This window comes from Lynx rufus, unplaced genomic scaffold (genome assembly GCF_022079265.1).
Source record: "Lynx rufus isolate CCGP_SWC_20201006 ecotype Redwood Valley unplaced genomic scaffold, mLynRuf1.p SCAF_17, whole genome shotgun sequence".
Classification (NCBI taxonomy): Eukaryota; Metazoa; Chordata; class Mammalia; order Carnivora; family Felidae; genus Lynx; species Lynx rufus.
In genome coordinates, this window is record NW_025814831.1 from 22,857,100 (window position 1) to 23,085,032 (window position 227,933).

The 227,933-nt window shown below is 39.2% G+C and overlaps 2 protein-coding genes across 2 annotated transcripts; both read right to left on the minus strand.

Annotated features, from left to right (window-relative positions):
* Nucleotides 1-57,335: 57,335 nt before the first annotated feature.
* On the minus strand, nt 57,336-222,708 carry TSHR (thyroid stimulating hormone receptor). The gene is made up of 10 exons (XM_047079814.1): nt 222,539-222,708; nt 135,421-135,492; nt 130,377-130,451; nt 109,311-109,385; nt 106,430-106,504; nt 104,924-105,001; nt 101,333-101,401; nt 88,678-88,755; nt 61,114-61,302; nt 57,336-58,749 (listed from the first exon to the last, which is right to left on the minus strand). The coding sequence occupies exons 1-10, from the start codon at nt 222,706-222,708 to the stop codon at nt 57,336-57,338; spliced, it is 2,295 nt and encodes a 764-aa protein (XP_046935770.1).
* On the minus strand, nt 198,369-222,035 carry LOC124512363 (charged multivesicular body protein 3-like). Its single transcript, XM_047079882.1, is given in 4 exon segments — nt 198,369-198,622; nt 198,625-198,820; nt 220,316-220,439; nt 221,938-222,035. Coding segments are annotated over 4 exon segments (672 nt in total).
* Nucleotides 222,709-227,933: the final 5,225 nt, after the last annotated feature.

Here is a 227,933-nt window from a genome sequence, read left to right on the forward strand (position 1 = left end):
AGTTAGGTTTTATTTAGATGCCATTAACTGGTAATACGGTTTTAATTTTTACTCTATTTAGTTTTTTGGAGGTGAGGTTTATTTACCCCACTACTCTCAAAGCACACACAGGTTTTTTTGTTAGTGAGACTGGGAGAAGAGAAGGGAGGGGGTGAAATCACAGAAGTCCTGTTGTTCATTTGTCCTTCAGTATAGTTGTTAGTAGGTTTATATTTACCCAATGAAGAAGTCAATGACCTGAACTACCTATAAAAGTTTAGCAGTGCTGCAATGTTGATTGAAACCCTTTGGCTATCTCGTAGTTCTGCTACTGAACCTTGGATTACTATATGATATTCAGCTCATGTTTTGGGCCCTCTATGTAGACAAACATTTGTATTCATAGTAGAATTGTGTACTGGCCTGTTTTTATAACATTTTCAAACATGAACAACCACTGCTTTCAGAATGACTCACTAGGGCTATTTTGAAGCAGGAAATAACCATTTGTATTTGCACCTGTATATTGCATATTAATTATGGCATACTTGGCAAATGCTTTTCTTTTACCTGTGAAAATTCTGAAAGCTGGTCCAAACAACACTGCATACCAAATTGTGCTCTTCTATATTACTGCATCGTGTTCCTTTTTAATCAAATGGAATGTTTTAGTTTTATTATAGTGGCTTGCTATAAGAATGCCACTTGCTTCTCTTTTACTGTACTTGAATTCTTAATCATGCTTTTAATGTATTTAACAAATCATTTCATTAGGTTCCATAAAATGTCATTCCTTTGAAAAGGCAAGGATTCCCACTTTCAGATTTTGAAAATGAAAATAACATGTTACTTTAAAGAGGGAAAGTAGTTCAGACTTGGTATTATGAAAATAAGTAAAGGTTTCAGAAGAAGATTTGTTTAGATTTGCACAGATGGTGATGGCACCTTTTATTCCAAAAAAAAAAAAAAAAAAAAAGATTAATGTTAACAGTGCTAAGGAAAATTTACACAAAATTCTGGGTAAAGTGGGGAAATGTGTGCCTTTCAGTATATGTACCCTTTTTTGGTGGTCATTTGTATAATCAGACCATTTGAATTGCCTGAGAGCACATTTAATTTCTGTAGAGAGCCACATTTGGCTAAACCAACTCTAATGTGCAATTAGTTTCTAGAGTAAAATGTCTGTTATATGAGGGGGATCTTTATATTGGGCTTTTATATTTTTTTTTAAATGTTCACATTTAACATTTCTTTCTGTTAATTAAATGCCATCATATCACATTTATATTGTTGCCTCTTAAAATCAAAGCCACCTTGATGTTATTCTTAGGAATACATCAGGATCTGAGCGATGTGTATAGTGATTAAAATGTGTTCTTGAAGAGCGTATTCTAATAGATTTTCGTTTTAGACAGCAAGAACATAAAAATATAATAGCTTTTGTATAAAGATTTTCTTTTGCTATATGAAAATCAAGGATTTGGTTTTCTTTTTTCTGGATTTTATGGAGGAATAAAAAGGGTTGACTCCCTCTAAGAGTAATTTTTGGTTATCTTATAGCAATAATGTCACCATTCTTTTCAAAAGGTAAATATGCCTTGTACAGGAATGTAGACATAATTTCCTCTTGGGAGTTCCCTTTATAACTTTGCATTTTCTTCCACTTGAGAAAATTCCTATATTTTCAGATTATTTCATCTTGAACTTTTTTGAGCTTTTGTGCAATGGAATATTTTATTGATCCATCTTTGTACATTTTCATTTTATCTCATGTCTGTTTCCCATCTATCTGTCAGCTATTTCAGATTTTGAATTCATTGGTTAAAACATAGTTGCTTTAAATAGTTCCTCATGAGTTTATGTTAAATAGTTTTGCATTTTAATCTATTATGCTATGGAAATTATTCTCAAGTTTATAATTCCCTTTTTAAGCCTGCCTTAGTCTATCTTTTGTCATTTTTATGATTTAAGGAAGAACTTTAAGCACCGAGCTTACTATTTTTGTTTATTTTGAGGAACAAGAGAACAAGAACAAGTTCTTCCCTTAAGGGAAGAACTACATGGAATTAGTAACTACTATTTTAGTCAAGGTTCCTTAAATCAGTCCAGTATGTGTCAGGGCTACAATTTTGGGGGAGGGGCTAATCCTTTTGCTGTTCTGAGCTACTATTGTCAACTGCTGTTGTACATACTGTTATGTGTAAGGGCGTAAATATATTTATTATGTTTGTAAAATTCATTCTGTACAATTGCAGATCAAGGTTGCTCTTCTGTGATATACAGGATATTATGTTTTAAAGACCATCTTGGAATACAATTAGAGAACTTAGTATTTTGATGTACTAAGACCTATTTTAAGTTTAATATTTTACCTTTGCAAAAACTTTAATTAAAGATGTTATTTAAAAAAGAGTAATGTTGCTTGCTTTGTTTACTAGTGTATAATATTATGTAGCTAACTGAATAAAACTATACAGTTTAGAAAGGAAAATACATTGTTAAGTTCCATTTATCAAAAAAAAAGGGTATCATTAAGTTCTATACCTTTAAGTAGGGTGGGATGACAATCTGAATTATTAAACTGTATTACAAATTCAGAGTAGCTTTAAAAAGAATAGTTGTATTTTCCAGGCACCAACAAAATGTAACTAAAATTGATAAAATTGACATATTAAGTAATTCTCCAAAGAATAGATTACTTACGATAGAATTATATGAGGACATGTTTTTAAATTATTCTGTTTAGCTAAATCTTTTCTTTAGTTCAGAGTTTGTAAGTAAATGCATAACAGGAGAATTGAATTATTGAGGTTTGTATTACATATTATATATATTTTGTGTTATTTTAGAAGGTATTAAATAATTAGGCATTTAATTTTACAGTTAATCCAAATGAATCATTAAGAAGCTTGGGGTAGTTTTTGTTTTTGTATTTTTTAAATTCTGCTGCTACTTTAGGAAACCAAGTTTTAACAAAATCCTAATAAAGACATTTATTGCCAGCAAATCTTGTATTTTTGCAGTTTAAGCTACTATGTTGATCTTAACCATTTTGGCCTCAGTTTCTCCATCTGTAAAATGATGACAATCTGGTTTTGAAGACTGAGGTATAATGCATGTAAAGCTCTCAGAATTGTGCTTGGTAACAGCAAGCACTCAGATGTCACAAATTACTAATTTTGTAATTATATACATTTAAAATGATTGGTGGAGCTGAAAAACGTTTTTTTAATGGTGGCAAATAGCAAAAGAGAATGTCATCTGATTAAGCTGAGGCAGTGAAATATTTGGTTACAACCAAACAAATTAAGCCTGGGAGGTTGAGTCAGTAAAGCAAGGGCTGTAGCAGAAAGTGCCTGTGGGAAGAAAAGTGAAGGATAGGTATAGGGGATGGTAATGAAACATGGTGTGAAGGCTTTAAGCTTTTTTTTTTCTCCCCACAAGTAAACATAGTCTGAATTATATATCTAAATTGGTTGAATTATCCCAAAGCTAAAACTAGTAGAATTACAACATTTGTAAAAATTATCAATGGATTCTTCCCAATTCATTTATGGAGAAAAACATTGATATTGAGATATCGTTATAAAAGATTTTGAAGTTCTTCATTTTGTTACCTGATTCTGACCTGAATCTTCTAGTGATTGTTGGCAGTCCTACTTCTGGAGGTAAGTGGCCTTTGTGTCAACCCTCCTACTCCTCAGCCAAGGAAGAGGCAGATAGAAGTAGTTGCTTGCTTTTGTTTGTTTTGAAATACAATTTTCTTAGTCTGAGAGGGTATTGAGCACAAGCATATATTAACTCTCTCATTCAATTCACTCTGTAGTGACCTCCCATGGGCCGGGAACTGTGATCAGTTCTGGAGGACCAAGAGATAAGACAGTTGCTGTCTTTGAAAAGCAGTGATGTTGAGGAGTGCCTGGGTGACGCAGTTGGTTAAGCATCTGACCAATGATAATCTCATGGTTTGTGATTTTGAGCCCTGCTTTGGGCTCTGTGCTGACAGTGCAGAGCCTGCTTGGGATTCTCTCTCCCTCTTTGTCCGTCCCCTGCTCGCTCTCTCACTCTATCTCAAAAATAAACATAAAAAAAAAAATGTTGAATTGTTGGGTTCTAATTCTAGTATAGATTGGATTAAGAGCAGTGTGAACTTGGATGTGTTACCAAACCTGACTACCTCTGGGTTGTTGTGAAGGTGGTGAGATAATGCATATGTTGCATTTAGCACACTCTTTGGCACATGGTAACTGCTCAGTAAATGTCTATATACCCATATATTTTAGTAAAGAATAATGGCCCCAGAGGAGTTCTTAGATTAGCTAGGTTAATTGTGTGAGTTTTCCTAATCTTCCTATCTTAATAGAAACAGGTTAACAGCCTGTGACGATGCCTCTGCAATTGTATTCAGGGATCCAGAAGAATTAATATTTGAATTATATTGGGCACTGAGTTTATCAATAAGAAATAGAGAATTCTAGAAGCATAACTGTAGTTGTAGCCTTCACATTGGAAACAAATTTTGTGTTCTTGAATCAAGAATGTTCTGAATCTTTACTTACCTTCAAACTTCACCTTTCCAAAGGTGGTGGAATTGAAATGATACCAGTTACCTCCTAAGCACTTCTCGAATAGCCCACTTCCTCAAACACAAGGTTGTAGAAACAATTCATTCCTATTTCTATTTCCCTATTCAAACCTGGTGCATCAGTAACTACTGGGATTTGAAGCTTAGTGTCATCTGCATCTATATCTTCTTCCCTAGTCTTCTCCAATATTAATAAATGGCTCTACTGCCTACCAGGTGCTCAAAACAAAACCCAAGAGTCATCCCTGAAACCTCCACCCCCCCCCTCACTTTATCACATCCAAATCTATCAGCAAGTTTTGCAGGGTCTACTGTCAATATGTACATGGACAACTTCTATTTTTGCTGATTACCTAGTCTAAGTCACCCCTAAGCCAGAATGTCATCAACCAGTCTGACAAAGCTTTGTTGTACTTGACCTTTCATATGAAGGGAGAAAAAGTGGGTCAAGCTCCCTCAACCGGATTGCAGATGTATCCATCAGAGACCCCCACCACGGCCTATCTCTGTGAGAGGATGGGGGCCCCTGCCTGTTATTCTTCTGCTTGCCTTGACTTTGGTAGATTTGTCTCACTAAAGCCCATTGACTCATATCCATGTGGAATTCATTTAAAGTCCTGATGCACAAATGGCAACCACATAGGGACCCATCTGGCAACACAAGCATGCAAAATTCAATTCCTAAGCAAGGCATTTGCACCTGATTTTGCCCTTTGCCTGCAACACTCTCCCTTTAGATCTTTTAGAAGATTTTTTTAAAAAATTTTTTTAAATTTTCTTTATTTTTGAGTGGCAGAGAGAGAGCGTGAATCATGGAGGGGCAGAGAGAGAGGGAGACAGAATCCAAAGCAGGCTGCAGGCTCTGAGCTGTCAGCACAGAGCCCGATGCAGGGCCCAAACTCACCAACTGGGGTCATGACCTGAGCTGAAGTCAGACGCTCAACCAACTGAGCCACCCAGGCGCCCCTCCCTTTAGATCTTTATAGTCTGAGAATCAAGAACATTGAGACCATTGAGACCTCCTAATGATTTGTCTTTTCTTGTTCCAGGTTTGTTCTAACTTTCTTTTATTAATACAGACAATTGATATTTTCCATATATAATGGTCTCATAAAAATTTATAAGATACTCCACAAGGGAAAATGGACACATAGAACAAAGAAGTCAGTTCTTCAAAGAAGAAAGGCAAATGTCAATTAATTGGCCTTTTTCATAATTGAAGGAATACAAAAGACAATAAATTATTTTTTTATATCTGTCAAATGACTAGAAGAAAGAATGACCTGTCATGGTCAGGGTGTGGGTAAATGAGCTTTAAGATAGATTGCTTGTGGAAGTGTAAATTGATACAAACTTTCTGGTGGACAGAGGAAACAAAAAACACAAATGCTTAGAGTCAGGAAAGGGGGATGATGTAGAAAGGTACAGAAGTTTATCCAAAGAGGCTTGATTGTAGTGAGCATGGGAGAAGACAGATATTTGGGGGAGGAAATAAAAAGATTCATATTTGATATATTTTTAAGTGTGTGGTGCCTGTTAAGGCATCCAGGTTGAGGTATCAAGATGTCAAGTTGGACATAAGCAGATGAGCTCAGGAATGTCTGAGCTAAATAATATCTTTGGAAATTAATATCATATGGAGAACATTTAAAGCTGTAGAAATGATTCACCTAAGCAAGAGCACAAAGAGAGATAACAGAGAAAGGAAGAGGGTCCAAGATCAATCCTAAAGGCACTCCCAAGGCAGAGATTGGGAAGAAGAGTAGTTAACAACTGGCTACATAATTTGCAGAACCTAATTAATGCAAAATGAAAATGTGGGGCCCTTTGTTCGAAACTTACTAAAAATTTCAAGACGGTGACAGCAGAGCATTAAACCAAGAGTGAAGCCCTGTGTGGCTGCACATGTCACACGTCCTTGAAGCTGTATCTGAGAATCAGTGGGGTGAATGAGGAAGCAAGGCCGGTAAAGTAGGAAGAAAGGGGAGAAGCTGTTAGTAAGGACAGTGTTTTGGTGAGGATTAGGCCATCCTACTGCTCTGGCTATGGTCATGGTTTCAGGGGTGGGAGTGTGACCTAAGAAGTCATTCTGTGAACTTTGGGACTCTTGCTTGAAATACTCAAAATTTCTCTTGGCAGATTGGAATGAGGAAGCACGTAGCTCCAGTTGAACTAGCAGCTATTCTATGACCTTGAGGAGAATCAAGCTTTATAGACACAGGACACAGAGAGGCAGAGCAGAAGATGGAAAGAAACAATATCCTTAATGACACAACTCAGTAGGTAATTTATTCCATTTCTAGTTATCATAGATAATGATTTTATATTTTCTGTTTAGCATTCTTTTTCTTTATTTCTTCTCCCTCTGCCCCTTGCTTTCCATTAGCTGTATACAATTTTCTGCATTTTCCCTTGCTGATTTGCTGGCTTGGTTTAGGCTTAGGTTATGAGACTGTGTCTTTACTCTCATGCTTCCTTAGAATTGCAGGGGCCTATATGCATATCCGTGGATACATAGTGGAAAATACTATAGAGTGAAATAACACAGGCTTTGGAACCAGATTGATCTGAAGTCTAGTGCCAGCCATACCTACATTCTCTGAGCCTTGATTCCCTCATCTGAAAAATGGACATAATAATGGTTATCTTTCATCTTTGTTGGGAGGTACAGTATGTGTAAAGTGTAGGGCACATGTTAGACTCTGAAAATATTTTATTATGTTGGTAAAAAGGGCTTTAGGGTTCTTCTGGTTTGAGTTTCATATTCTACACTTGAATCTTTAAAATGCCAAAATGTGATGCAAAGTGGCCGATGTTGTGCAACTAATAAAAGGTATAGCCAGAAGGTCTACCTAGGTAGGTTGCCTTTCCATTTCTCGAGGCAGGCAACCTATAGTGATGTTACATGACCATGATTTGTTGAACTTGATTAATCATATACAATAGTGCTTATTTATTCTTATTTGCAATACAAGAATAGGACTTCTCTTCCTACACCCAGCCTACTTTATGTATTTATACCAAATGCATGTGTTCCTTGGCATTGAGTCTGTGTCCCATTTGACAACCTGTCAGCCCGTCCTGTTGGTTTTAAGAACAGATACAAAATGATTTATAAAAATACCTCATAAATAAATTTATATATATATCCCATTTAACTCAAAGTCAAGTAATTACCCTCCTAGACTTTCTATCTTCTCCAAGGCTTATTGGTGAGAAGCTGCTGAAAGCTTTGTTGTCTTTTCAAAATAAAAATCAACTTTATTCTGAAAGGCAAGCTTTGGGGGCCAGAGAGGGATACATGGGGACCATCAGAATGTCTGTGTTTACTTAGCCTTGTACCTCCTTGTGTGAAATACGCCTAACTGTAATCAGAGAAACAGCCACAGCTGGCTGCTTTGCTGTTTTAAATCTCAGGGAACTCCATTTAATGGAGTAATTTCTATTCCTTCATAGTCACCTGTTTACAAGAGTTCTAAAAATATGAAAAAGCTCAACATCTGAAAACTTTACATATCCCATAGGATGAGGGAAATTTAGGAGTCATTGGGGTCTGTTTTGTTTTGTTTTGTTTTGTTTTGTTTTGTTTTGTTTTAGGGATAGCTGCTTGGAGGCCATGATGCTGATCACAATTTAGGGGATTATGAGCAGCCTCCAGAGAAGAATATTCTATAGGGTTCCATAGGGGTGAATATTGAGTCACTGGACTATACATTCCATTAGGGCTTTGACTGTCTTTCAAGTTCATAACTATATTTCCAGGACTGGACTCTGTGCGAGGCATGTAGAAGTACACATGTGTTGAATGAATGAGTGATGAGTGAATAAAAGTGATGCATTGGTTAATTGGAAGGAAGTCAGAGACCTATGTCCTTCATTTTGAAAAGAGCTCGCTGACTTTCCTGCACAGCCATGGGGACTTCCACATTGTGGATAGCACAGGGGAGGGTGGCAGTGCAGGGCAGGGCAAGCGGTCCAGGAAAACCAAGAATTCCAGCCAGCTTAGTTTTGACAGATGATGAGAATAAAAGCTCCCTATGGCTGTTTCATTTCAACAGGATGAATGAGAGATCTTTGTGGTTTAGTCTTCACAGAACACTCTACCTGTTTCGTTTCATGCCAAGCAGGATGGAGGGCAGGGCTGTGCCTCTGTTTCTGGAAGTAGGAAGTGGTTCCTTACCAGCCTCTGTATCTAGAAACAGGGGCCAAAATCTCCAGGTACCCAGTCTGATGCTTGCACTCAAGACTTTGACTTTTTTTTTTTCAGTTCTTTTAATGTGTTAAAGGATAGAAACATAAAATTTACCATTTTAATAGTTTTAAGTGTGCAGCTTATGGTATTAAACACATTTATAAAGAGCTACCCTCACCACCATGCATCTTTAGAACTCTTTTCGTCTTATAAAACTGAAACTCTATGCCCATTAAACAGTAACCTCCATTCTTCCTTTTCCTCAGCCCCTGATAACCACCCTTCTACTTTCTGTGACTTTAAGTATAGCACCTCAGTGAACTCATGCATTTTTTATCTCTTTTTGACTGGTTTATGTCACTTAGCACAATGTCCTCAGGTTTAACCATGCTGTCAAATGTGTCAGAATTTCCTGCCTTTTTAAGGCTGAATAATATCTTATTGTGTGTATTTACCACAGTTTGCTTATCTAAATTTATCCGTTGATGGACCGTTAGGTTGCTTCTGTTTTTGGTATTGTGAATAATACTGCTATGAACATGGGTATACAAATGTCTCTTTGAGACCCTGCTTTCAGTTTTGCAGGGGTAGGGAGGGAGTGATGTTGATGTATCATACGGTAATTCTATGTTTAATTTTTTGAGGAACTGCCATACTGTTTTCCGCAGCAACGGTACCATTTTATATTCCCACCAACAGTGTGCAAGGGTTCCAATTTCTCCACATCCTTGAGGACACTTGTTTGATTTTTGTTTGCTTGTTTTTCTCTTTGTTGCCACCCTCGTGAGGTGGTATCTCATTGTGGTTTTGGTTTGCATTTCTTTAATGATTAGTGATATTGAGCATCTTTTCATGTGTTTATGGACCATCTGTATGCCTTCTTTGGAGAAATGTCTGTTTAAGTCTTTTGCCCATTTCTGACTCAAATTGTTTGTTTTTGTTGTTGAGTTTTAGAAGTTTTCTTTCTTTTTTCTTTTTTGTTTAAGAGAGAACCACTTACTATTTATTGCTTAATTTTTCCCAACTTCCAAGTTTCTCATCTTTTTTTTTTCAATATATGAAATTTATTGTCAAGTTGGTTTCCATACAACACCCAGTGCTCATCCCAAAAGGTGCCCTCCTCAATACCCATCCCCCACCCTCCCCTCCCTCCCTCCCCCCATCAACCCTCAGTTTGTTCTCAGTTTTTAAGAGTCTCTCATGCTTTGGCTCTCTCCCACTCTAACCTCTTTTTTTTTTTTTTTTTTCTTCCCCTCCCCCATGGGTTTCTGTTAAGTTTCTCAGGATCCACATAAGAGTGAAACCATATGGTATATGTCTTTCTCTGTATGGCTTATTTCACTTAGCATCACACTCTCCAGTTCCATCCACGTTGCTACAAAGGGCCATATTTCATTCTTTCTCATTGCCATGTAGTACTCCATTGTGTATATAAACCACAATTTTTTTATCCATTCATCAGTTGATGGACATTTAGGCTCTTTCCACAATTTGGCTATTGTTGAGAGTGCTGCTATAAACATTGGGGTACAAGTGCCCCTATGCATCAGTATTCCTGTATCCCTTGAGTAAATTCCTAGCAGTGCTATTGCTAGGTCATAGGGTAGGTCTATTTTTAATTTTCTGAGGAACCTCCACACTGTTTTCCAGAGTGGCTGCACCAGTTTGCATTCCCACCAACAGTGCAAGAGGGTTCCCGTTTCTCCACATCCTCTCCAGCATCTATAGTCTCCTGATTTGTTCATTTTGGCCACTCTGACTGGCGTGAGGTGATATCTGAGTGTGGTTTTGATTTGTATTTCCCTGATCAGGAGCGACGTTGAGCATCTTTTCATGTGCCTGTTGGCTATCTGGATGTCTTCTTTAGAGAAGTGTCTCTTCATGTTTTCTGCCCATTTCTTCACTGGGTTATTTGTTTTTCGGGTGTGGAGTTTGGTGAGCTCTTTATAGATTTTGGATACTAGCCCTTTGTCCGATATGTCATTTGCAAAGATCTTTTCCCATTCCATTGGTTGCCTTTTAGTTTTGTTGGTTGTTTCCTTTGCTGTGCAGAAGCTTTTTAGCTTCATAAGGTACCAGTAGTTCATTTTTGCTATTAATTCCCTTGCCTTTGGGGATGTGTCGAGTAAGAGATTGCTACGGCTGAGGTCAGAGAGGTCTTTTCCTGCTTTCTCCTCTAAGGTTTTGATGGTTTCCTGTCTCACATTCAGGTCCTTTATCCATTTTGAGTTAATTTTTGTGAATGGTGTGAGAAAGTGGTCTAGTTTCAACCTTCTGCATGTTGCTGTCCAGTTCTCCCAGCACCATTTGTTAAAGAGACTGTCTTTTTTCCATTGGATGTTCTTTCCTGCTTTGTCAAAGATGAGTTGGCCATACGTTTGTGGGTCTAGTTCTGGGGTTTCTATTCTATTCCATTGGTCTATGTGTCTGTTTTTGTGCCAATACCATGCTGTCTTGATGATGACAGCTTTGTAGTAGAGGCTAAAGTCTGGGATTGTGATGCCTCCTGCTTTGGTCTTCTTCAAAAGTACTTTGGCTATTCGGGGCCTTTTGTGGTTCCATATGAATTTTAGGATTGCTTGTTCTAGTTTCGAGAAGAATGCTGGTGCAGTTTTGATTGGGACTGCATTGAATGTGTAGATAGCTTTGGGTAGTATTGACATTTTGACAATATTTATTCTTCCAATCCATGAGCAGGGAATGTCTTTCCATTTCTTTATATCTTCTTCAATTACCTTCATAAGCTTTCTATAGTTTTCAGCATACAGATCTTTTACATCTTTGGTTAGATTTATTCCTAGGTATTTTATGCTTCTTGGTGCAATTGTGAATGGGATCAGTTTCTTTATTTGTCTTTCTGTTGCTTCATTGTTAGTGTATAAGAATGCAACTGATTTCTGTACATTGATTTTGTATCCTGCAACTTTGCTGAATTCATGTATCAGTTCTAGCAGACTTTTGGTGGAGTCTATCGGATTTTCCATGTATAATATCATGTCATCTGCAAAAAGTGAAAGCTTGACTTCATCTTTGCCAATTTTGATGCCTTTGATTTCCTTTTGTTGTCTGATTGCTGATGCTAGAACTTCCAGCACTATGTTAAACAACAGCGGTGAGAGTGGGCATCCCTGTCGTGTTCCTGATCTCAGGGAAAAAGCTCTCAGTTTTTCCCCATTGAGGATGATGTTAGCTGTGGGCTTTTCAAATGGCTTTTATGATCTTTAGCTATGTTCCTTCTATCCCGACTTTCTCGAGGGTTTTTATTAAGAAAGGTGCTGAATTTTGTCAAAGGCCTTTTCTGCATCGATTGACAGGATCATATGGTTCTTATCTTTTCTTTTATTAATGTGATGTATCACGTTGATTGATTTGCGAATGTTGTACCAGCCCTGCATCCCAGGAATGAATGCCACTTGATCATGGTGAATAATTCTTTTTATATGCTGTTGAATTCAATTTGCTAGTATCTTATTGAGAATTTTGGCATCCATATTCATCAGGGATATTGGCCTGTAGTTCTCTTTTTTTTACTGGGTCTCTGTCTGGTTTAGGAATCAAAGTAATACTGGCTTCATAGAATGAGTCTGTAAGTTTTCCTTCCCTTTCTATTTCTTGGAATAGCTTGAGAAGGATAGGTATTATCTCTGCTTTAAACGTCTGGTAGAACTCCCCTGGGAAGCCATCTGGTCCTGGACTCTTATTTGTTGGGAGATTTTTGATAACCGATTCAATTTCTTCGCTGGTTATGGGTCTGTTCAAGTTTTCTATTTCCTCCTGATTGAGTTTTGGAAGCGTGTGGGTGTTTAGGAATTTGTCCATTTCTTCCAAGTTGTCCAATTTATTGGCATATAATTTTTCATAGTATTCCCTGATAATTGTTTGTATCTCTGAGGTATTGGTTGTAATAATTCCATTTTCATTCATGATTTTATCTATTTGGGTCATCTCCCTTTTCTTTTTGAGAAGCCTGGCTAGAGGTTTGTCAATTTTGTTTATTTTTTCAAAAAACCAACTCTTGGTTTCGTTGATCTGCTCTACAGTCTTTTTAGATTCTATATTGTTTATTTCTGCTCTGATCTTTATTATTTCTCTTCTTCTGCTGGATTTAGGGTGTCTTTGCTGTTCTGCTTCTATTTCCTTTAGGTGTGCTGTTAGATTTTGTATTTGGGATTTTTCTTGTTTCTTGAGATAGGCCTGGATTGCAATGTATTTTCCTCTCAGGACTGCCTTCGCTGCGTCCCAAAGCGTTTGGATTGTTGTATTTTCATTTTCGTTTGTTTCCATATATTTTTTAATTTCTTCTCTAATTGCCTGGTTGACCCACTCATTCTTTAGTAGGGTGTTCTTTAACCTCCATGCTTTTGGAGGTTTTCCAGACTTTTTCCTGTGGTTGATTTCAAGCTTCATAGCATTGTGGTCTGAAAGTATGCATGGTATAATTTCAATTCTTGTAAACTTATGAAGGGCTGTTTTGTGACCCAGTATATGATCTATCTTGGAGAATGTTCCATGTGCACTCGAGAAGAAAGTATATTCTGTTGCTTTGGGATGCAGAGTTCTAAATATATCTGTCAAGTCCATCTGATCCAATGTCTCATTCAGGGCCCTTGTTTCTTTATTGACCGTGTGTCTAGATGATCTATCCATTTCTGTAAGTGGAGTGTTAAAGTCCCCTGCAATTACCACATTCTTATCAATAAGGTTGCTTATGTTTATGAGTAATTGTTTTATATATTTGGGGGCTCCGGTATTCGGCACATAGACATTTATAATTGTTAGCTCTTCCTGATGGATAGACCCTGTAATTATTATATAATGCCCTTCTTCATCTCTTGTTACAGCCTTTAATTTAAAGTCTAGTTTGTCTGATATAAGTATGGCTACTCCAGCTTTCTTTTGGCTTCCAGTAGCATGATAAATAGTTCTCCATCCCCTCACTCTGAATCTAAAGGTGTCCTCAGATCTAAAATGAGTCTCTTGTAGACAGCAAATAGATGGGTCTTGTTTTTGTATCCATTCTGATACCCTGTGTCTTTTGGTTGGTGCATTTAATCCATTTACATTCAGTGTTATTATAGAAAGATAAGGGTTTAGAGTCATTGTGATGTCCGTAGGTTTCATGCTTGTAGCCATGTCTCTGGTACTTTGTCTCACAGGATCCCCCTTAGGATCTCTTGTAGGGCTGGTTTAGTGGTGACAAATTCCTTCAGTTTTTGTTTATTCGGGAAGACCTTTATCTCTCCTTCTACTCTAAATGACAGACTTGCTGGATAAAGGATGCTCGGCTGCGTATTTTTTCTGTTCAGCACATTGTAGATCTCGTGCCAATTCTTTCTGGCCTGCCAAGTTTTAAAAGAGAGATCAGTCACGAGTCTTATAGGTCTCCCTTTATATGTTAGGGCACGTTTACCCCTTGCTGCTTTTAGAATTTTCTCTTTATCCTTGTATTTTGCCAGTTTCACTATGATATGTCTTGCAGAAGATTGATTCAAGTTACGTCTGAAGGGAGTTCTCTGTGCCTCTTGGATTTCAATGCCTTTTTCCTTCCCCAGTTCAGGGAAGTTCTCAGCTATTATTTCTTCGAGTACCCCTTCAGCACCTTTCCCTCTTTCTTCCTCCTCTGGGATACCAATTATGCATATATTATTTCTTTTTAGTGTATCACTTAGTTCTCTAATTTTCCCCTCATACTCCTGGATTTTTTTATCTCTCTTTTTCTCAGCTTCCTCTTTTTCCATAACTTTATCTTCTAGTTCACCTATTCTCTCCTCTGCCTCTTCAAGCCGAGTCGTCATCGTTTCCATTTTGTTTTGCATTTCGTTTAAAGCATTTTCAGCTCCTCCTGACTGTTCCTTAGTCCCTTGATCTCTGTAGCAAGAGATTCTCTGCTGTCCTCTATACTGTTTTTAAGCCCAGCGATTAATTTTATGACTATTATTCTAAATTCACTTTCTGTTATATTATTTAAATCCTTTTTGATCAGCTCATTGGCTGTTGTTATTTCCTGGAGATTCTTCTGAGGGGAATTCTTCCGTTTGGTCATTTTGGATAGCCCCTGGAGTGGTGAGGACCTGCAGGGCACTTCCCCTGTGCTGTGGTGTATAACTGGAGTTGGTGGGCGGGGCCGTAGTCGGACCTGATATCTGCCCCCAGCCCACCACTGGGGCCACAGTCAGACTGGTGTGTGCCTTCTTTTCCCCTCTTCTAGGGGCGGGATTCACTGTGGGGTGGCGTGGCCCGTCTGGGCTACTTGCACAGTGCCAGGCTTGTGGTGCTGGGGATCTGGCGTATTAGCTGGGGTGGATAGGCAAGGTGCACGGGGGCAGGAGGGGCAAGCTTAGCTCGCTTCTCCTTAGGTGATCCACTTCAGGAGGGGCCCTGTGGTAGCCGGAGGGAGTCAGACCCGCTGCCGGAGGGGTGGCTCCGCAGAAGCACAGAGTTGGGTGTTTGCGCGGAGCGAGCAAGTTCCCTGGCAGGAACTGGTTCCCTTTGGGATTTTGGCTGGGGGATGGGCGAGGGAGATGGCGCTGGCGAGCGCCTTTGTTCCCCACCAAACTGAGCTCTGTCTTCCGGGGGCTCAGCAGCTCTCCCTCCCTTTGTCCTCCAGCCTTCCCGCTTTCCGAGCAGAGCTGTTAACTTATGACCTCCCAGACGCTAAGTTGCGCTTGTTGTCGGAACACACTCCGTCCGGCCCCTCCGCTTTTGCAAGCCAGACTCGGGTGCTCTGCTTGGCCGGCAGGCTGCCCCTCCACCCCTGCTCCCTCCTGCCAGTCCGGGCAGCATGCACCGCCTCTCCGCCCTTCCTACTCTCTTCTGTGGGCCTCTCGTCTGCGCTTGGCTCTGGAGACTCCGTTCTGCTAGTCTTCTGGTGGTTTTTTGGGTTAGTTAGGCAGGTGTAGGTGGAATCTAAGTGATCAGCAGGACGCGCGGTGAGCCCAGCGTCCTCCTACGCCGCCATCTTCCCTTGTTCCCCGAGTTTTAGAAGTTTTCTAAGTGTTCTGGATATAATTCCTTATCAGAGACATGATTTGCAAATATTTTCTCCCACTTCAGTGGTTTGCCATTTTATTTTGTTGATACCATCTTTTGATGTATAAAATTTTCTAGTTTTCATGAAGTCGTACTTGCCTATTTTTTAAAAATTTTCTTGTCTGTGCCTTTGGTATCATATCCAAGAAATCATTGCCAAATCCAATGTCATGAAGCTCTTACCCTAGGGTATCTTCTATTTTTTATAGTTTCATGTCTTGCTGTTAGGTACGTGATTCACTTTGAGTTAGTTTTTGCATATGGTATTAGGCAAGGGCCCAATTCCATTCTTTTGCCTATAGACATCAAGTTTTCTTAGCAACATTTGTTGAAAAGACTATCTTTTTCCCATTTAATAGTCTTAGAACCCTTCTCAAAAATAATTTGACCATGTATGTAAGGGTTTATTTTGGGGATCTCTATTCCATGGTGTGTATTTTGTCTTTATACCTGTGCTACACTGTTTTAATTACTGTTGGTTTGTAGTAAGTTTTAAAATCAGAGGACTTTGAATCTTGGCGTCATGAAATGAAATTATAGGAGCAGTCAGAGGTCCTACATATGTTCAAGTCCAGTGGTTTGAGAGTGACTCTCTGGGGCAAGGGCAGCCTTCTAAAACAATTTTTGCTAGAGCAGGTCTGTGGTTTTTGCCTCCCCTTGCTTTTTCCTGCCTGAGATGGCTTTCCCAGCCTTCTTGTTAATTCTGCAGACTGCTGTAGCCTTCAAGCCAATTCCCTTTTCCACTTAAGTCAACCAGAGTTTATTTCTCTTATTTGCAACCAAGAACCTTGATGGTATAGCTCAGTTCACCTGGGAATGAGCAACCTTAAGCATTTACTTGGCATGAAAAGCTTTACTAATCACGCAAAGGAGTATCTGTTGCATGGCTCAGTAGCAAGTTTCATGCTCAGTTACATTTCTATACAGTATTCAAACACTTCCACATTTATCTTTTGGCAAGAGGGGGAAAAAGGTTTGATTTAGCAAAAATGTGGAAATAATGAGGCATGTCCTAAGAATCACCTTTCTCCCCTTGCAGAGAGGCTTCTACCTTTATATTAACCTTTTTTCCCATTAAGCATTCAATATCCTAATCTTCATGAGATACACAAAATAGCAATGTATAGACACTATTATTATGAATATTAGTTATTGTTTGTTATGATTGTGGTTGGCTAATTATCCTTGAGAACAAAAGAGTTACATTTTTGTCCTTTACTTGTTGTATTATTCATGTGTTGAATACCTACTCTGTGTGCAATGAGAGCTAGATCCCAAATGCAACCCAACACAGTCTTGGTGGAATGACTAGTTGGGAGGGATGGAAGCGTCAGGTCAGCATGCTTCATCCCTCACATAGCTGCTCATCGGTGGCCAAGCTGGGGCTTGTCTGGAGGAGGCCACTGGAGGCCCATTTGTAGGGGATGAAGGAGCGTATTGAGGATCCATAGTCATCGATGTCTCCCTAAACCTATTTGAGCCCAAGTCTGCTTGCATTGACTGGGTCCTTTCTCCAAAACGTTCTCTCTTTTCTTGGTGTGAGCACATATCAAGATCCCAGGCCCTATCCTGACATGTCATTCAGTTTATATATTCTACATTATAAGGAGTATGTATATATGTACTTAATGTTATTTTCGTGTTCTTAAAATCCTCTTTTTGACATGTTTCATATATTCTAGAGCTTTCCCATAGAATTCCATTTCCCATCATCAAAGGACCTTGTATGGGGAGTTCTTGTTCTCAAAGAGAGCATTAAAGATGGAAGGAGAAGGTCACTAAAAGATTTTTAATTTTTTTAATTTATTTTGAGAGAGAGAGAGAGAGCACATAAGTGGAGAAGGGCAGAGATAAGAGATAGGATCCCAAGTAGGTTCTATGCCATCAGTGCAGAGCCCAATGTGGTGCTCAAACTCACTAACAGATCATGACCTGAGTAGAGATCAAGAGTTGAACACTCAAATGACTGTGCCACCCTGGAATCCTGAAAGAGACTTAAGAATGAACATTTCTTAGGACACCTGGGTGACTCAGTTGGTTAAGCGTCCAACTACGGCTCAAGTCATGATCTCACAGTTTGTGAGTTTGAGCCCCGTGTCAGGCTCTGTGCTGACAGCTCAGAGCCTGAAGCCTGCTTCAGAGTCTATGTCTCCCTCTCTCTTCCATTCGTCCACTTGAGCTCTCTCTCACTCAAAAATAAACATTAAAACAGATTTAAAAATAGAATGAATATTTGAATGCCAAGTGCTTTCCTTACTTTCTTAATTCCCATAATAGTCCTCAAGGTGATTATTTTTATCTTCCTTCTACAGATGGTTGATTGAGCTTTATGGAGGTTAAGTAATTTGCCTCAGATCACATGGCAAAATGATAGTGAGGCTGGGACCCATTGCTCGAGTAAGGTCAAGATCATAGTTAAGACTAGGGGTGCCTAGGTGGCTCAGTCAGTTCAGCATCAAATTTTGGCTTAGGTCATGATTTTGCCATTTGTGAGTTCGAGCACCACATCAGGCTCTCTGCTGACAGCTTGGAGCCTGGAGCCTGCTTTGGATTCTGTGTCTCCCTCTCTTTCTGCCCCTCCCCTGCTCACATTCTGTCTCTCTTTCTCTCTCAAAAATAAACATTAAAAAAAAAAATTAAGGTCCTAGTTAGGACTAGTTGGTCTCTCTGTCACTGAGTTTTCAGGAATAAATGGTGTCCACTTTAGCTAAACCTGCTGGCAAGAGGCTGTGGCTCTTGTGGCATCCTGGTCTGCTATTTATGTTCAGAGGATGCACTTGTGTTCTGGGAGCACTCCTCCAGTCCTTACTGTCCGTACTTACCGCTCTGAAAAGGCAGGGAAACAAACACAACGGACCAGGGCCATGATGGCAAAGTCAGTCTGGAGAGTGGTTCTGTGCTGAGCTGGCATCAGCAAAGTGGAGAGTTACTGCTTTCTTCCCTCTACTGATGGTGTCAGGTTAAATGAGTTAAAGGAAAAGAGTGCCTTTTCAGAAAAAAAAAAATCAATATTTTTGTTTGCCCGAGGGAAAGTTGTCTATATTCAGCTCACACCACTTCTCTTCTGCAGGTTTATTCCCAAGAGTTTCCTAATGCAACTGAAGTGGCTTCTGAGGAAGGATCAGGTTTTTGGTATAAGTTTGAATTGACCTAAATACCACAGTTAGTATTGTATTTTTTTTAATGTTAATTTATTTATTTTTTGAGAGAGAGAGAGAGATAGAGAGTGAGAAGGGAAGGGACAGAGAGACGGAGACAGAGAATCCCAAGCAGGCTCTGCACTGTCAGCACAGAGCCTGATGTGGGGCTCAAACTCATGAACTGTGAGATCATGACCTGAGTCAAAATCAAGAGTAGGTTGCCTAACCAACTGAACCACCCAGGGGCCCTGTGTTGAGTTTTAATAATAATATACTTGTTAGCTTCCTTTGTATTACATACATTTTAAAAAAACATTTTTACATTTTCTACATTTGACATAAATGAAATATGACAATCACAAAAATTCTAATACTATATGATTACACCAATATGAGGTATCTAAAGATGTCAGATACATAGAAACAGAAATTAGAAAGGTGGTTGCTACAGGCTAGAGGGAGGGGGAAATGGGGAGTTGTTTAATGAGCAGAATTTCATTTTTGCAAGATGAAAAATTTCTGGCAATTGGTTGCACAACAGTGTGAATATACTTGGCACTACTAAGCTGTATATACTTAAAAATGGTTAAGATGGTAAATTTTTTAATGTGTTTTTACCACGGTAAAAAAAAAAATAAGCCTAGGTATCTTTTAATAAACATTGTCTTCAGTATAGAAATTAATTGGACAACTCTCGATTATACAATCAGACCCCAATACTTGGGGCACAGCCATACTCACCTGTTTGTTTGTTTTTTTAATGTTAATTTTAATTTTAATTTTTTTTTACTAATTTTATTTTTTTAATTTAAATCCAAATTAGTTAGCATATAGTGCAACAATGATTTCAGGAGTACATTCCTTAATGCCCCTTACCCATTTAGCCCATACCCCCTCCCACAACCCCTCCAGTAACCCTCTGTTTGTTCTCCATATTTGAGAGCCTCTTATGTTTTGTCCCCCTCCCTGTTTTTATATTATTTTTGCTTCCCTTCCCTTGTGTTCATCTGTTCTGTGTCTTCAAGTCCTCATATGAATGAAGTCATATGATTTTTGTCTTTCTCTTACTGACTAATTTCACTTAGCATGATACTCTCTAGTTCCATCCACAGAGTTGCAAATGGATTGCAAAAAGATTTCATTCTTTTTGATTGCCGAGTAATACTCCATTGTATATAAATACCACATCTTCTTTATCCTTTCATCCATTGATGGACATTTGGGCTGTTTCCATACTTTGGCTATTGTTGATAGTGCTGCTATAAACATGGGGGTGCATGTGTCCCTTTGAAACAGCATACCTGTATCCCGTGGATAAATACCTAGTAGTGCAATTGCTGGGTTGTAAGGGTAGTTCTATTTTTAATTTCTTGAGGAACCTCCATACTGTTTTCCAGAGTGGCTGCGCCAGCTTGCATTCCCAGCAGCAATGCAAAAGAGATCCTCTTTCTCCGCATCCTCACCAACATCTGTTATTGCTTAACTTGTTAATGTTAGCCATTCTGACAGGTGTGAGGTGGTATCTCATTGTGGTTTTGATTTGTATTTCCCTGTTGATGAGTGATGTTGAGCATTTTTTCATGTGTCAGTTGGCCATCTGGATGTCTTCCTTGGAGAAGTGTCTATTCATGTCTTTTGCCCATTTCTTCGCTGGATTCTTTGTTTTTGGGGTGTTGAGTTTGAGAAGTTCTTTATAGATTTTGGATACTAACCCTTTATCTGATATGTTGTTTGCAAATATTTTCTCCCATTCTGTCGGTTGCCTTTTAGTTTTGCTGATTGTTTCCTTCGCTGTGCAGAAGCTTTTTATTTTCATGAGGTCCCAGTAGTTCATTTTTGTTTTTGTTTCCCTTGCCTCTGGAGACGTGTTGACTAAGAAGTTGCTGCAGCCAAGATCAAAGAGGTTTTTGCCAGTTTTCTCCTCAAGGATTTTGATGGCTTCCTGTCTTACATTGACGTCTTTCATCCATTTTGAATTCCTTTCTGTGTCTGGTGTAAGAAAGTGGTCCAGGTTCATTATTCTACATGTCACTGTCCGGTTTTCCTAGCACCACTTGCTGAAGAGACTGCCTTTATTCCATTGGATATTCTTTCCTGCTTTGTCAAAGATTAGTTGTCCATACATTTGTGGGTCCATTTCTGGGTTCTCTCTTCTGTTCCATTGATCTGAGTGTTTTTGTGCCAGCACCATACTGTCTTGATGATTACAGCTTTATAGTACAGCTTGAAGTCTAGGATTGTGATGCCTCCTGCTTTGGTTTTCGTTTTCAAGATTGCTTTGGCTATTCAGGGTCTTTTCTGGTTCCATACAAATTTTAGGATTATTTGTTCTGGCTCTGTGAAGAATGCTGGTGTTATTTTGATAGGGATTGCATTGAATATGTAGATTTCTTTGGGTAGTATTGACATTTTAACAATATTTGTTCTTCCTATTCAGATGCATGGAATATTTTTCCACTTTTTTGTGTGTCTTCGATTTCTTTCATAAGCTTTCTATAGTTTTCAGTGTATAGATTTTTTACCTCTTTGGTTAGATTTATTCCTAGGTATTTTATGGGTTTTGGTGCAATTGTAAATGGGATCGATTCCTTGATTTCTCTTTCTGTTGTTTCATTGTTGGTGACTGGGAATGCAACTAATTTCTGTGTATTGATTTTATATCCTGCAACTTTGCCAAATTCATGAATCAGTTCTAGCAGTTTTTTGGTGCAATCTTTTGGGTTTTCCATATAGAGTATCATGTCATCTGCGAAGAGTGAAAGTTTGACTTCCTCCTGGCTGATTTGGGTGCCTTTTATTCCTTTGTGTGTCTGATTGCTGAAGCTAGGGCTTCCAATACTATGTTGAATAACAGTGGTGAGAGTGGTCATCTCTGTCTTGTTCCTGACCTTAGGGGGAAAGCTCTCAGTTTTTCCCCATTGAGGATGATATTAGTGTTGGGTCTTTTGTATATGGCTTTTATGATCTTGAGGTATGATACTTCTATCCCTACTTTCTTGAGGGTTTTTATCAAGAAATGATGCTGTATTTTGTCAAATGCTTTCTCTGCATCTATTGAGAGGATCATATGGTTCTTGTCCTTTCTTTTATTGAAGTGAGGCATCACATTGATTGTTTTGCAGATATTGAACCAGCCCTGCATCCCAGGTATAAATCCCACTTGGTTGTGGTGAGTAATTTTTTTTAATGTATTGTTGGAGCCGGTTGGCTACTATCTTGTTGAGGATTTTTGCATCCATGTTCATCAGGGAAATTGGTCTATAGTTCTCCTTTTTAGTGGGGTCTCTGTCTGGTTTTGGAATCAAGGTGATGCTGGCTTCATAGAATGAGTGTGGAAGTTTTCCTTCCATTTCTATTTTCTGTAACACCTTTAAGAGAATAGGTGTTAACTCTTCCTTAAATGTTTGGTAGAATTCCCCTGGAAAGCCATCTGGCCCTGGACTCTTGTTTTTTGGGAGATTTTTGATTACTAATTAGATTTCTTTACTGGTTATGGGTCTGTTCAAGTTTTCTATTTCTTCCTGTTTCAGTTTTGGTAGTTTATATGTTTCTAGGAATTTGTCCATTTCTTCCAGATTGCCCATTTTATTGGTGTATAACTACTCATAATATTCTCTTATTATTGTTTTTATTTCTGTTTTGTTGGTTTTGGTCTCTCCTCTTTCATTCTTGATCTTATTTATTTGGGTCCTTTTCTTTTTCTTTTTGATCAAACTGACTAGTGGTTTATCAATTTTCTTAATTCTTTCAAAGAACCAGTTTCTGATTTCATCTGTTCTACTGTTTTTTTTTTTTTTTTTTGTTTTGATAGCATTGATTTTTGCTCTAATCTTTATTATTTCCTGTCTTCTGCTGGTTTTGGGTTTTGTTTGCTGTTCTTTTTCCAGCTCCTTGAGGCATAAGGTTAGGTTGTGTATCTGAGACCTTTCTTTCTTCTTTAGGAAGGCCTGGATTGCTATATACTTTCCTCTTATGTCTGCCTTTCCTGTGTCCCAGAGGTTTTGGGTTGTAGTGTTACCATTTTCATTGGCTTCCATGAAGTTTTTAATTTCCTCTTTAACTCCTTGGTTAATCCATTCATTCTTTAGTAGGATGTTCTCTAGTCACCAGGTATTTGTTACCTTTCCAATTTTTTTCTTGTGGTTGATTTCAAGTTTCATAGTGTTGTGGTCTGAAAATATGCACTGTATGATCTCGATCTTTTTGTACTTGTTGAGGGCTGATTTGTGTCCCAGTATATGGTCTGTTCTGGAAAACGTTCCATGTGCACTGGAGAAGAATGTATACTCCACTACTTTGGGATGAAATATTCTGAATATATCTGTTAAGTCCATCTGGTCCAGTATGCCATTCAAAGCCATTGTTTCCTTGTTCATTTTTTGATTACATGATTTGTCCATTGTTGTGAGTGGGGTGTTGAAGTCCCCTACTATTATGGTATTATTATCAATGAGCTTCTTTATGTTTGTGACTAATTGATTTATATTTTGGGTGCTTCCACATTTGGCGCATAAATGTTTACAATTGTTAGGTCTTCTTGGTGGATAGACCCCTTAAATATGATATAATGCCCTTCTTCATCTCTTGTTATAGTCTTTAGTTTACACTCTAGATTGTCTGATATAAGTATGGCTAATCCGGCTTTCTTTTGTTGACCATTAGCATGATAGATGGTTCTCTTTCCCCTTACTTTCAATCTGAAGGTGTCTTTAGGTCTCAAGTCGGTCTCTTGTAAACAGCATATAGATGGATCTTGTTTTCTTATCCATTATGTTATCCTATGTCTTTCAATTGGATGGAGCATTGAGTCCATTGATGTTTAGAGTGAGTACGGAAAGATATGAATTTATGCCATTATGTTCCTTGTAGAGTTGGAGTTTCTGGTGGTGTTCTCTGGTCCTTTCTAGTCTTTGTTGCTTTTGGTCTTTATTTATTTGTGTGTTTTTTTTGTTTTTGGTTTTTTTTTTCATCTTTTCTCCCCTCAGAGCGTCTCCCTTAGAATTTCTTTAGTGGTCACAAACTCCTTTAATTTTTGTTTGTCTGGGAAACTTTTTATCTCTCCTTCTATTTTGAATGACAGCCTTACTGGATAAAGAATTCTTGGCCGCATATTTTTCTAATTCAGCACATTGAATATATCCTGCCACTCCTTTCTGGCTTGCCAAGTTTCTGTGGATAGGTCTGCTGCAAACCTGATCTGTCTTCCCTTGTAGGTCAGGGACTTTTTTCCCTTGCTGCTTTCATGATTCTGTCCTTACCTGAGTATTTTGTGAATTTGACTATGATATGCCTTGTTGATGGTCAGTTTTTGTAGAATCCAATGGGAGTGCTCTGTGCTTCTTGGATTTTTTATGTCTGTGTCTTTCCCCAGGTTAGGAAAGTTTTCTGCTATGATTTGCTCACATAACCCTTCTACCCCTTTATATCTCTCTTCATCTTCTGCGACCCCTAAGATTCTGATGTTGTTCCTTTTTAATGAGTCACTGATTTCTCTAATTTTGAAATCGTGCTTTTCTGCCTTAATCTCCCTTTTTTTTCCCCTGCTTCATTATTCTCCATTAGTTTGTCCTCTATGTCGCTGATTCTCTCTGCTGCTTCATCCATCCTTCCTGCTGTGGCAGCCATTCAAGATTGCAGCTCAGTTATAGCATTTTTTATTTCATCCTGACTAGTTTTACTTCTTTTATCTCCACAGAAAGGGATTCTAGTATATTTTCAACTACAGCTAGTATTCTTATTATTGTCTCTAAATTCTGGTTTAGACATCTTGCTTGTATCTGTGTTAGTTAAGTCCCTGGCTGTCGTTTCTTCCTGCTCTTTCTTTTGGGGTGAATTCCTTCGTTTCATCATTTTGAAGGGAGAAAAGGAATTAATGAAGTAAAAAAAATTAAAATAAAAAAATATTAAAATTAAAAACTTAAAAACAAACACACACACACAAATTGAATAAGTGATGCTAGATCCTAGGTGTGTTTTGGTCTGGGTGTTGAAAGGGGCTTGATAGATTAGGGAAAAAAGGGGAAAGGAAAAAAAAGGAAATCCTTTGAAAATTTGAAAAAAATGAATACACTGAAATAGACTAAAATCAAGTGATGGAAGTAAAATAGAATTTGAAAAAATTTACACAAAAGTTAAAAATATAGTAGAAAAAAATTAAAGAAAAATATTTTTAATAAAAATTTAAAATAAAAATGAATTTTATATCTTTCTGTATTCATGAAAAAGAAAAGAAATGAAAAAAGAAAAAAAGAAAGAAAATTGAATAGATGGACCAGTGAACAGACTGAAATACGAATGAAATTACTTCTTTTTCCCCAGGAAGTCGAACTGTGAAGTGCTTTATAGTCCATAAACTAAGCAGGTGGAGAGACTTGTGTTCCTGAAGAGTGAGGTTGGCCTACTTGAGTGGGACTTAGTGTAATGGCTCCATTCTCCACTAGATGGCGCTGCTTAGCTTACTGGGGTGGATTGTTGTGGCACTTGTAGGTGCGCATGCACATGCACTGGAGTGGTGATAATGGCGTCACCCAGCTACCCAGTGTCTAGTATTAGAACTCTGTTCTCCCTTATCAGCAATCATGCACCCATCCTTTGTCTTTGGCTTCCATCCACTCCCCGCTGTTACACTGTCCGTGACCAAGCCCCAGGCAGCACCTCCCTCCTGAGTTTTATCTCAGATGCGGCTTTTTCCCAACCCCTTATTTCTGCAGAACTGCGGCTTTGACCCGTTCTGCCCCTCTGCGGGAGGGTCACACTGAGCAATGGCTGGGTGCCGGCTGCATCCAGGAACATTTGTGGCACCGTGCAGCTGCCAATGTCCAGAGATTGGTCGGGTGCCAGCCCACTCCAGAAAACGTTCAGGCGATTGTGTAGCAGCAGCATTTCAGGGATTATGGCAAATCACAACACACATCTGGTACCAGGCTTCACTCCCAGTGATCTTGTTCCAGCACCAGCAAATGTGGTTGTTCTCCCAGGTCCACTGGGGCCTTTGCCTGTTGGGGGTCCACATAGCCTCTACCAGATGTCCTCCCAGCAGGGAAACTGCCTCTCCCCATGTGGTCTGAAGACCGCAGACTTCACTCTGCTCCTTGGGATTCACCATCCTCACCAGAGCACCACCAGGTATCAAGCTGCAGAGTTTCAGACTCTGTGTTCCCCTGTTTATAGAGTCTTAATGGAATTTAAACCCTCTCCTTTCTCCTTTCTCCCTTTTTAATTCAGTCCCTATGGCAGTTTCCACTTTTCCACTTTCTCTCCAGCTGCTTTTGGGGGGGGGATGCGTTGCCATATTCTCCCCCCCACACACCGTCTCTGTCCTCTCTCTGCATGCAAAAACAGCTCCCTGCCCTTCGTGGCTTCTCTCTCCCTCAGTTCACCTCTCTATGCTGCATACCTGCTGAATTCTGTGGCTCGGGTTGTGCACATTGTTGTGTTAATCCTCAGATCAGCTTTCTAGGTGTGCAGGATGGTTTAGTGTTGGTCTGGCTGTATTTCATGGACATGAGACACAAAAAAACTTCCATGCTATTCCACCGTCTTGGCTCCTCCCCATACTCACCTGTTTTGAAAGTAAATTCCCTTGGGCTCCAAATTGTTTGCATTTGGGGCTAAGCTCCTGCATCCAACTCTGGTGGTGTTACATATATCTGTGTTTAGACAGTAGATTAGAAAGAAACAGTAGGAGCTCAACAATTTTAAGAACAGAAACAGAATTTAGTTATTAAATTATGTCCTTCAACATGACCACTGGGAATTTTTATTTGTTTTTAAATATAAAACAGTGAAACAGTGTCAACTATGAATTACAATCATTTCATTTGATAAATGTAAATTTAGTCCATAAATGTATATATTTGCTTCATTTCATGACTATTACTGAAAATAATTGTGTCATATACGGAAGAAGGAGGTGTTAAAAATGAAATGTTCTGGGTGTCAAATATGCTAGGAATTGGGCATCAAGATCAGACCCTATTCTTTAATGATTTGAAAACAAACACTTACATTAACTAAGGAAATAGTGGCACAGTGGGGAGAGCCTGGGCTTCAGAGTTAGATGGATTTGAATTTGAATTCAGACTCCACTTTTCCTCAGCAGACTTTGGGCAAGGCTTTTAAACCCTTTATCTGCTTAAGAGGGATAAGGATACCTCTCTTGTAAGGATATTTTGCCCTGAATAAAGGAGAAAGTGACTGCAAAGCACCTAGCACAGGTATAGGATGGAGTAAGCATGATATGTGCTAGTGCAGTGGTTTCCTTGGGCTGCCAAAACGATTTCCCGCCAACCAGGTGGCTGACAAGAACACAAATTCATTCTCACAGTTCTGGAGATCAGAAGATCAAAGTCAAGGGGTCAGCAGGGCTGTGTCCCCTCTGAAAGCTCCAGGGGGGTGAGTCCCTCCTTGCCTCCTCAGCTTCTGGTGGCCCAGATGTTCCTTGAATTATAGCTCCAATCTCTGCCTCATTTCTCTTGGCCTTTTCCTCAGTGTGTCTAATAACTCCCTGCCTCACTCTCATACAGAAATTCATCACTGGGGCACCTGGGTGGCTCAGCTGGCTAAGCATCCATCTGACTCTTGGTTTCTGCTCATGTCATGATCTCAACATTTGTGAGTTAAGCCCCATGTCAGGTTTTGCGCTGGCAGCACAGAGCCTGGTTGGGATTCTCTTTCTCCCCCTCTCTTTGCCCCTCCCTCTCTCCCTCTCTCAAAAATAAATAAAAAACATTAAAAGGAAAAAGTCATTCATCACCGAATTTAGGGCCCCCTTGGGTAATCTAGGATAATCTCATCTCGAGATCTTTAATTTAATTACATCTGCAAAGACCTTTTTTCCAAATAAGGTCACATTTACAAGTTCCAGGACATCGCCATATCTTTTGGGGGCTGCCAGTCAATCTGCTACAGCTAGCCATTGGTATTATGAATATTAAACACTGAATATATATTGGGCTCTGTGCAGAGTATATCCCAGAAAGAGTCCAGGCCTCTCTCGTCACACGGCAGGGCCGATTTGGTTCTTTGTCTTCTCTTTTCACTTTGTGGTTCAAGGAATTTGGTAGACCTTAAATACTCCTTCATTTCAGTATTTTTTTGCCCCTAGATCTTGGCAACTGAAAGAAAGTTCATGAGATACCTGGGTGGCTCAGTCGGCTGAGCGTCTGACTTCAGCTCAGGTCATAATCTCACGGTTCGTGGGTTTGGGCACTGCGTCCCACTCTGTGCTGACAGCTCAGAGCCTGGAGCCTGCTTCAGATTCAGTGTCTCCCTCTCTCTCTGCCCCTCCCTCGTTCACACTCTCTCTCTTTGAAAAATAAATAAATGTTACAAAAAAGTTAAAAAAAATAAAAAGAAAGTTCATGATTAGGAAGGTGAGGAGGCCTTTGTTTCTGATGCACTCTTGATTTTGTGCTCTACTTAATGAAACATATCCCTGCCATGTTATAAATACATTTGAGAAAAGAGAGAATTAGATCAAAAAGTCAACTGGCCCAGTCAAGTGCTAAGCATGTAACATCAGGGCCTTGTTTCTACTGTCTGACTTTTGCTGCCCTTTGCTTTGAGTTTTCTGACTAGCTTTAAATCACCCAGTGTGAAGTGCTCAAGCTCTGCTGTTGGCAGGAAAGGAATTTTGCAATCACCAGTGCATAATCAACCCAACTGGTATCATTGCTTTTTGTCGTTTCACAGAGGAGTAGAATAAATATGCCAGCCACACTCTGTGTTTAAGTGTAAGATTTTGGTTTGCTGCTCATCTCTGGCCTTTGGGAAAGGGGGCTGGGGTTGACGGAAAATGGAGAGAGGAAAATAACCATTGCCAGACCTTGGCACAGGATGCTTGTCAGAGCAGGTAGGTCTGGGGTGGGATAAAAAAGCCACTCTGCATTGATCATAAGCCTTCTTCCTTGTTACTAAGTAACAAGAGGAAGGGAAAATTGGTGCGACCTCTTAAGCAACATGCAGCTTCTCTGAAGTGGGGAGTACACTTGTAACTGCCTCTCTCAAGCTCAGACATTAAACCGTACTCGAGGATGACAGGGCCAAATGCCAGGGCTATTGCTTGGGGCTGCTGTGCTTGACTCTTCCATTTGGAAAAGAGGAGTGGAGGGCTGGGAGTTACCTGTGTAAACACCAACTCATAGTCAGGAGTCTCAGTTGCATGGTTCAAAAATCCAACCCATACTGGCTTAAGCAAAAAGAGAAATTTAATGACTTGGGATACCAGGCTTTAAGCAAGATTGGAAGCACAGGTTCAACTAATGTTATCAAGACTTTCTCTCTAGCTCCATCTAAATGTAAAGTTTCACTTTGCATTTTAATCTCATTCTGGTCTACCCTTGACAGACTATGTCAGAGGAAGATGGTAGCCACCAGTAGCTTTACATATTAATCCTTAAAGTTTGTATACCTCTCTTAAATTCCTGTTTTGAAAATTTTGGACAAGTGCGCCAATTGGCCTGGCTTGGATCCTATGCCCAATCTTGGACTAATCACCATATCCAAAAGAATGCAAGTCCATAATTGACCCAAGCTGGGTCACATGTCCACTTTTACCTAAGGATGGCAGGGATGGAACACTATTGACAACTGAGTAAGGACCACACGGAGCAGGAAAAATGTCCTGAAGCAAAAGGAGGTATGGTTTCTTTAATTCATCCACTTATCCATTCATTCACTTATTCAGTGTATACAATTTATTGAGTGTCTACAATGTGACAGGCACTGTTCTAGGTGCTAGGAATACAAGTCCCTGATCTCATGGAGCTTGCCTTCTAATTGAGAAAGACAGATAATTCATAAGTAAAAATTTTAAATTAAATAAATTGATAAATAAGTGAATAAAATAATATTGGGAAATAATAAGTACAATTGAGACCAAATAAGGATGATGAAATACACAGCAATCAGGGGCATAGGTACCACTCTAGAAAGTGTGGCTGGGGAAGTCTTCTTGGAGGAAGTAACATTTGAGCTGAGACATGAAGGGTCAAGAGGAGCTAGACTTTGCTAAACTCTTGGGTAAACGTGTTTTAGGAAGAGGAAATAGCACCGACAATGTCTTTTGGGTGAGAAGGTGTTTTCTGTTTTGTTCATTGATTGTACCTCAAGTATCTAAAACATTACCTGAGACATAGCTGATGTTCAGTACACATGCCTTGAATGAAAGCACTGAAGGAAGGCCCACATGGCTGGAGTGTTGTAAATAAGAGAAAGAATGAAAGAAGATGAGGTCAAGGAGTAAGAAGGGCTAGAAGGTAGGGACTGTAGGCCCTGGTGATTAAGACACTGGATTAAATTCTGAGTCCATGGCAGTTTATTGGATAGTTGAAAGCAGAGGGTAACATGATTTATTTCCTCCCCCTACCTTTTTTTTAAAATATCATTACATATTTCCAAAAGAGGGTGGATGGTAATAATACCAGTCAAAAATCATAGAAACCAAAATGCCCCTACAACTTAGTACAGTCTTAGCAGTTTTCATATGCTTGTCCACATGTGTGATCCTCACTTCCACTGCAGAACAGACGTTATTCCCTGCAGTGGGAAGGGATACGTTGCTATTTAAAACAACAAACAAAAAAGGACTGTCTGGTTCTTCAAGGAGATAACAGGAGGAGTGGCATGATCCATTGTAGAGGAAGGGTGTGTCTTTATACTGCTCCCTTTCTCCTTAAAGACATTGATGCACAAGTTTAGCCACTTCCAGGAATGTGATCCTGTAAAGACTAATATCACAGCTTCTGCTGTGTTTGGGGTTGAGGCAAAGGAATAGGGAAAGATAGCTGGCCTTTTATTTTTGAAGCACCTTAATGAGTTTCCCATGTTAAAAAGTAGGCTGCAGAAGTTTTAGGGTAACGAGTGAAGGACTGTTGTATGAAAAATGATGTGACATTGTCGGAACCTGAAGGTTGGTTAGAGAAGAAGGAAGAGAAGTAGAGAGGGCTAGTCCTGTCCCACATGGAGGTCCCTGAGAAGAAAAACATAATTGAGGATGGTTGAGGGACTTTTGAGAACAGCAGTGTCTATGGTTCAAATTTAATGCATATGAGAGTATGATTCTGGGTGTGAGGCATCCCCCCACCCTCATCACCACATCCCTTTTACTTTTAAGCCTTCAAAAAATGGTTTGATACATTAAAAAAGCTTGTCACCGTGGTGGGGAATTAAAGGAAAAAGGCGTTTTTTTTTATGTGTTGGGCTACTGAGAGTGAAGGGAAGATTAAACTACAGGAGGCAAGATGTGAGTGTGGATGAAGATTCAGGGGTTCAAGGGAATGTGAGCAGAAGATCACCAGAGGCAACTGATACTCTTAAGTATCTCCGGGAGGGGGGGTGGGGAGCCAGCATGCTCTTTCTTCTCTGTGTTTGAATGGGACTTTACACTATTTTAATTTAAATATTAAAGAAATGGTGACCTCTAAAACTGGAGAACTGGGATATCATCAGGTGACTGGTTAACACTTAGGTTGTCCCCCATTTTACAAACGAAGAACCTGAGACCCAGTAGCTTTGAGTGACCTGAATGCAGCAGGTTCCAGGTTTGAGCCCTGATCTGCTCAGTGATTCTCATTGAAGGGCCGACTGTGATACTCCATCCCACCCCACCTCGGCTGCCAAGGACTTCTGTCACCAGGAGCTTGTGTAGGGGCACCATGGACTAGTTTCACAGATGGTCCTGCCCACTGTCGTTTTGCAGCTGCCAGAGAAATGGTTTAGAAAATCATAGCAGGTTTTATGAGCAATATTTAAATTTAGCCATTTTAAATTCTAGATGCTTAAATTTTATTGACATTATTTTCCTTCCCAGTATTCTTTTTTATTTCTTCCTACACATAGTAGACAATAAAAGCTGGTTCTATCAGAAAAAAAAAAATCTCCCATGTGACTCATTTTTTTTTGAACTTCTAAGCAAAATATTTTTGATGAATTAATTATAGTATTTTTTTCCATTATATGAAATGATTCTAGTGAATCTAGGAGGATTATTTTTGTTTAATAATTAAGATAGGTGATTTGGGAGAAGAGGCTAGGGATTTCAGAGGTGACTTTGGGTACACTTGCACATTTCAGCTGCTTTGTACATGCCCTACAGATTAGAAGCACTTTCAGGGAAGAGGAATGATGTGCTTTAGAAATGGCCATAAGTTGTCCATGAGCTTTTAGAAAATTAAAGCACTCTCTCAAATGACTTTAGGGAAGAAATGACTTCGGAAAGAACTTTTGGTATTAAAAAAATGGGTCTTTTCCAGCAATGGCTTTGAGTGGAAAGAGTGTTAAAAATTTGATTGCAGACTTTGGATTCTAGCAACATTGCAGACTGTGCTAGTGTGAACTGTGTTCCCTACTCCCCAATCCTCAACGCTTACCTCAACTATTCCGCCAAGCCTTTTCTGGTACGAAAGAAGAGAAAAGATTATGTACAGAACTGCATGTGAAAGAATGGAAAGGGAATCCCCTGAACTACCTCAGGCATATTGTAAAACAAAACCCCTGTGACTTAGTTTTCCTGTCAAATTAAATTAATAATATTGCCTACCTGTAAGATTGCTGTAAGTATTAAATGAGTTAATATAGGTCAAACATTTAGAATGGGTCAGGGCATATATTACATGCTGTGTGTTAGCTGTGATTGCCATATTGCTGTGCTGATATATGGAGGTTTCTAATTCCCCTACACTGAAGGACTCTAGACAGGGAAATTATCACAGGTTTTTTACTTTGTTTTGTTTTATTTTGTTTTGCTTTTTAAGAATATGCTTGAGGTTCAGTGTTATTAAGAAGTCAAGTAAAGGGGCGCCTTGGTGGCTTTATTGATTGAGCGTCCAACTCTTGATTTCAGCTCAAGTCATGACCTCACTGTCATGAGATTGAGCTGCATGTTGGGCTCCATGCTGGGCATGGAGCCTGCTTGGGACTCTCTCTCTCTCTCTCTCTCTCTCTCTCTCTCTCTCTCCTCCTCCCTCTATCTCTCTCTCTCTCAAAATAAATAAGTAAACTTAAGAAAAAAAAGTCAAGTGAAGATTGAAACCCAGGAAGTGTGTAGAGTTGCTGTTTTTAGTCTGTATCCTGTATTACCTTTCAAGGAAGAATGCATCTATCTGCTCAGGGCTCTGGTGGGACAAAAAGCTGTCCATGGAAACTCAAAGTTCTAAGTATACATACAGAATCTAATTTACATTAAGCATTGACTCAAGAATCTTGAAGCCAAAAAATGTCTTATAAAGATTGATCCCAGATATACAAGGAGTGCACAGCAGAAGTAATGCAAAATTTCTCTCCACAATGTTACCACCTCTTAAGGTACATGGAACTCCCATAGAAAAAGCCAACCCTGGCCAAAGAGTTGAACACGGGGAAAAATTATAAATTACATGAGGAACCAGTTCACTATGAGGGAGAATCAGAAGATATCACAAGCAAGAGGATTAACACTCTAAAATTCAATCTAAAAATATCAAAAAGACTACAAGCATGTATAAAATGATTAAATAGATAAATTAAGTCTTATATTCACAAGGAAATAATTGAACACTATGAAAAAAAGAGCAGGCATATTTGAAAATAAAACAACTAGAATTCACACACCTGAAAATTTATGTCTTTAAAATTAGCAAAAAAAGTAATGGATGGGCTAAGCAGCAAGTTAGTCGTAACTGAAGAGTATTAGTGAACTGAAGAGTATTAGTTCTAAGGAAATTACCTAAAACATGGCACAGAGGAGTAAAGATATTAAAAGCAGTAGAGGTTGCTAGACATGGAAGTGGTAATGAGAAAGCCAGAAAGCCTAGCATACATCTACCAGGAGTTCCCATAGGAAAGGATAGAGGAAAGGTAATATTTGAAGAGATATTCACCAAGACTTTGCTAGAAAAAATGTAAGAACAATTCACAGTTTCAGGAAGACATCTAGTCCTGGGCAAGATAAAAAAGACAATGCCAGGGGCGCCTGGGTGGCGCAGTCGGTTAAGCGTCCGACTTCAGCCAGGTCACGATCTCACGGTCCGTGAGTTCGAGCCCCGCGTCAGGCTCTGGGCTGATGGCTCGGAGCCTGGAGCCTGTTTCCGATTCTGTGTCTTCCTCTCTCTCTGCCCCTCCCCCGTTCATGCTCTGTCTCTCTCTGTCCCAAAAATAAATAAACGTTGAAAAAAAAAATTAAAAAAAAAAAAAAAAGACAATGCCAGATGATTTTTATGTTTTAGGTAGTGGTCACATATGAATCTTTAAATTACTCGGTGCACACGTCGGGCTCCGTGCTGCCAGTGCAGAGCCTGCTTGGCATTCTCTCTCTCTCCCTATTTCTCAAGATAAATAAATAAATTTAAAAAAACATTTTAAATTAGTGCAGTATACTTTAGATTCCATCCCTAGCCCCCTGGCCCCCATTTTTACAGATAGGGAAACTGAGTCAGAAAAATTGTGTATCTTGTCTAAAGCCACACAGCAAGTAAAGCCAAGCTTGGATCCAGGCTGACCTTAGAGACCGACTACTTACCCACTAAGAGTAGATTCCTTCTCAAAAGAAGAGCAATGAGGGGCACCTGGGTGGCTCAGTCGGTTGAGTGTCTGACTTTGGCTCAGGTCATGATCTCATGGTTCATGTGTTCAAGCCCCACATTGGGCTCACTGCTGTCTGCGCAGAGCCTGCTTCAGATCCTCTGTCCCCCTCTCTTCCCCTCCCCCACTTGTGCTCTTCCAAAAAATATATGAATATTAAAAACAAAATAACAAAAAGAGTAATGACGTAGACGTCATTATCCCCAAGAGAGGATAATTCAACCTAGAAGCCTATCTCCAGCCAAAACTATTACTGAATTTAGAGGAAATAAAGATAAGCTTAGATAAAAATGGAACGTTATTACTATTTATTAAGGCCCAGGTTGAAAAAACTACTAAATAATGAATTTCAGGAAAAAAGATCATGGAAGGATTATGGAGGGGGCAGTGGGAAGAGGGTTGGGTAGGGAGAGAAGGGATGGAGAGCAAGAAAACTGGTGTGGATAGATAAATCTAAATATTAACCATGAGAAAAACATTTGTGTGGGAAATTTTATTTTTATTTTTAATGTTTATTTATTTGAGAGAGAGAGATCATGAGCAGGGAAGGGTCAGAGAGAGAGGGAAACAGAGAATCCCAAGCAGACTCTGCACTGTCAACACAGAGCCCATTGTGGGGCTCAATCTCACAAACCATGTGGTCATGACCTGAGCCAAACCAAGAGTCAGACACTTAACTGATTGAGCCACCCATGCACACCTCATGTAGGAACTTTTAAAAGAAAGTGAAACAAGTAGAATTATAACAAAATTTAATTACTCCACGAACTGTAGATAATGGAATTCCTTTATATAAATGAAGACTATTTTTAGCTTTTAGCTCTGTTAAGTTGTCTCTCCTCAGAGGTGATAGCCTGATAAACCTTTCTTATGTATATGTAACAAAAATTCAAAGATAACAAAATAGTGGTGTCAAAATTTTTTTTGTGGATGATATTATTAGCCATCGTTAGCCTCCTAAGTTGATTCTACTGGGAAAATGCACATTTTGGTTATTCCAGTCTTGCTATTTTACCTTGCACTGGTGGTGCCATCAGGTGATGAAGAATATGTTCCTCCCTCTTAAGCATTTTGACTTGTGTTCACTCCGGACACATACTGATCCTTGATTTAGTCCAGATACTTCACATGGTTTTATTGGTCATATAGCATTAGCACAGGTGTGAAAAATGTCAAAATTATTCCTTTTAAGAAAACATTTTTTGAAAGTTCCTTGTCCTTGTATGGGCAGTAGCAGTGATTTCCTGTGTAATTTGCACGGTTTTGTTGACAGTAATGTATGTTAAGGAAAAAATTTACTTCTCCATGAAGTGAACCTCATAGGATTATTATTAGCGGAATCTAACACTATTTAAAAGATTTTTTCCAACTCCTTATATTTGGATTCTATGCATTTTTATTCTAGATTTAGCATCATGAGTTAACATGATTGTCTAAAGGACTGCATAAAAGGTGATGGCACAATTCTGTATTATTTATTTGCTGTCAAATTGTTTTGACATGGAAGGAATTCTAGTAACATTGACAAAGAGTTCACATAAATTCTGACTATGGAAAAAATAAATATATGTTGCTCACAGCTGCTCAATTTCTGAAGTACAGAGATAAGAATGCAATGTGAGAATATGAATTAGTCAGGGAAGGTGAACTTATGTAACGTTCCTTAAACTCCAAGATTTCAGTGGCTTAACTCAGTAAAGGTTTGGTTCTGCATGTCACAGTACAGTACAGATTGGTAGGGTTGGCTCTGCCCCATGCAGTAATTCAGGAACATAAGTTCCTTCAATGGAGTGGTTTTACCTTTCCTTAGGACTTGACTCTCTCCCTCTTTCCAGAATCCTTTGTGTTGGTCTAACACAGAAGGAAGGTAGAAAGCACAGGAGGATTGTGTGGGAGCTTTTATATACCTGGATGTGTCACTCCTTATACCTGTCTATTCCATTGGCCAGATTTCAGTCAATGAAAGGAGGGGTGGGAGATTTGTATGTAAGTGTGCACCCAGGATGTAGGGAAAATGGTGAATACATAGCCTCATGTTTGCCATAAAATAGCTAATCGTGTTTGCAAGTATGAAAAGACAACAGTGGGGCACCTGGGTGCCCCAGTCGGTTGAGCGTCCGACTTCGGCTCAGGTCTGATCTCGCAGTTCGTGACTTCGAGCCCCACGTTGGGCTCTGTGCTGACAGTTCAGAGCCTGAAGCCTGCTTCAGATTCTGTGTCTCCCTCTCTCTCTGCCCCTTCCTCGCTCATGCTCTGTCTCTCTCTGTCTCTCAAAAATGAATAAATGTTGAAAAAAAATTTTTTTAAAAGAAAAGACAACAGGAATAATTAAAATATGTAGTGATCACACTTATAATTATCACAGACAGTTTTAACAAGTTAATTATATTCAATTATTTCCTGATAGCCATCGACATGAGTCCTAGAGACAAAACACTATTTCATTTACGTGTTTGAACGACTCATTGTTTTAATATGCAGCTTGCTTCTTATTTTATGTGAGGAATAGAGTATATATGTTGAATGCAACATTTAATTACAGTTTGTCAGCATTTTGTCTTGTAAGTTTAATTTATTTATACATACGCATCATCTTCCATTCTATATTTAAAAGCATCACATTCTTCAACAGAAGCTTAATTATTGACACTTCATGGTGTTTGTTGTCATGGACCTCCCTGTAATTGGGGAGTGTGATTTGATTTTGGGCAGCACTAAGCCCTTTCACTTACAAACTTTGTAAATTTTCATAAAGGAGGAAAGCTATCCAACAAAGCAGAAATAGAGAAACTCTTCAAGTCTGCCTACTCTCTTTGATTGCACCTAACAGAAGAGTGTTGCTTTGGATTTGACAACAGTTGGGCACAGGAGTTCAGTATACAGAAAGCGGGGAAGAGGGGCATGTAAAGGGGTTTGACTTCAACCAAGGAATACAGTCTGATTCTTGTGGGAAATGTGGGGAGAGATAGTCTCATGAATGTCTAATGCTCAACATGAAAAATGTAAGTGATTAGACTGCAAGAAACATCTCTATCTTGTGTGGTTCTTTCCTTAGAACAGCTCTTGCCTCTTGATAGGTCACAAGGTAACTTAGGGTCAGATTTCCTGGATTCCAATGCCTTACCCTTTTCTCTCTCTCTCTTTTTTTTCTTTCAAGATTTAATTTAAATCCAAGTTAGTTAACATATAGGGTAGTAATGGTTTCAGGAGTAGAATTTAGTGTTTCATCACATACATACAACACCTAGTGCTCATCACAGGAGCCCTCCTTAATGTCCATCTCCCATTTAGCTCATCCCCCCTTCACCTTCCCTTCAGCAACCTTCAATGTGTTCTTTAAAGTTAAGAGTCCCTTTTGGTTTGTCTCCCTCTTGGTTTTTACCTTATTTTATTTTTCCTTCCCTTCTCCTATGTTCATCTGTTTTGTTTCTTAAATTCCATGCATGAGTGAAATCATATTGTATTTGTCTTTCTCTAACTTATTTTGCTTAGCATAATACACTCTCGTTCCATCCATGTTATTGCAGATGGCAAGATTTCATTCTTTTTATAGCTGAGTAGTAGTCCATTGTGTGTGTGTGTGTATATATATATATATATATATATATATATATATATATACCACATCTTCTATAATCTTCTATATCCATTCATCAGTTGATGGACATCTGGGCTCTTTCCATATTTTAGCCATTGTTGATAGTGCTCCTATAAACATTGGGGTGTATGTGTCCCTTTGAACCAGTATTTTTATATCTTTTGGATAAATACCTAGTAGTGCAATTGCTAGGTCATAGGGTAGTTCTATTTTTAACTGTTTTCCACTCTCACCAACAGTGTAAGAGGGTTCCCCTTTCTCTGCATCCTCACAATCTGTTGTTTCCTGAATTGTTAATTTTAGCGATTCTGACAAGTGTGAGGTGGTATCTCATTGTGGTTTTGATTTGTATTTCCCTGATGATGAGTGATGTTGAGCATTTTTTTCATGTGTCTGGTAGCCATTTGTATGTCTTCTTTGGAGAAAAGGCTATTTGTGTCTTCTGCCTATTTCTTAATTGGATTATTTATTTTTGGGGTGTTGAGTTTGATAAGTTCTTTATGGGTTTTGGATCTGCCCTTTATCCAATATGTCATTTAGAAATATCTCCTCCCATCCCATAGATTGCCTTTTAGTTTTGTTGATTGTTTCCTTTGCTGTGCAGAAGCCTTTTATCTTGATGAAGTTCCAATAGTTCATTTTGGCTTTTGCCCTTGCCTCTCGGGATATATCTAGTAAGAAGTTGCTGTGCCCAAGGTCAAAGAGGTTGCTGCCTGTGTTCTCCTCTAGGATTTTGATGGTTTCCTGTCTCACATTTAGGTCTTTCATACATTTTGAATTTATTTTTGTGTATGGTCCAGTTTCATACTTCTGCATATTGCTGTCCAGTTTTCCCCAACACTATTTGTGGAAGAAACTGTCTTTTTTTCCATTGGATATTCTTTACTGCTTTATTGAAGATTAGTTGACCATATAGTTGTGGGTCCATTTCTGGGTTCTCTGTTCTGTTTCATTGATCTATGTGTCTGTTTTTGTGCCAATACCCTACTGTCTTAATGATTACAGCTTGGTAATATAGTTTGAAGTCTGGAATTGTGATGCTTCTCACTTTGCTTTGCTTTTTCAACCTTACTTTGACTATTCAGGGTCTTTTCTTGTTCCATACAAAGTTTAGAATTGTTTGCTATGGTTCTGTGAAAAGTGCTGATGTTATTTTGATAGGGATTGCATTGAATGTGTAGATTGCTTTGGGTAGTGTAGACATTTTAACAATATTTGTTCTTCCATTCCATGAGCATGGAATGTTTTTTCATTCCTTTGTGTCTTTGTCAATTTCTTTCATAAATGTTCTATAGTTTTCAGAGTACTGATCTTTTACCTCTTTGGTTAGGTTTATTCATAGGTATCTTATGGTCTTTGGTGCAATTGTAAATGGGATTGATTTCTTGATTCCTCTTCCTGCTGCTTCATTATTGGTTTATAGAAAGGCAACCGATTTCTGTATGTTGATTTTATATCCTGCAACTTTGCTGAATTCATGTATCAGTTCTAGGAGCTTTTTGGTGGATCTTTAGGGTTTTCTACATTGAGTAGCATGTCATCTGTGAAGAGTGAAAGTTTGACTTCTTCCTTGCCTATTTGGATGCCTTTTATTTCTTTGTGTTGTCTGATTACTGGGGCTAGGACTTCCAATGCTCACCCTTATTTAGAAAGGAAGTTGTTTCCAAACCACCTGAGTAGTTTGCAGCAGGGGGAGGAGGGCAAGGGTGAATGATGAAATCTACCATTTCCCATTTCAACCATCATTATCTAATGGGACCAGAAATCTTGGAGAGTTTTAACTAAACAAGAAGGTGCTGAAAGTTCTCATGGAATGTGAGGAAGCCCCTGAATTTGGCATTTTCTGGTACCAATGAGGCCATGCTAACAAGTTTGTGTCTAAATCATGGCCTATATTACAGACCAAGGTGAAAATATAAAGAAGCAGAACTGTGTTTCAGGCCCGTACACTGTCTGGCCATGGCTTTGTGTTCCCTGGCCTGTGAATCAGCAGCAGAACAATTAGTCATTCTTATAATATCCTGGCTGGGAGAATGACATCAAAGGGTAAGGGACACAGGAGACATGTCTGTCAATCACACTTGGGGACAGCTGAGGATACATGTCTTCCTTGTGTCCCAGCTGTGCAGCCTTCAGAGGGAAAGAGTGCTCTCTAGGTGAGGATTTGATCTGTGACATCCATCAACTGTGAATACATTGATGGGCCCTGAATCTCTGGCAAGAGCAGAGGGGAGAAACATATTTTCAAGTAGCTCTAAGTACTTGTCTAGCTCAAAGCTACTTAACTTTCTTCCTCCTCCTCCTCCTCCTTCTCTTTTTGTTCCATTGGTTGATGATGACCCTTCAATTTGGCAAGTTCTTGACCTCATTCACTGACCTGACAGACTAGCTGAGTAAGTGTCTTTGGTAAGCACACCTAGTGACGCAGGTATCTTTCATCAAGGTTCTCTTTTTTATTCCTCTTGAAAAGGTCATTCATATTTGGCAGTTTGGTTTTAGGTCATGTTAACCTTACCCACATTTGGATAAAAACTTCATCCCTTGCCACATTTTGACTCTGAGACTGGGTCTGCCAGATCCATTTGGAGCTGCTATTAAAAAGCACATCTGTCCAGCAGCTGGACTTACCCAGGACACAGGTGAGAACTTAGATGTACACAAATGTGGCATGTAACAAGTTAAGAGACCCTTTGATCCCAGTGTAAGAGAATATGCGTTTGACTCATGGGAGACCTTCTACTACTTACTTTACATAAAGTAAAACTAAAATTTTCTGTCAATTCTGTAATAAAATCAAACCTATATTTACATTGGCCAAGGAGCAAGACCTTCCATGAAGAGAAGGTACCTGAACTTTAAAGCTTCAACTTCTATTTTTCCTCTCCTTGTCTTCTCAATACTAATCTTGGCAGGCAAGGGATTGATTTTGATAAGGTGTTGATACTCTACAATATGATTGGTGGATTATGTGGTTGGATTAATAGGATAAGTCTAGCTACTGGGTGACCCAGATGCAGAAGTAGGAGTAGAAGCTTCAAGAAAGAAGATGTAGAAATGGCCCAACTTCTAGAAACCTTGGGTATTATAGATCCTATAGATCCTAAATCTCAGTGTAATATTGGAGGTTGGAAATGTATCATGGTATGTGATATACAAGTATGAACTTTCATAGAAGGTCAAGCTACCTAGGGAAGAACGAGCCAATAGGACCAGCTAAAAGGATAGCAAGAACAGTGTGACTGGCAAGAGAGCTAGAAAGGTATCTAGCAAGGTAAGGAGGCAGTTTGCCTCCTTGTGGGCCTGCAGTTGAGATCATCACAACTAAGCAGGTTGATTATTGAGTCATGTTACTTCTTTATTTCTATAACCCCATGGGTTTTTAATAAGGCTTAATTAAATATTCCTGTTCTCAACTGGCTACTGTCATACCCCAGTACCGGGCAGTGTCCATCCAGAACAAAGACACCTTTTTCTAATTTGTTTAAGTGTCTAGTGTGGGCTAGATGTGGCCTTGGATGTGCTATGAGGAACAAGGGAGGAGTCTTATGATTGTGACTGGATCAAACGCTACAGGAGGACCAGGCCCTGCCTGAGGTCAATGATAATTCATGAGAGAGCCCCAAGAGGAAGAGAATCTTCTGCAGATGGTGTTGGAGCCCTAATACAGAATTGCATAATTAGTATGTATGAAATGTGTTGCAAATGTGCCTCAATGTTGAATCAATCCTTAGGGAAGCTGACCAAGTTGTGGGGCAGCTCTGGCTGAGAGTAGCCTCATTCATTTACCTAGTGTTCATGCAGTATGATTGTGTTCGCAGTGTGCCATGATGTGAACAAGTTTGGGGAACATTGTTGTAAGGTATCACTTGTCAGAGTACATGGGTTTTATATCTTGAAGGAAATAACTAGTCTTCTTCGTACTGATTATCTGTTTCCCAGAATGACCACAAACAAACATTAGAAAGTGATGAAGTAGGAAAATGTCTGCTAAATAACCTTGACCTTCAGCGAGTTTCTAAGACAGAAGTGCTGGAGGATCCTGCAGTGAACATGCATAGGTTGCTGCAAAGGATGAAATCTGGAACATTGGAGAGAATATGAGCTATTTAACTCAGAGTTAAGTAGCTGTGACAGTCTCTATTTAAAGCTGACAAACCATTCTTACTCTTACCAGTGTTAGTAGTGTGTACCTATGATAATCTGAGCTACTGATAACATTATTGTGTTCATTCTTTCTTTGAAATGTCCCCAGGCCAGCCTCCTCGTTTATATTCTCCTAAATCATAGCACCCCTTTCTTAACAGTCAGGTCCTTGACATATAGTTATGCGGTGTCCACTGAGTAGAGGTCAAACTTTACAGTCTGGCACCTCTGTGATCTGGCTTCAGTCTACCCGAATCAGTGAAGATAATGGCAGGAAACGAATGACTCACTCAAAGAGTTTAAAGGAGAACTGAATGAGCAGACTTCCAGAGTGGTGGATAAGGTTGAAAGAACCAATCAGGGATGATGAAACACCCAGGACTTAGCCACAGTAAAGTAATTACCACCCTGGGGCTAAATGGACAGGAAAGCAGGCGTGATACTAGACCCTGGAGAGAACTTGGAGCCAAAGAAGAGACACATCCTAGACAGAAGCTGTAACCAAAGAACTACTACTGCTAAAACAGTCAAGAGGCAGAAAGGCATCTGGGGATAAATACCCAAACTGTTGCTCTTCCTGCACTCTGATCTCAAGCCAGTGTCTCCATTGCCAAACCAACTGGAATCAAGAGGGCAACAGAGCGTGGGTGATGCAGTCTGTAGGGGTCAGCCTCTGCAGAACAGAAAATGTTGGGAATGCCTCTAGGAGAATAACCAGCACATTCCTTGCTTCCTTCTAATCCTCTAATCCTATGCATTAGTCATGCTGGTTGCTTTTCTTAATGGTACTATGGCAGTTCACACTTCTCTGAATTTGCTCATACTTATGCCTGGAACTCCTTTCTCACTACCCTCCTATATTAATATATTTGAAGTCTTACTTGTCCTTTAAATCCAAGGTTAAAGATGACCTTTAAGACTTCTATGATCCCCCAAACAGATTCTCCGGGCCAGGAGTAAGTATGGCTTGCAAAGCTGAAAATATTTACTCTCTTTGCTCAATTTGTTTTCTGGTTTCAGGTCTCACATTTAGGTACTCAATCCATTTTGAGTTAATTTTAGTTCTGTGAAAATGCTATTGGTATTTTGATAGGGATTGCATTGAATCTGTAGATTGCTTTGGGTAGTATGGAAATTTTAACAATGTTAATTCTTTCAATACATGAGCATGTTATATCTTTCTGTTTGTGGTATATTCAGTTTCTTTCATAAGTGTCTTACACTTTTTAGAGTATAGGTCTTTTACCTCCTTGGTTAAATTTATTTCTAGGAGTTGTATTCTTTTGGGGAAAATTGTAAATGGAATTGTTTTTATAATTTCCCTTTCTGCTATATCCTTATTAGTGTATAGAAATGCAACAGATTTCTGAATACTAATTTTGTCTTGCAACTTTTCTGAATTCATTTATTAATTCTAATAGTGTTTTGGTAGAGTCTTTAGTGTTTTCTATATGTAGTATCATGTTATCTGCAAATAGGGACAGTTTTACTTCTTCCTTTCCAGTTCAGATGCCTTTTATTTCTTTTTCTTGTCTGATTTCTGCAGCTAGTACTATATTGAGTATAGTGGTGAGAATGGACATCCTTGTCTTATTCCTGATCTTAGAGGAAATGCTTTCAGTTTTTCACCATTGAGTATGATGTTAACTGAGAGTTTTTCATGTATGGCCTTTGTTATGTTGAGGTATATTTTCTCTAAGCCCACTTTGTTAAGAGTTTTTACCATGAATGAAGTTGTATTTTGTCAAATAATCTTTCTGCATCTATTGAGATGATCATATGATTTTATCCTTCCTCTTATTAATGAATGTTATATGTCACTGATTGATTTGCAAATATTGAACCATCCTTGTATCCTGGGAATAAATCCCACTTAATCGTGGGGAATGATCCTTTCATTGTATTGTTGAATTAGATTTGCTCATGATTCATTGGGTATTTTGCATCTATGTTCTTCACAGATATTGGCAGGTAGTTTTATTTTTTTTATAGTATCTTTAACTGGCTTTAGTATTGGGATAATGCTGGCCTTATAGAATGAATTTGGAAGTTTTCCTTCCTGTTCAAGTTTTTGGAATAGTTTGAGAATAGTTATTAACTCTTATTTAATTTTTTTAATGTTTGTTTATTTTTGAGAGAGAGATAGAGTGTGAGCAGGCGAGGGGAAGATAGAGAGGGAGACACAGAATCTGAAGTAGGCTCCAGGGTCCAAGCTATCAGCACATAGCCCGACACAGGGCCTGAACTCATGAACCGCAAGACCATGACCTGAGCCGAAGTCGGACACCTAACCAACTGAGCCACCCAGGTGCCCCATTAACTCTTATTTAAATATTTGGTAGAATTCACCTGTGAAGCCATCTGGTCCTGGACTTTTGTTTCTTGGGAGTTTTTTGATTATCAATTCATTTTTGTTACTAGTAATTGATCTGTTCAAATTTTCTATTTCTTCCTGATTCATTATTGGAAGACTGTATGTTTCCAGGAATTTATCTATTTCTTCTAGATTGCCTAGTTTGTTGGCCTACAATTTTTCATAGCATTCTCTTATTATTCTATTTCTGTGGTGTCAATTGTTATTTCTCCTCCTTCATTTCTGACTTTATTTATTTGAGTCCTCTCTCTTATATTCTGATGAGTCTGGCTAAAGGTTTATCAATTTTGTTTATGCGAGGAGATGATAAGTGCAACAGAAAATAATAGAGGAACATGGAACAAGTTACAATTTTAAGTAGAATGGTTATGACAGGACTCACTAAAAAGGTACCACTTAGGCAAAGGCTTGATGGAGGTGAGGGATTTGTTCATAGAGCTATCTCAGGCAAAAGTATTCCAGACAATGATGAGTCAATGCCAGGGGTCTGGTTAGGGAGTCTGTTGGTGTGATCAAGGAGTAGCAGGAAGGCAGAGCAGCTGGAAAAAAGTCAATAAAGAGGATTGTAAGAAATGAAAACAGTGAGGCAATTGGGGCCAAATCATATGGACTTTGGCTTCTGCTGAAAGAACTGGAGAGCCACTTACAAGACTGTGCAGAGGAATGACCTGATCTGACTGAAGTTTTAAGAGAACCACTCTACTCAATCAAGAATATACCAGAGGTTGGCAAATTGTTCTTGAAGGAGCCAGAGAGTAAATATTTTAGGCTCTGTGAGCTATATAGTTTTTCTCCCAACTCTGCTATTGTAGCATATGTTTATCCATACACATGAATGAGCCACGACTGTGTTCCATTAAAACTTTGTTTATAGGGACCAAAATTTGAGTTGCATATAATTTTCATGTAGCCTCAAAATAGTCTTCTTCTTTTGATTTCTTTAACCATTTTGATCTCAGGATGTACAAAACCAAGAAGTTGGACCAATTTAGCCAGTAGGCAGTAGTTTGTCAACCTCTTAAATAGATTGTAAGGGGATAAAAGAACAATGGAGACCATTTAGTAATCCAAGGCAGAGAGATGATGATAATTTAGACCAAGGGAACAGAAGTTAAGGTGTAAGAAGTGGTCCTATTCTAAATGTGTTTTGAAGGTTAAGCCAAAAAGACTTGCTGATGATTTGGATGTGGGTCATGAGAGAAAGGAAGAATGAAGGAAGCTCAGGATTTTCATCTGAGCACCTTGAAGGGTATGTTGCCATCAACTGAGATAGGGAAGTGTGAGAACTAAGCCCATTGACCTAATAAAAGGAGTGACACAGAGACTCGGGGCACAATGAAGTGAAGCCTTAATCAACGTTCTTGCAAGAGCAGGTGTCTAATGGACAGGCATACTTGGGGCAGTTACAGCAGGAAATTTGTCTCCTAGCATGAAGTCCTTTCCCTGATTCCTCATTGGCTGAGTACTACAGAGATTACAGCCTTACCTGGAAGTCACCTATGCCCATGTAATGCCAGAGAGTAGTCTGATTGGAACAAATGTACATTCCTTGAGGTGATGCAGAGACTTCAGTTCTTTGGCTCATGCTCATTGCAAAGCCTGTAAAAAATAAGCCTGTGAAATGAAGAGGTGAAGAAGAACCAGGAACTGAAGTGTCCAAGGGCTTGGGACTCCAATGTGGTGGGGATGGGGATGTTTGTACATATTTCCAATAGGTTGTAGACCTATTGTTAACTAGACAGCACAGTTTTTATTTGGTATTTCTGAAAATGAATCATCTCACTTACTTCTCACAGGAAGACTGTAAGTGAAGTGGGTTTTAGGGTAGAAGATCAGAAGTTTCATTTGACATGTTGACTTTGAGATGCCTATTAGATGGTGAGGAGGCAGATGGATATACACCTTTGGAGTTTGAAGAAAAGTGTGGTGTGAAGATATTCTTTGGGGAATCATCACCAATAGATAATATTTAAAGCCTTATGACTGTGTGAGATCAGCCAGAGAATAAACATTAATAGAAAAGACAAAAGAACTGAAGACTGAACCCCGGTATCAAAACATTAAACGGTTGATGCAAAGAGAGAAAGGAGCAGTCAGTAAGTTAAGTGGAACACCAAAATAGTGTGGTGTCCTGGAAGCAAAGGGAAGAAAGGGAATCAATGAGGAAGAAGTGAACAATATACCAGATACTGCTATAACAATATACTGCTAGATCAATTTCGATGAACTGAGAATTGACCATTGGATTTAGCAACATGGACTCATGGATGACTTTAATGAGCTTGGTTTCCATTGAGCTGTGGGATTGAAAACCTAGTTAAGAGTGGGTTTAACAGAGGATAGGAGGAAAGCAATTTGCAGCAGTGAGAAGGGCAATTCTTTTTTTCTAGCTTTGCGACAAAGGAGCCAACGCCAGAGAAACGATGGGGGAGAAGTAGAGTCAAGAGAGACTTTTTTAACATAGGAAAAATAATGTCATGTTTGTATGCTGATGGGGGTAACAAGAGAGAAGGAGAATCCAAAGTATGATAACTTTATTATTTTATAATAACTCAAAGAGGAACATCTATACTCCATTTACTAGAATATGGGTATCCTTGTCTATAATTACACAAGGTAAATAATATACATAGATAACAAAAATAATTAGAATAATGAGCTGTAAAAAGTTTTTGATTTTTTAAAATGTTAATTGAATTTTGAGAGACAGAGAGAGAACACATGCCAAGTGAGTGGGGAAGGGGCTGAGGGAGAGGGAGACAGGATCCCAACCAGGCTCCACATTGTCAGCACAGAGCCTGATGTGGGGCTCAAGCTCATGAACCTCGAGATCATGACCTGAGCCAAAGTTGGATGTTTAACCAACTGAGCCACTCAGGCGCCCCAAAGTCTTTGAAGTTTAATTGGCAATTTTGTTTGCTACCTTAGAATTTAGGACTGTTTCTTTTGGGATAAGTTATATGACCCAATTCTGTTAAAGAAGCTGAGCTAGAGGTGCCGGCTGGCTCAGTCATTGGAGAATGCGACTCTTTTATTTATTTATTTTTTGAATGTTTATCATTTTTGAGAGAAAGAGAGAGAGAGAGAGAGCAAGCTGGGGAGGGGCAGAGGGACAGGGAGACACAGAATCCAAAGCAGGCTCCAGGCTCTGAGCTGTCAGCACAGAGCCCAAAGTGGGGCTCAAACCCACAAACTGTGAGATCATGACCTGAACCGAAGTTGGACACCCAGCTGACTGAGCCACCCAGGTGCCCCTGGAGCATGCAACTCTTGATCTTGGGGTTGTGAATTTGGGCCCCATGTTGGGTGTAGAGATTGCATAAATAAATAAATCTAAACACAAATAGAAGCTGACCTGATGCCTTAATTTTCCTCTTTATTAAATTTTCCTGTAGTATAGGCATTTGATATCATTCCACTGACCTTACTTAGCCTTAATTACCTGTAATTTTATTATCAACAAACCTGATGATGATTTTTCCCTTGAAAAATATTTCTGTATGTTAAGGCTAATACCAATTTGTACACTTTGTCCTCCCCTTCTTAGTTCAGAGCAAGCACAATCAGAGGAAATGCAGGGGACTAGGAAACAAATCAGTGATTGTCAACTTCCACGTTCCCATTTAACACTTAGTTGACAATTTTCAGAAGGCTTTATAATTGGAAAGCTAAAGTCATAGAAATAGTTATAAAGTTTTAGCAGACAGTTTTGAAAAGAAATTTCCAAACCTCTCTATGGAATTAAGACCAACATTAGATAATCTACTGATTTTCCAGCCTACTGGTGTCTCCCTAAACTCAGAGTTTGAATAAACAAATTGAGTTTTGTCTTTCAATTAATTATCATTTAAATTAGGACATCTCTTAATACATAAGAGCGCTTTGTATAAGACAAAACTGAAGATTGTCTTAGGCATGTTTGAGAAGGTTTATTCAATAAAACCTTAAAGCAAATAGGTGGATTAGATGTTCCCACGCATTTTTTACAAATATTGATTTTTTTAAACATTTTTTTTTTTTGAGATAGAGCACATGTGCACAAGCAGAGGAAAGGCAGAGAGAGAGAGAGAGAGAGAAAGAGAGAGAGAGAGAGAGAGAGAGAGAGAGAGAGAGAGAGAGAATCTTAAGCAGGCTCCATGCTCAGTGCAGAACACCACACAGGGCTCAATCCCACAGCACTAGGATTGTGACCTGAGCCAAAATCAAGAGTCAGACCCTCAACCAGCTGAGCCACTCACGTGCCCCCGATTTTTTTTTGATGGTTGTTATTAATATATCAAAAAAGTTAAAGAATCTTTCTCTGAAAATGGTGGAGAGCACTATACAGTTTCTGAGGCAGCAATGTAAATATGAAATTATCAGCCCCTGCATTTCCTTTTCAGCTAACTGGAGCAGACAATACTAAGCAACAGCCACAGGTTTCCTTTTCATTCTGTATAATTACCATCTCTAATCTTGAACCAATCATTCCTACTCCCATACTCTGTACTATTGCCATAGCCAGCTTATGATGATTCTTGAAAATTTCTGTATATACCCCAGATAATACATCTATCACCAGTGGCCCCTTTACCCTTTATAATCATGGCATGAGGGGTATAGAAGTGGTATTTTTGGGACTCAGGGTAGAATAGAATGAGTGGTTAGAGAGAGGGTATTAGGACCAGGATAAAATAGAAGAGTTGGTATAGGTTGAGGCTCTTCCAGATGGTAGACAGAGTGTGGCTACAGGGTGAGTGGGTTTGGAGAGAACTTAGGAGTACCATATAGGCTGGATGGTCGGTTAAAGAAGGAGAAGAAAATACTTTAACTTCCTTCAGTTATTGCTCCCACTAGTGGCTCAACTGCACCAATTAAAATAAAACCACATAGCAACTTGGATGTCTGGGAAGACCTGAGAGTGCCAGAGGTGTGTGCTCACTTTTTCCCTTTCTCCAGAGTTGGCCCACAGATAGTGAAAACAGGTATGACATCAGGCATCTCTTTTTTCATCTGGACTGTGGCTTCGATTGGTCAGGGTATCTCATTTCTCCAACATTTGTTGAAGCTATTAATACCTCCCCCAGTTCTTTTTTCTGTCAGAATGCTTAAGGAACACTGAGAAATCAGAGAAATATCTGAGAACAAATAGAGTGAATTGGTTCTATTTGTTATTAATAACAAACCCTAGGAGTCCCATATTCCCAGAGATCCACAAATCATTTGCCAATATCTAGTTTGACAATAGCTAGATTTGTCCACTATCATACCAGAAGCCTTTTCACGTGATGTCTGGAGAACTGAGGTGGAATGTAAGAAAATTTAAACCTGGGGTTTGCTAAAAAGAAATAGAGATGATATAGTTTTATTTTTCTCAAACTTTTACTTCATCTACTTACTATGGCCCTTATTAAGAAACTTTACAAGCCTCCTACAGAACTGAGGATCTTTAAGACTTTTTTGCAACTCTCTCTGGGGTTAGACCTTTAGATGTAATGCCTGTGGTGGAAGAAAACAGAGTCATGGGAATAAGTTATAAATAGGCTTTTGTCAGAATACTTCCTGCCTGAGGGTCAGATCTGTAGTGCTGTTTTTGATTGTAAATTTACTAATGATTAGAATCCTTTGTTTAAACCCTATTATGGTAAATTATTAATACATCATTACATGGTTCCCATAGGCCTGAGCTATTTCTATAGTGCATTGTGACTCTAATACCCCCAAATGGGCCACAAGGAAACATGTTGTTGTCTTTTAAGACTGAGAGGCACATGATTGATGTACAATTAGACTCTTTATTGTGTCCTGTCAAATAGCAATTGCCATCACCTCCCTAATCCCCTCTAAAATACGTCAATAAATGAAATAGGATATTCCTAAATATTACCAAATTCTCAAAATATATTCCAAAATTATACTAAATGGGTGACAGAATCAAAGTTGTTTATACTATCTTGATTACCCTACTTTGTTTAAAGTTTTACTTTTTACTTACTAAATTCATATGATAGATAATAATTAGTTGCTTAATTTTCCTACTGGAGAAAATTTTAATTTAATATGATTAGGCCGTCCAATAGAATAAGTCACAAAGGGTTTTTACTTTTTTGCCAGATATAGCTACCAAATAGGCACTTTAAGATTCACTGGCTTGCTCTCTCTTTCTCTCAAAATAAATAAATAAACTTAAAAATAAGAGGGGGTCACCTAGGTAACTTGGTCAGTTAAGTGTCCAACTCTTGATTTTGCCTCAAGTCATGATCTCATGGTCGTGAGACTGTCTCGCGTCAAGATCTGCAGGGAGTGTGGAGCCTGCTTGGGATTCTCTCTCTCCCTCTTTCTCTTCCCCTCCCCTGTTTGTGCTCTCTCTTTCAAAATAAATAAATAAACTTAAAAAAAAAAAGACTCACTAACTTAGATTTATTACATCCTAAAAGTCGAAATTTTGCAATGGCTAGATTTTTGTTCAAGTCACTTTCAAAAATGTGGTCTGCCTCCTTCTCTTATAATTCTTAAGACATAATAATTCAACACTATGATAAAATTGCCCAATCTGCACCTTTCTTTAAATGTCACATGTTTTTAAAGTTTTGTTTGTTTGTTTGTTTATTTTTGAGAGAGTGAGCAAGAGTAGGGGAGGGGCAGAGAGAGAGGGAGAGAGAGAACCCCAAGTAGGCTCTGCACTGCCAGTGCTGAGCCTGATGCAGGGTTCCAACCCACGAACCAAGAGATCATGACCTGAAATCAAGATATGGAGGCTTTACTGACTGAGTCAACCAGGTGTCCCTAAATGCCACATTTTTAATGTTAATTATCTTAAAGCGTAATACTATTATAATAATTTCCATTCCACTGTCTTAAAAAAGTATGCACATGATTAAAAAAACCAGCAGTACACAAGGGCACCAGCTGAAAATTTTCCATCTGTATTAGTTTGCTCGGGATGCTGTAACAGAGTACCACCTGCTGGTGACTCAAATAATGGAAATTTATTTACTCCAACCTCTGAATTGAGAAGTCCAAAACGGAAGTGCTTGCAGATTTAGTTTCTGGGGTGGGCTGTCTTCAATGGCTACTTTCTGGCTGTGTCCTCCGGTGACCTTTTGTCTGTGCCCCACCCTTATGACTTATTTAACCTTAATTATCTCCATAAAGGCCCTATATCCAAATATAGTCACACGGGGTGGGTGGGGTTAGGGCTTCAACCTATAAATTTGTGGCAGGGGAACATAATTCCGTCTATAACACCACTCAATCCCTAGTCTCAATCTCCAGAGAAAACCATTTTCAGTCAATTTTTGACTTTAATTCTTCTGGTGGTTATTTTTATAATTCTGTTATATACTTAAACATCTGGTTTTTTAGAGTTATAGATATTTAGACAATATAACTTTTGGCTGGATATAATGAAGAATAGGAAATTAGTTGATTTAACATTATCTGCTAACTCCCAGCTTTAAAAAAAAATCTTTGCTAGTATTAATTTTAACATTTTCAGTTGGTTGATTTTATAACTGTAAAAAACAAATTTCGGTTTCTTATTCTATTAACTGTAGACATTCTCTCTTTTCTATGGTGTAAAAGAAGAAATTATCTCCTTTACCATGTCCTACACCTCTCCTCTTTCCCTCCCCCTTCTGACTTTTGTCAGCAATACCATTACTTTGACTTGCCAGGGTTTGTAATATTTATATTCTATTGTTAAATATAAGTGAGTCATATAATTTGATTTTAAAACAATTACAGTATGATGGCATACAACTATTATTAATTATAAAACAAATAGTGTGTTAAGATCCATTGAGAAAGAAATACATGATTTTCTAAAGTACAACTTCAAGTAATTTTTCAGAAGGAGGATATAAGGAACATTAAACAAATGATTCTCATGTAAATATAAAATGAACATTTTTCAAAGATTTTATTCAACGTATAATTTAATGAAGAAACTAGCAAGATGTTAAAACTGGTCCAAAGAAACACTTAAGAAGCTAAGTATGTATTAGCGATGTACAAATGTTAGGATGATACTGCTGGGTTAGATAAAAAACTGGTTAATGTCCAGCTGGGCCATACACCATGCAGAAGTTATTTGAATCTCCATGAGACGAAAATCTGCTGGACAAGTTAGCCTCTGTCCTGACCGAGTTATAAAATAGCCTAGGCAATAAGAAGTCAAACCCAGCACTGCATCAAAACAGCACCCAGTTATCTTCTTGCTTATTTCCAAGTTGTGAATATTTGACATAAGTAATCTTACCAAGTACTTACATATATAAACATGTTGTTATTTTGCCCTTATACTTGGATGGTGATTTAACTGGGTAGAGCGTCCTGGGTTTAAAACATTTTTTTCCCCAAAACATTGAAAGCATTGCTCCATTGTCTTCTGATAGACAGTGTTGTTAAAGGTCAATCTGAGTGTTAATCCTTTCTGATAACCAACTTCTCACTCTCTCTCTCTCAAATATTTTAGATCTCCCCTTTCTGACATTTTATAAGAACTGTTCTCATGTGAATTTTTTTTTCATTCACCCCTGTTAGCGCTAAGGGGACACTTTTGATCTTTATCAGCTCACTTTGTCAGCTCAAGATTTTCTCCTTCTGTTTCCCTGGTTATTGTGTTTTCTACATTTTCTCTAGAACTCCTGTTACACAGATGTTGGACTTTGAGACTGATCCTCTATATCTTTCAACTTTTGTCTCATATTTCACATCTTTTGTTTATTTGTTCAACATTTAGGAGATTTATTCTACTTCAACTCCCATTCTTTCTATTAAAACTCTTGCTTTGAGGGGCACCTGGGTGGCTCAGTGGGTTGAGGGTCAGACTCAATTTCAGCTCAGGTCAGCATCTCACAGTTGTGAGACTGAGACCTGCATCAGGTACTGTGCAGAGCATGGAGCCTGCTTTAGATTCTCTCTCCTCTCTCTCTCTCTCTTTCTGCCCTTCTGCCCATCACCTGCTCGCCATCTCTCTCTCTCTCTCTCTCTCTCTTTCTCTCTCTCTCTTTCTCAAAACAAAGAAACAAAACAAAAAACCAAAAACTCTTGCTTTGGCAATCCCATTTTAAATTTGCCAAAACTCCTAATTTTTCATTACTACTTTTTTTTAAGTAGCTTGCTATTGTTTTAGGATCCAGTTTTTTGTCAAATTTCTCTGATGTTACTAACTAGAATTAAAGAAAAAATACTCTGTCTCTGAACTATGCTTTCCCCCACTGGAGAAATGACCTGTTTGTTCAATTTGGTCTTTTTTTGTGTGCTATTGATGTGCAGTTCATTTTCCTCAGATGTCTGGTAATTGTTGTCATTCACCTATATTTTTGAATGAAAGATAAGGATTGATAACTCAGGTTAATGTTGTATATTTTTCTCCAAGATGCCTTTCCGTGACTGGGGGGCTGATAGTGATGTCTATGTCAATGTCCAGGCTCTGTTGTATGATGTGAGAGCAGAAGTAGGTGAGTGGGCTGCATCTGCCACTGCCCCAGACCAGGAACTTGGCCCCATTTACACTGATCACTTAATTCCTTTACAATCACTTTGTTGATTTCAGCCTGGGGCAAACACTGAATTCTAACTAACATAGGAAGAGTCAATGGGGGGGCCACATGAAACAGATTTGCAATTAATTACTTTACTTAGCCCCTTGGTCCTGTGACTTTCAGGCTTAGATGTCTGTCTAGGACTATGCAGGGAAGAACACATCCCTCTAGAACTGCAGCCTTATTCGGTCATTGCATTCTGGGCCACAGCCTTCTCCAGTCGGTTATCTATCAACTCAAGACCATAGACTTTCCATCCTTCAGAAAGCCACAGAGGCTGGTCTGTTCTGGTGCCATTCCCCCTGTTCACAGTATGGTTTGGCTTGGTCCCAGTTTTTACTTCTTCATTGTCATTTCAGTGGAATTTGAAAGAGAAGGTCGGTAGGTGCCAGGACTCCATTCACTGCTCTGAGCTAGAACATTTATATCTTTTAAAACAGAATGCATTGCTACCAAGTTTTACCTGTCCCCTCTACTGTGTTATTATACATTTTCCCCCAAAGACTCCAAGCAGTTAAGAGTATTTATTTTCAAACTGTTATTGTTTTGAATTCTTGTGAATACAGTTTTCATGAAGTTTGTGACATCTATTCTGATTGGCCTGACACTGTTTATCCTGTTATTTGGGTCTATCTTCAGATAGTTGAAAGCTGCCAGATAAATTAAACTCCAACCAGGCATTATAGATTTATTTATTACGTTCACTAGAGCACTATTTAAATTCCTAATGTCAACACTAATCACATTTTTTCTCTTAGCCATCACTGCAGGTCAATGCATCATAATTCAATTCCTCATGAATAAGTTTTTTACATAAAGACCATTTATTATCAAGACACAATTTTATACTTAAGTTATTGGCAGTCAATAATTTGTTTTAATATGATTTAATTAGCAAATTTTTCAACTGTTTTTTTTCCTGTCTTGAGTTTTAACACATGTAATGGTAACCCTAAAAGAAGCTCACAAATTAGACAAAGCAATACTCTAGGATTCAGCACAAACATTTCAAAGGAAGAAAATTTATTTCATGTTGTGAATGAAAATTTTAGTAACAACTGTGTTGAAGTTTCTTTTCTAGGACTGTTTCCAAAATGTTATCTCAACTACTCGAGATAAAACTCACTATCAGGATGTGAGATTTCAAAATGTTACAGGTGAGAAACACAAGCATCACACATCTGTTTAGTTTCATTAGTTACAAGTGAACTGGTGGATAAGTCATGATTTCAGTGTGTAGAGTATTTCTATTAAGATGCTGAGGTCTCAGTGATGATCGGAAATGGGTATTGCTATGGGGAGATTCTAGGTGAGTCAGGGGGACCATCTCTGGGGCCGCATTGGGTCCACTAACCCCACTCCACAGACTTACAACAACAAAAGCTTCAAATTCCTTGGTGTGGTTCATGAGCACTGAGAAGCAAATGCCATCTCTGCTGGGGATGTAATGAAGGGGCTGTCTTGACAGATAATCTGGAGAGTACATCTATAGATAAAGATAGATCCTAACCATTTTAAGTAAGGGAGCACTGTTGGGGAACAGATTTTATGTCCAATGATCAACAGGCTGGAAAGAGCTAGTAGTTTCAGAAAGAAGAAACTTCTCTTGATAGCTTTAGTGTTGCTTTACCTGAGTGCTTGACAGCTTTAGTACTATATTATGGGTTGGAAACAGGTAAGTAAAGAAACCAATCCCTGAAGACAAGTTAAATGTTTTCAATTGAATCTGCACAGTGACATAGTAACTCCAAATAACCAAAATGTGCAAAACTTTTATTCTATAATATGAATACTAACCTGTTTTGGCCTGATAATTGTAGCTGTGTAGATCTAGTAATTAGATGAGTAATTCAGATCCAGCCCAATTGGGTCAGTCCATAGAACGTTTGGTTCAGATATCACAACCAAAAATGAACCAAGAAATTTCCTGTGTTGTACCTCTAGACTCCAAAGAGAAATAGATGGCAGCCCTACAAGATAGGAAAAACAGATTCTACTTTCTTAGTGCTTTTCTTTTTCCTTTGTCATGGAAACATGTTTTAAGGGAAAGGGATACACATAGAGATTTAAAACTGGAAGAGGCCATCAAGTTCCTTCATTTCTTTCTTTTTCTTTTTTTAAGTATATTTATTTTGAGAGAGAGAGCACATACACACACATATACACACACGTGTGCGCGCGCACACACACACACATATTGGGGGGAAGGGCAGAGAGAGGGAGAGACAGAATTCCAAGCAGGCTCTGAGTTGTCAGTGCAGAGCCCAGTGTGGGGCTTGAACTCAGGAACTGTGAGATCATGACCTGAGCCGAGATAAAAATGTTGGATGCTTAACCAACTGAGTCACAAGGTGCCCTAGGCTCCTTCATTTCTACAGACTTAGAGGTGGCCCAGTGATTTGCACAAGGTCCAGCAGTTACCTCGCGTCCAGCCTGCTTTGTTAATCAATGGGTGATTTAGTGTGCTCTGCTCATAATTCCCACTTGCTGCTGCTTAGAAATATTTCTAGAGTTCACGTCTTTTATGCTATGGGACTAGCCAAGAAGAATAATTCTTAGTTTGCTCAGCCACATAAAAACTGAAATTGCCAGTTTTTTTCTGGGCAACACATAACAGTTGGGTCACATCAGGTAGATTCTTGTGAAGAGATGATTAGTAGTTTCAGAGTCTGAAAAAACAAAGCTAAGCCTTTCCCCTTCTTCACCTCATAATAGCTGCTCCTGTATCCTGTTTGACTTGTCAGTTTTGAGGAATTCACATTCTCTTTGGTTGTATCAGGGAACATGAAAATGGACCAAGCCAACATAAAGCTAATTTTATATTGTGGTCACCAGCTAAGTTAATAGCATTTGCCATTTGCTGAATCTTCAGTATGAAACGCTATCTAAAAGTGAGCAGCTCAGTGTTGACCTAGTTCAGTTGATATTTGTTGAGCATCTTACACAATGTTGTCACTGCAGTTAGCATCAAGCAAGTCTTCTAGAAAGTGTCAGTTATTTTGATATCACCTGGGATTCAGACATGCTGGTAGCTTCTCTTCCTTCTGGGAGATGATTAGGTTAATGCTACCTCTCTCCAGAGATGAAATTTTGCCCCATGAAACATCACCTGCACAAGGGTTAGGTCAGTCATCTTGTGTATGTAATGGGTTAGGAATGCATGTTCAAGAAACCAGCCTTTTATACCACTGCGGCTAGTGTAGGGACAGCTTACAAAACTGTTTGATTATACTCTTTTGAGATTTGGCTCTGCTTATTTGGGGTTAGATGGGAGTTTTCAAGCAGTTCATAGTCATCCTGCATGTTGGGAAGACTTTGCCTCATGTCCCGGGTAACCTTTTGGACCTGAATACCAGTGCTATTCTTTGGAGAAACCCTCTGGCCTCGGTATGCCTGAGCCTGGCGTTTACAGATGCCAAACTTGCTGAGCAGGATAAATACATCCCTCTGGAAGGCTTTTGTGAAAATAGCATAGAGAAATGGATTGGCACAGGAGTTAAGTGGATAGAAGAGAACTAGCAAGATTTTGGAGTTGGTAACAGTGATGAGAGGCTTGTTCATAAGTGCTGACAGAGCATAGAATGAGATTGGAGCCATGCACATGAAGTCAGTGAAGATCAACACAGCCATCCTTTTCGCAATTTTGGTGTCTTTGTCCCCGGGGTTGTACTGGGGATTTCGGACTGTGATGTAGATCTTCACGTAACAGGAGCAGACAATGATAAAGGCGACTATGTTGAGCAACAGAACAAGGATAATATATGCCAGGGCAAGAGGTGTCTCAGTGTCCATGGGCAGGCAGATGCTGACCTTGGCATAGCTGCTTATTCCCACCAAAGGGAGCAGGGCCAGCAGGAAGCAGCAAACCCAGCCCCCAACCATGATGGCATATGCGTGCCTGAGGCGCATCTTCCGGTCCAGGCGCATGGCGAAGGTAATGGCATACCAGCGCTCCAGAGTGATGACTGTCAGTGTATACACTGACAATTCACTGGCAAAGACAGTGAAGAAGCCAGCCGCATTGCATCCAGGGCCTGTCTGCCAGTCAATGGCATGGTTGTAGTACTCAGAATGAGTGTAGAGGTCTACAGAGGCAATGAGGAGCAGATACATCCCCATGCAGAAATCTGCAAAGGCCAAGTTGCACATGAGAAAGCGTGGGACAGTCAGTTTGTAGTGGCTGGTAAGGAGGATGATCAGGACAAAGACATTGCCCAGGAGAGCCAGCAGACTAACAAACCACACCACAATTCTCAGGAACTTGTAGCCCATTATGTCTTCACAGGGGTTGAACTCATCTGACTTGGGAGTACACACCATGTCTTCATTGCCTCCACACACAGTGTAGTCATAATGGCTATCGAAGGCCTGTAGGGTCTCTTCTTGTGGGTTTTTAAGCTCCTGGCCAAAACCAAGGATCTCGTCTTCTTGTTCTTCAAAGAAGACATAATAATGAGAGTTGCTGCGAGTATCCTGGAACTTAGAGCTGTCCTTGTATCCAGCATGGCTGTCACCTAGATACTCTTCATATTCCTGGTCGAAGGGACCATTCAAAGCATTCACAGATTTTCTCTGACGCAGGCTCCGAATACTGCTGTCATTACACATGAAGGACTCGAGGATTCTGTAAGGCAACAGAAAGAAGTCACTGCTTGCTGAAAACCCCTAATGGTCCCCGCAGGACTTAGCAAAATATGCAGAATACTTACTGTGATCTACATGAGTCGACAAGATTCTACATAATCTAGTCAGGCTTGTTTCTCCTACATTACTTCCTATTACCCACCCTACCCCTTCCTCTGCTGTACTCCAGTGACATTGGCCCTTATTTCTCATCTGCACCCAGTTCAAGAACAATAATGAGTAAAAAAGCATGGATGGTAGAGTCAGTCTGCCTAGGTTAGGATTTGGTTCTACCATTTACTAGCTGTTCACCTTGGGCAGGCCTATGAAGCTTGGCTTTTCCCATTTTTATTTGTTTATTAAAAAAATTTTTTTAACGTTTATTTATTATTGAAAAACAGAGACAGAGCGTGAGCAGGGGAGGGGCAGAGAGAGAGAGGGAGGCACAGAATCTGAAGTAGGCTCCAGGCTCTGTCAGCACAGAGCCCGATGTGGAGCTTGAACTCAGAAACCACAAGATCATGACCTGAGCTGAACTTGGACGCTTAATCGACTGAGCCACACAGGTGCCCCTGGCTTATCCCATTTTTAAAGTGGAAGGAGTATCTATTTCATATAGGGTCGTTAAAGGATCAGATGAGTATATTTTTTAAAACTCTTACAAAGAGCACCTGGAACACTGATATGCCATGTATGTGTTGGTTATTATTATTACTATTCAGAGCTTTTGAACTCCATGTTCCCTTTGCCTGAAAAACGCATAGCTGCTTCTACTCATTATTCAGTTTTAAATTCAAATGTTCCTTTCTCAGTGAGGCCTTCCCTGATCTCCTTAAATAAACTGTCCTACTTTGTGTTTATTTCCTTTGTAGTAGTATCTGATATCTTCTTACTTGCTTATTTATTTTCTGACTTCCCCCACTAGACTGAAAACAAAATGCGGGAGGGCTTTTGCCCGACCTATTCATTGCTATGGGATTGGACAGTGCCAAGCACGTGCTAGGTGCTTAATAAATACTTATCAAACAAATGAATAAATGGACATGATCATGCAGGCAGGCTCATGGAAGTGAGATTTAGGTTTTCACTAGCCTGCCATACTGACATCAAAAGGGATTCTTTAATTTGTTTCAGCTGCAGAAGCAGATGTTAATTCATCTATTGGGCTCTGGTTAAAATGCCTAAAGGACTGCCTATTGCAGCTTGTTTAGAGGTTAACGAGAAAACTGGAGCCTGCCCTTGAGGTACGCTCTAGCCTCCCACCCATCCTGATGCTTTCCTACCCCGAGGCCACACAGCCTCAGTATCAAGCCTGCTCTCTCCACCCCATACCTGACTTCTGGCTTTCTGCAGGCATTAGACCATACTGGCCTTCTTTGCACAGCTGTTCAACTTTCCCCTTTGCTTCTGCCCCCACAACTAGATCCCATTTTATTTCTTTTTAAAAAAATATTTATTTATTTTTGAGAGAGAGAGAGAGAGAGAGCGAGCGCACGGGCAGGGGAGGAACACACACACACACACACACACACACACACAGAATCTGAAGCAGGCTCCAGTCTCTGAACTGTCAGCACAGAGCCTGACACAAGACTTGAACTCATGAACCCGTGAGATCATAACCTGAGCCGAAGTCATACGCTCAACCAAATGAGCCACCCAGGCGCCCCTAGATCCCGTTTTATTTCTGACTGCAAATATGAGTCAGAAAGTCAGCCGGTAGATATTATATAGAAACTGAGCAGAAGTGAGTAAATGATAAATGAAGGTGGTGTTAGGACACAAGAGGGGAAATAATGCAGAGTAAAAATGTAAGTGAAGAAAAGATTCAGACAAAGCACAGAGAGAAGAGGCCATTCCTCCTTTGCAGCTCGTAAGCAGCCTGATAATAAAATAATACATACCATAGCTAATGTTTTTTGAGAATTTAAAATATTCCAGACAATTGTGATAGGTGTTTTCTATTCAGTTTCTCATTTACTCTTCTCAAACCCTCTGTGAATAGTAACATTACCATCTCCACAGAGGCTCAGGGAGGTTGAGTAAGCAAGCTGGAATAACACAACTAGAAAGTGGCCAAGCTAGGGTACAAAGCCAGTTGACTAGGAATCATGTAGTATGATCTCTACAAGATTCTATATGATCCCCCCCCCCCACCTCCCTGCTGTGATCCGGTGACACTGGTCTTATTTCACATTTGCAGTCACTTTGAGTCTGCAGTCATTGTGTCCCACGGATTTCATGATACTCATGGATGCTTCCATTCTTTCCACCTGGCTCTCAAACCACAGACCTTTCCCAAACCCAGAAATTAATTCAACTTGCACTGAAACCTTTGCTGCTTTTTCCAGACACCTGTATTTACCCTCTGATTTTCTTCTGATTCTTAAAAGCACAGCAGTGGCTTGGATAAGAAAGGTCAGCCCGTGTGAGGTGAAGGAAACTCAAGGTAAGTGGAAGTTTCTTTAGAGTCCAAGTGTTTCTTGCTATCAATTCCTTCAGGTGCTCCAGGCCTTTGGATGGCAGGGCAGTGACACTGGTGTAAGAGACGTCCCTAGGGAGGACAGAACAGAGTAGTTCAGAGAGGCGGTGAGCAGCCAGAACCTTCTACTTCTTGGCTAGAAAGGCAGGCCTGAGATTAACAGGGGTGTGTTCTCTTCTGCTGTTGAATATAGACTCAGTTCTTTAGATACTGCCACCGGCTGAAAGAGGAATATTTGGTTTCTAAGTTGATATGTTACAAAGGACTCTCCATTTTTGTCACTTGGAATTCCAGTATGCATCGATACAGATAATAGCTTCACAGACATTTTCTTTTATTCATTGCAATACATGCAAACTCTTGGAATCTGAGATGGATATCAATTTTATTCCAGAAATTACAACATATAACTACTAAAGTGTCTCACAACATAAGAGAAATATATTTGAATGGGTTTAAAGGGGACTGAATTGCTCTCAGTCTCCATGGGGTCTAGGGTTTGGGGATTAATAAGCTGTTCACTGATATGGGCCAACACTAGTGTTATGAAAATCTTCTCCTAATGATGTAGAGCTTGGGAGTTATATAGTGAATTCCTGACTCCGAACAACCTCCCTACGCTTCCTTTAGGAGGCTGTCAACATATTTCCTGTAAAGAAAACTCCAGTATTTACATTAGTAATCAAGTCACCTCTGAAAATAATGAGGAAGGTGGTGAGGCTGGAAGCAACATACACACTAGTGTTAGTTACTCAAGTAGAAGTAATTCACATTGTAGTGTAGCATTTCCTTTTCTTTTCTCAGTCCCAGACAGTCCAGATTATATATCCTGCTCCATCATTTTGTCTTGCTTGCATTGAATAATAGCTTGAATAAAACCATGAACATTTAACCTAATATCTCATTTTATATTTTATCAATTAAAATAGTCACTGAATAGTCTTAGATTTTACATGATTTTTACATGATTTTTTTATTATGATTTTTTAAATAATTACACTTAAAATGTTTAATATAGTTAGTAGTACTGATTAGCAAGTGAATTCCAATATTTACAGCTTCTTCCTCCATGTCGTTGCCATTGGACTTAGCTGGGATTTACATTCTCTGGGTTCAAGGCTGCTAGAACATGCTAATCATTTTTTACAAACACGAAGCTCTCACATTAAGTCCGTTCTTACTACAGAGCCGTAATTCTCAGGGAAGGGTGCCACATTTGCTATTCTGTGTTGTAGGTACTTTAAAAATTCTATAATTCAGCATTTCTCAAACTTGCCTGGTGGTAAGAATTACCCTTGGCACTCATTACTGTATGATCCCAGCTAATTTTGAAAACTAAGCAAGTATGTGTGGGAAACTGGCATAAATGAACCACTTTGCAGTTAATGAACGAGTTGAGGGATTTTGGAGCCAACCATAAGGGGAATTGTGAAGTAAGTGAAGCTAGACGTTACTCTTCTGCCTCATCTGTCCTGTTGATGCTGTATTTTCCCTTTTAGACATGCTGTCTTCAAGGTGTTGCTATCTTCCTGCCTTCGGTTTTCTGAAAGCAACTTATGTGTCTCTTTATGCAGTGATGCAGTCATGTCAGTGAAACAAGAGAGCATCTCTTGGCTCATTTTCCCTGCTTTGCTATCTGTTGGATACACTGATTGCGTGTGTTCATCTGAAAGAGCTTATCCTTCCAAGTACTGGGTTTGCATTTTAATAGCTATTTCTTGAGAAAATACTTTAGGAACCATCCCAATTACTGAAAGGCAAAACACCCCAAAACTAAGTGGCATCAAACAACAGTCTTTTTATTGTTAGCATAGCTTTTGTGGGTCAGAAATGTGAACAGGGCGTGGCAGGGGTGGCTTATCTCTGCTCTATGACGTCTGGGGCTCAGCTAGGAAGACTTGCCGGGGCAAGTCAGTGATGGGGGCTGGTATTATATGCAGATTCCTTCACTTACATGCCTGGGCCAGGGCTGAGACGACTCAAAGCTCAGCTCAGCTGGACTGTTACCATGGCTTCTCCATGGGGCTTGGGCTTCTCACATCAGGGCAGTCAGGTTCTGAGAGGGAGCATTTTGAGAGGAAGCATCTGGGGTGTCCCAAGAGAACTAGTAGATTGAAAGGTGGGGAACATAGAACCCATCTCACAATTGGAGGAGTGTCAAAGATTTGGGCCTTAGTTAAAAAACAAACAAACAAACAAACAAACAAACTGCTATAGTGATCCATGTGGTGAGGATACGATTGAGTCAGATATTTGGTGAAAACTACCAATTTGCCATTCTGCAAATCAGTGTTTCTTGTCCAGGCACCAGCGTGGACCAGCATCAGAATTACATGCAATACAGACTCCTGAGCCATACCCCAAACCAACGGGAGGAATCTGCATTACTTAAGATGCTCTCTAGGTAATTTAGAATCTCACCTCAATTCTCAGAACATTTTTATGAAGCAGATGGATATTAAATCGAAGGCAAAGAAATGAGGCATGTTATATCCAAAGAGACTCAGCAAACAAGGGTAACTATAATTTGGATCTAGAGTTCAGGTTCAGTGCTCCAGGAACTCTTCTCTACTCCTTATCATCAATCAGGTCTCTGGAATCTTTGAATATACATCCAGGCGCAGGAACCCTCCAGGGACTCATTAGAAATCTGTTGGGGAGAAACTGATTCCATGCTGTGTCTGAGTGTCTGCAACCCAAGCATATCTCAGATGGCCACCAATTGGGTCTCAGAGGGGCTGAATTGGGAGGGTGCTTGGACATGCATGGAGAAAAGCAGGTGTTGGGAAACGTGTAAAACTTATGATAGAAACACATGTAACATAATGGGTACTTGGCATATAGTAGGTGTTCAATAAATGTCAATTCCCTTCTTGCCCAATTTGGAGTTTATCTCGAGTCAGAAGCAAGGAACCCAGAAAATACAGCTCCAGGCCAGATCTTGACTTACATATCCAGCTGCTTATTTGACATCTCATCCTGGGTGCCTCATAGGCAACTCCAATTTAACAGGTCCATCCCACACTTAGCTTTTGATTCCCCATCCCCACCCAACCTATTCTTTTCCATTAAATCTAGCAAAACAAAACAAAACAAACATCCAAAAAACTTTTGAATCCATGTATTTCCATCTCCAGTTTAAACTCTCTAGTCTAAGCTAATGCCATCTGTTGGTACAATAGCTTTCTTGTCTACCCTTCCTCCCTTCCAGTCCATCCTTCACATAGCAGCCAAAGTAGTCATCACATATGGGTTGAGTCATAACATATGGGTTGAATAACCTTTCAGTGACTTCCCAATGTACCATGAATAACATTTACTCTTCCTGCCATGCTCTTTAATGTCCTACAGATCTGGCCTATGCACTCATCTCAGGCACCTAAGGCTACTTACAGCCCAAATTAGAATCTGTTGGAACCATCTGATTCCCTGCTGTCAAGAGCCACTTAATGAAGCTCTAATTATCCATTAGGCCTACTGTTACCTAAAGTGCTCCTGAGCTGCTGCCCTTTCCTGATGTAGGTTGCTCCACTCATGCTACTTTGGTACTTTATAGAGTCAAGCAAGAGGAGTGACTGCTTTTTCTTGTTATTGGGGATTTAACCACTCCTGCAGAGAGCTACAGTTTTAATCAGGTATAATCTGGCTGCTATCAGAAAGGAAGGTAGGAGTTCCTTTATACTTGAACATGGTTGTAACACTGACTCCTCACTCAAAGAATTCCTGATTCTTCCCTCCAAGCCTACTGGTGTTTATTTACTATTTTCTGTCTACCAGCTTGTGGGGCTTGTGTTCTCATGGAGTCTCTTTTGCTCTTGCCCTACATTTATGCCATGAATGTCTATAGTAAGATGCAATTGAGCTATACCCCTCATCAGAGGATAGCTCAGTTGTTTATAAGTCTTTAGCCATCTACAGTCTCCTGGTTCTCATTACAACCACCTTAGTTTAGGTCTGAATTACATTTCACCTGAGGTGTGCAAAAACTTTCTGCCTGGTCTTAGAAACCTTCTACTAATCCCACTTTCAGACTTAAAGACAGAATGTTCTTTCTAAAACTTGGATCTCAATGTATTGCTTTCCAGCTTGAAGCCATGGTTCCTCCAAAGTCTGCACAATTCTAACTTCTTAGAAGAGTGCTCCTTGTCCCCAGTGGAAATTTCTTCCTAAGTCCTGTGTAGTGTTCTTGATTTTTTCCCTTTCATTGGAGGAAATGTTTGAGTAATTTCTTAGAAAGGCTATATATGAAAGAGATATTTTCTGCATTCTTGCATGTCTGAAAATGGCTTTTTTTCCCCTATCCTTATATTCAGTTGATACTTCAGCTGGCTGTAAAATTTCAGGTTGTAAATAGTTTTTCTTCAGAATTCTAAAGGCTTTACTGAATTCTATCACTCATTGTTGCTTTTGGTAAGAAAGATGAGATTTCTTATTCTCTGGTCATTGACTGGTTTTTACTCTCTGGTAGCTTTTATGGCTCTCTCTCTCTCTCTCTCTTTAATTTCCAGTTTTACTGAGATATAATTGACATATAACATATGTAAGTTTAAGGTATACAACATGATGATCTGATACATGTATATTTTGTGAAATGATTATACGGCACTCTCTTTGTTCCCAGTGTGAGATTTCATGAAGGTAACCCTTGATATGGATCTTTTTGCACTTATTGTGCTGGCCACTGAGGGTGGGGGTGGAGCCCTCAATCTGGAGGGCTATGTTCTTCAGCTTTCGGACAATTTTTGGTATTGTTTCCAGGATAACTTACTCCTCGTATTTTCTTTGTTCCCTCTCTGTAATTCCTAGGAAGTGAAAAAGGAACTTCCTATATTCATCAGACTTATTCCCATTTTTTTCTTGTAATTTCTCCTATTATTTTTTATTGAATCTAATGGTAGAATTCTTTGACCATATCATCCATCTCTTCTACTTAATTTAAAGAATTAATTAAAAAATTTTGTTTCCAGGGGCGTTTGGGTGGCTCAGTCAGGTAAGTGTTGGACTCTTGATTTCAGCTCAGGTCATGATCTCACGGTTCATGAGTTCAATCCCCACATTAGGCTCTGTGCTAACAGTGAGGAGCCTGCTTGGGATTCTATCTCTCTCTACTCTTTTCCCGTTCACATTTGTTCTCTCTCTCTCTCTTTCTCAAAATAAATAAATAAAACTTAAACTTTTGTTTCCAGCTTTATTGAGGTATAATTGACAAATAAAAATTGTATAGAGTTATGGTGTATAATGTGGTGTTTTGATATATGTGTACATTTTGAAATAATTACCACAATTCAACCAATTAACATATCCATCACCTCACACAGTTTTTTTTTTTTTTAATGGGGAGAACATTTAAGATCTACTCTCTTAGTAAATTTCAAGTATACAAAATGGTATTATCAACTGTAGTCACTCTGGTGTACATCAGGTCCTCAGACCTTAATACATCCTGCATAACTGAAACTTTGTACCCTTTGACCAATATCTCCCTATTTCCCCATCCTTCAATCCCTGGCAACCACCAATCTACTCTCTTACTATGAGTTCAACTTTTTTAGATTCCACATATACATGAGATCATGCAGGATTTGTCTTCCTGTGCCTGGCTTTGAATTTTTAGTTTTAGTTTGATGAAAGCTGGGACTCTGCCTATTCTGTTCATTGCTGTATTTTTGGCACTTAGACTGGTGCTTGAAAGACAGAAAGTTGTGACTACGTATTTGTCAAATACAAAGATACATTTTAAGAAGAGCTTTCATGTTTTCCTTTTTTATAGTGTATTTGAGGAAGCACACTATGTTTAGAATGTTTAGAAGAATGGCTTTTAAATTCAGACTATCTGGATTTGAATCCTGGCTTCTATACTTACTACCAGTCACTTAACCTTTTTGTGCCTCAGTTTCTTTATGTCGGGTTTGTTGAACAATAGCTGACAGTGTGTTCTGAATAAATATCTATTATCATTATTGTCACCTTGCAATGAGACATGTCTTCTCAGATTTATCTCAGGTCACTAATTGTTGCTTTGTTGAAAGTTCTCTCCTGTTCTCTTCAATGTGTTTGGCTCCTCCAGGCTTATTTCCACTCCACTTGTTTATCTTGGTTTTGATCTTTCAAATCACAAACGTTCTTTGGCCGGTGATCCTAGGTTGCATGCTCATGCTTAAAAACAAGGCACTGAAAATCTAATTGGGAGCTTATCCACTGGCGAGAGTCTGCTTTAGGACAATTGTGTGGCCTATATGCTGTTGTATCCTAAAAATGCCAGAATATGGAGGCTTTTTGTTTGTTTGTTTTAGAATTTGTCAACTTCTTCAGAAAAGAGACTTCACATTTCTAGCCTAGAGGGAAGGTACTCTTGGCTGCTGGCATTTTACATGAATAGGGCGGTGGGTTAACCTTTCCAGATGCAGACCTTCAATAAATCCTTCCGTTTATAGCCCCACGTTTCACTCTGCCACTTGCCACCCCCATCACCTCCAAATCCCACACCCTTCAGAGGTTCTGCAAGGCAAGGCAGCTGCCTCCTCAGGTGTGCTTCCTCTGAGTACTCATGTTTGTCTCCTTCTCTTCTGCCTTTTCTCATTCAGAATTCTGTAGCTCACCAGACCACCCACGCACTCTCATCTGTCCTCTCCGTCCTTGTGGATTTATGTATATCAAAATGCCATTCCCATCATTTTAGGGGCCTCTCAAGAGGGAGAGGAAATAAAAGCTTAGGTTGAATTTATCACCTTAACTCTTAGTCATTACTCCATTTAATATGTAGATCTGTGCAAGAGCTTAGAACAGATACTTGTTGAGTGTTGAGTCAGCCAGACAACTAGACAACTAGGCAGATTCCCATCTCTGGTGTTGATGGAGAGAACGAGCCTCAGTCTGGCAAAATCCCCAAACTCAACAAGGCGGGGATCATTTTAAGTTATTTGAAGCTGTATCTTTCCTCATTCACCTAATTTTTTATTTGACCACTTTGAATCCAGGATTTACTAACAGTGTACCTCTTTCCTAAAATAAAACTTGCAAAACGTAGCAAGATTTAAACATTTTGTTTTTGGAGTGAGAGAATATGGAGAGCAGCTATCAGCACTAAAGGGGCCCAAAATGATTTGTGAGTGTAGCCAAATGGATGGAGACCTACAGGCTGGAGGGCTGCCCTCTCTCTTAGTGACTTTGGCACTTTCCACAAAGAGCTCATTAAGTGTTGGGTACCAAGCTTCCTGAGAATTTGTCTCTAGCAAGTATTTACTCACAAAACAATGCAGCGGAGCTAAGCCTGGCAGACAGTAGGAAATCTAATTGTCTAGGTCATGGGAACCACCTCAAGTTATGTGTCTAATGAAAGTAACAGGACATGAATTTGGAAAGAGTGAGACCTGCAGGGTTATATACAGGGCAAGAATATCATGGAATTTTAATGATGCCAGGAAAAAAAAAAAAAGACCCAATTGATATTCGGTGTCATCAGAAGAACAAATTTCTCCTCAAGCAATTATGTATTCTAACATCCCCAAACATGGAAATAATTTCCATTTTTGTGATATGCATTGTCATTGTTATTTAAGATGAACCTTTGATGAATTCAATTGTAAATGAAAAAATTTTTTTAGTGTTTATTTAATTTTGAGAGAGAGACAGAGTGCCAGCTGGGGAGGGGCAGAGAGAGAAGGAGACACAGAATCCAAAGCAGGCTCCAGGCTCCAAGCTGTCAGCACAGCTGACATGGGGCTCCAACCCACCAACCGTGAGATCACGACCTGAAACGAAGTCGGATGTTTAACCGACTGAGCCATCCAGGCGCCCCCAGTTGTAAATTAAATAAGCACTAATTAGCCTGCCAGTGTTTCAGCAGCAATTTCAAGTCTCTTTAATGTTTGCTTGTAATAAATGTGGGCTTTTCCTAAAGGTCAATAGGTGGAAGCTGACCCATTAAAAATGTATAGTCACATCTGCAAATTGGTAGATGAAATGCATCTAAAACAGAAAGAAGATTAATTTACCATTTAAAAGGCAGTTTAATTTATTAATACTGACTCAGAAAGGGCTTAAAAGCTTAAGGGCTTAAAAGCTATATGTTCAAGAGTGAGCCTGATTGATTATGAGCATTTTAAAACATATGCATTTATTCAACAAATATTTATTGATTGCTTTTTATGTATTGATCTATGATACAAGCAGCTAGGGCTCTAGCAGTGAAGTAAATGGGAAGAAATTCTTGTTCCTCTCATGCTTATATTCTAGTGGAGAGAGAGGGACAATAAAAAAAAATAAGTAAAACACAGAGTATATTTGGGGCACCTGGGTGTCTCAGTTGGTTGAGCATCTGACTTCAGCTCAGGTCATGATCTCATGGCTTGTGAGTTTGAGCCCTGCCTCAGGCTCTGTGCTGGCAGCTCAGAGACTGGAGCCTGCTTCAGATTCTGTGTCTCCCTCTCTCTCTGCCCCTCCCCTGCTCATACTCTGTCTCTCTCTTTCTCTCAAAAAAATAAATAAGCATTAAAAAAAAACATCGTATATTTGATAATAATAATAAGTACTATGGGAAAGAGGAAGACAGGGAAGAGGAAAGGAAGAGCTTAAGAATGGGGTCACAATTGGGGAGGGTGTCAGGGAAGGCCTCATGGAGGAGATAGTTGAGCAGAGGTCCAATGGAGGTGAGGGAGAGAGAGAAACATGTTGATGCCTGAGGCAAGAACAGTGCAGGCTGGGAGACCAGACAGTGTCATAGGCCCTGCTATGTTTGAGGAAGCAAGGAGGCCAGTGTGGCTGGAGCTGAGACAGTGGGGGAGTCGAAAATGTGGGTGAAATCAGAGAGGTAACGGGGAGCTAGATCATATTCCTACGAGGCTGTAGGCCATCAGAAGGACTTTGTCTTTTATCAGAGTGAGATCAGAAGTCTTCAGAGCAATGGTATAATCTGACCAAGGATTTCAAAGGACCAATCTGGATACTGCTTTGAAAGTAAACCAAAGAGAGCAAAGGGTAGAAACAAGAAGACCAAGGTCCAAGGAAGGTGCCTTGGACCAGAGTGGTAGCACTGGAACTGCTGAGAATGGTTGGAGTTTCTACAGATTGAAAAGGTAGAGCCAATGGAACTTTCTCATGCATTGGATATGGGTGGGAAAGAGGGGAGTCAAAAATGACTCTGAGAGGGGTGCCTGGGTGGCTCAGTGGGCTAAGCATCTGACTTAGGTTCAGGTCATGATCTTGTGGTTCATGAGTTTGAGCCTTACCTCAGGCTCTTACATCCAGGCACTCGGAGCCTGGAGCCTGCTTCAGATTCTGTGTCTCCCTCTCTCTGTCTGCCCATCCCCCACTCATGCTCTATCTCTGTCTCTCTCAAAAATAAATAAACATTAAAGAAAATTTAAACAAAAGGTTAAAAAAAAGAATGATTCTGAGATTTATGGTCTGCAACTAAAAAATAGACTTTCCATTTCCTGAAATGGGGAAGTGAGGCAGGTATGGAGGGAAAGATCACGGGTTCAGTTTTGGACAGGTTGAGTTTGAGATGCCTATTAGACATCCAGATGGTGATAGTGATAAGCATGCAGGAGAAACATACAGGAAGGAAGTGCAATGTGTGCAGCTTGCAAATTTAAATAGGGTGTTCAGGGAAGACCTCGATGAGAAGATTACATTTAAGCAAAAATTGAAGGAGGCGAAGGAGCAAGTCCCATGGATACCTGGGGGAAAAGCCATCTATGTAGAGAAGACAGTTAGTGCACAACCCCTAGGTGGCAACATGTTGGAGGGGGATGTGTTCAGTGTGGCTGTTGTGGAGTGTTGAGTAGGAAAGAAGTAGGAGAGGGAATCAGAGAACAGATCATGGATAGGGAGCTGTTTCAGCAAAGTCTTTGCTATTTGTAAGGACTGGAGCATTTTAAGCAGAAATTGAAGAAAATGATCTAGGAAAGTTGGAGAATTACAACAGGTGCAAGAACAATCATATGTGAAAGGGGCTCACTTTGTGCCTCGTTGTGCCCCTAGGAAGAGACGGTGTTTCTGGGTTAGTTAGTGCTGGTTTGCATTCTAGCACCATCGCTTATGGCCAGATGACCTTGGGAACTTACCTATTATCTCTGCACCTCAGTTTCTCTTTGTTAAATAGGGATAATAACACCTGCTACTGAATAGTTAAAAAGGGTAAAGGTGATATACTATCTGTAAAGAACAGAGAACACAGCTGAAGCTCAAAAATATAATTGCTTGGTAACTCAGAAATCACTGTTAGGATTCTGGGAAGATGGCGGCGTAGGAGGACACTGGGCTCACCGCGCGTCCTGCTGATCACTTAGATTCCACCTACACCTGCCTAAATAACCCAGAAAACTGCCAGAGGATTAGCAGAACGGAGTCACCAGACCCAAGTGCAGACGAGAGGCTCACGGAAGAGGGTAGGAAGGGCGGCGAGGCGGTGCGCGCTCCACGGACTGGCGGGAGGGAGCCGGGGCGGAGGGGCGGCTCGTCAGCCAAGCAGAGCCCCCGAGTCCGGCTTGCAAAAGCGGAGGGGCCTGACGGACTGTGTTCCGACAGCAAGCGCGACTTAGCGTCTGGGAGGTCATAAGTTAACAGCTCTGCTCAGAAAGCGGGAAGGCTGGAGGACAAAGGGAGGGTGAGCTGCGGAGCCCCCGGACGACAGAGCTCAGTTTGGCGGGGAACAAAGGCGCTCGCCAGCGCCATCTCCCCCGCCCATCCCCCAGCCAAAATCCCAAAGGGAACCGGTTCCCGCCAGGGAAATTGCTCGCTCGCTCCGCGCAAACACCCAACTCTGTGCTTCTGCGGAGCCAAACCCCCGGCAGCGGATCTGACTCCCTCCGGCTGCCACAGGGCCCCTCCTGAAGTGGATCACCTAAGGAGAAGCGAGCTAAGCCTGCCCCCCCTGCCGCCGTGCACCTTGCCTTCCCACCCCAGCTAATACGCCAGATCCCCAGCATCACAAGCCTGGCAGTGTGCAAGTAGCCCAGATGGGCCACGCCACCCCACAGTGAATCCCGCCCCTAGGAGAGGGGAAGAGAAGGCACACACCAGTCTGACTGTGGCCCCAGTGGTGGGCTGGGGGCAGACATCAGGTCGGACTGCGGCCCGCCCACCAACTCCAGTTATACACCACAGCACAGGGGAAGTGCCCTGCAGGTCTTCACCACACCAGGGACTATCCAAAATGACCAAGCGGAAGAATTCCCCTCAGAAGAATCTCCAGGAAATAACAACAGCTAATGAGCTGATCAAAAAGGATTTAAATAATATAACAGAAAGTGAATTTAGAATAATAGTCATAAAATTAATCGCTGGGCTGGAAAACAGCATACAGGACAGCAGAGAATCTCTTGCTACAGAGATCAAGGGACTAAGGAACAGTCACGAGGAGCTGAAAAACGCTTTAAATGAAATGCAAAACAAAATGCAAACCACCACGGCTCGGATGGAAGAGGCAGAGGAGAGAATAGGTGAACTAGAAGATAAAGTTATGGAAAAAGAGGAAGCTGAGAAAAAGAGAGATAAAAAAATCCAGGAGTATGAGGGGAAAATTAGAGAACTAAGTGATACACTAAAAAGAAATAATATACGCATAATTGGTATCCCAGAGGAGGAAGAGAGAGGGAAAGGTGCTGAAGGGGTACTTGAAGAAATAATAGCTGAGAACTTCCCTGAACTGGGGAAGGAAAAAGGCATTGAAATCCAAGAGGCACAGAGAACTCCATTCAGACGTAACTTGAATCGATCTTCTGCACGACATATCATAGTGAAACTGGCAAAATACAAGGATAAAGAGAAAATTCTGAAAGCAGCAAGGGGTAAACGTGCCCTCACATATAAAGGGAGACCTATAAGACTCGTGACTGATCTCTCTTTTGAAACTTGGTAGGCCAGAAAGAATTGGCACGAGATTTTCAGGGTGCTAGACAGAAAAAATATGCAGCCGAGAATCCTTTATCCAGCAAGTCTGTCATTTAGAATAGAAGGAGAGATAAAGGTCTTCCCAAACAAACAAAAACTGAAGGAATTTGTCACCACTAAACCAGCCCTACAAGAGATCCTAAGGGGGACCCTGTGAGACAAAGTACCAGAGACATCACTACAAGCATAAAACATACAGACATCACAATGACTCTAAACCCGTATCTTTCTATAATAACACTGAATGTAAATGGATTAAATGCGCCAACCAAAAGACATAGGGTATCAGAATGGATAAAAAAACAAGACCCATCTATTTGCTGTCTACAAGAGACTCATTTTAGACCTGAGGACACCTTTAGATTCAGAGTGAGGGGATGGAGAACTATTTATCATGCTACTGGAAGCCAAAAGAAAGCTGGAGTAGCCATACTTATATCAGACAAACTAGACTTTAAATTAAAGGCTGTAACAAGAGATGAAGAAGGACATTATATAATAGTTACAGGGTCTATCCATCAGGAAGAGCTAACAATTATAAATGTCTATGCGCCGAATACCGGAGCCCCCAAATATATAAAACAATTACTCATAAACATAAGCAACCTTATTGATAAGAATGTGGTAATTGCTGGGGACTTTAACACCCCACTTACAGAAATGGATAGATCATCTAGACACACGGTCAATAAAGAAACAAGGGCCCTGAATGACACATTGGATCAGATGGACTTGACAGATATATTTAGAACTCTGCATCCCAAAGCAACAGAATATACTTTCTTCTCGAGTGCACATGGAACATTCTCCAAGATAGATCATATACTGGGTCACAAAACAGCCCTTCATAAGTTTACAAGAATTGAAATTATACCATGCATACTTTCAGACCACAATGCTATGAAGCTTGAAATCAACCACAGGAAAAAGTCTGGAAAACCTCCAAAAGCATGGAGGTTAAAGAACACCCTACTAAAGAATGAGTGGGTCAACCAGGCAATTAGAGAAGAATTCAAAAAATATATGGAAACAAACGAAAATGAAAATACAACAATCCAAACGCTTTGGGATGCAGCGAAGGCAGTCCTGAGAGGAAAATACATTGCAATCCAGGCCTATCTCAAGAAACAAGAAAAATCCCAAATACAAAATCTAACAGCACACCTAAAGGAAATAGAAGCAGAAAAGCAAAGGCAGCCTAAACCCAGCAGAAGAAGAGAAATAATAAAGATCAGAGCAGAAATAAACAATATAGAATCTAAAAAAACTGTAGAGCAGATCAACGAAACAAAGAGTTGGTTTTTTGAAAAAATAAACAAAATTGACAAACCTCTAGCCAGGCTTCTCAAAAAGAAAAGGGAGATGACCCAAATAGATAAAATCATGAATGAAAATGGAATGATTACAACCAATCCCTCAGAGATACAAACAATTATCAGGGAATACTATGAAAAATTACATGCCAACAAATTGGACAACCTGGAAGAAATGGACAAATTCCTGAACACCCACACTCTTCCAAAACTCAATCAGGAGGAAATAGAAAGCTTGAACAGACCCATAACCAGCGAAGAAATTGAATCGGTTATCAAAAATCTCCCAACAAATAAGAGTCCAGGACCAGATGGCTTCCCAGGGGAGTTCTACCAGACATTTAAAGCAGAGATAATACCTATCCTTCTCAAGCTATTCCAAGAAATAGAAAGGGAAGGAAAACTTCCAGACTCATTCTATGAAGCCAGTATTACTTTGATTCCTAAACCAGACAGAGACCCAGTCAAAAAAGAGAACTACAGGCCAATATCCCTGATGAATATGGATGCCAAAATTCTCAATAAGATACTAGCAAATCGAATTCAACAGCATATAAAAAGAATTATTCACCATGATCAAGTGGGATTCATTCCTGGGATGCAGGGCTGGTTCAACATTCGCAAATCAATCAACGTGATACATCACATTAACAAAAAAAAAGAGAAGAACCATATGATCCTGTCAATCGATGCAGAAAAGGCCTTTGACAATATCCAGCACCCTTTCTTAATAAAAACCCTCGAGAAAGTCGGGATAGAAGGAACATACTTAAAGATCATAAAAGCCATTTATGAAAAGCCCACAGCTAACATCATCCTCAACGGGGAAAAACTGAGAGCTTTTTCCCTGAGATCAGGAACACGACAGGGATGCCCACTCTCACCGCTGTTGTTTAACATAGTGCTGGAAGTTCTAGCATCAGCAATCAGACAACAAAAGGAAATCAAAGGCAACAAAATTGGCAAAGATGAAGTCAAGCTTTCGCTTTTTGCAGATGACATGATATTATACATGGAAAATCCGATAGACTCCACCAAAAGTCTGCTAGAACTGATACATGAATTCAGCAAAGTTGCAGGATACAAAATCAATGTACAGAAATCAGTTGCATTCTTATACACTAACAATGAAGCAACAGAAAGACAAATAAAGAAACTGATCCCATTCACAATTGCACCAAGAAGCATAAAATACCTAGGAATAAATCTAACCAAAGATGTAAAGGATCTGTATGCTGAAAACTATAGAAAGCTTATGAAGGTAATTGAAGAAGATTTAAAGAAATGGAAAGACATTCCCTGCTCATGGATTGGAAAAATAAATATTGTCAAAATGTCAATACTACCCAAAGCTATCTACACATTCAATGCAGTCCCAATCAAAATTGCACCAGCATTCTTCTCGAAACTAGAACAAGCAATCCTAAAATTCATATGGAACCACAAAAGGCCTCGAATAGCCAAAAGAGTTTTGAAGAAGAAGACCAAAGCAGGAGGCATCACAATCCCAGACTTTAGCCTCTACTACAAAGCTGTAATCATCAAGACAGCATGGTATTGGCACAAAACCAGACACACAGACCAATGGAATAGAATAGAAACCCCAGAACTAGACCCACAAACGTATGGCCAACTCATCTTTGACAAAGCAGGAAAGAACATCCAATGGAAAAAAGACAGCCTCTTTAACAAATGGTGCTGGGAGAACTGGACAGCAACATGCAGAAGGTTGAAACTAGACCACTTTCTCACACCATTTACAAAAATAAACTCAAAATGGATAAAGGACCTAAATGTGAGACAGGAAACCATCAAAACCTTAGAGGAGAAAGCAGGAAAAGACCTCTCTGACCTCAGCCGTAGCAATCTCTTACTCGACACATCCCCAAAGGCAAGGGAATTAAAAGCAAAAGTGAATTACTGGGACCTTATGAAGATAAAAAGCTTCTGCACAGCAAAGGAAACAACCAACAAAACTAAAAGGCAACCAACGGAATGGGAAAAGATATTTGCAAATGACATATCGGACAAGGGCTAGTATCTAAAATCTATAAAGAGCTCACCAAACTCCACACCCGAAAAACAAATAACCCAGTGAAGAAATGGGCAGAAAACATGAATAGACACTTCTCTAAAGAAGACATCCAGATGGCCAACAGGCACATGAAAAGATGTTCAGCGTCGCTCCTTATCAGGGAAATACAAATCAAAACCACACTCAGGTATCACCTCACGCCAGTCAGAGTGGCCAAAATGAACAAATCAGGAGACTATAGATGCTGGAGAGGATGTGGAGAAACAGGAACCCTCTTGCACTGTTGGTGGGAATGCAAATTGGTGCAGCCGCTCTGGAAAGCAGTGTGGAGGTTCCTCAGAAAATTAAAAATAGACCTACCCTATGACCCAGCAATAGCACTGCTAGGAATTTACCCAAGGGATACAGGAGTACTGATGCATAGGGGCACTTGTACCCCAATGTTCATAGCAGCACTCTCAACAATAGCCAAATTGTGGAAAGAGCCTAAATGTCCATCAACTGATGAATGGATAAAGAAATTGTGGTTTATATACACAATGGAATACTACGTGGCAATGAGAAAAAATGAAATATGGCCTTTTGTAGCAACGTGGATGGAACTGGAGAGTGTGATGCTAAGTGAAATAAGCCATACAGAGAAAGACAGATAGCATATGGTTTCACTCTTATGTGGATCCTGAGAAACTTAACAGGAACCCATGGGGGAGGGGAAGGAAAAAAAAAAAAAGGACGTTAGAGTGGGAGAGAGCCAAAGCATAAGAGACTGTTGAAAACTGAGAACAAACTGAGGGTTGATGGGGGGTGGGAGGGAGGGGAGGGTGGGTGATGGGTATTGAGGAGGGCACCTTTTGGGATGAGCACTGGGTGTTGTATGGAAACCAATTTGTCAATAAATTTCATATATATAAAAAAAAAATCACTGTTAACCTTTCCTCTATCTCTCAAGTTTGTATAATTATATTTCTTTTAAGCCTTTTGCTTCTGTGACCTATGAAATCCCATGGAACTTACCACATAAGCATAATGGATTCTTCAACGACAAACTACCCATATACTGTAAGTCAGTATGGTCAGCTTTCCACCACACAATGACAAGAGGAAATGATGGCAATTTATTGCCAATATTCAGATACTGAAATAAAAACCTATCCTTGTCCTTAGTGTTGAATCCTCTCCCTCTCCTCCCCAAAACACATACGAAATGACCATCACCACAGTGGCTAAAGGACCTCAATGCTACTGGTGAGACGTGAAAAGTCCACTTTCTTTTTTTTTTTTTCAACGTTTATTTATTTTTGGGACAGAGAGAGACAGAGCATGAACAGGTGAGGGGCAGAGAGAGAGGGAGACACAGAATCGGAAACAGGCTCCAGGCTCTGAGCCATCAGCCCAGAGCCTGACGCGGGGCTCGAACTCACGGACCGCGAGATCGTGACCTGGCTGAAGTCGGATGCTTAACCGACTGCGCCACCCAGGCGCCCCAGTCCACTTTCTTTTAAGGTGTTTATTTCCTTTAGACTCAGAAACAGAACATAATTAACAAAATGGATTTCAGTGACTTGGCAGAAATAGTGTGTCAGAATGATAACCCTTAACTACCTTATTTCCTGTCGCAAGAGTAAAAATCTCAGAAGAGTCAAAGAATTTAGCATTCATCTATACTTCCTTGGGAAGAACTGAGTGCCTAATTGTGCACACCAAAAACTGTTTCATGTGCTTATGTTTGTGGGTTATTTGTTGAAAATTTTAATCCTAGGTTAATTTATCCCTCCTATCAGTAAGTCTGTTGTCAGCATCTTCTAGTTAATTGTAAAATCATGAGTAAAACGTGCTATAGAATAATGATTTTTGCCTCATCTATTTGGCTCTATGCAATCTTTTTTTCACCCCATGACTGATTGAGACTTTATGTGGGTGAAATCACCAAAAACTCTGAGAGGAGTAGTGTTGGAGGGGTCAGAATCCTCTGGGATTGATAGGATGAAATAAAATAATTTATACAAAATATTTAGCAGACAGCCTAGTAGGCGCTTACTTAAAGGTAGATTGTTTATACTTAAAATTGCAAAGAAGATGTGCTCTGACTTCGTTACGGTTGAGGACTCCTGACTAAAGAGCAGTGATTAGTTAATAAAACTGTTCAGAATTTATATGTTTTAGAACATTTTGTAAGCATTGTTTTCCTAGAATTCAGACTCAGCAAATATTCTTTTATGTTCTATCAGTTTTGACCAAAGTAAAAAGCCCTTACTTAAAGAACTAATTTTAGCAAAACCATGTTACAAGAAACAGTTAATGGGTTTGTGAATTATTCATTTTTATAGATGAAAGGTCATCCCAGTTTACTGTCCATATTGGCATAGATATGAGAACATTTATTCAGACTGAATCCCCTGGTGGAAAACGCATGATCATTTGAAGCCATTGCTCCAGGACACTGGCTCGTGGTGCTTTGGAGAACTTCTCTTTCAGTTAAAGTAAAAAAACTTTTGAGGATTATAGTAGTTGAAATTTTAGTCAGTTGAAGAAATGCAAAGGTTCATATGATTTTGAGGACCTTTGTAATAACTCCATCACCTCTCTCCCACCAAGAGTCAGCCCTCTAGTTTAGGAATTCTCTGCAATGTTTTCTCATTAGGTATAAAAAGTAACCCTACCATGATAGATTGCTGTGACTTAAAGTATTAGCTCTGTTTTCTCATATCAGTGGCTATGGTAGTAAGAGATGCTACTGATCAATAAATTTGGATTTTTTTGTTATCCAACTCTCGTGAATTGTTGACACTAGTCTTCCAGTCTGAAGATTCCTAGGACTGAAGTAGGCCATCCTACTTCAAGAAGCCAGCATGCACACAATTATGGAAAGGTTTCTATCTACTCTTTCTCTTCAAATTCTTCTGTGACCTTCCTTGTAGCTCTCAAGGACTGAACAAAATGGTCGCAAGCCATCTCCTTGCCTCTGGAGACACAGGTGTGTGTCTTAGGAGGGATGACCCACTTCGGTTGCTTCCCCAACAACTTGGATCCCTTGGCAAAAGTCTGCTAGCTTGATGGCTTGATGCCCGAGCCAGAAACTGTAAGAGTATGTTTACCTTTGCAACTCATTTATCACTCCAGTGAGCAGAGCAGCCTAGCAGACAAACCTCCTCTGGTTTTCCACCCCTAGGAGGTTCCCTTCCTGTCCAAGAGAGCTGCCCCAAAGGCTCTGTTTGACAAACAGAGAAAGGAAGACAAGGAGTGCCAGGCTGATTAGGTCTTTGGATTTGATCTTGTCCCTCTCTTTGGAGGTCCAGTGCCTGCCAAATAGCCAGGAGATATAGATGAGCAGTCACAGCACAGTTGTTGGGACAGAGGTATCCAAGACTAATAGTGTCAGGGCCAAGGGTGGGTGAAGGTGAAAGGAAGAAGGCATGGGGGTGAGTTGAAAAGGGCCACAAACTGTAATGGGTTATATAACTATTACTAATATTTCCATAGTAATTCTTCAGTGGGCCATCCTTGACCTGCTGAGTCAGGTCATGTTCCTCACAACATGATTTCAACACAATACACTTTTCCAACACTATCCTTTGCCCCAAATTATGTTTTGTTGCTGTTATTGTTACTATTCTTTGAACACATCCTATGTTTTTCAGTAGAATTGCCTTTGTTCTTTCTCCATCTCTGTCTGTTGCAATTCTACCCCTTATCTGAAGCCCATCAAATACCATCTTCTTTAATGAGGCCTTTGCTGGTCACCCTACCTAGAAATGGTATCTTGATTCTCTAAATATCTGTCATGGCTCTTTTGACATCAAACTTACAGTTATTTACTCACATTTCTCCTAAATTTGGCTGTAACCTCTTTAAAAGCAGAAGTTATGTCTTATCCTTATAACATTCATGGAGTTCAGTAGGTGCTCAGGAAAATGTAGAATAAGTGAGTAAATGAACACCTTGCACAAGTTTGCTTCATTCTCTTAAAAAAATTTTTTTAATGTGTATTTATTTTTGAGAGAGCATGAGCAGGGGAGGGCACAGAGAGAGGGAGACACAGAATCCGTAACAGGCTTCAGGCACTGATGTGTCAGCACAGAGGGCTGTGCTGACGCAGGGCTTGAACCCATGAACTGGGAGATCATGACCTAAGCCAAAGTTGGACGCTTAACCAACTGAGTCACCCAGGCACTCCTACAAGTTTGCTTCAGATTAGCTATTTCTCCTTAGAAAGGAAAGAGAAAAGGAGAGGTTCAACTATGGATGGTGATGGCCTGGGGGTCAGGACTAAAGCTGATTTCATTTAGGACTAAAATCTACTCAGGATTGCAACTCAACAACAAAAAGACAAACAATCTAATCAAATAAGGTAAGATATTTGAACAGACACCTGACAAAAGAAAATATACAAATGGTTATGAGGTACATGAAAAGGTACTCAACATCATTAATAATCAGGGAAAACAGAGTAAACCATAATGAGAAACCACTTTATAGCAACTAGAATGGCTAAATCAAAAAGACTGACAATATAATGAGTAAGCAAATATCAAACTTTCATACCTCTCTGGTTTGAGTAGAAAATGGGATTTTTGGGAGGCATTATTTCCTATGAAGTTAAATGTAATCTGTCCTGTGACCTAACAATTTTACTCCTAGACTTTTACATTAGAAAAATACATAGATATGTGGTTGTATACGGAAGGTGGAGCATGAGGGAATTTTCTGGTTGATGAAAATGTTTGAAGCCTTGACTAATATAGGATAACATAATTTTGCCCAAACTTATCAAATTGTATACTTGAAAACTGCATGTTATTGTATGGAAATTATATCTCAATAAAAAAATAAATTTGTCAAGGCTCATACCTAGAAAATTATGCATTCAACACACCAGTGGACTTCAGATATGCCCAAAAGAACTGTGCCACAATTTTTCAGCCATCTAGTAGTATGATTTTGTGAAGATCATTGAGTAAAAGATAAGAACATAAGGTGCTTATTCTTCTGTAAACCCAGATGGCAGTGCCTTGATCTTTAGATTTTTAAATAATTCATTTGATCAGCTAATAGCAACAAAAGTTTATTTTTGTTGAGGCATGTTACACAGACTCAAGGATATTGTTACAGAGCTGTTCTCTTCTTAGGAGATACTTATAATAGTAACTGGGACTATTATAATCATTTTCAGTGGTAGGTTAAATGCTTATTAACGTAAGTTACGTAATTTAGACCTTAGAGAACTCTGGTTATTATGGAAGGCATTGCATTTCAGTGCATTCTTTCCTTTGGGATTATAAACACCAAGAGCTTCTCTTTCAAAATAAGATTAAAAGAAAACAAGATAATCAAAAATGAAAAGCATAAAAATAGAAAATGAGATTGCATGTCTTGATTAGAAAAACAATAGGTAATAAATGTTATTGAACTCCCAAACTATATTAAAAGGCTTTAAAAAATAGGAAAGGGTGGAGAACAGGCCGTACTTTAGATGTTGCACCTGTTTTGAATTAGATTCTTTTTTGAGAAATGACCTTGAGAAAAGATGGTAAACCAAGTGGGCAAAATTTACTGTTTTTGTTGACTGTTAGAAATGACTGTGTTCTTTCTCAAATATCTTTATGAAGCAGAAATATATACCAGCCATTTTTCTTCTCTTTAGTTGGAGTTTAAGGTTTTCCAAGTTGGCTGTAACACCAACTCACACCCAAATCATGGCTATTTGGTATTCAGTTACAACTTATCAAATATTTATTGAATACTTGCTGTCTTGTCTTTTGAAGCAGGGAAATTACAGAATGTGTAAGACATTGTCGATTTCCTTAGGATCTTAAAATCTGGTTAATAGGGAGAAGATCTGTGGGAAATACAGTGGTAAAGATTTTGACAAATGTTCAAGACAAGAGGTACATGGTGATGTTACAAAGCCATTCATGAGTAGTTACTAGATGCTCTTTAAGACAACTGCCTGAAATTTGAAGGGTGAGATTGAACTCTTTGTTCATTTCTTACTTTCCTGCTACTGGCATTTCAAATGCTGCCATATCCATTGTCCTCTTTTCCTGTGCTTTGTGGTTTTCTTTTTAAATTAAATTCTAATTTTCATTAAAATAGTGTGTGGACCTATTTTTAAAAATCAAACTACACTGGAAGCTTAGTTATACAGGCTCTGGTGCAATTCCTCCCTGCAGTCTGCTTTCTGATGCCCTGAAAACAACTACTTTTAACTTTTAACTGGTATTTTTCCCCATAATTGTAAATATATTTTGATTTATTGGCTTTTGATTCACCCACTGACTTCCTGCTAGGGAAGATGAGGATTTAGCTCTCTTCTATCACCCTACACACAAATTCTCCTGACACCCCCTCTAATCTCCTGAAACAGTTTTAGGACATATTTGGTTAAGCTTATATTTAGTATTTTGGTTATTACAACTCTGCATATTTTGATTTCATTTCCTTTCTTGTGTAGCTTTATTTCCTTACGAAACATCTTTATGAAACATCTCTCTTATTTATGTACCTTGTTTGGATGGACTTCTTGCTAAGTCTTGCACATGCTCTAAAGTTCTCTAAAACATCTATCAAAATAGTTGTTCATACAGCCAATCCTGTCAGATAATGTATCAATCTATTTTATTTCCAGAACTTTCTCTTGGAGCTCTCTTGGTGGGGAGGGTTATCAGAAGTCTCCATTCTAGCCATTTATTGAGATTTCCTCCATAATCACATCTCCCATTACCACCTACATTCCAAAGCATCTCAAATACATCTCTAGCCCTGATCTCTTGTGTTCCTTTCCCATCTGTAGCTATCACAGTCGGCTTGGATGTGTCACACATACCTCAGACTGTTCTTCACCACTATACCAACTCCTCCCACAGTCTTCCCTTTCTCAGGAAGTAGTGATCCCATTCGTCTGGCTGCTCACGCCAAAACCCTTGCAGTTGTCTTTGATTCTTCTCTTTTTCTCATTCCCTACGTACATTCCATCAGCATATCATATTGGCTTTACCTTTAAAATATAGTCTGAACTGACCATTTCTTATTGCCTTCACTGCTACTACCTTGTTACAAGCTGCTATCACCTCATGCCTACATTATTTTTATACATTCCTAAGTGGTGTCCCAGCTCCCAGACTTGGCACCCTACTCTCAACACAACAGCCAATGTGACCCTACTAAAACAAAGGTGAGATCATGGCAAAAGACTCCAATGGCTTCCTCTATATCTAGGAGCAAATAAAAGACCTTAAAGTGACATTTAAGGCCATCCACAAGTTGCTCTCCCCACCCCATTATCTTTTTGACCACAACTTCTATCTTTTTCCTATTTAGTTTACTCTTCTTGAGCTACAACAGCCTCCTTACTATTCCTCAAACATGCCAGGAATGTTCTTACCCGGGGGTCTTTGCACTTTGTCTAGAATGCTTTTCTTTCTGGTAGTCACATGCCTTGTTCCTTTATGACTGTCATATTTTTTCCCAAATGTTACCTTCTCAAAGAGGCTTTCCCTGACCACCTGTCAAAATAGGAAACCCCCCCCCCCCATCAAAAGCTCCTAACGAAGAGTCCTGAACTTAGCCTATGATCAATAAATGTTTACTGTACATTTTCAGAGGTTGATTAGGAAGAATTTAATCAAACTGATGCAAATGGGTCAGAATGACAGGGAAGGAGTAGAAATTTCAGGCAAGTGAGATAACTAAATCAGAGCTAAGTTCTGAAAAACCTGAAATTAGAAAATTTCTCTCATATTGTCATAATATTTGAGAACAAGTGATTTAACCAAAGGAGAGACAGAGAAGAGAAAGAGCCAGAGGTCGGGACTGAAATACTGGGGGCAGTGATCTCTAGTGAGAAAGATTAGGAAGGAGTGAGCACAAAGGCTTAGAAAGGTAAGAATAATGAAGTATCAAGAGGCAGGAAGAAGCGAAGGTAATCACAATGCTTAACATTCGTGAAGCATATACAAAGTGCTTTTAGTTTATTTTCTTACTTAAGCTTCACTACTTTTAGTAACTCTGCTTTGACAAATAAGATCACTGAGACATGGGTCTCAAAATTAGTGATGAAAGCAGGAGTCAAGTCCAGGCCTCGCTCCTAATCTAGCTCACTTTTCACAACCTGGCCTGTGTCCAGAAGCAGGAATTGCATTGTCAAGTAGTTGCACAGCTGTTCTTAACTTGGCCAGAGAGTCTTGAAAAAAAAAATCTTGCCAATACTATCAAAACAACTTTTAAGCAACAGAAACAAATAGATACATTACCACTTAGAAAGAAGTATAAATGGACACTCTCCCTTAAGGACAAAGTACTGAAATATCTTTAAAATATGACTGCTATTTAAAGGCTACAGCATTTACAGAAGTGTGATTCAAGTATTTATTGCATACCGTATTAATTTTGCTAACATTTTTAAAGCTAGTACTATGTTTTAGGCATTGTAAAACGAAGTAGAACTGTAGAAACAAGACAGGCATAACCCTGCCCTCTAGGAGCTCTTGGAGAGATAGACAGAAACATACTACTGTTGCTTTGAGATGCATACATAGAGGGGCTAGAGTACAGAAGAAGAAATGGTTATCTTTCCCTAAGGAGAATAAGGGTCAAGAACGACTTCAGTGAGGAGGAGGTTTTTGGTTGAAAGATAAAATGGTAGTAGGTGCTAATCAGATAGATAGATGAGGTTGTGGTAGGGTTTTCCAAGCAGAACGAAGAAAGAGTTTAACATAGCCATGTAAGTAGGTTGGAGTATTAGGAGAGCTAATACAGACAGATCATAGGTCAGGGGTGTATAGTGGTGTGAGAGACAAAGCTGAAGATTATCACGGAGCCTTGCGTGCCACACCAAGGTCTTTATCCTGAGGGGTACAGGAGACCAGAATTGGTGTTAAGATCCGATTTGCATTTTAACACACACAGGTTTGGGGAAGACGGAATTGAGAGGGACCGAGATAGAAGGCAAAGGGAGATTTGGAGGCTCTTGTCATCTAGACTAGTGCTACTCAAAGCTTGGTGCCCACTGGCCAACTGTTTCTTATGAGTCCTTGACAAATGTAAGAAGCTTGTACTGTAAGGCAAGCCAATGACTTCATGAAGCACACTGTTCAGTTGGGGCAACTTTGCTTTTATGGGAAGATTTTCTCCATAAAGGAAGCTGTATTTTGATGTACATTCTGGGGCTAGCCATTCACCTTGTAGTGGCCCCAATTTGAGTGGTCGTAGTCTACATCAGTGGTCTTTAAATTCTTCCAAGGTCACATATTCACATGCAAAAACTGTTTGAGTATGTGCCTTTAACCTGTGTACATTTATGATCTCCATGCACATATTACTGTAATACCATGTTATATACACTATAAAACACACTAAACATACATTTTAAATTTTTTTTTTTCAACGTTTATTTATTTTTGGGACAGAGAGAGACAGAGCATGAACGGGCAAGGGGCAGAGAGAGAGGGAGACACAGAATCGGAAACAGGCTCCAGGCTCTGAGTCATCAGCCCAGAGCCCGACGCAGGGCTCGAACTCACGGACCGCGAGATCGTGACCTGGCTGAAGTCGGACGCTTAACCGACTGCGCCACCCAGGCGCCCCTAAACATACATTTTAAAAGGATAAGAAGAAAATAAATGAGTAATCTTTTAAAAAAATTTCACTAAAGTGAAAGCACTGTAATTAAATATACTTCACTAATTTTGAAAATTGCTGTTTAACCCTTTCTGATATAGCTATTCAGAGGTCTGCTTCTGTTTCAGTTTAGGTTTAAGTGGCTGTCAGTGAAAAAGTCACCTCACAAAGACAGATGGTTCCCCATGGACTAAGGCAGGCATGGGACTAAGGCAGGCATGGGCCTGCCATGGACTAAGGCAGTACTCACTAAGTTAAGATTCTCAACTCTCAATCCAATTCAGGAACTAAATACATGTTTTTTATTGAAATTCATATTCTCGGATGTCCATCAGTTGTTTTTGCACACTAACCTATGCATGTGTAATTTTCATATTTTATACATGTGGATTTTAAGACCATTGTAATTATTGATTTGAAATATTTTTAAAAAGGATAAAATTCAATTTCTGGTTTTAACAAACATAATTTTCATAAGTGATATTCATTCTCATCAGGAAGATTACATAACTTGGAAATGTTTTTAAATACCTGTTTCTAAAGGCCATTTCCAAAGCACAAATTTCTTCAGAGAAACAACATTCATTAGTGAAATATCACCTTTATCTTGAAGGAGCAGTTATAATTCTTTAAAATTTTTGAAAAAATGTTTTTATTTTTTTGAGAGAAAGAAAGAGACAGAGCATGAGCAGGGGAGGGGCAAAGAAAGAGGGAGACACAGAAATCTGAAGCAGGCTCCAGGCTCTAAGCTGTCAGCACAGAGCCCGACTCGGGGCTCAAACCCATGAACTGTGAGATCATGACCTGAGCCAAAGTTGGATGCTTAACCAACTAAGCCACCTAGGTGCCCCTTGAAGGAGCAGTTATAAAGTTGTCTTTTTTTTAATGTTTATTTTTTTTATTTTGAGAGAGAGAGAGAGAGAGAGGGAGAGGGAGAGAGAACAAGTGGGGGAAGGGCAGAGAGAGAGACGGAAGGAGAGAATCCAAAGCAGGCTCCTCACTGTCAGATCAGAGCCCGACAGAGGGCTCGATCCCACAAACTGTGAGATCATGATTTGAGCCAAAATCAAGAGGTGGCTCAATGGACTGAGCCACACTGGAGTCCCTATAAAGTCATCTTTTAAAAGTATCTTCCAGGTTAAAAAAAATCACATAAAAGGCCAGCACATTTTTTTTCACTTGACTTTTTGTAGAAAGAAAAATGTATAATGCTTTCAAGTACTTTGCCATCAGTTAACAATGAATCCCCATGTGGTATAGTAGATTTTTAGGGTCACTCTGCCCTCTCATATGGCACCTATGTGTTAAGAAAATAAGGCCATGTGGGCACCTGGGTGGCTCAGCCCATTGAGCGTCCAACTTCAGCTCAGGTCATGGCCTCACACTCATGAGTTTAAGCCCCCAATTGGGCTCTCTGTTGTCAGCACAGAGCTCACTTCAGATCTTCTGTCCCCTTCTCCCTGCCCCTCCATTGCTCACGTGCTCTTTCTCTCTCTCTCTCTCAAAAATAAAAATAAAACATTAATTTAAAAAAGAAAGAAAATAAGGTCATAAATTCACTTAACTAGGTGCATTCAATCTAAAAAGGAAGTATAATTGTTAGAAGTGAAAGAGTGACGATGTTAAGTACTCAAGACTGTGGATCACCCACTGTTCCCTGGGAATGCGTCCATTCCCTACCTGACACCTGAGGGGCTGCAGTCATCTGTGTGTATAGTACCAAAACTTAATTTGTCCTTATTTAAAAACATTTCTTAATGTTTATTTTTGAGAAAGAAAGAGAGAGACAGAGGGTGAGCGGGGAGGGGCAGAGAGAGAGGGAGACCCACAATTTGAAGCAGGCTCCAGGTTCTGAGCTGTCAGCACAGAGCCTCACGTGGGGCTCGAACCCATGAACTGTGAGATCATGACCTGAGCCAAAGTCAGATCCTTAATGAACTGACCCACCCAGGTGCCCCCTTATTTTTAAAATCTTAAATATAAATAGAACCTCTAATATTTATCCTTGCCTCTAATGGATTGCCTTGTGCCTTCTCCTGGGGCGCTGTGTTCTGCTTTGGCAAGGACTGGACCAGATGTTCAATGGTGAGATTCTAAACTGCTGTTTTTAAAAATAATTATGTCTCATCTTTTCCAGTGATTGTAAATTTTACTAGATAGGAGTCAGACAATTTATACTCTTCCTTCTTCATGCCAAGCATTGTGCAATGCACATTCACACACAATTTTCTCTGCACAGAGTGCCTGCCACCTGTTTGTAGACCTTGTGTCTCAGAATTTTGCAAACAGCACCTGCTCAAAGATGCCTGTTTTTTTTTGCACTGGGGGCCTCCATGAATGTCCAACCAAGGTGGCTTCCTAATGAGGCTTCCGGATGGTACGGTGGAGTGGCCTTCTGAGTGTCAAAGAACAAGAACTTTCTTCCAAGCAGTAGCCTATACAGCTGGGTGGAAGACTACTGCGGATGTCTTTAGCCAAGACAACATGGCCTACCGTAAACATCAGCCACTTCTCTTGGTGACTGTCCTTTATTCTAAATAAAATAAAATAAAATAAAGACCGACATATTCTTCTGTATGTCTTACTCACAGCAAGGTTGGTCCACTGTATACTCCTCCAAATGCATCTTGGTCAATAGCTGTCAAGTACTTATTCTTGTTCAGGTAACTAGAGAGAGAGAAAGAGAGAGAGAGAGGGAGGGAGAGAATGAATTAGGTGAGGTTAAGCGAATTGACGCAAATTCCAAAATAAAATGTGAGCATGGTTTCCCTAGCTATTAACTGGTTTCTAAGAATTTGGAAAACACCTTACCTTCTTCTGGCTTAAGCACTCAAAACATTCTAGGTTTTAGTGGTGCAAGATTTATACATATTAATTGCGGCAGAAGTCTTTGAAAGTGAGCATGTTCAGGATCCAGTTTGCATATCTAGATTTTATAAAAATTGTCTCATTCCTTATTTACAGGCATACCTCAGAGATGCTGCAGATTTGGTTCCAGACCACCACAATAAAGTGAGTCAAGTGATTTCTTGGTTTCCCATTGCATATAAAAGTTGTGTTTAGACCATATTGCAGACTTTTAATTGTACAATAGCATCATGTCTAAAAACCCAATGTAAATATCTTAATTGAACACTTTGTTGCTAAAAAATGCTAACGGTCACCTGAACTTAAGCAAGTTGTAATCTCTTTGTTGGTGGAGGACTTGCCTTGATGATGATGGCTGCTGACTGATCGGGGTGGAGGCTGCTGACGGCCAGAGTGAATGTGGCAATTTCTTAGGACAACAGTGAAGTTTGCTGCATTGATTGACTCTTCTCTTCAAGAATTATTTCTCTGTAGCATGTGATGCTGTGTGATAGCATTTTATCCACAGAACGTCTTTCAAAGTTGGGGTCAATCTTCTCAAACCCTGCCTCAACTAAATTTATGTCATAATCTAAATCCTTGAGTTATCATTTGAACAATCTTCACAGCATCTTCTCCAGGTGTGGATTCCAACTCAAGAAACCACTTTCTTTCCTCATCCGTAAGGAGCAACTCCTCATCCATTCAAAGTTTATCATGAGATTGCAGCAATTTAAATATAATAATAATAAACAAGTTTGAAATATTGTGATAATTACCAAAATGTGACAGACACAAAATGAGCAAATGCTGTTGAAAAATGGCACCAGTAGAGTTTGCTTGATGCAGGGTTGATTCAAACCTTCAATTTGTAAAATGCAATATCTGTGACTCACAATAAAGGGAAGCGTGGTAAAATGAGGTATGCCTGTACCTGATCAGTGGTGACTGTAGTTTTCAATCCACTTCAATACCAACTGATTTAAATTTTCTCAATATTGGTCAATATTCCCATTTGCTTCTGAAGCCTGGGCTTAAATCAGGAAGGGAGGGGTCCCTGGGTGGCTCAGTCAGTTGAGCATCTGACTTTGGCTCAGGTCATGATATCACAGTTCATGAGTTCCAGCCCTGTGTCAGGCTCTGTGCTGACAGCTCAGAACCTGGAGCCTGCTTCGGATTCTGTGTCTCCCTCTCTCTCTGCCCCTCTCCTGCTTGCACACCGTTTCTCTCTTTCTGTATCTCTCTCAAAAAATAAACATTAAAAATATTTTAAATCAGGAAGGGAATGACCATGGTGAAGGTGGTGAATTTCTTTGGGGCAGGGTTGCCTGGTTTAGCAAGTAAAAATACAAGATGCCCAGATAAACAATGAATAACTTTTAGCATAAGTATTCCCCATGTAACTTTTGAAACATTCCTATACTAAAAAGTTGTAGTTTATCTGAAATTAAAATTTAATTAGGTGGCACGTATTATCTCTGACAATCGTGTTTGTTGGGGTGGGGCAGGTTATATAGATAAGATTACAGACAATGAATGTGTAAATGAGTGAATAAAAACAAAATCGGGGTGCCTGTGTGGCTCAGTTGGTTAAGCATACAACTTTGGCTCAGGTTGCGATCTCACAATTCATGGATTTGAGCCCCTTGTCAGGCTCTGTGCTGACCAGCTGGAGCCTGGAGCCTGCTTCTGATTCTGTGTCTCCCTCTCTCTCTGCCCCTCCCCAACTCAGACTCTGTCTCTCTTTCTCTCTCTCAAAATAATAAACATTAAAAAATTTAAAAAAATCAATGTAGCTCTCTTCAAAAGCAGTGAGGTGGGTGAAGTTCAACTTTTAGTGACACATGAGATTGCTTTAAGGAAAAAATAATCCAGAATGAAAGAAGACTCAGCATATGGTGTGGTGGCCACGTGACTTTCTTGATGGCAGTGACAGCTGGTTTACAAATGCCACAGGGTATGGGCAGGACATGGCTTTTCAGGCAGTGACTGAGAAAATCCTAAGCTTCTAGGACATTGTTAAGTCTGAAATGGAGGGGTTCAATTAATCTCATACACACACACACACACACACACACACACACACAAAGACCCGATTAAGATGTGGCAGCAGTCACGTGTGCCTTCTGGTTAAATGGCTGTCATGTAAGGCTGTCAATAACAGGCTTCATGTGGTCACTGTATGACTGTCCCTCAACCCTCCATGTCCATGGAATTCCTTTGGTCAGTGATAGCTAGAGCAGGCAAGAACCATCTTGGAGAAACAATCGGAGAGAAGACCCTGAACAGCATGATTTTGTAAAAAGACAACTAAGTGGAGTGCTGCACTGGCTGGCATCTCTTTTTGTATTCTTTGGACCCTGCAACTTGCAGATCACATTCCGTTCCCAGACTCATGTGAGGATCGGTGAGCTCATCTCAGTTTTTCCTCTTCATTGCAGACTGCTACAAGTGAAAATCGGCTTGCTCTAATCATTAGAAATTATTGTAAAACTAAATAATTGCTTGTCCAATTCTGTAGTGTTTTCATCTGATATTCAATACGCCCCCAAGGATAAGGAGACTGGTTGATAAGCATTGCAGTTTACCAGAAACGCCGCAGAAGATTTCAAACTGGGAAAGCCAGCCAGAGTCCAGGAGGAGAGAAAGGATGGAGAGAGGGTGCAGCCAGCTTGAACGGAGATGAACTGAGTCTTGGGGGAGGCTGTGTTCTCTAAAACCAGCAGGGTTGTTGGGCACTTTATCTCTTAGAGTTAATTAGGTGCTTGCTCAAAAATGAAACTATTAGGGGCGCCTGGGTGGCTTAGCCGGTAAGCGTCTGACTTTGGCTCAGGTCATGATCTCACTGCTCATGGGTTTGAGCCCTGTGTCGGGTTCTGTGCTGACAGCTCAGAGCCTGGAGCCTGTTTCAGATTCTGTATCTCCCTCTCTCTCTCTGCTCCTCCCCTATTCACACTCTGTCTCTCCCTCAAAAATAAATAAAGATTTAGGGGCGCCTGGATGGCGCAGTCGGTTAAGCGTCCGACTTCAGCCAGGTCACGATCTCGCGGTCCGTGAGTTTGAGCCCCGCGTCGGGCTCTGGGCTGATGGCTCGGAGCCTGGAGCCTGTTTCCGAGTCTGTGTCTCCCTCTCTCTCTGCCCCTCCCCTGTTCATGCTCTGTCTCTCTCTGTCCCAAAAACAAATAAACGTTGAAAAAAAAAATTTATAAAAAAAAAAATAAATAAATAAATAAAGATTTAAAAAATGAAAATATTAGTCCATGTGTAGGTGTTTCGAGGGGCTTCCTTATTATCACAGATTGTGATAATTCTGTGAAGCTTTTTACCTTGGGTTCAGATTGCTGATCCCACTTTCCATTTGAAGCTAAGAGGATGGGATGGGGACATAGATTTTTAAAACCCTTAATATCCAAGAGGAAAGTGTTTTTTTTTTTTTTTTTTTTTTTGTTTTGTTTTGTTTTTATCATCCTCATTTATCACATAATGTTACCTGAGAATGTCAGTCTGGTTAGACTGATGCCTTCACCATGATTTAGGCTGATTCTCCTAGAATCCACATTCTATAAACAACCTTGGATAAATCAATCACAAACCTTGGTAGGCTACATGAGTAAGCTTTACTTACATCCTTTACAGGGATGGGGTATGTGATCATTTTTGCAAGGATATCCTTTTGCAAGGATATGGTTGACATAAATGAGCTTAATAGACAGTATAAAGTCTTTGAGTCAGAGCTGAAAGGAAAGACTTCTTGAAATCCAGGATTTCTAAATACAAATACTATGAAGGGCTTATGGGAAAAGAACTAATATTTCCTTTAGAAATGATACAGACACTACTACGGGTGTGTTCAATGCTTTACACTGCTTATGATGTGTATCTCACAGTTAAGGAACAATGTAGTCAGAAAAATGAGGATGGTCAGGAATGAGTTGGGGAAGAATATCCAATTGATGAACTTAGCATGGAAGATACAATATTATAGCTCACATCCTTGTTCATTGGACTTATCCTTGGCACATAACAGCCATTCAGTAAAAACTTGATGGATGAATAAATGAATGTCCAGTTGCTGGGTAACTCCTAGCTAGAGGTGCCCTATATATTATGTTTAGGTGAGGAAGTGACCTATGTCAGAGGGAGGAGGTTGACACTGTGGCAAGGAAAGTTGTGGTTGCTGTGGAGCTTTGCTCTGTGGGGAATTTTGGATATATTTCAGCTCCAAGATGGAATTTCAGCCTGCATTTCCATAGTCCCTTTAGGGGAAATTTGGGCTGGCACCTGTTTATGTTGTGAGACTCATGGGAATACTTCTGTAAGGAACCATGTTTCTCCATCTATGCATTGGTTATTTGGAAAAATTAAAGGGAACCCCTGCCCAGCCCTCATTGCTCCATGGAAATCCTTTTGGTAGCAGAAATCAGATCTGTCTATAAACAGTAACAGGTGAGAAAATGCTCAAGGTTTCAATAGACAGAGGTAAAAGCCAGCCTTAGAGCATATCTTACAAGCCATTCAAATACTCCATGGGAAATAATAGCCTGCTTAATCCCATAATCTTCTCTATTGTCATCTTGTCCCAGTGCTCCAAACTGTGGTGTTTTGTGTCTAATCAACTAATGTGTGAGGCTCATTAGCACATGAATTGTGTTGACTTCTCTGTTCATAATGACTAGCTGTTCAGTATGGTCTTAGCAGATCAACATGGTATTTTTTTTTCTTGCCCAAATGTTTACTGTCAGATAGTAGCTAGTTACTTGAGTTTGACAATAGAAAATACAACACCGAGAATCAGACATTAAGTAACATATCCCTATGCCAGACTGTGTGAAAGAGAGGATGGAAAAGAGGTTCCAAAGAATGAATGTGTGGCTTAATTTACAACTGGGAGCAGTTCAACTTCTGCTGAGCAAGGGATGCTTGTATTATCATTAATTTCACATCTGAGTGATGACAGTGTGCTTGGTTCCATATGAAATCACAGGACCAAGTGCTTTTACACATCTGCCATGATTTTCAGAACTTTTACCCAACTACAGCTGAAGCATCTGTGCTTGTTCTTAATGTGAAATTTGTCCAACTTGGCTGCAATTGCATTCTTTGGTTCCACTAAAAAAAGGTCTAAATGAAGTTAAATCTGCTAATTTCAGTAAATTGACACAAGGCAGATGATGGGGAATCATTGTTCTTTCAGACGATGACACATTATTTAAATTAGAACCTAAAGATACACAAACATACTTCTGGAGAATTTAGCAATTTGCTAACATGCTAAGTGTAATGTTTGTACACAAATAGAATAATAGTAGGATATTGATGTGTTCACATTAGTTTAAAATCACAGTTAGCATTGAGACCAGAAGCAACAGCCCTATGTTAAAATCACAAAGTGAATACTATTTCATTATTACTATGGAAACTTGACCTCTGTTTTCTCCATCTGCAGCTCAACTCTTATCTTCCTGTAGTTCCCAAACCGCCTTAGCCCCAATATCGTCTTGATTTTACCTTGTATTTATATGATACCTTTCACTGAAGTGCTTAACTCTGAAAAAAAAAATAAGTTTCCATGAGCCAGGAATCAGAAACTGAGGGTAGAATGATGAATAGATAGAACATTGTTTTATAACGGAATTTCAAATTTGGATTCAAAATACTAATTGGAAAGAAAGATCTTTGTTTTCTATTATGATTGGATCTGAACTTTCAAATCCTAAAATATTTTTGTCCAGATACTTCTCTTTATCCCATACTTGCCTTTGACCTTTACCAGGAATTGGAAGACTATATATTTTATCACACAGTCATCCTCACCGAGTACCCTCATCTAGAGCAGAGGTCCACAGACTACGACCATCTGGTCAAATCTTGCCTGCCACCTGTTTTTGTAAATAAAGTTTTATTGGAACACAGGCTCATTTTTTTTTTTTTAATGTACTGTATGTGGCTGCTGTTACACTATAATGGCAGAGTTGAGTAGCTGCGACTGAGATCATATGGCCCACAAAGCCCGAAATATTCATCTGGCCCTTTCCAAAAATGTTTGCTGATCTCTGATCTAGATTTCTAAAAGTCAATAAACAAACGATTCTCATTTAAATATTTCCCACGTTAGTTAAATCCTCCCAAAAACCTTTAACATTTCACATAAAAATGTCAAGAAAGTATGGTGAAAATGGTGCACTGATTTCTTTCCTATGTTTAAAGGCATAGTTACAGTGAGTACAAAAGACTATAATTCAGGGAACCGTGAAATGAAATCCATTTCCCTCAACTTTATAATTCTCTGCCATTAGCCAGGCCTCTTGTAGAACCCAGGACATGGTCAGAGGAGAAAGATGGTGAGAAGGTAGAGAGAGTCTTCTTACATAGCCTCTTCATAGGTTTAACTTCAGAAGATCATCAGATGATCTGAAACTCTACTGGCTCTTAGATTCTCCATAGACTGCCTCTAAAATAGACCTTGTTAAATTTATCTGCCGCTCAACAAAGTTACATATCAAAAGATTCTTCTTGAGTCGCATTTCCCCAAAAGTGTTCTGTGGAACACCAATCCAGAGAGAGGCTTCTGGAACCAAGAGCTCCCTGGGAAGCTCTGCATACTGTCTTCCTCTCTTGGATACCAATAATTCAGCTTGTCCTAGTAAAAGACCCAAGAAGTCCGCCATTACACTTTGTTGAAATTTATAAGGGTATGAATAGCTTTTTAAAAATAACATCCATGGGGTGCCTGGGTGGCTCAGTCGGAGATTTCAGCCCAGGTCATGATCACAGGGTTGTGAGATTGAGCCCTGCATTGGGCTTCAAACTGAGCATGGAGGCTGCTTAAGATTTTCTCTCTCTCCCTCTGCCCCTCTCTCCCAGTTGCGTGCTCTCTCTCTAAAATAAAAACAATAAAAAAATAAAATAAAAGTAACATCCATTAATTTACCATGGAAAAAAAATTCAAGGAATGTAGTTTGGAAAATGACACAAGAGCTGGGGAGAATCTGGGATAGAAATTATTGCTCCCTTGTTAGTGTTTTCATCTTTTCAATAGAAAATGTCTCTAAATTCCTGTGATATTCTGCAGCTGATTTGATGACCGAAGCTATAAAATAATATGCTGCTACACTTACTCTGAGAGTCATGTAGCACAGCAGTCTCCAGATTACAGAAGATTCACTTTGGAAATCTCTTTAAGTCTTTGTGGAGTTCTCCAACGTGACCAAAAGGCCATTTATGAGTAAGCATGAGATGTATTGAAGCAAAATGGTCAACATACATGGCCTAACTTCAATCCCAGTCCTTTGAATTTAATAACATTTTATCAGCCAGCCTTTTTTCATCAAGGTGTCTCCCACTCAGACCTCATTTTGAAGTTCGCTGAATTGGTGACCTTGCTGCATTGGTAAAGCCAGGTTCTCACTGAAGAATGACACCATTGCTTGGGGTGAGTCTCTTCTGAAACTTCTACAGGTTATTTCTTGAGTCTTGAGTGGCCTCTTTTCTCTCCCAAGTGCACTCTTCTTAGCTGCAAGATATTTTAGCTTCTGTATTTTGTGCCTGTAATAGACTGAGCTAAGAAGTGTTCTTAGCCCATTTTCCTGGGCTAAGTAACAAACCACAGTAGCCAGAGGAGTTGCCTGTCCAAGCCTTGGTCGTGGCTGCTAGGTCAGCAAATATGAATCCCAGGAGGGCACAGGAAAAAGAGTCTTGAACAAGGGAATCCAGGTCCTGGCTTTGGTTTGGCTCCACCAGCTAGCTTTACCAAATTTAAAAAGCCATGTTAAAAAAAAAAATCACGTGTTTGTTCACTTTGGGCTTCATTCTCTTCATACGCAACTGTGACTGTTGGACAAAAAGACTGATAATAACATACTCTGCAGCCACGGTTCTTGATTCTTGCTTTACACCGGACTCACATAGGGAGATTTTTTAATGGCCATGCCCTGGCTACACCCAAACCAATTACACCAGAATGTGTGGTAAAACCTAGGCATCTGCGCTTCCAAATCTCTTCAGGTGATTTCAGTTTTTGGACAGTATTAAGAACTATGCTGTGTAGCCCTAAAGGCTGAATTTTATACCCCACATCTCTGTGCTTAAAAAATGATAGCTGAGGGGTGCCTGAGTGGCTCAGTTGGTTGAGCGTCTGACTTCGGCTCAAGTCATGATCTCACAGTTCGTGGGTTCAAGCCGTGCATTGGGCTCTGTGCTGACAACTTGGAGCCTAGAGCCTGCTTTGGATTCTGTGTCTCCCTCTCTCTCTGCCCCTCACCTGCTTGTGCTCTGTCTCTGTCTCTCTCTTAGATATAAATAAACACTAAAAAAATTTTTTAAAAAATGAGAGTGATGGAGAGTGATACCTGTCAATGACTACATATAGCAGGATAAAGGAACAGATAATTTAAAGCACAGCTCCTAATCATGGGCTTTAAAATCTTTTGCTTGTGACAAATAAAATTTTTACAAACAAATGACTCTATACCTGAGGTTGGGTTCTGGGTTTTTTAAATCTCATCTAGCATTCTGAAAAAGCAGTTTTGGTTCGGAAAAGAGCCAGTCAGACACACTGAATTCAGGAGCCTTATGACCACCTTTGGTCTCCCTGGTTGAACGTTTCTTCACTGTCCCCACCCCTGCCCTTACTAATGTGGCTCTCTGTTGCCTTAATGCTAACATCTTAATGCACCTGCTGTCTAGCATGGTTGTGTGACAGTCTTCTGATATCTTTATACCCTAGGCATCTCAAATTGTCTTAATTATTTTAAGAAGTCCCAATTCTCTGCTTTATTCACAGAAAATTTGAATTGGGAAAATTATTTCCCTTAAGGCCACAGCTTTCTAGGAATAGTTGAATCAAGGAGGAAAATATTTGCTTAGATTCACATAATATTGAAGTTGAATGCTAATAATTAAAAAAAAACTTGATAAATCTAGGGAAAATCATGCTTATACCTCCAAGTAAGGAGGCCAATGTTATTGAATATTTAGTGTTTAGTTATTTTCTTTTTTTTTAATGTTTATTTTTGAGAGAGAAAGGGAGGGAGGGAGGGGCAGAGAGGAAAGGGAACAGAGGATCCAAATCAGGGTCTGTGCTGACAGCAGTGAGCTCGATGTGGGGCTCAAATTCACAAAGAGATCATGACCTGAGCTGACATTGGACGCTTAACTGACTGAGCCACCTGGGCACCCCAGTGTTTAGTTATTTTCAATCTGAAGTGGATATTTTAGATATGGCTCATTTCTCCCTACTGTACTTTGACCCTTAGTACTGCTGCCCTCAAGGTGACGCCACTAAGAACGCATGCTCAGTGTAGGCAGGGAGCACATTTCTCTTCTCCATCTTTGTGTCACCTGTGAATAGCACAGTACCTGGCTCATTGTAGGTCTTAATAAATACGTTGAAAAATAAATGAAGGATTATGTAAGATTTGTATGATAAAGTTAAGACAGAAGTAGGGTCTTTCCAATACTGTAAATAAAATTGATGTATAAGTTTTCATGTTACTCTATTGAGTCTTTTCAGTCTTCTATTTGTGTATTTTTAAAATGACTAAAACCTTAATGAGACAGTTTAGAGAAAAGTACTCTAATCTCTATTTTTTAAGTTTATTTATTTGCAACAGAGGCAGAGAGAGAGAGAAAGAGAGAGAGAGAGAGGGCACAAGTGGGGGGTGGGTGGGAAGAGAGATAGAGGGAGAGAGAGAGAATCCCAAGCAGGCTCCACACTGTCAGTACAGAGCCTGACGTGGGGCTTGATTTCATGAACTGTGAAATCATGACCTTAGCTGAAATCAAGAGTCTGACGCTTAACCAAATGAGCCACCCAGGTGCCCCTCTAATCTCTATCTGATAAAGATCATGAGAAAACCAAAAGCCTGGCAAAGAGTGAACCCCCACTTCAAATGGAACTCATAAGGCCATGCTGGGGTTTAATGACTTCAAAACCTATTAGAATTTATTCTTTAAAGGTGGAATCCTACCAGAATTAACCACTTAACTCCTAAGTCAGAACAAGACCACTTAATCTGCATGTGTGTTATTTGTCTGCTTGTTTGCATCCAGGGCCCCTGCACATGATTCTGTAGGTCATCCACCTCCCCCTGCTTGAGTGTGGTCCACGCATCAGCAGCAGCATCATGACGTGGGAGCTTGTTAGACATGCAGAGTCCTGGGGCCACCCCAGATCTACTTAATCAGATTCTGCATTTTAACAAGATCCCCCAGATGGTTTACATGTTCAGTAAAGTTTGAGAAGCACTGTATAGGAACAGATCTAGAACCATAGGCCTTCAGGTTTTGTGACAATCACTCCCTGAATATAAAATAACTACATATGAAATGTTTAAAGAGAAAAAAAGATGGAATCACAAAAATGAGTAAGAAGTAAGACTGCCAAAAATGAGCAGGCAGGGGCACCTGGGTGACTCAGTCGGTTGGTTGTCCGTCTTCAGCTCAGGTCATGATCTCACGGTCCGTGAATTCAAGTCCCCTGTTGGGCTCTGTGCTGACAGCTCAAAGCCTGGAGCCTGCTTCAGATTCTGTGTCTCCTTCTCTCTCTCTCTGACCCTCCCCCTCTCACACTGTGTCTCTCTCTCCACTCTCAAAAATAAATAAACATTAAAAAAATTTTTTTTAAATAAGCAGGCAAATTTTTTAAAAAAGTAGATAGAAGTTCTAGATTTGAAGAAAATATAATTGTTGAAAAAATACTCAGCGATATGTTATTAAACAAACAAAAATCTGTTGTTTGTTGTTCCAGCTGACTCTTACCATGGGGGGTTTTCTTTCTTCTATGTGTGATTTAAAAAAAAATGTTTATTTATTTATTTTGAGAGAGAGAGAGAGTCATGAAAGCAGGGGAAAGGCAGAGAGAGAGAGAGAGAGAGAGAGAGACGGAGGGAGAATCCCAAGCAGGCTCCACGCTTTCCACACAGAGCCCTGCACAGGGCTCGATCTCACAACCATGAGATCATGATGTGAGCTGATCTCAAGAGTCAAACGTTTGACTGAGCCACGCAGGCGCTCCCTCCTATATGTGATTTTTGACTGTGAGCTCATACATATCTGATTGATCTTGATCTTTAAAAAATCTAGGGGGCCTGCATTGGTTTTTTCCTTCTGTCGAGGTTTGCATTTATTTCTGCTGGAATCAGAAGGTACTTCTAGGGTGGTACCACTCCAGCTCTGGTCCAGGTTCTCTGGCTTAATCTAGAAGTCTCTGATTTACCTCACTACCCTGCCTTCTCACTGCACTAAAGCCTAGTATCTTGGCACCACTGATCTTGGCAGCCATCCCTAGGAATGTCCACCTTCTGTAAGCACCCACCACTTTGGCTTCAGCTCCTGGTTTCTTTTCCCTCTCTTGGAGCTATGACATAAAATATAATCTTTTTAAATGTATGATCTAGTGGTTTGGTAGTAGGAAGGCCCTACAAGTTAATTCGTCCACGACACCGTGGGAAGGAGACTCTACTAAAGCTATTTTATCATTTATTAGATATTAAGTTAAAACACAAATTAGTAGGGCTGAGCCAGTCCACAAGCTCTTAGATACAACATATATTCTGGTGTCGATACTGGGGGCCCTAAAGATCTGACAGAAAAGTACAACAAAGACAGAACCCCAGTTCGATGGCTATCTTTTGGTCAACATCCTGTTCTAGGCATTATTTATTTTGGGGGCAGGCAAAAGTTGGATATGTCTTTTCAGCTATTTTTGAGTGAATCAAATATAAACTAAACGTTTGGAAAAGTGCTAGAAAACACAAAAAAGATAAACCTTACTTTCTGAACAGCTTTGGACTCAATTAAAGACACCTTTTACTTCATGTACATATAGATGAATGTTTACACACACACACACACACACACACACACACACACCCCTACAAGAAAACTGAGATGTGAGGGCGATCTGGCTGTGACATCTGTCACCCCATTGATCACCAGGGTTGAGTCCATTGATCTGGCTGGCTAGGCAGGTGTGCCCCCTCCTCTCTCACCACTCCATGTGCATCCCTCCTGAAGCTGTGCACTTGGTCGAAGAGGACAACCTGCCCCTGTAGAGAAGTACTGTTCTTCAGTCAAGGGTTTATAAGTAGCTGCACAATCCTGCTAGAACCTCCAAACAAGCTCTCAAGGAAACTGAAGATGAGACCATGGTTCTCCATTTTATCAAGGATAAAACTTTGGGATTCAGAATTGGAGTCATTGTAAGTATATACTAAAGCTGCCTCTTGCTAAGTTATTTAACATCATCTCCACGTTTTGGTCATGCTAACTCTGGGTTTGAGGAATGCTCTGGTAGAACCTATCTCTAACAGAATTGTGACCCATGGGATGATTCCCCATTGAATGGGTGTGGGAATGTGAAGGAAAACAGTGGTTTCCATGGTTACCCTTGACTTACACAGCATCCAGCTTTGTGCCATTGAAAGCATGTCCTTGGATTGAAGTAAAGCCATTGTTGTATAGTTTCCTACAATCAACAGAGAGAGGAGAAATCAGTGACCCATAAGAGGTGAGGGTTGGGCTTCAGTTCTGTGGTATCAGAAATGTGCATGAAGGTTCTCAGGTCCCACAAGAAAACTTTACAGTATGTCTTGCTTGGAACATAGAGTAATATCTCCCAGGGTGAATCCCCATTTTCCACACATCTCCCAGTAACTTCAAACTGTTTCTCAGAAGTGGATTTAGTTGGAAGAGCAAAGATTTGCCACGATTAAGGATTTATTTTGTTTTATTTTTTTCATTTTTATTATTTTTTATTTTTTAAATATGAAATTTATTGTCAAATTGGTTTCCATACAACACCCAGTGCTCATCCCAACAGGTGCCCTCCTCAACGCCCATCACCCACCCCCCATCAACCATGGGGGATGGGAAAAAAAAGATTGATTTTTAAATGTTTTACCTATACTCAAAAAAGAAGAGTTTCAGGTAACAGTTAATTCAATGTCAGTAATGGAGGAATAACTTCAGTTTCTTAAGAGGTCAATTTTAAAAGATACTATTCATCTGAATGCATAAGCTTTATATTTTCCTATTTAAAATGCCACTTCACATTTGCGTTTTATCCACATTTTTGTCCTCAGGGCTTATCATAGATTAAATGCTTAATGGTTGCAGGCTGAATCAAATCGAACTTCAAAGACAAATCTAAGAAAACAGGTAGAGCATTCTCTTTTGTGGAAATTTTGATGTTTTAAGTGGTTGCTATGTTTCCGTGACTAGCTACTTTGTGCGGTGATCCCTGGGACTGGACTGAAGTGTCATCTCCTCTATGTACTACTCAAGTTACTGAGAGGTGGGGGTGACTTGCCAAAGCCACATTGAGGCGGAGCTGCCGGGAGTCAGGATTTCTGTCCTCAGGAAGTGATTCTTCCTAAGTACCCAAAGGAAAAGGAGCCCTAGCCATGGGAGCTCTGGTCTCCAGGGGGATGCACGGGGGCTATTGGCATCCAGAAAGAGAAGGCAGCCATGACCACAGTCAAGTACAACTAGTGACAGTTGTAGGGGAATTCTGAAAACCTTTGTACCCACCACCTGTTAACTCTGGTGACACGCTATGAAGCATGCAAGAGACTCTTCACTTGGAATTTTATCTGGCTCTGTCACTTCATCATATGTGATCCTGAGAATTTCTCAACCTCTATTGTCCTCAGCTTTCTTATCTGTAAGAAATATGATATTAGGGGCGCCTGGGTGGCGCAGTCGGTTAAGCGTCCGACTTCAGCCAGGTCACGATCTCGCGGTCCGTCAGTTCGAGCCCTGCGTCAGGCTCTGGGCTGATGGCTCAGAGCCTGGAGCCTGTTTCCGATTCTGTGTCTCCCTCTCTCTCTGCCCCTCCCCCGTTCATGCTCTGTCTCTCTCTGTCAAAAATAAATAAACATTGAAAAAAAATTTTTAAAAAATAAATTAAAAAAAAAAAGAAATATGATATTAATACCTAACCAAAACGTTGCTGGGAGGATCAAATAGCTATATGTTTATTGGTGAGAGACACTTAGGACATGACCGTGTTAAAAGGGATACCCTGAAAACTGGCATTTATCCTATGTAGTTGTGGAGAACTGAGACTAATCTTTGTTTTTATTTTTGATTAGTTTTAAATAATCATACAATGAGTTTAATTCCAGCTACTAATGTGTCCTGGGTGAGGATTGCAATGCACAGAGGTGCTAGGCACAGAGGCTGAAGAAAGCTCTGATAATTTTTTCTGAACTAGAGTTCTTTTATATTATATGTGAGAATCGTGAGTTTGAGATTTCTGTTCTCCCAAACTTTACTGAGATTCCTAGACAATGAAAATATTCTTTGTTGGAATTACATTTCAGAGATTAAATAAAACTCTTACTGGACAAACAGGCCTTAAAAAGGGAAAAAAGTGAAGGAAGAAAAAATAGTGAAAAAGAAAAAAAAAAGGATTGCAAACTCTGAAACTCTATCCTAACAGGAATATGCATATAAATTCTGCTGTTGGACTCATACCCTTTCATACTTTTTTGAGCATGAGCTTCAAAGAAGCAACAACATTCTTTTTCAGGAATGTAAAAATAATCATCTGAAAAGATAGTGGGCAACTCATGCCATCCCCACCACTAGATTGCAGGAAGCATGAGATTCCCTTATTTGGATGTTTGTTAAACACCTACTGGGGCCTGTGCTCAGTGGGACAACCAGCAGCTTTTACTTGAGAGGGCTGCTTGGGATATGAGGTCCTTAGGAAAAAAAATGCCAAAAGCTGAAGGTAACCTTCTGTAAAGAAATTGAGAAAGTAGTTTACATACAATGAGTGGTAAGTGGTACAATGGAAACCTTTACAGAGGAGACAAATGGCCTTGGGGTTTGGGGTTTGGGACTGAGCAGGCTAAGACTCCAGGTCTTTGCTGTGTTGTCAGATGAAATGGTGGCCAAGAACGAGTCTCTTTTCAAGAGAGCTCTCTCCTTGTTTCGAGAAGGATGAACTGAAATGTTCCACTGTGGATAGAGTCCCAGAGGTTGAGATAGCTTCAGAGGGCCTAGATTGATAGACTTAGAATGGCTTGGAAGCAGCCCCTTACAAGAATGGCAGGGGAGGCTTGGATCAATTGTGCTGGGGAATAATCCAAACAAATTTATATATAATAAAGAACCCCTGGACTGTAGTGTGACCAGAGAAAGGGAGCTGGGTGACAATCCAGGCAAAAACACCACCAGGCCTGAGCTTGGACAGTGGTATTGAAGCTAGAGACAAGGGATCCTTTGGACAACCTCAATTTTATTTTGTGGCTAATTTCATGAAAGAGGGGAATTTCCTACCAGTTTGGAGAATTAACTTTTATACTTCTATTAGACTTATTAGAACATTTTATAAATTTCTCTAATAAACTTCTCCTTTATCTAAAGAGCAGAACCCATTCAAACTCTGGAAAAGTAATGATATAGAACAATACTGTTTTCTATTCAATATGGCTTTATAGGAGTTTCATAATAGTTGTGATGACCAAGTTGAATGTGAGTACAGAGAGCATGAGAAGCCCTTAGTGGCATCATTTTCGAACTCAGTGACCTTGGAAGAGTTCAATTTGCTCTAAGCCCAGGTTCTTCCTCTACACAATATGGATACTAGAATACAGTTATATTATAAGGTATGCAGGTCAAATCTGGTCCAGTACTTGTTTTTGTAAATAAAATTTTATTGGAACAGACAGACTCACTAGTTTATGTATTGTGTATGGCTACCTTTTTCAGTTGCCACAAAGGCCATGTGGTTTATAAAACCTAAATGGTCTTCCACAGATAAATCATGCTGACCATTTGTACAGGAGAATACTTGTCTTGTTACCTAAACCATTTTGTCGTCTACTGAGTACCATACCATAAGGCAATCCTCTTAATTAACTACTTTAGTAGATGATACAGCACATCCTATAGTATATTTCTTGGATGGGCTATGAAAATACGACAGTGGTCCAAATAAAAATTGCATTTTGGTAGAAGTAGAACTGGCATTACTCACAGTGTCAAGGTTTCATTGCACAGTCCCTGAAAAGCATTCGCAGGGATGGACGTCATGTAAGGGTTGTCTGTAATTTCACTGCAAAAGAGGGGGAAAAAACCCTTGGTAAAAAAAAAAAAATGCTTTCCTTCTGGAGCTGGGCTCTTGCTCTACCTATGCTCTCAAATAAATAACCTGACACAATTTAGTTTAATCTTGTTTCTTTTTAAGTTTCATTGACATTTCTTAGCTGCTAGTGGCTAGAGGTCCAGTGAGGTGGTGAGAGCTGTCCCAGGTGGACACGCAGTCACAGCCCCAATCGTGCAGGAAGCAAGTGCATTTTGAGTGTGGGCTGAGGTCCCCGACTTAATCCTCATTTGCAAGGGGACCAGGTGGATCTAGAGTATTCTTGTATATCTGCGACCAATACTTTGTCCAGAGTAACTAGAGTTTTCTAAGTGTATGGAACCTATAAGAAGGGTTGGTAGAAGGAGATCAATGAATTTCTTTTCATGAATATTACAGAGTGTCCTCTACTTGCAAAACACTGCCAGCAGATGCTTCTGGAGAACATTTGTGTGCCAGTCTAGTTGCAAGAAGACTGCCTACATTTTGAACTGAGCTCTTCTGCAGTAAAGGAGTGTGGTCATTTTTTTCTAGCAAAATCCTGAGAGTTCAGATCCTATCACTCCACATTTTCCTGTAGTGCAGACTCAACCTGTAACTCTGCATAAGTCCTTTTACTTCTATACAAGTAGGTAAGACACTTGACTGTGTCACAGGTTTTGGAAAAGGGCACATGGCCACCAATCAGAAATCACAGGAAGCAGTTTTAACACCCCTAGTTACTATTCCTTGGGACTCCTCTCAGACAAAATCACTTAGATTCTCAATTCCTCAGTTTCTTCATTTGTAGAATGGAAAAAATTATAACTTCCATTTATACCTTATAAGGTGGTTGAGAGAAGTAAACATAATGCCTGGGAAAGTGTTTGAAAAGCTATTAAAAACTATGTGGAAAATAAAGTATCATCATTATCATCAAATTTCCCTTCCATTCAATAATCACATCAGCAAACACGCATGCCATAATTTGTCCCATCAAACAACAACAACAAAAAGAAGCCTTTTCTCCTGACCCAATATCCTCTACCGCTCTTTTTTAAGAGTAAAACTTCTCAAAAGAGTTGATGGTCACTGTCTCTAACTCTTCCCTTCTGACTCTTTTTCTTTCTTTCTTTCTTTTTTTTTTGTTTCCTTCTGACTCTTTCTTGAGCCAACTCCAACCAGACTTCATCCTGGAGCTCCTGTGGAACTGCTGTTGTCAGAGTCACCAAAGTGCCATATTACTAAACCCAATGGTCATTTCTCAGTCCCTGCCTTGCTTCACCCACCAGTGTGTTTGTAACAGCTGATCTCTTCCCCTTGAGACAGTTGCTTCACTCGGTTTTAACCAACCCTTATGACTGCATCCTACTTCTTGTTGGTGACAAAATACTGCCAAATATTGCATGTGTGCATACTTACAGTATAAAGAATACATCAGTAGAATAAACTTTGGTCAGGTCAGGGAATACTCCAAGTCCAGTGTTGAAAATGCCACTAAAGCGCATGAAAGAGAAGAAGAGAACAGAAATAAGGTAAGAAAATCAACACATAGGAAGCAGAATAGTGTAATAGCATGGGTTCTGAAGTCATACTAGAATCAAATCCTAACTCTTTCTTTCAATACCTGAGTGACTGTAGGCAAGTCCTAAACCTTGAATGGGATGTTGTTCCCTCAAGGTACAAGAATCTAATTCGGTCCACTAGGGTTAATACATTTTCTTCTGTTTAGAGGAATATGAGGATTCTTTCCAAGGAATCCTAGTAGGATTCCTAGAAATAGGAATTCAGGTTTCTGTGTGTGTGTGTGTGTGTGTGTGTGTGATATTTCCCTGTTTTAATTGGAGGACATTATGGGAAAGGCAGTGGGAATAGGGGGAGGATGGGGTAGAAAGACAATATAATACCCAGCTCCAAGCCAGGCTTCCTCTTTAGAATTCCACATTATATTGTGTTCGTTATTTTGCCAAGAATGATTTTTCCATGAAAGTCACCTGGGAATAGCATGGCAGCAGTACTATTTAGAAAATATGTCTAGACAAGGAATACGATCAATCAATGATAATGTCTTCACTCTCCAAAGTTTGTGTCATCAGGGAAAAATGTCAAGATTAAAAGAGGTACATAAAACAGTACTAATACAGCAACTCTCAGGCTCCTGATGCCTCTCAGATTTGGTTAATTTAATATTTGTTGCAGCTACTACAATGTAGGTAGTGGAAATAGATTTTTTTTGAGAAGTGTGGCATGGCATGGGGTGAGACTTAGGTAACTACCAAGAAAGTTTTAAAGGAAGTCTTCCAGCAGTGAAAAAACTCTTATTCCATTGATATACTTTCTTAGGCAAATTCTGACCTGACTCATTTTATTTTATTTTATTTTATTTTATTTTATTTTATTTTATTTTTCTGTTTATTTATTTATTTATTTATTTAGAGAGACAGAGAAACAGAGACAGGAAGAGAGGGTATGTGTAGTCATGAGCAAGTAAGGGAGGGGCAGAGAGAGAGAGGAGAAGAGAGAATCCCAAGCAGACTCCACGCTCAGTGCAGAGCCTGATGTGGGGCTCGATTTCATGATCACGAGATCATGACCTGAGGTGTTATCAAGTTGGATGCTCACCCTACTGAGCCACCCAGGTGCCCCTGACCTGACTCCTTTTAGAGGGGAAGGCATAAGATTTGAAAAGAAAACAGGAGGCCGAGGTCTCAGAAAGAGCAAATGGGATATTCCAGATAACAAAGGAGAGAGTTCAGATTCCATATAGAACACGTGAAGAGCAGTAAACAAACAACAAACAGACTAGTCAATTGCAATAGAGGTTCATGTGGAAGAGCGTGGAGGGAAGAAGGCTCTGGAGTTAAGGGAGGATCATGTATTGGGGCTGGAAATGCCAGATTAGGAACCAGGATCTCTCGTTTCTTCAAAACCCCAAACAAGTCCATCTCCTTTTTGACGTGCCCTCAAATTTCCTGGACCCCAAATAATGTTGTACCTCTCATTTATCACCTACCATTATTTTCCAGTAGGAGAGGAATTTTTTGATTCCATTTATGGGAACTGGCATATGTTGGGAACAATATGTTCCCAACTAGATTGTAAGCTTCTTGAAGCTTAAGGACAATGTTTTATTATCCTATATGTTCCCTTCAGAGTTCTGCACATACTGAGGGATCATCGTATCAAAGAATTATTGATTGATTGAAACTCAAGATCCATACAGGAGTGATTGCCTTGTCCCATAAGTTTTTATTACTCCCCAGATACGCCTCCAGCCACATCTTCCATCGCTATTCTCCTCTATTCTCTCTGCATCTCCCACTCCCACCTCTTCAATACTGAACTATTTTTAGGTCCCACATGAGACACATGTTTCCATACCTCTGTGTCTTTATCATGCTAGTCCATCTACCTGTATTTTTCTTCTACCTCTCCCCCTCCTTTTCCTGGATGACTTCAATTCATCTTTAAAGACCTAATTCATAAAATATATATGGATATACACTTTTATTTGAAAGCCCTAGATGGAAACAACCTAATATTTTAATTGTGATTATTTCTCAGTATTCAGATTAAGGTTGATTTTAATTTTTTCCCCTCATAATGTTTTTGTGTTCTAATCTTTTACAATGCATGTGAGCAGGAGAGAAGGGAAGAAGGGAAGGGTTCTTCCAGAGGGTGCCTAGAGAACCTGAGGCCACACATACACATCCATTGAACACATTTTTTATTGAGCACCTGCTCTGTGCCAGGCAGTAAAGATGCAATAGAGAGAAAAAGTGCTGTGGTCCCTGCTCTCAAATAGGTTATATCTAGCTCATAAGGTGTCACCAAAGCAAAGCAATAGTGTGGTCTCCTCCATTTTTGTCCTCCCAACCTCCAAGAGATTAGATTTTGCCCTTTGTGGCTTTTTCTTTTCTCTGTGACAGTCACTTTAACATTGTTGTGGTACCCATTTCCTAAGAAAATTGACCAATGGCCTCTCAGAGTTTTTTGTTTTGTTTTGTTCTGTTACACTCCATTTAAGGGTATTTTCTTCCTCATGTCTCTTGGATTGTCTTTGGTCCCAGCATTATGTGCTGACTTTTAAATAGGTTTTTCAAATGTGGATCATTTCACCTGATACCTTCCCTGATGGGAAAGGTTGGGGTGTAAATCACAGGATGTGATTTGTTTCAGGCCATATACCACAAAAATGACTCTGGCCCACAGCATCCTAGGGAGACTCCTGGCTGGCAACAGCATTATAACTCTCTTTAGAAAAAAAGGGTGGGGATAGGATGGGGTAGAAGTTAATACTTACAGGAACTTCAGGAGGGGGAGCTCTTTTAGGGCACCAGGATCGATGTAAGTTAAGCTTCTGGTATTCCGAATCTCTCTGTAAGAGTTACAAGAAACACATTCACAGTAATACGTCCATTTCTGTCCTTGTCAAAGATAAAGCAATACGAATCAGAGTTAACAAATGTTCATGAGAAGAATACACATTTACGTGGTGCCCCGGAACTGTCTCTGCCAGGAATCAGCCCCATCAACAACAAGCTCCTCCTGGCTCCTCCCAGGGACACAATAACTATTCAGCCCTCCCCATCATTGGCTTAGTTTCAGTGCATCTGAATTTATGGGTGACCTTTCTCTTAACTGCAGTCTCATATCCTTCCCCCGCCCCCACCAAATTTTTTATATTTAAATAGAAAAGAAAAGCCCCTCCAATGGCCGTTGAGGACAGATATCTTTATTCTTAATAGCACACATATCCTGGCCTTGGGTTGGGAAGTTGAACAGACTAAATGATGGATGACAGCAAGGCAATTAGAGCAGAGAGCTTCCTTCTGTCAGTTGCTACTTCAGAGGTCGTGGTCGTAGTGTCTCAGCAGTTCACTTGAGTTTATTTTTCTATATCAGTAATTTAAGACTTCAGCACATGTGGTGTGATATCATGTATGTCTGTAACTCACATAGTAAGGTTTATATACATGCCAATCAAAATGCATAGTTAGCATTAGTGAAATTCCTGACTGTTAGAAATAGGTTCTCATTGGCAAAATTAACTGTATTCAACACATGTGTATTGGTTGAAAGAGTTTACAGGCACTCCCTATGCTTATATGAAGAGGACAGAAGAACCCAGTAAGACCTGTATCCTTTCCCCTAGGGAATGGCACCTAAGGCACCTAAAGGAACGTGCATCCACTTGTTGATAGAAACAACTAGAAGTAACAACTAGAACAACCACTGGTAGAGAGTCACAACCTAGCATCTGGCCTGGACTTTTTCTTAACAGTTTTACGGAGGAAGAATTTTCATAAAATTCACATATTGCAGGTATACAGTTAGGTAATTTGTAGCAAATTTATACAATTGTGCAGCCACCATTACACCCCAGTTTTAGAATACTTCTGTCAATTTCTGTCAAGGACAAAAGTGATTGTATGCCCATTTGTAGTTAATTCCCACCCCGTCCTCCATGGCTAGGAACCACTGATCTGCTTTCTACCTCTAAATTTGCCCTATCTGGATGTTTCATATAAATGAATTATACATATGTAGTCTTCTGCATCTGGCTTCTTTCACTTAGCTTGACGTCTGTGAGGTTCATACACATCACAGCATATGTCAGTGCTTTGCTCCTTCTTGTTGCTGAGTACTCAGGTGGAACTCAGATCAACTGTTGACTCTGCCTCTTCTTTCTGGCTACATGACCTTGGACAAGTGTCTTGACCTCTTTGAGCCATAGTTTCCTCATCTATAAAATATGGATAATAATAGCACATTTTTTTTTTTATTTAAAAAAAAATTTTTTTTTTCAACGTTTATTTATTTTTGGGACAGAGAGAGACAGAGCATGAACGGGGGAGGGGCAGAGAGAGAGGGAGACACAGAATCGGAAACAGGCTCCAGGCTCTGAGCCATCAGCCCAGAGCCTGACGCGGGGCTCGAACTCCCGGACCGCGAGTTCGTGACCTGGCTGAAGTCGGACGCTCAACCGACTGCGCCACCCAGGCGCCCCAATAATAGCACATTTTTAAGAAGACTCTTGTGAAAATTAAATAATGTCTGTGAGGGGTTGGACATGTAGCCGAGCACACAGTGAAGGCTCTGTGAACAATAGTTTTACTATGTTATTCTCCTGAATGGACTGAAAGCTAGAACAGACATCAGAGACTTGAGGTTGGAGGTGATGCAATGTTCACACAAATTTAAAAACAACAACAATAACAACAACAAAACACTAGGTTTGGTATTTTACTAAGGATGTTGAGTATGAGACAGATCTTGGGAAAGAGAGGATAAAATTAACTCTGAGAACAGAAACCATCTACCCATCCCCTCACCCCACCTCAGCTCACTGTCTTATTAAGATAAACTTACTGGTCCATTGTATTCATTAGCATAAATTTTGCAGAGACAGATAATGTTATTGCTCATTACTGGAACTTCTTGAAAGACACATCAGTGCTTCAACAGAAAGCATCAATAGTTTATATCCCAAGACTCTTGGAACCCCTCACCCCCAAATCAAGATCCTGATCCTACATGGAAAGAACCACTTTATTTATTTAAAAAAAATTTAAGTTTATTCACTCTGGAGAGAGAGAGAGAGAGAGAGAGCGTACAAGTTGGGGAGGGGCAGAGAGAGAGAGAGAAAGAATCCCAGGTAGGCTCTGCACTCAGTGCAGAGCCCGACATGGGGCTTGAACTCATGAACCATGAGATTATGACCTGAGCTGAAGGCAGAGGCTTAAATTACTGAGCCACCCAGGTGCCCCTACTTATTTATTTTCAAATGTTTATTTATTTTTGAGAAAGCACAAGAGGGGGAGGGTCAGAGAGAGGAGGACAGAGCATCTGAAGCAGGGCTCTGCCCTGACAGCAGTGAGCCTGATGTGGGGCTCGAACTCATGGAACCACAGGATCATAACTTGAGCCAAAGTGAGATGCTCAACTGAGCCACCGAAGTGCCCAGGAAAGAACCACTTTATTATTTGTTTTAAAGTTTATTTATTTGAGAGAGAGAGTGTGTGAGTTGGGGAGGGGTAGAGAGAGGGAGAGAGAGACAGAATCCTAAGTAGGCTGTGCACTGCCAGCACGGAGCACAATGCAGGGCTTTGACACACTAACCATGAGATCATGTTCTGAACCGAAATCAAGAGTTGGAGGTTTAACCGACCGAGCCACGCAGGTGCCCCCAGAAAGGCCCACTTTTAAGTACATATAAAATTTTGTCCTGGTTTGAAACTAAAAGCCCTGTATTTCTGGAGCTCTGCCCGCCCTGGGTAAACTGGGATACTTGGCTACCGCATTGCACAATCTCATAGTTGTCCCACCTGTCCCTCTAAAGATACTTTAGATGCTTCCATGTGGAAGTGCTCTCTCTCTCTCTCTCTCTGGTGAGCAATAAACTCCTTGTCAGAGCTTTCCTTTTGGGGAGAAGGGTTCGAAGTGCTGTCAGTCAGATGTAAACGAGTTAGGAGAGTTTGCAAACTGTCTGAGTGTGGTTTGCAGTCTGGAAAGCTGCTCCATGAGAGAGTACTGTTGAACAAGCCGGACTTGAGTGAGTGCCCCAAGAGAGAGCCACAGTGCAAGGCAGCCAGCCAGCTGAAGCCGCTTTAGGGGTAGTGGCTAGAGAAAGGAGAAACTGCTGTGGGTTCCAGCTGATTAAATGAGGCTGAAGCTACCTGACGGCTCTAAGGGCAGAAAGCGGTGGGAGAGGCTGCAAGGAGAGGTGGGGAGAGACAAAAGAGGTGGATTTCTTAGGGGAAATCTAAGAGTACAAAAAGGGACAGACAGACAAGAGTTAGCTCAAGAAAACATCAAGGAAAAGAAGCCACTTTCTGAGGTAAGAAGACAGCTGATCATGCTCATAAGTGACTTAAAAAAAAAAATCTTTGCTGAGAGAAAGATAAATAGACACTGTATGACTTCACTTATATGTGGAATCTAAAAAAGCCAAATTCCAGGGCACCTGGGTAGTTGCATCTATGAAGCGTCTGACTCCTTGATTTTGGCTCAGGTCATGATCTCCAGGTTCATGACATCAAGTCCCCTGTTGGGCTCTGTGCTGACAGCACGGAGCCTGCTTGGGATTCTCTGTCTCCTCTCTCTCTGCCCCTCTCCCGCTTGTTTTCTCTCTCTCTCTCTCAAAAATAAATAAACTTAAAAAATAAAAATAGAAAAGCCAAACTCAGAGAAATAGGGACTACAGTGGTGCTCACCAGGGACTGGGGAAGGACAGGGAGATGGGGAGATACTGGTCAAAGCGTACATCTATCAGATTAACAAATTCTGGGAATCTAATGTACAGCATGCTAATATACTTGAAAGTTGCTAAGAGAGATCTTAAATGTCCTCACCACAAAAAAGAAATGGCAATTATATGACAGGATGGATGTGTTAGCTAATGCTATGGTGGTAATAATTTTGCAGTATACGAATGCATCAAATCAACACATTGTACACTTTCACCTTACACAGTGTTACATATCAATTATACCTCAAAACTAGAAAAAATAAAAACCCTGCTGTAGCACAGAAGGGGGAGGGGCACGGACTGCCAGCTTAGCTAATGGAGACAGATGTGAGAAGCAAATGCAGCTGGCATAACCTTTTCAAAGACAGAAAGCAGAGAGGAGTGGAGGTAAGCACTCTTGAACCACTGATACAAGGAAGACGGTGAAGGAGGAGTCCGAACTTGAATGAGTTCCAAGCATGCCTGGGAGGGTGAACTTGAATCACACAATTTTGCGTTAAGGGCAATTTCAGCCAAACAGTGCAGGAGCGACTATGTTGCCAGGAAGCTGGGGACACCAACAGAAAGAAAACATGTATGCCATTGCGGCACAGCGGGTTGGAATAGAGAGGACCCCAGAGTGAGTCTGAACAAAAGCTGGAGACGGCGGTGTCCCCGGCTCAGTAGCCTGGGTCCCTGGCTGACCGCCCACCTTCTCCTCCACCCAGGACTGTCCCAGGAGCAAGTAATAGCCTTCGCTTATCTTAGGGCTGTTAACGTAGTTTTATTTTTGTCTATTTTTTTCCACAATTACCCTGCCCAAATGAATACAATAAGCATCAATAAAATTCTTTAAATACAGAGCACAGTGTTAATTGTGGTCATCGCTGGTAGATAGTTCTGGAATCTAGGAATATATAATTTTCACTTTTTATGTTTAAAATTAAAAAAAAAATGAAACAAGAGGTGCCTGGGTAGCTCGGTTGGTTAAGGGTCCAACTCTTGATTTTGGCTCAGCTCATGATCTCACAGTTTGGTGAGTTTGAGCCCCATGTTGGGCTCTGTGCTGAACCTGCTTGGGATTCTCTCTCTCTGCCCCTCCCTGCTTGTGTTCTCTCTGTCTCTCTCAAAATTAACAAACAAATGTAAAAAAAAAAAAAAAACACAAAAAAATTCCCCAAATTAAAAAAAGGCAAAGGAATATATATTCTGTATAAAAGTTTAAAAAAATATATCTCCAGTGCCAGATCAGCTGCTTCAATCTTCTAGAATGCTCTTCTACAGAGTGGGGCTTTTTAGATGTGCAGAGAAATATTTGAAGATCTTGAAGTTCACTGATTACAAAAGCCCAGCCTTGGAGATTTAAAGGGTAATAAGGGACTGAGTATACTTACCACTCAGGATAGCTCTACCAGCGAGCGGGTGGGAGAGCTGACTTAAAGGAAGCAGGTAACAATCATCCTCATTTTTCAGACAAAACAATGAAGACACGTATAGCAAGGGTATACATAATCTCCTGTTACACAGAGGCAACCCTGGGTCTTAACCTAGGAATTGTAACCCTAAATACTGCTTTATTTTTTATTTTTTTAATGGTGTTTAAAGGAGATCATCCACCAGAACTAAAAAGAAATTTAAAAACTCATTATTGTTTCATTTCCCTTCATTGGATTTCGAATAAAATGGGCATTTAAATGACCAGTGTTAACAGTGATGCCCTGAATGCCTTGTTTTCACAAACCAGCAGATCAGTACTTTAGCATACATTAGGTTTATTTAATCATCTGACTAGATTCCAGGCTTTTTCTTCGGAGAAACATTTGTTCATTCTTAATAAGAGTAAAGAACTGAGAAATTGGCTTGTTCAAAACAGCTGGCATTGAGGCAGGCACTTAGTACACCCCCAGACAGTATGGGAAATCAGCAAAGTGACAGAAGAGAGTTCCCAGGTTGGGGAGAGAGAGAAAAAGGAAGAGAAATGAAGGTTTAAATCCTTCTACTATTAAGGAACGTTCCAACTACTTATTTCCTTCCATTTTCCTGTGCCCGCTTTCCCTCTCAACTACTCACCAGGCATCAGAACATGGCACTTGCCTGTGATCCTTAGCCTTAGAGATATTTGTCCAGCCTCAGCACCCCCTCCCCTCCCCAGTTCATGAGTAGAAAGCATGCCAAGCTGGGAAACAAACTGAGGGTAATAATAAAGCTGATTTGGCATTTCACCTGTAAAGTGAGAGGGGGACCACGGCAGACCGGGAGACGAGACAGTTTTAGACTTGCAGGAGCACAGACACTGAGTTGGAACGAGATGTCTGGAGACAAGACAAGCTTCCCTGGCTGGCATGGTTAAACTTTTAAGAAAAACTAATGCAGGGGCACCTGGGTGGCTCAGTCGGTTAAGCATCCATGATCTCAGGACCGTGATCTCAAGGTTATGAGATTGAGCCCCATGTCAGGTTCCATGCTTAGTGTGGAGATTAAGATTCATTCTCTCTCTCTCTGGCCCCTCTTCCCAGCTCATTCATGCTCTCTCTCTCAAAAAAAATAAATTAATGGGGCGCCTGGGTGGCGCAGTCGGTTGAGCGTCCGACTTCAGCCAGGTCACGAACTCGCGGTCCGGGAGTTCGAGCCCCGCGTCAGGCTCTGGGCTGATGGCTCAGAGCCTGGAGCCTGTTTCCGATTCTGTGTCTCCCTCTCTCTCTGCCCCTCCCCCGTTCATGCTCTGTCTCTCTCTGTGCCAAAAATAAATAAACGTTAAAAAAAAAAAATTTAAAAAATAAAAAAATAAAAAAAAATAAATTAATTAATTAAAAATTAAAAAAGAAATACAAATATAATAATGTGTAAGACTGTGTAAAACAAGAAACTGAATGTGAATAATGGACAAAATCCTAGCTCTCGGCCAGGCCCCAGCTTCTTTTCAACTCTTCAATTTGATTTTCAATTTTTTTCTAGTCTGCTTTTAAGAAGCAGTAGTTCCGAAAAAAGTGGGAGGCATGGGGCACATGGGTGGCTCAGTCGGTTAAGTGTCCATGATCTCAGGGTTATGAGATCGAGTCCCATGTCAGGCTCCATGCTTACTGTGGAGATTAAGGTTCTTTCTCTCTCTTCCTGTGTCCCTCTCCCCAGCTCATTCGTGCTCTCTCTCCCTCTCTCTCTCTCACTCTCTTGCTCTCTAAATAAATAAATACGAAAGAAATGCAAATGCAATGATGTGCAAAACTATGTGTGTAAAACAAGAAGCCGAATGTGAATAATGGCCAAAATCCTAGCTCTCGGCCAGGCCCCAGCTTCTTTTCAACTCTTACTTCAATTTGATTTTCAATTTTTTTCTAGTCTGCTTTTAAGAAGCAGTAGTTCCGAAAAAAGTGGGAGGCACGGGGCACATGGGTGGCTCGGTCAGTTAAGTGTCTGACTTCGGCTCAGGTCATGAGCTCCCGGTTCCTGGGCTTGAGCTCCTCATCTGGCTCTGTGCTGACAGCACGGACCCTGCTTTGGATCCTCTGCCTCTCTCTGTCTGCTTCTTCCCAGCTTGCATCCTCTCTCTCTCAAAAATAAAGAAACACTGAAAATGTTTTTTTAAAAAGTGGGAGGCAGGCCACTTTCGCTTTGATTAGGTCTGTTCACTCTAGTGGGCACAGTGGAGAGAGATTCATTAAAACTAAAGGAATTTTATTGGACGTTTATTACGTGCAACTTTACTGTATTCTCTGGGAGGTATAGGGAGGGAGTAAGTAGTTACTTAACTACTTTAGAAACAAGGTGTGTATATATTGGCAAAGCCATAATTTTGTTACCTTAAATACTTTATTTTATTTTTTATTTTTTTTTTTTTCTCAACGTTTTTATTTATTTTTGGGACAGAGAGAGACAGAGCACGAACGGGGAGGGGCAGAGAGAGAGGGAGACACAGAATCGGAAACAGGCTCCAGGCTCCGAGCCATCAGCCCAGAGCCTGACGCGGAGCTCGAACTCACGGACCGCGAGATCGTGACCTGGCTGAAGTCGGACGCTTAACCGACTGCGCCACCCAGGCGCCCCTACCTTAAATACTTTAAATGCGGCACAGTAGTGAGGTGAAAACTGGTACCAACAACTAGGTAAATTAATTTTAAGGTAACATTTTCTGATAGGCTTTTATCACATAAGTCACCCATGTAGTATTTTAACATCAAGTATTAATTTCAAGATTGATGCATATTGAAGGAACCCTTAATTTTTATTTTTTGTTTTTTTACTTTATTTTTTAATGTTTATTTATTTTTGTGTGAGAGAGAGAGAGAGAGAGAGAGACAGCATGAGTGGGGGAGGGGCAGAGAGAGAGGGAGACACAGAATCTGAAGCAGGCTCCAGGCTCCGAGCTGTCAGCACAGAGCCGGATGCGGGGCTCAAACCCATGAACTATGAGATCATGACCTGAGCTGAAGTCAGACGTTCAACCGACTGAGCCACCCAGGCACCCCTAAATTTTTACTATTATAAATTATTACTATTTACTATTACTATTACTATTAAATTTACTATTCTAAATTAATTCTGAGACAACTGGATTTCTATGTAAACTTTTTCTCACTCCTCTGTTTACTTTTTTAGGGAAAATTTATAGAAGTGGAATTACCAGGTCAAAAAGTATAAAGTCTGTCAAAGCTCTTGGTGTATACTAGATCCTTAGCTTTTGATGTCCTGATTTTTAGGCTAGCAGTAACTTTTTGCTAATAGTCTATAAATTCACAGAAAAATTTTTTTTTCCAAATTATCAATTCTTTTTCAATGAGAGAAATCTTAATTATTCTACTTTGATAATTATCAATGAAGTGTTTCACTACTAACATTCCATTACTAAGGGGAAAATAATCTATAACTGAAAGGTGGTATTCATAATGTTGATGCACCTTTTAATTTATTGAGGAATTAAAAAATAATAGATGTTAATTCAAAGAGAGTTTATAAGTCTTCAGATTTTTATATTTATTTTTAAATGTTTATTTATTTTTGAAAGAGAAAGTGAGTGGGAGGAGGTGCAGAGAGAGAGGAGGTGCAGAGAGAGAGGAGGAACAGAGGATCCAAAGCGGATTATGTGCTGACAGCCGAGAGCCCTATGCAGGGCTCGAACTCATGACCCGTGAGATCATGACCTGAGCTGAAGTCCAACGTTCAACTGACTGAGCCACCCACTCTGACACCCCATATCCTCAGATTTTTTTTTTAATTTTTTTTTCAACGTTTTTATTTATTTTTGGGACAGAGAGAGACAGAGCATGAACGGGGGAGGGGCAGAGAGAGAGGGAGACACAGAATCGGAAACAGGCTCCAGGCTCCGAGCCATCAGCCCAGAGCCCGACGCGGGGCTCGAACCCACGGACCGTGAGATCGTGACCTGGCTGAAGTCCGACGCTTAACCGACTGCGCCACCCAGGCGCCCCCCATATCCTCAGATTTTTAAAGCTGATTGAAGAAAATGTAAGTGTGCCAGCAGATTTTTCCACTAGAAATAGGACATTATAAAAGTGATTTTCCGGGGCAACTGGGTGGCTCAGTCAGTTAAGTGTCTGACTTGATTTTGGCTCAGTTTGTCTGACTTGATTTGATCTCACAGTTCCAGGCATCAAACCCCATGTTGGGCTCTGTGTTGGCACCACAGAACCTGCTTGGGATTCTCTCTCTTCCACTCTCTCTGCCCCTACCCCCACTCTCAAAATAAATAAATAAACTTTTTAAAAAAGCGATTTTCCAAATTGCCTGTATGATGCATATAGCTAATTAATTGCATGACTATTGAATCATCAGGACTAAGATGGGTACTTTTGAAATCCCTAATAAATCCACTTGACTCAATTTAATGAAGCAGTGAATATTAAATCTTATCACATTATCTGCCATAAATCACAATTTTTATCTACCCAGTTTATAGAATTTTTATTGTGATTTTTTAAAAAATCCACATAAAAGTAAAAACATCCTTCTAATGGCAGCCTTTCTTTATTTCTGTTTTTAATTGAAGAGAGATGGTTTTGCTAGACACTCTTGGTTTCAAATTCTGACTCTGAAATTTCTTAGCGGAGTAAATTAGGGCACAAGCCCCATGAAGTATGTATTACCATCTTCAGTTTGTGTCGTGGAAACTGAGGCTTAGTGAGATTAAGTGAGAGAAGATACATGAAGCACTTTTAGCAGAGTGCTTGCCCTTAAAAGGTGTTCAGTAATTGCGGCTGCTACTATTAGGGGGAACAATGGCAACAATCTGTGTACAATTGAAACCACGAAAAAGAAGATAGAAGTGACCAGGTTTCATCATTTTACAGGTGTAAGTCTTTATCAAATGTATACTTTGGGGGCCAAACTGTACCCCAGTGGTAGTTTAAAACCCAGGAGAACTGGTTTAAATCCACTTAGGACTCTCAATAACTTATAAAGAAACCTGCCATTCTTGTAGTTTTCTTATACAAATCTTCAATGTCTTTTACCCATTGTTAACTAATACATAATTGCTACCTCTTCTGGGTATCTGTTGTCGTATAACAAATTTCCCCAAACTAAGTGGGGTAACAATTTTGTGGATTAGGATTTCAAGCATTGCTAAAGTGGGCTTTTCTTTTGCTTCATGTGGCATCCCCTGGGATCACTGGTTGGTATTTAGCTGGTGTCTGGATCAATCTAGAGGTCCAAGATAGTTGTGCTTCTGTGCCTGGTCCTTTGAAGGTGATCGCTAGAAAGCTAGGCTCAGCTAGGCCCTTCTCCATCTCCGTGTAGTAATTCAGAGCCTCCCCATATGGTCTTGCCTTCAACAGGGTTTACACAGTGGCTTAAGGCTCCAAGCATCTAAAGTGAAAGCTGCCAGTTCACTTAGAAACTGGGCCTGAAAATGCATGGTGTCACTTACACCGTAATCTATTGATGTACCGAAAAAACATTTCAAAATTTGAATAAAACCAGAAATCCATAGGCCCAGGAATTCCAGAAAACCAAAAGCTGGTTAATACAAAGACAATGTCACCTAGGTATATTATTTTGAAAGCCCAGAATATAAAGCCTTAAAAGCAGCCCGAGAAAAGAGGGCATGTTCGTTATAGGAGAACAATGATAAGAATAGGAATGACTACTCATCAGAAACAATGAAGGCCAGAAGACATTGAAAGATACCTTCAAAGGGCTGAAACAGATTGCCTTGTTAGAAGTCTATACCCAGTGAAAATAATTTTTAAATATTAAGGTAAAATAAAAGTGTCTTCAGATAAAGAAAGCTGACAAAATTTGTGGCCAGCAGAACCACACTAACATGCTAAAGGAAGTCCTTCAAACTTACAGAAATGATTGAATCAATGGAAAGAATGAACACTGGAAACATTAAATATGTGAGTATATATAAGAGACTAGTTTCACTTAAATTCTTTAAAAGTCAATCAACTCTTTAAAAAATATAGTAATGTATTATGGAATTTATAACATATATAGAAATAAAATATGTGGCAAAAATATCACTGAAGATGGGAAGAGGTAAATGCAGTAATAATTTTAAGTTTCTTACATGTCATGGGCATTGGTATAATAAGCCTTCTTGATGGACTATGTTAAATGAAGGATGTATTTTGTAATCCCTTGAATAACCACAAAAAATATTACAAAGAGCTAAAAAGTTAAAAGGTAGAATAAAATATTAAAAAAACAAAAGCAAAGACAAACTGATTAATCCAAAAGAAGCCAAAGGAGGAATAAAGGAACAAAGAAGATAAATAGAAAATAATTGAAAATGGCAGACTTCAACTATATCAATAACTGAAGTAAATGTAATGGACCAACTACTCCAACTGAAAGGCAGAGATTGTCAGACTGGATATAAAAGCAAGGTCCAATTATATAAAATATATTTTATATATAAATACATAAAGTTATTGAACTCAATTTTCTTACTATAAAATTATAGTAGCTACTTACAAGTGCAAAGATTAAGTGAAGTGTTGAACATTTAGCATAGTGTTGGGAGATAGTACATTTTCTAAACATATGTCAGTACATACATATACTAAATGTTCTATCCATCAGATTTTTTATTAATTCAGACTGACCTCTTTCAATTCATTATTTTAAAAGAGTGTGTTCAGTATATATCCACTTGTTCCTTTTGGGGGCTTTAATCTGATAGTTTCTTTGTAGTTTGATGTAGGTGATTGGCACATAAAACACACTGCCTTGTGGAAACTATTATCACACATTTGTATAATCACAAATTTTAATAAGTTCTGTAGAGGATTCAATGATGGATTCACAAGGAGAATAATGTAGGTGGGGGGTGGGTGGGTAGGATCCAGGGTATGTCTAAGTAATATTCAGGAAGAGAAAATAAATAATCAGTAGAGTTAAATGGGCAAAGACTGAGATTAAAGAACTTGGTAGACACAGGCAAAAGCATTTGAAGGTCTTCAGGTGGGGAAGATCTTGGACTGTCCAAGGAATTAAAGAACACAGGTTCACAGGAATGGAGTGAGATGAGGAGACAGATGTGGGCAGGGGCCAGCTGCAGTCCTGGGCCTGGAAGTTTCCTTTGAAAACCGTGGATTTATCTTAAGAGCAAAATCACTCTGGCTATTGTGCAGAAATGAATTAGAGGGGTCCCAAACAGGCAAGATTAGTTAAGCTATGAAATTACTGTATCCCAAGCAAGAAATTATGATGGCTTGAGCAAGGGTCATGGCAGTGGAGAGTAAAGGGTATACTTTTTATATATTAGAGTAGTAAAATTAACAGTATGTGGTGAAGGATTAGAGGGGGGTGGTGAGGAAAGAAGGTATAGTGATACCCCTCAGGTGTCTGGAATTTGCAATAAGATGAATGGAAATGCCATGTACTGCCTCAGCAAATACCGTAGGAGTGGTGGATTTTGGAGGAAGAGGTAGATTTCATTTGGGACATTTAAGGAGTGACATACATGTGAGACATCTGAGAGGAGATGTCAAGGAGACCAAAAGGTAAATGGCCCAAGAATAAAAAGAGAGGCCTGGACCAGTTATGTCAATCTGAGAATAGTTGGATAAGGTCACATGGGGGAGAATCACAGAGTAAGAAGAGAAGAAGACACAGCACTTGGCCACGTGGAACCCCAGTGTTTAAAAGTGAGGAAGTATAACGAACCAGGAAAGGAGAATGAGAAAGACTGACCAGCATGGTAGAGGATGACCAGGAGTGTGGAATCACAGAGGCCAAGGGAGGAGGGTTTAGGTAAGAATATAATGAGGGGTACCTGGGTGGCTCAGTTGGTTGAGCTCCTGACTCTTGATTTTGGCTCAAGTCATGACCCAGGGTGATGGGATCGAGCGCCATATTGGGCTCTACATTGAACATGGAGCCTGCTTGAGATTCTTTCTCTCTCTCCCTCCCTCCTCCTCTCCCCCTCTCCCTCTCTCTCTCTGCCCCTCTCCTTCGCTTGTTCTCTCTCAAATAAAATAAAAAAGAATGATCCACTGTCTTGAATCCTGTGTATAGCTAAGATGTAATTTAGCATAACGTTAGCACAGGGTTAAACGTAACTATTTGTTGAATGAATAGGTAGCTTTTTATCTTTGGAATGCCAGATCTAGGTCACCAACAATTTTAGTGCATATTTTCTAGCATTGCAATTCCTACCACAGAGTACAGTCTAAGCATGAAGTGGGAAGTGAGCTCAGAGGAGTAATGTAGTACATTAGCAGAGACATTTGAAAAAAGTAGTGAAAGGACCTTTAGAAGTGGGGATGATGGGCTGTGAGTCCTTCCATACAGCCTATTTACCAAATCACACAGCCGAAAGGGAGGAAGAGGGCAGCTGAGGAAAGACATCCATGAAACAGAGTAGCATTATGTTCTTTAACTGCTAATGTTCTTACTGAGGCCTTTCAGTAAGTGTTGACAATATGCACTGACATTTGCCATCTACACTTCAGTATCTATATTGTAGCAAATCCAACTTGATGAAGGGCCTGTTTCCTAAATAAATCAGAGGGCTTCAGTTCTCTGCTCAAGAGTCCTAGGGAGGTTTGGCTGATGGTGCTATGCTGTTTATAGATGAAACAAATCATTCTTTATTGATACCTTAAAAACAATTTTTTTAATGTTTATTTATATTTGAGAGAGACAGAGCATGAGCGGGGGAGGGGCAGAGAGAGAGGGACACAGAATCTGAAGCAGGCTCTGGGCTCTGTGCTGTTAGCCCAGAGGCCCATGCAGGGCTCAGATTCAGAAGTGGTGAGGTCATGACCTGAGCCCAAGTCCGCTGTTTAACCTACTGAGCCACCCAGGTGCCCCTCTGTATTGATATTTTGTTTCATGCTTTCCTGTCTATCTCAATTCTTTGAGGGAGGGAGAGGGATTCTTTAGCTCTGTTTTTCTCATGCAAGTAGTATAATGCTTTGTTTATAGTCATTTCTTAATAAATGATAACAGACTAAAGGCATTAAGCATTTGGGTGGTAGGAGCCCAAAAGTCTTCACTATCCTTTTCCTTTGTGCCAACGAAAATCATTTGCAGATATGTATTAGGCAGATCTGGAGAAAGGCAAGATGCGTTATTCTCCTATTTTCTAAGATGTTAGACTCTTAAGACCTCATATACATAAGAGAGATATCCTTTTAAAAATCCATTTCTAAACTCGTCTTCCTTTTAGTTTTTGTATTTAATAGTTTTCTTTCCTCCTCAAAGTTAACACTTTCCCTCAGAGGGAGAAAATGGATATTTCTAAGAGAAATGTTAACTACTAGAATCTTTATGAGGAAAAGGCCACAATAAAAACAAAACAGTTGCTTTTAAGAGCTGCAGGATGTATATGGAGCTTTGTCACAAATTAATTTCTTTGATTTTTTTTGGAGAGGGGTGGAGAATCAAAATGGTATAATAAGGGAGCGTTATATTTGGAGTCTGGAGATTTGGTTTTGAATTTAAGCCGTTGTTCTTACTGACCTAGATTCTCAGTTCTCTTGGATATTGTACTTTCTTTAGTTTCAATTTGCTGTTCCTTTGTAAATTTCTTGTCATAGATACGTAAAATACGTAATTTATCGTCAGCCTTCATTTTTAATCTGTCTTTTTAAAGCCGTACATTTTTTTTAACTATGACTTTAACTGCATCTCATGGGTTTTGATTTGTCATATTTTTATTGTCACTTAAGTTAAAATTGCTTCCTAGTCTCTACTGTGATTTCTTCTTTGACCCGTGGTTATTTAGAAGTGCATTTTTTATTAGTCAGAGAACATACTTGATTTTAATTTTTTGTAAGCTATTGAGACTTGCTTTCATGGCTCTGCATATGGTCAATTTTTAAAAAAAAAATTTTTTTTTAATTAAGTAAACTCTACACCCAATGTGGAGCTTGAACTTAAGACCCTAAGATAAAGAGCCACCTGCTCCACCAACTGAGCCACACAGGCACCCCTGCATGTGGTCAATTTTAATAAATATTACATGTGTCCTTGAAAAGAAAGAATATGTACTCTGCAATTGTTGGGTACAATATATTATACAAGTCAGTAAGCTTAAGTTTGCAAATGATGTTCTTCAAACCTTATTAATTTCTTATCAGTATTACTTTTTTGGTATACATAGTCTATAAGATAAAACCCTATTTTAAAAAAAATTTTTTTTTTAACGTTTATTTATTTTTGAGACAGAGAGAGACAAAGCATGAACGGGGGAGGGTCAGAGAGAGGGAGACAATCTGAAACAGGCTCCAGGCTCTGAGCTGTCAGCACAGAGCATGACGCAGGGCTCGAACTCACGGACCGCGAGACCATGACCTGAGCCGAAGTCGGCCGCTTAACCAACTGAGCCACCCAGGCACCCCAAACCCTATTAAAACAAATCCCCACTATGATTGTGGATTATCTATTTTTTTTTCAGTTCTATACATTTCTGCTTTTACATGGTTTGAAGCTATGCCCTTACAGATATTCAAATTTAAAATCATTATATCTGTCTATAGTAATTCTTTTTATCATAATAAAATTTCCCTTTTTATATACAGGAAGACTTCATGGTCAACATGTATTGGTATATTTATATCAATTTTCTCTTAGTTATTGTTTGCATGTTAATATTTTTATCCTTACACTTTCAGTCTTTTTATATCATTGTGTTTAACATATGTCCCTTGTAAGCAGCATACTATTGAATTTTTTGTTTTATTAACCTATCTGGCAATCTTTGTATTTTAACTAGAATAGTAAGTCCTTTTACATTTAACACAGTTAATATAAATATTACTTGGGGTTAAATCTATTTGTTGCAGAAGTTCTTTATTCTAATTTCTTGCTCTTTTTTGTATTAATTATTTTTATTATTCTGTTCCTCACTACTATTAGCTTGTTAGTTATCCATTCTTTTACAATTATTTTAGTTGTTGCCCTATGGATTAAAACATGTATTCATTATTTATAAAAGTCTAACACAAGGGGTGCCTGGGTGGCTCAGTTGGTCAAGCATCTGACGTCCGCTCAGGTCATGATCTTGCGGTTCATAGGTTAGAGCCCCGCGACAGGCTTTGTGCTGACAGGTCTGAGTCTGGAGCCTGCTTCGGATTCTGTGTCTCCCTCTCTCTCTGCTCCTCCCCTGCTCATGCTCTGTCTCTCTCTCTCCTTCAAAAATAAATAAAAACATTAAAAAAAGTCTAATACAAGTTAGTACTGTTACCATTTCTCAGACAATTCAAGGACCTTAGAACAATTAAAATTTTTTTTAATGTTTATTTATTTTTGAGAGAGAGAGAGACAGAAAGAGCATGAGCAGGGGAGGGGCAGAGAGAGAGAGAGAGAGAGAGAGAGAGACACAGAATCTGAAACAGGCTCCAGGCTGTCAGCACAGAGCCCCACACAGGGCTTGAACTCATGAACCGTGAGATCATAATCTGAGCTGAAGTCGGACGCTTAACCGACTGAGGCGCCCAGGTGTCCTGGACCTTAGAACAATTTAACACCACTTATAAGCCTCCCATTCTTTATTTGCTATTGTGTATTTTAATTCTGTGGATATAGTTAGTCCTTGCTTTGCATGGTTCCAATATGCATAATATTCAGTTACCATTATTTAGTTAAATTTAAATAATATCTGGTCCCGACCACATGGTTCAAATTTTGGCTATCATAATATATTGTGTGAATAATTGCACAAAACTTTGCTGCCAGCTCTTCAGTCTATGCATCACTATGTACATAACAGATGTGTATCATTATAGGTGACCAGTTACACTTCTTTCAAAGTCATTGGTCATCAGTCACTGAGCATCTGTTATCCAGTTCATCTATAAACAGTAACACTGTGCAGCTGTATTGGCTCCTTGCCTTCCAGTGGTAAACCCATATGACATTTTGCAAAAGTGGATAATTGAAAGAGGGAACTGACCGGCAGAGATAAAAGTGCAGCAGAGGAACAAAATGTAATAATGCTGGAAGTGAAATTTGAATTGAATGTAAATGGAGTCATAGAAGAAATAGCTGAGCGTGTGAATGTTGATACATCCACTATTTGAGAGACTCTAGATATTCAATCACAGGAAATTTGTGAGGGCAAATTATTGACATTACTGAGCAAAATGGTTGTGAATGAAAGGATGAAAATGCCCCAAAAGAAAAGATGCTGATTAAAAAAACAAAATTCAATTAAAAGAACTGTAAGAAATATTTTATGACATTGAAAGAGCAGAGAATTAAATATTGGAAACTGATCCAGACCTAGAAAGAAGAATGACAATTTGCCAAGACATTGACGTGATGTTCTAGTAAGTTACATAGCAAAGAGAAAAAGGCATGTACTGTTCAAACTACTCTTGATTTTTTTTTACAAAGAAATAAAACATTTTAATTGTAAACTTTAATTTTAAAGTTTAAAATTACAGTGTGCTAAATAAGTATCAGTGTACTATTTTTCCTTCCCCTATGCATTTATAACCAACAGTAAAGGAGATTTTACTGTTTTGATAAACACTTTTAAAAGTCACAAAACAATCCTAATTTTTTCATTGATTATTAAGATCACTTTGCATAGTTTCAGCATGCAGTTTTATGATCCTACACCCATCATGCAGCACAAGAATTGCCTGTTTTTTAAATTTATTTATTTATTTATTTATTTAAAATATTTCTAGTGTTTATTTATTTTTGAGAGAGAGAGAGAGACAGAGTGCGAGCATGGGAGGGGCAGAGAGAGAGGGAGACGCAGAATCTGAAGCAGGCTCCAGGCTCTGAGCTGTCAGCACAGAGCCTGATGCGGGGCTTGAACTCACAAACTGTGAGATCATGACCTGAGCTGAAGTTGGACACTTAACCGACTGAGCCACCCAGGTGCCCCTAATTTTTTTTTAAATGTTTACTTATTTTTGAGAGAGAGAGAGAGAGAGAGAGAGAGAGAGACAGAATGTGAGCGGGGAAGGGGCAGAGAGAGGGGGAGACACAGAGTCTGAAGCAGGCTCTGAGCTGTCAGCACAGAGCCCAATGCAGGGCTCGAACCCACAAACTGTGAGATCATGACCTGAGCCAGTCAGATGCTTAACCTACTGAGCCCCAAGAATTGCCTGTATTTTAAACCCAGAAAAATATTTTTTGTTTAGTTTTGTGCAGTCCAGTGTCATTTATATTTACCTTTTGTATTGCTTGCTTTTCATTTCCTTCTGTACTTCTGGGCAACTATTTGGCATTATTTTCCTTTAACCTTAAAATTCCCTTTAGTAGGTTCTTCATATGAAGAACTTTTGTTTGCTTGAAATGTCTTTCTTTTGCCTTCAATTTCGAAGAAATTGGCAGATATTTACCATTGTTAATTTTGTTGTTATCCTTATCGTAGGTATCTTTCTATTGCTTTTATAGACTGTATCATTTCTGTTGAATGAATGATCAACTATCAATCCTGTTTCTACTTCTTTGAAAGTGTATATGTGTTTTTTCCCCTTTGGCTGCTTTTAGTGATTTTCACATCGTCTTTGGTTTTTAATACCTTTACCATGACGTGCCTTGATGTGTTTTCTTTATATTTATCCTGTTGGGGTTTGTGGTAATTATATCTGTGACTTGACATCCTTTATGAATTTTAGAAAATTCTCTTTAAATATTGCTTCTCTCCTTCTTTCTCTTTTCTTTTTTGGGACCCAATTACAGGTATTCCAGACTTTTTACTGTGCCATATATTTTTTATTTTCTTTTTCTCTCCATGCTTCAGCCTGGATAAATACAAATATAAATATATTTAAAGTTTATTTCTTTATTTTGAGACAGAGACAGCACAAGGGGGGGGGTGGGGCAGGGGCAGAGAGGGAGACAGAGAATCCAAAGCAGGCTCTGCACTGTCATTGTGGAGCCTGATGTAGGACTCAGTCCCATGGAATCATGAGATCATGACCTGAGCTGAAACCAAGAGTTGGATGCTTAACTGACTGAGCCATCCAGGCGCTGTGGTTGGATATATTTTTCTGACTTAATCTTCCAGGTTACTGATTCTCTTTTGAGCTGTGTCTAATTTGTTGTTAAACTCGTGCTTGGATTTTATTTCAGTTATTGAATTTTTAAGTTATTGTTTCTATTTGATCCTTTTTATAGTTTCTAATTCAATTTTGAAATTCTCTACTCTTTAAAATTTTGAATATATTAATTATAGTTATTAATTAAAGATCTGTGCCTAATAACTCCAAAACTCTAACATTTGAAATTCCTCTCATTTTCTGTTGTTTGTTTTCTTCTCTTGCTTTTTTTCCCCATATGTTCTTGTTTTGTTTTTTTTCTGTGCCTTGTTATTTTTTGTTGATTCAAAGCCAGGCATTAGTCTTTGTGAGAGTTGATCTATTTTCCATACTTCTGTGATGAAGCTGTTTAGGGATCCCAGCTAAAATCTTGGGATGTTAGTTTACTGAGGAGCCCTCCTTCTTCATAAGTCCTGAACTCCAATCTTTGATTCACTAGCCCTATGATATTGCCTAATCTTCTGTTCAGTCGGAGCCTCTCAGTTGTTGATTACAATTCACAGAACACCTCAAGAGGAAAACAATCGAATGTTGTTTTGAGGATTTGCTTCTCTAGTTACTTTCAGAGTAATGATTGATCTGATGGAAGCTTGCCTACCATAGCTAAAAGCAACATTCTGAGCCTCAGTGTTCTTGAAGGCAGCCAAATGCAGTGCATAGGGAAAGAATTTTCCAGTAAGATATTTATGGTGTAAAGATTCTGCTCTGATCCTTTAGTAACTGAGTGACTAAGGAAAACATATTTATCCTTTATGAATTTATATTTTCCTTATATAAATAACAAAAAAATAATATCTACTTAATAAGGTTGTTTTTTTGAGCCTTAAATATAGAACATAGAACGTTTATCATAATGTCTAGAACATACTAGGTATTTATAGAAAATAGGTATTTTTGTTTCTTCAAGGAAATAGTTAATATTTCATAGTATTTCATAAAATTAAGTGGCTGCCTAGAAGGATGTAATGTGATTATTTACAACTTTTAATCAATTGTAATGGACTAGAGAAATAAAAACAGAATAATTATTGACGAAATGTGCTGCCTGGTTTTAACATGGTAGGCATGGTGCTTAATGCTTACATGCATTATATCATTCAATATGTATGCTCACCATATGAAGTTAAAACTCTTATTAGCTTTATTTTACAAATAAGGAATGTGAGGCTAGGAAAGATTACATGATTGTGCAAGGTTAGACAGTGGGTGGACAGAGAAGCCGGGGTTCCGACCCAATTATAATCAACTCTAAGGCCAGAGTTTATATCCTGACTCCTGTTCTAATCTCATGAAGCTACATTTCTCTTCTATGTTTTCCTAACTGAGGAAAAATGTTAGATATACAGAATCTTGCACAGGCCTGGAATCCAGTTAGTAGTCAGTAAATATGTATTGACTCACTGACATCCACACCAATGAAATCTGCTGACATACTAGTAATAGAATGAAATGACAATTTGAGAAGAGAACTTCTAGTTTTGACTTTACCTTTCAACCATGGAAATGGGATTTTGGATGGATTAACAAATTGTGAGAACAAGTCAAGAATTTAATCAGACACAAGTTTTGAACCATGGTCGAACACCCAGCTGTTAACAGCCATTTGGAGCCCAGAATTATCAATCAAGACTGGCTATGGTGGGGTCTGTGCTGCACTTTTCATTGTACTTACATGTGAGTCATTTTACTCAAATTGTAGAAGGAATGTGATTCCAGTCGCTGCAGAGTTGCATCTATTGACAAATAGCTGAATATCATAAAAATATAATGCAAAGTAGAAAGTTAGTATGGTTGTGAATGCCAAACATACTTCAAACATTGATTTTGTTAAAACTTCTTTGTCAGGGGCTTCCCAGATCAGACAACATGTATAACCTCCATGATTTCTCCGTAATTATGCTCCAATTAGTTATACTTTTTTCAAATCCTGTGATACCTGAAAGCTTCCCAATTCATTAGGTCCTATTCATCCCTAAGGTTTCATTTAAATGACACTTCCTGCAGAAGCTTTTCCTGAATTTCCCGATTAGGTAAAATTTCCCTTAAGTATCCCTTATTGCACCAAGAACTTCTCCTTTCATTAATTATCACAGTACAACTTTCTAATTGTTTGGATATTGTCTGATTAGGCTGTACATTCTCTGAAATGGAGAACAGTGTCTGCTTTGTGTGGCCTTTGAATTTTGAGTGTCTGTCATAGTGCCTGGCATGTAGTAGACCCTCAGTGAATATGTGTTAAGGTAATGAATAAACGGTGAATTACTCAAAATAGCAGAAAATGAAAGAAATTAGAAAAGAACACAATAATAAAAAAGAGGCATTTTTAACAGTGTAACTGCATGGGATTAGAAATAGAGTCTCAAAGAAGATGAGAAATTTATAATTCTCTAGGGGAACATTCCATAGGGTAGTGACTACATGTCTACTCAAGACTTCTTTATTTTGATTAATCTGAAAATTCAAGACTTTTCTGGAACTTTGTAAGCAAGGGATAACTCAAATAAAGGCTTTGATTATTATAAAAGAGAAAAGAGAAACTTCTAAGTACAACTTGTCAAGAATACCTAAGGAATACTGTTTCAAATAGCCTCCATAAATTCCATCTTGTTATAAGAATGACTAACGCAGCCAAACTCAGTGACTGCTTTTTATTGAGAGGTATCTCTATATTTGGGAAAATTAAATATTAATAGATGGTGTCCACCTGTTGTCATAACAGAGATTCTCAACCCTGGCCATTCAGCTAAACTACCTGGGAGGCTTTTAAAAGATACATATGTCTAAGACTCGATCCAGGATAACTAAATCAGAGTTTATGAGGGATGATGTGCAAATACTTTTATTTAAAAAAAAACTATCTTTAAATTTTGAATTAAATCTGCCAGTAAAATGTTTTAATTAATACAATGTTTATAAAAGGAACTCTGTTCTATTTGAGTTTTTATCACATCATTGGGAATGTTCTAATGGTCCTGTACTTTCTGTTTTATCTATTCTCTAAATAATTATCCTTTTATTTATCAGGTCACCCAAGCCATTGCCACTTGTAGATAACATTACATAAATTATTTTAATCCAAATATATTTTTAATATGGAAGGAGCAATGGAAGACATTGAAAAGATTATTTTTTGTGTGTGTATGTGTGTGTAGAGATCTGCAGAGATTTATAATGGATGAAGCTGTGCCATTTGAAGGAAAAGATGAATTTTGAAACCTACAAACTTGTTTTCCTAACTTTATATCATACCTATTGCTCTGAATTTTCTCCTGAGTTTCTTAGTTTAGAAGTGGGAAGCTTTCTCAAAGGGTTACTAGAATGGTCATTCTGTCCACGTCATAAGAAGTTGCAGTTTCTCCAACTGAATGATACATCCTTAAAGGGCTCTTATGGCTCAATTGGGAAGACAAGATGTAGGAACCATTTATTCACTGGGATGAAAGATGTGATTCTCTGCTTGCTTATCCCTTTTTTATAAACAGGAAAAATCAGATCCCATCTCTTCCTCAAATTTCTTCTTAGCATGTAAGTCTTATGTAATCACTAGGGTGACCATATCATTTATCATCCAAACTAGGATATTTTTGTGAGTTACACAGGGTGCTATTAATAATTATGCATGAATAATAGGTGGAAATTTGTACTGAACCAGTACAAACCTATCCAGGATTGCCCAAATGTTTTCTCTCTTGCCCCCTAGGCAGACAAGACCTTTAACTATTACTTATGTATCTCTGCATGTTTTCATTCAACAAATATCTATTGAATATTTACTCTGTGTCAGTAAGTGGGCATTGACAAAACAGACCTGTTCCCCAGCTTCAAGGAACTCATAGTAATGGGTGATATAGGTACGTAAATGAGATTAGCATATACAGTGATAAGTGCTCTGATGTGCTTCAGGAAACATTTAACCCAGACTAGAGAATTCAGCATATTCTCCACGGAGGAAGTCTTAACAGGACCTTCAGATCTGCCTGGATGTCCTGTATATCTCAGCCAACCCTCCCTCTTTTATTGTCCATCACTTTTATTTCAAACCTTCTCAAATTTCTAACTCTCCTAACTTCACCCTCAATAATTAGCAGATAATCTTTTAATAATTTGTAGAAAAGATTGAAAGCTTGAGATGAGAATTCCTTGAATTCTCCACCAATAAGCCTATTAATCACCTGCATGGCTTCATCTCTTACTACTACTTTCTTGTTACAATGTAAAAGATGACAATTTTCTTGTACCAAGTCAATCCCTTTATTTGGATCCCATCTGTTCTTGCCTTCTCAGGGACCCCCAAATTGTTTGTTCTTCATTCTCTTTAGCCTATCCCTCTCCAATGATGCCCTTCACTGGTCCCAATTACATCTGCCTGGAATGAAGGAAAAATCATGTCTATGGCCTGATTACCTGCTGGACCCATAGCTTGCTTGATGCCTCAAAGGTAACTCAAATGCCATATGCCCCAAACGAACTCCTAACTGTCTCCTGGATTCTCTGCAGCAAATTCACACAAAACTTCTCTATCTCAGCAAATATGCTCATCAACCACACAGGTGTCCTGGTCAGACACTTGGATGAAATTCTCCATCTCTTCCCACCTCCAAATCAATCAACTTTTGAGTTTGTTAGTTCTCTTATTTATTTCTCAAATCTGGCCACTTTTTCTTTATTTCCCCTCAACCATTAGCATTCAGTTCACCATCCCCTCTGCCCCAGGGACACTGCAACAACATCCTCACAAGTTTCCTGTCTCCAGTCTTACTCCATTTGACTCCCTTTCCACAGAACAAGCGAATGTTTCTAACACACCTGATCTGCCACTTCCATCCTGATAACCATTTAGTGGCTTGGACCTTAGGGAAGATTTCAAATTCCTTTACGTGGTTCACAAGGCCTTGAACTTGCTTATTCCCCAGTTTCATTTCTCTCTACTGCCCTTCTTCCCACTTAAGCTTCAGCCTCAACAAGTTTATTTTAATTTAACCAACAGCGCAGCTTTTCCCTTCTTCTTGGAACTATCTTTCTACTTATTTCCCCCCCAGATCACAAGTTAAGTGTCATTTCCTCTAGGAAGCCCTCTATGACCGCACTCTCCATCTAGGTAAGATGCTTCTTATATGAGTTACACAGCACTCTCTAACTGACTACACCATAGTATATCTCTTAGGAAGGAATGTGGAAACTCCATGAGTATTGTCAGATGTCATATGTGAAGCATTTAGCAAAGTGCCAGGCACAGAGTCAGCCAGGGCCCGATAAATATTTGTTGAATGAATGAATAAAGTAATGGTCAAGCTATTGGGACATCCAAGCAGAGACACCAAATAAGCAATTATATAAGAAGATGAGAAGGGTATTTCAAGTTGTTTAACTTTTAGGCCACTAAACGCTGGTGCTGTTAAACGGAGAAGAAGGAACAGTTTAGCAGGAAGATGAGTTTATTTTGGCTATGCTGTTTGAAGTGACTGTGGGACATCAAGATGATCATACTTGGGAAGAAGCTTTAATTCAGGCCTCAATTGTAGCAACAGGTCAGGGCTAGAGATACTCATTTAGGAACTAACTGTATTGGGTAACAGTGAAGCCAAAGGAATGGGAGTGTCCATTCAAGGAGAAGAGGGTATGAAGGAACTGGGACAAAAGAAAGAATGAACTGATATTTAAGGAACTGAATGAAATGAAATAGGAAGTGAGGAAAGGAGAGTAAGGATGAGGAAGAGTAGCTCAGGTAAGATGTTAAAAAGAAGGATGAGAGAACAATATCAAGGAAATCAAAGGAGACAAGAATTTGAAATAGAAGGGCTGTTCAGGAAATCAAAGACTGCAGAGATACATAGCTGGAATGGTTTCTCAGTCTCAGCCCTGTTGACATTTTGGACTAGAAAATTCTTTGTTGTGGGAGGATATCCTGTGCCTTGTCGGGTGTTCAGCAGATCCTTTGCCTCATCCATTCAATGCCAGTAGCACCCTCCTTTCTAGTTGTATCAACTAAAAATGTCAAATGCCCCTGAAATGACACAACAGACACTCGATAAATGGTCATGAAATGAATCAATTGAGCCAAAACCAACACAGGTTGCTCCTGGTTGTATTGTCATTTGGTGTACCTGAATTATCTTTGTGGCTTGTCAGAATCCATTAAACGAAATAAGGCCCTGGTTTATTTCATATACAGTTACACTCTTTGTCAACTCAACATGGAAGTCCTTTTTATCCTTACTCTTGAGTGCATAACAATTCAGTTTTCTAAGGTTTAGAATTATTTTTGTGGGTTTTTTTTGTTTGTTTTTTTAATGAGAGAAGTCTGAAATCATTAGCTACATTTCTGACAAAATGTAAACATTTGTCCTGGTAAAAAGTGAATCAAGAATCCGTAACTAGGAGAGATGGACTAGACAGTGTGTGTATGGGAGAGATTCCCAGCTAACACGTTGTCGCATCCCAAGATACATTAAAATACGTTGAGAATTATTAAATTGTCAAGATCAAATGAATTTAATTTTGCAGTAGGTTTAAGAAATTAGGAATTCGGGATTGGAGATGTAGCAAAATCAAATAAACATCTTTTACATACACTTTTCAAGTACATTGGAAATGCAAATATCATTGTTTTATGCAGATACAATGTATAACAAGTATTTTTCTTGATAGAACACATTTAGAAAATAACATGGCTGGCACAGTTGCAAACTTCTCTTTATATTAAAAAAGTGACTTACATCCTGGAAATATTAGGCAGATTTGAAAATGCACGACTGGGAATGGTTTTCAGATGAGTCTCTATAAACTTCCTATGAAGATAACAATTACACAATTAGAGTTTTAATTATTGGATTTTTCTAATAAGTCACCTTAATTATGAGCAATACATTATGAGAGGTATCCTGGTCCTTATGACATCCATTTTATCATACATAATCAACAAAAATAATACTCAAGGAAAAACAAACATACATTTTTCCCCCAGCAAACCAAGAACTGAGAGTGAGAGTCAAATGCAGAAAATAAAACTTCAAATGTCATCTTTGAATTTGTGGTAAACTAGTATACCTTGTGTGGCATCATATTCAAATTATTAACTGGAGGGCAATATACCATATTCATGTTCTGTACGACTACTGAATTCATATCAGGCACATGTCAATGGAAATGTCTTGGAATGCCATTGGAACATATATTAAGAACACATTAAGAGGATTAAATCTATTTGATATATGTTAAAGATGAAAAATAGTGGTATGGTTACAATCTTTTTGCCCAACCAAAAGTCTCTCAACCATTACCTTGATCTTATCATCTACTTGCTGCAGTTTGGAAATAACTGGCTGACAAGGAGCTAATTCTCAGGGTTGTAGCATCTTTGTTGCCTATGCAAGTTAAAGGTTGTGACTTTTCTTCCAGTTTGCTTTTTTTGGACACTTTTCAGAAGGCCAAGGTTTTTTCCTTATATCAGGAATAAGATATCTTAATGTATTTCAGTATGTCCGCTCACCAAGGTGTTCCATTTTTTACTTTCTTTTTTTGCTACAGCAACTGCTTGATAGAATCCTGTATGGAAGAAGGTGTCCTAACTCACTTTACAAAAAGACAACACCTCATCACACTTACCATCTTATCCATGGGTCTGTTTTTGCCATATAAATATTCATAATTACGCATCATCCATTTACTTCCTTACTTAAAGAAATAAGACTAAAATTGTGTGTTTCCCTCCTAGGCTGCAGGGTTTTATTTCTCAGCAATCTATTTCCTTGATCTCTGCATTTTTTGAACTACTAATTTTTGCAGTGATTGAAATGCATTTGAAACTTCTGGCTTCTGGTTCAGCATGTCAGGAGCCTGGAGAAGAGAAGACATTGGGCAAACCACTGTTCGCAAGATTGTAGAGACAGACAGGCAAATAAAGGGAGTCCCAGACTCCCAGAGTGGAAATTGATGTGTGGAAACCACAGAGAGAACCAGTGTCAGGATAGGAAACCTGAATTGGGATTGGTGAATCCTGGAGGCACGGTGATGATAGATCTCCATGGGGACACAGTCACAGGGGGACTTCCACAGTTTTGTGAGATTTACCTCCAGGCTCAACCATGTTCTAATAGTAAACAGTAGAAAAAATAGCCCCTTGTGCTTCTGGCAAAGAGAAGAGAAAACCACTTGGAAATACATCAGAGCACTTTGTTCTTCTTAACAAGGCCTGCCCCCCTCCCCCCACACCCAGGGGAAACTATTAACCAGGTCCTAACTGACTGGGGAAGGGAAATACCCAACTCTAGGTCACTCTAGCCATCCTATTCTATCTAAGGAGAGAGGAAAAAAAACGTGAAACACTTGTGAAGTTCACAGTGAGGCACAGTCTCACTAAAAGACTAAGACCTAATCACAGGACTATAGAATGTTTCCCTTCCCCCAGCACTTCACCATCACATTACTAATGGCCTCTTTACAGCAATTCCTTTCACCTAGTACATCATGTCTGTCTATCAAGACATAATATCTGCAATTTGTTCAATCAGTGCATCAGTGGGGCCAAATTAGTTTATAAAAGGATCTATTCTTAGAAGAGGGGAGGTGATGTGAATGACAAAAGGGTAGGTTGTCAGCTCTTTACAACCCTGGATGTTTCAGCATAAAGCTGAATGTTGCCTTAATATGGTTTCACAAATTTAGGTCTCATAAATTATCCATCCTTTCTCATAGGTCTCTCACTTACATTCCCTTAATTGGATTGATTAAAACCTATTGGTCCAGATCCAAGATTCTGAATTTAAAAATAAAAGCATAACAACTTATTCAATTAAAATCTCCCAGTAAAAGTGGGCCATGCCAAAGGAAAACAAAGGATCAGGTACACACCTGTTGGGTATCACCCAAGGAGATTGAGTTTCTCAAGCTCAAAGATAGTCCTGCATATAGAACCTGCTCTAAGGGCATGGATCTTGAGGACATGCTTATTGTAAAATTGCACACACTGCTTATAGATAATGTGGACTTAATTTGTAACTTCACTGTCTAAAAATTTGGGTGTTCAAAAGTAAATGACCTATTAAGAAAATTAGAGTAAGTTTACAATGGTATGTAAGAAATTTGACTTGGAACAGAAATACCATCTAAATGTAATTTAATAGATTTTGGGTAAAAGATTCAAATAATGTTTATATTCTTTCACAATGCATGAATTTCTGAAATATATAATTCATGTTTCTTGAATTCTCTCTTTCTCTGTCACACACATAAACACATACACACTTGAAGTGAGAACAAAGATCTTTTTCCTACTACTGACTTAGTTGTAGTTGATGGAGTTCAGGACACGCTATCCCAAAACATGGCAATTTAGCATGTTGAACATTTTAAGCTGGAGGAATCTGAGAAACAACAGGTGCATTAAGGACTCTGATCTCCTTCTCCTCTGAAGCAAGTCATAAGACTCTCATGTGGGTGGTGCCCTGCCTATATCCTTATCTCAGAAAACACCAAGGGAATCTGAATGAACAATGAATAAGCTCCCTTCAGTTTTCTACCCTTTTGTTCTATCACATTTTCCCATGACTTTACATTCCTCATCAAAACAGCATAAAAACACTCAGGTTTAATCACCTCTTTGGGTCTTCATTTCTTTATGAAGGCTTCCATGACACAAAAACATTTTCCATTAAATAAATTTGTACATTCTTCTCTTGTTAATCCATCTTCTGTTATAAAGCCCCAGCTGAGGAACTAGAAGGGTAGAAGGAAAAACATACTATTTTCCTCCTCTACAGTTTCTGGTGATGAGGATTGGATAGTAGAAGGCTGGGATACTCCATCACCTTGGAGACTGCAGCTAAGTAAGGTCTGGGACAACTGGCAGAAAGCCAGCAGAATGTAAGAATTCTTAACGTATCAGTTTTCAGGATCTTTATCTTCGTTGAGAGAGGAAGGTAAACACTTCTTGCTGTTTCCTTTCCAAATTCAGGTTAGCAGGAAAAAATATTTGTATTTGTCAAATCTTTGGATAGTGACCCTTTTGAGTTTAGTGTTAAGTACCCATTGTTTATTGATCCTTTCCCTCCCAGAGTTAGCTATTTTCTTCCTGTTTAGGTTTTTGTTTTGTTTTGTTTTTGTGTTTTGAGAAACTTGCTTGGCTTATTACCTGCCAGGCTATGCAGGTCTTCAGTTGCCTTTTAAGAAATTTGCCTAGGAAAAAAGATTCTGTGTTTTATCAAACTAATTTCCTGTGCTTCATGTTGTCTTTATAAGGTCTTTTGATTACTTACTTATTAAGGTCTCTAATATTAAAAGAGGGTTTTGTTCACAACTATGTAATGTTCTATATTTGCCTTAAAAATCTTCTATTGTCAAATTTGGTTAAATAGTTGACCAAGACCTTATTTAATCAAGTGTTCAAATCTTTTGATATTCTTGACAAGTTTCCCCAAATCAAATTCTAAATAAAGTCTTTCTGACTTTGAACTAACTTTGAGCTTTTCCGGAGGATTCCTGCAAAGCAGAGTTAAAAAGGGCCTGTATTATCAATCAGTTTTCTTGTACTTGTATAAATAATTGGGCCAAGTTTAATAAGACTAGATTTATTTTTGCAAATAAAAATAGTCTTTGATTATCTATGGTAGAAATGGAGGTGGCTGTAGAGAAAAATTTTGTTTCAGTTAGAAAGTATTACCCACCCTTGTGAATGTTTGCTGTCTTTGAACTATTTTTCATTTCCTTGTAAATTAGATTTTGCCATTTTGTACATCTTGTTAGTTGTTACCATATCCGATTTTCTCTCACCTTCCTGACTTGTCATCACTAAAAACGAAAACTACCTATTTCTCAAAGTCCTATAAGCCGAAGCTGGATGACGATATAAACTTTTAGGGAATCACCACAACAGATCATGTATGGGTACTCTTTGTACCTATAACTGTGTGGGTCACTCAGAAATTTCACTGGAACATCTAATTCCATCACCAGAGACATTCACACTGCAAACCAAAAAAATTTATTGATTGTTACTCCCTGCCCTTACTACCCTACCTACAGGTGCTTTGAGTCCAACATCTAGAAATCGTGACTGACCACCCTCTGGGTTCAAAAATTGAATTTATAGTTTGTTGGAACCATTAACCTTTGTTTTTCTTTTATTTCTATAGAAATGTATCTCATTAGATGCCTGATTACTAACACCGTTAGAAGCCTAACAGATGGGTGCCCTTGCTGCCACTCATATCATCACCTTTTGAAATGAAACAACTCTTTAGGATTGACCTATTCCTAGGACTGAGAGCCTGGTTTGCTAGGACAGGGGATGATCGATCTACCCACTAAGTTTCTGGACTGTCAAACTTCTTGGGGAAAATTTCAGATGAGAGAATAATGGGGTTTAAAACATGCTACCCCAAAATATAATACCTTGGCATATTGCATATTTTAAGCTGAAGGGATTGAGAAACAGTAGGTTCAGGAAGAACTCTCCGAGCCCCTTCTCCCCTGAAGCAGGTCATAAAAGACTCTCATATGAGAGGTGCCCTCCCTATACCCAGATAAAAGAGGAATCTTATTTCTGAAGACAGAGGGATGCCAAGGGTAATCTGAACACATAGGCTTTGCTAGATTTCCGCAGTTTACTACCCTTAGCTCATACCCCTTTGTCCAGTGACATTTATCAACACCTTCCATTTTTTATCTAACCTAGTATAAAAATGTCATTTCTTCAAGTCTTCATTTCTTCCTAAAGGCTCCCAAGTCATGTAAAACTTAAATAAGTATTCTTTTCTCTTGTTAATGTGTCTTTGGTGATAGAGCCCTAACTGAGAAGTTAGAAGGGTAGGAAAAGATGTTTCTCTTCCTCTACACAGCATAACATGTTTTAAAAGACAAAATATTTGAAATGCTGACATTTTACTCATTCTTCTCAGCCACGTTTCTCACCAAAGAAAGCCCACCAATACAAATGGACTAATAAGGATTATGGATTTCAGAACCATGATACAATGATTCTGAGATACAATATGCACAATAAATCCTAAACAAAAGTGAATGGGGGAATGACAGCAATTCTAGCCCTAGATGAACATTAGTTATCAATTATTAGTGGATGAACTTAGTTTATATCATGATGATTATAACATAGCCTGACACAGAAGACTGATTTTAATAATGTTAAACAAATGAATTATCACAATAGAAATTGATCACATAAATTGCCAAATTCAGTTTAGCAGTTTGTACATTTTACCTGGATATATTCATAGTAATATACACATAATCTGGAAAAATAAACTCATTATTGAGTTAAAACATATTTTTAAACTCTTGGTATTAATTACCTTAGTTACAACTCTAAAATTTATCACCTATTAGCTTAAGCTTTCCTTCACTTTCTTCTCTAACTTTTTTGAGTTTATTACTTTATTTTGAGAGAGACAGAGTGTGAGCAGGGGGAGGGTCAAAAAGAGGGGGAGAATTTCCAGCACTGACAGCACAGAGCCCAATTTGGCTGGAACTCATGAACCTGTGAGATCATGACCTGAGCTGAAATCAGGAGTCGGACATTCAACCAACTGAGCCACCCAGGCGCCCCTCCTCTCTAACTTTTAAAATGTTATTAGCCTGAACATTATGAAAACATGTAGGAAGAGTTTTCTTCCAAAGTACCTTTTTCTCTTCAAATAAAGAGCAAAAAATAATTGGCTGGAACATGGCGTCTAGCTAATGAAATAATAAAGACAGCATGTTTGTTTACAGAGCCTGTGTTCCATTTTCCCCCAATAGTCTTACTATAAGTTGAGGATTATGGAGAATAAATTATTGTGATACGTGGATGCCTTGTAGCTCCCTAGCTAATCCCAGGTGCATGAGCCTTAAAACTCATAGAGGTTTCATGGTTGTTTTGTTAGGCGGTATTTTATAGCTAGAGCTAACTGATACATGGTTATATTGACCTATTTCTCTGTGCCTTCACACGGGCAAGCAGCTGCATGTGTTTTCCATTGTCTATGTTTTCAAAAGCAAAACATTTATTTACAGAATTGTGTAACATTGTGATTACTGCTTTAAAAGCAGATGGTAGAGGAAAAAAAGCAAATGATTGTGATTATTTGGCTAGAATATTTTATTTTACTTTCAGAATAAATTTTGAATATTTGTGGAAAAGGAAAAAGACACATCTAAGTATATATTCTCTTGACAAAAACATTAGCAAAGCTTCAAGGTGTTATACTACTGTCCAAAGAATTAGCATCAAAATAGTATTTATTTTGGGTGAAAATATACTAGGTACTGAAGAGACTTAGTTTTTTATGTTTTTGATGGTTCAAAATGAGAAGGCAGTGATTATTCTTGCTATAATGAAAAAAACTCAGAAAATGTGCCTCATACAAATAGTAGCAGTATTTACTATTAATGACTAGGGGCATCACATACAATTCATTGGGGGAAAAAAGCTTATAGTTTTATATCTAAGTGAGGTATGTACACTTAGTAGTTAAACAAGTTGGCTTTAGGATATGGAAAGAATAAATATTTAATAATGAACATTTATATTAATAAATTTATTTTATAATAAATAAGAGAGAATAAATATTTAAGTTCATGATGTAATTTAATTTATTTTTCTATGAGTTATGTAACCAAGAATGATCCACAAAGGTATGCCTTAGAATCAAATGTTTCCTTTCAGCCTTGCCAAATGTCTGCATTTAGAAGATATAATGGTGAAACAGAAATGCATGTGAAGTGCCAGTGATTGACTTGAAGAATTTGCAGAATAGGATCCATTTTTAAGGACTGTCTTTTTTGTTCTTGCAGTAGCAATGCGGGAGGGAAACCTGGTTAATGCTAGTAAAGAGAACAGACAGTTCTCTATGTTCCAACAACAACAATTTGTGCTATTAAATTTTTCACATGATGGTAGGGTCATTTCACTGAAATTTTAGCAACATGCAAATCCAATCAACATTCTAACATTTTGTTTTGTGTGAGTTCCCTGTAATCATAAATACATAGTTTTTATGTATGTGTGTACACGTTGGTGTGAGGTTTAGTTAATTGATGCTGCGTGGGAAACATCCTATTTATCAAAAAATATAAATTATGAATGGATGAGCATGACTGAATTTTACTGGGTTGAGAAGCATAGTTGATCTTCCTTGCCATGGCTAAGCTTGTGTGTGCCAGAAACACCAACTTCCCATTTAATCTCTTGGCAATCAGGCTGAGAATATTTTGTGATTTTGCATCAAGCTTGTTAAATATCACCACTTGGATTTCAAAGGCCTCCTTTTGTATTAAATACCTGTATCAATCAATCAACCGATATCTCACTGAGATATGTCAAGTGCATAACATTGAAATAGTCATTGTGACCATAGAAAGTACTAGTAGTAGAAAAAGAAGAAATTGTTACAAATAATGCAGATACTTAAATATTATGAAACTGTGGATTATAAAATGGGCAATATTAATATGACATTTATCACTTGCCTGCTGTTTTTACTTTGCTGAGAAGATTCTCATTAGTGAATTTATTTTACTATTGTGTTATATATATATATATATATATACACACACACACACATACATACACACACACACACACACACACACACACACTGTGGTAAGTTATGAGGAATGTAGCAAGTACAGGAATTAAAGTCAGGGATGTAGATCCAGAAGGATCATGCAGCCAAATATTTGGGACTCTTTATATAACATACAGACTATATTTTTAAATATGAAAAAATTATTATTTAAAAATTTTTTAAATGTTTATTTATATTTGAGAGAGGGAGAGAGCGTGAGCACGGGCAAATGGGGGAGGGGCAGAGAGAGACAGAGACAGAATCAGAAGCAGGCTCCAGACTCTGAGCTATCGGCACAGATCCGGAAGTGGGGCTCCAACCCAAGAGCCCTGAGATCATTACCTAAGCCAAAGTCAGACACTCAACTGACTGAACCACCCAGGTGTCCCTAAATATGAAAAACATTTTAATCTGTACTATGTGTGTTTTCTGTTTCAGTGGTAGAATGGCATTTTAGTCAATGTTCCTACTGAATTATTTATAAGTAACATAAAAATACCAGGTGATACCTACAATTCAAGGTACTATATTGCAACCCACCACCAGATTCCAAATGGAGATGTGAATCATCATTTTGGGACAGTTAATTTCTGTTTGAGCTTTAACTTTTGTGATCTTGGACTTAGAAATACAAGCAATGTCTTGACAAGTTTGGCTGTATGGAAATTGTCTAGCTTAGGCCATCTGGGATAGTTTTCTATACACAACAAATAATTTGGTTTAGTTCTCCAGATTAAAAAAAATATATACATAATTTGGTTTTATTTCATTATTTGGGACACTTTGTGTATTAAAACTTAAAATATTTTTTAAGTTTATTTATTACTTTTTGAGAGAGAGAGTAAGAGAGTGTACAAGTGGGGGAGAGGCAGAGAGGGAGAGAGCAAAAATCCCAAACAGGCTCTAGCATGGAGCCCAACATGGGGCTCAAACTCACGAACCGTGAGATCATGACCTGAGCTGAAATCAAGTGTTGGATGCTTAACTGAGCCACCCAGGCACCCCTGTATTAAAAGTTTTTAATACAAATTTAACGTATAATTTACAGCCAGTAAGATGCATAAATCTTAAATGTATAATTATATACTTAAGTGTATACAAGTATGTATGTGTACTTATACTTTCCATATGTACACATCTATTCTCATGACCAGGACTTGGATCAAAATATAGACTATTCCCCTGCCATGCACCTTTTCTGACCAAAACACTTTGAAACTAGGTGTCAACCATAAGAAAAAATCTGGAAAGACCATAAATACATGGAGGTTAAACAACATGCTACTAAACAATGAATGGGTCAATGAGGAAATCAAAGAAGAAATTTAAAAATACATGGAGGGGCGCCTGGGTGGCGCAGTCGGTTAAGCGTCCGACTTCAGCCAGGTCACGATCTCGCGGTCCGTGAGTTCGAGCCCCGCGTCGGGCTCTGGGCTGATGGCTCGGAGCCTGGAGCCTGTTTCCGATTCTGTGTCTCCCTCTCTCTCTGCCCCTCCCCCGTTCATGCTGTGTCTCTCTCTGTCCCAAAAATAAATAAACGTTGAAAAAAAAAAAAATTTTTAATAAAAAATACATGGAAACAAATGAAAATACAAGAGTCCAAAACTTTTGGGATGTACAAAAGTGGTCCTCGGAGGGAAGTATATGGCAAGATAGGTCTATCTCAAATAAACAACCTAATCTTATCATCTAAAGGAGCTAGAAAAAGAACAACTAATGAAGCCCAAAGCCAGTAGAAGAAAGGAAATCATAAAGATTAGAGCCGAAATAAATGATATAGGAACTAAAAAAAAAAAACAAACAAAAAAAAAAACCAAAAAACCATAATAGAACAGATCAATGAAACCAGGAGCTGGTTCTTTAAAAAAATTAATAAAATTGATAAACCTCTAGCTAGACTTATTGAAAAGAAAAGAGGAAGTTCTCAAAATCACAAATGAGGGAGGAGAAATAACAACCAATACCACAGATATACAATTATAAGAGAATATTATGAAAATCTATATGCCAACAAAATGGACAACATAGAAGAAATTGAAAACTCCTAGAAACATAAATTGCCAAAACTGAAACACAAAGAAATAGAAAACCTAAACAGATTGATAACCAGCAAAGAAATTGAATCAGTAATCAAAAAACTCCCAACAAACACAAGTCCATTACCACAGGTGAGTTCCACCAAACATTTAAAGAGTTAATACCTATTATTTTCAAACTATTCCAAAAAATAGAAAAGGAAAGAAAACTTCCAAAATAATTCTATGAGGCCAGCACTACCCTGATACCAAAACTAGGTAAAGACACCACTAAAAAATAGAACTACAAGGCCAATATCCCTGATGAACATAGATGCAAAAATTCTCAACAAAATGTTAGCAAACCAAATCCAAACGAATTTAAACAATACATTTAAAAATTCACCACGATTAAGTGAGATTTATTCCTGAGATGCAAGGGTGGTTTACTATTCACAAATCAACATGATACATCACATTAATATAAGAAAGAATAAGAACCATTTGATCCTACCAATAGATGTAGAAAAAACATTTGACAAAGTACAATATCAATTCATGATGAAAACCCTCAATGAAGTAGGTTTAGGGAGAACATACCTCAATATAATAAAGGCCATATATAAAAAATGCACAAGTAATATGATCCTCAATGGGGAAAAACTGAGAGCTTTTCCTTTATAGTCAGGAACAAGACAAAGATGTCCACTTTCACCACTTTTATTCAGCCTAGTACTGCAAGTCCCAGCCACAATAATCAGACAATAAAAAGCATCCAAGTAAGCAAGGAAGAAATCAAACTTTCACTCTTCACAGACAACATGATACTCTGTATAGAAAACTGGAAAGACTCCACCAAAAACTGCTACAACTGATAAATGAATTCAGTAAAGTTGTAGGGTACAAAATCAATGTACAGAATCTGTTGCGTTTCTATACACCAATAATGAAGCAACAGAAAAATTAAGAAATGCAATTCCATTTACAACTGCACCCAAAATAATAAGATATCTAGGAATAAACCTAACCAAAGATGTGAAAGACCTATCTATCCTCTGAAAACTATAAAACAGTGATGAAAGAAATTGAAGACGACACAAAGAAATGGAAAGACATTCCATGCTTATGGATTAGAAGAGCCAATATTGTTAAAATGTCTATACACCCCAAAGCAACATACACATTTGATGCAATCCCTATTAAAATACCAAGAGCATTTTTCACAGAGCTAGAACAAATAATCCTAAAATTTGTATGGAACTACAAAAGACCCCAGATAGCCAAAGCAATCTTGAAAAAAAAAAGCAAAGCTGGAGGCATCATAATTCTGGACTTGAAGTTATAGTACAAAGCTGTAATAATCAAAACAGTATGCCACTGACACATAAATAGACACACAGATCTATGGAATAGATTAGAAAACCCAGAAATGGACCACAACTGTATGGTCAATTAATCTTCAACAAAGCAGGAAAGAATACCCAATGTGAAAACCAATGTTTCTTCAACAAATGGTGTTGGGAAAACTGGACAGAAACATGCAAAAGAATGAAACCAGACCACTTTCTTATACCATATACAAAAACAAATACAAAATAGATTAAAGATCTAAATGTGATACCTGAAACCAACAAATCCTAGAAGAGAACACAGGCAGTAACTTCTTAGCAACCAGCCATAGCAACTTCTTTCTAGATATGTCTCCTGAAGGTGAGACAGGTGAAACAAAATAAAAAATAAACTATTGGGACAACATCAAAATAAAAGCTTCTGCACAGTGAAGGGAACAACAAAACCAAAAGGCAACCTGCAGAATGGGAGAAGATATTTGCAAATGACATATCTGATAATGAGTTACTATCCAAAATATACAAAGAATTTGTAAACCAACACCCAAAAAATGAATAATCCACCTAAAAATGGGCAGAAAACATGAGTAGTCATTTTTCCAAAGAAGACATACAGATGGCCAACAGATATATGAAAAGGTACTCAACATCACTTATCATTAGGGAAATACAAATCAAAACTACAATGAGATATCACCTCATACCTGTCAGAATGGCTAAAATCAACAACACGAGAAAAAATAGGTGTTGGCAAGGACGTGGAGAAAAAGGAACCCTCTCGCACTGTTGGTGGGAATGCAAACTGGAGCGGCCAACTATGGAAAATACTCTGGAAGTTCCTCAAAAACTTAAAAATAGAACTACCCTACAATCTAGCAATTGTACTACTGGGTATTTACTCAAAGACTATAAAAATACTAATTCAAAAGGATACATGCCTCCTGATGTTTATAGCAACTTTTTCTACCATAGCCAAATTATGGAAACAACCGAAGTGTCCATTAACTGATGAATGGATAAAGAAGATGTGGTGTATATATTAAATGGAGTTTTAGTCATCAAAAATGAAATCTTACCATTTGCAATGACATGGAGAGTATTATGCTATGCTGAGTGAAATAAGTCACTCAGAGAAAGACAAATACCATATGATTTCACTTATATGTGGAATTTAAGAAACAAATGGGAAAAAGGAAAAAAGAGGCAAACCAAGAAACACATTCTTAACTATAGAGAACAAACTGTTACCAGAGGGGAGGTGGGTGGAGGGATGGGTGAAATAGGTGATGGGGATTAAGGAGGGCACTTGTGATGAGTCCTGGGTGATGTATGGAAGTGTTGAATCACTATATTGTGATTGTAATAAACACACAGCACTCACTATGCCAAACACTATAAAAGCACATTATATATATCATTACATCTTCCTAACAGCCCTGTGAGTTAGGGTATATTATTATCCCCATTTTATAGGTGATGATCTGAGGTACAGAAAGGTTAAATAATTTGGTAAAAGCTACGCAGCTTCAAGTATGAGAGCCAGCTTTCACTCACAGGGAAAAAAAGACATCAGATTCTTTAGCATATTCTACTGCCATTCTGCAAAGTATAGAATGTGGATAACAATACCTACCACATAGGCTTGCCATGGAGATTTAAGAAATTATTATTGGAAACACTTAGAACAACATTGGCATATTATGAACACTAACGTGTTTTTGTTAAAGAAACAAAAACATATAAATCTGTTGGCCAATTTATTAATCAATGATGAGAAATACAATGTCCAATGGGCCAGAATATTCATGATGACATGTGTATTTTTTCTTGTGTGCAGACTACTGTAGGGAACTAAGACAGATGCAGAAGATTGCTTGAAGGCCATGAAATCAATCAAAACAAGGAGATGAAATGGATTTTAAATGTTCTCAGGCTAAGAGAGCCTATCAATACCATTTTACAAGGAATGGTTTTGCCTGTAGGGTATGATATCCACTAGTTTAAACATCCACAGATTTAAGTTTCCTTTGTCCTGGACATTGACTAGATGGAAATTTCCACAATTCTTATCTGTGACTCCACTTTTTCTCTGCCTTCAGCTGATCAATCCTCTGCCTGATGGATGTTTTCTTCAACCAGATTACAGAGGGTCATACTATTTCCTTTATAGGATTTCATATGTCTCTATTATGATCCCTTACGTGTTACTTAAGAAATTTACTTTATTTCATTTGTTTCTAATTTTCTAGTAAGCATTACAGTGCAGCTTCAATATTATTGGCAATATTTTATTATAGACCTATCCTTAGACTCTTGTTTGTGTTGTGTTCCTTTTAAATGAAAAAAAATGTAAGGGCACCTGGGTGGCTCAGTCAGTTGAGCATCTGACTCTTGATTTCCACTCAGGTCATGATCTCATGGTTTGTGACAGTGAGCCTCACATTACCAAGCCTGCTTGGCATTCTCTCTCTTCCTCACTCTCTGCCCCTCCTCTGCTTGTGCGTGTGGGCATGCTCAATCTCTCTCTCTCTCAAAATAAATTAATAAACTTAAAAGAAAAAAATGGAAATGGTTTCCTTTAATACTCTTCTTCAACAGGTGAGGAAACCTTTAGGTTTTGAGGAGCACAGTTTAGAACCTATGTATTTGTCCAAATCTTGTTATTTTATGGACGAAGTAAAGTCCATAAATAATCTGGAGTTCATTTATAATCTGAAGAAAGATTAAGTGACTGAAGTTCATATGATAAAGTGAGAGCAGTCCAGTTTCCTGCAAACTTTTCAGTGTAAAGCATATATAGATAACCTGAAGATTCCTTCCTTTGCTATGAAGCTGACTCTGAGGCACTTCAGGAATCAACATGTATTTAAAAATACTACATATAAGTTGAGTGCCTACCACATTCCAGGCATCACACATGGTGTGGGGAATGCAGTGGTAAGCAAGGTCAGATGAAGGTCCTGCCTTCATGAAACTAAAACCAGTGGGGGAATTTGACATTTAAAAAAAAATTTTTTTTTACATTTATTTATTTTTGAGAGACAGAGAGAGACAGAACACGAGTGGGGGAGGGGCAGAGAGAGAAGGAGGTACAGAATCTGAAGCAGGCTCCAGGCTCTGAGCTGTCAGCACAGAGTCCAACGTGGGGCTCGAACTCACAAACCATGAAATCATGACCTAAGCCGAAGTCGGAGGCTTAACCGACTGTGCCACCCAGGCGCCCCAACAAGACATTTTTTAAGACCCACTTAAATAACTATATTATTATCATGGTGTTAGTGCTATGAAGGAAGAGTATAGATCTATGTGAGTGTAGAGAAGTCCTCTCTAAGGAACTGATTTAAGCTGAAGGCTGCAGTTGACAACAGATTCTGAAATGAAGTGTCAGTGAAGGAAGCAGGGTGGTGGATTGGGAGTCAGGACTTCATGAACTTCCACCAAAAAAGGGCAATAGCAAGGTGAGGTAGATATCAAAGTGAATTATATATTGCAAAATACTGAATGTCAGAAATTATAATGTTTGAGGTCTTAAAATGATGCCATAAACACAGCTGGCATTCAGTATGTACTTCTAGATAAAGCAGCTTGGTGAACACTTGTCATTTGTCCAGTGTTCTAAAAGTAGTTTTTGTTTTTGTTTTTGTTTTTTACAAATGGCAATGTAGGCTTTGGCAGAGGGTGACATATTTTTCTGGCTCTGATATGCGAATTGGAAATAAATTCACAGTCTCATTAAAATTTCAAAGTATTGTCTGTGAATTTTATCGAGGGAGAAAAGAATTTATTGGCTTAGGACACTTTCAAATCAGTTCCCAGTTTCAAATTAGGAAAACGAGCTAGATATTCAAGAGATAGTATGTGTATATTTGTCTCTCTATATTCTATTCAGAAATGTTGAATTTACAAAGGTCAAATGTGTTTGGAGGAGGGTGGTTTGTGTGTATGTATGTATACATGTGTTATATGTATGTTTTTGTTGTTACTATTATGGAAAAGAAAAATAATTTTATCTGAAAAATGCAAGTACTTTCCATTCCTAATTTGCATTTCAGGTGTTAACATTGTTTTTTAAGTTTATGTAATTTGAGGGGGGCAGGCAGAGAAAGAGAGAGAATCCCAAGCAGGCTCCATGCTGTCAGTGCAGATCCCAACACAGGGCGCCATCTCACAAACCATAACATCATGACCTGAACTGAAATCAAGAGAGAGACACTTAACTGACTGAGCCATCCAGGCACCCCAGGTGTTGACATTTTTGTATGAGTTAATTCTCCTTTTTGTGTTTGTTTCAACTGTTCTACGTTGATTTGAAACCACATTCTTCCTACCCACCATCTCTGTTGTTCTTCATTTGTTTGTATAGATCCAAATTTCCATTTGGTATTGTTATCTTTCTGCCTAAAGAACTTCCTTTAGTGTGTTATTGCTGCTTTTAGTGCAAGTCTACTGGCAATGACTTTGCTTAATGTTTGTTTATCTAAAAAAGTCTTTGTTTTGTCTTCAATATGGAAAGATATTTTCACTGGGCATAAAAATATAGGTTGGCAGTTTTCTTTCAGTAGTTGAAGATGTCATTCTGTTGCATTACAAACTGTGTAGTTTCTCTTTTAAAATATTCTCTACCACTGATTTTCAGCAGTTTGATTATAATGTGCCCTGATGTAATTTTCTCTGTTTGTTCTTCTTGGGGCTCATTAGAGCTTTTTGGAATTGTAGGTTTAGAGTTTTTATCAAATTTGGAAAATTCTGGGTCATTACCACTTCAAATATCTTTTATTCTGTTCCCTTTCTCTCTCATCTCCTTTTGGAGCTCCAATCACATGTATGTTAAATGAATTAATATTTCCACAAGGTCAGTGATATACTCTTAATTTTTTTTATATCTTTTTTTCTCTCTGTACTCAATTTTGGATAGTTTCTATTGCTGACTTTTCGAGTTCTTAGGTTTTTTTTCCTTCTGTAATGTTTACTGTTATCAAACTCCTTCAGTTAATTTTTCAATATATATATTTTTACCCATAAAACTGTCACTTGGTTCTTCCTTATATCTTCTTTATGTCATGGTTTTTTTTTATTTTCTTGAGTTTATTTAGAAGCTGTATAAAAAATATTTTAAAGTCATTGCCTATAATTCCATTATCTCTGTCATTCTAGGTCTACTCCTACTAACTGTTTTTACTCTTTATTGTGGATCATACTTCCTTTTTTTTTTTTTTTTTTTTTTTTTAATTTTCATTCCTGTTGCCGGGAGAGATAAGATAATGTGGAATTTGCTACTGGAAGGAAAAAAAAAAAGATCTACTGAGGTTCACTGTGGTAGTAAAAGATGGCTACAAATTTCCCTCTCTTTGAATCTGGGCTGGCCTTGGGTGCTTAACCAAAGAATGTGGTAGAAGTAATGCTGTTGGATTTTGAGGTTATATCGAAAGTCTTATAGCTTCTGCCTGGGTCTCCTGGAATACTCTCCAGGAAAGCCCTGAATTTTCATGAAAGAAGTATGACTATCTTGAAAATATCACTTAGAGAAGCCACATGTAGAAACTGGAGTCAAAGTCCCACTCAAGACCAGCATTCAGCCATCCCCACCAAGGGGGTGATTCAACAACTCTATGCTATGCTCAACACAAATGTAGCTACCACCTGTCACCATACAGCATTATTACAATACTATTGGTTATATTCCCTATGCTGTACATTTTATCCCCCCAATTTGTTAATTCCATAACTGGAAGCTTGTACCTCCTATAACCTTTCACTCATTTTGCCATAAAATGATTTTTTTAAACCTCTAAATTTTAATGCAACAATAGATAACCATAATACCTACTATATGTTAGCTATTGTGCTAGGAATTTTATACATATCACATATTGCTAAGAGTAGCTATATCTTAATGTAGTAAACCTCCCCACCCTGAGATAAAATCAGTAGAATTGATAGAATAAACTCCTACAGAATGATAGCAGGTAAGCTTCAGGCCTACTGTTCTCTTTTCCTCTATTATTTCTATTCTGGCCATAAAGTTACTTGAAAACTTGCATAATAATAGGATTTATTATTGTAAGAGGCAATCTAGGAAGGAGTCTTCTCCATGTAGCATTGTCAGTATTTATTTTACTACCTGTTTTCCCTCAGTACAATGGGGAAGAGACTTCAGCTGCCTTTTGACTGGACTGGCCTTTCTCAACTCTGCTAGTAACTATCACTGTGACTTTAGGTAAGTTATAAACTTTCTGAGCCTCAATGTTTTGTTTAAAAAAATTTTTTTTTTCAACGTTTATTTATTTTTGGGACAGAGAGAGACAGAGCATGAACGGGGGAGGGGCAGAGAGAGAGGGAGACACAGAACCGGAAGCAGGCTGCAGGCTCTGAGCCATCAGCCCAGAGCCCGACGCGGGGCTCGAACTCATGGACCGCGAGATCGTGACCTGGCTGAAGTCCGACGCTCAACCGACTGCGCCACCCAGGCGCCCCGAGCCTCAATGTTTTCTACATGTGTAGAGAAGAACATTTTTGTTTTGTTTTGTTTTTTCACTAATCCACAGGGTTGTAATGAGAATCAGGTAAAATAAGCTAATTGAAATTAGATAGAAAATTTTATGATTGTGATTATAAAACTGTTAATAATTATTATAATTAACAAGCATTTAAGTACTTATCTCAAAATATGTACCCCCACCCCACCATGATAGATAAAGAAGTGGTTTAGAAAGAACAGACGTCTCTCATTTTCAAATTGAACTTGGTTCTGATTTAGGAAATACTGGAAGGTAGAGGTTGAACTAAAGTTTCCATGTGGTCTAGGCTCATTGAGCTGTCATTTTCAAAGAAATACTGTTAAGTCAATAAGAGGAATTCCTATCTTGTAAAACTTAAAGAACATTGAAGGGAAACCACTCATAATCCTCACAACACATTTTTTTTTTTTATATGAAGTTTATTGACAAATTGGTTTCCATACAACACCCAGTGCTCATCCCAAAAGGTGCCCTCCTCAATACCCATCACCCACCCGCCCCTCCCTCCCACCCCCCATCAACCCTCAGTTTGTTCTCAGTTTTTAACAGTCTCTTATGCTTTGGCTCTCTCCCACTCTAACGTCCTTTTTTTTTTTTTTTTTTTTCCTTCCCCTCCCCCATGGGTTCCTGTTAAGTTTCTCAGGATCCACATAAGAGTGAAACCATATGGTATCTGTCTTTCTCTGTATGGCTTATTTCACTTAGCATCACACTCTCTAGTTCCATCCACGTTGCTACAAAAGGCCATATTTCATTTTTTCTCATTGCCACGTAGTATTCCATTGTGTATATAAACCACAATTTCTTTATCCATTCATCAGTTGATGGACATTTAGGCTCTTTCCACAATTTGGCTATTGTTGAGAGTGCTGCTATGAACATTGGGGTACAAGTGCCCCTATGCATCAGTACTCCTGTATCCCTTGGGTAAATTCCTAGCAGTGCTATTGCTGGGTCATAGGGTAGGTCTATTTTTAATTTTCTGAGGAACCTCCACACTGCTTTCCAGAGCGGCTGCACCAATTTGCATTCCCACCAACAGTGCAAGAGGGTTCCCGTTTCTCCACATCCTCTCCAGCATCTATAGTCTCCTGATTTGTTCATTTTGGCCACTCTGACTGGCGTGAGGTGATACCTGAGTGTGGTTTTGATTTGTATTTCCCTGATAAGGAGCGACGCTGAACATCTTTTCATGTGCCTATTGGCTCACAACACATTTTTAAAGGTTCCTTCCTCCACTTCTCCCTCTTTCAAAGCTATAACCTGATAAACTAAAATTCTATCAAATTTCTTCCTCCCCTTCTCTCTCTACCTCGGTCTTTCTTAAAAATGTTGTGATATGCAAACTTATCTAAACTTACTAGTTATTTCTGCCTCCTTTTTAGATATCTTACTCTACCCATTTTCCTGATTTTGTACACAACTCATACAAGGAAATGGTTTAGAGAGAGCCTTCCTTTGGGGTAAGGAGGGAGGCACAAGCTAATTACAACAACATTATTAAAAAAAATAACATTAAGGTGATTAAGATGCTTTCTTATAACAGCCTGAAAATCAGCTACTTTTTATAAGGCTGCAAACTGTTGAAAGTTGCATGAGACCCTCTAAACGGGATATGCTTTTTAATAGTCATTTTCTGAAATCATTTCAGCTGGAGGACATTTAAAATGAGTCCCCTCGGGGCGCCTGGGTGGCGCAGTCGGTTAAGCGTCCGACTTCAGCCAGGTCACGATCTCGCGGTCCGTGAGTTCGAGCCCCGCGTCAGGCTCTGGGCTGATGGCTCGGAGCCTGGAGCCTGTTTCCGATTCTGTGTCTCCCTCTCTCTCTGCCCCTCCCCCGTTCATGCTCTGTCTCTCTCTGTCCCAAAAATAAATAAACGTTGAAAAAAAAAAAATTAAAATGAGTCCCCTAAAAACGGCCAAAACCTCATTTTTCCCCCATGAGATGACTTAAAAGGTTTTATTGTTACTTCAACCTTAGGGACAACCTTTATTAGTATTATCACTGTATCCATTATCCAATTAAGCTTTAGTGTATCCAGTATCCAATTAAGCAGACTTGAATTTGTGTGTGCACAAGAGAAAGTGCTATTAACATTGTCAAGACATCAACACACCTTGGATGAGATTTTCCTTATTGAAAAGAGTCATTGGATTTCCCCATCTTTTCCACGATGCCATAAGCAGGTCCTGAGGCAAGGATTTGTGTGCAAGTGATTTACTAAGGAAGTGTTCCCAGGAAAAATCACAGAGGGACGGAGGGAAGCAGGGCAGGACAGAGAAGGCCAAGGCCCAGCCTCAGCAGGGAGGAGCTCTGGAATGTCTTAGGGTTTTTCCTTACTCAGAGTGTGGGCTTTCATAGTCCTACTTCAGTCCTCTGTAAACTCTTCAAATCAGCTTCAGGCATTTCTCTAAGGAGGAGGCATGATCTGCCAGAAGCAAAAGCATCCTGAAGTTGGGAAGGGGCATGTAGAAATAGTAAGAGGGACCTAAACTGATATGGAGTGCCACATGTCTGGGGTTCCCTCTTAGTTATGTGCAGGTAAATAACATAGGAACAGACACTGGCAGCTTACCAGGTGCCTGCTGCTGGGCTAAGTGCTTCACATTCATTATTTTATGTAAACCTCACAACATTCCTATGATATAAGAGTATTCCTATTTGTCAGCTGGGGAAACTAAGGTTCAGTAAGATTGACCTTCTCAAGGTCACAGAGCAAATTAATTGACATAGATATGAACCCAGGCCTGCTGAAGCTGTCCTGGGAAAAAGGGAAGAGAAGCCCTTTTGTGAATTAATGAAGCTCTCTATTCCATTACCTTCTGCTTGAAGGGCTGATTACTAAAGACGATGTGAAACAGTTTATGCAAGATCAAGGGCTCCTGAGAAAGAAAGCTTTTACCCCTTCCCTCCTGAGCTGAGATGTACTAGAACCTGTCCAAAGGATGGAGATGGTTCTCAGTGAGATCTACTAAAAGGAAAGACACCTAGGGGCCCCCATGATGGAACTCCACTGAATGACGGGGCAGTATAGACTTCTGAACTAGACCCTGCATGAGTTTAAACAGTTAGGGTGCTAATAGGAGTTCTGTGCAGGGTGGGTCTGTTGCTGGGTCATCCCTTTTAATCTGACCATTATGGAAATAATTACTTGTCATGAGAATATAAGCTAGGGCATTATACTTTGAGGTATCCAAACATGGACTTTGCTTGGCTGAGTGTAAGATTTTCTTTTCTTTGAAGAACCACTTCATCCCAGACAGGGATCTGGAAGAGTAGTGGCTTTGTTGCAGCAGTGGACTATTTCTACCTGCTCTTAGGCAGCAAAACTGACTTTGTGAAAAAGGTCTGTTTCTGTGGATTTTTAATAATACAGCAGCAAAATAGAGGATTAAACAAAACTGCCCTCTTTCTAACACCATAGAAATGAGACACTTGATGTAGATGTTTTGCATTCATGAAATTATCCTTTAGATTTCTAGCTCCCCTAACTATTCAGAAAATGAAATGAGTTTGGATGTATGTTTTCATTGAGAGAATAGTGGTGATGACTCAAAAAACAAATTATAACATGAAAGAGATGGTGTTTACCTGTTTTTATTTTCTTTCAGACTATCTACTTGGAGAAAAGAGACTAATTGTTACTGTTTTCTTTCAATAGCCTAAAAGCATTTAAAATGTACTCAATCTTTAAAGATCTAAAACATGGTATTTCTGACAGTTTCATGTGGATCCTTTATGCATACTATAGTGAGCATTTCAAAGTATCTGGACAAATTAACAAACTATTATTTAGGTAGGTGCAATTTGCAACTGACTCACAATTCTTTGGATTACTTGTAAAATTGTTTCTTGCTGCCTCTCTCCAAAGATGAGCAAAATAAACCTAAAAAATAGGCTTGTTTGTGGGGCACCTGGGTGGCTCAGTCGGTTAAGCGTCTGATTTCAGCTCAGGTCATGATCTCACAGTTCATGGGTTCAAGCCCTGCATCGAGTTCTATGCTGACAGCTCAGAGCCTGGAGCCTGCTTCAGATTCTGTCTCCCTCTCTCTCTGCCTCTCTCTCTCTCTCTCTCACGAATAAACATTAAAAAAAATTGAGAAAAAAAAGAATAGGCTCATCTGTGACAGCAAAAAATGTGGATGAATGGATAGATAGACAGGTAATTGTAGTGTCCAAAGACAAGGGATTGGTTAAATAAGTTATGCTACATCTACTAAATGAAATATTATTCTGCCATTAAAATTTATTTAAAAGTTATATGGGAAGAGCATGAGAAGATATTTAAAATTTACTGTTAGGTAAAAAATGAACCAGTTACAAAAGAGCACATGGATTACAAAACAGTTTTATGTAAACTGTATAAGATGTGCAATAAATGTACCACAAAATGTTAGTTGAAGTTTTCAGGGAGCAGGATTAAAGATATTTAAAATTTTCGTTTTGTAATCTGTGCTTTTTAATTTGCCTACCAAAAACATCTATTTCTTATTTTGAAAGTTATTAACCATTTTTAAAAAGCGTGAACAGGTGGAGCAGGGTTGCATCAAAATTATTCATAAGTATAAGCATGCTTTATAGTTCTAGAAGAGTTATTCTTTCATTAAAAGGTCAAAAGTATGGGCGCCTAGGTGGTTCAGTCGGTTGAGCGTCCGACTTCGGCTCAGGTCATGATCTCGCGGTCTGTGAGTTCGAGCCCCACATCGGGCTATGTGCTGACAGCTCAGAGCCTGGAGCCTGCTTCAGATTCTGCGTCTCCCTCTCTCTCGCCCTCCCCCGCTCATGCTCTGTCTCACTCTCTCTGTCAAAAATAATAGACATTAAAAAAAATTAAAAAAAAAAAGCATGGGGGTTGAGGATCTGGGGTTGGGGGTAGTGGAAAGAGAGGAGTTTTGGTTCCTTCATCCCAATACAGTAGCTGTAAGCTCCCTTCATAGAGTAGAGCTGCACTGTCCCATATAGTAATCACAGCCACATGTGGCTACTGAGCCCCTGATGTGCAGCTAGTCTGAACTGAGACGTGCTGGAAGTATAAGATACATAAAAGATTTTGAAAACTTAAGAAAAAGAAGTACAGTATCACATTAATAATATTTTATTTTGATTACATGTTAAAATGATAATTTTTGGATATATGAAGTACATTATTAACATTAATTTCACCTGTTTATTTTGTTTTGTTTAATGTGGCCAGTAGAAAATTGTAACTTAACATATGTGACTTGCATTATACTTCTCTTGGACAGCATTGGAAGGTAGAGTTCAGCCTTAACATTCTATGTCTTTTTTTTGGACCACAAAGGATTCTTAGGAAGTTGTTCTAAATATACAAGATACTAAAACAATTGAAAGAAAAGAAGCAATTACAGATTAAAAAAAAAAACCTTTTAAAATCTGAGACAAGATACCCTGTTGGTATTCTATAGTGGCAAAGTATAAATAAATAAGAAACAATGTAGAGAGAATTGCTCTTAAAATATATTTCTCAACTGAAGCTTGATGTTTTTCCTAAAACCAAACACTTGATATAATTATTATAATGCAAATTACTATTAATTAAAAATTAATTAGTGCTATTACTATTCAATTAAAAGTTTTTTTAATAAACAAATTCATCAAAATATTAATGAAGATACTTAGGAGCCCATGCCCACTTTGTCTCCCATGTGTGGAGTTCCTTCAGAGGTATGACTGTAGGAACAAACTGGATGGTGATTTGAGATCAAGAGCAGAGCGGCAAGGTGGGTGGAAACCCATGCTCTTCCAAGTATAAAGCTGTGTATGTCACTGACAGCTCAGCTTTCCATCTCCCCGTCCTCATTTGCAAGGGTATGGACAGGTTTGTGAGATCCAGGGCTTATACAGGGTGTACCTGGATACTCAAATCTATGGAAGGAAAAACCTAGGGATTCCCTGGTGGTTTTATTTATCAAGGCAATGGTTCTCCCTCAGCTTTTGCAGACAGGTCTGAAGTTTTAGGATGCTATAATTTTATATGAAAAGGAAAGCAAACCATGGTGTGCACCCCTGAAAAACTTCCAGTGTCATGATGGAAAAATATTATGACCAAAAAGGCACATTTGCTCCATGCACATTGTATACAGAAATCATTTCCTATTGACAACCCACTTGAGTAAAACAAAAAAGATAGTAACTCCACATACACATCCCCCCCACCCCGCCCCCTCCCGGCAATCCTCTCAACCAAAACCAAAACCAAAACAAAAACAAAAACAAAAACAAAAAACAAAAAACCCACGTGATTTTCCATTTTGAATGAAACAGCCTAAGTGGATGGGAGATCCACATGCATCTGTATCTGGGAGGTCATATTCAGATAATTCTATTCAGAATGATTAGAAACACTTTTCAGTAAAGTCCTTTCTTGAGTGATGCCATTGTATATAGCAAAGCTGGCTTCACAAAATGAAAAATCTTTGGTAAAAAGCATTTAACATTTATCTCAACATGGTTTTTAAATAGTGCTTCTTCTGTATCTTAATTAATTGATTCTACTTAATGGATTCTACTTTAATTATGAAAGGGGATGAAATATTCTGTTATTAATTCAGAAAATTAATAACAGAATTACTAGCAGAATTAATAATTAGAATTAATAACAAATTAATAACAGAATAGAATTAATAACAGAATATTTTAGAATTAAGAAAAGAATTAATAACAGTATTTTACCCCCATCATAATTAAAGTAGAATTCATTTTCAATAAAATTCAGCACAAAAATTTTAGATTTTTAAAAAAATGTATTTTGATGTGATAACCTGGAACTTAATCTTTGAGAGGAAAAATGAATTTGACCAAAAGCAACATATTTTTTTTTCTGGAAATTAAGTGAAAGACCATTTTCTGTAGCCTTTTAGCAAGATAGAAGGAAAAAAAAAGAATCTGGTCTATTTTGTTTCGACCAGAGAGCAGGCAATTGAAAGCTCCCTGTGGCAGTGATTTCATTTTTCCTCAAGGGCTCTTGAGGGTTCACACTGGAATGCCAGTGACCTTGTTTTTTCAGAGTTTGTACCAGCCCTTCTCAAATGCCCTCTTTGCTCTAATAAATACACTCCAGTAATTGTAGGTACTGTTTCTAGAACCTATCAACACTATTCCCTAAACATCAAGGGGCTGTTCTTTATGACAAAACAGACTTTCTACAAGACTCTCACTAAATTCAACATAATTCCCACCACACATCCACCTTATATTATAGTTTGAAGTGTAATGTTAAGTAACTACACAATATAAAATTATTTGGAGGCAGTTCTAGGGAATTATTTTTATAGTGCTGAGGTTTGGAAATTCCAGACAATATTGGACAGTTTCAACAAACCATGTGACAGACAACTGGCAAGGATACAGTGTCCCTGGTATATTTTTTTTTTAAAGAAAGACTAAGTTATTATTTCACTCTCTTGTCTTTAGACAAATGGTAAATGTTTTGATCAACTTAAAGGCTACCAGGGAGCCCAACTTAGAAGTGTTTCCCAGAATCGCCTTACTCATTTATACCATTTAGTACAGAAAATTTTTATTTCCATGAAGTAAGCAAGCATGAACAGATTGATTTGACTTGGGATTTTCCTCATCAACACATTTTAAAACCTAAAATCAAGTCACACATTTTTATTTTATCCATTGTAATGATAAATAATAGCTACTATTCATAGAATTCTTCTGGGCTCTGTGCTAATACTGTTCCATGTATTTTCTCACTTGACCTTTACAATGATGTGTGAGATTTACCATGATGATCTCTGTATTATAGATTAGGAAATTGGAAATGAGAATGGTTAAATAATTTGTCCAAGGACCTTGCTCAAGGATTGCAAGACAACACACCCACATGCAAACACACACACACACACACACACACACACAAACACACACACACACACAAACCTTAATCACTTTTTCCTATTGCTTCTCTGAATATATTTTATATTTAATAATATCAGTGACTATTTATGACTATTATCTGTCCAAAGGCTATAAACAGACTGAAGAGGATGTGGATGGAGAACAATAATTCAACTCAGAGCAGTTTTGTCTCCCCACTCCTTCCATGTCTTTCTCCCTTTTTTCCCTCACTCCTATGCCCCATGTTCTCCTGTCCTATGATTTGCAATATAATTGAGAAGCTAATACATATAATCCTCAGAAGCAAATCATAAAAGGATTTTGATAACATTGAGTAAAATAAGATGGAAATAGGTACTCATAATTTTTAAAATCCTTCAAACATTCCTATAGAAAAACTAAGGAATGCTTTCTCGAAAAGATGAAAAGAAAATTTTAAGTAGAAACAAATGAGTGTGATACCTCTGAAGATATCACAATTTGTCTTTGTTATGGTTTTTAATTTAAGTTTATTAGATGATTCAAATTTTTTATTTCTTCCTGTGTCAGTTTTGGAAAGTTGTATTTTTTTTTTCTAAAAAAAATGTCCATTTTATCTAAATTTTCAAGTTAGGACCATAGTGTTTTTAATATCTGTAAATGACATAATGATAACTTTTTAAATATCTATATGCTCTGTAATGACATATACCTTTTCATTTCTGGTTCTTTTTTCTTTATGAGCCTCATTAGAGGTTTATCAATTTTATTAGTCTCTTTCAAGAATAAATTTTAGGTTTCTTAAAAAATTTCTCTCTCAAAAATTTTAAAGTTGTGCCTATAATTCACTATCTGAACTTCTGTGCATCCATTTCTATTGCTGTTTTTTCTTTTGATTTTTAAAATTACATTCTCTTCTCTTCTTATTTGTCTTTTTTTTTTTTTACATTTATTTATTTTGAGAGAGAGATAGAGCACAAATGGAGTAGGGGCAAAGAGAGAGGGAGAGAGACTTCCGAGCAGGATCCACACTGTCAGCACAGAACCTGAGGTGGAGCTGGAACTCACAAACTGAGAAATCAACACTCGGTTGCTTAACCAACTGAGCCATTTAGGCACCCTCGTCTGCTTATTTTTATTGTGTTCAAGACATTGTACAGTACATGAAAAAAAGCATTGACATAATCTGAGTCCTAGAATTATTTTCCTTCAAAGAGGATTTACATTTGCCTTTTGCAGGTGGTCAGGGGCACCAGCAATCTTAAATCATTTTAATCCAATTATAGGGACTGAGATAATTTGAAACTACATCAGTCCCAGGTTTTCCCAGTACTCCTTACTCTTAGGTGGAGCCCTTTGAGATCTCAACTCAGTGTGTAGGGATTTAGCAGAGATCTCTTCTTGACAGACTTAGATTAGATTTTTTTAAACCATTTAACCTTATGGGGCTGCCAAAACCTCTGTTCAGTTTTTCCCTTAACCTCTTCTAGAATCATCAGCCACTCCTATGAGTCACTGCTCTGGGTTTCTTTATCCTCCTCTTTGCTTCACAATTTTTTCCTACCTTGATTTGTGACATTAAAAAAAAAAAAATACAGGGGCGCCTGGGTGGCGCAGTCGGTTGGGCGTCTGACTTCAGCCAGGTCACGATCTTGCGGTCCGTGAGTTCGAGCCCCACGTGGGGCTCTGGGCTGATGGCTCAGAGCCTGGAGCCTGTTTCCGATTCTGTGTCTCCCTCTCTCTCTGCCCCCCCCCCCCCCCGTTCATGCTCTGTCTCTCTCTGTCCCAAAAATAAATAAAAAAAAAAAAATACATTTTATCATGCTTTGTCAATTTTCTCATTAGGAGTGGTTTATGTTATGTGTGTGCTTTGTGCATATTATTGTGATATTCTTGAAGCAGAAGTCCTTTATACTTTGTTTTTAATTTTTACCATTGACCTGTGATTTCTTATGTCCATTTTACATGTGTACATATTTCTTTTTCATAATGTGTAAGATTTATGGTCCAATTTTAGTTCTTCAGGTTGCTTATTATTTACAGTTTCTTATCTAATCTGCTGAAAGAAAGATAACTTCTTGAAGAGTTAGCTTGTCTACAAATGCCCTCATCAATGATCACATCCTCTGCCTCTGCAGGGTATCTCCTGGGATTTCGGGAGCTCCTTGAGCTCACCCGCTTTGTTCTGTGCATGCCTTGCCCCTGATATGATATGTGCCACCTGCTTCAGAGAACTCTGCCTTCTCAGCCTATGATCTCCAGTATCCCCCTCATTTCAGTCTACTCCCTTCCTCTGCTCCGATTTTCACTGATCTGACAAATGTTCTTCATGTATATTACAGTACAAGTTAATGAAGATTTTCTAATAATCACAAATGGGAGTGTCTGCTCCTAATTTTTCTTGTTGATTTTGGTTGGTTTCCAGAGAGCAGTATAGGATCTGGGTGTCTTTACTATACTGAAACTAAATATCTCATCTTTTTTGCTTTTAAAGTGAGGGGTCTTGAGCCTAGAATGGTTCCGTGATTTGGTCAAGGTCTCATATATAATTTGTAGTAAGAGTCCAATCCTAGAACTCAAGCATCTGGGCTCCCAGTTCACTGTCCTTTCCACCATTATATTTTATTTTACATTTATTTAATAAATATTAAGTAAACAAATTAATATCCATAAAAACAGCTTCAGATTTGTCCAAACCTAACTTCCTACCTCTTCTCACATTAAAAACACAAGTACATATTCCTACTGATTTACTCAGAATTTTCTATATAAGCAGAACCAACAGGATGCATACACACACACACACACGCGCGCGCGCGCATATATATATACATATACATATATATACATACATATACATATACATATATATATATACATATATATATATGCGCGCGCGCGTGTGTGTGTGTGTGTGTGTGTATAAGGAATTGCCTTGTGCAGTTGTAGAGGCTGAGAAGTCCCAAGATCTGCAGTGGGCAAGTTAGAGTCCCAGGAGAGTTGATGGTGGTAGTTCTAGTATAAGTCCAAAGACCTGAGAACCAGGAAAGTTGATGCTATAGGTTCTAGTCCAAGTTGGGGCTCAAGACCGAAGAAGAGCCAATGTTTTAGTTTGAGTCCAAAGATAGGAAAAAGACTAATATTCCAGGTCAGCAGTCAGGCAGTAGGAATTTCCTTTTACTGAAAGAGGATCAGGACAGCTCTTTTTTCCTTTCAGGCCTTCAGAGAATTTGGATGAGGCCCACCCACACCAGAGAGAGCAATCTGCTTTATTCAGCCTACTTGTTCAAATGTTAATCTCATCCCAAAATAGAATAATGTTTGATCAAATATCTTGGCAGTCTGTGGCCCACTCAAGTTGACACATAAAATTAACCAGCACACCCATACTATTAACTGTGATTTTAAAGTCCAGTTTTGGATCAGTGAATGCAATATACTAGCTGTTGAGTAGCATCAGTCATTGAGAAAATGAGGTTGTCAACTTAGAAAAATATAAAAGTAGATCATAACTGAAAGTGCAGCCATATATTTACTGATATTGTTATCTAGAAAATGTCTTCTTTATCATGAGTCAGATTATATATTTCACATACTTAAAAGTGGCTAAGTGGTTTCAGTAAGCTGCAAAAAAAATATATATATATATATACACATATATATATGTGTGTGTGTGTGTGTGTGTGTGTATGTGTGTGTATATATATATATAAAGACTTGATCCAAAGCATTGTAAAATTACAGATTTATTCCCAGAGTGGTAGAGCAATTCATGTCATTCAATAATGCTTACTGTTAGAAGGTAGAATTGAGGTTTTGATTTTCTAACAACCAGGCTACCGGATCTCTCATCCACCATAGACTCCTTAGATGCAGGGAACATGGTTTATTTCACTCCCCCCCACCTTTCTCCCCTGTACTGTCCTCTCTTCCTTACTTTCCCCTTTCTCTTTCCCTTTCCCCTTTCCCCTACTATGGTCAGTAGATTTAGGGAAAACAAAGATGGGAAAAAAACACAGAATCTTTTTGCTCTTATCCTAGTGAGAAAGACAAGCAGGCAGAACAACTAACCTAGGTGAATGGCATGAGGTCTCCAGTGCAATAGTGATTCATTGTGCTGTTAGTAGACCTTATGGGGGAGGGGACACTTCAGTGGGGCCTCAAGAATTCATCAGCAAAGAGACACATTCCAGAGGACATTATTAATTAACTGATACAAGTAATCTTATAGTCTTTTAGTACCTTTTTTTTCTTAAGGCATCTAAGCTTACTTCATGTGACTTGCAACCAAATTACTCAAGTTATGACCTCCACCATTTCCTTTCCTCCCCATCCTGCTCTTTGATTCCATGGATTCTGACTCCAGCTTCCTGTATCTTTCTAACCCTTATTATTTGGACAACTTGTTTGGATATTTCTTCTCAATCTTCTTGTCCTCACCTCCCTTTATATTTACTTGGCCCTCTGCTTGCATATTCTTGTTAGCCAAAAAAAAAAAGTAGCAACTCAATTGAACATTTGTCAATATTCAGATTAGTACTTACTAATTAGTACTTATTTATGTTTAATATTTTATATTTCGGGGGAGTTACTAGCAACTGGATAATTTTAAAACTATGACTGATTACAATTTGTAGAATTACTGGCAATGGAGAGATTGTGGATATTACTAGGAAAATTCTTTCTCATTCATTACCTCTGTTTCTGTATGCCAACATGTCTCTATTGGCCACTGACATTATATCAGGTACATGAAAAGGGTAGACTTATATACCACAAGTACTACTGAAGCACTGCAGGTGGAATATAATGTGCAAATTAGGTACCGGCCTTTGGAGCCAGATTGCCTGATTTTGCAACTCAGCTTTGCCACATATTAGCCATATGACCTTAGATAAGTTACTTGCCTCATACCCGTCTCATGGGAATTAATACACATAAAGTGCCCAGAACAGTGCTTGGCACATAGTAAGTTCTCAATGAGGGTTGGCAGTTAATTGTATTCCATATTTATTATTGAGATAACATTAAAGGTTTTGTATACACCTGTCATTTTTAAAGTGTGGTCTCTGAATTAGAAGTATCAGCATCACCTGGGAACTTGAAAGGAATGCAGATTCTTGGGCCTTTACTCTGGGGTTAAGAGTCCAATGTGTATCTTAACAAGCCCTGTAACAGGTGATTCTGATTCATGCTCAAGTTTGACTAGGATAAAGAGCTGTACATAGAAATCAAGAAACCTGGGTTCCCAACTTAGCCTTCTAACTTGTAAGTTGCATGACTTTGGGATATGTTTAATATTTCTGAGCATGACTCTGAGATCAAGGATGTTGGGCTGATGCAAATTATGATCAACATAGCAAAACAGCATAAATTCTTGATGACTCTGCTTATTACATAAACTCATTCAGTGGTTACTCACACTCATTTGGAAAGTTCCTATTGTTGGAGCACCTGGGTGGCTCAGTCAGTTAAGCATCCAACTTCGGCTCAGGTCATGATCTCACGGTTCATGAGTTTGAACCCCGTGTTGGGCTCTGTGCTGACAGCTCAGAGCCTGGAGCCTGCTTTGGATTCTGTGTTCCCCCGCCCCCACTCTGTCCCTCCCCCATTTGCACACGCTCTCTCTCTCAAAAATAAAAAAACATTTAAAAAATTAAAAAAAAAGAAAGTTCCTATTGTTGCCCATGTATTTTGGTGATATCAGCTTCAGATTATTATGGAATCTTCAAGAAGTTCTACCTTTCCTGCTCTTTTATATTATAGGAGCTAAACCTCATGTGTGTACCTGTCTGATCTTGTCTTTACAAATATAAACAGATTAATCATCTGCATCTGCTGGTATGGGGATCTGATTTGGCCTTGAGATCTTCAGGTAGGCCCATGCGTACCTTCACTTCCAATCTTTGTCTTCAGAAGATAGTAATCTGAGACAGCTTTCTGGTCATTGAAACCAAAGGATTCTGAATTTGATTGCTCTCATCCATAACGTTGTAGTTGACTTTACCATATTAAACAACAAGGAATTGTGCAAAATAGTGTAAAGGAAAGGAATTTGAATGTAAATATGATAATGTTTTGAGTGCTCATCTTCATCTCTTTCCTTCTTTAGGAACTGATCATTTCTGTGGTTTCTAGTCCATTGCTTCAGACTTCATCTGAGTCTCAATCACAGTTCACAAACACATACGGGCATGCACTCACATACCACCACCACCACCACCATAACCACACATACATGTCTCTTCTTTTACCCTTTGCTTCCCTAAAGTGAATGTGGTAGCTATGGTTCTTGTCTGCCCTTTATTCGTTACTGTTTTCTAGTTACAGAAGCCCAATTTTTCATACATCCATTGCATGTGGTTCAAGTGGATCCCTACAATCTGCTCCCCACCCACCATTTTCTATGTGAGGAAGTGGTCTTCTCACTGGGATCATTAGCAATGAGGACAATGTAAGCCTAGAGCTATTGGTGCCCATCTTTGCCACCATAAAGGCAAGGTTATCTGGGAATAAACCTATGCAGAGTGTTAGTTTTACAGCTGGGTGGGGCTGTGAGGAGAATGAAAGGATCTGGGTGAGACTATTGTTTTCAGCTTTAAAATGAGTTTGGTTTGGCCCACAGTATTGCCAATATGTACCATATGTTGAAATCTTACTATATGTTAGTCATTTTGCTAAATACTTTCTATGTATTAATTTCCTTTAATACACATGGAAAATCTATGATGCATAAATTTCTATCCTTCTTTGATCCCCATCACTGAGAAAACTGAGTCCCATAAGAGCAATCCCATGTCGATTAATAAGTTTTGCTCACCATTTTAAGTTGGCTTCTATTAATATCTGGCTTAATGGTAAAATCTGAAAAACAACTTGTCAAATAGATAAATCAAGATCTCTTTGACCTTAAAGTCCATGTCCATAATCATCATCAATAAATTGAAACATTTATTGACTTGACCAACTACCTAAACTCACTGAGTGAGTACCTGAATTTGTTTCTAGGTCTAACAATCTATGTTTCTAAGAAATTTGAAATGGCTAAAAATAGAAATAAACATATACTTCCTTCAGAGTCAGCAGGAAAATACCCACCCACCGATCCATCTGTCCATCCATCTGTCTATCTAGTCAGAATTGATCTGAAATTGTTCCCTGACATGAGTATCAGAGATTCCTTTTATGGTAACTTTTTTTTTAAAGTAATTTCTATACCCAGTGTGGGGCTTAAACTCATGACCCTGAGATCAAGAGTTGTATGCTCTACTGACAGCCAACCAAGAGCCCCTGAGATTCTTTTTATTTATATCAGAGATCTCATGGTACTTTTCCAGAATTTTAGGTCAAACCATATGAAACCCATATGAAACAGCTGATATTAAACTATTTTTCACCCGAAAAATGGCAATTCCACATATTTCAACCTAATAAAAAGATTAGAAAGGTAGGTATGTGTGTGTACATCTGTAGAATAAAAGAAGTTGTTTTGATTATAAGTAGATTTTCAAAAGAACTTACATACTTTAAAGTGATCAGTTAAGTATATTCAGCTGAATTATTATGCAAGCTTCCTCTGAAACATAATGACTACTTAATTTAAGTAATATCCACACTCTTGAGTCCTTTTAGTTAGCATAAAGTTGACAGGAAGAAAATAGCTCTGTTAGGCAATTAATTTCATTACAAAGAACAGATTGTTTTTTTTTTTTTAAAGTAGGCTCCAATTCAGTGTGGAGCCCAATGGGGTGCCTGAACTTATGACCCTGAGATCAAGACCTGAGCTGAGATCAAAAGTCAGACGCTTAACCTACTAAGCCAACCAGGCACCTCAGAACAGATTTACTTTTACTTCATAAATGGCTTTTAAAAAGTAAACATTGCCATGAATATTAAGACTTTCATGGTTAATGCTGCATATTTTTAGCAGAATTCTAGCTTTGGCTTAAAGTTTTAGACTACAGATGACATCAGTTTTCTTTGTTTCGATATAACTTATTGGGTTCACAGGTGAACTGAGCTTAATTATATCTCAGTATTTTCTAAAATCATTATATCATCTCTGTCAATCCACCCCAGTTCCAAACTTGCCTTTTCTCTAGTTTTCCTCATCTCAATAAAAATCCCTGTGAGTTGTTCAAGCCAGAAACTTGGCAAAATGTAGGAGTATTTACAACTTTGTCATCAAGAAGTGACTTGCTGCCATTTGCTGTCTACATTCACAACTGAAGAAAATGCTGAATTGGTTAAATATCTGTGAAAATAAAGATATAATTGTTTCCCATTCAAGTTCATGGACCCCAGCTATGAAACCCTAAAAATCTACTTGTAGGGATCCAGTGTCCCAAAGGAGAAACGTATACAGCAGGTGCCTTCGGGTGCAGGGAGGGAGAAGAGGAATGAATCCCTCATGCAAGAGAAAGATTAAAAGGTTTCAGTTCCTAGAGTAGAATCTTCACCTCTGCATCTGTTAGTGTCTTGGGTAAGGGCCAAGACCTGGGAAGGAAGGGCTGCTTGGAGTATCTAGGAGGCTCCATCCTAAGTATTGGGGCTCCCAGTTTCAGTAAAGCACCTCTGCGGCCCATTTGCCATGGCTTTAACAACAGGTGTTTAGTGGTATGGATTGGAGGTTGGAAGAGCCCTCAGAGTGCTCTGCTCTAGGTAGGTATTGGATCCCTCTTCTCATTCTCTGGTTATCAACTAATGGAAAGGAAGCCACAGAGGACCAGGAGAGTTTCAGACTTTAATTAAAAGTTTTTTTTTTCCTGCTGAAAACTGTAATTTTCTTTTTTTTTTAAATTTTAATTCTAGTACAGTTAACATACAATGTTACATTAGTTTCAGGTATACATATGTTATTTCAACAATTCCATACATCACTATAGAGAATAAACTGATGGTTATCAGAGGGGAGGTGGGTGGAGGGATGGGTAAAATCAATGATAGGGATTAAGGAATACTCTTGTGATGAGTACTGGGTGATATATTAAGATTCCTTGATTTCTTTTTCTGCTGCTTCATTTTTTTTTTTTTTGCACACCTTTTAATTTCATACCCACTACACACGCTTGACTCCTTTTCTTTTTTTTTTTTTAATTTTTTTTTCAACGTTTATTTATTTTTGGGACAGAGAGAGACAGAGCATGAACGGGGGAGGTGCAGAGAGAGAGGGAGATACAGAACCGGAAGCAGGCTCCAGGCTCTGAGCCATCAGCCCAGAGCCCGACGCGGGGCTCGAACTCACGGACCGCGAGATCGTGACCTGGCTGAAGTCGGACGCTTAACCGACTGCGCCACCCAGGCGCCCCTTGACTCCTTTTCTTAATCCGCAAACCCAACCAACTGCCCCATCTTTTGACCATAACCCATATGCTGGGCTGTCTTTCCCATCACTGTAGCCTAACCTACTATACAGCCCTCTGCTCAGCATTCACTGTTTCCATTCTCAAAAACACTCTTCACTCTTCAACCAGGGATGTTGCATTTCTTTTCAAAACAAATCTCAAACCTGTATGTGGTTTCCCTTTCCCTTAGAATAAAGTCCCAAATCCTTAACCGTCCTTGAACAGGGCACTGTGTACTTCCTACCTGACTTTTCTCTTGCCTTTCTATAGTTTCTTGATTACATTTACTACATTTCTACATTCCAGGCTATTGCATACACTGTTCCATTCTAGTCTTCCCTCCAGGGCCAACTCATATGTGAATGGCACCCCCTTGGGTTGTGCAGTGTACTACCTATACAGCTCTACACTGCAACCCTGTCCCCTGCCTTCTCTCCCTTCCACACTTCCATACGTATCTTTTGTTTGACCTCTGGCTTAAATTAAACCCTCTTCCATGTGCTCAACTAGAAACAGGTACTTCCTTTTCTACACATGATACTTCTAATTGTCATTCCACTAGACTGTAATGTCCATGAGAACAAATACCATTTGTGCTTAGGATAGTTCATCAGCATCAGTACAATACCTGACACACAATGAATGCTCATTCATTCACTCATTCATCCAATAATATTTATTAAACACCTCTTATGTACCTAAGTGTAACACACACACACATACACACACAGGCTTAACAAACATTTGTTACTGAGTTTTAGAACTGAGATTGGCTTAGACAAAACCATTTACCTTTTTTTTTTTTGTCCTGATAAGTCTTGCTTGTATTTTGGCACAACTTGAGTCACCCTCTTTATATATTGATCTTACCACAGGCTCTCTGGAGTTCACCAACACATATGTTTTGTTATGAACACTTATAAAATCATGTGTCTGCTTCAGATTCAGAAAGTTTGATCATTTTGTTACTATTTGTTTAAGAAATGTACTTTTTTCTTTTAGTTTCTCCTGCTCCTCAGACTGCCTCTAGTTTCCATCCTATAAAATGTCTCTTGTTGTGCCTCTAGAGTCCTGACCTTTGTCTTCACAAATATAACATGCTTTTATTACTAAGTTGATCTACAAGAGAAATGTAATCCTAGGCCTTGTTCAATTTCTGAGTTGGTTAGATTCCAAAAGTTTGTTTGTAAATCTGTTTCCTGGGAGTTTGAATGCATTTTTCCATAGGATGGTCAAATTTTGAGGCCAGGCTCCCAAAGCCTACTTCATGTATTCAATAGAGTGGAGCTAGGACCAGCTTGAGTTTTGTGTTGAACTATGAGGAGGCCATGGCCATTGCAGGAGGAGAGTTTTATCTTTCCATTCTGAGTGCAGGGTTGTTTCTAGGTAAAATTATGAAATAAGCAGCTTGCTTCCCAACACCCCAACATACATCCTTTCTCACCTCTCTGTGACCTTCCCTCCTGCCCCCTCATCCTCAGTGTCCTCATATGGGCCTTACTCATTCATTGCATGGCTGTACCCAAAACCAATTTAACCCCCAAAATTCTTTGTCAAAATTACCGTGTCTCCTCTTCCTCATTTGTAGTTCCTCTCCCATCTCTGGAAAACTAAAAGTGGAATTAATTCACCCTATTGGATAGCTGACTGGTTTCATTAATTAAGCCAAAATTGTCAGTTACCCCAAAAGGGATCTTAGTCAAGGAAAACATTCGGCTTGGTTAAGGAATATGTTTTGGAACATCAAGAAATTTGTCATTTACTAATTTAAAGGACATTTCCTGAGCAGCTTTCATGAATTAAGCTGTATGTTGTCAAATAAATTCATGAACTGAGCTGTATTTAAGTTTAAGAGATGCCCTGAAGAATATATGACCTAATGGGAAGGGCAAGTAATTCAGTAGAGTGTATTCATTACTATTAGAGAAAATTGTACACTATGAACTTTGGGGTGCTCAGGCTTCCCAGAGGAAGTGATGCTGAACTACGATATAAGTGACAAATAGAAATCTGTCCTCTGAGTAGGACATTCTAGGCAGAGGAACAACAAACACAAAGGCATGGAGGCAAAGGAAAATATGGTCTATTTGGGGAAATGCAATCAGCTCGTTATAGATAGACTATAGGTTTCAAAAGGGGAAACGGAGCGACAGGAAACTGGCTCTGGCCATTCTTTTCCAATAAGTGGCATTTATCTACTTATTTGACATTTTGCAATTCTTCCCTTCTCTTACTTCTATACCAGAGTTTCTCCCAAAATCTACATTTGAAATTTTCTCAATCATTCTGAAAGCAATTGCAGAGGAAATTTTGGACCTAAGGGCTGTGAAGGCCTGAGCACAGCCATTTTTATGCATCGTGTTTGCTAAGTTCCTCTCTAACATAACACTTTTCTACTCTTGACTTATTCTTTGGTGCAGAGGTCAAACATGAATGTGAATTACCTAGGCGTTTTGTTTGAAACTCATATTCTTAGGCCCCATTGCCAGTGTTCTCATTGAACTGATTTGAAGTGTATCTGGAAACTGAGATTTTTAACAGACTCACAGGTAATGTGGATCCAAGCTGTGTTGAGAAATAACAGTGTAGTCAGGCAGGGCTGATTTTGGCTTAAACTATAAAGTGGGAGAGGTGTCCCTTTGTGCGCTCCCTCCCTTTCTTATATACTCCTGATGCCCTTAAGCTGCCCTTGGATTAGTCAGAGCTTTAATGGGGTCCAACCAGCCATTACCCTGATGCCTAGTCCTGTGTCTCCACCATCCAAACTTACCACCTATAAAATCACAAAATATTAGCAGGACATTAGAATTGGCTGACACTTGTAATGTTAGTAAAACCGAATCATTGCTCAAATTCAATTTCCTTCTTAGTTTACCTTTGTAATTCCCAAGTGCCCTTGACATTCCACCAACTTTCAGGGCCTATGCTTGAGTCTTATTTCATTCATGTTCCTCTCTCTTTTGCTATTAAAATTTAAGGAGGTGACATTCATACACTGGATATCTAGCACCCATCTAACACTAAAACTGTGTTGGAATAAAACAAATTGAAGTTTTTACCAGTCTTGAAAACTGTATGCTAGAAATTTAATATAAATTTTAAATTGAAAATAATTACTCTCCCCCCTCTTTTTGTTCTCCTTTACCACAAAACAGATTTTTCTATCATTTTCCCATTCAACTATCCAACTTCTTTGCCAGCCTCAGGTTTTCAGAGCTATTTTTTAAAGAAACATTTTAGAGGCAGTGCAGAACTTTATGGCAAGAAAACTCAATGCTCATTTAAAGTTTCTCAAACAAAGGGATTTATGTTGTTTTCAAAGTCCAATTTCTATGCTTCAAAAAATAACACGTGACATAGAGAGGTTTTGAGTTTATATCAAAACACTGATCATGATCCTAATACTCAGAACCAGACCATTTCTGTATTCATACCACATAAACAGGGTTTAAGAACTCTATCTCCAATACTCAAATCACCAGTCTAGGAAATTGAAATGAAAATTAGGATAAGGTGAAGGTTTATTTTTAAGGAACATTTGATCCCAAACAAAGTTAAACTTAAAGCATAAATTCTGTTCTTCCTGACACTCTAGTTTCTCCCTGTCATTACAGTTGGCCAAAACTATCTGTGCGAAGAACCAGGTCTTTGGAAAGCATTTAGGAAATAACTTTTTTTTTTTTCACGTTTATTTATTTTTGAGACAGAGAGAGACAGAATATGAATGGGGGAGGGACAGAGAGAGAGGGAGACACAGAATGGGAAGCAGGCTCCAGGCTCTGAGCCATCAGCCCAGAGCCCGACGCGGGGCTCGAACTCACTGACCGCGAGATCGTGACCTGAGCTGAAGTCGGACGCTTAACCGACTGAGCCACCCAAGCGCCCCAGGAAATAACTTTTTGAGATTGTGTTCCACTAACACATCATGACTAATAGCTGCAGGAACTATGACCAGGTCTCCAAGTCATTTTATGTGTCCTACTTGGTGTGGGAATTCTATGACAAAGTCCATTAGCCTTATTTTGGTTGCCAACCAAAATGCTTCCATCCAATGAAATTGTGGCAATCGGAACATGTTAAAGAGTCTTGTAACATTAACTGTAGAGTGCCATTGTTCAATCAGACCTTTAGAGCTTGCATAGACAAGTCCAGGGGTGTGCCAAGGATGAGATGAAGAGGAGAATGAGGAAAGTAGAGAAGGAATCTATTGAAGACTGTTTTTCAGCCATTCTACCTGGCGTTTCATATACATTATCTCACTCCCCACTTCCTGGACTCTGACACACAACAGAAAGATATTTATTATTTGACATCTTGTGAATCAGCCAGAGGACCTCTAAAGTCATGACTATCTGCTGATACACAGCCACTTTCTCTGGTCTAACCCTTAAATTTAGCTCATCTGGTTTCCTCCTGGGAAGACAAACACTTGCATTAAGGCAGACCTTCTAAGGGTTCTGAAGAGGACCATCCCTGACATTGTTTGACTCTTCTTCAAGGCTGCAAGCAAATGAAAAACAGCCCTTTCTCACAAAGGAGCTGAAAAACCTTGATATAGAACAGATCTCCAATTGGCTTCTGGACTGAAGTAACTGAGCCAACAAGATATTTTAGAATGTTTATTGCATTTCTCAAATTCAGATGAATTTTATAGACCCATTTCTCATGGGCATATCCATTTTAATCCTAAATTAAGGATTAGTACATATTTTTTCCACAAATCACTCTATGAGTAGAAATAATCCCACAAATATCATGACCCATAAGGTTAATACATGAAAATCCTTTCATCAAGAACTAGGATTATACTCTGTCCCAAATCGAGCCAAATAAATATAGATGATGCCAGACCACTAAACAATGTTTTCTCGGACTCTAAAAGGGCAGAGTAAATATCACTCCTTGGGCCATATGTGTGGTCTGGTATGAAGAGTAAGTTTTAAGGTCCAGGCCAGTCACTTACTCTTCCCAAAAAACCAGTGCCCAGTGTCATGAGAACTTGGTTAATAAAGGCCTTAACTCATAACAGTATGGTGGACAATAAAGAATGGCTATAAATTTTCATTAGTTTGAAAACTCTTAGAGGACTGGGTGTGCATGTTTATCTTCACAGCAACAATGTTTATCATAATGGTGATCGTTTAATCCTATATAAGCATATATTCATTTAAAATTATCTAAATGTCTGTACAATCATGTACATCTGTTAATATTTCATCACAAGAACTCCATAGAAAAAAATATTAATTCATATTTTCCAGGGAACTTTTCAGTGTCATCGAAACAAAAAAGTAACTTCTTGTTAGAAGTTAATACTTAGGACTAAAAATTCCAATTACTATTCCTTTTAGGCCATAAATATTGTACCACATTTTTAAAACTTGATAAATGCAATGAACTTGATAAATGAAAAACTTGAGAATGTAAAAGCTGGCTCTTTGAAAAAAAACTAATGACACAGAAAAACAATTAGCAAGCAGGAAAAAGGGGAAAGCACAATACATAACTGTATTAGGAATGTAAAAGAGGCTGTAACTATAAGTATTGTACCAATCTATAAAAATAACTTAAAATGGTAGCATTATCTTTGTATAATTTAAAAATTTAATGAAATTGATAAGTCTCTAGAAAAAATGACCAAAAATAGAAATAGAAAAAATTGAATAGACAAATAATGATTAAATTTTATCTCTCCATCTATCCTCATCCCCAAACAAGGCATCAGCCTGAATGAATTTACAATTTATGAAACCTTCAAGAAACTGATACTCTCCTACTTGTATAAATCATTGCAGAAAAAAAGGGAAAAGGGAAAGAAGGGAGAGAAGGAATGAGGGAGGAAGAGAAGAAAACAAGAGAGAGAGAGAAAGAAAGGAAGGTGTTCTGACTCATTTTATAAAGCTCATACAATGTTGACACTAAAACTAGATCTGAATAGTACAAGAAGAAAGAGTCAAACCTAGTCATGCTCAATTCCTACCTTTAGCTAATTGGATGCTCTTATCTGGGCCTTTGAATCTTGAGAGTGACCACAAGATGTAAGAACAGTTGGGAAGTTTTGTTCGGGGTAGCCATGGCAGTGACCATGATAGAACCAGCACTCAGTGCCAAGAAGCAACAATGGCTGTAATGGTGTCCTTGGCAGCATCCTTGGAAGTGGGTTTGTACAACATCAGATGAAGTTAGTCAAGGTGAGTTTCTATGACTTCTAACCCTAAATCTGGGCTGATACACGTATAACAGGAGTCTACCAAAAAATACAGCAAATTTCATACTTAATAAAGAAACTTTAGTAGCATTGCCTTTAAGGTCGGGAAGAGAAGGTGCTACTACTGGATACTGTAGTGGAGTTCTTAATGAACTAAAACAAGAAAAAATGTAGTAATTAATACTGGAAAAGAAGAAACAAAATTATTGTATTTATATATCTTTCTGTGGGGAAAATCGAGGGCCAGTAAAATTGGTGCAGACAAGATTAGTAAACAATCACCACTAACATTCTTATATACCCACAGAAATCACTTAAAATTTAATTTTTAAAAACTCTAATAAAAAAGTGAAAACAAAACTAGTAGATAGTAAAAAAGACCTCAATGGAGAAAATTGTTAGATTTGATAGAAAGGAAATTAGAGATGTATTCAGCTAGATCATAATTAAATTATCTCTATAATAAAAGATGGCATAAAGTTAAATGACCAGAATATAACTCCCTCATCAATACATATATTTAAAGTTAAATTAAAAGGCAACTTATGGACAAGGAGAAGACATTTAATAATTGTATACCAAAGCATAATTACCCAGGATATATAAAGAGCTAAATAATTCACAGAAGTAAAAATGATCAATCAACATTGAAAATGTTCAATCTCGGTAGTTACCAGGAAAATGAAAGTAAGAATAATATTTATCAGATTGGTAAATATTTAATATCTGAAGATATTATTAGGATATATAGAAATAGGAATTTTCATATACTACTCTTAGGAGTGAATTCTGCTACAATCATTCTAAAAAGTAATTTGGCAATGTCTGCTAAAATTGAAGTTAACTGTATCATACAACCCAACAAATCCTTTTTTTTAGGTATATAGCCCAAAGAAATAGGTACAAGATGACATATACAGGACTGTACAAGGATATTCACTGAAGCATTCTTCACTAGAGTCAGGAGCAACTTTTAAGCCCATCAATAGGGAAATGGATACATTCTGATGTAGTTACACAATAAAATACCATTCAGCCATTATAATAAATTAGATTACATGCATCAACATTCATTTCTCTTCAACTCATGTATAGAGTCAAAAAAATAATCTGCAGAATGATGCACAAAGTACAATACCATGTAGATAAAATCTTAAATTATAAAATAGGTATCTATGGATATGACATATATGATGAAACTACAAAACAAAGATGATGTACATCAACTGCAGCAAAGTGAGACCTAGAGAAAGAAGGAAAGTCATGGAAATGGAACCGAGAAACTCAACTGTAACATTGTAATTTTTCAAACACAATTAAAAAAAATTTTTTTTTAATGTTTATTTATTCTTGAAGCGGGGGAGGGGCAGAGAGAGACTGAGACACAGAATCTGAAGCAGGCTTCAGGCTCCGAGCTGTCAGCACAGAGCCTGATGCAGGGCTCGAACTCACAAACTGTGAGATAATGACCTGCGCTGAAGTTGGATGCTTCACTGACTGAGCCACCCAGGCGCCCTTCAAACACAATTGTTAATGATGTTTCTCGGTGATGGGCATTTGTTACAGGACACTGTGTATCTTTATGCATTCGAAATATTCCATAATAAAGAACCTATAATTAATATGTAGAATGTAGCCAGTATATGAATAAATGTGACCTATAAGCCAAATGATGCTATTGAAAAACATTTGGCAACTCAGAAACTTCATCACTCAAAAAATCTTCCCATATCTAAGACAATATCACTTGTTTCCTCTCCCATAAATTATAAGGAGATATGATTATGTTGACATTGTTTTAAAGATCTGAGAACATGGAAGTTATTAATTATAATCACTCTTCTAAATTAACATCATAGATCTCTCCTTTAAAAATGTGGGTATTTTGCCCATGTAATCATGTTTAATGGGGATTAACCTTGATTTAAATTCATTTTTAGGCAACAAAATTATGTTTCCTCTGAGGACTGTTTAAGGAAAATACAATCTCATACTGCATTGGTACACTGCTGTAAGTCATGGATAGGTGTACTTTTATAATCATTAAAAAAGGAAATTCTTTTATTTTTTAAAAAATATGTTGCTTTGAACATTTATTTATTCTTGAGAGACAGAGAGAGACAGAGCGTGAGCAGGGGAGGGGCAGAGAGAGAGGGAGGCACAGAATCCTAAGCAGGCTCCCGGCTTCGAGCTGTCAGCACAGAGCCTGACACAGGGCTCGAACTCACAGACTGAGAGATCATGACCTGAGCCAAAGTCGGATGCTCGACCCTACTGAGCCACCCAGGCGCCCCCGAAAAAGGAAATCCTCTTAAAGAGGATGTTCTGATTATTTAAAGAGAAAAATGCCCACGACTCTAGGATAATTTGAGCTTCTAAGAATCTCTTAATGCAAATACCTTTAAAGCTGATGCAGGAAATAGGAAGTTGATGTGAAACAGCAGTTCTTCACATTTTAAGAATAATTCATCTATGATAAAGAGTTCAATTTCCATTCAACATTCGTTTTGCCTTATTTTACACATGCATGTAATTTCAATGCATGTGTCATACACGGAATAAAAAACATAAACTACATAGAGTTTGTATTCAAGATAAAATTTCTAGCAAATTTCACTCTTGGTTATAGAAAATGGTACTAAGAGTGTCTTGTGTTTGTCAGATGCAACTATTTAGCAATCAACATGATTATTGAATGCTAATTACTAAAACCAGCGAGTTGTATCCAATTCTCTGTCATCAGTGTCAAGAACAGATGTCCAGAAGCTTTCAGAGTTGAGTCTGAACACCAGGACTAAGTGATGTGTCCAAGTCTGATCAATATTCTTAAGGACAACTTGCAAGGAGGTAGACCATTACATTGCCCTACATTCACAATGTTTTTTTGTAGTCTATCAGTTTAGAGAGCTAAGGAAGTTGAAATGACAAGTTTGAATCTAAGTGATCATGCTCTCCCCCTGTTCTGTGACTATAGACTTCATTTTTAATCACTGATTACGGGAATAAACTGTCGATTTAGAAGTCAACAACACTGCTGGTTTACAGATAAAAATGTGAAGCTCCATAACTCCTCACTCCTTAAGTGTGGGCTGCACATAGTGACTTCCCTTCAAAAAGCACAGTACTGAAGGAGAAAAATAGTAACTTTACAATACAGAAACCTGAAAAGCCTTACCTTATCCAGGTGATCAAGGTTAATATCAATAATGATAAGTCACGTTGATAGTATGCACCCTTGATATGATTTGATAAGTAGGGCATTTACCTCTGTGTTCTTTGTCCCAAACACCCCAAACCCTAGTCTGATCATGAGAAAAACATCAGAGAAGTCCCAATTGAGGGACAATATACAAAATACCTGACCAGTACTCTTAAAACTGTCAGAGTTGTCAAAAACAAAGAAACTTTGAGAATGTCAGAGTCAAGAGGAGCCTAAGGAGACATGATGAGTGTTGTTGTCTGCTCAGGATGCCATAATGAAATACCATTAAGTGGAGTGGCTTATGCAGACGTTTATTTCTCCCAGTTCTGGAGGCTGGGAAGTCCACTGTCAGGGTGCTGGCAGATTTGGTTCCTGGTGTGGATTCTCCTTCTGGATTGCAGATGGCAGTCTTCTCACTGGGTCCCCACAGGGTAGAAAAAGAGAGGGAACACTCTGAGCTCTCTATCTCTTCTTAGAAGGGCACTAATCCTGCTATGAGGGCCCCACCTTTATGACCTCATCTTAGCCTAGTTACCTTACGAGGGCCTCTCCCCCAAATGCCATCATGTTAGGGGGCAGGGTTTTGATATAAGAATTTGTGGTGGGGTGAGTACAATTCAGTCCATACCAATAATAAAATGTACTACGGTCTCCTGGATGGTCATTGGGTAAAAGGTCATTAGGTAAAAACTAAGGAAATAGGGATAAAGTATACACTTTAGTTAATAATGTTTCAATATTGGTTTACTGATTATGACAAATGAACCATATTAATATAATAATAGTGCATTGTGGACTGAGCTGTGTGCCTCCCAAATTCATATGTTGAAGTTCTCACTCTCAGTACCTCAGAATATGACTATTAGAAGATAAAGCCTTAAAGAGGTAACTTAGTTAAAAAAATAAGGTCATTAGGGTGGGCTTTAATCCAGCATAACTGGTGTCCTTGTAAGAAGAGGAGACTATGGGGCACCTGAGTGGCTCAGTCGGTTAAATGTCTGACTCTTGGTTTCAGCTCACATCATGATCTCACGGTTTTGTAAGTTCAAGTCCTGCATCGGGCTCTGTGCTGGCGATGCAGAGCTTGCTTGGGATTCTCTGTCTCCCTCTCTCTTTGTTCTTCCCCTACTTGTGCTATCTCTGTCTCTCTCAGAATAAATAAATAAACTTGAAAAAAAAGATGAGTTTAAGACAACACACAGACCAAAGGACAAGCAGCAGAGGACACAGTGAGAAGAGGGGGCCAGCTGCAAGTCAAGGAAAAAGGCCACAGAAGAATCCAACTTAGACTGTACTTTGATCTAGGACTCTAGCTTCCAGAACTGTGCGAAAATAAATGTATTAAGCCACCCAGTCTGTGGTGCTTGTCATGACTGCTCTAGCAAAGTAAAACATTGGGGAAACTGGGGGTGGGGTGTATAGGAACTACCTGGACTATCTTCATGGTTTTTCTGTCAAATAGAAAACCATTTTAGCGCTGCCTGGGTGGCTGAGTCGGTTAAGCATCTGACTTCAGCTCAGGTCATGATCTCGTTTCGTGAGTTCAAGCTCCACATCAGGATCTCTGCTGTCAACACATACAGCTCACTTTGGGTCTTCTGTCTCCCCCTCTCTCTGCCCCCTCGCTAGTGCTTTCTCTTTGGACTTCACTTCCTAAAACAAAATTAAGATATTTAAAATGGTTGGGGTGCCTGGGTGGCTCAGTTGGTTAAGTGTCTGACTTCGGCTCAGTCATGATCTCGCAGTTCGTGAGTTTGAGCCCCACGTCAGGCTCTGTGCTAACAGCTCAGAGCGTGGAGCCTATTTCACATTCTGTGTCTCCCTCTCTCTCTGCCCCTCCCCCGTTCACATTCTCTCTCTCTCTCTCTCTCTCTCTCTGTCTCTCTCCTTCAGAAATAAAATAAACACTATAAAAAGTTTAAAAATATTTAAAATGTTTTTTTTAATGTTTATTTATTTTGAGAGAGAGAGAGACAGCAAGGCAGTATATGAGTCAAAAATGCCACGGGGAAGCCTGTTGTTATACATCATACAATTCGGAAGGGTTACTTACCCTCTTTAAGCCTGTGTGCATTTGTCAAATGAAGGTGGTAGTGTCTGCCCTACTTATTTCACAGGGTTATTATGGACATCAGTAAATCTAATACCTGCAAATGCAATGTAATTAAAAGACTTGTCATTAAATGTTTCACCCAAGTCCCATGGCTATTTTAGGCAGAGGTCAAATTACTTCGAGCTCTTATTAGCTATTAATCTGGTCCTCCTGCTACCACTCCTAACTGACCCCATACTCAAGAACTTCTGTAGCCCAGCAGTTTCTAGGGTACACTAAGTCATAATCTCTGGCATGTTCTAATCCACGTTGGCCATCTCAAACTGCTTGCCTTTCATGTTCAAGGTGCCCTGGGGAATGTGACATGGAGACCAACACTGCACCCTGATGAGCAACTCCATGAACAAATCCTGCTTGCGTATTTATATTGTTTCTGCATATGAAGGAAAACATGTTTTTCTATTAAGTGTGATACTTCACAGGTGGTCTCCAAAGTACAGTGTCCAAGGCAATACTTTGTGGTACAGAAAAAATATTAGAACTTGTGACTTGTGATTTTAGAACTTCATACTCTGAATTTCTGTTTCTGTGTGTTTTATAATTTATGTGGTATATTAATACAAGAGTACGTATCTGTAAAACATACACACACATATATTTTAGAGTGCTGATTGGGAATGCGCACAAAAAAGGTTTGGAGACCACTTCATTAGAGGACAGGAGAAATCAGACCATTGGGTGGACAAGTATAAACTGGAGCCTTGGTCTTTATTTCTCTTAATACAAAAGCAGAGGCAAGTTACACATTTTCATCTGTAGGGCTATTTTCAAACTATGGACTCTACTACTCATTGGTTATGTGCCTTGCGCAAATTACTCTGTCTTTCTGTGCCCCAGCTCTTCTTTCCTTAAAGTGGGGCTCATCCCAGTACCTCTGTTGTGTTGGAGAGGGATGAGCAGAAAACTCTGAATTTACTAGGATGGAAACTTTTGATTAGAAAGTCATATGGTGGGGCACCTGGGTGGCTTAGTGTGCTGAGCATCCCAACTTTGGCTCAGGTCATGATTTCGCAGTTCATGAGTTCAAGCCTCACATCAGGCTCACTGCTGTCAGTGCAGAGCTTGCTTCAGACCCTCTGTCCCCCTCTCTCTGCCCCTCCCCCACTTTCACTCTCTCAAAAGTAAATAAAAACATTGGAAGAAAGAAAGAAAGAAAGCCATGTGGTTGCAAAGCCTGCAGGCCTCACTGCTCAGATTTATCTTTCTCCTTGTTCATTAACCAACCTTGAGCCTGACTTCCACTACCTCTGAATCAGAACAAATCAGAACGACATAAGGCCGTCGCACCCAAGTTATATGGGGTGAGCTAGAAGAAATGGCAGGAGCCATTGCTAGAACCACTTTCACCAGGAAACAGAGTAACTGAAGAGGCACATAGACTAGCCTTGGTACCCCTATTACTGAATTGACTTTGGTAAAGAAATAGATTTTTACATACATTACTAATGGTAGACATTCACCTGCCGAAAGGGAGTATGAAAGGCATTCTAAGCAGGGAGGAGAGGAGATGCAAAGTCATGGAGGTATGAAAATGCTGGAAGTGTTTAGACCTGTGAGGACTCCAAGTAAACGTAAATATAAAAGCCAAATAAATGAAGCATGCTTATTGGGTCCACTGCTATATGCTTTATGTATACAGCCTAATAAGTAGATGCTTAATAAATATTCATTATTGTTTCCATAGCTAAGTAGAACATATGGGAGGTATCAGAACCACCTGTAGGGGGCCATTTTCTTCTTCACATTACAACCTCTGCCCTTGGAGATTCTAATACACACACAGGAAGTGTTAATGTATAGAGCCACTGTTACAGACATGGGGGTGAGTGGGTAAAGGCCATTATTCTAGGTTAGTGCTTTTGAAACTGCAGATTGTAGGGGTGCCTGGGTGGCTCAACTGGTTAAGTGTCTGACTCTTAATTTCAACTCAGCTCATGATCTCATGGTTTTGGGGTTCAAGCCCTGCATTGGGCTCTGCACTGGCTGCATAGAGCTTTCTTGGGATTCTCTGTCTCCCTCTCTCTGACCCTTTCCCACTTGCACTGTCGCTGTCTCTTTCAAAATAAATAAATAAACTTAAAAATACACACACACACACACACACACACACAAACTGTAGGTTGTAAGCTATTGGTAGATCATGAAATCAATGTATTATATCACAACTATCCTTTTTGAAAAGCGAGTTAAAATAGAACACATACATACATAAATATGTCTGTATCCTAGGGTACATTGTAAAGTATATTTTTTACTGTGGGTCATGATCTAACATGTGAAGCCACTGGTTTGCATAGTAGTTGGTGGAAGCCTTGACTAAAGCAGTAGTTAGATTCTAGTGATGACTGTGAAAAAAATTGATGGGATTTAGTGACTTACTGAGTGACTTACTGAGGTAAAGCAAAGTGCAGACTCGGAGTTTCAGAACTAGCTTAAGCTAGTTGGTGAAGTGCCATGTCTTTAAAACTGAGATTAAGAATGAGGCAGTCAAATGTTGTGAGATTCTTTGGGGGTTGAGAGTGGAGACTGGGAGCAGGATGTCAGTGAGAAGATAATGAGTTCGGATGAGATGAGTTGAGTTTGAGACTCCAAGTGGACATGTCTATGAAGCAATAGGAAACATAGTCTGAAGCATAAGGAAGAGTTCAGGGTTAATGACCAAGTCTGTAGTCATTATTATCCAGATGATAGCCGACATGTTAAATTGGATGAGATTTTCTTTCTTTTTAATTTTTCTAATTGGTTTCTCCACCAAAAAGAATTTGTATCACAAAATTCAATTTCATTTATATTTCAGTACTTGAAACACTTCCTTGTGACTCTGTTAGGAAATATTAGTTTAGCCCAGAAATAAAGAATAACTTTTTAAAATTCCTTTTAAATATGATTCATTGATGATATGATTAACAGTAATAGAACCTAACTGAATGAATCAATATAGGTACATTTTATGAGACTTAAATTTTAATAAAATTTATATAATTCACTGAAGAACATTAAAAGGACAATGTGAAATTTGAGGCAGTTTGAGAAAGCGGTAAGATAAAAACCTAATGGTCTATATTCCTTTATTAAGATTGTGCCAGAATTGACCTTTAAAAGATTAAGTCCATTATGTGCTCATTATGTTACTGAATTGCACAATAATTTGTTCTAATATTATTCAAGAGAAAAATAAGTATTTTGCACAAAAACCATAATATGCTATTCTTTTTCATTTTAAATATGAATATTAGGCATTTTTCCCCAATAACTGCTTTTCCTTGTAGAAAATTCTAAGAAAAACTTACCATATCTAGTTGTCCATTACACAAATGCCAGTTTCTATTCTTTCTCTTAAGTATTAGGTGTTATTTTTATTTTTTGAATTTTAAGCTGTTGTGGTAATAACATTAGAGATCTACGCACTTAAAGTTTTAAGTGTACGATACATTAAGTGTGCAACAAACTATTGTTGGCCATTGGTAAACAATGTACAGCAGATCTCTAGAGCTTATTCACCTTGTTTAATTGAAACTTTATGCCCATTGATTACAATTCCCCATTTCCCTCCCCTTTAGCCCTTAGCAACTACCATTCCACTCTTTGATTCTATGTACTTGACAGTTTTAGTTACCTCATATAAGTGGAGTCATGCAGGATCTTGAGGACATTACACTAACTAAAATATACCAGACACAGAAAGACAAACACTGGATGAGGTTTTCTAAGGAGCCTGGTAGTGTTCAGTAAGGACTACTCCCAAGAACAGAATCCTTGGGAAGGTGAACCTTTAATGAGCAGGTCTCAGGAGAGTTAGAATAGAGGCAAGATAGGAGAAGAGTCTATTCATTACAGAAATATGTTACAGAAATATCAAGCAGAATAAAAACTGAACCACAACCTTTATATAGGTGGTTGAGTCATTAAGGATCTCTAGGAGGCAGTTATCGTAGAGTTAAGTAATGGGACAACTAACCAGTTTTAGCAAGTTAAAGAGTAAACGGGAAGTACAAAGTATGATCTCTAAAGAGAAAGTATGGTTTTGCTTTATGACAGAGAATGGAAGGAAGCTGACAGAGGGTTAACTATGGGGAGGCAGGGTAGAATAGGACTTTTATGTGCAGAAATTAGGTAACATTTGTAAGTGGTGGTGAAAGATAATATTTGTAGGTAGGATGATGGTAATAGTGAACATAAGGCGCTTACTATGTGCCAAGAATTATTCTAAACACTTTACATAGATCAGCTCATTTTAATCTTCACAACAACACTGAGGTAGGCACTATTATTATCCCCATTTAAATGCGGAAACAGGCAGAGAGGTAAAGCAAATTGAGCAAGTTCACACACAACTATCAGACACAGGATTTGAATCCAGCCTGGGGCACCAGAGTTTATGCTCATAACTTCTACACTTTGCTGGGGAAGACGAAGGTGCAGGAAAATAGGGCATAAAGGGCCACAATCCCTTACCCAGAAACTTTTGGGGCCAGATGTATTTTAGAATTCAGAAATTTTCAGCTTTTAATATACATATATTTTCTTATAGCCACGTAGCATCTGGGGCTGTACCTTAAACACAGTCACATTGGTAACCGACATCTTTATAGTAAATGTATCAATAAATAAAGACCAACCTCACATCAATTGGGGTCAAGTTCTTCCAGGGGTTAACAGAAAACTGTCAACGTTCAGAGCTGTTTGAATTTTGGACTTGCAGATAAGGAACTGTGCTCCTGCAGTAGCCAAGCATATCTCTGAGGGGGAGGCAAAGAAGAATCTGGTAGTGGGATCTTGGAAAGGGTTAGGAACACCTGCTCCTTTGTGAAAAGAGAAGCGGGGCAAAAGGAAAACCGGCAAGGTTATGTCCCAACTCCTCGTTCCCATCTCCCACAAAATCCCTGTTTTCCTTTCTTAGTATAAGTCAGATGCTGATGGATGTCACCATTTTCCCTTTAAGGTCTAGAATGGCTTGTCCTTGCTTTTCCTGTATTTTACCTGACCCACCAATGGGGTCAAGGTGATTCTACCTCTTCCTTCCAGGTATAGGTGAGACAGAGAAAGGGGAGAGAGGTTGAGGGGCAGAAAATACCACAAGAGAGATTTTTTATAGTACTTGTTTCTTCTTTGTGACTAGAAGTAATTTATTAATTCATTCATTTATTCATTCACTCACTCATTTTGCTACCACTGGGGCAAAATCCTTAGAAAACAGCTAAAACCTTGGAGAGTACTTTAGGGACAAGTGAAACAAAACTTAAGAGACTTCATTGTGATGCCCAGGAATTTAGAGAGAAAGAGAGAGAGATTGAGAATGAATAAGACATTGAATCATGGAGTGCCTGGGTGGCTCAGTCGGTTAAGCATCAGACTCTTGATTCTGGCTCAGGGAATGATCTCACAGTTCATGAGATGGAGCCCCGTGTCAGGCTCTGTGCTGACAGGACAGAGCCTGCTTGGTATTCTCTCTCTCTTTCTCTGCCCCTCCCCTGCTTGCTCTCTCTCTCAAAATAAATAAGTAAACTTAAAAAAAAGACACCAAATCAGGCTGACATGGATGAAAAGAACAGGAGCCCAAATAGAACTAATTAAGATTGAGAAGGTATTATTTTTTTCCAGAAGGTCTGTAGCATCTATCGCTGCATCTCACCTTTCCAGCCACCGCCAGGCCCAGGTTGCAAGAGTCCCTGGGTTATGTGTTTGGCTGGCTGGAGCAGGGAATCCTTAACTCAATTGGATAGGAGAGGGGAAGTATGAAACATTCCCGGTATTCCCAGTAGTCACTTGGACATATTAATTTAGAAAAATATTGTTAAACGTAGTGTTGGCTACTAAAGTATTCCTGGTGGTCCAGTGCTTAAGGTACATGTTAAGCCAGAAACTGGAGAATGCATTCTGGTTTGCAGGTTATTTCTGATATGGTATTACAATGTCAGGCATTTCGGGGGTTAAAAAGTCTTTGGTAGGCTAGCCAGGAAATTTAACATGCATGTAAAATACATTCCAAACAACCAACTTTTGGAAAACAACCCTATAAGTTGGGGACTGCCTGTTTTTATATTCCCTTTGCCAAAGCTACTAAAATTTGTATCAAAATAGAGATTAAAAAATAATATATTCTTGTGACTCAACAGTGTGGCAGCATCTTCAAACTGAGAGTGTAATTTTAGAGTCAATATTATTTTCTTGGGCATTTTCTAGAACCAAAGAGAATCAAGTGGAAAGTCACCACATCTGGCAATATCAATGGAGAAATTCTGCCTTTACCTTTACAGTTAAAGTAGCTCTTTCAAGTTTAATTGTCAGCATGAATGGGGGCACAGGTCGTATTCTGATCAAACCTGCTGATGTTACAAAACTGAGAGATATAGCAGGTATGTTACCGAAGAGACACAAACATTTTGCTCCTCTCCCATCTCCTCCATCTCCATGATTCAATACGGTAGTAGTTTGGAGGATCATGTTGCATTTGGTATGGAGAAAAAAAGGGGGTGTTGTGTTTAGGGTAGAAAAGACTTATGGGAAGGAAGAAAATCATTAAATAGAAGTGAGATTCTTTCTGATTTGTTTTATGGGGCTCTAGTGGACACACCTAAGACCATGGTGGTAGATTTTTTTCTAGTATAGGAAAGAATAACAGAATTTCTCAAAAATTAGATAGTAGGTTCCCTTTCTCATGTGTATGCAAAGAATGAATATCATGCATCAAGATCAGGAGAGTCTTACATTGGTCAAAGTAGATGGTCTCCAAGTTCTTCTTCCAATACTAAAACTCCATAAGTCCCGTGAAAATTATAACTACTCCCGCTTTCTTCCCCAAGCAATATGATATCTTCAAAGTCAGATGCCAATGGGAAAATTCTAGTTGATGCTAAGCCCCCAGTTGGCCATACAATTGTGCAATCAAATTTTAAGTGTTCCTAATGGAGTCAGCCAACCTGGGACTGCTCATTTCCTTAGTCATGGAGATGTACTTTTGGAAACCAAAATCTGTAGTAGGCAAAAATCAGTCCAAGCCATGTGGCTTTCCAACAGGGTATGATTTCAAAAAAAGGCTGAAATTATTATAACCCAGAAGGGGAAAAGTCAGCAGAATTCATTATCCTTATAAAATACATTCTTTGATCCTTCCTTCTACCATATTGTATGCACTGTTTCCTGGGCTATCTAGTGGTCAGTGAGGTCAAGATAATGTTGTGTATCTCCTGTTTCCTTTATATTGGCCTTACAGAAACTAAGAGCCAAGATTAGCCATTCTAGTTTTTTGTTTTTTTGTTTTTTTGTTTTTTGTTTTTTAGAATAGTTACTATTTAAGAAGTTCAAGTTTTTCATTGTTGGAAATCATTTGGAATTCTCTAGCATGTAGCAGTAGCTTCTACTTGATCTTTGTAAGTAAGAACTTCAAGACATTGCAATGTGCTCACAAATAAAGTCATAATGGAAGTCTGTTTTTCTCCTTTGTAACACCAAATGAACTTGTAATTGCTTGATCAATGTTGGCTGTCCATCTGGAATGCAAACTCCATGAGAGTGTGGACAAGCTATCTGTCTTATTCAGCATTCCATGTCCATTACCTAGAGCAGTATTAACACCCAAAAAATGTTGAATGAATAAATCTAGCAATGAAATGATTACCTGTTCTCTCAAATGCTGCTTGTTATCTTCCACATCACAACACACACACACACACAAACACACTCCTTTGGAACAATTTCTTAATAGAATAGAAACAGTTTACCTTTTTGTTTCACAAATTGCAGAAAGAAAGCACTACTTTCTTGTTCCTATGTCCTGGATCAGTGCAAAGATTCTCTTTCTTCCTTTCAAACTACTTCATTGATCTTTGTTATCAACTATATCAAATGGGTACTGGGACAGTTCATAGTGGTGTAAGGACAACTCATCCAGCTTTCAAGATTTCCCTCTAAAGTACAACAAAACTGGGGCGCCTGGGTGGCTTGGTCGGTTAAGTGTCCGACTTCGACTCAGGTCATGATCTCACGGTCCGTGAGTTCGAGCCCCGCGTTGGGCTCTGTGCTGACAGCTCAGAGCCTGGAGCCTGTTTCAGATTCTGTGTCTCCCTCTCTCTCTGCCCCTCCCCTGTTCATGCTCTGTCTCTCTCTGTCTCAAAAATAAATAAACGTTAAAAAAAAATTTAAAAAAAAGAAAAAAAAAAGAAAAGAAAAAAAATAAAGTACAACAAAACTGCTTCTAAGTCCCATACAGAGGGGAACAAGCTGTGGATGGCTTCCCGAGTAGGTAAATACCACCTCACGGGACAGTGGAGACCAGCGGCCTCATCAAAAATTTAGGTTAATATAGAAGATCTCCTGATGCTTATATAACTTTGAATGTCTTTTCAGGCAAAATTCTTTTCTGAGAGGCAGACCAAAGGCAGCTAGAGAGTGTGTGCTACCTGGGAACTGGGAGGTGGGGAGATGGATACTTCTAAACACTAACTTTCCCTGTCTAGCAATTTTGCCAGAAGCTGGACAATCCAGTTTCTAACCCAGGATAGTCTTTTTTTTTTTAATGTTTATTTCTTTTTGAGAGACAGAGTATGAGCAGGGGAGGGGCAGAGAGAGAGGGAGACACAGAATCTGAAACAGGCTCCAGCCTCCGAGCTATCAGCACAGAACCTGACATGGGGCTCGAACTCACGAACCATGAGATCATGACGTGAGCCAAAGTTGGGCACTTAACCAACTGAGCCACTCAGGCTCTCCGACAGAATAGTCTTAATAATAAAATTATCTTGGTTTGTGTATTATGTACTTGTTCCATAAACACCTATGTATATATTTCATTCAAACACTGTGAGGTAATTATTGTAGGTATTGATTATTATCATTGTTATTCCCATCTATCTTGCATATGCAAAAACCGTAGAGTTTAGATGACCATTTTAGGGTTAAAGTGCTAGTTAGAGGCAAAGCTGGATCTCTATCTCTAGGTGACAAAGACGCATGGTGAAGCAATCACAGGACGAAAGCCCATTCAATCCCAACTCTGTTTACTATCTACATGATCTTAGAAAAATCCTTTGCATTTTCTGAACTTTATTTTCCTTACTGTTTTCAAATGGGGGCTAAAGAGGTATAGAGGGATAGGAAGCAGGTGTTAATTTTGTCCTGTTTACCTCATGGATTTTTTCTCGTGGGGATATTAAAGATCAAAGTGCTTTGTAAGGTATAACTGTGAGACTGTATTACTTTCCTAAAGAAGTTTTTATTTTAATTCCAGTTAGATAACATACAGTGTTATATTGGTTCCAGGTGTACAATTTAGTAAATAATCCAATTCAAAAATGGGCAGAAGACATAAACAGACATTTCTCCAAAGAAGACACACAGCTGGCCAAAAGATACACAAAAAGATGTTCATCATCACTTACCATCTGGGAAATGCAAATCGAAACTACAATGAGCTATCACCTCACACCTGTCAGAATGGCTAAAATCAACAACACAAGAAACAAGAGTTGATGGCGATGATGTGGAGAACAGGATTACTCATTCACTGTTAGTGAATCAAAAACTGGATCAAAACCATTCAGAATGCAAACTGGTGTAGCCACTGTGGCAAACAGTATGGAGGTTCCTCAAAATGTTAAAAATAGAACTACCCTACTATCCAGGATTGCCACTACTGGAAGTTTACCCAAAGACGTGGTATTACTCATATTCCCAAGAGAGGTGTAGAGCATGGTACTATGGAGTAGGACAGGTTTCATTCAAGGCCCAGGGCCCCCTCCTTTGTACCTATATGATCTTGACTGTGTTCCTGAATCTCATTAAGCCTCAGTTTCCTCATCTGTAAAATGGGAACAATAAAAACTGCCTCATAAGGCTAACATGAAGATTAAGTGAGATTAAGTGCAGAAAACAGAATCACCAAAAGGTAATACGAGCACCATCCTCATAATGTGTCTTCTTTACAGTGGAAGAAATGGACGTTCAGTAGCTGATTGATTTGGTGTCAGGACACCCAAAGAGCAGAGCAGTAAGAGACTCAGTAAACCAGTGTTTTGTCTTGTATTGGCTCTGAGAGAAACAGATTTGGTGAGTGGAAGCTGGACAAGAAGAAACTTTTTTTCTTTTTCCCTCCTTGCTACCACCCCACCCACCTCAGTCTGTAGGGTCTATTTCTTTAGGGTTTGAGAAAACAGGAGTCCCTGGAGGCCCAAGGTGGGACTAGTACCAAAGAGAGTTTTCCTCCTCTGTTGCTACAGGAATCGCAAGAAACCTTAGGCAAGAGATTGGATCTAAGTGGGCCATTGCTTAACACCCAGGTTTTCCTGATTATTAGGACAACACTTCTTCCCAATGAGGACAAGGTCTGAATGGGAGAGTTTTGTGAGCCCTGTAAGTAACTGGAAGTAAACTTTTCAGATGAAACTTGCTTGTCTCTTGCTGCTGCCTCTGTTAGTTCATGACAGAGCAACGTGATTCACAAATTTTGCAATAAATAAATTGTAGTCACTTACTAAGTCATAGAAGAAAGTTTCTAAGAATAAAGAGGAATCATGGGACTGTGTGGCATCATCTTGCATAACAATTCATTTTGAAATAGTTCAAATCTTCCAGGAAAGGGAGAAAATATTGGTAAATCAGAGAGCATCTAAAAATTCAAACAAGGCTGCTAGGTTTATGTTGGGACTTTGGGATTCGGTTGAAAGTTTGACAGAAAGGAGGAAGAATTAGTGATTCCATTCTGGTTGATGCTATTCATGTGAATTTCTCATCTCAACAGAACACCAGACAATTGCAATTTTGAAAAATGTATTATATTTATAAGGGAACAACACCTGCTTTTGAGACACAAGATAGAAAAACTGGATCAAAACCATTCAGAAAAATTAGATCAAAAACATGGATCAAAACCAGGAAACTCATTTTTAAAATTATTTTTTAAGGCTTACAAGAAACATATACAGATATTCTAAAAAAAATCACTTAACTTTCTTCAAAAAACAGAAGCAAACAAAACAAAACAAAACAAAAACCTGATGTAACTAGTTTTGTCTACATGAGAAAAGGGAAATGGAAAACTTTAAGGTTAATAAGTAGGTAATTAACATCAGGAAGGGTCCAAAATACGCAAGTATTTGAGATAGAGGTAAATTGAGCTCCTTAATTGTCCACCACTGCTTTGCAAAGTGGGTTGGCCACACTGAGTTATTGTGTACAGAAAGAAAATACATTAATATTTCTTTTTCTTTATCCCACACCTTCACCTATATATTATATGTGTCTTATATATATGTACAAAATGTGCTGATTAGTATAGTTGTATAGCATGGAGTTTAGAAATAAATGTGCATATTAGGAGTACATGTTCAAAAATTTTATTGATGGGAGTACACAGTGAATTAGATATGGAGATCATGACTGAATGATTGGCCCAGTTCTAAATTCTACTGGGCAGAGTAGACATATACTCATAGTTATATATGATTATTTACTTTGGCATCAATCTGTGAAAAATATTTGGGGAATATGGATTGTGTGATGAGCGCCATGCTAGACATAGATAGGAGTACAAGAAATGTCTAAACTATAGGCATTCAGCCTGTGCCTGAATGTCTCTCTGACAGTCTCTCCATCTTGTAGAAGAGTCTGTTCCACTGTTGGAGAGCTGTTATCATTAGTATATTCCTGTTTATACTGCATCTGAATTTGACATGTGACAACCCAATTTGGAAGTACAATTTTTTTTGGTCTAAGTTTTACCTACAAGGGCAACACTGGATAGCTTTTATTACTATTATTTTTATTTTTAATCTTAATTTATTTTTGAGAGAGAGAGGAGAACAGAGAGAGAGAGGGAGACACAGAATCTGAAGTAGACTCCAGGCTCTGAGCTGTCAGCACAGAACCCGACACAGGGCTCAAACCCATGAACAGTGAGATCATGACCTGAGCTGAAGTCAGATGCTTAGCCAACTGAGCCACCCAGGCACCCTTGGATAGCTTTTAAATATCCGAAGACAGCTCAAGTCTATCTTTTATTTCTCTCTTCCCTTGGGCCCTACTTGGGCTCTTTCAACTCTGTAATATACTCTCTTAAATGGCAGGCATGTGAAGTTAGTCTAGTTTGTCAATTCTGTTTCAAAATGTGATTGAAAGTGGGGCGCCTGGGTGGCGCAGTCGGTTAAGCGTCCGACTTCAGCCAGGTCACGATCTCGCGGTCCGTGAGTTCGAGCCCCGCGTCAGGCTCTGGGCTGATGGCTCAGAGCCTGGAGCCTGTTTCCGATTCTGTGTCTCCCTCTCTCTCTGCCCCTCCCTCGTTCATGCTCTGTCTCTCTCTGTCCCAAAAATAAATAAACGTTGAAAAAAAAAATAAAAAAAATAAAATGTGATTGAAAGAAAATAAAAATAAAATGTGATTCAACTTGTGCTGAATGCATGAGATTATCATTTCTCTTGATTTGGATGCCAAGTAGTATTGACAAAATTAATAATTAATATTATTGAAAATTTTATCTGTCTCTTTATGGTTGACTAGGGTTCCCGCAAGTTTTTACTGTGAACTCTGGGCTAGGACTTTACTAGTTTATTTATATAATTACCCCTATAACTGTGCAAGTTATTATTTAGACCTAAATGTAGGGTTTATATTTATCTCAGTTAAATATCATCCTGTGTGCATTTTGATTTGTAGCATGGCTTCCTGGGAGTATTTTTTTATCTTGCCTCATTCAACAAAAATTTACTAAACCCCCACTAAAAATGCTAATCAGTGTTTTGGGTTGTGGGGTCATCTGAAAAAATAAGTCATAGTCCCTTTTCTTGAGTATCTCACATTGTAATCAGGACACTGGACATAAACTTCTCCATCATGCAACATGTTAAACTCTATAACAGAGGCATGTGTAATGAACATGCAAAGAAGAAAAGCATTTAAATAATTGGCAATATTTTTATATTGATTTAGAATTTGTGATTAACTTGCATATCTTATTTAACTCTCAAAACAATTCTGATGGATGATAGTGTTAGAAAATAGTCATCAATTTACAGAAGCACCGGAGGCTCAGAACAGTTAAATGACCCAGCAAATAAGAACTATCTTTTCCCCATTTTTTAAAGGAAACCAGGACAAAGTGATTATATTTTTCTGGCTCAATGCTTATTTTCCAAGATTCCCCAGAAATTCTACATAGTGCCCTCAGAGATTTATGACCAATTCACTTTGGCACCTAGGGATGTAATCTTTTCAGGTTTGTTGGTATAAATTCATTTAAAACAACTTCTCTACCTATATGTCAGCTGATCTTGGTCTATAATACACCTTTCAAAGTTTGAAGTTCATGAATAGAACTTTTTTATGCTCCTGTTTGTCATCTGTTGTTATTTGCTAATTTTCCAGTGTCCCCTGGCAGTGGCTGATTCTTTCCTTATTTTTCCTCTACTCTGAACATGGCTTTTGAATACTCCTTTCTATTGAATTTTCTCTTCAATTGCCAGGTCCCTTTTTCCTCCTCTTCTCCAATGTTTGACAATAAAATATGGAAAGAGCAGTAGTGTTACTGATAAAATGAAGTAAAGTCCTTGTGATGGGGTTTTGGGGTAATGGTAGGGTTTGGAGCTGATGGCCAAGAAGGAATTCTTGAAGGAGTCTTTGGTGCAGAAAGGTGATTTTATTAAAGCATGGGGACAGGACCTGTGGGCAGAAAGAGCTTCACTGGGGCTGTGACAGGTGACTGATTATATACCTTCAGGTTGGGAGGGACTTAGGGACAGTGTAAGTCTCTAAGGAATTTTGGAAACAAGGTTTCCAGGACCTTGAGGGGCTAGCTGTTGTTAGGGAAAACATTTATCACTATTTAGTAAAACCTCAGTCATGAGACCCTTCAGATGTATGACAGGGGCCATATGCTTGGAGCGTAATTGCCAACATATACTTGGGGGTTAAAGATAAAGGAGGTTTACAAAGGAATTTTTATGTGTTTAAGGAGACTCACAGGATCCTGGGGAGGGAAGGATAATGTTAAGCCAAGATTCCCTTTTGTCTTATCCAGGCAGCTGAGCTCCTAGAGGGAGATCACTCTGCCTGTTTCAAGGACTTGTCAATGGGCTGTAGGCAGTAAAGGAATTTAATTTTTCGTTTGCCTTTGTTTCCTACATCACCATGGCAAGCACTTAAACCCTCTTACATCTTGATGAGGGTAATATTAGGGCTCCAGGGAACGCCCTGGAGTCTATAGGCTTCTGGAAATTAGGGTATGGATAAGATTGCCTTTTTCTTGAAGTTTACTGTTATCCATGAACTGAAGGAGACTCCTGTCCTGCATGACTGTGATCTCTATCAGTCAACCATTTTGCTTTCTTTCCTTTCCCCTGTTCTTGGGCAGCCAGGAGTGTCCGAAGAATAGCACACATATCCCACGTGGGGGTGGCGAGGGGAGGTGCTGTGTGCTAGCTTGTGCTTTGCCTCATGCTCCCTCATCACTTGGAACTGTCACCATTAATTGCTTTCAAATTTTGGCCCGTCTTTATAAAATTTGTTTCTTTATTCCCTCTTTGAAAACAAACCTAGGTTATTGAACGTCTGGGCTGGAATTTCTGTTGAAGAAAAATATTCAGAGGCTCTTGGAGGGTGTCCAAGTTCTCAAGTCTTTTTTGTAAGTAGGTAAAACCACTTGTTTGAAAAACAAAATTCTCTCCTCTTAAGTCTTTTTTGTCATGTGCACTGGTGAGCAATTTTCATTGAAATTATGAGTTACATATGAGAACAGAGTGACAGGTTAAAAAGATGAACTCTTTTGCACTATATTGAGTAATTTAATAGGAAAAGACGTTTATAGGTCTTTTAATTTTGAATCATAACATCTATGAGAGTCAACAATCCCTCTCTAACCATAAAACTATAGGGCATCAATGATACTGAAGTTATGAGTACACAGATTATGAAGATCTAAGTTTTGATTCTAAGGAATCTAAGTTCCTACATAATCCCCACTCAATAATTAAAACCCGGAGAATTGAGACTGCTAAAAGTTGACAATCAAGCAGTACTACCAATAGAAATAACCATTAGTATACTAATCTTATCAGAAGATGTCTGCACTCATGGGCCGTCCCATCCCTAGGTCTAAAAACTGACACCATCCCAGACTGACTAAATCAAAGAACCCTAATCAGCACACGACCCAGACTATATTATGGCCAATGCTCAGACATTTGAGGCTCAAACCACAGCTTTATACCCATGGTACTTGAATTGGTTCCATTAACATATTTCAAAAAATGATCAGCATGTATACTATAAAGTCATTAAGAAGCAAAATAAGCATTAACCTTTAAAGTTAAAGATTGGGAATTTAAATCTCCCCTTAACGATATGCCACAACTAGATACATCAACTTGATTCACCAGTATTATATCAATAATTTTTTTTGTTAAAGCAGAAATTTATTAAAATCCATTTTTTCCAATATATGAAATTTATTGTCAAATTGGTTTCCATACAACACCCAGTGCTCTTCCCAAAAAGTGCCCTCCTCAATACCCATCACCCACCCTTCCCTCCCTCCCACCCCCCATCAACCCTCAGTTTGTTCTCAGTTTTTAAGAGTCTCTTATGCTTTGGCTCTCTCCCACTCTAACCTCTTTTTTTTTTTTTTTTTTTTTTTCCTTCCCCTCCTCCATGGGTTTCTGTTAAGTTTCTCAGGATCCACATAAGAGTGAACACATATGGTATCTGTCTTTCTCTGTATGGCTTATTTCACTTAGCATCACAGTCTCCAGTTCCATCCACGTTGCTACAAAGGGCCATATTTCGTTCTTTCTCATTGCCATGTAGTACTCCATTGTGTATATAAACCACAATTTCTTTATCCATTCATTAGTTGATGGACATTTAGGCTCTTTCCATAATTTGGCTATTGTTGAGAGTGCTGCTATAAACATTGGGGTACAAGTGCCCCTATGCATCAGTACTCCTGTATCCCTTGGGTAAATTCCTAGCAGTGCTATTGCTGGGTCATAGGGTAGGTCTATTTTTAATTTTCTGAGGAACCTCCACACTGCTTTCCAGAGCGGCTGCACCAATTTGCATTCCCACCAACAGTGCAAGAGGGTTCCCATTTCCCCACATCCTCGCCAGCATTTGTTCATTTTGGCCACTCTGACTGGTGTGAGGTGATATCTGAGTGTGTAAAATCCATTTTATATAGTGTTTTAGAGATAAAAAACATGGAGAGTCCTCAACATTCAGGCCATCAACTCTATCCTCAGAAGTGCTTCAGGAGAAGACAGATTCCTTTGCCCTCGCCCCCAAAAGATACTCTATTTATACACCTGAAAATGATGCTTTTATAACCACCTCTCAAGAACAGTCCTGTTGAGATCCCAAAACCTCTGCCAAGTGAAGTGATATTAGCAGAGAACCTTCTCAGAATAAAAGTGCCTGATTCAGAGGTGTAGTGCAAGAGATACATAACATGGTGACTGCTTCAGAGGAGTGTGCCCACTCCCAGTAGGTGGGCCACGAAAGAACCCGAGGGCCTAGCTGAGCAGCCACTAGCTGCGGAGTGTGGCAAGATGGGACTGCATGGCCTCCAGGGCCTCTTCTTCCTTCTCATCTTCTGATGCAGCCATCGCTCCTGAAGGTCTGGGCTCCGGAAAGGCATCGGTCACTTTACTAGGTGCTTTGCCCAAGGCACCTGTTGTGATTTCAAACAGAATTTTGTCAATTTCCATTTCTGCTGCTTCTTCCATTTCTTCCTGATCATCCATGCTTTCAAAAGTATCTTCTAACATTTCTTCTATGATGCAGCCTTCATCATCTCTTTGGATAGCTCCCTCATGGTGGCCTGGATTTCTGGGATCTTCACAAGGCTCTGCATGGCCTTCATCACTTCTTTGCTCTTCTGCAGGGAACCAGCCACTCGCAAAACCACCAGCTGGTTCTTCATCCCTATGAGCACGGAGTTCACGTGAGCATTGGAAGCATAGAGCTTGCTCACAGCAAGCTAATTTTTATGAGCTATGTATGCATTTGCCAATTCTTAATTACGATTAAGAGAAAAATCAGGACTTGTTCAATCTGTAAGTCTTCTTATTCATGAACATCACTGTTTACTTGTATAAAACATTTAAAAGTTATTCCTGTTTCAGGCCTCTGTCTGATGAGGGAGCATAAGGCAAGCTGACACCTTGCAAACCTCCCTCCCCATCATCCCCAGGTGGGATATGTGTGATATTCCTTAGGCACTCCTGGCTGCCCAAGAATAAAGGAAAGGAAAAAAACAAATAACTGATAGAGATCACGGTTCTGCAGGATATGAGTCTCCATCACTTTACCAATGTCTTAGTAAATTACAAAAAAAAAAAAAATCTTATCAATAACCTAATCTCCAGAAACCTACAGATTCTGTTTCCTGGAGCCCCAACATTACCCTCCCCTTCATAGTGATATGGGGAGCAAAAGCAAGAAGAAAATAGCAAATAAAATTAAATTTCTTTGTAACCTGCAGCCCATTGACAAATACTTGAGGCAGGCTGAATATAATATCTCTCCAGGAACTCCCTACTGTCTTAATGTTAATGCCTACTAGAGGGGAAAAAACAGCCATAGCTTGACAATAGCTAGACTTCCCACATCCTGTGAGTCTTCTTTAGCATATGAAAGTCCTTTTGGAAACTTCGCCTTTTCTTTACTTCCCCCAACTCCCAAGTATATAATATCACCCTCATAATCCAGGGGCAGGTCTTTCTGCCCACAGGTCCTGTCCCTGTGCTTTAAAAAAAAAAAAAAAAATCACTTTTTTGTACCAAAGATGTCGCAAGAATTCTTTCTTGGCTGTCAGCTCCGGACCCCTACTACCACTCCAAAACCGCATCATGTTTAAAGAAAACTGCCATCAATTTTGTGTTGCTAGTATCAAAATGCTTCAAAAACTACCAAAGTAGCAGTTGTAATGGGCTGGGGTTTAGGATACTTTGTTGGACTCATCTCATGTACATCTTCTAGTCTGACTCAAATCAGCAGCCTTTCAATAGGGCATGGAATCCAGCTTTCCAAAGAGCCACTGAAGGGCCAAAGGTCAAAACTGAAAGTGTGGGTGGGAATGGGGTGGGGAGGGCAATTCTGATCAGTGGGAAACAGGAAGTGGAGGGAGTATGCAAACTCCTTCTTATGAACTGCCCTAAAGCATGGTTCTGCCTGTTTCTCCTTTTCCTCATTCTCACATCAGCAAGTAACCTCCGGCTCAGACTGTTTACTGGGAAACCCAGGATAGGATGGCTGTTGGCTAAAAGTATCTGTTAACTAGCACATTAAGCGTTCATTTTAATCCAGGATAATTTTGTGAACCTCCTGTATTTAAAGCACTAGTTTAGTAATTATAAGTGAGGCAAAGCTGAACAGAACTCAGTCTTTGACTTTGGGCACTAATATTCTAGAAGAGAAGATAGAAAAATTGCATAGGCAGCATAGCTCCAGGGGATTCAGAAGAGTGACTTTCTAGGTCTAGCTCTGCCAGTCACTGGCTGACATTTACTTCTGAGTGAGACATTTATTCTCTTTGGGCCTCTGTTCTCTTAGCTGTAAAATACAAGGTTGTGTTAGATAACCTCAAAAGTCCTCTCCACATCTAAAATCCTTTGCTTTTATAAATTTAGTCTAGGAGAAGGATGACTCCAATCAGTTCTGTATGATAGGTGTGTTCTCTGAATCCAAGTGCTGTGGGAACCAGAACTTTAGAGACTTGGGAAGCTTTTATGAAGAAGGAGGTATATGAGCTTGGTGGATTTGTAGGATTTTGATGGGCAGGTAGGGGACAGATGGGCATTTTAAGCATGAGGAAAAACATACTCAAAGGAATATAAAGGGAAAGTATATGTCTCATGCAGGAAGAGCAATGAATAGTTCAGTCTGGTTGAAGGGGTAGATGGGTGTCTACATTTAAGAGACTGGTAAAGTAGAAAATGGAAGATCCAAGCTATTGCATTAAGTTTGAGCTTTACCATGTATTCTTTGACTTAGCATGTGTATAGAACACTTACTATGCTCCAGGCAGTGAATGAGGTGCTGAGAACACAGAAATCGATAAGATGCAGTGCCCTCAACAGGCCTGTGAGCAGTGGGCAAAGGAGTGAAACTAGTGTGCAAAATCCTGTAACATAAATAAAACTTAAGTACAGAGAATGAAAGTGTCGAACATCTCAGAGGTATAATAACAATAGACAGGTAGAGAGGGAGTCAAGGGTGATAGGACAATAGGAAAGAGAGAAGGATGAGCAGTTTTTTTGATAAGAAAATGAATTTGTTTTGACGTTGAATTTGAGGCCCTTCCAGACAGCCACATAGAAATGTGTAAATAGTAGAAGAATATTGGTTTGTGACTAGCTTGAAATGTTGGAACAAGAGACTGAGATATGTGTATATTTTCTAAGTAACTCATAGGTCTGAGAGGGATTGTCAAAGAAGAAAATATAGACAGAAAAAAGACCAAAGGGAACAACTTAGGGAATGCCCATGTTTAGGAGTTAGAAGAAGTAAGTGGCATGAACCAAGAGTTAAGACTATCAGAAATGGTGGGCAACCAGCATAAAGGATGTCAAGGGAAGAAAGAATTTCAAGAAAGATTGGGGGGGGTTGGACAAGATCAAAGGCTCCCCAAGCTTGATGGACCAGCTGCATTAAAATCAATTGAAACATGTATTAAAACTATGTAATTTGTGTCTTGATGGATCTTCAAGAAACTACTAACAGTAGCTGCCTTGGAGGGAACCTAAGGACTACAAAGCATGAGTAAACTGTATGAACTGATATCCTAGCCCTCCAAGTCAACTACAAAATTACATCACTGTCCCTTCCTTGGTTCATGGCTATGGCTGTATGAATTGTCCCATATGAGCAGCTAAAGTTAGAAGACAAAAGCCAGAGCTTGGTTAGTGGATCATTTGGTTTGGTATATAGATGTTGGTTAAGTATATCCACCCAAAATGGACATGAGCTGCACATGGAGGGGGCCTTGAAAGACAGCAGCAAGGGAAAATCTTCCCAATGGGTAGATTTCATGGAAAAATAAGAATGTATATGGACTCAAGAGCAAAAGGATTGGCCAGCCGGTCAGAACCTGGGAAGAGAAAAGCTAGAAGATTGTAAGAAAAAATGTCTGGGCCAGATGCATGAGTATGAATATATGGGTGTGGGCATAAAATGTGAAGATCTTTGTATCAGATATTAATGACCACCAGTAAGCAGTCACCAGAGAATAACCATTGAGTAACTAAGGCAAAATGACTTGATCAGTTAAGAATACCTAGTCTTTGTCACTGGCCACCCCAGCACTAGCACCACTGGCACATTAACAGAGTGGAGACCACATGTTAATAGCATGGGCCCCCAATAAGCAAGGCTGATTTCTTTCCACCATTGAAAGTCCAACCAGTTAGCAAGTGAGCTCAATGTGGCACTATTTCTTGAGGGTACAACACTGTTGCAAATTGATCACAGTGAAGCCTTTCTTCCTGGAAGGACCAGTGGTATGTCATAGTAGTTACACGTATTCTTGGTAACTGTTCACCTTTCCTGCCTCTACAGCCTCAGCCAAGCACAACTATCTGGAAGATTTTAAAGTATCTGATCCAGGTATACAATCTCGTACAACACAGCATCTGACCATGAGACCTATTTCACAGAAAAAGAGATAGGGAGGTAAGCTCATGGTCATGGGATCCACTGGTCATATCAAGTACCACATAACCCAGGAGTAATTGGTTTTACAAAGCAATGGAATAGCCTGCCAAAGGCATAACTTGTTGGCAATACTCTGCCATGGTGTGGTATCATCATAGCAAATCACAAATTTCTATTTGGATGTTGTGTCCCATTAGGAAGAATGTGTGGATCTTGAAATCAAGGGGCAAAAGCAGGAGTGGCCTCAGTTGCCTTTATACCCAATGACCCACTTAGGAATTTTGTGTTTCCAATCCCCATAATTCTAGGCTCTGCAGGAAACTATAAGCTATGATTTTCACCTGGGAGTTTTGGACTTTTTATGTGCAGGGATCAGTAGACTAAAGGAGGAGTTAATATTTTGGTAGGAGTAACTTATCCTGATCAGTGTGAAGAGGTAAGTCTGCTGTGACCCAATGACGGTAGGGAGGAATATATGTGTATATGTGGAATTCATTTAATCCACTTGAACATGCCTTAGCACTTGCTCAATTATAACTAAAATGAACAATTCCAGCAACTCCTGCCTGAAAGGAGTATAGTTACCATGGGTTCAGACCCCTCAGGAATAAGAGCTTGGATTATACCAGCAGATAAGTCATCAAGGCCAGCAGAGGTTAAAGCTGAGTATGAGGGGAATTTAGAATGGGCAGTGGAGAGAAACGGAAGCACCAATTGTGGTCCTGACATCAACTGCAGCAACAGGGCTGTAGTTCATCCCCATAACCTGTCGTCTAAATTTCCCGCAGGAAGACAGATCCACTGAAATCCTGGATGCTCTGTTTTCCAAATGTGTATGAGGAAGTTGATCACATCACAAGGATTGCAACAAGCATGGAGGTGAGCATTCTATTCAAGACGCACTTCCATTGAATCTGTAGGTTGCTTTGGGTAGTATGGACATTTTAACAATGTTGATTCTTTCGATCCATGAACATGGAATATCTATCCTTTTGTTTGTGTCATTTTCAATTTCTTTCACCAATGTTTTACAATTTTCAGAGTTCAGGTCCTTTACCTCCTTGGTTAAGTTTACTTCTAGGTATTTTATTCTTTTTAGCATAATTGTAAATGGAATTGTTTTCTTAATTTCTCTTTCTGCTACTTCATTATTAGTACATAGAAATGTTACCAATTTCTGGATATTAATTTTGTAGCCTACAACTTTGCTTAATTCAAGAACTATACTCAAATTAATATATATATATATATATATATACACATATATGTATTAAAAAAGAACTCACTTGCTGTTAAGAGGGAAGGAGTGCAGCTAGCACTCCTAATTGGCTCATATCTCAGTATCTGCCCCCCTTGTGCAACAGTAGCACTCCATTACGTGCTGATCAGAGATGCACTTTGTGGCACCAGGCAGTCAAAGAGTGTGATGTGGGGAAACAGAGGGAAGTGATCATCACTACAAAAGCTACCATTGGTTCAATCCAGAAAAGGATCTAAAAATGTCCACTGGATTTTGCAGCAAAGGTTGTTAGTGACTTTGGCAAGAGCCTTTTCAATTGAGTAATGGGAGCAGAAGCCAGATTGCAGTAAGTTAAAGAATGAATGGAAGTAAAAACGTCAAAAGAACAACTTGAGAAAAGTCTTAATGAATGTTCAGCTGCAAAGGGAAGGAGGCAGCTAGGGAAGCAGCAGTGGTGGATGGACTGAGATGTGAGAACTATGGCGGGATTTTGTTTTAGTAGAAAGAGACTGGAGTGTGTTTAGATAACGGTGGGAAGAATATGGGAGAGGAGACGGGAAAAGTCAAATTAGGGTGAGGAGAGCAGGGAGCATGGATGCAGGTGGACGATAGTCTGCTTGCATTGTTAGAAGAGTAGAGGGGAAAGGATGGGTGTAGATGCTTTTAAATTGCTTTATTTTGTTGTTTTGTTTGTTTTTACAGTCTCATTCTTTTAAAAATCCCTGCATGATAAATCTGTGTTTCTCAAAATATCTGATAAAGCATCACCCCCTCTCGCATATTCTTTTTCTGCTGAATGAGAAAGCTCCCTGAATAAAAAAGATCACCTTGTACACTTGAACAATTACTTCCCTGGTCTTCACAACGGTTCTCCGAAGTAGAACAGAACCATCCTATGGTTTCATTTAACAGATACAAAGATAAGAACACAGAAGGATGAAAAGTACCTTGCTAAAATGTTCACCACTAATTTCCTTATTCAGTGGGAAACTTCCATCCTGTACTCTTCACGATGACTTCTCTCATTCAAGAGATTTCCCCTCCCTCTTGCTATTGAAAATGAAGATACTGGATATAATGTGAAAAGAAAGAGTAGCCCCTCCAAACCACTGAGTTTTTTGATCCTGAGATATATACTTTCTATAAAGTAAGTTTCTTATGAGTAAAAGGAGTTCTTCATAAGTACATTAAAACTTCTATTGTCACACAGAACTGAAGCAGACAGAACCTTAATAGAGTGTTTCATGCTTCATAGCACACATTTCAGAGCTTCTGGCTTTGTTGTTTTAGATTCCAGGGATTCGGGATGGTTGTGAAACGAGAACTTGGTTATGCTACATAAGAAGGCCAGCCAAGCATTAAATAGGGGCATCTGGAGAGTCTGGAAACCCTAATAGGCTTGTCAGCCAAATTCTGCCATAGAACAGTTAGATCCTTACAGATTTATGGGCCCTAATAGGACAGAGAACTCCCATCCATGGTTAGAATTTCAGTCACTTTACCCTTTACCCTAACAGTAACTCCCCAGGGACAAATATCTCTGGAAGAAGATAAGCAATCTTATAAATATTTAAAATGTGCTTTTTGCACAGTGGACAAGTGTTTGGTCTTAATAAAGCCACACGATCCTCAAGCCCAACAGCTGCTGAATGGTCCCTGTGTGGAAGCATGCCCTCTCCAAATCAATGTAATACCCACGCTGAGGGTTAAATCAGACCAGCTCTCACAGGCTCTCAAGCCCACTACTGCATTAGTGATAACAGTTAACTTCGATCAGGCTTTATTCTGGTTTACTAGGTATTTCACATACACACTCATAGCATTACCTCACATGATCCTCCTGACTACTCCATGATGTGGGCATAACAGATCTTACTAGTTTGTTCATCCTGTGAGTTGAGCAAATAGATTCTTCCACACAGTGAGTTGGTGGAGAGCTAGGATTTGACTACACGTCTTCTGTCTCCAAGTTCCAGAGTGGGGAGGGAAGAAACAGCTGAGAAGTAAGCTCCAGTAAACCTAAGGGAAATAATAATCTACTTCTTTCATTTAACTTTTTTTTATTCTTAGCAAATTTCCTTTATTGGCATATTGGTTACATTTTTTTAATGTTTATTTATTTTTGAAAGAAAGAGAGTGAGGGGGGAGGGGCAGAGAGAGAGGGACAGGGATCTGAAGCAGGCTCCACACTGATAGCAGAGAGCTGAAGCGGGGCTGTAACCCACAAACTGCAAGATCACCACCACAGCCAAAGTTGTACGCTCAACCAACTGAGCCACCCAGGCACCCCTATTGGTTAAATTTTTAAATGGAGATATAAGATAGAGAAGCCAATATTTTTTTTTTTTTGGTGTTTATTTATTTTGAGGTGGGGGGGGAGTGGGAGAGAGAGAATCCCAAGCAGGCTCTGCACTGACAGGGCTCAATCTCACAAATTGTGAGATCAGGACCTGAGTCAAAATCAAGAGTCAGATACTTAACCCACTGAGCCACCCAGGCACCCCCAATATTATTATAATAAATACCATTACAAATGGGACATTGTTTAAGTTCTGCACCTTGCCTATAACACAGAAAAACCCTTGGCATAAGTATTGGCTCTTAAAAGGGTATAAGTTACAGATAATGGCTCATGCATTGCTATTAAGTCACCTCTTTCTAGAAGTGTTGACTAAGATTCCATGGGATCCAGAAGGCATAAGCGCATGGTGTTGCTCAGCCCGCTGGTTAGAAACACTCTCCTTCACCAAACAGGTACTCTCAAAACCTTTTGATGTGGGAAAGTAGTTTTGTAGCTCTAAGCCTTCGAGAATAACTATGAACATTTTTGGCATTCTAATGATCATCTCTAAGGTGTAAGGCATTGAGACATGGAGTGGGACTGCTCTCTACACTAGGGTGTTAGAAATGAACCTGGCTGAAAAGTCCTGAAATTACATAAAGCTTGGCCTGTTCACACCTGTTTTCCTATCAGGCCACTTGTCTGATGGCCCACACTCTTTCCCTGCAGTGTGGTTGAAATGTAAAAACATTATGCTAAGTTAAAGAAGCCAGGCACAAAGGTCACATGTTGTATGATTGCATTTATATAAAATGTCCGGAATAGGTAAATCCATGGAGACAGAAATCAGATTAGTGGTTGCCAAGGGGTATGAGGAGAAGGAGAACGGGGAGTGACTGGTTAATCAGTAGGGATCTCCTTTAGAGATGATGAAATTAGTTTGGAACTAGAGGTGATGGTTGTACAACACTGTGCATGTACTAAATACCAGTGAATGGCACATTATATGAATTTCATGTCAATTGGGGAAGGGGAGGGAAGGAAAGAAACACAAGGGAAGGGAAGAGACCAGATTTAGGAAGATAGCTACTATAGAGAGAGCGCCTTGGATTTAAAGCTAGAGGACCTGAGTTTGAATGCTCTTTCATTTACTGGTTGTGAGATAAAAGATAAGAGAGACCACATTTCTGGGTCTCAGATTCCTCATCTAAAGTGGAGTCAAACAGAGCTGTTGTGAGTCCCAAGTGAGATACCATATGTGAAAACACATAGCATGGGGCTGGACACAGAGTTGACACAGTATGTAATTAAACAAACAAAAAAATAACAATGGCAACAGATTTTTAAGGCAGTGCACAAAACCCATTTAATTCATATTATAGCTCAAGCAGTTATTATGTAATAGAATAACAGATTAATAATTCATAAGAGATAACCATTATGGCAATTTTCAGTAATCCAAATGCTCTAAAGAACTAGATGCTTTTGTAATTATAGCTCAGAGTTTATTTTTCTGGCATCAAGGCATTAACCTAAATCTAAAAATTAATGTTATGGCAAATTCTTCACTCTAGTTCTGTGTTTGCACTACATCAAAAGTAACAATTTCTTCAATTTATGATGCACATTTTTTTTTAAATTTTTTTTTCAACGTTTATTTATTTTTGGGACAGAGAGAGACAGAGCATGAACGGGGGAGGTGCAGAGAGAGAGGGAGATACAGAACCGGAAGCAGGCTCCAGGCTCTGAGCCATCAGCCCAGAGCCCGACGCGGAGCTCGAACTCACGGACCGCGAGATCATGACCTGGCTGAAGTCGGACGCTTAACCGACTGCGCCACCCAGGCACCCCTATGATGCACATTTTTAAAAGAAAAACCTTAATATCTCTGAAACCAGAAATCCACTGATTGAAAGGGAGGCTGGATCCCTCGAAGGAAATTTTTTCAGTGTCCCTTCAGAGGTGACTTTCAACAACCAGGTGGGTAGGATGACTCATTCTATGGATGTCAACTGCAGTGCTGGTAGAGCGGGCGTGAATGAAATGGCCATGGTGGCAGGGATGGAAGCCAAGCACAGGTTCGTTTTCATCAAATCTAGTAAAGATACTGCCTCTTTGAATAACCAAAACTACCAGTAGTAGAACCCTACACTGCACCCTTGATAAGGCAAATTTCCTCCAAAAGAACAGCTAGCCAATTGGTGGTAGTTTGATTACACTGGACCCTTTCTACTTGTCAAAAGTAGTAATTCATTTTAAAGAGAATTGTGACTTTGGCTTTGAGTCTGCCTTCCCTGACCTCACTGCCTCCACTAGGGTCACTATTCGAAGGCTTATAGCTTGCCTGATCTACCAGTATGAGATCCTACAGAGTTCTGCAAGAACCAACTTGTTGCACAACACTACAACAGCACAACACTCAACCAAGAGACCCATTTCATGGGAGAGAAGGTACAGTAAAGGGCACATGACCATCATATCCACTAGTCTGACTATGTCTTTAATCATGCAGAAGCAGATTGCCTAGCAGAATAGTGAAATGACCCATTAAAGGATCAGCTAAGGTTCCAACTTGGGACAAAGCCTGGACGGTTGGGGATCCACCTCAGTGAAGTGTACATGCTGAACCAATAGCCAATATATGCCAGTACCCATGTAGCTAGAATACATGGGTATGAGGACCTAGAGGTGTTGGTAGAATTGACCCTTCTCATCATCACAGTGACCTATATTCAGAATTTGAACTGCCTGTCTCTGTTCCTGCCAGAGGTCCTAGTTTTTGGGTGTAAAGACTACTTCCTCCAAGTAAGGCCTGATGCTATAATGATCACCTGGTTATTTGGGCTCATGATACCAGTAGATGAATGGGCAAACGTAGGAGTTTCTCTCCTGATAGGAATAAAAGAACCATGAGAAGCTATAGTTGCTGCTTTACATCAGCAGCAGTGAGGAGCATGTCTAGAACCCAGGGATTTATCTGGGACATGTCTTGGTTCTTCTGTGACCAGTGATAATGGTGAAATAGGGCAAATATAGCTAAGGGCTTAAAACCCTTGGGGTTGAAAGTCTGGGTCCTTCTTCTAGGCAACCACAGGCCAAAGTCTGGGCAGTGCTGAGAGAAATCTAAAATCAGAGTTGAGGAGAGATATGACTATTAATTACAACCTTGGGATCAGCCACAATAGAGGAGACTTTTGCTTATTTCACAAGCCCTCCTGCATTATGTCTTTGCAAAGATTGCATTTTGAAGGGAGCTCTGTGGCAGATAGGACTTGTATCCCCCTCTATCTCAGAAAAGACATAAGGTCATTTTATTATTACAAAACAGAAGGTCCCATATTTTGGTATGAGAGCCAGACATAATTAAAAGCTTGGGAAGGGGAGCCTGGGTGGCTCAGTCGATTGGTTGGTTGGTTTCGGCTCAGGTCATGATTTCATGGTTCATGAGTTTGAACGATGCATATGGCTCTGTGCTGACAGTGTGGAGCCTGCTTAGGATCCTCTCTCCCTTTCTCTCTACTCCTTCTCGACTCACACTGTCTCTGTCTCTCAAAATAAATGAAGAAACTTAAAAAAAAAAAAAAAAGAGGGCCTCCTGGGTGGCCCAGTCGGTTGGGTGTCTGACTTCGGCTCAGGTCATGATCTCGCAGTTTGTGAGTTTGAGCCCCGTGTCGGGCTCTGTGCTAATAGCTTAGAGCCTGAAGCCTGCTTCAGATTCTGTGTCCCCCTCTCTCTCTGCCCCTCCCCTGCTAATACTCTTTCTCTGTCTCTCAATAATAAATAAATGCAAAAAAAAAAAAAAAAGAAAAAGAAAGAAAGAAAGGAAGCAAGCTTGGCAAGATCTGAGTGGTTCATAGGGCGAATTGCATTAAAGACCTCTCAATACATCACTTGAGATCCTCTCAGCCCTACCTGTCCTATTCTAGCCACGCCACAGCCGCCAGATCTATGTGAGTGCTGACTAGCTTCATCCAGGTGCAACCTGACAGAGCTGTACCTCAGCCCTGCCTCTGTTCCCCTCACCTTCCACCCTGGGACATTTCTGTAAACATCTAGGACTCCATCATTATCCATGCACAAGAAACCTGGAAGGCTGGTGGAGATAACACCCCAATCTACAAGGTGGGGGCAGGGGGATAAGAACTCATGGATATGTTTCCTTTTCCTCCCTCCTAGAGCAAGGGTCCGAGATGCATAGCATTCTCAGGTGGCCATATGGGATCAACAACAACTTGCCTCTAGTAGCAGCAAACTCTCCTTGCCTCCTTTCTTCATGTCACCAACTCACCCTTCTGCTCCTTGGAATCACACTCCCCAGTGATAATTCTTCACAGGCTCTGCTTTCTGGAGAATCCAGGCTAAGACATTACCGACTCCTTTCTTTCACTCAGACTCCACACACTCTGTGAGGAAATCCTGTTGACTTTACCTTCATCATAAATCCAGGACTCAACCATTTCTCACCACCTTCCCTGGTATTAAGCCGGTTGGAGCCATGGTCATTTCTCACTTGATTAACAAATATAGTAGCCTGGGTGCTCCTAGGAAAATGTAAATCAGTTTATGCAATTTTGGGGGTGGAGCTCAACATCCTTAATAGCTATTTATCTCATTCAGAAAAAAAATATACATGTATGTATTTGTATGCATTTATATTATTTTATACTTATTTAAGGTATATATTTATATTTACATATTTTTAGTGTCTTATAATGACCTACAAGGTACAACGTGCTCTGTCCCCCATAACTCCTCTGATCTCATTTCCTGCAACCCTCTCTGCTTCAGGCACATTTTTCTGTTTGTCACTTACAAACATACTATGCAAGTTCCTCCCATGTCCCCCCCTGACTCTGGGTCTTTCCATTTATTCAGAATTTTCTCCCCCCAAGCCCCAGATATCAGCCTGGCTTAGTTTTGGGGGCTCCTTCAGGTCTTTACTCAAATGTCACTTTGTCAGTGAGGCCTTCTCTCACCACTTAAAATGCAACCCCCAGCCTTCCTTCTCCCTGTCCCTCCCTTTATTTTTCTCCATTATACTCATCACCATCTGACATACTATGTGTGTTACTTACTAATATTTTTGGCTATTTCCCCCCTGCTAGAATGTATGATCAAGGAGGTCATTTATTATATCTCTCCATACCTAGAGTAGTACTTGCAAATATTAAGTAATCAATAAATATTTGTTAAAAAGAAAAAAAGAAGAAAGGAAGGAAGAAACACTAACCACAATAAAATGCCACCTATCTAGAGTAAGATTTCCTAGCATCTCAAACTTTGGACCATGGCTATGTACCCAAAAATAACTGGAAAGGGTGTTGAGAGAGAAACAGAGCAGCCACAAAGCTCACTAAAGACTGTCACAGGAGAGCCCCTCATTTGTGCCCTCTCTTGAGATCATTTATTTATCGTCATGTACAGATCCTTTCCCTAAAGTTAGCCTTCTAGTTTCCCAGCTCATAAAAAGATTGAAATAACAAAATATAAAGTGACAGTAGCTGGCAATAAGAAAAGACAATTTCAGTCCCTCTCTGGAGTTGAGTAATTATGATAATACTCGGGTGTGGGTAAAATTAAGCTAATGCCTGCAAAAATGTTAGCCAAGAGCTTCATGTATCATATAAATAGAGAGATCATGTTTTTGAAAGAAAAACTGGGACGCAGGGAGCTCTTTCCAGGTGCAAAAGGGGTGTGGAAAGTTTAGCTAAAATGATGAGAAAATATTTGAATTTCTGGAATGTTCTGATGGCAAGATATTTTAAATAGGGCTGTACCAGAAAAACCCAGGGCAGATTTACATGTCAATACATGTAAGAGAACACTTATAAGATGCTTTAAAAATCACAAAGGTCTGCTTTGTAATTCTAAGAAAAGGATTTGCTCTGAAATTTTCTGACATCCTATATATTCTTAAGGATTCATACAAAAATGAAGAAAGTAAGGAGAGTCTGACATCAAAATGGAACACTGTAAAATCTAATTTGTAGCTCCGAACAAATGGAACCATTTTTACTCATACTTTAAATTTCCTTCAACTATTTCTTAATTGCAGTAATAAAAGGCAAAAGAATAATTAAGCAAGCAGATTCAGTGAGAATGGAAACAGGAGAGGTAGAAAGGATTTAATGTCAGATATAAGGCATTAGACACTTATAAAATCTGTTTTTAAACAGTGACTTGAAGAATAGCCACACTTAGTGAACTTCTGTGAGAAGAGCTTATTCAAAGGATGAGCTAAGTGTGAGGCATTAAAAAATAATCATAGCAATATAGTCAGGAGAAAAAAAATCACACTCAAAGGTCAAGAAGTTTTTGCTTATTTTTTAAATATATGTTTTAGCGTTCTTTGTAATGCAATAAAAAGATTAAGTCATGGTTAATACCAAATGTATACTGTCACACACAAAAAAGCCAAGTTATTCCAAAATATAATTTCTTAACTTTTTTGGGTGGGGGTTCAAGGACACCTTTAATAATCTGAGGTAAGTTATAGATTCTCTCAGTCGTGCCCTGATGTACAAATTTTCATTTAATCACAGATTTCCAGGAGGATACACATGGGCTCCTAGGAAGCCCATGAATCTCTGGTTAATAAACCTTCATCTCTAAGGTAATAATTAACATACTTTGTACCATAAGAAAACATTAAAGTAATCAAATAGTTGGATCAATTAAAATTAATGATTTCTCAGTTCTGGAAGGGGGAAAAAACGATTCCAATTAATTGATAAATCCAAATACAATCCACGCATTTAACAACATATGGTAAGTTTTTATGAATTAGTTTTCTCTGTCCACTGCTTCATCAGAGCCAGTAGAAGAAAACACTCCAGGATAGCCAGGGTTTGTTCACACAGGTGAAACAGTTAGACATTCTGGATCCAGGCGTCTGAGAATAGGACTGAATGGGCTTGGCCTCTGCAGAGCAGGTCTGGCCTGCACCCAGCACTGCCTCCTAAAGTACTTTACTGGCCTCTTTCAGTGACTGCCATTCTGTACACCATCACTTGAGTCAAATTACTGGGATATTCAAATATAGAGTTGCATTATCCTAAAGGTAGAAGCGAATCCTCTGAAAAGTTACATGTGAAGCCCCACAAAAAACAGCTACATGATGGAAAAGAATTCAAAATTGTCACTCATTTTTTAGAAGATAAATAAAAAATAACAAACCCAGAGACTTCAAAGAAGTGTCCTGCTTGCTCTGGATTGCTTCAGGTTGTCCCAGATATCCTGGGGCTCTCTTCTACTTTCCTCTTGCTTAGGGGTGCTACATTTGGAAAGTTGAGGAAGCACTGGTAGAGTCAGTTTCTTGGAGGTGGCTGTTCAAAGGAGCATCTTTCACATGGTTTTTGTATCGTGAAATAGGGTCAGATGGGTGGTGAGGCATGCGGTGCCCCAGCAGATGTCATTTTAATGTCTAAAAACTAGTGTCTCAGGTGGTCAGGAAAAACATTAAACAAAAGTAGAATTTCATCTACCTTAACAGGGCAATAAACCCAAGGACTCTGAAAAAGAATTAAAGGGTGTGAAGAACCCGATGGCATGATATTAAGGTGCCTCTGGAGACCTTCATCCATGCATTCATTTATTAAACCAGTATGTAATGACTACCAATCATATGCCAGCCTCTTTCTGGGCACTTGGGATACATAACTGAACAAAGTAAACCACAAAAACAAACCAACACAAAAACCTAGCCCTGTGGGGAAAGATATAAATAAGAAACATAGACAAATTATATCGTATATTAGAAGGTGCCAAGCTCTATGGAATTTTTTTTAAAAGCAGGAATGCTAAATATTAAGTAGAGTGATTACAAAAGCCTTATTGAGAAGGTAACATTTGAACAAAAACTGGAAGGAGGTGAGAGGATAAGCCATGGGAACATCTGGGAAAATAAGGTTTGAGACACAGGGAAGAACCTAATGTGGAAAAGCCTGACAAACATGAGGAACAGCAAGGAGGCCAGTGGAGTAAAAGTTGAATTATGAGTACGAGTAATAAAATAGAAAAAGAAAAAAAAAAGAAGGTCTGAATCATGTAGGCCCTTTTGGGCCACTGTAAGGACTCTGGTTTTTATCTTGAGATAACTAGGAAGCCGAGGAGGGTTGTGAGCAAAGGACAGACGTGACCTGACATTCGTTTTAAAAGATGTCTCTGGCTGCTGTGTGAAGGATAGACTGTGGAGGGCAAGGCTGGATGCAGGAGAGCTGTTTGGTGGCTCCTGCAATAAGCCAGAGGGGAAGATACAAGTATCTTTTTTTTTTTTAAGCAATGTGCTTTTTTTTAAAATTTTTTTTATTTTTTAAATTTTTTTTAATGTTTATTTTTGAGACAGAGAGAGAGCATGAATGGGGGAGGGGCAGAGAGAGAGGGAGACACAGAATCGGAAGCAGGCTCCAGGCTCTGAGCCATCAGCCCAGAGCCTGACGCGGGGCTCAAACTCACGAACCGTGAGATCGTGACCTGGGCTGAAGTCGGACGCTCAACCGACTGAGCCACCCAGGCGCCCCGATACAAGTATCTTAACAGAGCCAAGGAAATGCAAAATTCAGTTGAAGCCACAAAGGAAGTTCACTACCATGTAGGTGGGGGTTGCAGAATTTAGGCAATACCAAGAGACCAACCCTGTTTAAGTTATTGACTTATAACGTGACAGTTACGGGACAATAAACAAGGCTCAGGATGTCCCAGCATGTCCCGTGGGCCTCTGGACTTAATGGTCTATTAGTAAGATCTATTAGTAATTTATCCTCCAAAATCTAATTTGAGAGTCAAGGGAATGCTCTTAATTACACCTGGATAACAGATGTAAGAGGAGGCTCCTTCTGGATAGGGCAACCCTAACCATAAGGAAACTAGGAAGCCAGTGGACGTTTCCATAAGGAACTGGTGTTCTTAACTGGTGGGGGAAGAGCCCAGCTTGCTTAATGAATAAACATCTTTTAATTTGGGAAAATTTAGAATTAAAAATAGAAATGGGGGGGGCGCCTGGGTGGCTCAGTTGGTTAAGGGTCCGACTCTTGGTTTCAGCTCAAGTTGTGATCTCACAGTTTCAGAGTCCGAGCCCCACACTGGGCTCTGCACTGACAGCATGGAGCCTGCTTGGGATTCTGTCTCCCTCTCTCTCTGCCCCTCCCCTGCTTGGTCTCAGTCTCTCTCTCTCTCTCTCAAGAATAAATAAATAAACATTAGAAAAAATAGAAATGAGGGGTCCCTGAGTGGCTCAGTCAGTTAAGTGTCTGACTATTGATTTTGGCTCAGGCCATGATCTCACAGTTCATGAGACTGAGCCTCACATCGGGCTCTGCACCGTGTGGAGCCTGCTTGGGATTCTCTTCTCTCATTCTCTCTCTGACCCTACCCCGCTCATGCTCTCTCTCTCCAAATAAATAAACATTAAAAAAAATAGAAATAAAAATCTAAGTCAGACCCATAATATTAATTTGTGTTGAATTTAAGAATACTCAATATAGGGTGCCTGGGTTGCCCAGTTGGTTAAGTGTCTGATTGCGGCTTAGGTCATGATCTGGTTACTCATGGGTTTGGGCCTGGCGTTGGGCTCTGTGCTGACAGCTCAGAGCCTGGAATCTGCTTCGAATTCTGTGTCTCCCTCTCTCTCGCTGCCCCTCTCCTGCTCGTGCTCTGACTCTCTCAAAAGTAAATAGACATTAAAAAAATAAAAATAAAAAAAGAATACTCAATATATATTTGGTATTTTGAGTATTGTGTTATTTAAACTCAGTCTATTGATTGGAATATCTAATAGATTGGCCTTGCAATTTCAATTTAAAATGTATAATTGAATAATTTATATTGACCTGTGATTTAAGTTGAAATGGAAATTATTTTTTACTGAATTTCCTCATAAAGTGTTTACTGGGAGTCAATAAATTAACCGTTCTAAGCGTTCTGTGTGTATCGTAGGGGATATTGTGCTTCACTGGAAAATTTTGCATTGACTAGAGCATATTCTTCCAGGATTCTGAGTCTGATTCAATGGGAGCTCTTTCATAATTGTGTAGATTGTAAATAATTGATAGCAATACAAAATAATTCTGTCTATAGACATGGCAAATTCTGTCCTTTCTGGTAGAGCTTCAGTTGACTTCCCCCATCCCCTGACTATGAAAGAAGTCTTTTGCCTCCATTAGCATGTCCATTTCAATATTCCTCATCTATAAATCTATTTTGTGGATTTTTAACGTAATTGCAACATTTTACCAGTTTCCTCACTGTAGTGGGTTGAATAGTGTCCCCCCAAAATCCACAACCACCTGAGCTTCAGAATGTGAGCTTATTTGGAGATAGGGTCTCTGTAGGTGTAATTAGTTAAGTATACATCATCTTGGATTAGCGTGCACCCTAAATCCCATGACTGGTTCCTTATAAGAAGGGGTGGAGGACACACAGAGACTTACACAGAGAAGAAGGTCATGACTGAAGAGACAAAGACTGGCGTCAGGCTGCTACAAGCCAAGGAAAACCAAGGATGGCAGGCAGGCATCAGAAGTTAGGAAGCAAGGAAGGATTCTTTCCTTGAGCCTGCCAGGGTAGCATAGCCTTGTCAGTACCTTGATGTCAGACTTTTAGCTTCCAAAAATATGAGAGAATAAATTTCTGGTGTTTTAAGCCATCCAGTTGTGGGTACTCTGTTATGGCAGCCTTAGGAAACTAAAACAGAGTTAAATAAAATCTTTAAGGTGTTCAATTTATTGCTGTAGGAGACTCATGATTTTACCTTTCTTTGAAAATTATCCTTTAATACCATTAACTCATTCATAACTCCCAGCAATCCAATGAGGCAGGTACTATTATTATCCTCATTTTACAGATGAAGAAACTGAGGTACAGAGCAAATCCTGATAGTGCCCAGAGCATGCCCTCCCCAAACGTGGCATCTTGTCACTTTGGATATTTTAAACTGGAGAAATCTAAGAAACTGCTAGTGCAGACAGGGCTATTTGACCCTCTCCTACAGCAGGTCATAAGCCCCCCGCTGTGTGGAAGTGCCTTCCCTATACCCAGAGGAAAGGAGTATCCTTTTCTGCAAAGACAAAAGGAAGGCAAGAGAAATCTGAAGGAATAAACTCGCTGTTTCCCCCAGTTTTCTACACTTAGCTCACCCCGTTTTTGTCCTATCACATTGTTCCATGACTTCCCACTCTTTACCAGACCCGATGTAAAAACAATCAAGGTTAATCGCTTCTTTGGGTCTTCATTTCCTTATTGAGAGTTAAGGAATGCTATTAATTACACCTGGATAACAGGGATAAGTGGAGAATCCTTCTAGATAGGGCAACCCTAACCATAAGGAACCTAGGATGCCAGTGTCCTCACTTCATGTCACATAAAACTTATTTTAAGTAAATATGTGTGCTTTTCTCCTGTTAATCTATTTTCTTTATTGTTGCTACTAGGGGTCCTAGTCAAGGATTTAGAAGAATAGAAGGAAAAATGTTTTTCCCTTCTCTACATTTCCAAAAGTATGCTGAAGAAATGGTAGACCAAGGCATTCAACCATGATGATCTCACTCCAGAGAGAGTGCCCTTAACCATTCTACTCTCCTGCTCCTATAAACAGCACTGGGATGTCTATAAAACTTAGGATTCCTGGTACTAATAAAGCTTAATTTAATAGACTTTCTAGACTTTTCTAAGTATTTGGAAAGCACATTCAAGTGCTTTAAAAGAAAACGTATTATGTTTGTACTCAAACTATTATTTTATTAAATTATTTATTAAAATATTATTAAATTATAAAGTCTTCCATCAAAAAATATGTCTTCCTTAAGGTAATTATTATAATTAAATTTACAAATAAAATAATAAATATATGGAAAACTCAGAAAAGAACTAGTCTTTACATTTATTACTTTAATGAATCAAATATTTGTTTTTAAACAGTTACCCCTAACAAGTCATTTTTTTTGTTGTTGTTGGCACAAAAGCTGCCTCCAGAATTGGAGAATTGGAGGAAAAACTGACATCAGAATTCACCTCGACCTGTACTGTGTCACAAAGAAAGTAGCAACGTATATTGTTGCCCATCAACTCTTTCACTGTTCAGGTTAGAATTCTTCAAAGCTCTTCAAATGAGTAATTCAATCCCCTGGAACACCACTTCCTCACCCTCTACCTCCACACATGCAACTCCTTACGCCTACTAGTTTAGGATCCTACTAGCTTAGGATGTAGCTCATAACATTCCCTGAACCCAAGTTGAAGTCAGTCTCCACCCCCCATTCCCACCAAGTACACTCTCAGCACACTTACACAATTATAATTGCATGTTTATGAGATTATTTGATGGATATTCAGCTCCACCCTAGATTGTAAAGACCCCTGAGGACAGGGACATGTTGATGTTGTTCTCTGCCAAGTCCAGAGCGTTCGCACATGTCTGGAATGTAGCCAGTGCTTAATAAACGTTTGCAGGATGAAGGAAGTGATGAGCAATGGTGAGGGTAGATAGCCCCTCTTTGGTGGAAAATGCCCCATTAATATGTGTACTATTAGAAGGACCCAGTTCTTCACCTCCTACTACAGACACCAAAAGTGGGGGAAAAGGGACCTCCCTCCTCCTACTCCCCCCAGCAGCTGGGACACAGCAGGTAACCTACGGCAGACAATCAGATGCTTCCATCTAGAATATCACTTTCTGACTGGTGATTCAAAGTGGCAGGAATGGTTGAGACGTTACTGATAGCAGTACACAGACAGCCCAGCCGCTACAGAACTAGGTGCCCAGCACCACAGACGTCCAGTGGCTGTGGTTATGGTGTTGTCTGTGGAGTTGTTCCAACCAGATGGTTGGCTGTGGCTCCAACTCCCTGGCTGCCCCGGGCTCTGGCTTGTTTTAAAAGCCAGGTTCTACAATGATTCTGTAAATTACATGTTATTGTTTCAGAACATTTCTTCCCTCCTTAAGCTAGACAGACCGGGTTTTCTGTTACTTACCATCAAAGACCTTGAGTCACACACACAGAGGAGAAAAAAGAATAATAAATCATGGAGCCCAGAAGCATGAAGTGACACCATCTTTGTAAGACATAGAGTATTTCTGTATTTGGCAAGCATGTGGGTGCTAAAGCAGGGGGCTTCTTTTTAGGTGGGAAATCAAATGCTATTCAGGTTATGACCACTGATTGTGACTAAAACAGTTGTGAAATATGGAATAAATGCACAATTCCCTAAGTGTGGAAACCAAGTATGATGTGAGATTATTTTAGGTGGAATGCCCACATGGCATTAAATAATATTGAATACCAGTGAAAAAGTGATTCCTTTTTCCATGGCTTTTCAATTCTTCTGATACCACCAAGGACAGCATGTTGAATTGGTACCTCTTGAATATTTCTCTAACACACTCTTCCCTTTCTTTAAAATTTAATTTAAATTTATTTTTTTAATTTTAATTTATTTATTTTGAGAGAGAGAAAGCAGCAAGAGGAGGGGAGAGGCAGAAAGAGAGAGAGAGAGAGAGAGAGAGAGAGAGAATCCCAAGTAGGCTCTGCACAGTCAGTGCATGGAGCCTAACCTCATGAACTAGAAGATCATGACCTGAGCCAAAATCAACAGATGCTAAATCAACTGAGCCACCCAGGTGCCCCTATCCCTTTTCCCTTTTAACAAGGGAAAGTCAGCCTCAGGCATAGAGCATTCACAGGCAATAATCTTGAGCCTAGAATGTAATTATATTTGTGTTTTCAATGTTTTTAGCTTTCTGGGTTACCTCCTAATTACAGCAAGTTATGCTAATTTCCCATTTATAGTCATAATATAAGCTTTCTAAATAAATTTCTTTCAGTTAAAGAAGTGAAATACTTAAAGATACTGAATGTATAATAGCACAGGTGGAACACAGATCTGGCAAAAATCCTGAAGATGTTGAGTGAGTGTCTTCAGTTTCAAAAATAGTGGGCTAGTCCATCAATTAGAGCCACAGATACAGATGCAGAATGCAAATTAGCAATAATGGAAGCAAAATCCAGAACCTGAAAACAGTAGCTATAACAGCTCCTTCAGAAACATTTCTGAAGGGGGGTGGTGCCTGGGTGGCTTAGTCAGTTAAGCATCTGGCTCTTGATTTTGGCTCAGGTCATGATTTCATGGTTTGTGGGTTCAAGTCCCACATAGGGCTCTGCACTGACAGTGCTCCTCCTCTCTCTCTCTCTCTCCTCTCTCTGCCCCTTTGCTGCTCTTGTTCTCTCTCTCTGTTTCAAAATAAATAAGCTTAAAAAATTAAAAAAAAGAAACATTTCTGAAGGCACATAAGTGTGTGATGGACAAACCTTCACTCCACTGGAGTTGAAGGAAGTTGGAGGGGGTGAGATAGTGATTGTCACCATCATGAACCTGAAAGTGGATAGGTCAAAGGACAAGGCAAGGTAAGGTGGCACTTTCTTGCGGAAGAATCTACACAAATCGAAAACAAAAATCAAACCCCACCCTCATTCAGAGAAGGGGTAGTCCTCTTGCACACACAGGTAGCAAATGGCAATTCTCTGAATGAGAGTAATGGGTCCATCTTGCTATCCTTGGTTCTGAGGTGATATGATCTATAATTATATGCCAACATTAAAATTTTTCATTTTATTCTGCTGGGTTCATTTAATTTCCCTTAAATCAGTATTCTCAATCAGGAGGAGCAATTTTTTTTCAAACTACCTGCATATCAAAGATTCTAGAATGTTCCACTGGGGAGTGGGAATATCAGCTCTCCCTTACTTCCTACCTAGTTAGAATCACTGTTATAATAAGAGTGAATCATGCTGTCTTAGATGGGGGAAGTAGAGAAGATTCAGAACCACCGTTTCAGTGGAAGTCACAAACAGTGAAACTGTCTCCCATCCATCTACTGAACCACATGGCAAGTGTATGGGTAATGCAGAAAGGGACAGTCTTGTTTACTTTTCAGCACCATAATACATGGATAGAGATTAAGGCTTAGGAAAAAATGCTCTCAGCACCATAATAATTTGTAAAACAGCCAGCCATGGTTACACAGCATCTAGATTCAGAAAAATGGTTGCCACCCAGAACAGGCTTTAAGGTCTGTTTTGTTTCAGCAGGAAATGCCTACTATAACACAGATACAGTCTTTCTTTTCCTCCCTCCCTCCCATACTTTCTTTTTGCTTTCCCTCCTTCTTTCTGTTCCTTTTTCTTCCCCTGCCCAACTCTCACTTTTCTAAGTTCTTACACATTTTTCTCTCCTTTCTATTTTTTTTCAAGACCATATTGGAGAAAAGCTGGCAGGGTTAGACCTGCTTTCATCTAAGGGCAGGGGGCTTAAGAGTGCAGCTCGGAGCTATTTCAAATCTTGGCACCACAACTGATTAACTGCATGACATTGAACAAGTGGCCTTGCTTTTTGTGCCTCAGTTTCCCCATCTATAAAACGAGAATAGTAAAATTACCTACTCAGTTGGATTTTGTGAGGAGTCAATTGGTGAGTTTGTGTAAAGTGCTGAGGACAGTGCTGACTTCTCTCATAAGCTTTCCTTTGACAAGAGTTCTACTGCCCCCCCCTCCCCGCCAAGATTTGAAAATCACTTTGCTACTGTTGCAGATGGCTGTGGCCACTGTCTAAACTGGCATGCCTTTTCACCCACACTCTTCATCACTGTCTCTTCTCAGAATAACTTCGTTCTTCAGCACACCATCCCTCCCCTACCCCTACTCCCATTGTTTTCAAGGTCAGATTCTCCCTGCTACTGTCTTTATCAAGTTCTTACTCTTTGTGATCCAGCGAATCCTCTCACTTGCATCATCAGACAGTGGAATGCACCTAACTGACGCCCCTCTTTTACTCAGAGGTAAACTTGGGTCTTCCCAAATAAATGACCTCCCCTATTTTCCCAGTTGGTGAGAGGGGCATGAAGAGAACGGTCTCCTGACTCTTAGTCCCTTGCCTTCCTCCAACATTATCCTTTCTCCTCGACATTTGGTGGAACTGTAAACCGATGGCTCCAAGTTCCCCTCCACTGTCAGAGCCATGTTTCTCTCCCATGACTTGAAATTCTACCCCCTTCAAAACTGTCTCTAAAGAAGTGGTGGACGGACAACATCTGAGGCTTGCATATTCATTGGTTCACTTACTCAACAAGCTTTTGCTTGCGCACCAGAAGAGTTCCAGGCCATATGCCAGGTGTGGGGAATTCAGAGTTGAAAGACAGGGTCTCTGTGCTAGAGGTCAATTCTTGAGTTGCTATTAGTGTTATTAATATCTGAAGTGAAAGATTCAGCCAGGCCTGGGCAAAGTGAAGAGCAGCTCTTGAGAAAGGGCAGCTCACGCTTGCATCTTGCACCAGGGTTTTTTAGCTTTTCTCGTGTTTTGAGTAACTAGGATGGCAGCAATCCCAGGTTTGGGCAGTTGCGTTTTTACTCACTGCACACACACACACACACACACAGCCCTTTGGCTTACTCTCACGCTCTTTTTGTGCACTTCTGGCCATCTTTGCAGCTGTCCCTGGCCTCTCGATGCTCCCCTCTCCTCTCCCAGGTACTCACAGAGTCTGCGTGCTGGGCGGTAGGCTGGGGATACGGTGAATATCCTTGCAGGTGACTCTGAAGTCATCTTCCTGGTGACACTCGCAGGGCGGAGACGGACACCCTTTCCCCCCCAGGCTCCTGGGCAGGGCGAGAAGTAGCGCCAGCTGCAGCAGGGGCGTCTGCCTCATTTTCCAAGGGTCCCAAGGCTAGTTCTTCATCCTCCACTGACGTCTCGTTCCCGGCCCTCTGCGCCTTGGGCTCCCGCGGTCTGGAAGGCAGACGGAGGCGTGGGAGGAGAGAGGACTCGTTGGGGTTGTGACTTCAGCACCCAAGAGGAGGCTGGAGAGGGGAAAGAAGAGGCTTTTAAGTGTTCGGTTTCCCTAGGCAACTCTCCACCCAAACAAGCCTAATTGCTTCACTCCCGTCCCCGGAGCTACGCAGCCCGCTCCGTCGGTTCCCCGACACTCAACACCAGTCCGGGCTGTCCCTTCTGCGTTCCAGCCGAGTTCTCTCCAAAGACTAGTTTAGAAGCTGCCTTGTCTCTAAACCCAGTGGGCCGCTTTCCCCGTGGGTAGCCTCCCACGGGTACCGCCTGCCGGGTCCACCGCACGCACTCTAGCCGGAGAAAGTCCCCGCGGCTGGACTGTCCCGGGGCGGACGGGGGTCCTGCAGAACTTCAGCTTCTCCCCGCCTAAGATGCCTCTGCGGAGAGTCGGCGGCGGACACGCGTCGGTGGCCACCCGGAGTGCGGCTGCAGCCGGGCGCGACACCCCGGGCAGATCGTCGTTGCCCGCCGACTTCCGCGCAAACCTGGATCGCAGGGCACAACCCGCCACACGCACCGAAACCTGGGCGCGGAGTCGCCTGGCCGCGCGGGGCTCTCCAGGCAGCAGCGCGCTCTGCGAAGCGGGCCAGGAACTGCGCTCGGGGGCCATCTGCCGTGCGCAACGGGGAACTGCAGGAACAGTGTCGTGCGTGCTCTGATCCCAACTCCGAATCCAGCTTTGCCATTAGATTTGAAGCTGGCCCGTCAATCCTGGTCTGCTCAGGAATTTTATTGAACCGCATTCCGCACCACCACCACCCCCAAGATGGGAAGAAAAAGGATACATAAGTTATCTTCTACTCATCATTCTTCGCACAGTAGCCAAAACGATAGTTTAAAATATAAATCAGATTGTCCCAATTTCCCTCTTAAAAGCCTTCGCTTGCTTACGTATTCTTCTTGGAGTAAAGAGAATATCAACTCCTCACATACTGTGAGATTCTATTTATATGTTCTTCTGGGACAAGGACAGGTAATGGAAATCCAAATGACGATTAGAGATTGACTAGGAAAAAAAAATAGGAATGAACTCACAGGGGTTATGGGAATGTTCTATATCTTAATTAGACTGGAGGTTAAAAGGATGTGTACATTTGTTAAAAGTCATTTCACTGTACATTTAAAATATGTGTATTTCAAAGTTTATAGGCTTTTATTAATAATCACCTCAAAATGGAAACACCCCAAAATTCCTTTGACTAGGTAATGGGTGAACAGTGACACATCCATACCATGGAATACTCATCCACAGAAAGAAAGAAGAAAGAAAGAAAGAAAGAAAGAAAGAAAGAGATTACTTGTAAATTCTTTAGCCTAACCAATAAGGTCCTACTATAGAGGCTGGTAGGCTTTTCCTATAAAGAACCATACAGTAAATATTTTATCACATTTTCTCCTCCTCTTCTTTTTTCATACAACCCTCTACAAATATAAGAGCCATTCTTAGCTTGTAGGCTGTACCAAAGTAGGCCTGGGGCAGGCTTTGGCCTGAAAGCCAAAGTTTGCTGATCCCTGCCTTTCAAGGGCCACCCCCTACCATCACTTTGCTGGACCTGGAACAAGTTTCTTATCACCTCTGGGATTTGCTGTCGATGGACCTCTATGCTGGAACATGTCCCCAGATCTTCAGAGTATTCAAATCTTGCTTTAAACACCAATGCCTCAGAAAGTTTTCCTCTGAAAATCCTGTCTAAAGTACTGTCTCCCCTGATCATATTATCTTGTTTCACTGTCACTTATCATTGGGTGTTGTTATTGATTAGTTCACTCATTTATTACCTCTTTCTGCTCTCCCCTCCCCATCAAAATATAAGCTTTCAGTGAACTAATCAGGAAAGAAGCCAAAAAGACACAAATTACCAGTATCAGGTATGAGAGAGTTGATATTAGAACATATTATACAAGCTATGAAGAGGATGATGAGAATGCGATGAACACATTTATGCCAATAATTTTAAATTTTTTAATGTTCTCAAAGAAGCATAGATTTGTTTCATAATTCTATATTGTTTTTCTATGTTCCATTTAACTGATAAATGCTCTGATCTTTATTGTTTGTTGTTTTTTTTATTTTTTATTTTTTGCATCCACTGGGTTTGATTTTCCTTCTTAGTTTCTTAAGGCTGAAGGCATTGATTTGAGACTTCTTTCTTTGATAATATTATAGATATATTGTGCTATATTTTCCCTGTAAGTACTAATCTCATAAATTTTGATATCTTGTAAATTTATTTTCATTCAGCTTGCAATACTTTCTAATTTTCAAAAATTTCTTCTTTGATGCATGGGTTATTTAGAAGTGTGTTAGTTTCCAAATATTTGGTGATTTTCCAGATATTGTTCTGTTACTGATTTCTAAAAATATTCCATTTAGAGAAAAAAATACAGTTTTTATGACTTGAAAATGTTTAAGTTCAGTGACACTTGTATTATGATTCAGAATGTGGTCTATTTTGATAAATGCTCTGTGTACATTTGGGAAAAAAGGTGTATTCTGCTGTTGTTGACGCATGCATTCTGTAAATATCAATAGGTCATATGGTTGATAATGTTATGTATTTTTTATGATTTTTCTACTTATTATATCAACTATGATTTATAGGTACTGAGTATTTTTTACTACATTGGGGATTTTTCTTTTTTTCTATTGCATTTCTGTCAGTTTTTGCTTCATGTATATTGACATCCTATACATAGATGTTTAGAACTCTTATTTTCTTGGTAAATTGATGCCCTTACCGTTATTAAATGGGATTCTTTATTTTGGTAATATCCTTTGTTTTTTAATCTACTTATTGATAGGCCCAGTCCAACTTTCTTTTGATTAGCATTACCACGCTATTGTTTTTCAATATGTTATTTTAACCTCTTTATGTCTTTATATTTAAAGTGCATTTCTTACACATACCACAGTTAGGTTTGCTCTCAATCTGGCAATCTCTATCTTTTATTTTGGTTGTATAGATCATTTACATTTGATGTCATTATCAATAATAAGTTTAAGTTCATAATCTTGCTACTAGTCTCATATTTGTTTCACCTGGTTTTGGTTTTGCTTTTTTTCCCCCCTTTTTTGTAAAAACCTTTTTTGGGATTAATTCAGGAAATTTCATCATTCCATTTTATCTTCTTTGTTGACTCATAGCTATAACTCTTTAGTTATTATTGTGGTTGTATTAGGGTTTATAGTATACATCTTTAAGCTATTATAGTCTGCCTTCAGTTGATATTACACTACTTTATGTATGATCTAAGTATTTGACTTTCATTTTTTCTCTCCTAGGGCCTTTTTTTGCTTCTGCTGCCAGGAATTTTACTCATGCATAAGTTACAAGCACTACAATACATTGTTATTTGTAAGATAGTCAATTATGTTTTAAAGAAACTTAAATCATAAGACTTGAATTAGCATTTCTTGTAGTACACATCAGTTAGCTATGAATGATTTCAGCTTTTGTGTGTCTGAAAAAGCATTCATTTTGCCTTTATTTTTCAAGTATATCATTGCTATGTATAGAATTATCGATTGGTAGTATTTTTCTCTTTCAGTATTGAAAAACTATTGCTCGATTGTTTTGTTGCTTGCACTGTTTCCAAGGAAAATATTCTGTCATAATTTTCTTTGTTCTTTTGTAACACACTTTTTTTCCCCCTCCCTCAGGCTGCTTTTAAGACTTTCATTATCACTGGTTGAGAGTAATTGGATTACCATGTGCCTTGATGTATTTTTTTCATATTACTTCTGTAGTATTTTGAGGTTCTTGGATTTGCATATTTGTGGTTTTCGTCAAATTTGAAAAAAATTTAGATATCATTTCTTCATATTTTTCTGTCCCCTATGTCTCTCTGCTCTTTTGAGAGGATTCTGATTATTACGCTTCTATTAGGCTGATTAAAGTGGTCTCACAAAGAGGTCAACTGATATTTATTTCATTAGAAATATTTTTTCTCTGTTTTTCATTTTGGATAGTTTCTTTTGCTATGTCTTCAAATTCAGGATTCTTTTTTCTTCCTGAAATAGTTGATCTGCCACTAATCCTATCAGTATATATTTCATCTCAGGTGAAGTTTTCATATCTAGAATTTCAAATTAAGCCTTTTCCATATTTTGCCTATCTCTGTAACTTCTTGGACATAAAAACCACAGTAACTATTTTGATGTCTGTATTTTTTTAATGCTGTAACAAAGTATCACAAATTCGATGGCTTAAAACAACAGAAAAATATGGGCTCCTGGGTGGCTCAGTCAGTTGAGCGTCAACTCTTGATTTTGCCTCAGGTCATGAACACATGGTTCATGGGATCAAATCCTGCATAGGGCTCTGTGTTGATAGTGCAGAGCCTGCTTGGGATCTCCTCTCCTCTCTCTCTACCTCTTCCCCACTCATGATCTCTCTCTCCCTCTCTCTTAAAATAAATAAATAAACTTAAAAAACATACAACAACAACAGAAAAATAATTCCCTCATAGTTTTGGAGGGGAGAAGTCCAAAATCAAGGTGTTGTCAAGTACATGTTCTATGTGACGTCTCTAGGGGAGTAACTTCCTTCCCTTTTGTAGCCTCTGATGGTCACCAACAGTCCCTGATGTCCATTGGCTTCCATCACTCCAATCTCAAGATGTTTTCTGTGTGTGTCTCTATGATCCAAATTCCCCCTACATATAAGGGCACCAGTCATTGGACAAGGGTGAGCCCCAATCCAGTATAACCTCAATTTAACTCAAATATATGCAAAGACCCTATTTCTAAATAAGGTCACCTCCACAAGTACCAGGTGTTAAAACTTCCAGATATCTTTCTGCAGGACACAATTCAACCCACAAAAATGTCCTTGTTTGGTAGTTCTAACATTTTTGTTCATTTTGGGTCATATTAGAAAGGTTGCATTTTCCTTCTTCTTGGCATGCCTGATAATCGTTGTTTGGATAGCAGATGTGGAAAATTTTACTCCTTTTGGTGCTGGATTATTTGCCTTCATATAGTGGTTTTTGATATTTGTTGTCAGGTATGGTTAAATTACTTGGAAGCAGCTTGATAGTTTTGGATCTTGCTTTCCATGTTTGTTACATGGGGCCAGAGTAGCTTTA

Bases quoted from the DNA above. Each gene is read 5' to 3' on its own strand.
- TSHR (XM_047079814.1), bottom strand. From the start codon at position 222,708: ATGAGGCAGACGCCCCTGCTGCAGCTGGCGCTACTTCTCGCCCTGCCC. The intron at 130,452-135,420 runs GTAAGTCACTTT...TATGATATTCAG, and splicing joins CTGCCTAATATTTCCAGGAT to CTATTTGTCAATAGATGCAA. The intron at 101,402-104,923 runs GTGAGTAATGCC...TGTTGATTGTAG, and splicing joins TGCAATGAAACCTTGACACT to GAAACTATACAACAATGGCT.